The following is a 288,358-nucleotide window of genomic DNA, read 5'->3' on the forward strand; positions in this document are numbered from 1 at the left end:
TCTTAAGCTTTTTAACAACCGCGCGGCTACGATCGCTGACCTTCAGAACATGCCGTCGCTTCGCGCCGTCGGCAAGATGGATTAGCACAGGAACACAGGAAAAGCAAGAGGAGCACAGGAACAAAGCCTTGGCAGCAATGCGAATACAAAAGAAATTGTGTTACAGCCAAGCTGTTTGACTCTAGCCACTGTAGTCAACCCTCGCATGCGCTCCCAGGGGAGTGCCCAGGCTTACGACCGCATGGGCGACAGGAATGTGTGCGTCGATGCAGGTAATAGTGCAACACCGAGCACTCCTTTCCAGGGCCATGCGTTCCCTATACGCAGCCGAATTCTAATATGGGCTGAACATACATGTTATAGATCATCAGTAAGGTATCCCTGCGTAATCCAGAGCGACGGTGGCTGAGCCAGCGGAGCATAGCTACGGCGCGTTCTGGCTTTGTTTTAATGTGTTCAATGTTACTGCGCTAGGTGAGCTTAACATCGTAAATAACACCGCGGTACTTGACTGAGCGAACATGAGGAATGATTTCTTGGCGGTATTGTAGAGATATATGCACCTGTGCAGTTAACGTAAAGATTTGTACCGAACGTTTAGTAACATTCAACGACATGCATAACCCTTCTATCGATGTCTCCATCATTCCTAAATAATGCTGCAACGACTGGTGCAGCGTGTGTATATTACTTGTGGATAGTGTCGCTTAACCTATCTCTCTTATGTGCGCCGTCGTCTACGTGCATTTCACCTTAGAATCTGATCTAAGCGGAACGCACGACGAGCGCCAAACTATAACCAAGATCTCAAATATTTAATAAGTCTGCGAAAACTATACAACTATTTAATCCCTTATTTCGGCACTGAAAAACGCCGAAGGTTTACCTTCTGTCTCGCGCAACGTCGCTCGCATCGCTCCTCATCGCGCCATCATTGTTAGACACCTCCTGGTAGCCGCCTGGGCACTGTTCCTAATGCGAAGCAGCGGTCGCGTCGCACGCTGCATCGCGCCAACGCGTCGCTATCGCGTATTGCTAGAGCGCAGGCCTAGGAGATGTAGCGCAACGCTTTTGTGTGCTTCGCCCTTCGGGTATATTCTTACTTTTTTTCTTTAATTTCTTTGGTAAGAACCAATTTGTTGTCACTTTCGTTCCTGGTAACATACTAAAATATACATTCTACAAAGCTAAACCACCTTTTCTTTTTTATTTTGAAGATAATTTGTCGATTTTGCGAAAGCACACCGGAAGCTGACAATGCCTCGTATAATCCATTTCGCCGCTGCAGGATCCACACGCCCCGCACCCCAATGGCTGCGCTGCGAAGGTCAAGCGCCCGAGCAGCGACCGCGCCAAGACGGGCTCCGCAGCCGTGGGCCCCGATGGCCGGCTGAGCTGGGCCATAGCCATCACCTGCTTCGTCATCAACTTCATATCGGCCTGCTTCTACCGCTGCACCGGCATGTTCTTCAACTCCATCATGGACACCTTCGGTGCGAGCCGTGGCGATGCGTCCGTTCCAGTTTCCCTCTACGGGGGTTTCTACAACGTGGCCGGTAACTTGATTCACGCACGCCCTTGTACGCTTTTCCAGCACGATGTACTGTTTCGCCTATTTATTTATTGGCTACTTACGCATACATTGTCTAGGTCAAAGGGGCACAGTGCTTGGACCGTGTTCGTGTCCTGGTGAGCAAATGTGTGCAGTCGGTACCGATATCGACTTTCAAGTGGATAGTAATCTGGCGAAGTGCCTCTGAGGGCCGATTCCGCGTCGTTTGAGTGCCAATCCGCTGTTACGCAGTTCGGTTCTTCAAGGCCAACCGCAACGTAGCAAGCCCCGCTTCTGATAATTTAGACGTACAGTAGCATCTGTGGAACATTTTTTGCTTGAAACGCTCGCAAAAATCGATGCATACCGAAACTTTAAAAAAAACTGTCATTATCAGTCGCCGGAAGCGACGTACTCTGCAGACTCTAGATAACCAGCGCCTGGGTCGTCTGCTTCCCTTGCTTGTATACCGTTCCCGTGCATCAGGGAACAGGTCCCGCACGTCTTCTAGCCACACAGTTAGTATACTAGGCTTGCTACTTCGTGCGATGTGCCAACGTCGTTGTGTGCCCGCGATGTTCTTTTATGGCGCGCTGTAGTCTTCGAGTCAAGCCGGTTTTCTCTATCAGGTTGTCTGCGTTCTCCAAGCAGAGCCTCGATGCGTACTGCCTCCGCTCGAGGAAGAGTGCATTGGGGTGGCCGAGCTGAAGGAGCGTATGTAGTCCGGCTTAACGCGGATGCGATCCACGCGTGGCTCAGTTACACTACGTCGGCGAAAAAAGTACGCAGAAACTCCACTGGAGTCTTCTATGTATGAGTAGGCAGACCCTCAAATCTTAGTTTGCCCACCCCTCAATTTGACTTGGCCCATCCCTAAATTTCATATAGTTTAATCCATAATTTAAATCCATAATTTTAAATCGTACAATTGTTGACCATTCACCAAATTGAAGTTGGCCTCAAATTTGGCCCACCCCCAAATTTTAATTCTCCCATCCCCCAATTTAGGTTGCCTACTCCTAAATTTGACATGGCCCACGTCGCAATTTCAATTTGGCCGACCCACAACTTTCAAATTCGCCCACCCCCAAGTTTAAGTTGACTCAGCCCCACATTTCAGTTGGTGCATGTTCAAATTTCAAGTTCGCCCATGTCCAACTTTCAAGTCGGCCTACCCCCAAATTTAAGTTGGCCTACCACCAAATTTTGATTCGCCCACCTCCAATTTAAGTTGCCCACTCCTCAATCTGAGTTGGCCCACGTCCCAATTTCAATTTGGCCGACCCACAAATTTCAATTTCGCCCACCCCCAAATTTGAGTTGCTCCACTTGCAACTTTCTTGTTAGCCCACCCCCAAATTTAGGTTGACTCACCCCATATTTCAATTGGTGCATGTTCAAATTTCCAGTTCTCCCATGTCTAAATTTCAAGTCAGCCCACTTGGTCCACCACCAAATTTCAAGTTGGCACACCCGAAACTGTCAAGTTGGCGCACCTCCAAATTCCGAGTTGACCCATCCCAAACTTCAACTTGGCCCACCCCTACTCCAAGCTTCCCTATGCATATTTTATATAGCGTTATGCATTCCTATCAGTATTCTCCCCGATCAATATTTTTAGTTGTTCTTTATCGCTATAAAGCTACCAGTCATATAAATATACACCATTATAGCGACTAAATGGCTTCGCTAATTAAAAATTTTTGTGCAGATACAAGATATTACACTTTTCGCGTGACGTGCCGGGGTACTCTCTAAAGAATGCTTACCCAATTATTGGGCGCTCTACAGTCTAGTGGGGCTGCCGCGGGAATAGGACATGTCCTATCGCACGCCGGAGCCGCTAGAAGTTGCATGGCGCGCTACTGCTGCAGCCATGCTGACCTGTATACTGCACAATTCATGTTCCCTGATGCGAGCGCGTTGAGTTTGCACCTTCGACCCACATCGAAGCGCTCGCTCGCAGCACAATTCTGCGCTTTCGCTGCGGCAACAACTGATCGTCCCTCTGCTGCGGGTCACGTTTAAAGTGCACAGTAACATTTTTGTGATCTTAGCGTCTCCGGCATGACATATCCGACTTCACCGGCCGCTGCCTGTCACGCTGGAAACACTGGACTCGTCGACCGATCAGACAACTACCGCCTGATGTAGTAAAGGATGACAAGTAGCTGAGGCTCAGCTCGGCCGTAGTGCTAAGTGCACGTTAACTCACGGCCACACAGGCCGGACTGCGGCCGCAATAACGTTTCGACCATTTCGCTCTGGCTGCATCAACTTCACTTCCCGCATGAGTTTCGGTCGAATCTACACCACGGCTGCCATGTCGCGTTCTCCTCCGTGGCAAACGGAGCATGCGGTTCCTGCTGACAGCGTTTCTAGCGCTGTGTCAGAAAAGCTTTCGTTCGTCTACTTCGACGTGTACGATGTAGAGACGGCGAAGTGTCTTCAGAATGATTTACTACCGGAAATGATCGCTCGAGAGTATCGCCCCTTTGTTTTTTGTGCGCCATCGCTGCTTACAGCACTTCCGGTACAGTACTACTCGCGGCTTTCAAGAAAGAATTTGCCAAGCAGGTTTTGCATGGGTAAGTGAGTGTAATGTTGAAATATAGAGTGTGCAGCTTCGTCAAATGGGCAGTTTACATGCTTTATGCGCGTTGGCTGGTCCGCGTCGAACGTGCCTGCTGCGCCGCGGTGCGTGCTTGCGCCCGGACAGCTGGGACAAAAAAGATGTTTTCGGCCTTCCTCTACTCAGCGTTGTGTACGGAACAGCCATCTCTCGTGCTCGAGTATGAGCACCCGAAGGCCACGCAACGCGTCGGCATTCTTGCAACAGCTCAAATCACGCGCCTGGGCTCCTATAGGCGCCACTGAGAGATCAACAGTCGTATATGGTTCTCCAGCCTTCGCCATTTCTGCATCGCTACCGCTTACAGCCAGGTGCGCACGCGTCGTCTAATTAGGCGCTATTTAAAGCCTGCTAATCGGAAATTCCCATAATTACCATCTCCGTGGCTTTGCCAAGATTACAGTGATAGTTTACGCTAAGCATTGATATGCAATTTAGCCCAAGTGAATTTTCATTGCGGTTGGCCTTTAAGTTTACGGGCCAGCTCTGGTGTGGTTTTCGTTTTACCTTACTTGCTGATTTCACCAAATAACTAGGTCATGCATCTCGTGCGGATGCCCGTAGCGACACACTTACGTGCTTCTGACTTGTGTTATAGTTCTGCAGTGTTTGTTATAATATTTTCTTATTTGTTTGCATTTTCTTTCCTCAGTAGTATTTGTGTCTTTGAGATTGCCAGCTGGAAAGAAACCTGCCTTCTATTTTTTTTTTTTTACTTTATTGTGAATAAGGGAGTAAGCTTTGATTGCCCGTACATTGCTGATAGGCGGAAAGCAAGTACCAATGAAATACTCATAACAATGTATTATAATGTATAGTAATCATAATTAAAATGTTCATGTATGGACAAAGACATCAAGAAAAGTAAAGGTCATAACATATGACAACTCAGAAACAAAGATTTCCTTATATATAATTTTACACGTATATCATTCTACCACGGCGCGGCAAAAGTTAGCTCACTCTCCGAAAATCAGTTGCACAGAAAGCCAAAGTTCCCAAACGAAGGAATTTTGAACGTTCTATCAGAAGAATTGTAAAAGAGAATCTGTACAAGGCTCAGAAAGCTTTGCAGGTTCACGGAGCACATAAAAGAGACCAGGGTCATAAGATGCAAAGACTTGCTCAACGCTTTGGCAGCACAGCACGGCAACGCATAATTCTCTTCCCAGACGAAGACGCGTTCAATATCAAGCAGTTTTTAAGCCACCAAACGATAAGGTAGTGACAGGTAGCCTCTAAATAAGCCAATGTCAGTGGAAGTATTTCTTGAAGAGTTTGTTGTCCTCAATCAGTGGTAGCTTTAGGGGCCAATAACTTCCGACAGAAAGATGCCGCTGATTTTTTGGAAACCGGGGAGCCAAAGGGAACAGCACAAATTGTCTGGTACATATCCTGGCGAAAGGTGCTGCCTTCAGCCGAATCATGCGTCGGAAACCGTCGATTGACGTGTCATCTGGATTCCCCTCTGGCTCATAGGCCGAAGGTGGTGCAACAATAGGGCTCTAAGAAAACTTCAATGATTTCATATGCACTTCATAATGGCTCACACGCCATCCGGATGTAAGCCCACTTGACTATTCAGTCTGGCCTGGGTTAAAAAGCACAGTCTGCTGTATTTCTCATCGCTGTTTGGCTGCTCTTCTTCGGGCACTAGAAAAAACATGCAGTGAACTGACGTAGACTACATTCGTGCCGCCATCAATGCATTTCTGGAATGGCTTTAGGTGGGAAACAAACTTTTTGAAATGTAGATTTTGGTGTGTATAGTATTACGATATGCTCAAGCGATGCTCAAGAAATGAGCCGCCGCGAGAACGACGACGAAGTTGGTCGGTGCGCTTGGCGCGAGCGAGTGTCAGCCTGGCTGCCTGGCTCCAGTGTAAATAGCCTGTAAATAGCCTCTTCTGTCTGTGTCTTTCCACACGCAACATTCTGGTGGAGGTGCTGGGTATCCACTGCCGCGATGAATCCACTGCCGCTGATGCTCCTGCTCCGAACCTTCGGTACAGCCGCTCGCCCTCACCTCGACGCCATCAGTCTCGTTCGCCCCAACCCCGTCGCTTCTCTTCGCCGCCTATCGCCTCCCGGATCCAGCCGGAAAACTAGGTACTGCAGCTTCTGGAGGTGAAGCTGCATTATCGACCCTGTCCTCAAATCCTCTGCTCACGTTACCCACGAACCGAAACCTTCTTGACGTTGACGTTGACGGCTATCCTGTCACGGCACTCATCGATACAGGAGCACATCTTTCAATTATGAGTGCTGCCTTCCGACGACGACTCAAAAAGCTCCTCACCCCAGCGTCGGCCCGCGTCGTACGCGTTGCGGATGGCGGTACTGTGCCTATCATCGGCATGTGTACGGCCCGCGTCAGCATCGCCGGCCGCCACACTCCTGTCCTCTTCACCGTAATTGCTCATTGCCCCCACGACCTCATTCTCGGCCTCGATTTTCTCTCCGCACATTCTGCTCTTATTGACTGCTCTTCCGGTACCCTTCGCCTTGAGTTGCCGATGCTCGCAGAACCTTCTGACGCACCCCACTGCCGCTTACGTCCCACCGGTTTTCTTCGCCTACAGCCAAAGTCAATAGCCTACATTGAACTGTTCTCTTTCCCACCAGTTCCTGATGGCGAGTACCTCGTCACTCCTCTGCCCGACATTCCAATAAGGTATGACGTTACAGTGCCTCACAGTATACTTAATATTACTGGGAACCGCACTCGAATGCCTGTCTGCAACTTTGGATTGGCAAAGCAAATTCTACCGCAAGGTATTTGCCTTGCCACCATTGATTGTCTCGGCGACCAAGACGTGGCAGCGTTATCGACCGATGATCCTCGCGAGCTTAGCAGGCCCCTCGCGCCAGCCTCGGGTGCCGATCCCAATATAAAGAAAATGATTGCAACGGACCTGTCCTCGGCGCAGGCTGAAGAGCTTTGCCAAGTATTATCGTCCTACCGAGATATTTTCGACATCGACGATCGCCCTTTGGGCCAGACGCTCGCGGTCAAGCATCGTATTCTTACTGGCGATGCTACGCCTATTCACCGACGACCGTATCGAGTTTCTGCGTCAGAACGGCGAGTAATTCAAAACGAAGTCAACAAAATGCTCGATAAAAACATCATTGAGCCTTCTTCGAGTCCCTGGGCGTCACCTGTAGTGTTGGTTAAGAAGAAGGACGGCACGTGGCGCTTCTGTGTAGACTACCGTCATCTGAACAGCATTACAAAGAAGGACGTCTACCCGCTCCCACGTATAGACGACGCCCTTGACTGCCTGCACGGTTCCAGCTATTTCTCGTCTATTGATCTTCGTTCGGGGTACTGGCAGATTGCTGTTGACGATATGGACCGCGAAAAAACCGCGTTCATCACACCTGACGGCCTATACCAATTTAAAGTAATGCCGTTTGGATTATGCAACGCCCCTGCCACCTTCGAGCGTATGATGGACTCTTTGCTCCAAGGTTTCAAATGGTCCACATGCCTCTGCTACCTCGACGACGTCATTGTCTTCTCGCCAACGTTCGACACTCACCTTGAACGTCTCACAACTATACTTGATGTATTTCGAAAGGCGAAGCTGCAACTTAACTCGTCCAAATGTCGTTTTGGCCACCGGCAAATTACTCTTCTGGGCCATCTCGTTGATGCTTCCGGAGTACAGCCTGATCCCGATAAAACTCGCGCTGTCAGAGAGTTTCCGGTCCCGAAGACAGCCGCAGACGTTCGAAGTTTTGTAGGGCTATGCTCGTACTTTCGTCGTTTTATTCAAGATTTTGCGGCAATTGCTAGACCCCTCACTAATCTTTTGAAGAAAGGCGTACAATTCTCGTGGGGTACTGCAGAAGCCGCCGCCTTCTCTCGTCTCGTTACTCTTCTCTCCTCACCACCCATTCTCGCCCACTTCGACCCTGATGCCCCTACAGAATTGCGTACAGATGCCAGCGGTCATGGCGTAGGTGCCGTCTTAGCACAGCGTCAGCGTGGCCAGGATCGCGTAATTGCTTATGCGAGCCGCCTCCTCACACCATCGGAGCGCAACTATTCCATTACGGAACGAGAATGCCTTGCTGTAGTCTGGGCGGTTGCGAAGTTCCGTCCTTACCTTTACGGTCGCCCTTTTTCCGTAGTAACTGACCATCATGCTCTCTGCTGGCTCTCTTCGCTAAAAGATCCTACAGGTCGGCTTGGTCGCTGGGCTTTGAGGCTACAAGAATTTTCATATTCCGTGGTGTACAAGAGTGGCCGCCTGCACCAAGACGCCGACAGCTTGTCGCGTTACCCTGTTGACGACTCTGACTCCCCTAATATTGCCAGTGCTTCTTGCGTATTCTCGGTATCCCAGCTGCTTCATTTCGCCGACGAGCAACGCCGTGACACCTACATCAGAGCACTCATCGACCGTTTTGAGCACTCTCCGGCCGATGCTACTCTACGCCTCTTCGTCCTCCGCGACGGTACTCTGTACCGTCGTAACCTTCATCCGGACGGCTCTGAGTTCCTGCTTGTAGTACCTAAACACCTCCGCTCCATCGTTATAGAAGAGCTCCACGACGCACCAACGGCAGGACATCTCGGCGTATCTCGAACCTATGACCGTGTACGTCGCCGTTTTTTCTGGCCTGGTCTTGCCCGTTCCGTACGACGTTACGTCGCCGCTTGTGAAGTTTGCCAACGACGCAAGAAGCCTTCCCAGCTCCCCGCTGGTTACCTGCAGCCGCTCGACATTCCTGCCGAGCCCTTTCATCGTGTCGGCTTAGACCTTCTTGGCCCATTTCCGGAATCTACATCAGGAAACAAGTGGATTGCAGTCGCGGTGGACTACGCGACGCGCTACGCCGTAACCCGTGCTCTTCCGACCAGTTGCGCAACTGATGTTGCGGACTTCCTCCTACATGATATTATTTTGATGCATGGTGCTCCGCGTCAATTGCTAACAGACCGTGGCCGTACGTTTTTGGCCAAAGTCATCGACGACATCATGCGTGCCTGCTCAATACGTCACAAATTTACCACCTCCTACCATCCCCAAACGAACGGCCTCACTGAGCGCTTGAACCGCACCCTTACAGACATGCTATCCAAATACGTTTCCGACGACCACCGTGACTGGGACCTGGCTCTACCTTACATTACCTTTGCATATAACTCTTCCCGTCTCGAAACTGCTGGCTTTTCCCCGTTTTACCTCTTGTATGGCCGCGAACCAACGCTACCACTGGACACTGTGCTTCCGTCCGCCACAGCTTCAACTAGCGCTTATGCCCGTGATGCAATCGCCCATGCTGACCACGCTCGCCAACTTGCGCGCAGTCGTCTACAAGTGTCCCAAGACAAGCAGAAGCAACGCTACGACCTCCGTCACCGTGATGTCCATTTTGTGCCCGGCAGCCTCGTGTTGCTTTGGTCACCTTCGCGTAAAGTTGGCCTATGTGAAAAACTACTTTCTTGTTACACAGGCCCATATCGCGTGCTCCGCCAAGTGACCGATGTCACCTATGAAATCGTTTTAGCTACGCCCACTACGTCCTCCGCTGTGACAACCAGGGACATCGTCCACGTCGCCCGACTCAAGCCCTACAACTCTCCACGCGCCTTGGATATTTAACAGCACCGTGACGGTGCTTTTGCCGCCGGGGGGTAGTATTACGATATGCTCAAGCGATGCTCAAGAAATGAGCCGCCGCGAGAACGACGACGAAGTTGGTCGGTGCGCTTGGCGCGAGCGAGTGTCAGCCTGGCTGCCTGGCTCCAGTGTAAATAGCCTGTAAATAGCCTCTTCTGTCTGTGTCTTTCCACACGCAACATTCATTGAACGTAACACGTACATTAAGGTAACATAGAAGTAATTGTGTATGAGTGCATCGCAAACATACTTATGGGTGTTTATTTTAATGATAGAGCTTTCACCGCGCCCTGCATGTAATATGAAGCAGAGAGAAATCATTCTGATAAAGAGCAGCCATTGAAAATCCTTAAAGTATTCTAGGCCTACGCAATAAATAAGACTATATTAGAAACGTTAACGCGACCGCATCAATAATGCCAGGCACACAAATCGACCACTTTTGGTTTAATTTCCTAACCCTTCCGCGTTAGCGACTTTCCGGGTGCTGTATTTCCTGTCATTTCCTGTCATTCTATTTCATAGAATGACAGGAAATGGAGCTAGCTGCTAGGGATGCATGTTAGAAAAAAAACCTTGGCGTGCACACACGGCTACAAGAAGGGAACAAAACAAACTGTGTTTGCGTTGTCCGTTTCTTTTCTTTTGTGTCAGTGTGTGCCGCCTTAATTTTTTCTGACATAAATTATTTCCGCATCAGTAGATACTTACCATGCTCGTCACAGGCCATATGCTTTCTCACGCTACGCATGACCATTCACATTATTGCAGGTCATGTGCTGACTGCTCATGCTGTCACAAGTCTTGCAGTTGTAGGTCATTTGGATACATTAGCAACTTGGTCGAGGTCTAAGTAGATTTATTTTGTGTATGTGGTGCGTTCCCTCACTCTAAGCCATTGCTAAAGATGTTATTTCTATTTTTCAGATTTTGCTGATGTTGCAATTAGTGCATTTTGTTATAGCTACAATTTGAGCTGGCGGGCTCTTCACTTGCCATATTGTCCATACTGCCACAGTTATTAAACAGTAACAACGTTTAATTTTGGTGAGAAAGCCAAGCACGACGGCACTGAGATCGTGCGCTGATTATATATGTATCTCGAAAAGTGAACTATTAGGGGATATTCTTCGTTGGCGATGCACATAGAAGGGGTTCCTCACAATACGAACCTTGTAAAAAATAAAGTCGAAGAGAAAGCAGCGACGAAAAAACGATGCAGCAGCTACACCGAAAGACAAGTATACGCACCGGCTGTGCTCAAACGTGGAAGAGGAGATAAATGCGCATTTTCAATAGGATTACTTAAGTACCCCACGTGCTAAAGAAGCATGCGTCAAACCCGCGGCACGAAGCTCCATGTAAAACTGTAGAAATCTTTCTCCGTTGCTCAGTGTATTCCTTCGAAACCTGCACAAGCTGCATAAACCTATTTAAATATATAACAAATAATACTTCGAAATATTTATGTAATATTATTCAGATGTCGTACGAGTTCGTGGCTTTGTCGCGGTGAATATTTTTTTTTCTCTTTCTTTCGCTTTCTTTTTTTTTTCTCCTTTCTTTCCTTTGCCTGCGCCATAGCACTGATTATGCTGATCTTTTGGAACGAAAATGTGTCATCTATACGTGCTTGTACCTAGCGTGAACTTGCTTTTGATGTTACAAATCCAGCTACTCATTGCTGTTCATGCTAAAGGAGATGGGAGCCCAGTGAAGCTGCTTTGCAGCGGCTTTTTCTATCACCCCTCATATTGCAATGGCATAATAATAGAATAATAAATGCGTATTGCATTGTACTACCTGTATTATTTCAATAGACTGCGACGATGCCAGGTAAAGATGGAACAGAAGAAAGAGCTTACCTAGACAACCTCGCAAGCCTGCGGATGCAGATGGCTCACTTCAGTTACAGAACAGAATACTTACATCATTTTCTTCAATCACAGTTCGCAGGTTTGTGCATTCGGGACCAGTTTTCACCAGTTCGATCAAATGGTGGCAAAGCAATAAAAAAAAAAAACACGGACTTTGAGCTTCGGGTAAATTTACCAGCTAACTACTCCATGCGTCTCAATTTCACTTGATTGTGCTGTCTATAGATGGCGTCTAAATAGGTGGTGTCTAAGAAATAGCATCAGTGACTTGTTTCCGGCACGTGCAGTCTGCGATACCATAGGCTTCGAGACCCGCTTCCGCCACCCGGATGGAGTAGTCTCTGAGACTTCGAGATAGACCCCTCTTATTGCTAAAAACGACGTCCTTGCTAAAGGCACTGCCATGCTTGACTTGGCGCACCGCGTTCCGGTAGGAACCACGAAGAGATTATTGTTTGCGTTCTCGTAATGCTTGCAGCCTATAACTGACTTGTTTACGTGGCTCTAGTCGGAGATGCAGGTCTTTGTCTGAGGAAACGTAACAAGAGTGCCTCCCCAATAAGTACACATTTAAGTAGTGCGTAATTATGAGGACTTACTAGAAGATGTGCAAAGCATCAACGTTACAGCTCGGCTTTCTTGCAATTCACTGTCCAGCATCTTGCAATATATTTGTACATTTGACACATTTCTCGACAGTGTCATACACCGCAGGGACGTCTGCGTAAGCAGGCGTTTAGTGTGTTGGGACACCACGTACCCGAGCACATCAGAGTTGGACACTTCCGCGCTTAGCCGTACGCGGCTTTGCAGTGTCTCAGGAAAGGGGGCCCTGTGGGTTGAAGCGATCGTGAGCGTTCGGACCTTTATGGCCCCCCGGCGGAGGCAAGACATCTCTTCGGCCTCTGCTTCACAAATACGGTGCCTCCAGACTGACCCAGCTGGCCGAAATCGGCAGTCACCTTTTCGCTATCCCCCTCTTCAATTTTTTTTCTCTCTTGCCTTTCCTCTTTTCGGGTGTTCTTTTCGCTTCCTTCCATTTCCCCATTTCCAGATAGCAAGGGTTAATCTTGTGTATCGTAACCACCATTTATTATGCGTATTGCGTTATTCGAAGGTTGTAGTAGTGGCGCACACAGAACATAGTTTCTTCGCGTCCTCTTGTAGGACTTCGTGATGGGTGGCTCGCCTCTCTGCTGATGACTGGCATAAATCTACGGCAGCCCATTTTCATACGCTTGCCAATCGTCCTCAAAAAGAGGGCGCAACAATGACATTTTTCATTTCTTTATGAAAGAGAAAGTTTGAAAAGATTTATATTAATCTTCCCTACACGATAGACCAAAGAGGAGAGGTGCCACGTGATGTGAGGAGACGCATCAACGTGTACCCCATTCCGCGGAACATGCATCCCGCATATAACATCGAAAGGAGAAAAGCAAGAGGAGAAGCCCTGCAGAAGAACACCCTTTGCGTGGCCGCCGCAGGACCAAAGAATGGAGTGATGACTATTGTGGTCTCAACGCCTTCAGGATCGATGGTGAACTGCGCCTCGATGAAAACATCCAACCCCACTCACGCAGAGGAAGCAGTTATTGCATTAGCTATAGCATCTAACCCCAACGCCGATGTGCTCATCGATTCCCAGAACGCCTGTCGCAACTTCAATAATGGATTAATTCACAGGTCAGGGTTGTCACTGCTGATTAAGCATCCACCCAGCCAAGCCTCAGTCATCTGGTTTCCCGGTCACCTGGAACTACCAGGCGGAAACGAAGCCGCTCACAGGCACGCCCGAGCTCTTCTATACCGGGCGTCTCCCCCTGATGACCGTGAAGGGTGCTGCGACCTAACTGCTTTAGCAGTGTATGCTGACAATTTCACACCATAAAGAACAGCCAGGAAGGAGTACCCAACACCACATAAATCCCTCAATAAGTTAGAACACCCTTAGGAGACTACAAACCAACACATACCCAACGCCAGCTAAGTTACACCAGTGGTACCCTACACTATATACTCACCGCAATGCTCACACTGTGGAGAGGTAGCTAACCTCTACCACACGGTGTGGGCACGCCAATTTAATCGCATAGTTGACCCCATTCCAAATCCCTCAGAACAGCAGTGGGAGGCTATTCTGCTCAGCGGTGATTCTGACCATCAGCACTGGCTGGTGGGGAGGGCCAGCGCAGCAGCAATAACCAGTCGACTACCGGACTAGGCGGCGCAGCCAAGAGTTCTACGAATATGCAGCAAATAAAGATGTTTTCAATCAATCAATCAATCAACCAATCAATCAATCAATCAATCAATCAATCAATCAATCAATCAATCAATCAATCAATCAATCAATCAATCAATCAATTTCCCAAATACAGTTATTGCACAGGGACAAGACAGAAAAGACAGCGAGAACGATTTCACCTTTTCACGTAGTAAAATCACTGACAGACTTTCAAAGCAAATGTACAAAGCCCCGAAGATGGCCAAAGGTGACCGTCTGTGGGAACTACGGGACAAGAAACAGTGCGAAATGCAGTCCAGGCTAGTGTAACTCGGGGACATCCCAGTGATCGTAACCAAACACCGCGCAGTCAACGCTGTTCGAGGTGTCATTTCAGAAGATTAACTTATTGAACTGATCGAGACAGAGCTTACGGGGGGATGGATGAGTGAGAACGTGAATAATGTCCAGCGGATAAAAATGAGGAGAGCGAACAAAGAAATTCCAACAAAACATATCATACATATATTCGACTCCAGAGTTCTGCCGGTGACGATCGAGGCAGGATACATTAAGATTCGTGTCAGGCCCTGCATCCTGAACCTTCGAAGTTGTTTCAAATGTCAACAATATAGCCATGTTCCACAAAGCTGCCGAGGCCACCAAACTTGTGCGAGGTGTGGTGACCATGGTCACCCCTCACACAACTGCGATGGCACACTACATTGCATGAACTGCGACGGCAAACCACACAGCTCCTTCCCGAGCTTGTCTGACATAGAAAAGAGAACGAGAATTCATGACTGGAAAAAAAAGAAAGCACCTCCTTCAAGAACGTTTCTGATTTCCTCATACCGCAAGATATGCTGATGTGGTGCGTAAGGAGGCAGCGCCGCAGCAGACTCCGGCTTCAGCCCGGACCACCAAGAGTGTAGCCGTGGTTCGGCCAGCAGCCCCCTAAACGGGTGCAACCACCGCTGCTCCACCATCCTAGAAAGGCCCGCGAACGTCTGGGTTGGTGGTCTCAGAGGTCTCGTCTCCCGAGGCGAGGCCTTCAAGGCGAACGCACAGCTCGCAAGAGCGTGAGTCCAGCGTCCAGCAAGAGGCGATCGACGGGACTTCCAGTCAACCGGCGCCGCCAGCGCCCAAGGAGCGTCTAGAATCTCTCGACCGCTCCAAAAAAGAGAAACCCCGCATCACAGGGCCCCAGAAGGCCTCTGTAAGATAACTTTCCTATATTAGGCACACAGCACACATTTCTTCTGTAAAATGGACGGGCAAATATTGCAGTGGAATATTAGGGAACTTCTGCACAAGCTAGATGATCTTAAAGAATTTCTTTATAAACTAAGTCCAAAAGGGATGTGCGTCCAGGAAACACACTTAAAATCTAGGCACGCAAACTTTCTCACCCAATATGCCAATTTTCGGAAAGGCCGCGATAACTTTCACTCCTCGTCGGGCAGTGTGGCTATAATAGTTGATAAAAGTGTTCCCTATAAGCAATTGCAACTCCAAACGTCCCTTGAAGCAGTTGCCGTCCGAGCGCTGGTGTTCAAAAAGATGGTGACCATCACTTCCGTTTACATTCCTTCCCGCTGTCAAATTCACAGAACACATTTCCAGAGCCTTATTCATGAACTTCCGGAACTTTAAATAGTCGTAGGAGATGCAAACATGCATAGCACCCTTTGGGGAGCCTCTCGTTGTGATGCGAGAACCCGCTTAATATAACATTTCCTTATTTCCTCTCGTTCGTTCCTCCTTATTAAGAAAGTGTCAACATTCTATAGCGTTGCACATAAAGCATTCTCCTCCACAGACATAAGCATAGCATCAGGTACACTCATGGCGTAGCTAGAGTGGAACGTCATAAAGAACCCTCACGGAAGTGATCATTTTCCGATTGTTTTAAGTTAACAAAACCAGATGACTGCTATCCACATATTCCCAGATGGGAAGTCGATTCAGGTGACTGGATGCTGTTTCGCGAACTTACGCAGTTCCTAGGATGATGTCCGTGCCCTCACATTGATGATGCAGTGGCATACCCGACAGCGTATTTAATTGAAGCCGCATCAATGGGCATCCCACAGACTTCTAAACGACACATTCCCTGGTTGAATAAGGAATGTACCGAAGCACACAGAAGGCAGAACAAGGCGTTTTGTCTCCTATGTGACTCTCCGATGGCTGAGAACTTCATAAGCTTTAAACACATAAAATCACAAGGTAGAAGAACACGACGTACATATTGCTGGAAGGGAGGGCTGGCAAAAGTATATCTCGGGCATTATTTCATATACGCAAGAAACAAACGTACAGGGTAACAAAACTATTAATTTGGCGTTCTCAACATTTGCCGCTAGTTGACGATCAAGGCCAGAGCCAGGAAGACCAGGTCAGTGCCCTTGGAGAGCATTTCGAGCGTGCGTCTAGCTCAAAACATTACTCCGCAGCTTTCCTGATGCATAAATATGTAGCAGAAAGTAAGGCATTGAAACGCAAATGCAGTGGAAGTGAACAACAAGAACCACATTTTGGTGCCGCCAAGCTCGGAGCTGCTTCGAATACTTGTGAGAAGAGTGCTCCGGATGTCGTATCGCCAACGAAGACGTCGTAGACGCCGTCCGGCGAACAAAGGGTCGCACTACCGCGGAGCGCGCGTAGATGCAATCAGACCAGGCTGAGAGTTGAACAGGAACTTATTTTAATAAACAGAGTATGTGTACATGCGCAGCTCCGTGACGTCACGCTACATGGTCGCGTGACCGATAGAGGCGCACTGCACCATCCACTTTAAAAAAAACCAAACAATGGCTGAGAGATCAGCGACTTGATTCGTCGTAGATCCGCGAAATCACGCCGGGAGCTAATCGAATTATGCACCTGATGATCAAACACCGTCATCTTGATGCACAAATGGCTCTGTTTCTTTGCAATACTAGGTGGGCAACAGGACACATTCCTTTAGCATGTAAAGAGGTGGTTTAATCCCTGTCTTGAAACAGGGTAAGGATCCATCTTCCATTGCAAGTTATCGGCCTATAACACTAAAAAACTGCCCTCGTAAGTTATTTGAAAAAATAATCAATCGTCGGATATTACGCTTCCTCGAATCAAAGAAATTGCTTGAACTTTATCAATGTGAATTTAGAGAAGACCTATTCACGACTGACCACCTCGTGCGGATTGACGCATACATTCGTGAAGCTTTTGTCCACAAATAGTTCTTCCTGACGGTGTTCCTTAATCTAGAAAATGCTTGTGACGCCACCTGGCGTTACAGAACTTTGCGACATCTCTCGTAAATAGGTATTCGTTGCAACGTACTTAACCAAATAAAAAGTTATTTATCGAATCGCACGCTCCGTGTTAGAGCTGTCAATGCTCTGTCCAGGCCATTTATCCAGGAGACCGGGGTACCACAAGGTGGAGTACTTAATTGTAGCCTTTCTATTGTAAAATTGAATTCGTTACGTTCATTTATTCCTCTTACGTTAATGACGCGCAGATGGGATTTGGATATTGTAAGCTCGCAATCTGTGAACGACAGGTTCAACTTGGTCTGAACAAATTATCGAGATGGGCACAAGAGAATGGATTTCAGATAAATCCCACTATAATCTCCTGCTTCCTCTTTTATAGAAATAGGGGCCTGGTCCCAGACCCCCATATTGATTTGCATGGTCAACGCTTACCTGTAAACAGAAAGCACAAATTTGAGGCAGTATTTCGGACCCAAAGTTAACTTTTATTCCGCACCTGATGTACCTTAAAATTATATGCCTAAAAACCATGAACATCCTTAAAATTCTGTCATACAACATGTGGGTTAGCGAGAGGAAGTGCCTCTTGAACCTGTACAAAAGCCTAATTCAAACACGTTTGGATTACGGGGCCATAGTGTATCAATAGGCTCCTCCACCGCCTTGAAGGTTCTGGACCCTGTCCATCATCTATGCATCCGCCTGGCGACCGGTGCCTTCAGGACAAATCCTGGAGAAAGTATCTACATTGAAACTAGTGATTAGTCGCTTCACCTTCAAAGGTCGTACTCCAGCTTCATGTACTTTGTCATACGAGCGCAACCAATTAGCACCCTTCTCTTCAACTCCAAATGATATGGCTAGTGTCACCCTCTTTCATAACTGACCTGCAGTAAGAGAACCCCTTTTTGCTGCGTTTAAGAAACCTCAGTGAGAAATGGGTGTTCCAGTTTTTGAAAATTCTCTAATGGCTCCAGCAGAGCTGTTTCCGCCGTGGCAATTGCAACTCGTCGAGTGTGACACATAATTTATTGGTTAATAAAGGGGAAATCAGACATCCACCCGTTCGTGGCAATCGCTACAAAGGAAACCCATACGGGTTCCTCGAAAGAAAAGTCTCAGAGTTCAAGAAAAATTCGTCCTGGTCCGGGACTCGAACCCGGGACCACCGCCTTTACGGGGCAGCCGCTCTGCCATCTGAGCTAACCAGGCGGCTAGCAGATGGCAGGGCGAAGTCGAATTTGTCGACAACACGAAGCACAGGCAAGTGTTTGACGTAGTAGTTCTGCGGAAACCCGCAAGGTGGAGAGAAGTAATTAATAAAGGGAAAATCAGACATTCACCTGTTCGGGTGGTTTCCACAGAACTACTATGTCAAATCATTTATTGGTGTAACAAGCACGATCCAGATGTACGCATCCAAATGCACTTTCTGGAGCGTCAGTCACCCAAAGTTTCACACAGATTCATCAAAGTCACAAACCGGCGTCTCTTACTCACCTATCACTCCATAGTTTTCGGAATCCGACGTTCTGCAACCTGACACAAGTGTCCTTACGGCAGAGGCCTATGCACTATTACCGAATACCAAACACATCAAGAAAACAAAGCTTCCAAAGGCTATTATATTCACAGATTCCTTAAGTGTCGTGAAAGCTTTCGCAATCGCTACAAAAATATAAAAAATCCTGTCATGAACGACCGCTATTCACTGCTCCGCAGTACGCATACATCTGACCAACAGGTTGTAATATGTTGGGTGCCTGGGCACAAGTACGTATATAGAGGGTAGCGAGCTCGCAGATAAAATGGCAACTCCCATAGCAACGAAACCTAGCAATCCGTCCATACCACTTCCTGCCACAGGCTTGAAGCCATTCCTACGCAGAAAACTCAGTAGCTATTGGCAGCACTTGTAGTATGCGCAAACATTGAATAAACTTCATGTAGTTAAGCCACTTTTGGGCAACTGGCATCATTAACAAAGTCACGACTGAAGTTCTCTATTGCCGCCTCTGAATAAGGCGCACAAACGGTACTCACTCATTCCTTTTGACTGGCGCTGAACCTCCTCTCCGTGGCAGATGAGGCGAAAGGCTGACTGTACTCCACGTCTTGCTGGAGTACAGTGGAGTACCGGGTAGCAGAAGCAGAATGAAAAAAGCACTTTCTTCTGGCATACAGACTACATATTCCCTCACATCGGAGATAAACATTTTTTGAGACCAACGCAGCGCCTAAGTTTTTCAATGATGTCGTGCTGCATGTTACTAGCCCGAGAGAATCGTAGCGCTCCTTCTTTATAGAAGGTGTTGCTGCGAGCGTACTGTTTTGTAGCGCACATGCCTCCAGGCCCTTGTGCTCAAGAGTCTCAGTGAGGCAGTAGTGCTACTGGAAGCGATGTTTTTTTTTTTTTTCACTTTCCGGAATATAATGTAGGGTAATCACTCGCATCAGTCGTCCCTGACATTATTTTAATAGTTCGGTACAATGCACACCTTACAGCGAAAATTTTAGGCCTCTTGAAAGCCACGTTAAGTCAGACACTTGTCATTCACCGCGCCATCGACTTCGCCATAACATTCTTTGGCACTCATTGGCTAAAGCTGGTCCTTGGCCCAAAAAACACCACACATCATCAGTCTGTCATAATTCGTGACTGTGAGGGGGAGGGGGGGGTTACTGAGAACGCAAAATGACAATGTATAAGCGTTAATTCGCCACTTTAATAGGCAGAAAACTAAAATACAAGATAAATAGACGAAACAGAGAATAGACCACAATTAGAAGTCGGCCTCATGAAGTTGTGAAGGAGCGTTTTTATCTAGGCTAACTAATCACATATCCCCAGGAACATAATAAAGCTTTCAGGCAAATAAAATTACGTTGGAGCACATATGATCTACCGATGCCCTTGAAAACCATAGAGTTAGTAAAATTGAATTTAATGGCGCTAGAGCAACATAGGTTATGCGGCGCGTGCCACCAGGTTTTACAAAATCAATACAAAAAGTAGCTAAAACTGTGTTGCTATGAAGCTTATTCATAAGACACGTTTTATTGAATTAGTTTAGGACTTCCGTTAGGGGTTCAAGTAGATCATCTATTAAAAACAGTGGCATGTCAAGGTACGCGTAAGTTGCATAATTCATGAAAATATTTTGGTGATTAATTGTGTTAAGAACTGTGGACATGTGGTTGGTGCTCATTTCAAAGTAAAAAAAAAATGTGGATCAGGTGTGTGGAGCCCAATTATAAGTCGACACCAAATTATTTCGACGAATTGTTCTTGGTGGTGGCAAATCTTCCATTCGCTAAGCACAGGTTCCACTCGTGCTGCCATTTTGACGTGAATACATTCCGCATTGCTCGAATGCTGTCTTTAATTGGGATTCTTTTATTTGGTGTGCTTTGGTGTGCTGTCAGATGCGCATTCGTCCGCCTCTTCATTGCCTGTGAAGCGCTAAATTAACACTGACTTCACATGTTCATCCTCGCCCGTTTGTGTTTCGTCCTTGTTCGTGTTGTTTGCTAACGCTAGCGCAAAAAAAAAACAATAATGTAACCTCACCAACAAGCCCAATTTCAAGATTTTGTGACGTTTATCACCTGGACTTCTTTAACGATGGGAGAGGGGGTGCGGGTAGTAGGGATGAAAGATTGTGTCCATGAAAGGCTTACTTTTACTGATGCACAATTCGATATGAGACCGACAGCATGCCTTCCAGTAAATGAGAACCAGTGCATGAAAGAAAAATGTTGTTCCACGTCTTTTATTCCTTAACCAATATCTCTCTTCAGGCCTTGTGGCTGGAGCACTAATTAAAAGCTTCGGAGTACGCTATACCATCGTCCTTGGTGGCATTATGATGTCCATCGGATACAGCGTGTCATTCTTCGCTACTTCAACGCTGTTCATCGTGCTTGCAGTGGGAGTGGTAACAGGTAAGTTTATCTAGTCTGCTGTACTCGGGGAAATATGTATGGATGAATGGGCACACGCAAAACACTACGTGCACGGTGCGTCTGTCAAGTGAAATACAGCGCTTACCAGCATGGAAAACACCTCCCATGCTTCCTATCCTCGTCGTGTCCTTCGTCCTTATGTCTCGCTCATCGGCCTTTCAACATGCCGTCTTAGTTGACATATTAAAGAAAAATTCGAGACACACTAAATCAACTTAGATTGATCAAGTTCTTTCTTCAAAAGCTAACCTTCGTTAATGTCGCAATGACTCGTAGATGGTTATAAGGAAAAAATGTGTCAAAGTTCTGCTGTTCGAATTTCACGCCGTAATCCCAGCGCCGGGACGTCAGTGGGACGACACTGATTTCAAAATACATTTTGATATTTGGTCTGATGTGTATTGGTAAAAGTTCTTGAAACGTGCTGCTTGTGGTGTTTGGCTCCTTTAGTGTACAATGCAATCCATCTTCGCTGATTTAGATTTAGGTGCACGTTAAAGATCCCCAGGTGGTCGAAATTTCCGGAGTCCTCCACTACGGCGTGCCTCATAATCATAAAGTGCTTTTGGCACGTAAAACCCCATAATTTATTTTAATAAAATACTTGCTAATAAAAAAAAGATTGACTAGGCCCTAGCAGATGTCATCAAAATCCGTGACACCACAGTGTTAGGGTGCGGGAATTTCAAGGCAGTGGCACCAGCCGTCTTTTGTTCTCGCGTCTTTTAGCACATACCAGGTCATAATGCTCATGGTAAGAGTGCGCTTTCCAGCATATAGAATGGTTATTTGCGAACACAGCTCAAGTTATTTTTTTTTCTCTTTAGTACCCCCTTAAGTTAAAGTTCTGCGCCCGTGCTTGATACCTAGCCATGTAGGAACAGTAAGAGGTCGGTAGCCGGTAGATCGATGTATCGAGCCTAACGCAGTAGATTTAACAGCTTTGACAATAAAACCAGCAAATTACCATTCAGAAAAGCTCACAGAGGAAAAATTCCGTCCAAGTTTGTTCGGGCATATATAGAGCAAACCTTATAAAGACCAGAGCACCCCTATTGCAAACGATATTAAGCGGTGATTTTAATTACCCTGGTATAAACTGGACGACGTCCTCTGTGAACAACTGTTTGGCTAATATGCACGAGCGTTCCCAGTTTCTTCACTCAATAAGCATGCTCGATTTGGTTCAACTGGCACACGAGCCGACTAGAGGCTTAACATGTGCTATATTTATCATATATAAGTACTCCAGGAAAAGCTCATACAAACTTACTTCAGGGAATAAGCAACCACAGATTCGTTCACTGTATACTTCCGCTGTCTTTTTAAGAAAAATATACTGTTACAACAGAGATACTAAACTATTCCAGAGCTGACACCACAAAACTAAACCGAAAGTTGGATAAGTTTGCCCCCATGCTCGAAGCCACTTTTAATACCCGCACAACAGATTAGGACTGGAGTGTCGTTCGTGATAAAACAACGGCAGCTGAACTTACTTGTATCCCTAAAATAATCGTTAAAGCCAGAATAGATAAGCCATGGTTCACAGCAGATGTTAAAACATGTCTTAATTGGAAAAAGAGAGCATACCAACAGCGAACAAAACAAACACCAACAGTGGTTGGCAAAAATACAAAGGTGAATACGTTACTGCTGAGACAGCAATTATTGAGACTAAATATAATTTTTTGGATTATACGTTAGCTAACTTGTTAAAAACTAAGCCTAGAAAATTTTGGCGCCTGATTAATCCTAAAGAAGAACATGCAGTTCATCCAATAAACGACGAAAGCGGTAACGCTGTCCCCGCGGAAACCACAGCCGGTGTATTTAATAATTATTTTTTCTGAAATTTTCACTACTGAGTAACTTTTTCAACCTATTTTCGAGGACGCAAATTCAGCTCTTCGTCACCCATGTGCACATGTAACCGTAAGAGTACTAAGCGTAGCCTGTGCTGTTGAGCGGTTGCCACTTAATTCAAGCCCTGGTCCTAACGGCGTCAACACTAAACTTCTAAAAATGACAAAGCACGTTTCCTCCATTTCACGGTCCCTCATCTTTCAGCAGTCCTTACACAGCGGGAGCATTCCTGATGACTGCAAAATGGCGCATGTCATTCCTTCATTCAAATCCGGCAATCGCACAAGTTCTAACAATTGCCGACCAATATCACTGGCCTCTATCAGCAGCAAACTCTCTTTTCACGCATTATTACCGTTTAAATATAAACAGCTTACTTTTTGATAGTCAAAATCTTGTCAAACACAATTGTTCGAACTAGTTACAGACCTTCATGACTACATCATGAGGAAAAATACACAGACGCAATATTCATTGATTTTGGAAAAGCTTTTGATCGTGTTGCGCATAACGAACTAGTGAAGAAGGTCGATAACCTAGAATTAGATTCCAACACAACCGGTTGTATTGCCGAATTCCTAAAACTAATAGATATCAACGAGTTGTTGTTAAGGAGCATACATCTAGAACCACGCATGTTCTCTCAGTATTACCACAGGGGTCAGTTCTGGCACCATTGCTTTTTCTTATTTACATTAATGATTTAACCAATAACATAGGTTTTAAAATGATACTTTTTACTGACGACTGCGTCATTTACACGCAGATATTACCTCCCGAGGGCGTCACTGTCTTATAAATGGACCTAGTGCAACTCAGCCAGTGGTTTAAGGTCTGACACATGGAGTATAACGTAGAAAAAAACAAAGCTTATGACATTTTCTACACTTTCTAAATCTCCTCTAAACGCTTACACAATGGACGATACAGTCATAGAGAGAGTGAAAACTTTCAAATACCTGGGCGTCTATTTAACTACAGATCTAACTTGGCATACGCACATAGCACACATAACTAAGAAGGCATTTAAGAAATTAAGATTAGTTAAACATCGTTTGTGTCCTGCCAACTGAGGAACGAAGCTTCACGCTTACCCATCTCTCATTAGGTCTTCATTAAAATATGCATCGAAAATATGGCAACCAAGTACTTTACAGAACCGCATCGACTCAGTACAGAATAAAGCGGTAGGATTTATACTTTCCTCACACTCACCCTATGTGAGCATAGCATTGTTAAAAAGCGGCATCAAGATTTCCGCCCTGAACACCCGACACAAATATTCGTACTGAACATTGTCTTATTCTTTATATTACGACGAGGCAACATTTGCAACCAATCGCATTAAGCCAGCACATCACATTTCGTCCAGACGAGATCATGGACATAAAGTGCAACCTATATTTGCTCTAACACTAAAATATCAATGTCCTCCTTTAGTGCAATCCATAAACTAGTGGAATGCGTTAACAGAAAATATTGGCGCTTGCACTAAAGCAGTTATTCTTCAAAGGCAACTTCTGGAGCATCTTCTCCATGAGTAACGGCTGTTTGCATGTTTATGCGTTTCTTAAAATTGTATAACGTTTCGTTTTCTTTCCTTCCTGCTGTTTTTACTCCTTTATATATAAATGTGTCACTCAACCTTCACATTATAATACTGTGTTACCATTTCCGGGATTCATATGCCGGAAATAATTTTTTTTCTTTTCTATTATTGGTATTTATGCACATTTAGAATTGTGCAAGATTTCTGTCCTTACGCCTGATTTACTTACAAATAACATTCTGTATGTGTCGTTAAAGTTCCTTTCTGCCACGGTGTTTACATTTTACCCAATTCAAATCTATTTATTTTTTTTTCATTTGCTCAAGTATTCTTATGTTTGACAAAACGATTTGGTATCCCCCCCCCCCCCCCCATGTAATGCCCTCTAGGGCCTTTAGGGCACCTATTAAAGAAACGAATAAATAAAATATAGTGTGTGCAATGAATATCCTCGTCCTTTCCTTGCTGTCTATAACGAATTCGGCAATGCAACACCGAGTGATTTAGGACACAGGACTCTTGCTTCCCGTTGAACGACCGATCAGATCCACAATATCCCCGTTCATTTCCTCGCTGCTTCAAGGAGCCGGTCACGGCATAGTCACCAGCTGCTCCATCGTGGCCGTGACCCAATACTTCGACAAGCGCCGCGGTATCGCTCTGGGCCTGAACCTGGCCGGCCCCCCAGTGACGTCGCTCGTGGTTCCAAAGCTGCTCGAGTGGCTGCTGAGCGAGTACGGACTGCGCGGCACCTTTCTTTTGCTGGGCGGCTGCTTGGCCAACGTGCCGGTTCTGGGAATGCTGCTACGGAACCCTCCGTGGGAGAAGAACATCCGTGACGCTTCGGCTGTACTGGACCGAAACTCCTTCACTCAGGTGAACTAAAAGGGGACAAGCAGAAACATTCGCTGCAGTGACCCGCACGGTGGTGGTGGGTGACATTATTAAAAAGATGCCCCAGGGCTTGCTTTCACCCTATCTCCTACGGCATACAATCTAGGGCAGGCGCCATGACGAGAAAGAAAAGGAGCGAGTTATGATGTGCACCGTATACCGATGCTCAGAGGCTTTCGTGATCACTAAAGGCGCGGATATAGTCTGGCGTATGTGGGCGCTCCACAATGTAACGTCACGGCGCAGCCAGTGCGACCGGCGGCATTCGGCGACGGGCGTGGTTAGACGCGGTCGTCGCGTGGAATAGAACATGCCGTATCTCATGCCAGAGCAGCTAGACCAGAGCACGTGGCGCGGTATCTCTGCAGGCTGGCAGCATGGCACCATGTTGGCCTGCAATTCGGTTACACTTTGAAGAGACAGCGCTTAGTTTGCGCCTTCACCAAACCAAAGAATTAGGCAGCAGCTATTGAAGCGGTTGATGCGCTAAAAACATTTTTTTTTTATTTTTAAGCTCCGCAAATGGTGTTAATGTCCTAGCTAAGAAATATTCAATTATGTGGGCAAAAATTCTGCATTTATTCTCACGAGTGAAACAGCACAGAGCCACCTTCCAGGTTAGAGCCAGTCTTTTCTTTTCCTGTACATTTTCATTGCAGTTATATCGAGCACTCGGTAGTTCCGAATCCTCTGAACTACCATGCAGAGCACTACGTGGCGTAATCGTTGTATGTTGTTTTCGATCGCAGCTCTTAAGCGTCCGTTCCTGCGTTTCGTGCCGGCGTCGTCCCTCGGCGTAACCAAACGAACGAGCGGAGCGCAGCAGGGTATGAAAGACGTCGATAGGGGGCGAGCACGAGGAAGAAAGCGGAGGAGGATGGTATGGCTAAAGCGTACGAAGAATAATTTCGGGCCGAACCACTCATGTGGTGGCGGACTAGCCAGCGAAGCTGTAGATCACAGACCGAGAAACTATGGCCAACTTCCGTGTCCAGAAACATTCAGTTGAATTTGCAATTTGCCCCGGTGAAACTCGAAGGAGGTGGCCACTCACGCTTCTGCCACTTAGACGCAGACTCGAAAGACTTAGCTAGATGCTTACGAGCGGCCTCTAGTGCGCGATCTTCATCGGTAGCTTGCGCTCGACGCCAATGATTAGACTCTCACATCTGCTCTAGCTGATATTTTTCGGAGGCAAAGTGACTGGCCGCTTTCTCCGCTTTGGCACGAGCACGTTGTCGTTGGTTATAGTCGTATCTCTGCTGTCGACGCCTGTCCTCGTACTTGGCTTGTTCTTCCCGCTTTTCCCATTTTTGCTGGAGTTGCAACTGTTGCAATTGTCTACCTCTGCAATACACAATCTGGTTCTTACACACCGCAGCGGCTACCGCGGCGCACATCCCCGTGTTTTCCCGCTACAACTGCTGCGCCATTGTATTGAGGGCAGACGACAGCAGACGCAGTCGGCAACAACAGCGGCCAGCGCGGATGCAGCCCCCCCCCCCCCCCCTGCGCTGGTGCGACGCGGTGAAATCACGTGTCCTTTCTTTCTTCTACGCCGTACTATCGTTCGTTACATTTTTTTTTTCACTTTACGGACGTTAATCAGCCCAGATAACCCCTTTCGAGACCGCGCAGCACCGCCATTTTTTTTGTTCACTTTACGGATGTTAGATAGCCTAGATACACCCCCCCCCCCCCTCCATCGGGACTACGCTGTGCCGACATATTTTTGTTCACTTTACGGACGTTAGTAAGCCCAGATAACCTCTTTCGAGACCACGCAGCGGCGCCATCTTCTTTGTTCACTTTACGGACGCTAGCCAGCCCAGTACCCCCCTAAGAGACCACGCATATGGCTGATTCATACAGGTCCGTCAGGTAAATAACTTCGCTGTAAAAGCACCCGCTCACTGCGCACTTGTGCGCTTTCGCCGCGGCAACAGCTGATCGCCACGTTGCTGCGGATGACGCTCAAGGCGCCGAAACACACCTGAGACAACTTTTCAGCGATCCTGGCGTCGCGGGCGTGACGTATCCGATTTCGCCGGGCGCAGCCTGGCATGCTGAAAACGCCGGTCTGTATCCGCGCCTTAAGCGAGATGTGCAGCTGAGGAAGGCATATTCTTCCGATGTTCTCAGTTCCAATTCCCTTCCAGAGTAGCTGAGCTGCGTCGACAGCTACTTCTGCGCTATGGCGCATTGGACAGGAGAGCCTTTTTGTCTGTTCTTCGGCGTCTCGAGCAGGTCGCTAGTGACATCTTTTCAGTAAGTTAGGTGTATGCGCAAACCCCAAGTCGAAGGCGCCGTACAATCACCTCTTGTCTCGTCAGTAGGGGCGCAATAGCAACGGTGCATGCACGGTGGCTTTAAAGCGCGTGCGTACCGTCGGTGTTGCTCCCGCTGCGCCTGAAGTGAAAGTATGCGATTCACTTCATTATCACACTCATCATCGTGCGCTACGGCTGTATGGCGAATTGGTTGCCGGATGACGATCGCGTGAGGCCCGCGCGGTTCGCTTCACTGCAAAAAGTACATTCATTCTTCATTAGCATAAAAGCATAAATGTAAAGCATAAAAACCCCCCGCGGTACTTGATCTTGGACCAGTACGTCGCAGATGCGACTGATCTGAGGAGGAAACTCACAGAAGAATAAAACTGGGTAGGAGTGGAGACGGCAGGCATTACCAACTACCGACCGGCAGCTTACCGCTATTTCCTTTAAAAAAAAATTCGCCGACGATTACGATACACCCTAATGCAAAATTTGAGCGCAGTTGTATACTTGTTTTCATTTTGCGATATATTGGCTGGCGCGGACAACCTATCGCGTCCGGTACGTTGCAAACGAGCGAAGTGTGGCGCGACTGGCTCGCTAATCGGCAGATCGCGTGAATGCGATTCACAGTGGCCGCCGCAGGCAACCTCCGCTCATTCAGCGCTTTGTTGCTACACAGGCGGCCCGCGCTGCTCTGGCGCCATCTAGTAGCCATCATCGTCGCAAAGCCCGCGTGCGCGGCACTATGCTTTTCTTCTGATGCTTTCGCCACGCCCTCCTCCTCTTCGCACTATTTTCACTATCGCCGATGTTTTCATCCCTCGCTGCGCTGCACCTTCGCTCTCATCTTTCGCTGTGCTCGGTTGCTCGGTTACGAGGTAGGACGCCGACGCTCGCCGCAGGAACGGGCGGCTAAGAGCTGCGTTCTAAAGGTGTACAATCGCAGCGTTCTGCCGTTACTAACCTGTGAGGCAGAGGCGTGCAGATTATCAAAAAATTCTTGAGGAATAACAACCATGCATGCAACGAGCGATGGAACGAATTATACGCCTTAGCTTAATAGACAAGAAGACAGCGATGTGGATTGGAGAGCAAGCGGGAGTAGGCGATGCTCTAGTTAAAAGGAAGAAATGAAGTTGAGCAGGCCATGTAACGCCCAGAGCAGCTAACCAATTACCAGATCGATGCCAAGAGAACGGAAGCGCTGCTGCTGCTGCAGCCGCCGCCAAGTAATGGAGAGAGAACCTTTAATGAAAAAACAATGTTGAGGTCGGCCTGAGGGGTGCGCCTCTAGACCATAAATTGACGCTTGGAAAGAGTCGAGGGAACTGCGAATGCAAAGCAAGTTAGGTAGATGAAGCAAGGTGGGCATAAAGAAAACGATAATGAGACAGCTTCACAGTTTACTGTTCGCGTTCGGTGCAACACATACGCGCACATTTCACGGAGTATCTGGAAGTGGTCAACACTATGCAGAAGCGCAGTCAGAAAGTTTCTGTGACGTGCGCGAATTGCAGAGCATTTGTCGGCACGGGGGCGTTTGAGTGAAAAGGCTCGAACACGACTGTGCATGGCTACATACTTTAGGAAGCCAATTATATACCTTTTCATTATTTCAAATTACAGCCTTTTCAATAACGTATTGCTCACCAAAGCCATCAATATGTTCCTATTTGCACATAAGACACGGCGCGTTCATGTGGCCAATTTCGTAGTACGTCGCGTCTGTTTGTCGACGCGTACCTTTGCAACATCTATACCTTCGTTAACAGAAATTGGTCTGGGCTCGAAGTAAGGAGCACAGCATGGTTTGTGGCCAGCTATGGAATAAACTTGAATGTCACTTAATCTATAGCAATAGTTAATGAGGGTTTACGTACAAACGCCGCGGTTCAGCTCTGGGCACGCTGATTGCGGGAGACTGCGGATTATTTTGGCCAGATGAGGTTATTTAACGTGCGCCGATAACTCGGTACATGAGCGTTTCTTGCATTTCGCCTCCAACGGAATGTGCTTGCCCTGAGTGGGAAACGAACTCGAAACCTTAAGCTCAGCATATCATACTGACCGCTGATAAAGACGAAGACAGGGGAAGAGAACACTGTATAAATTACACAGAGCTGTAGTCGCTCCTTGTCCTTGACAGATGTTGAGGAGAGTGCGCTTCGGGGGGGGGGGGAGGGGGGGGGGCAGACGTTGAGCGTGACATTACAGTCCAGCTGCTATGTGGACAAAATAATAATAGAGCCAAGCTGGATCTTTCTTTTGGGAGAAACTTGTTCAGCGTTTGATGCGCTGAATGCAACTACGTTGTTCAGCAAGTGTAAAATTTACAAATGTCCGTGAACCTTTCATTTGGTGCCTATGATTTGCGTGGTGATGCTATTTGCACTTAGTAGGATATATACGAATTGGTCCGAAATGTATGCAGTGGTTTCAGCTTCAATGCAAGTAGTACTGTTGGTAGTGTTTTACTTAGAAGCAGTCAGATAATGTATCCGATGAAAGAAAGAGTAAGGAAAGTATTAAAGCTTCACGAAATCTGTCACAGGCGCAAAACTTTGCAACACCATTAGTAAGGATTGCTTTCCGCTTTCGTTGATTTAGAGAGAATTCAACGGGGTAAAACGCTAATATGCTTTCCATGGATATGTCAATATAGCAGCTTCTTTTTCCCCATTTCTCTTCTACTCTGTTTTCATTTTTGCACTTTTATTGCGCTCACGCATGAAGGGCACATTTGCGAATTCGCAGGTGGCTAATGGCGGCACTCAGCGCCTCTCCGTGGTCTGTAACAACAACGACATCAAGGTTCCTGGCAGAATCAGCGTGGAAATAGATCCGATCCCGGCGCGCGGAAGGCGGCGATCGACAGTGATCAGCGTCGCGAAACCCACTGAAGTGCGGCCGAGCACGACTATCAATGTGCGCCGACTTATGCTCGCCGACGTGGTTAGGAGAGGAACAGCGTCAAACGTGAACGCCGACCGGGACTTCTCGGGCAAACTATGTTCACCGTCGCCCGAGCACCGTCCTTCCATCGCATCCCGACGAAGTAGTACGTTTGCCAGCAGCGTCGGCGAAGCGTCGCCAAGCGAGGTGTCTTCCATCGCTCCGACGGTTTCGCCAAGGAACGCAGCAATGGAGAGAAGGGGAACCATGATGAGTGTCGCTGGATCCATGTTTGCCGCCAAACGGCTGTCGTTGAACCAGGGGGATGCGTTCTCGCGAAGAGGAACGGTGATAAGCGTGACCTGTCCGTCTGGACTTGGAAACCTGCAGGAGACGACTGTCGAGGTGACCGAAGTCGAAGCACCATCCTCCGCCCTGAGCAGCCTCAAGGAAGTGCTGTGCGCACCGCGGATGTATTTCCACACCTTGAGCTTCTTCACGTACATCTTCTTCATGGACTCGTACCTCTCAGTCATGTTCGATCTCGGCGAGGACATTGGCGTCCCGGTCAGCGAGTCAGTCCTCGCCCTGACGCTCCTGTCAGCTATGGATACCGTCGGCCGGTTTTTCGTACCATTCCTGAGCGACTACGGAGTCGCGTCGACGGCGTCGTTGATTACTGCGTGCTATCTCTCGCTTTCCGTCATTTCGGCACTTGTACCGTTGGTCGCGGGAAAGCTTGTCTTTTTGGCCGTGTCTGCGATTCTGGGACTACCCGGAGGCTACATCCTTGTTGGCACATCCGAACGCATCTCTACAGAGCTGGGGACAGATAACCTCCCGATGGCCTACGGAGTGCTGGTACTCGTCACTGCCACGGGAAGCTTTGTTCGGCCACCTGCAGTAGGTAAGTCGAACGCTTACATGGAGTAATGGCTAGGTCTAAAGATACATACGGTCTGATGGCTAACCGACAAAGACCAAAGATGGCGTTTGCTGCGCTTGCAATATTGCTCTTACTGTGACACGAGTGATGTAGTGCTAACGAATACCTTCTAGGTTAATTAACCTAATCCATTCCGCTCCACGAATTGGGACGCACTGTAACTGCATTTGTGTATATTTATTTCCGCATTCCATACATGCCCTAACATCGCAAAACGAATATCGATTAACGTGTTTTCTCGAAACTAACATCTAGGCACAGCTCTTCGCTAGTCCTTCCCACAATACAAACTACACTCACTGAACTCTCCTCGATAACCAAATGCTCTTACCTCCTACAAAACTATTTACGTGCTGCGTTATAAAAAGCCCGTCCATAATAAATGAAATGGTTCAACCGTAGGATTGAGAAAGAACTTCGGGTAAATGATGACAGGCAGCATGGCTTATATTGAAAAGTCACAGTGCTGCCCTCTTCTTCAGAGTAGCTTCTTTGCCTTGATTTATCGTCGGCGTCAAAGAGCTTGCCGTTCATGCGACCAGAAAAGTTCTTAAACAAAATGTTAGCCCTGCACCATAACACATATCTCATGACAACTTCACTGGTGTTCCGTTCTTCACATTCGGGACACATGTATTTATCCCAGTCTAGATTAGGCTCTAAACGAATAATTTCGCTTTCGACGCATTATTACATACAGTACCGCAGTCCACATATTTACAACACCTCAAAGGAGTTTAGCAATGAAGATACAAAACATTCGTACAATTATTTACAAAGAAACACCTGCCTTATTCCGCAGAATTCTAGCTTTTCTCTTCATTGCCTTAGCATTGGCACCCAATATTCTGTCATTGATCTTGCGGAAACATGAACGCATGATCTTTTGGTCTCGATTTGTAATTGCTCCAGCAATTGGGCACGCAGCACTTATTAGGCATACCCTGGCATAAACGTAATCCATATTCCGCGGCAACGGAGGCTTGCCGGACACACAACCGCAATCGCAGCACAAGCCCAGAGACTACATGCACGGTTCACGTCCAGAAAGAAAGCGCAATCGGAAGCATGTTGCAGCATACCAGGACTTTTCTAACCCCGAAGCTATCCAAGCAGCGGCAGAGTTCCCGGAACTAATCGAATTGTTATGGCCGTCGTCGCCCACTCACTCTTCCGCGTCTCATTATCAACACAGGTGCGCCGCTCGTAGCTTCGTAGCACGCTGCACGGAACTTCTATGTGAGCTTTCTTTTGTGTGGCGTAGCTCAAAGGGAGAGGTACAGCCAGAAGACCTTAAGTTCTCTTAAGGCCTTCTTAAGTTCTTAAGTTCTGAAGTTCTTAAGCTCTCCCTTCTAGCAATATGTCGTGTTCTCCTACCTTGTGATTTTATGTCTATAAAGCTTATGAGGTTCTCGCCCATTGGAGAGCCACGTAGGAGACACCACGCCTTGTTCTGTCTTCTGTGTGCTTCCTTACATCCCTTATTCCACCAAAGAATGTGTCGTTTAGAAGTATGTGGGGTGCACATTGATGCGGCTTCAATTAAGTACGCTGTCAGGTATGCCACTGCATCATCAACATGAGGGTGCGGACATCAGCTCGCGCGCGACGCCGTAGGCGGAAGTGCGTAGCACCAGAAAAAAAAACGAGGAACAAAAAAAAATGAAAGCGGGGCCTGTGACGTATGCGTCACGCGATCCTCGAGGTCCGGTATGGAAGAACGCAGGGAAGGAATTTCGCTTGCGTAGGCTAGACGGGGCGAGTGGAGAGAGCCTCTTGCTTGGCAGTGGCCTGCTGAAATCATGGGTTCGGGGCACTGAAATATTTCTATCTCGGCTATTAATGAGCCGATCTGAAAAATTTTTTGCGCGAGAACGCCCCCTAGAGGACACGTAACAACTTACCAAAACCAAAATTTAACAACTTAGTATAACCAAAATTTGCTATGGGGACTGGTGAGGGGCCCTCTAAGGCCTGAATTCCTTAACAGCTATTTTCAAAGCTTGGCAAGTTTGAAAGAAAAAAATAAAAGCAAGAAGTTTACTGGTTCGTAGCTTGGCACCAAGAACAGATATCGCAGTTCTGTCAACTGCATCAGTTAGAGCACCCAAAGCCGACAAATTTGATGTATCAATTTATATCTTACGTAAAAGTGGTACTTTGTTTAGACGGGTTTTGCAAAATCGCTACTCACATATTAGCGGTATATATGACAACCTAGTGTAATACATCAATTTTGTCCGCCTTAGATATACATAGTACATCTAAGGTGGGCAAAATTGATGCTGATCCTTGCGGAGACTCAATCGACGGAATTGTGATATCACGTTTGATTGCTGAGTTACAGTGCTATAAACTTGATAACATCATGCTATGAAATTTTGCGGTTTTCAACAATATTTATTAGAACATTGTCGGCCTAAATCGAAAATTTCCTCCGAGCAGTCACTGGCAGTTGCCTTTTTAAGTGGAACAAACCTAATCAAAAATTGGTGCAGTGGTTGCCGAGAAAAACAATTTCTCCTTTCCAGCGTATTGAGATATTAGGTCTCCGAGCTAAAGCTTCCCCGTAAGAGTAAGCTTTAAGGCACATTCACACCGAAAGCGGAGCGTCTAAGCGGCCAAGCGGATTTTCAACGCGGCGAGGCGGTGAGCGCGTGCGCCTGTTCAGACCGGACGGCTTGCCTGGCGGCCCGCGTCGCAGGGAAGGCGGGGCATCTCGCAATTTCGTTAGCAATTTCAGGGACGTACCGCCATCTCGCGGCACTTTGGGTTTGTACGCGCACTTTCGATATCTTTTTCGTCGTGGGTTGGCGCGCTCGCGTCCGCTATCTACTTCTGCAAAGTGAGCTCAGACGAAGAAGACGAGATCGTTGGCATTTTACTCCCCCTTGTCTAGTCGCTTTTCAAGTTTTGTTACAGCGCAACACAAGATAAGGACAAAAGAAGGTATAAAGCGACGACACGGCACCGTGTCGTCGTTTTATACCTTCTTACGTCCTTGTCTTGCATTGCGCTGTGACAAACCTTACTGTGAATCCCAACCAACTGGCCCAGCTTGCCATTATGACGCTTTTCAAGAACAGAAGCGAAAAGCCCAGAGAAAGACATTCGTTTACATTCGTTCACCAGCTCTTCCTCAGTGTCGGGTTCTGATTGGCTGCGGCCAAAGCGGCCAACTTGTCCGCGCGGAAAAAATCGGTCCGGGCGCGATCCGGCCAAGCGGCCGCGTATTTTTCGCAAAGCGGAAAATCCGCGGCCGCTTGGCCGGATCCGCTTGTCCGCTTGTCCGCTCCACCTTCGGTGTGAACGTGCCTTTAGCTCGGGTGCTCCTATGTAAATACATGGGAAATGAGAATTCGTTTTCCTCGTCAACGACTGAACCAAATTTGACGAGGTTTCTTGCATTTAAAAGAAAAACTTAAAATCTAGTGACTGTTGGTTTCGAATTTTTTATTTAGATCGCCAATTTTTATTGAAAATTGTCAAAAAATCGAAAATTTTAAGAAAACGAAACCGTAAAATTATAACCATATAACTTACCAATGAAAAATGATACCACAGTTATCTGAATTGGATGTAATAGTACATCTAAAGCGGACAAAATTGATATGTCACATATGAGAATAAGAAAATGTAGTATTATGTAAATACATCTTTTGCAGAACCATTGTAAACAACCTAACAAACTCACGTAAGATATAGAATGACATATCGAATTCGTCCGCTTTGAATGATCTAATAGATGCCGTTTACAGAACCGCGATATCTGCTCTTGATACAGAGCTATTAATTTGTAAACTTCGTGCTTCTATTTTTTTTTTTCAAACTTCCGAATTTTTGAAAATTTTTGGAACAAAATTCAGGCCCTAAATCGAAATTCCGCTTGCAACAGTCACTGGAATTTAACTTTCTCTCTCAAACGCAGCACATTTCATTAAAATCGGTTCAGGAGTTATCCCATAAAAATTTTTTTGCGTTTTACATGTATTTAAATAGGCCGTGTCGGAGTTGGGCCCGAGCTAAAGCTTCCCCTTAATGCTCAGCGGTAGGACGCAATGGCGCGCCACCGATGCAGTCTCTAAAGCCCCTTTTAGCAACCTCGAATGCCGCGCAACAAGAGAGGGTCTTGGCGGGCGCGCCACCATATGGCGCACCGTGTCTAGAGGAAAACCCGACAGAGGAACCTGGCTGCAGTACATGGCTCATACATGACGCCTCTCGGTGGTGGCAATACGGTGCGTCACTACATTGCTTGAATGCCAATCGCATTAACGTCGACAGTCATAGTGAGATGGGTTCTGCCGAATGTTTTTTTATTAATATCGCAAACTCACATTTTTCAGGTGCCTTCCGCGACACGATCGGCTCGTACGACGGGCTCTTTCAACTGATGGCCGGAATGCTTGCCCTCGCACTGCTCTTCAACATCGGGCTCTGGATCGACGGTCGGCCATCTTCGAAAAAAAGCAGAAGGACGGCACCTGCGCAGGACAGTGGTGCGCACGTCTCCACCGACGAACCCTTGCCCACTCTTCCGGAAGAGGCCGAGAGCACGTCGCTGTAGGGGCGCGCAACTGTGAGCACGAGACTATTTTGCGTAGGAGGAAGTGGCAGTGGGGGATCAAGAATCGCTGCGTTACGCCCTCGTGCGCGTTGTTCAGAGCCTCATATGATTGGAACCATATCTCGTATGGCCCCGCAGATGTTGCCCCGTAACCCCAGACACTAGTGAATAAGTGTTTGTAAGATTACTCGTGCCGTTTTGTGATGGCCGATAATCCGATGTGCGACTCCTGTAGGTCTGTATACCTATATGCCTGTACAGCACACCTGCAGTGAACCTGTACGACGTCCGACGTCTCACTCGGCAGAAACTTTTGAGCCAGTTTGACTCGATAATCACTTTGGCAGTGTAAAATACTGGGGCCCTGGTCGCATTCGTGCTAGGGCACTAGCACTGGTGCATTTTTAAGAAAATCGGCCTGATTGACGATTGTTTATTCATCTTCTGCTGCACAGTGGCTCTCTCAACGGTTTCGCTCTTATATTACCACTTTTCCTCACTCCAGTAGAGTAGAAAACCGGATGCTCTTCTGGTTGACGTTTCTGTCTATGTTATCCTACCTTCCTTTCACTCTCTTTCTCACTGCCTGTCTCAAAAGAGGCATCCTGGTGCACGATATTGTGTAGAAGCGAACAGCATGCTACCATAACCAAGACGGCAACCTTCCAGAGAGCAGCTATGTGGTCCCTGAAGTGAAGTAGGTCTGGAGTCCCCCTTAATCGTTTCTAACCAAACCTGAGCTACTGAGGAAATGATGATGTTATAGCATTTATGCTTAGGGAGGACAGTGCTATACGTCGCACTTGGTACTAAGTAGTCAAAGCTGAATAAATATGTTGTCATTACGTTGTCGGCGACAGTCAATTTTAAATCACGCTCGATTTGCTCGTCAAAGCAGTGGTGTTTACAAGAGCTAGTGACAAAAAAAATAGTGATTCCCGCCAGTGCAACATTTACTAGTACAAAGCGAAGCAGTTTATTTACGCGTCGGGTTTTTACAATAGGTCATTGCCTATTTTCACAAGCTCCGCAACAGCCCTCGCAGAACTTGACAAAATATTTATTTCACCATTCAAATGCCGTACCTAGAGCTCATAAGTTTGTGAACACTATACGTTCGCAAGGAGAGTGTTTTAGTCCGACACGTTTACTATCGGAATGCACTGATGAACGCGCACCGCAACTCAGCTGCGCGACAGCAAACGTCCGATGTCTTCGTATCTGCGGTGCAAGTCCGAATACCGACGGATGAAAGAACCAAACAAAGCTACTTGCTTGAGTAGTAAACGTTCGTAACTATTGTGGAAAGCGGGATTTCTTAGTTTTTTTCTACTTTGCACTCGTTGTCCGCCTCATCGAATAATTTAGTTTACGGGTCACAATTGCGTTATCTTCCAAAAGCATATTTTTTTTAATTTGGTGCATCTAAAAAGAAAACACCGTATGTACGACATAGCCCAAGAATCTGGTAAAAGGGAATAAGAAAGGAATGTCAAATACCGCTGCTCTTTCTCTGTCACTTCAGAAAATTAACTGATACAAACCTGCAGAGACCGGCTCTGACCTTGCAGGTAATTACCATCAACGTATGAGACATTTACGTCATCGGAGCAGCGGCAGCCTGTCGGGAGATGGTAAACGATTGATTTTTCTTTTTTTTTTCAGCGACGATGGCGCTTAATAAACGCTGACGTCATTCCCGAAATGAACGATGAATCCATCAGTTCTTTCGCATTTGGTGCTCTGACGAAGCATACCAAAAAACAAGGGACTTTGCTGAATGACGTCGCAAGATGGACGCCGAGTAAAAAAAATGCAAATGAGCGACGTTCCTTTCTTCAACTAATCGAGGTAGATGTCATGCCGCTGCCGCATTTTAACAATCTCAGAGGCGGCTGAAGAGAAGCAAACATCACGATAGATTTGAGGCTGAAAATCCCAGAGCCCATCAAGTCTCGTGGAGTCTCGATAAGAGCAACGTAGTGAGCATCAGTGCTGCTGACATTTTGCGAGTGCCGTGCAACAGCATGTCGTAAGGCTAGAAATACGAATGGTCGGTGAAAAGGAAAATGTCGCAGAAAAAGAATGGCGCTTTTTCTCTTGAGCTGCCAAAAAAATGTGGCCAGATTTCCCAGCTTCAAAAAAAAAAATAAAGTTTAAACAAAATAAGTTCCAGAAAGGGGACCGGAAAATGAAACTAAAACTGTGCAGTTCAACCAAGAAGCCCCGAAGCGAAAGCACTGATAGCGACACAGAATAAGCAGTGCACTAGCTTTTTTGTTTTAGGTGTTTGTGTTTCTAACAGGTACGGTGTGTTTGTGAAAAATTTACGTTTCAATGTCACGTTGACTGCGGCAGATCCAATTAATTTTGAATTTCCAGTCAAGCGAATATAATATATTGGCAGTCTGTTCATGGTTTGCGCCTGCATCGCCCGGGCTTTGGATTACCCGGAAGCCTAAGACTGGCCCGGCCGGCGAGCCGGGCCGTGTAAAGCGATTTTTACAGCGAAGCTGTTTACGTGAGCTACCCTCTGGCGGTGGTCGATGTCCGTCCGTCCGTCTACGCGTCGCGTCGACACGGAAAAACTTTCGTCTCCAGTTTCTCCCGAATGCTCTGTAGCCCTCAACGTAACGTAGGTAACTTGAAAAGAAAAAACATACCGTAATTGGCCGCTAAGACGGCTCTATCATTACGCCGAGTTTCACCTACTTGTCGTAATTCGCAGTGAACTTGTAAACGTTGCGGAATTGCCGTCTGTTGTCAATACATGCCGCCTACGGAGGGCGTATGGTTACAGGAAACGGCTGTAACGCTTGTTTTATCGAAACTATCCCGAAAAAAATTACATGACAATTAGCCGCTAGGACGACTCTAAGATTACGCCGAGTTTCGTCTACTTTTAGTACTTGCGCAGTTCACAGTGAAGTTGTAAATATTGTGGAATTCCCGTCTGCCATGCGGCGGTACTTGCAAACGGCACTACTGCGTAAAATTGTAAGAAATCATTCCACAGTCAAAAGATGTATTCGCCGTCTGTGTCCTTCAATAATAATAATAAGAATAACAATAAGAATAACCCGCCGTGGTTGCTCAGTGGCTATGGCGTTGAGATGCTGAGCACGAGGTCTCGGGATCGAATCCCGGCCACGGCGGACTCATATCGATGGGGGCGAAAACACCCGTGTACTTACATTTAGGTGCACGTTAAAGAACCCCAGGTGGTCGAAATTTCCGGAGTCCTCCACTACGTTGAATTACGTGTCGCTTTCTCACAATCAGAAAGTGGTTTTGGCACGTAAAACCCCACAATTTAATTCTTTAATAATAATGCCTACATATACATAGATGCGTCGATTGAGGTAAAATGCACCATAGCTTCGCTGCTCGTCCTTCTTGACAGAGTGGAAAATTAACTGATTATTATTATTATTATTATTATTATTATTATTATTATTATTATTATTATTATTATTATTATTTGCATTAGGCCGTACTCAGAGGCATAGCTGTCAACGGCAACAGGGTCTTTTAGATGACTGGCGCGTGCGATGACTGGTGCGAGAGCGTGAGCACGTGCGTGGAAGAGAGCGCGCGCTTCTGCACAGTCTTCAGAATCGGCCAACATTCCCCTGTGCTTTCATCCAAGCAGCTAACACTGCGCGGGACAGACACAATCTGACTATGGCGTTATTCGTGCCAAAACCACGATCGGATTAAGGCGCACGGCGTAGTGGGGAATTCGCGGTTAGTTTTGTCCACCTGGAGTTCTTTAACCTGCACCAACATCTAAGTACACGAGCGTTTTTGCATGTCGCCCCGTCGAAGTGCGGCCGCAGGTGCTGGGATCCAACCCGCGACTTCGAGCTGAGGAGCGCAACGCCATGTCCAACGCCACAACCGCGAGCATATTTTTGCCAGCAGTGATATCCTTGGATTCACCAAGCAAAAACGATGGCAGCGCAAAGGATGCAGCACCCATTTTTTCTCCCACAGACTAAGACTCTTTGAAGGAGAAAAAGACAGCAATGGAAGAAGCATTTATTGAAAAGTTGCCATCTAGCTTGTCTTTCTTGTGCTTCCTAAGATTAGAATTGGACGTTGTTCCTGTCGAGAAAATCTTGGTTTTCGGTAGGCAGAGCTTGCAACGGTGCTTGAAAACTTTTTTTTTTCTCGGTAATTCTCCCGCATTAAAAAGGAAACTCTCTTAAATAAGGCAAAGGCAGCACCAACGTTATTGTTGCACGGGCCGTGTTGGTGTCCATCCTTGCAGTGGCGTGACTTCAGTGTCGCCCGTGTAGACTGATCCAAGTTTTGCAACGTGTCTTCCTTTTTGTTCTAAAGCAAAACATTCATTCTATAAGCGTGCTGCGAGAAAGGTCCGGTCAGTTTGTTTGCTTCCGGCTTGTCGAGCTTGAGAGCTGCGCTTCGTTGCTTCGTATATTGCTTACCCTGCGAGCAAGCCGACCCACACTGTTGCGAGACGGACGAAATAGGCGGGGCCAGCCGTCTGCACACCCTGCGTCTGCCGCGTCGAGCTCCTTGCGTGCCGATACCGCTTCTGATAGTTACGAAGGGCGTATCTTAAATAGTGAGTACAATATACTCTGAAGAGTATTTAGGCTAGAGCAAAAGATACCGAGTTGTCAAATTATCTGTAAGTTAGCAAGTAACCCTGGAAAGCATTCAGCGTGCATACACCAAATTCCTGTGTGACATTTTTTTTAGTCTTCTTACTCTTTTACGGAGCATCTATAGAAGACCATAATAACGAACAAAAAACGTGCGTATGCACGATCGTGTCCTCGGTAATGAAATGTCGCCGCGCGATTTCTGGCGCGCAGTGTCTCGTTCTCACATCTGCGTCAGCAGGTGTGATTGACCTTTGAATGACGCAAATGTCGAGAGCCCGACGCTACGGAGGTCGTGTGAACCACCAAAGCGTTGACGACAGCGAACTCGTACGCCGTCTGCTCGATTTCACAGGTGCGCCACATGGCGCGCCCAAGTTCGTCGACGCCCGAGCCGCGTGGAAGACGCGCACTGGCGTCTCCCGCCCGTGTTGCGGCAAATGCACGTGCAGCCGCTCTGAAAATGCGTCGCCGCCGGCGTCTTTAACGTCACACTAGTCTGCTCTCGACAACGACGTTTTCACGGTGGCTACCGCGACGAGTCCGGAGAAGGGAGCCCCGTTTCATTTCTACACTTTAATATTCAAATAGAACACCTTTTTGGCGGTCAATCATACTTTGTGAAAGTGTTCTTCGGAAGCGTGCAAAGCCTGATATAAGAAATTCAGTCAATAAATTTGTATCTACACTCATTTAACATACAGTACTTTCAGTACATTATTTAGGTTACGCACAAGCCTAGGCTCCTGTCGTAACGCACCAGGTCGTAACTTTTCTTTAGTCGGTGACCTTCTTGTGGAGGAACTGCAGCGACATTGATATCAATGTTAGAATGTGAATCTCTTTCCGGTGACCATTTTCGCGAACTATGAGTAAAGTTCTCATTCAGCAGAAGATGTGCCATCGGAACATTTTTTGATGTTGTCGCGGATTTTGTGTAGCAGTGCCAATCTTGTCGAACTGTGGTGCACGTACACGTACGTAGTAGTGGCGGTGTCCCAAAAAGCGTCGTCCCGAGGCTACAAGCATAACAGGAGAGCGAAAAAACAAAAGGACGCTTACTAAACAGTAACAAAACAAAAAAGAAAGTCCAAAGTAAAACAGTCTAAAAAGAAAGAACGTCCAAAGCTCAGCTGTGCAAACTCCCGAAGTTTCTTAGCGCCGGCAAAACGGCTTAAGTCGCACAACATGGACTATTTCAGGTCGTGAGCGGCGCCGCTGTGGTGGCGTCTGGCACGACCTCATAGTCGAGTGCGCCCATGCGTTGGATGACCTTGTAGGGTCCGAAATAGCGGCACAGAAGTTTCTCACTAAGACCTCGTCGGCGTATTGGGGCCAAACCCAGAGTCGGTCGCCAGGCTGGTGCTCCGCGTATCGTCGTCGGAGATTGTAGTGCCGGCTGTCGGTCCTCTGCTAATTCTTGATGCGCACAAGTTGTCGGGCTTCTTCGACGTGCTCCAGATTGGTGGCGACGTCAAGATTCTCTTCGTCGCTGACGTGCCGCAGCATGGCGTCGAGAGTCGTCGCCGGATTTCTGCCGTAAACCATCTTCAACGGCGTGATTTGTGCTGTTTCTTGCACCGCCGTGTTGTAAGCAAAGGTCACGTACCGCAGGACGCCATCCCAGGTCTTGTGTTCGACGTCGACGTACATTGCTAGCATGTCGGCGAAGGACTTATGCAGGCGCTATGTAAGATCATTCGTCTGCGGGTGGTGGGCAGTTGTCCTCCTGTGGCTTGTCTTGCTGTATTGCATAATGGCTTGGGTGAGTTCTGCTGTGCGTTCCTTTGTCGGTGATGAGGACTTCTGGGGCGCCATGTCGCAGTAGGATGTTATCGACGAAGAATTTCGCTACTTCGGCTACGCCACCTTTCGGCAGATCTTTCGTTTCAGCGAAGCGGGGGAAGTAGTCTGTCGAAACGATTCTCCACTTGTTTCCGGACGCTGACATCGGAAAGGGTCCCAACAAATCCATCCCGATCTGCTGAAATGGTTGGCGAGGAGGCTCGGTCGGCTGAAGTAATACCGCTGGCCTTGTCGGTGGAGTCTTACGTCGCTGACAGTCTCCGCATGGCTTGGCGTATAACGGGCGACATCGGCGGTCAGGTGCTGCCAGTAACACATTTCCCGTATACTCGATAGCGTCCGGGAGAATCGGAGATGCCCAGCGGCCAGATGGTTATGTATAGGGCGTGCAGTACTTCTGGACGCAGCGCTGAGGGAATAACAAGAAGGTAGTTGGCGCGGAATGGTGAGTTCTTTACGAGTAGGTTGTTTTGAAGCGATAACGAAAACAATCCTCGCCTAAATGCCCTAAAAGGACAACGTCGGTGTTCCCTTCCAAATACTCGACGAGGCTTTTTAGCTCCGGGTCTGCTGGTTGCTGTTCAGCGAAGTCTTCTGCGCGTATTATTGCAAGGAAGGCGTCGTCACCCCCGTCATCTTGCGGCGGCGGGTCAAAGGGGTCGCGTGACAGGCAATCGGCATCCGAGTGCTTTCGTCTGGACTTTTAGATTACAGTGATGTCATATTCTAGCAGTCTGAGGCTCCACCGTGCCAGGCGTCCCGAAGGGTCCTTTAAATTCGCTAGCCAACACAACGCCTGATGGTCGCTGACGACTTTGAGCGGCCTGCCATATAGATAAGGGCGGAATTTCGCTGTAGCCTAGATGATGGCGAGGCATTCCCTTTCGGTCGTAGAATAATTGCCTTCCGCTTTTGACAGTGACCGGCTAGCGTAAGTTATCATCCGTTCAAGTCTGTCTTTCTTCTGGACTAGGACGGCACCCAGGGCTAGGCTACCGGTGTCAGTGTGGATTTCGGTATCGGCGTCCTCGTCGAAGTGCGCAAGTACAGGCGGTGACTGCACGCGTCGTTTGAATTCTTGAAGTTCGTCGGCCTGCGGCGTTTCCTACTTGTACTCGATCACCTTTATTTAGATGTGTCAGCGCCACAGCGGTGCGTGAAAAGTCCTGGACAAAGCGTCTGTAGTAGGCACACATGTCAAGCAATCTACGCACTGCCTTCTTGTCGATGGGCTGTGGGAACTTTGTAATGGCAGCTGTCTTCTGCAAGTCGGGGCGGGCTCCAGATTTGCCGATGACGTGGCCCAGGAACAGAAGCTCATCGTAAGCAAAACAACACTTTTCCGCCTTCAGAGTGAGCCCTGATGACTTAATGGCCTCTGGTACTGTCGTTAGTTGATCGTCCAAATTTCCTGCGAAGACGATGACGTCATCCAAGTAAACAAGACAGGTCTGCCACTTCAATCCTGCTCACATCGTGTCCATGACACGCTGGAACGTTGCAGGCGCCGATCACAGGTCGAAGGGCATGACCTTGAACACATAGAGTCCGTCTGGCGTGATGAAGGCGGTTTTTTCTTGATCCCTCTCGTCGACTTCTATTTTCCAGTAGCCAGTCTTGAGATCCATCGACGAGAAGTATTTTATGTTGCGTAGCCGATCCGATGCGTCGCCTATCCGTGGGAGAGGGTAAAAATAATTTACACCCCTAAAAGTGAAAAAGGGTGTAAACATGTCGATAACTCACACCCTTACGGTGTCGGTTATAGAAATCACACCCTTACGGTGCGAGTTATACACACATTTACACCCTGTTTCACTTTTAAGGGTGTAAATTATTTTACAGTGTATATGTCCTTCCTTGTGATCTTGTTCAGTCGGCGATAATCGACGCAGAAATGTAGGGCTCCGTCCTTTTTCTTCACCAAGACCACAGGAGATGCCCACTGGCTTTTCGACGGCTAAATGATGCCGTCGTGCAGCATTTCGTCAACTTCTTTTCACGTTCTTGTGTTAAAACTCGATAAGGGCACTGGCTAAGTGGTCGAGGGCACTCTTCGGTTATTATGCGATACCATGCAATTGGTGTTTGTCGAATCCTCGATGACGACGAAAAGCAGTCGGTGTATCGTTGGAGAACACTTCCGAGCTGTTGCTGCTTACTCAGGGTGAGACTTGGATTTATGTCGAAGTTTGTTCCGAAACTATGGTCGTCGGGGTAGATGCGGCAGAATTGTAGAGGATAAACGCATTGCTAGTTTCCATAATTTCTTCGAGGTATGCGGTCGTCGTGCCCTTTTTGACGTGCCTGAACTCCTGGCTGAAGTTGGTCAGCATCAGTTTCGCTGTTCCTCCATGCAGCCGAGCGATCCCTCTTGCGACGCAGATTTCACAATCGAGAAGTAGGCATCGATCGCCCTCGATGAAGCCTTCTATGTCTGCGGATGTTTCGGTGCCGACGGATATGACAGTGCTGGAGCGAGGCGGGATGCTCATTTGATCTTCTAGCACACTCAAGCCGTGGCGACTACGAATACTCTCCGGCGGTATCGCTTGATCTTCAGATAGCGTTATCGACTTCGACTTCTGGTCGATGATTGCACCGTGTCGGTTCAGGAAGTCAATGCCGAGAATGACGTCTCGTGAACACTGTTGAAGGATACGGAAGGTGGCAGGGCAAGTCCGGTCACGAACGGTAATTCTTGCAGTGCAGATTCCAGTCAGCGTTATTAGGTGTCCTCCAGCTGTCCAAATATAAGGGCTTTCCCATGCAGTCTTAACTTTCTTCAACTGGGCGGCGATGGGTCCACTCATGCCGGAGTAGTCAGGTCCTGTGTCCATTAAAGCGGTGACTGCGTGGCCGTCGAGAAGCACGTCGAGGTCGGTGGCTCTTTGTCGCGCGTTGCAATTTGGTCTTGGCGTCGGATCACAGCTGCGTCGTGGTGACCTGTGGCTGGAACGTCACGTCGTCAGGTCCTTTGTCGGCGTATTCTTTGCTTCTAGGTTTCGTCGGGATGGCGGCACTTTGTTTATATGTCGTCGAGATAGTCTTTTCGGCGTCTTCGTCGGCGGCAGAGGATCTTCAGTTCAACGAACAGCAACCGCACCTCCATCAGTTGCTGCTTTTGGTTTTCGCGATATGAGCTCGCAGACCGGCCCCGGGCTGTGCCAGTGTGTGGTCGTCGTTGCGGCGACAGGTAGCGGCCTGGTGACGGTGAACGGGGCGGTCTTCGAGGATGCCACTGAGTGGCGGCGAGGTAGTCGGCAATGTCACGAGAGCGCTCCATGAGCTGCGGACGCGGCGCGTTGACGGTGAACCCTCGCAGTCCCAAGTCGCGGTATGGGCTTCGGCGGCACACATGGCCGGCTTCTGCGCAATGGTAGCAGAGCTGGCGGTGGTCGGGGGTGCGCCACATGTCTTCGTCGCGTAGCTGCGCTGGGCGACGGGTGGGCGCGCTGGCGGCGGCCGCGGTGGACGACGGAATTGCGGCGTTACAGCGCCCTGGCGCGGTCGCGGAAAGGGACCTTGACGGCGGGCGACGGCGGCGTAGGTAAACGCTTCGGACTGGGTGAAAGTTGTACATGCTTTTACGCTTAGCCGCTCTCTGTACGCCACTCCATATCTCAAGCTGAACCGCACGGAAACCGAGCGCGTGAACGCCATGATGCGCCTTGCAACTAAGGCAGCCCTAAACCTACCCCGCAGTGCTAGCACAGCCAAACTCCTTGCACTAGGCATGCATAACACGCTTCCTGAACTAGGTGAGGCGCACCTTCAGACGCAGTACCTAAGACTTGCCGCGAGCGCCACTGGCCGCCATATCCTCGCCTCCTTTCGCATCAACATACCCGCTAATCAGTCAACCCTTATAGCCATTGCTCGACGCATTCATACACCCCTTGTAGTGAAACCCCTTCCTCGAAACGTCCATCCCTAGTATCACGTCTCTCGCCGCATAGCTCGCGCAAATGCCCTCCACAAGTATTACGGACAAGTCGAGAAAGCCATTTGGGTAGACGGCGCATGTACAACGCATGAAGCTGTAGCAGTTGCTTACAACCCAACCCTACCCTACCCCGACCCCTAACTCACCATCTTCCCTCGGGCTCTACACATGAGGAGGCAGAGGAGACCACCATCGCCTTAGCCCTTGCCCTTTCGGATGCTGAATACATCTTTAGCGGTTCAAAGACTGCTTTGTGCAACTTTGCCAGAAGCAGGATTCGCGCCCCTGCCTGGAACTTCTGGAACACCCCCACCCAGAATTTACCACGCAGGGTAGAGCTCCGGTGGGTGCCGGCTCACTCTGGGAACCCCGGAAACGAGGCTGCCGATAAATTGTCCCGAGGTTTAATTTGCCGGGCTCAGGACAGCTTCTATCCGGGTTTCTCGAGGGAGCGGGCGCACAGCTTTGCGGAGCTCACGCAAGTACCCCGTTTTGACCGTCGGACTTACCCTCCTCCCCACCCCTCCCTGACCCACTCCCAACAGATCCTCCAAACCCAGTCTCTCCCATTCCCTACTATCCACTATCCTACTATATCTCCCGCTATCCCACTACTATGGCATCTACCCTGCATGCTCCCTATGCAGCGACCCTCACGCCACACTCTCCCATATCCTTTTTGGCTGCCCTGATGATCCTCCCGCGCATGGACAGCCTGTCATCTCAAACTGGGAGGACTGGCAGGGCCCGCTCTCGTATACGGACCCGACGTCGCAGCTTACTGCGGTGGCTCGGGCTGCCGACTTCATGAACAAAAGGAACATGAACGTCTTGACGTAGTGTGGGACGGTGCGGTGGCCCAGGGACCCAGAGGAGTCCAAACTCACTTGCTACGAATAAAGTTTTTTGTCTGTCCGGCTGGGGCTGTTGTGATTTTGGTTGCACCTCAGGAACTTCAAGCGATCGCTGAACCTTTTCTTTGACGATGTCGGCGATTGAGGTCACTTAGGCTGCGACCTTGGGAAGAGCTTCTGCAGTTCCTCGCGAACGACCGCTCTAACGGTCTCTCGCATGCTGTCACTGCCGATTGCCTGAACATGGTGTAGTTTCGTCTGTTACACTGCCTTGTCCGCATATCGAGCGTCTTAAAGCGAGCGTCAATGGTTGTGGCTTCAGAAACAAATTCAGCAACGGTCCTGGGCGGGTTGCGTATCAATCCGGCAAAGAGGTCTTGCTTTATTCCACGCATGAGAACCCGAATTTTCTTCTCCTCAGACATATCCGGGTCGGCGTGGCGGAACAGGCGTGTCATCTCCTCAGTGAAGGTCGCTATGTTCTCGTTGGGTAGTTATTCTCGGGCTTCTAGCATAGCTGCGATCCTTTCCTTTAGTACGACGTTCGTAAAGGTCCGCAGGAAGACGCTACGGAACAGGTCCCATGTTGTCAGGGTCGACTCCCGGTTCCCAAACCACGCTCTGGCGGCGTCTTCTAAGGCGCAGTATACATGCCGCAGCTTGTCGTCGAATTCCCAGTCGCGATTCGTTCATAGGTCTCCGGCCAGGTTTCTGGGTCTTCCGACGATATCCACGGAAGGTAGGTGGGTCCCGAGGTTGTTGCAGCAGAATGGGGGACGCCGGGGCAGCCATAGGCTTTGCTGACTTGGGCTTGCTCCCTCTGGTCTTCTAGGGAAGAGGTCCGTATTCCGGTAGCAGTCCTTGCTGCCTACGGCTAGCTAACTGGTCCTTGGCAACTTTGGTGTTGTCCTCGGTTTTCGGGCTTGGATCGCGGCTTTGCAGGGGCGTTCGGTACAAGAACACGCTAGCATCTCCACCAGATGTCACATAGTAGTGACATTGAAGAAAGCAGCAAAACTGGGAATGACGAAACTAGCGTTTTATTGGGCTAACATGTGCCCTCAAAAACAGGCTACACTGAAAGAACGGCGACAGCGGCGAACACTGTCGGCGATCGTCGAAAATTTGATCTGCCGGTCAAGCGCCTCGGCTTTCTTTTGTTTTAATTCGAAAGCATGCCCTTAGGCATAATACAAAAGATGTTAGAAATACACGAATAGGTTCGACTCGTGCAAAAAATCTAGGAGTGAACGATGATGGGGACCATGAATCCAACGTTCAAGGTCGGGTGGGCGGCCAGGCCGGAGGCCTGTTGCCCGGAGATGGCGGAGACGGCTTAGATGAAGTCCTGGGCACGTCCATAATAGGTGTGTCACTGTCACATTTTGGATTCCTGTGTTGCAAGATGGGCACGATGAGCCGTAAGGACCATGGTATTGTTGTGGCCAGAGAGCGGTCACAGACGGGGTGAGCGCGACCCCGACACGTAGCCTCCTTAACGTAACCTCCTCTCGGCGGGTTAACCCACCAGGGAGGTCTGACCCACACGGAGGTATGAGAGCTCGTGTGGTACGTCGGAGGTTTTCCTTTTCCCGGATCAGTCGTCCACAGGCGTCTTCAGGGAAATGTGGAAGTGGGTATTTTGTATACTGTGGGTGGGTTGCCATATCTGCTTCAAGGAGACCCGGCAGGGCTGCTCGAGGCACCCACTGGACGCGTATGAGGATATTCGTAGTGGCAGCAAGACGGTGAATGCTATCTGACAATAGAGTGGACCGAGATACCCTACGTATGTCGTGGATGGCTTGAGTCGAGTCTGTGCGAATGATGAGTTGAGAGTATCGAGCATCTTGAACAGTAGGTAGCAACGGGGCCAAGCCGTCTCGTATGGCAGCAAGCTCGGCAAGGTAGGCCGGTGGTGCAGGATCGGCAACATACGAGCACGTTTGGCCTGCCTCTGGTATCAATGGACACACGAGAGCTGTGTGAATTATGGTGCCATTAACACTGGCATCAGTGTATGCTACAAGAGTCGCATCGTCTTGATTGTCATCGGCACGGTGAAGGCGGGAAACATGGGCATTCGCCTGACGAGGAACCGGGCTATACAGACGACCAAGAGGCTTATTGTCACTTAATTGTACCCTTTTCCACGGAGCTACATCGGGTCTCGCAGATGCTAGATTGTCTATTTCGTGTCCCATGTACCGGGCCAGTGAAGCAGCGCAGCCGAAATATGATGGCTTTAGGGCGCACGCGCATCGACGTTGGTGTACGAGTTCGTCAATAGTGTTGAGTTGGGACTCAGCCTGTAGGGTTGGCAACGGAGTGAGACGTGGTAGTCCCGTTATGGCCCGCATAGCTTCGTTATTAATGGCCTCAAGGCGAGCCCATTGTGCCTTCGTGAGATGATGAAACTGGGCTCTCTAGACGAGTCGTGGCAGCAATACAGAACGGACAAGAAGGCGAGCCATGTTGGTGCTCGCTCCGCCAGATTTCTTCGCAATCCGACGTATCACATATATGGTTTCTGCAGCCTGTTGCTTTGCATTCTTGACCCATGGTCCCGCAGATCCGGAGCAATCCATTTCAAGGCCGAGTACACGGAGAGTTGAAGCCTAGTGTAATGGTTGCTGATCCAGAGTTAACTGAAGAGGCCGGAGTGCCAGTAGACGGTGCCCATACTTGTTCGCTACTGACATGTACGTCGTCTTGTCCTTGGAAATGTCAAGGCCTATCTGAGCACACCAGTTGTGCGTCATGTTTAGGGCCTCTTGGAAGGCTTGTTCTTGGTGGCAGATTTCAGGATCAACAGACCAGACAGTGATATCATCTGCGTACATTATGTACTGTGCGTTATGTATCGTGGCTAGCTTCCAGGCTAGTGGAAGGAGAGCGATATGGAAAAGGACTGGTGCGAGCACAGATCCTTGTGGGACACCCCGATGTGCGACGAACTGACCTGCTGCTTGGCCAGCCAGGCGAATGGAGAAGGTGCGAGTGCACAGGAAGGCTTCGACGAATGTGCTGACACGGCTAGGGAACTGAAGCCAATGGAGAATTTCGACAATCGCTTCGTGACTCACATGGTCGTATGCTTTACGAATATCCATTGCCAGAATCGTGCGAATTCTTCGGGAGCGGCCTCCGATGAGAACCATAGAAGATAGGTACGCAAGGCCATCCTCTGCGCCTAGATGAGCACGGAACCTGATTTGGCCAGGATGATACCATGAGTACCGCTCGAGCCACCATGTAATACGTGTCGCGAGCATACGCTCCATCAGCTTGCCTAACGTTGAGGTTAGTGCTATTGGGCGCATATGAGCGATATTATCTTGGGGTTTTCCGGGTTTGGGAATAGGGACCATTTCTGCATGCCGCCAAGAATCGGAAATGACTCCTGTAGCCCAAGCTTCGTTTATGGCCCCCAACAGCACTTCGAGAACCTTGCCTTCCGTGTTTTTATAAAGTTCATACGGTATGCCATCCGGTCCTGGTGCCTTGCATGGCTTCGACAGGTCTATTGCCGCTAAAAATTCCGCCATAGTGAAGGCAGCTTGTATACCCTCGATGTCAGAGAGCGTAGGCGGCGTGCCTGCGTCCGCGGGAAGGCAGTTTTGAACAACGAAGGGAGGCGGTGCTGTGTCCAAAGCCGGAAAAAAGGTGTGGGCGACAGTTTCTACGAATACTGCTGGTGTCTGGCCCGATGCTAACAGGGCGCAGGCTGCGGGCTCTGGAGGGCGCCGACCACGTTCCATTACTCGGAAGGTGCGCCAAATGGAGGCATTGGACGACGAAGGTCCGAGAGAAGAGCACCAGTCCATCCAGCGGCCACGTTCTAAGCGGTGTTCATGGCGCCGAGCTACTGCAGTAAGGCGTTGGGCCTCTAAGCGAAGGGTATTTGATGCAGGGTCACGTTCTGATGCAAGTTCTGCTTGGCGGCGCGACGCCCAGAGGCGCAGAAGTTGCATATCAGGAGTGGTTCGGGATTCATCAACCCACGACGTACGTGTCGCCTCAACTAATGCCGCCTTAAGACGATGGGACGGGTACACCATGAAGTTGGATACACTGCTTTCTGATACCGCCCTGTATCGATCCCAGTCCACAAATCGACATAGTCGGCGGAGGCGGCCTGTTCCTCCCGAAGATAAGCCAAGGTGAATCGGATGATGGTCGCTACCCCAGCAGTCGGGTTCACATGACCACGAGACGGTCGTCCTTCCTAGCCACCAAGATAAGTCCGGTGAGTGTGGCGGCGCGCGAGGGTGGTCTCGCCGACGAGTAGGCACTGACACATTATTAAGCAGAGTGAATTGGGCGTCCATAAATGTGTCCAGCACACATGTACCACGCGCACTGGAAATAGCGTATCCCCATGTGGTGTGGGGCGCGTTAAAATCTCCTGCGACCATAATGGGGCAACCAGGATGTTTCTGTCGTAGGTGCGCCAGCCAGCCGAGACACAACCGAGCCGCACGGCCGCTGTAGGGGCGGGCATAGTATGAAACGATAATAACGTCCGTGCGTTGGACACGAACCAATACGGCCACGACTTCTTGCCATAGAGTACACCACCGTGAAAGATCAACGCGAGTCTGATGAAGAGTGCATCTTACATACGCTGCAGCCTTTCCTGGAGGGACATCGGGCGTAGCACTCCTGCGATCCAACATTGAAGGCGATGAGTATGCCACAAATCCTGGAATGGGTGGCAGGCCGTTGGATTCTTGAAGCAGTAGAGCCCAAACACGCAGCTTCCCATATCTGAGACGCTGACGCAGCTCTCCGACCTTCCCCGCGATGCCGCGACAGTTCCACTGTAAGTTGCCTTCTGGCACACTTGAAGACGTAGCAGCCATCATAGATTAAGATTGGCCAGTAGAACCGAGGTGAGATGCTGGAGCTGTTGCGCAACGAAGCGCAGAAGTTCTTGGGGTGAACGAGGCTTCGACGCAGATGCCGGGTTAGCCATATGAGCAGGACTAGACGTCGACGGCGAATGCGACGGCCGCGCTCCGTCATGACGACGCCGGAGCACTGTACGGCGTTCCTTGAGACGTTGGATTTCCTTTTCAAGGTTGGCCAGGCGAGCGTCGATCTCGAACTCTTCGTCTGCCAAAGGAAGCGGCGTGTCTTCTATCGATTGTGATGCCCGTTGCGGTCGTGAAGTGGACGACCTAACAGCTGCGCTATAGGTACGAGTGGCAGCATCACTTGTCGCTGTACTTGCTTTTGTCACCTGGCTAGCGTCCTCTTCCAGCGAGGCCAGAACGGCGTAACGGTTGTACACAGGGACTTGTTTCATTGATGAATCTCGAGGGGTCCTTGCTGGCTGTCGAGAATGGCGTTGTCGAACCTTCTTGGTGGCCTTCAACTTCGTAGGACACGTCGTGGAAGTGGTGTCATGATCGTTTGTTTGGCATAGGCCGCATCTAAACGATGCCGACGGTTCAGGCTCCATGGTGTCGTCCTTAGGTGGGTAGGGGCAGGATGATTTCATGTGTCCCTGTCTAAAGCAAGAGTAGCAGTACACAACGGAAGGCTTGAACGGACGCGGGCGCAGTACGCAGCCGTAATACAGGATACGTTCAGGTGGGGAATTAGGACCTTGAAGCGTGATTAGGCACGTACGACTGCTGCCTAGGTAGCGAGCAGCCACGACCTTGTGTGTGGGACACGATAGTTCCTGCAGGAGCCTCTCGGGTTCTTCGTCAAGGTCAACGCCATTAACCACGTAGCGTCTTAAATCTGTACCACTGGTGAGGTACGCCTGGACTGGAAGGACACACTCTTCCGAGACTTGTATTTGTTGCAGTTCTTCGAGTTTATAAACTAGTGCCATAGCAGACACCCATACTGAGACCGTATTAGTGTGTTTGTGTAGAGCAAAACCTTGAAATCGGGAAGTCTCAAGGCAGGCGTCCAGGGCCGCTTGAATGATACGGTTGTGCAGAGTGGACATGTCATATCTAGCACGAGGCTTGATAATCACTTTCTACCACGATGTCGTTCGCGACTCAGGAGGCGTGCGTGTCGGTCGTGCGGGCAGGCCTTGTGATGACTGAGGTCTTATCGGGGCTGCTGGAGCTACATTTTCATCCGATGGGAGGCCAGTAGCTTCCTTCGTTCTCTTGGCCGAGGTGTGCGCCACGACAGCAGGGCTGTTCTGCTCCATGTTGGTGGTATCCATGCTCAGGGTACCGCCTTCACACGTTGCACTTGTCCCCACGAAGGAGACGTTTCTGGCTTGGATGGCAGTTGCATCGGTAATGTTCCGCTCCCTCGACGCAGCGGACAGCAGCTTGGATGCTCCGCGCCGACGCGGCGAGTGCCGCGGGGGCACTCGCACTCGCGAAGCCGCGCAAGAACTCGAGTTGGATGACGCAGCAGGAGGGTGTAGATGACGACGGACCTTGTAGATAGGCGCCAGTAGTAATTACGAACCGCCAAAGCGGTCCATAAACAACAGAGTTCGAAAAAAACTAGCAAACGGTGCGAAAATCCGGAGCTACGGAAAAACACGTCCGAGCGGAACTAGCGCTGGAAACGCCCCCCTCCTCGGCTTTTATACGTGAGCCGTCGAATGTTCCAGAGTAATCGCTGGTGCCCGCGTGTCTTCCAGAAAGTTCTACAGAATTCGCGTCGCACATACAATGATTACACAAGCTTCGGTGACAACAAACAGCAGAAAGAACCATCGATAACATTCCAGAAACTTCCGATACATGCGGACGCGTCCCGCGCTGATCGATAACATTTGTTAGACGGTGAAAAGCGGTCAACCGAAAAAGAAAAGCAAGTGCACGTGTCAATATGCCCTTGACGTGCTCGCCGCTGTTGTGCTTTGAGCGTTTGTTGTTTTTCTGGGCACGAGTTCGCCCAACAAAAATTTCATGGCTCACTGTTTTGATACCGTGTGATTTTTCTTCATCACTACAACGGCACAATGTGTGTTTTAAGCTGACCACACGTGCAGGTTTACCGCAGAGAGAACGTAGTAGTCGTCAGATGTTTAATGGCTAAATTTTTTTATGTGGTTCACAAAGATGATGGTGCAGAATATAGTGCATACATTTGCCCACGCATTAAAAAAAGAAAGCTTGAAAGCCTTGCTGCCGGTGATCGTTACACTTTTATTGATATTTTTTTCGCATGTGTGTGCGAGTTGGCCTCACGTACCGCACTGCAAATATGCAAAGTGCTAGCGATTTGCTTGAGTGATGGGTGGCAAACTATCCGGACTGCAGCTGCTGCTCGCACATTTCACAGTTACAAGTATGTCGAAACCTAAACTGCGATCCTCCAATCCACCCATTTACTGAAACGTGAACAAACCCGAAGGGGAAAAGCCCAACTTTTCACCAAACTGATCGATCGTCGCCTTCTTTCTCCCAGAAACAGACGTAAAACTTGCATCGCTTGCTCTTTCACTTATACGCAGTTCTCTCTAGACTCTTCTGCACGATAATGTGCCATAAACTTATGTCACTAAGCAAACCATTGATAAAAATTCATTATTTGTAGTGCGTGTATGTGATATGGTGTCGTGTGGAACGCCGTGCTTCTGCGCACACTTAAAGGCATATTCGGCCGTTGTTCGTAGAAACTTATACTTTGTTGCTGCTTCGTCTGCTGAAAATGGTGAATACTGTATGCGGATACCTGCCCGATCATGAGACAATATATGAGTAGTAGCTCGCTTCGATGGCAATCGATTCCAGCGCGGCTGAGTGCCCTCTTTTCTGACGAAAGAGGCGCTTACATGTGACTGTATGCGTATTAAATACGTTATAAATAAATGGTCAGGGTTGAAGATACCTAGAAGGTGCAAGGCTTGGTCTTCGCAAACGCCAAAATAAGCAAAAATCGTACGAATGGTGTTTCAACAATTCGAAATAACAGATTAATACCAGAAATACGGCCTTGTGTCAAAGTGGAACTTCTTAACACGGCAAGCTGGGCGAGTTGGTGATTGAACATGTCCTTATAACATGTTTCGCCCGGGTTGCGCTGAACTTCTTGCCTTGGGATAGTATCTCCGACTACTACGCGGAAGTACCTGAATTCGAAACCCGCTGACGGCGACATTATTTTTTTTTATTGTAGCTTTTTAATTTTTCTTATTGTTGCTGCTTAGTTGCTGCTTGTTCGTCGTGAGAGAAAGCTTTTTCGCCACTTTCATCTGGCGAGATTACTGCAAGCAGTGAGACTTCACAACTACCGAACAGCCACGTGCATCCGTTCCACAGTCGTGTAATTCGATTAAGTACGTTTATTCTTCTCCGCTGTTTTTACACCTGCTGCTTAGCACATTGCATGGTTGGTGGCGTGTATCATGACCTGTCCTGAAGAATATTTGGACAATTAGCGATGCGTTATTACGCTCGAGGCTATTTGAATCCTTTGTGTGATTTAAATAAAATACTACTAGAATTTGCGACACCTTCATCGCCTGAGCTTACTGATGCTTATCACGCTAAGCACGACAAGTCATACCCATATTTTTAATATCATGAGTGGTTACGCTGTGCTCCCGAGAAGTCATAACACCTCGTGCTCAAGTCAAGTACGAGAGGCAGACCACACGGCTACGACGAACCCGATCCCAACGTCATCTTCAATGGAATGCCCATACCAAAAGTGGAAACCCTACGAGTTCTAGGGCTACACATCCACAAAGATGGGTCAGGGGCGGCCACCCTCCCGTGACTACAGCGAACGCTATCACAGCTCACGCATCTCGCCAGGAGCATTGCAAGCCATAGAAGCGGACTTAAAGAATAAGACACGCTACGCGTGATGTAAGCATTCCTCACCAGTCGAAAGCCATACGGAACCCCATGCCTCGCGCTTGAGAATGCAGAGGTAAAAAGACAACATTCAAATACGCAAAGCCATCAAAATCGGCCAGAGCCTACCATCCACGGCTTCGACTACGAGACTTCTCAAGATGCGTGTACACAACACCTGGGAAGAACTAGCTGAAGCTCATAAAGCCAGTCAATTAGAACTACTGAAGCTCATGCCCACCGGAAGATCAGTGCTGCAACGGCTGAGCTACGGCGAAACCTTTATCGCCACCACGGACCAAAAAGAAAGAATTCCTCCAAACATCCGCGAATCCCTGTGCGTAGCACCAATTCCACGCAACATGCACCCCACGTACCACAAGGAAAGAATGAATGAATAAAGCCTTTATTTTAAGGAAGGGGACGGCTCTACGCCGCTGATGGGGATTAGGAGGGAAGGGAATGTGGGTACCCAGACTGTTGGCTGAAACACTTCATCTCAGTCTGGGATCTTCCGCTTTATGCAGGCTCAGGTGCATGTTCAGGTCCGCCGCTCTCACATGGGCTGATCGACCCCTTCTACACTACTCGAAACAGGCCACTTTGTCTGCCATATGTCGCAATGGCTTTCTGTGTTTCCGGGTTAGTTTGTATTGCAATTCCTAGTGTTCTAATGTCTCCGTGTAGTAGATGCTGAATGTTGGATCTCCCTTGTGAAAAAGCTGCACAGCTCCAAATGAGGTGTTGCAAGTCTGCTCTGCATGACTCCTGGCAATGTGTACATCGGGTGTAAGTCTTCGCAATCGTAGCTTGTCTGGGTTGGTGCCATTTCTCAAGTATGTGTGGTGTGTATGCAGCGTTGGCCATAACCTTATTCAAGAAAACCTCTTCCGTGCGGGTAAGCCCGCCCTTGTCGTCAAACACATGTACTGGTGTAGCTTCTAATAATCTCCGTTTACTGTCTGCTTTTATTTTAGTACGAATGTAATGCATCAGTGCTCTGCTAGGAGAGCCTGCGGCCAATATCTTTAGGTATGGATTTTGGTCCGCGGGGTTTGGCGAGGAAATGGAGTGTGGGGAGCTGTAAGCGTAATCAAGCCCACCCGCTTGCGCGGCAGCTGCGTGAGCGGCTGCGTTTCCCCCATCCGTGCCGGTGTGCCCCGGTGTCCATAGGATTTCAACATTTGTCCCATTGTCCTGTATTCTCTTTAGCTTTTTTCTGGTGTCGTTGGCCACCGCATCATCTGTCGTAGGCCGCGTTAATTCGGCCACTGCTTCGTACGAATCGGTAAGGATCCGATAATTATTTCGCACACTCTGCTCTACAATGTTTCCCATGTCAATGGGAATGGTGTTGACCGCTCCCCATATTGCTAAGAGCTCAGCGTGCAAGGTTGCACCCCCAGGAAGCTGACATGTGTGATAGCCATTGTGTTGGGGTGCAGATGTGCTAACCCAGGCCATGCTTGCTATGTCGTTTGTGATTGCAGCGTCCGTGTAGATGTCAGTGGTGTGCTGCGGCGTGCTTAATCCCAATCTCTTTTCAAATATTTTTCTAGCTTCTGCGTTTCGTCTGGCGATAGGGCGTTGTTGCCTCCGTATGCCCCGTGGTGCTTCCCATGGTGGCGTTATGGTCGCTTCCGCGGGCTCTGGCTTCGCATGGACTTGTTTATCCCATGCCATGATCTGTTTCCCTTGGGTCGTGTTTTCCAACCGGGATCGCATTCGAATTCGTGCTTCACTGATTATGTCCCGTATGGGTGGAATCGCTACGAGCTTGAGCAGGTCCTCGTTCCTCGTGTGCTTTGGTAGCCCAGTGATCGTACGGAGGGTGGCCCTGTGTAACTTTTCGATGTCGCCGAGGTCTCGTTCAGAGAATTCGTACAAGGGTGCCCCGTAAAGAATCCTTCCAACCGCGACCGCTTTTGCAAGCGTTTGGCACGCTTTCTGACGCGCTCCGCCATACTTGCTCGATATTCGTCTAACCATGTGCAACAGCGGTCTCCATTTTTGCTTTAGTGTGCGAATCCATAGCTGTGGGCTGTTGCAGCTAGCAATCTGTGCTCCAAGAATCCTAATTTGTCCATTGGCCGACGTAATATCGCTTTGGCCGATGTGTAAAGTGATCTGCTTGTTTACATTGGTTGCTTTCTTTCCGTCTACGCTGATCAATTCTGTCTTCTCTGGCGAGAGTTGCAGTCCGAGGTTATCTAAAGTGTTGCTAAGGCTCAGGATCGCTGCTTGCAGCTCAGTTTGCATGCTCTGTATGTCGGAATAATCCGCCGCTTCCGTCCATATTGTTATATCGTCGGCGTAAATAGTAAAACGGGCTGAAGTGTCTCGCTCAAGACTTTCTGCCACACGTGTCATGGCCAGATTGAATAGCATAGGTCCGAGGATGGAGCCCTGGGGCACTCCCCTATCCAAGTAATAGGTCTTCGGACTCCATCCCGGTGCCTTGCCATGGAGCTGAATTGGTCTGCTTTGGAGGAAGCTACGTATCCAATTGTATGTTCTTTGGCTAGGGTACCTGGTTGCCAGTTCCTGTAAGATGGCCTCTTGTTTCACGTTATCGAACGCTTTGCGCATATCGACTGCAAGAATATAGTCAGGCATCTGTTTGCGAGACTTACGATTGATCACTCTGCGGAGCAACCAGAGGCAGTCATGTGTGCCCATGTTCGGCCGAAAACCTGCCTGCGCAGGATGCAAACCCGGTTGTACATATTCGATGTAGTACTGCATTCTTGTGTGTAGCATTCTTTCTATCAATTTGCAGACAGTTGAAGTTAGAGCTATGGGGCGTAGGTTAGCTGGTTTCGTGTGGTCTTTGCCCGGCTTCGGTATGGGGTAGATGAGAGATAGTTTTAGTGAATCTGGCACTAGTCCGGATTCCCAGGATTCATTGATAATTGTTAAGAGCTGTTCTTGAGCTTCATTGCTGAGGTTTCGAAGTTCTTGCCAAGTCACTCCATCGTGCCCGGGAGCTGATTTCGTTTTGCCTTGTGCAAGGGCTGCTACGAGTTCACCCAGCGTAAAGGGCGTGTCTAGCTCCTCTTTCGCGTTGTCTATTGTTGCAGAAGGCAGCGGTTCAGGAGGCGCCTCGGCAGCATGTGGGAAGAAAGTGTGGATGACGCGGTCCTCCAGCACAGCAGGCTCATCTCGCAAAAAGAGCTCCGCGAGAGGAGGTGCGCCTTTTTTGCTCCCAAGCAGGCTCCTTAAAATCTGCCATAGCCTTTTTAGGCCGGGTTCCCGGCCAAGCTTCGCGCACGTATTGTGCCACGTGTCTGCTTCGAGTTGTTGTTGGTATTCTTTGATGAGTCGGTATTGATGTTTAAGGCGCATTAGATCTTTGTGACGCTTTCCTTTATACCGGTATTGCTGTGTGAGGCGGTTGACCTTCCGCCATAGATTTGCAAGGTGCATATCCATGTGAGTTGCAGTGTCATCGCACGGGATAGTTTCCCTGGCCTCCGGCCGTGCCTCCGCTACCATAGCGCTGAATTGTTCAAAGTCCGCAAAAGAGTCCCCGGTAGCCATTCTAAATTTTTTCCAGTCAAAAAGCACCGTTTCTCTCCTCTCTCGGATCTTTTTGCGATTGAGCGTGATAATTATTGGCAAATGGTCGCTTCCCCATGTCGTCGATTCTACGTTCCATTGCTTTATGAGCCCTGGAGTGGCTAGTGTCAGATCGGGCGTTGTGTCCTGTTGTCGCGCGTGTAGCCCTATGCGGGTTGGTGTTTCTGGTGTGTTGCATATGTCCAGAGTTGACATTTCTATTGCATCGTGCAGTATGCGTCCTCTCGGGTCAGCTTTGGCGTAGCCCCATGTTTGGTGCTTGGCGTTAAAATCTCCCCCCACTAAAATGGGAAGGCCTCCGGCTTGTGCCTGCACCTTACTGAGCCATTGGTAGGAGTCATTCCGGTGCTTGCCCGTTAGGGGTCTGTAGTACGTGGAGACTGCAACCATTGGCCGGTGGCCGCGTGGACATAGCTTTACTACCACAATTTCTCTAAAATCATTACACAAATCTGGTATCTGCAGTTGGGTTGCGGTGCAGTCATGTCTTACTAAAAGAGCAGCTTGGCCTTGCGCTTGTTGGTTTCCTTTGCCCTGGTGTCGTATCGTAGCCTGCTGAAAGGTTCGGTAACCTCGAATAGTGCATTGTCCCCTTGTCTCCTGTAGAAGCACGACAAGGGGTTTGAATTTTTTAATTTGCTGTCTTAGTGTGGATCCATTCTGCGTAAAACTTCTACAGTTCCATTGGATGCATATAGGCCGTGCCGTCATCTTTCATCTGCTGGCTTGCGCCTTTTAGGTTCGTCATGTTGCTTCTGAATATTTCTCTGAATTTCCGTGAATATCGCCTGCATCTGAGTTTGTATTGCGTTCGTTACTGTCTGAAATTCCTCCCGTAGGTTCTTTTCGAGGCGCTGGGTCTCAGTGTGTCTTTCCTGCCTTAGGATGCTCAGCATCTGTGCATACGCCGAGTCTTGGGCTGTTAGTGGTTTTGGCACTGACGGTGCCTGGTTCTGCTTTGTCTGAGCAGGTCCTGCGTGTTGCAGCTTTCTAGAGTTTGCTGTTGTTTTCCGACTAATTGATCGCCCGACCCGACTGTTAGAACGCGTGCGTTTTTCTCGGTCTGCCGGCGTCTCTGATTCACGTTGCCGTGGCGTTGGCGGTGGTTGCGTATCTCGTTGCTCTGGTGGTAGTCGTGCGAGTATTTGCTGCAGCATTGCTCTCAACTGCTGATTTTCTTTTCTTAGTTCTTTTATTTGTTGCTCATAGTGAGCGGATAGCGTGGGTTGTGTGGATGTTCCCGCCAGTACTTTTTCAGACCAGGTCACTGTCCTCTGACCTTCTTCTATGTTCTGCACGACTTTCGTAATGTCTTTCGGTGCACGGCTAGGACATGCTGAGTTTAGCGATATGTGGCCCTGTTTCTGGCATGCGACACAGAATAGCTCTTCGTCGCATTCGTTGTCTTCAGGGTGTTTTCTACCACACTGTTTACACACTTCGTCTGAAGGGCAATACTTGGCAATGTGTCCCAAGCCGTGACAATTGTAGCAAGCTATAACCTTCGGTCTGTACTCATGCACCCTTGTGATCTCATAATCGAACACGAGCCTGTTTGGGGGAGATTCCGTATTAAATGTTAGCAGCAGCATGTTTGTCTTCCCGAGCAGACGTGCCTCTAGGATAGTTGCCGTCTCGCATCTCAAGTGATCCTTGATATATTCAATGGTCTGGCCGGGACGCACCTTGATGACCCCCCGACTGTTCCCCACCTTCTGTGTTGGCGTTCTTTCAATTATCACTTCATACGTACGAACGCGACCGCTCATTTTCTCAGCTAATCGTGTCAGCGCCGCAAGCCTCTTCGCGTGTTCTTCATCCCTGACAGTAACCTTTATGCAGTTCGCTGCAGGATCGTAGCGGAAAATTGATAATTCTGCAAGTTCCCAACTTCTTGCCGTCATCTCTAGTGCTGCTGTTATAGCCTGCTTAGGTATGTCATGGACGTGTACTTTGTTAAGTGGCCTGATCGAGAGTGCAAAATGAGGTCGACTTACCCGCTCGAGGCGAAGCTGTTCGGGCTTGACTTTTCTGTTTGGTTTCCGCTTGCTGAAAAAAGACCATCCGTTGTCCTCCTCGTTGTCTTCGTCATTGCTATCATCGTCGTCGTCCACGCTGTCATCCTGAATATCCATTTGGTCGTTCACTTGCGACTCCCTCCTTCTGGCCTCTTCCATCGAGGGACGCGCCACGGCGTCTTCGGCTGCAGCTCGGCGTTCACCCGGCGTTTCGACGCTCTCTGCGCGCTTCGCTCGTCGCGTTGTCTGCATTTTGGAGGGGCTGTTCTTCAACTTTTCGGCGTCTCTAAGCTGAGGTGAGCATGGAGTTCCCGCGCTGGGTCCACTCGAGTGCGAATGTTGCTGTGGTGGCGACATGATGCCGTGCTCACCTGGCCGGCCTCGCCGAGGCCGCACTCAGCCTAGGCCCAGACGTGGTTAGGCTTAGGTCAGCGGGTCGCCGTCGAAAATGTCCTCGTAGCCAGAAAAAACGTCAACTGGAGCCGTGAAAAAGCACACCACACTCACAGAAAGTGCTCACAGTGTCGTTGCTCACTGTTTTACCACGTAGAATGGTAGTTCCACACAAGCTAAAAAGAAAACATCGAAGAGCCAAAGTGGGACACGTCTTCACACTCTGGCGATCGCAGCGCCCCCCCCACAAGGAAAAAAGACGAGCCCGAGTGGATGCCCAACGGCGAAGACACAGGCAAGATCCGGACGCCAGATACACCGACGCAGCCAAATACCTGCGAAGAAACGCTTACGCCCTGAGCGTCGCAGATTCTCAGGGCACAGAGCTAGCGTCTGTCACAGCCCGCGCACAAAACCCTGAGAGTGCAGAAGAGGTGGCGATCGCCCTAGCAATTACCACGTGCGTGGACGTAGCTGCCGTCTTTTCCGATTCTGAAGCAGCTTTCAGGAAGTATCCTAATTGCTAGTCAATGCTATGCTAGTGTCAACAGAAGCACTAAAGATATTGAAGCCCCGCATTACTTCGATACCCTACATTTGCGTGACGTGGGTTCCTAGGCACGAGAGACTGGAGGGGAACGAAGCGGCACACGCAGCGGCCAGAGGCCACACCTACTGGGCCTATACCCTTCCTGCTCTCGAGATGCTCGGGTCTGCGTCAGCGAGGGTAGAGACCCTACCCATCACCTACTCAGCGATCCCTTCAACATCACAGGCTGGAACGCAGGCTGTTGCCACCATCTCACCCAGAGCTCAACAAAGAAGAAAGTACCACACTTAGAAGACCACAGAAGACCACTCACACCCACGGAATTCTCATACACTGACTCTACCCAACGCTACAAGGATACCACTGTCCAGTGTGCGTCATACCGAACACCTTGGCGCACCTGATCCTCTAGTGTCCATGGCATCTCGACACAGACGCATCGCCTTCACCAAAAGATTGTGACGCCAGACAAGAAAGCGAATACCTCATCGAAACGTGGGAGGCAAAACTGGTGTCCGAGGATCTGGAACAACAACAACGCCTCGTCGCCAGGGCCAAGGAGGCAGCGAAGGCAGGATGGTTCCTGGAATCAGGAGACCTCCTATCCCTGGGCTTACAGTATCCGGGGGCTCCAGTATCCAGTATCCCGGGGCTTACCCCGGGATACTGTTTCGAAAATAAACGTTTATTCCTCCTGCTCCGCCTTAGCGGCTACACAAGTTACCACAACCGAGTGTATTCATTAATGAAACGCAGCATTCTGGGGAGGCTATCGAAATTTCATTGCGAAAATAGCGCTCTGCCTTGTGGAATGTGCTTGTGGAATGCGGTCTGGTGGAAATCTTTATGCGCATCGATATGACATATATTTAGCAAATCAACTCCATGGGTATGTCGGACGTACCCAGAAATATATATTAAGGGATCCGGTCGACGTTCACTTCACAAAAGTTCGCGATTGCGTCTGACGTACCTTCAGGTACTTCGCTGGAAATAAAGCTTAGCTTCTGGTTAAAACTGCACAACAGTGAATCGCCGTTAGCATGTTTGTGTGGAATACCGTACCGGCGTACAATTATCGAGTGCGGAAAGCCTTTTACCTTACGGGTAAACATTTCAGCTTTCGGCTCCCAGTTCTGATTTCTGCTTCTGCATGACTCCGACCCTTCTTCATGGCCACAGGAGCCCGGCTTTGTAGGAACATTTTACTGATTTCATGCTCCTTGATTTGCCGAACTGGAAGAATATGTTCATATATACACAAAACGTCGTAAAATGTAAATAAAAGCATAACACTGGGGATGTATATTCACTTCCAGGACTACATCGTAGCTCGGCACAGCGAGCTTCGTCTGTGGAACACACTTCCCAATAATTTCATGAAGATCGTGGGCATGTTCTGCCTCGTATAAATGCCTTCCCTTTCCCAAGTTAGCGGTCCTAAAAAACGTTTTTGAGTTTACGAGGCCGTGAAAGCCGCAACGAAGGAACACGGCCAATGCCATGATCGTCGTGTCCTCTGCTACGCGTTACCCCATGTTTTGCGATTTCGCCACAGTGGCGCTGTTCGCAAGCGCGCCAGTGGCGACTCACCACGGCCGCCCAGTGGGTTATGAGTGTAAACGCAGGAGATTCACCATCTACGACTGCACGAAATCATAAAGGGCGGGACCGTAACTGCTAGGGACGCTGCAATCAGGTGTATGTAATTTGAAATAGGGCTTGATACAAGCTGGCATTCAATGTTGGTTTACCCCAAGGAGATTTAAAAAGAACTTGGTGGAGTCTAAGCTCCCGCAGCTTCTCACAAGGAGACGTGAAGCCAACGTTTGCACCTCCTTCACCTCTGAAATAGAGCTCTGTCGGGTGATGTTCGCTTACAGATTAAGTGATTTGGCTATTTGGCTCTGTTATTGTAATGCTAGGCTATTTAGAAAATAAAAGCTTGTTGTTCCCAACAAAAATAGTCACTTCGTCATATTATTGATGACGTTATCTCAAATAAAATTTGTCCGGACGTTCAGATTTCATAAATGAAATCATTAATACAGAGATGCACGTAGATAAGTATCTGTCTGGTAAAATAAGCCTTGATTAACTCCTGGGAAGTCTGAGAAAAGCGTTTCTTCACCGTAAGCTAAGTAAGCTAATGTTTTATCGTGCCCCTTCTAAGATGGCGCTTAGGAGGGGCATCTGTGCTGCGGTGCAGCTTCGCCTTCGGGACATCATTTCCACTCCAGCGATTTTTTTAAACCTCCTTGGTTTATCCGAGATGCTTTACCCGTCGGAAAACCGGAAGCAAGCGATTGAATTCATTGCTGCTGTACCGGCATCAAACAGGGCTGTATGCATTTATTTGAACGCCTGTTGCTAATTTTTCTGTACATATCCTTCGCGGTCAGCCCACGTAATAGCAGAAAACAGAGAGAGCGAGAGAGAGAGAGGGGCGGCAAGCTCGAGCTGTGCAAGTCAGCCTCAGGCGCCACAAGTAGGCGGCTCTTTTCTTCACCGTATATTGCCCAGCACGACCGTAAGGGCTCGTTACCACCGGTTGTTTACAGCGGTCGCGTTACTGGTCGCAAATGGTCGGAATGGTCACTTTTCTCGAAACGCGATCATTTTCGGCCATTCGGTCGTTCCTCGATTTTTCGGTGACGCGACCACGGTTACAAAACTGCTGAACCAATCAGATGCACAGGACCAGGACGTCTGTATACGTTGACGAATATTTTACGCGTCGATAGCATTTCGAGCGGACAACGGCATGTCGCGAGACGTTTCGCTGTGGCGACTGGCCGGTCACACTTGAGGACGACGCAACGAGGACGACGCAAATTGAGGACGACGCAACGAGCCATGGAAAGAAGAATGATAGGTGCAACGTTAAGGGATAAGAAAAGAGCAGATTGGGTGAGGGAACAAACGCGGGTAAATGGCATATTAGTTGAAATCAAGAAAAAGAAATGGGCATGGGCCGGACATGTAATGAGGAGGGAAGATAACCGATGGTCATTAAGGGTTACGGACTGGACTCCAAGGGAAGGGAAGCGTAGTAGGGGGCGGCAGAAAGTTAGGTGGGCGGATGACATTGAGACGTTTGCAGGGACAACATGGCCACAATTTGTACATGACCGGGGTAGTTGGAGAAGTATGGGAGAGGCCTTTGCCCTGCAGTGGGCGTAACTAGGCTGATGATGATGATGATGAATAAATCTAATGTGTATTTGGTTGCACCATTTCTGTACCCTAGTCCCAATACACTTTCTGAAGCACGCAAAAGCCGTTTCACGTATCCCACTAAGGCTGTGTGCCAAGGACAGCCAACCTACGTGCTTTATTTTTTTACAGCGAAGTTGTTAAGGGCTAGTTCGCCCAGGATCATGTCTGTGTGTAGACACAAAACTCCCCATACGTGGGCTGATCCCAAATATTGTGCAATGCCGGGCCGACCCGCGGCGCAGATGATGCAGGCGTTAAGCACTCCCCATACGTGGGCCGATCCCGAAGATAGCGCAATGCCGAGCCGACCCGCGGCGTAGGTGAAGTAGCTAGGCGTAAAGCACTCCCCATACGTGGGCCGATACCGAAGATAGCGCAATGCCGAGCCGACCCGCGGCGTAGGTGAAGCAGACGTTAAGCACTCCCTCATGCGCGGGCCGATTCCGAAGATTGTGCTATACCGGGCAGACCCGCGGCGTAGGTGAAGTAGCTAGGCGTAAAGCACTCCCCATACGTGGGCCGATTCCGAAAATAGCGCAATGCCGAGCCGACCCGCGGCGTAGGTGAAGCAGACGTTAAGCGCTCCCCATACGTGCGCCGATACTGAAGATAGTGCAATGCCGGGCCGACCAACGGCTGAGGTGGAGTTCGCCATTAAGTGGCCCACATACACAGCTCGCTGGTCATCGTTCTTCACAGAGTGGAAGGGCACTGAGTTTTTTTTTCTTTTTTATCACACAACTGTTTATAATAAATGAGACAGCACAGTTATGTCCCAGCAAAAAGCTCTTCTCCTAAGGGAGATCAATAGCGAAGACCTGTAGCTCTGTGCTGTACGCCTGCGCTGCAGGGGAAGAACATGCTCGTCGTTTACATGTTCAATACGGCACTACACGCCATTTCAAGCTCGTTCCACCGTTTGTCTCTTTACACTCCACCTCTTCCACCCACACAAAACCTGCGCCACTAAACAACACACATTCATTCACCCACACAAAGATTTGGAGGACGCTTAAGCTTCGCTTTAAGAGTCGAACGCGGTAGCATTCAAAGATCTTTGACTGCTTCTCGCGTTTCCCGGCAACTGGAGCGTATGTAACCGTAATATTTATCGGGAAATGCTGGCCGCGAACGCTATGCATGGAGGCGGGCTTTCTCGTAGAAACGCAGCCTCTTGCGTGGAGGAGGAGGAAACAACTTTATTAAATAGTAGGGGAAGGGGAAGGCCGAGCCGCAGCTGTCGCCGTCCATTCCGCCAGCCTGGCATGGCCTCTTGCGCGGGCCGCGATGCGACGGAGGCAAGCGCGCCAGCTTGAGGTATTGCAAGGAACCGGGCACGCCGCTCCGTGGCCTCCATGGTCGTGGCGCAAATGGCGGACGCCGCAGCTGGTCTGTGAATGGTAGAAACGCTGGAAAAGAGGTTTCTTTGAGTTTTCGCGTAACAGAATTATGTGTTCTCGTGCAGTCAGATTACAATCCCAAAGCTATCATTGCTGTAGGTTGTGTGTAAGTCATATCTTACGACTTTTCCAGCTTGACAAATTCAATAATTTCAGTGAAGTCCTTGCGTCACATGGATGGCCTGCGTATGGGGGATGCGAAAATATTTTTGCGCTAGCGACGTCCGACGCCGACACCAGATTTTATGCGACACGGGGGCCTTAACGCTATATCCTTCATGATGTCCCTTCTGTGGAGCGAAGCCCAGAGTGTGTGGTGGTACATGGCATAATTTGTCCACACCTTCCGGGCTACCCCCCTATTCCTTCCTTCTCATCTTCCTCCTGGGAGATTGTGGTAACCAGATCCGAACCGCGGTTGATCCAGCGGGCCCGCGGAGTGACGCAAGTCAATGGAGCCCTGAACTAAGGGCCCCAACCTACTAGGAAGATGTCCTACTCTAATAGAAATAGATGTTTCTCTTTCTCTCGCCAACGGGTAATATCAGCCAGAACACTACAAATGCACTTTTTCCCTAGGTGAGTAAGCGTCAGCCAACAGCTGATGGAGCAATAAAGTACACCGGACGGCTTCGTCGACTTCAAGATTACATTTAGTGCGTTACGCCACCAGAGAATTAAAGATTAAGACCATGGCCCATGATGTTTGTTTGCCCTTGACGTTGTCTAAATTAAACGCCATTTTCTTTTTCATCATGACTGTGGTGCACATTTGCGACGATTGATCTGATGCGACAAGCCCAATTATGAAGTGCAGTTGATGATGACGACGATTACAATGGCCTTAAAGTTTTTGACACATACCCACTCACGGAGATTGGCCGAGTGGCGGGCAGATTTCGCATGAGACGGGCAGATTTCGTATCTGTGCTAACTGAATAAATTTAGAAATACATAATTCTCACGAATAAGTAAAGTGAGTAAAGTCCAAGGCGATTCAGTAAACAGTGATTTTAAAAGAACACAGAAGAAAAGAAAATATATATGTATGTAATTTATAAATGGGGCAATAACGGACGAATGAAATGATTAATAACATTAACAATTACATCGGTTTGCTTCAACAAAGAATTTTCCTATGGAGATGCATACAACCCTGTCTGAGTGTCCAAGCACAGAAGCTCCGAAAGACAGCAGCACCGGAGAGTTCAACGGCAGGCCGAGCTGTCGCATTGTAATTTGCAATGTAATTTTTATCAGGACGGAGAAACACCGGCAGTCCCGTAAATAATGTTCAATTGTTTATAATGTGTTGCAGAAATGGCAAAGAGGAGAAATTGCCAGACCAGATGTGTGTGTGTAAATTTAGGAGTGGGACTCGGCATCGCAGCCTCGTTAATGTCACCTCCGTCTGTCTTGTTTTGCAAAATTCCCTGCTCTGAGGGAATTGTAAGTGGTGCAATTCTGTGGAGGACGTTAGATTTTATTTTGACGTCAAAAGAGTGTATCTTCCAAATCTGACAGACTCGTAAACGCGTCGTTGGAAGGAGGGTAAACACAGGGCCTGTAAATGAAGCCTTGGCCGAACTGTCTGATGCTCCATTCGTAAATATACGTATGTGTCCAGGTACCCATACTAATCGTGAACTCCGCAAATGACTTGGAGCCAATGAGTGTAGAGTTTTACATCGAAGCTGTATGGCTGTACCTCCCAATGGTTCTGCTGGTCCGCAGGCGAAAACTCGTGAGACAGGCGCCGCGTGCACCGCTGCGATCCTTGCAGCATCAACAGATGGCGCTCGCCTCCACGCGTCCGCGGCAGCGGCAGCGCCAGCCGTTCGGGGAAAATACAAAAAAAGTAAGAACCACAAATATTGCCTTCGTGCACAGCGTTCGCCACAAGCGTTTCCGGGTAAAGATTACGGTTGCATAAGCTGCATTTGCCGGGAAGCGACAATAGCTATATCGCATACGAAGCAGGGAGTGACGTAACTACACTTTCGTATGTAAAAGGAGAACCAGCCTAGCAAATGATTTGTGTTGTGACAGCGCTATGGGAGGGCACGTCCGGTAAGGACTCCTCAAGAGCAGCGTTAAACTGTGAATAAGTGTATTTCCCTTCCTTCCGGTCCACTCTATGTAGGTGGACAAATTAAGTAGCGGCCCAAGTCAAGTCGCAAACCGTTGAAACGTCTTAGGCTAATAATTAGGTAAAGTGCATGTGAATGTAGCCATGCGCATAATTTCAAGCTACGTCGGAATTGGGTAATCGTACTAGTTGTTTACAGCTTCGCTGTTCAACCAGCTTCTCAGCGTGGATTGGAGGCCTATTTTTATATATATATATATGCGCGACTCGCCGGGAGCAGTAAGCGAGACGCGCAACAATAAACAGTCTGCGATCACTGCCGTGGTTGTCGTGGAAGGCTGTAGCATACGCAATGCTAGGACAACAGCTAGAAATTCCGCCAGGAATATTGGAGCAAAGTCTGTGAGCCGAATAGAAAACGTCCAGTCTAATTAGGATTTTAAAAAATGCCAACTCCGGCCTTTTTCTCACACTGCGAAGCATCCGTTGCTTCTCCCAATTACAGATATCCATGTTTTTCTCAGTCTTTTCGTATAATTTTTCTTTTATACACCCTACGACACGCATTCCCCGGCGTTCACAAAGCTTACGGGTGCTCGGAATAGCGTATGCGAATAATTTAGCAATGTATAATTACAACTTTCCCAGATCGTACAGGACAATCAATGCGAATGTTCTGCGAATTAGCCTTCTGAAAATATATTTTTACTTGGTTTATACAATAGATTTAAACTATGGCAACCGTCTGGTGGCCCTCTCAAAGAATTCACAGCTACACGTACGTATACAACAGCATTTGCTGTTCTGGCTTAATGAAACGGCGAAATACAAGCAACACTTTGCAGCTAGTTAGGAGAGGGAAGCTGAAAAGCGTCCGCAGAGACAAATTGCTCGTCCTCGCCGCCTTTGTCGCTGGGCGTCGTATTTCTGGTGAAGCACCACTCATCGCTGACAACCGACAGTGCCGTGAGCATCGAGAGCTCGCTCTCTGATGTCGGCTCCGGCTCCTCTTGTATCGTTCCCAACGAAGTCTTGCGGCTGGCTTTTCCCATCAGGGCGAACCGACTCCTAAACCTCCTGATATGGTGACCGGATGGAGCGAATCTCGGGTAGTACTCGTTAATCAGCTCAGAACTGGGGCTTCTCTTGGGAAGCCCCATCGCGTAGTCGCCAGTCGTGCCAAGCTGAGGCGGCGATCCGCGCAGAACCAGTGCCTCCTGGGAGCGCGTGAAGACATTTGGCTTCGACGTTGTACCTCGGGGCAATCCGCATGCTTCAGTCGCGGTCGCCTGCTCGGTGGAAATCAAGGAGGAACTGTCGTCGACACTTGGCGTCGACGCGCTTTTACCGCCGCCGATGAATTCGACGCTTTCCTCTTGACATGCTTCGTCGCGCCTCGGTCTCCGAGATTTGCCGACTATGGGCAGGCAGCGGCTGCGTGGCCTTCGCGGACGGTGGTTCCGATTCTCCGGCTGCATCATAGCTGAAGAACCGTGTCGCCTAGACGAGAACCAGATGCTGCCGTCTTCGGCGAAAAGCTCCTCGCAGGATGTCTCGCGCCGTTTGGAAGCGTTGGGACGCGTCTTCCCGCCGTCGCCCAGCGTTGTGTCGTGCTCGCGTGCCGTGTGAAAGAACTGTGACACGACGATGACAAGCGGGAGAGCCGCCACCAGAAGACCAATATCTACAGCGAAGGCCAAAGCCATGCCGAGGTGATTTCGCAGAAACTCGTCGCAGAAGTGGTCCAAGGCTTTCGTCAAAGCGTTGAAAAGAGGTCTGCAGTTACCGGCCGCTGGCTGGTGTCCTGCGCTCCAACTATTTACGTCCGACGCTGACGTCCTCTGCGCACCATCGTCAGCCGACAGTGTTGCCTGCGACGCAATGGAAGTTGCCAAAATGTGCAGCGCAGCAATGGAAGCTCCATCACCGGCGCACTTCGTTAAGACGAGTTCTGGTGTGAGTGGTGAGAACAGCGCGCCACGATCAGCCTCAGGCCATGCCATTCGGACCAACCTGTTTGGGCGCAAGAATATCGACTGCTTGTAAGGCGCGCACAGGTAGCACTCTCCCAGAGTTCCCGTCGAGGAGACGACCATCAAGACAGGCGTGGCGAGAGTGAGGAACAGCATTATAAGCGCCGCACTCGCCAACAGTATTACAGTGGTGCGTCGATTTGCCCTGACGCGCTCCACCCGTAGAGTGACGCAGCTGCGAATACCGGAGGCAATGCCGAATCCGAGCAAGGCCACTGTGATGCAGAGCAAAACCATGACGACTGGAGAGGCGACCAAATCGACGATCGTTGCCCGGGACCAAAGTTTCGTGCGCTGCTCAAACGTTGTGATGCTGTCCTCCAACCGATCGATGCTTGCCAGAGTGCGATTGAGCTGGAGGTGCAAGTCGCCACGCATCAGGTCACCTGTATCTGGAATCGCAGCTCCCGGCAAAAGCATCCCGGCGGGAACGTTCTTGCAGCGGCGCAGCATGGTCGCGGTTGAATTGATGGCGGAGGCGGCAGCGAGGCAGTTGACGGCAGATATACGGGCCAAGGTCTCATTCGGCAGGACTTGGTAAAGGAGCTTCTTCACACTTTCTGAGACAGCGACATCGGCATCGGCGAGTTCTAGCAGCAAGTCACCGACGGTTTGGTTCGCATACCGGCGCAACTCATCCGTCGCTCTTTGGAACGCTGCCGGCAGCAGTCGCAGCGCTTCCGCCAGGGCTGTCTGCGAGGCCATCATGGCGGTCAGGTCGGCCAACGCGAAGAGGCCGATCAGGCCGAGCAGCACGCAGCAGGCGAGGCAGCAGCGCGGAGAGGTCGGTCTCCGCGGTAACGGAACGCCGCCTCCCGTGACGCACGCGACGAGAGCGAGGGGAACCGCGGCTCCCAACAGAGCCACGACGCCCAGAAGCAGGCCGATGAGGAAGGCGCGCAGTCTCGGGTGCTGCTGGTACATGAGGTCGAGGAAACCGGCGAGCCCGCCGACGCGCGACGTGAGCTCGGTGAAGAAGATGTCGGTTGCCACGTCGTCGTCGCCTCCGGTGGGTTTGCCCAGGAAGCGAGCGGCGAGGCTGGCGATCGTGCCCCAGGCGGAGAGAACACTCGCCCAGGGACTCGGCTGCTCCAGAGCTGGAGCTGTTGAAAGAGTTGTCGCGCTCGTTGAGTCTGGATAAAATTCTGTCCCGTCCGAAGGCTGCCAATAACCGAAGGGCGCAGAGTACATCGTGTCGTTTGCTGTGGAAACCGCTTCTTCTTGCTTCTGCGCTTCTTCTTCTCTCAATGGTAGGCACGAGATAATGAAGGCACGCGTGCATGCGCACATGCGTGCTCGCCATAGACGTTCCCGGCCGTTGTTTTAACACGCCGTATAGGTTTAGCAAATACAGGGTATCCTAACTATCGTGCACCAAGATTTAAGAGTACGCAAATGCCACGTATAGCTGGACAGAACCAAGATAATGTTGTTTGCCGCCGCTTGGAGATACTCAGATTATTTTTTGCCTTCCGCCGAAAGTCATCATCATCATCACCATCAGGCGATAACATGCAGAAAGAGGCGGATTCAGAAGAATTGGAAGACATCATCATCATCATCACCACCCTGCAGGCGATAACATGTAGAAAGAGGCGGATTCAGAAGAAGAATTGGAAGACCAGTGGGAGGCTCTGCCTGTGACGCAAGACCCTGATAGCCAGCTGCGGTTGGTGAACAGGGCTCGGGCGGCGGCAGCGAGCCATGGCTACCTGGACTGAGGACGCCACCCACCTTTGGGCTCAAGAAGCCTGGTCTCACAATAAAGTTTATTTGTCTCTCTCTCTTTCCGCCGAAATACATAATTAGCCTAAATTAATCAATAAACTTCTCAAATATTATAAGACGAAAAGTGTCAATGAGAAAATTGTAGAGCAACATGAGGAACTCCCGATACAGCTTTCTGTTGCTCGATACGTGCTATATAAAAATGTCTTTCCGAGAGTGAAAGAAGCTTGCGATTAAACGCCACGTGCCTCGAGAGGCCAGTCGCGCGACAATGCCCCTGTCCCGATTATTACACTTCCTTGGAACAAACAAACTCCTCGACCCGTATCAGTGTGGCTTTCAAGAAGGCCGATCCACATCCGATCATCTCGTAAGTAGTGAGGTGCACATTCGTGAGGCTTTCGCTCACAGACAATTTTTCTTGTCCCTGTTCCTTCAAATGGAAAAGGCATACGACACAACTTGGCAACAGAGAATTTGACGAGACCCCTCAGAAATAATGAGTGTACGTAGCAGTATGCTTACGGATAGAACGTTACTTATCAAAGCGTACATTCCGCATGTACGCTTTGATAAATGACCTGGCAATGCCTTGTCCAGGTCATTTATCCAGGAAACTGGGGTATACCGCAGGGGGGAGTACTCAGTTTTGCCCCTTTTGTCGTGAAGATGAAGTTTTTCGTTCAATCATTCTTCGAAGTATCTTTTACTCTGTATATGTCGATGACTTACAGTTAGGGTGTAGATCATATAACCTCGCGATATGTGAAAGACAAGCGCAGCTTGGTCTGAACAAGGACTCTAAATGGGCCAATGAAGATGGCTTTAGGGTAAATCCCATCAAAAGTTCATGTATCCTTTTTTCAAGAGCAAGAGGCTTGATCGCAGATTCCGACATTGCTCTAGATGGGCACCACATAAATCTGAACACAGAACACTAATTTTTAGGCAAAATCTTAGATGCAAAACTGACATTCTTATCACACATAAAACCATATTAAGAAAGCATTCTTAAAAACTTTAAACATCCTAAAAATGTTATCGCACACAACATGGGGTAGCGATCGGAAGTGTCTAACGCACCTATACAAGAGCCTCATACTTACACGATAGATTACGGCGCCATATTGTACGTACCCAGGGGCATAGGCACGTACCCATGGGGGGGTGGGGGGGGCGGAGGGCACCCCCCTCGAAGTTAAGCGATTTTGAAAGTGCGGAAAATAGAACCGAAAACGCAATGCCATTTCACAAGACGTCTGAGAGTTTCTTAAAACAACTGGAGCGTTTGACAGCGGCAGGCTTTCGAGAGGATGCTATCCGCATGACAGTACAGAAGCTTGTTAAGCGTGTAAAATTAGGAGCACCCACAAGATTGAACAATCCAGAGCCTGCCGACAAGAAGGAAAAACTGGTTGTAATTCCATATGTGCATATACTATCACACAGCCTCAGGAATGTAGCAGGCAGATTTGACATAAAGGTTGTTTTTTCTGCCCCTAACAAGTTGATCAAAATTTGTGGTAAGATTGATAGGAAATTGGCCCAGGCTGCCTCCACTCATGCTGAGAAAGGCTGCACTGTTAAGCATACTTCCCCGTTTGTGCACTGTAGAATGGGAGTCGTTTACGAGCTTCCATTTTCCTGCGGTCACGTATACATCGGTCAAACAGGTCGTTGCCTGAATATTAAATTGTCTGAGCATAGGCGCTCACTAACGGGTAATGCCTACTCGCATGTCGCGCGGCATTGCTCTGAACATGGGTGCACTCCAATATATAAAAATACCACAATACTTTCCGCGCATAAAAATCAGACCACGAGGGAGATTATTGAGGCCTACTATATCAGGAAATAAGGGTCGCGTTGTGTAAGCATGCCATCGTTAAATTTGCATGAGACAGTGAACTTGAATTTTTAAGCCGCCTCATAGCGTAGCATTAGATTAAATGGTTTTGAGTGTTTCTTTTTTTTTTTTTGCCTGCGCCCTGATAATGACGCCATGGATGGAAGAGCACGTGGCTATGGGTTGTGTACATAAGTGTGTTTATGCCTTCGAATAAAGTTAGTTGTGAGTTCAGCGCTGTCCTGTGTGTTCCTGCCTTCTGTATTCGTCTTATTGCGCTGCCCCTTCAAGATGCTAAACCGGTACCAACTCGCCCAAATGTCGATCCTTCTACAGTATATTCATAAAGCGCCGACAAATCAATCTACGCGGCGGTCAACATTTTGCTGCCTTTTACAGCGAAAGCAGTATCTGACTAACTTCCGTAGTTTTTTCGGCGTCCGTCTACAGAAAAAATCCTCATGTGGGCCGATCCTGGTGATAGTATAGAAAGGGTCCAAGATCAATGTCACATACCCCTGTGGGCTCGGGAACCTATAACGCGCCCGTCAGGATCTTCGGGATGAGCTCACGTACGGGCAGTGCTTAACGCCTGCTTCACCTCCATCGCGGGTCGGCCCGGCATTGCACTACCTTCGGGGTGGATCCACGTATGGGGAGCGCTTAACGCCTGCTTCACCTCCGCCGCGGGTGGGCCCGGTATTGCACTATCTTCAGGCGCAACCGCGGCGGAAGTGAAACCCTTTGCTTTTAGTTTGAGAGCTTTGACTGTCGTCAGCTTTCGCTGCCATTCCATATCCACAGAGTGGGATGGTTGTCAATTTTTTCACTCCGTTTGGATGGCAGTAGTTATCGCCATCTCCTTGGGTGTGGAGGCCAGTTTTGTCATCGATTCGGTGCCCGCGCGATTAACTCAACATGACTTCAGCTGTTACCATGTATTGCAGCAGGCAGAGCGTAGTTTATTGTTTGAATTTTAACATTTTATTTTATTTATAATCTCCAACACAATTTTTATGTCACATTCTATTCAACGATCACGCGCATCGCTGTTGCTTCGTTAGTTCAACCTTCTTTGTTTAGATTGATCCAGGGGCCAGGGAAGGGATTCGGTTCATAGTCAGCTGGTCTGTATGCTCGTGGAACCAGTTGTGGCCGGAGAAAACGCCAGTTGCGTTTAACTTTTCCTTTTGCTTCATTATTTCCTCGAGTGACGGCTTGCCGCGACGCTGGCAGGTCCTCGGAACCATATACCCGCGATATGGCTTTAGATAACGGGGAAAATAAAATAATGCGAAACAGCGTCCATCATCGGACCCTGCAATAACCGTTAAACCCATAAGCAATATTGGCAACTGGAGGCAAGAGTCGCAAGGAGTTGAGAAATCAAGCGATCTTCTAAGGGAGAGAGCCACGGCAACAGCCAAACAGGGAGGAAAAGCGAAAATTGTTTGTGAAAATATTTATGGATCAACCTCTTTTCATTTAAAAAGGAAGTAGAGAAAACGCCACCGGAAGTGGAAAATAATTCCGTGTGTTTTGAATGACGCTTGTACAGTTATCAGTCAAGCCGCCTGATGTAGCCGCTTCTCTGCTGTGCTTATGTGGGCGTTTTTCTAACCTTCTGCGGCGGGCGCAGTATGTCTAGAACCGCAGCGTCCTGCGCTCTACGGATTTGTACGGGACTGGTGACCCCGCGTCGTTACGCCACTTCCCAAATAATAACGCGAGTTGGTTTTGCCACTTGGTAGAGCAGTAAACGAGGGATCCGGAAGAACTTACTGTTCCGCCAATATATATTTCTCAATAATTCTTCCAGAACTAATTCAGAAAACGCTACTAGAAATCTTTATTTTGCACTTCCGCTTGTTGACTTGCTCTTGGCAAGGTTCTTCCTGCGCATCTTTCATGCGTGAGTATATTTGATGTGGTTCTTTGTTTGCCAAGTAAAGTATAGATGTATCTTACAGGCATACCTGTGAGATACACGTTATTTCAATCCTCTTTTGCGGGTTTACGCGTCTTCATGGTGAGTAGTGCGCATTATTCACATTTGTACTAGTAGAAGTACCCGCTCCCTCCTCTCATTTGCATAGAAAAGTTATTTGGGCTGCCCCCCCCCCCCCCCCCGAAAACAAAATCCTGCGTACTTGCCTGGTGTAATAGTCGGCTACCCCAAACGCCCTAAAAATGCTGGACCCTCTTCACCACCTAGGCATGATCCGGCTGGCCATAGGCGCCTACAGGAGAAGTCCTGTGGCAAGCCTCTATGTAAAGGCGAACGAATGGTCGCTCCATATGCAACGTTCATACTTAGACGTCACATATTTTCTGAAAGTGCATGCAACCCAGAAAATCCGTCTTATCCCACCGTAAACGACACGACCAGTGCCGCACTATTTTTAATCGGCCGGCAGTGAGAGAACACTTTTCACTGCGGATAAGAAAACTCAGCGATGAAATGGGTGTTCCACTCCTTGAACATAACCTGATGACACCAACAACGCCATTGCCGCCGTGGCAGTGACAACTCATAGAATGTAGCACATCGCTTGCAGAGGTGACGAAACACACTCCAGAGGTGCATATTAGAAGGCATTTCCTAGAACTCCAGTACAAGTGCTCGTGCGCAGATTTTTACATGGACGCTTCTAAGTCACATACCGGGATGTCTTATGCAGACGTCGGTCCATCCTTCGGGGATACCGATGTACTGCGCCTGGAAACAAGTATCTTTACCACTGAGTCCCTTGCGCTATTGTCCGCTGTGAAGCATAGAAGGAAATCAATACTTCAAAAAGCAATTGTATTTACAGACTCTGATGCCATTCTGTAAACACAAAAATTCGGCACTCATACAGCTATATTCCGTTCTGTGTAGAGAGCAGTGGCGTAGCTAGGTCGTCTGGCACCCGTGGCCCATAGATCTTCTGTCCCCCCCCCCGCACCCCCCCCCCCCGGGTGTAGTCGAGGAAGGTTGGGATATCGACAATTTCTGGGTGTCTTCAGACGTATATGACACCCCCCCCCCCCTGGCCCCTTACACCCGGGGGGCGGCCCCCGCCCGTTGCTACGCCACTGGTAGAGAGCATATATTTAACTAGCTGCATAAGACAACCCGGTATGTGACTTCGAAGCGTACATGTAAAACAATGTGCACGAGCTCTTGTACTGGAGTTCTAGGAAATGCCTACTAATATGCACCCCTGGATTGTGTTTTGTCACCTCTGCAAGCGATGTGCTACATTCTATGAGTTACCACTGCCACGGCGGCAATGGCGTTGTTGGTGTCATCAGGTTATATGCTGTTTAATGAGGGTAAGGGGCATCGAGGGTAATGTGCTAGCAGACCAAATGGCCTCATCAATGACACCGCAAGCTATTAATCATACCGCTGCTATCCCTGCCTCTGATCTCGCACGTTTTTGCTAAAGAAACTGTGAAACCACTGGTAACGTTCGTGGGGCGCTGAAACAAATAATAAGCTGAACTTGATTAAGCCACAGTAGTTTCTGGCCCTCCGCTACGAAAACACGACGGACTGATATCCTATCATATCGACTTAAGATAGGACACACGTATAGTACTCACAATTTTCTGCTCACTGGTAAACACACCTCCAACCTATGGTAGATGTGGTGAGAGGCTCGCCGTCCTCCACGTCTTTCTGGACTGTCGGGAAGCCGAAGCTAATAGAACGGAACATTTTCCCTGTCGATGTTTCTTCGCGCAGAACCGCTTTCTTTAGCGGCAGAGCAGTTCTAGATTTCTTGAATGATGTCATATTACACGTTATTAGCCCAAAACTTCGTAGCGCATACTCTCGTCATGGATGAAGTTGCGGTAGCAGTATCCTACATAGCACATGCCTTTGGGCCTTGAGTTTCAAGGGCTCTATAAGGCAGTAGTGCTTCTCGGTAATTTTCACTGCTGACATATTGCAGCATATCATCAATCGTTAATGTACGTTTTAACGCGATAGCTTAAAGAGCTCGTGTCGCAGAAAAGCCGTCGGCGTCGGCGGCGTTGGCCGTGAGAGAAAAATGGCGGACGGCAATTTATAAATAAAAACAACTTGCAAGGTGGGCTGGGTGGGAATCGAACCAGAGTCTCCGGAGTGTGAGAGGGAGACACTACCACTCAGCCATGAGTTCGAGGCTTCAAAGCGGGACAAAAGCGCCTATAGGGAATGCGCTGTTGCCTTATAAACGCGCCGTAGAAAGTTATACTGCGGTGTATATCGGCAATAATGAGCATGTAAATTACAGAAGTTTCACTTAAACGCGTAGCGAAGTACGTTCCCCCTACATTTCTTCTGCGCTTGGCGCGCACGCAGAGCCATCTTGCAGCAAACACAGAGACCCCCTCCTCGCAATGTACGGCGCTGCCCTGACAGGTGGCGCGCCACTCGCCCGCGCGACGCGGCTCCTCTTTCCGCTCACAGCGCGATTCCTAGGTGCAGCATCCGATGCGGGACGCCTCTGACGTGATCGCTGCGCCATAGCGCGTCTGGTGGGAAAACGTCCCCTGCGATGTGTGCCGTGCTGCTGGCGAAGAGTCATGCGTCTGCGTGGTGCTTCTAAGCGAGATAGAGGACGATCCCATCGAGGCGTCAGCCCCATGATCGCGTCCGCCTTCATGGCGCGTCGCGGCCCGGCTGTCCGTGCCGATCGCGACGCTTGGCTCGCGTAAATCGTTTCTCCCTCCGAGAACTCCGAGACACCGAGTTCTTTGGTTCGTTCCGCTTGCTCAGGCGCACGTTTCGTCTTTGTGCGACTCAAGAGCATGCCGAGTGAGTGAGTGGGCGGTGCGAACGGGGTGCGATAACGATATCGCGTTCCATTCTTGAAGGCGATGCTTAAGCGTCCTCCAATTTTTGTATTCGTAGCGCACTCCATTAGTCATTGCCATAATTTTATAACACATACATTTTACGCACTGTATAGCCACGTCCAGTGGCGTAGTCAGAAATTTATTTCGGGTAGGGGGCGGGAGGGGGCACTCTCCGTTGACAACTACTAGAGTTACTGTATATGCTACCAAAGGTAGCAGCACCTTTGGCAGCATATACAGTAACTCTACCACTCCTCCCCGGCTTTCACCACTCTCTCTCTCTCTCTCTCTCTCTCTCTCTCTATATATATATATATATATATATATATATATATATATATATATATATTGTAGTGGGTAATATGCATGTGGCACTGTGCGGACTGCCACCGCTGCGGCGCGAGACACGAGCGCGGGTTGTTGATGCGAAGCGCTAGGACTCGTGATCTAGAGCTACCTGCGATCCCTCGAACGAGCTACAATAAACCCCATTTCATTTGGTGGAGGTGCGGGGTAACCTCGAAAACTGGAACTCCGAAGCCGGACGCTACCGACTGCTGCCACCATGCCTGACGAAACCACCCAGGAAGATGCACCACAGCCTCCGACGATCATCGTTTCCGGTGCATTGCGCCAGCGTGATCCTGCCATCTTTAGCGGCACCGATGATCATGACGTGGAGGATTGGTTGTCATCTTACGAAAGGGTGAGCCAGCATAACAAGTGGGACGACATCACGAAGTTGCACAATGTGCTGTTTTACTTAACCGGCGTCGCGAACCTCTGGTTCCGAAACCACGAACACGATTTCACAACGTGGAGCAGATTCAAGACAAGTTTCACAGAAGTGTTCGGGCGCCCCGCTGTGCGCAAGCTTCGCGCAGAACAACGCTTACGGGGGCGCCCGCAACATCACGGCGAAACGTTCACAAGTTACATCGAAGATGTCATTGACCTGTGTAAGCGCGTGAATCCGTCAATGGCGGAACAGGACAAGATAAAACACATTATGAAAGGCATTGATGAGGACGCATTTCAAATGTTGCTAGCGAAGGATCCGCGTACCGTGGCCGAAGTTATCAACTTGTGACAAAGTTTTGACGAGCTACGGAAACAACGCATCTTAGCTCGGCGCCCACCGCCTACGGAAGATTCGTTAGCAGCATTGGTTATTGGCGACAACCACACAACTTTGCTGACGCAAATAAAAGAATTTGTGCGCGAGGAGGTCGCGCGACAGCTCTCGATTTTGCCGACCACGGAGAAGCCTTCTCAATATTTGGCTCCAGCGATCCGACAGGTAATTCAAGAGCAAGTGACCGAAGCTCTTCCACCTCCGTGTCAGCCGGCTCCTGTGGCCGCGCCTCTGACGTATGCTGAAGCCGCTGCACGGGCGCCTCGTCTGCCGGGATTCTCACCTCCGCCTTCAGCGCCTCTCCAGCCGGTGTTCTCTCATCCACCCTCGCCTCGCCAGCAGGTCGCTGCCTTTTTCAACGCACAGCAGCAAGGTACAAATCCTTGGCGCACTCCTGACAACCGCCCAATATGCTATGCCTGCGGTACACCGGGACATGTAGCGCGCTTCTGCCGCCGGCGCTTGCCGGCCTTCGTGGGCACCGCGCGACCACCCAGCTCCGGCTTCCGACCTCTCCGTATGCCTTCACGACCACCACCGGAAGTCTACGCTGCTGATGACATACCAGCACCGCAGTCACAGCTCTACAATACTCGTCGCTCGCCTTCGCCTCGTCGGCGCTCACTCTCACCCATGCGTCGTAGGCCCAGTGCCAGTACTACTGAGGCGGAAAACTGATTTCCGCAGTTCCTGAGGCACGAACTGCGTCATCGTCGGAACATCAAAGTCCTCGTTTTTCCCCCGCTAACGTTATTGAAGTGTCTGTTGATGGCATCAAATGTCTTGCGCTCGTCGATACAGGTGCTGCTGTATCTGTGATTAGTGAGAAACTTTGCCGTGAATTACGGAAAGTGACCACGATGCCTTCGGTATTATTGCTTAGAACAGCCAGTGCACAACAAGTTCAGCCAGTCGCTATGTGCACTGCCAGGGTGTTGATTCGAGACATTTTGTATTCGATTGATTTCTTTGTGCCAACTTGTTGCTCCCACGATGTGATTCTCGGTTGGGATTTTCTGTCGCGCCATCACGCCGTCATTGACTGTGCACGTGCTGAGGTTCAGTTCTCCGTTCTGTGCGATTTGCCATCTCACGACTTTCAAGTTCATGATGTTACCAGGATCTGTGTAGCTTCAGATACTGACCTTCCCCCTCACAGCGCGGTATTTGTCCCTCTTTCATGCGCATCGCTTGCCGAAGCGACGGTCATGTTTTCACCCGCTGCCGTCTTCATTCGCCGCCAGCCTATATTGTTGCCTTTCGCCCTCCTCACGGTTCACCATGGGGCTGCAGAAATACTGATTTCTAACCCAAATTCGTACACTTTGGCTTTGCACTGTGGCGAGACTATTGGTACCATCCAGACTGTGGACGCTGACGTTATTGTGCATTTCCCTGTTCCCGACGACGTGGATACTGCCAACGTAACAGCACTGGCACCCCATGTGCCATCTAACCGAGTACCACCGGATGTTTTTTGTCGCTCTATCGCCGATGACCTCGAGCCGACACAACGTGAGCGGCTTATTACTCTTTTAAATGATTTTCACGCCTCTTTTGACTGCAACCAAGCATCATTAGGCCGCACGAGTACCGTCTCTCACCACATTGATACGGGACACCACGCACCATTACGCCAGCGTCCGTACCGCGTGTCACCCACCGAGCGTCGTGTCATCGCCGAGCAAGTTGAAGACATGCTTGAACGTGGTGTTATTAAGCCATCCTGCAGCCCTTGGTCATCTCCTGTAGTACTCATTAAGAAAAAAGATGGCTCGATTCGTTTCTGTGTGGACTATCGTCGCCTCAACAAGATTACACGAAAAGATGTCTATCCTCTACCGCGCATAGATGGCGCCCTGGATTGTCTTCATGGTGCCGAATTCTTTTCTTCTTTGGACTTGCGATCGGGCTATTGGCAAGTGCCAGTGGATGAATCCGACCGCTCGAAGACAGCTTTTATTACGCCTGATGGCCTGTATGAGTTTACAGTAATGCCATTCGGCCTCTGCAATGCACCCGCGACATTCGAAAGGATGATGGACAATCTTCTACGAGGCCTCAAATGGAAGACGCGCTTGTGTTATTTAGACGACGTTGTAGTTTTCTCCCCTGATTTCACCACTCACCTCTCTCGTCTACGCGAAGTCCTTACTTGCCTTACCACCGCCGGCCTTCAACTTAAATTGAAAAAGTGCCGCTTCGGAGCCCGCCAGCTGACCATACTTGGCCATGTCGTGTCCAAAGACGGCGTCCTTCCCGACCCTGACAAACTTCGTGCTGTCGCAGAATTTCCGCGGCCGACTACAGTGAAAGAGCTCCGCAGTTTCGTCGGTCTTTGCTCTTATTTTCGCCGCTTTGTACGCAATTTTGCCTGCATCATCGCTCCCCTGACGAAGCTCCTGGCTGGCTCTGGTGACCTTCGTGACTGGACTCCGGCATGTGACCAAGCCTTCACCACTTTGCGTCGTCGGCTTACCTCACCGCCTGTTCTACGCCACTACGACCCGAGTGCACCGACTGAAGTTCATACCGACGCCAGCGGCGTTGGTCTTGGGGCCGTCCTCGCACAACGGAAGCCTGGCTTTCCAGAATATGTGGTTGCATATGCGAGTCGTGCTCTCACGAAGGCAGAATCCAATTATTCTGTCACGGAAAAAGAATGTTTAGCTGTAGTTTGGGCCTTAAACAAATTTCGCCCTTACTTGTATGGCCGTCCGTTCGACGTTGTGACGGACCACCACGCGCTCTGCTGGCTTGCGTCACTGAAAGACCCGTCGGGGCGTCTTGGACGTTGGGCTCTTCGGATCCAAGAATTTGACATTCGCGTCATTTATCGATCCGGGCGCCAACATTCTGATGCAGATGCGCTCTCCCGTGCGCCCATTCGATCCGACGAAAGGCCACCTTCATCCATAGAGTGCCCGGTTGCTACGCTTGCTGTTAACTGACATGCCGTCTGAACAGAGAAAAGATCCGTGGATTCTGTCTCTCATTGACATTCTTAGCAGTTCTTCAACGTCTACATGCCCTCGAGCCATTCGTCGCCAAGCCACCCACTTCGTGCTACGGGACGCCATCTTGTACCGCCGAAACTATCAGCCCGACGGTCGCAAATGGCTGCTAGTCCTCCCTCGCCATTTGCGTTCCGACGTATGCACGTATTTCCATGCAGACCCACAACAAGCTCATGCTGGCGTCCTGAAAACCTACGAGCGGCTCCGCCAGCGGTACTACTGGCGCGGCATGTATTCTTATGTCCGCAAATACATTCGGTCATGTGCAGCCTGTCAGCGACGCAAGACATCTTCTCATCCGACAGGCCCTCTGCAACCTTTACCGTGTCCTGCACGTCCTTTTGATCGGGTTGGCATCGACCTTTATGGGCCTCTTCCGTGCAGTGCTGCCGGAAATCGTTGGATAATTGTCGCAGTAGACCACCTGACAAGATATGCTGAAACTGCTGCACTTGCTTCGGCTGCTGCTCGCGACGTCGCCGCATTCATCTTACGGCATTTCGTCTTACGGCACGGCGCACCGCGAGAACTACTCAGTGACCGAGGCCGTGTCTTCTTGTCCGAAGTTATTAATGAGCTACTCGCCGCGTGCCGCACTATTCACCGCACCACTACGGCGTATCACCCACAAACTAACGGTCTAACGGAACGATTCAGCCGCACCCTTGGGGACATGCTCACCATGTATGTTGCGTCGGATCATTCAAATTGGGACGATGTCCTCCCTTTTGTGACGTACGCATACAATACCGCCGTTCAGGCTACCACAGGCTTCTCACCATTTTTCCTTCTTTATGGGCGTGAACCATCCACTACCCTCGACACCGTACTACCATATCACCCGGATGCCTCTGAATTCACCCCTCTTTCCGAAGCGAAGCGCTAGGACTCGTGATCTAGAGCTACCTGCGATCCCTCGAACGAGCTACAATAAACCCCATTTCAATATATATATATATATATATATATATATATATATATATATATATATATATATATATATATATATATATATACATATATAATTTCCCCAGTTAACTTCCTAACAAAACGTTGTTTTATGCATTCAAGCACAAAAGTAACTGGATCGCCAATGCATTTCTCCGTAAACTTCTGGAATTAATAGAGTTTTAGAATAGGGCTTTGCGTTTGCGGATAGCTGGATGGATGGATGGATGGATGGATGGATGGATGGATGGATGGATGGATGGATGTTATGAGCGTCCCCTTTGGAACGGGGCTGTGGGTTGCGCCACCAAGCTCTTGCTATTATACTGCCTAATGTCCTACCTAGGTTAAACAAGGAAAAACGAAAAAAAAAGAACTATGACCTCCCACAAGCAAATTTTTTTATCCCCTATGGCGAACTTCGCTTTTGTACGTCTCCGTTTTTTGTCGTTTCCCTACTTTTCCTCCACCAATCCTCCAATCGCCTCTTACTAATCTCTATTGCGAACATGTTTACTTTTCCACTGTCCTTGCTGAACCCAAGGGCTTCAAGGAGGCCAGTGGTGCCTAATCGACCGCAGGGTAGACGTCTTCACATTCTAATCAAACACGCTCCATAGTTTCCCTAGCTTTACCGCCGCAAACACATGCTTATTCTTCCTTCTTATATCTCGCTTTATAGGTGCGTGTTCTAAAGCATCCCGATCTCGCTTCGAAAAGTAATAAGCTTCCCTTTGAGTTATCATTGTTTCTTTCCTGATTTCGTTTTTCCCTCTTTCCATTTCCTCTGACAGCGCCACTACGGCGTCAAAGAAAAGCTGTTAGAAATAAATTATATATACCATTTTATGGTAACAATGGTAATTTTGACTTTCGTGTATTCGCGTTTAATTACAACTTAGAGGTTATTCTGTAAGCAGCAAACAATTAGTTGCTCTTAGTTTTGAGTAACCAACTTTACGTGCCTTCACCAGCCAAGATATATGCCGTGTTAAGCCTACGAGATATAAAATCCACAATCTAATTCGGATTTAGCGGCGTCTAATGAATCAATTTTCATAACACACGCTAGTTGAGAGAAAGCTATAACAGTCACTTCTCCTAGCTTGCGAACTTCATGCGTTACCACCACGGAGGAAGGAAACTAAGGAGAGGCCCTACCCCCTCCGCGCGCTAGGAGAAAAGTGTGGCAGAAATGACGTAGTAGGTTTTCATTTTTTTGCTGCTTTTTTATTTTTATTTTTTGTTGTATGGCCACGCCTTGTGGGCCACAATGGCGGCGTTGTTATGGTTTTGAGCGCTCACACGTGTTGCTCTGGTAGGTTTCGGGCCGTGGCAAAGGCGCTGAGTGGGCGGGTTTGCGTTAGTCACCGTGTCTTGTTGCGCTGTGTTACCTGCACCGTGCTCTGCCAGATGTTGCGCGAGCGCGCGCGACACCACGCGCAGCGCGGCGTGGTTTCGCGAAAGATGTAAACAAGCGAGGAGGGTGGCCCAAAAGGCGGAGCATCGCCATGAGCAACGCCAAATTCCGGCTTCACTTTTGCTTCACAAAGAGTGACGTCAGGGCCTCTCCTTAGTTTCCTTCCTCCGTGGTTACCACGAATCGAACCCAGTTTGGTGCTAGGTTAGAGGCGTGGCTTCGATGGGCGCCGCCATGTTTGCTGACGCAAAGCTTTTGGGGCCGCTATTTGGACTCCCACTAAATCGGTGAAATTGCGTTCCCAACGCAAAATCCAAACGCAGTATCCGTCTCGCGCATGCGCAGTGGCTTCAACGCTATTTTATGGGGCCCCAAAACGTTTGGGGACCCTATTCTAAAATTATCTAATATCTCGAAACCGGTGTCATCCTGAGAATTCGTTCCAAGTGGATCCGCCTTCCGAACTCCACGGCTAGAATTTGTAAATTACTATACGGACAACAAGATAATTAGTTAGAATGTTAATTAGTGAGTTGTTTTGTTAATTAGTCGATTATGCATTTCGTTTTTTTTTTTTTTGCAAGCAGTATCCGCCGCTTCGAGTAGACCACCGGATGAACTAGAATTGTGCTGTTTGCCACAGGCAACCTTTAAGCATTTGTTAATGTGTTCGCTGAAAAACCCTGAATACCCCCGTAAGCAATAAAAAAAATGCAATAGCACAATACAAAGGCCACAGTATTGAGCCGCCTCTGGCTCGGGGTGGTATTTACGAAGGCCTACTCGTTCCGCATTGGAATCGGGGATACGCCCATGTGCGACTCTTGCGGAAGCACAGAAACGATTGAACACGTCCTATGTATCTGTCCCCAATACGACGTCGAGCGCGAAGTTCTCCAGGCAGCACCGAACCAGTTGGACTCTAGACCATTTTCCGCAATGAAGATCCTTGGACCCTGGCCGTACGCTTCGATGGCACAGAAAGCCACGAAAGCGCTCTTGAAATACCTCAAGTCCACAGGTCTTGGAAATCATGTGTAGACTCGGTGCGAACCTTAATTTTCCACTGTGCTCTCTCTCTCATCATACCCCGTTCCCCAGTGCTGGGTAGCAAACCGGACGTGCGTCTGGTTAACCTCCCTAACTTTCCTGTGTTCTATTTCTCTCTCTCTCTCTCTCGCAATGGCACATACCCATGTAGCAGAGGCTACAAGCGCTCAGCAAAGTGAAGCGAAGAATGCATATATTCATTGAAGTACGTCACCCATAGAACACACAGAACAGCGTACGTTTCAATAAAGAACAAGCTCAAAACAAGCATCCGAACCTCTAAAGCATTGCATACCCCCTACAGCAAATGTAGTGGTGGTTTTGCAACATCTTCGCTAAATTAACCGTAATTCTCTTTAATTAAGACCAAAGATATCGTGGGGTCGACTCCCACCAAAGGTCTAAGGTTCGAGTGCCTTAGCTATATCCTAATTAATTGTGGCTGATTAACTTCACCCTAAAATACATCAATGGTCGTGGGTTCGAGTGTCACAATGAACTCTATCTCAATTAAACCTGCCCTATCATGTTCGCTATCGAACATGATTATCGAACAACCGATGAGGATCGATTGATAAGGGCTTATACTGGGACGTCGAATCAGGTTCTGTAACATTAATAGTGACACCGGACTGCGTGGAGATGAGCAAATGGCACAATGCTTACGCATACCTGGAGAAGTACCGGAGAAGTTCCTGCGTGATTTTTTTTTTTTTTCTGCGGTGTTTTTGTCGCACACGGCATTGTTACGTTTCGCCTACAACGCGCGGTAATGCCGGCACGGATGCAACGGACGCCGGGGCTTTGTTCAAAGCGGCGGACATTTTGGCCCGTCCGACGCCGCCGCAACGCCTACCCGCCAAGCGTGCCCAGGCGTGTTTCAGTGCCACGTGTCTTCGTGTGTGCGTGTGTGTGTGTGTGCCCTCGCTTGTCAAAGCGCGGCAGCCGGGGAGCGGAGTTCCCCGAATGAGGAGCCTGGAGGTCTCTCGGCTCAACAGTTCGCGCCGTCGTGGGCTCCTGCTGCGCCGTCCCGTGACCTTCATCCCGTGACCTTCCCTCCTTCCCTTTTGGACCGCGACGCCGGGAGTATAAGAGCAGCTGCCCCCGGACGCCAAAGGAGAGGCTCCGATTTGTACTGTTGAGTTACGTGCTCTCCCGTCTCTCCACTTCGGTCGACCTGACCGGCCGCTCTTTTGCTATGTTAGAATAAACAAGTTGTTCTGTTACCAGTCTTCTCATGCTTTGCCGGGACCTTCGGATGCTTCCAGTGCCCCAGGCCGCCAGGCCAACGCTACCCTTGGGGCTTGCGACCCATTGGCAATAACGGGCGTCAGCACCGAGACCCCAACAACTCGGGCCAGCGGTGCGATTCCAACATCTGGTTGCCAGCGGTGAGATCGCGACAACGGAGGCCAGCAGCGAAGAGATGCGGTTGACTGTATGCTGAGCAACACAACGACCATCCGGGAGCAGCGCAACGAGCCCTGTGTGATGACTGGTTGCCTGCAGCGGAACGACTGCGCTGAAGTCTTGGCTGCGAGGTTTGGTGAGTGCGGGACTTTCTTCTTCTGAGTTTTGCCAGGCTTTTGTTAGTGTTAGAAACAGAGCTGGTAATTGTGGTTGTCGTTGCTACCGGGTTAGTTTGCGGCAAGACAATAGTAGACAGTAGAGAAAGCAGCATTCAGAGCAGCCATGGATTTGAAGTCGTTGCGCAAACCGAAATTGCTGGAGCTTGCGAGAGAGTTGGGTCTGGATGTCTCAGACAAACTCAGAAAACCAGAACTGCTAAGGGCTATTCTTGAGTTAGAAGCTGAGGATGACGAGCTGTCGGAATGCCTTGAGACCATTGAGGAGAGGGAGGAGCAAAAAGAGAAACAGGAGCGCGAACTTAAAGAACAAAAAGAGAAACAGGAGCGCGAACTTAAAGAACAAAAAGAGAAACAGGAGCGCGAACTTAAAGAACAGAAAGAGAAAGATGAGCGCGAACGTAAAGAGCAACAAGAGAAAGAAAGAGAGCGCGACCGTCAACACGCTTTGGAAATGAAGCGTCTCGAGTTAGAGATGGAACGCGCTCGTAATGGAAGTCAGGCACACGGTGCAGGAGAACGAGTATTGTTCAAAATGACTGACCTGATGCGGCCGTTTAAGCTTGGAGAGGACATTGGTTTGTTCCTGGTTAACTTTGAGCGAACGTGCGAGAAGCAGGGGTTCTCTCGGGAAACGTGGCCACAGCGCTTGCTCACTTTGCTACCCGGCGAGGCGGCCGACGTAGTCGCTCGCTTGGAGAGAGAGGAGGCAGAGGATTTCGACAAAGTGAAATCGAGTCTGCTAAAAAAGTACCGGCTGTCAGCGGAGGCGTTCCGTCGGAAGTTTCGGGAAAATGAGAAAGGCAGAAGTGAGTCATATACAGAGTTTGCGTACAGGCTTATGTCAAACATGCAGGAGTGGCTCAAAGAAGAGAAAGCGTTTGGTGACCACGAGAAAGTTCTGCAGTGTTTCGGGCTAGAACAGTTTTATAGTCGGTTACCTGAGAACGTGCGGTACTGGGTCTTGGATAGGCCAGACGTTAGTACGGTGGCTAGAGCCGCTGAGTTAGCCGAGGAGTTTGTGACGCGTCGGGCTCGTGGAGCTAAGGACGGTCAAAAGGGTGAATTTGGCTCCAAGTTTGAGAGGCCAAAGTTCACGCCCATGAGAGCAAAGGGGGATACACGTAGTGCGGATGCGAGTGAAAGCAGTCCGACCGAACGTAAGGAGACGGCGGCAACCGAAGCCGAACGCAGAAAGCGGTTCGAGATGAGGCAAGCGCGCGTTTGTTATACGTGCCAGAAGCCGGGTCACTTTTCGGCGCAGTGTCCAGAAACAAAAACACAAGTCGTGTTTTTGTCTATATGCAGCACTGACGAGAACATGAAGCTTCTCGAGCCTTACATGCGAGACCTCCTCGTGAACGGGAAAGAGTGCCGAGTGCTTCGCGATTCCGCAGCTACAATGGATGTAGTTCACCCCTCTTACGTAGAACCCGATATGTTCACGGGCGAGTGCGCATGGATCAAGCAAGCAGTGGAAGCTCATAGCGTGTGTCTGCCGGTAGCAAAAGTGCTTATTGAAGGACCTTTCGGAGCACTTGAGACGGAGGCCGCAGTGTCATCTATGCTGCCCCCCCAGTACCCGTACCTATTTTCGAACAGGTCCGATCACCTCCTGCGCGAGAAGGGGCTTTTGTTTGGGGAGGCTAGCGTTCAGGCCTTAACCAGATCGAAGGTTCGGGAGCTCGCTGCAAAGGCGGTAGTTGCGGGGCCGACGTTGTTGAATGATGAGAAAGGGTCAGAGGCGCAGCAAGCTGGTATTCAGAGCACGCCCGAACGGGATAAAATTGAGCCTGTAGCGTTAAAGGCAGCAGATACTGGAGAGGAAATTCCCGACACGGGAAAGTTAGAAGAGCTGTCTCCAGATTTGCTCATCGCGCCTACGTCAGACGGACTTAACAGGTTGCTAAAAGTCAGCCGGTCGGCTTTGATAGCCGAGCAAAAGAAGGATGGCAGCCTAGAAAACATACGCTGCATTATCAAGGAAGGTATCGCCAAGAAAAATGCTCGCTTTGTGGAAAGAGGTGGGGTCCTGTACCGGAAGTATCTAGACCGCAGGGGAGTGGAGTTCGATCAGCTGATCGTGCCTCAATGCTATCGTCAGGATCTGTTGCGCTTGTCGCATGGGGGTTCGTGGTCCGGACACCTAGGAGTTAAGAAAACTAAGGACCGTCTCTTGCAGGAGTACTATTGGCCAGGGTGTTTTCGGGACGCAGACCACTTTGTGAAGACATGCGACACCTGTCAGCGGGTGGGCAAGCCAGGGGACAAATCGAGGGCGCCGTTGAAGTTGGTACCTATCATTACGGAGCCTTTTAGACGGCTCGTTATTGATACAGTGGGACCTCTGCCGGTAACAGCCACGGGGTACCGACACATTTTGACTGTGATCTGCCCAGCGACAAAGTTCCCTGAAGCAGTGCCGCTTAAAGAACTCAGCTCAGTTGAGATAGTCAATGCACTACTGTCCATATTTGCGCGAGTTGGTTTTCCTGCAGAAATCCAGTCAGATCAGGGTACAGTGTTTACTAGCGCTTTGACGACAGCCTTTCTCGAAAGGTGCGGGGTAAGGCTGTTACACAGCTCAGTGCACCACCCCCAGTCGAATTCCGTTGAGAAGCTCCACTCCGTCATGAAGCGCGTGTTGAGAGCATTGTGTTTTGAACATCAAACTGACTGGGAGCTGTGTCTGCCTGGAGTGATGTTTGCTTTAAGAACCGCGCCGCATGCGGCTACGGGGTTCTCGCCAGCTGAGCTGGTGTACGGTCGCTCGCTGCGATCTCCGCTTCGCATGCTTCGAGAGTCATGGGAAGGCAGGGGCGACGACCCAGTCGTGGTAGAGTACGTGCTTAAGCTCCTCGAACGCTTAAGAAGGGCACAGGAGTTGTCAGGTGAAGCAATGGCAGAGGCCCAGCAGAGGGCCAAGGTTTATGATCGGACAGCCAGGGCCCGTCGTTTTGAGGTGGGCGATGAGGTCATGATATTGCGCACATCGCTAAAGAATAAACTCGACGTGCAGTGGGAGGGCCCAGCACGGATTGTTCAAAAACTGTCGGACGTTAACTACGTGGTGAGACTGCCAGGAAAGCGGAAAGCACAGCAAGTTTACCACTGTAATCTGCTCAAACCCTATAAGCAACGGGAAGCAGTGGTGTGCATGATGGTAAACGTGCCCGAAGAGCTTCCGGTCGAGCTTCCGGGACTAGGCTCAGTGACGAACAGGAAAGACACCGATCAAGTCATTAGTGACTTAATAAGTAAAGCATCGCTGTCGCCTGAGCAGAAAACAGAACTACACCAGCTCTTACAAGAGTTTCAAGGTCTGTTCTCTGAGAGGCCTGGTAGGACTTCTGTCCTTACTCATGACATAGAACTTACCTCCCCAGAGCCAGTACGATCCAAGGCGTACCGGGTGTCACCCCGCCAGAGCGATATTATGGAGGCTGAGGTAAAGAAAATGCTACAGCTCGGTGTTATTGAAGCGGGTGAGAGTGATTATACCTCCCCTTTGATTTTGGTTGAGGTACCGGGCAAGGAACCTCGTCCTTGCGTCGACTACCGCAGGCTTAATTCCATCACTAAGGATCAAATTTATCCGATCCCTAACATCGAGGAGCGCCTTGAGAGAGTGAGTAGCGCTCAGTTTATTTCCACCCTAGATCTTGTCAGGGGTTATTGGCAGGTTCCACTTACAGAAGAGGCTAGTAGGTATGCGGCGTTCATTTCACCCATGGGGACATTCCGTCCTAAAGTTTTGAGTTTTGGTTTGAAGAACGCGCCATACTGCTTTTCAAGCCTCATGGATAAAGTGTTGCGGGGACAGCAAGAATTCGCTTTACCGTATCTAGACGACGTAGCGATATTCTCCGCATCCTGGCCGGAACATATGGCGCACTTGCGGGCAGTGCTAACCCGCCTGCGCGATGCGGGTTTGACAGTCAAGGCTCCCAAGTGCCAGTTAGCACAGGCCGAGGTTGTCTACCTCGGACACGTGATTGGTCGGGGTCGTCGCCGCCCCTCTGAAATAAAAGTGGCCGCTGTGCGAGACTTCCCGCAACCGCGCACGAAGACCGATATTCGGTCGTTCTTAGGTGTCGCCGGCTACTATCAGAGGTACATCCCCAGGTACTCTGATATCGCGGCTCCCTTGACGGATGCTCTAAGAAAGACAGAGCCGCAAACAGTCGTCTGGGATGAGACGAAGGAAAGAGCTTTTAGCGCCCTAAAGAGCGCCCTAACAAGCCAACCTGTGCTACGATCGCCCGACTACACAAAAGGGTTCGTTGTTCAGTGTGATGCTAGTGAGCGAGGCATGGGCGTTGTACTGTGCCAACGGGAAAATGGAGAAGTAGAACACCCCGTCCTGTATGCTAGTCGTAAGCTGACGAGTCGTGAGCAGGCGTATAGCGCCACCGAGAAAGAGTGTGCGTGTATCGTGTGGGCCGTTCAGAAATTGTCATGTTACCTAGCCGGCTCGAGGTTTATCATTGAAACGGATCACTGCCCTCTCCAATGGCTGCAGACCATCTCTCCCAAAAATGGCCGCCTCCTGCGCTGGAGCCTCGCTTTGCAACAATATTCCTTTGAGGTGCGTTACAAAAAGGGGAGTCTCAACGGTAACGCCGATGGCTTAAGTCGAAGCCCCTAACGTGGGAATCAGCCTCAAAATTGCTTGTTACTGATGTTTTTCTTCCTGAGGCAGGATTTTTAACCTATTGCTTTTGTGTAGTGTTTCAAAGTGATGATGTGCTTTTTAGTGCAATTTTTCCGATTTGTGGACGCGTTCTGAGTGCTGCTAAACTACTGTAAGGAACTAGGCAGCAGTATAAAAGGGGGAAGAGCCTGGCAGGGCTTAGTGAGGGTTGTGCCGTGCTTGCTGACTGAGCGGTTGACTTTTGGCGTGGTTCTAACGCTTACCGGAAACGAGAACAAAAATGTCAACTCTCCCGAAGTCACTTTGCAGTGTCCTGTGTGCACCTGAACGTGAGAACGAGGCCTTCTCTGTGCGCTGCGCTCAAGAAACGCCCAAGGACGCCCAACTTCGGTTATGAGCATCATCGAGCGACATCCCTCCGGACAGCGGATGCAGTCCCCTGACCATCGGGATCTCCTTCCCCCGGCGGGGCGGTCTGTTACGTTTCGCCTACAACGCGCGGTAATGCCGGCACGGATGCAATGGACGCCGGGGCTTTGTTCAAAGCGGCGGACATTTTGGCCCGTCCGACGCCGCCGCAACGCCTACCCGCCAAGCGTGCCCAGGCGTGTTTCAGTGCCACGTGTCTTCGTGTGTGCGTGTGTGTGTGTGTGCCCTCGCTTGTCAAAGCGCGGCAGCCGGGGAGCGGAGTTCCCCGAATGAGGAGCCTGGAGGTCTCTCGGCTCAACAGTTCGCGCCGTCGTGGGCTCCTGCTGCGCCGTCCCGTGACCTTCATCCCGTGACCTTCCCTCCTTCCCTTTTGGACCGCGACGCCGGGAGTATAAGAGCAGCTGCCCCCGGACGCCAAAGGAGAGGCTCCGATTTGTACTGTTGAGTTACGTGCTCTCCCGTCTCTCCACTTCGGTCGACCTGACCGGCCGCTCTTTTGCTATGTTAGAATAAACAAGTTGTTCTGTTACCAGTCTTCTCATGCTTTGCCGGGACCTTCGGATGCTTCCAGTGCCCCAGGCCGCCAGGCCAACGCTACCCTTGGGGCTTGCGACCCATTGGCAATAACGGGCGTCAGCACCGAGACCCCAACAACTCGGGCCAGCGGTGCGATTCCAACAGCATGCAAGAGGAGGATGCCTTGCAGAGACTCAGTCATGCCGCGACATCGACAAAACCACTGCTACGCGCCTCGGTGCCAAACAGGCTATGTTTACGCGAAGGAAGGGCCGAAGTTGTTGTTTGACGTCCCGAAGGATGAAAATAGTCGGGAAGAGCTATAGCACTACAGCCACAGAGGCCACACAAAACGTGGTACCCCAGAATATGGCACGGGCCCGTAGGTTTGAAACGACCACAACCAGCATGTACCTGCACTTTTTTAGCTCGGTTAGAAAGTATGCACGCACTGTTTTCTTATTAATTCACTGGTCGACTACCGGACATAACCTTGATACAAAAGCATTTTAGTGTAGGTCGACACATTAAACCGTTAGTGTAATTTGGTCACCGACCCTCGAAATTCAACAAAATTGATTTTATTATTTATTCTTTATGACTATACGATAATTCGAAAAATTTCAAGGCCCCTTCCGCATAGGCACTTATTTGCATAAAAACTGTAGCGGTTAGAATAACCAGGAAATCGGCGAAGAATTGGCATCGTCCTTTTCCACAAGGTACTATTGCGGCAAATATCATGTGGCCTAAACAAATATGGTGCTTACCGAAGACATGTAAAGAATCTCAAGTGTGCTGAAATTGAAAAGAATAATATCAACTGCTTCGAACTGAAATCAACAGCAGCGCAAGGAAAATAAAGCTGCTGCTAAGCTACCCGCTTCCATTAACGTTTTCTGTGGCGCCACCTCTTGGATGCGACGCTAGTGTGACTGGCGAGAGCATAGCCTCCGAGATCCACCGCGGTGCGCGCGTTTCATGCGATCCACCGAAACGCGCGCGGGGTAAATCTTGGAGGCCATCGCGGGAGCCGGCTGGCTGCACACAGTAGCGATGAAGGTTGTAGATGACGCTACCACAGAACACCTATACAAACTTAGAGAAGGGAAACTGTACTTTCCACAGTGCTACGGAAATAAGCGTAGCGGTGGCGTCGTGAACTAAAGTATGTGACCACGGGTGGCGCTGTACAACAGGAAACGGAAACGGGGTTTTGCACACGCTTCACCAGGTTTGCACACGCTTTACCAGGTGTTCTGTGGCTTTACTGGGTTTCTGGCTGCTGCGCCTCGATCGTGCTCCCGCCAGTTTAGTTGCTGTGTAGCAAACGTAGCGCCTACATATTTATGTAGGCGCTACGCTTGCCACACAGCAACCAAACTGGCGGGAGCACGATCGAGACGCAGCAGAATACATGTAGCGCTGAGTCATATCGAGTTAAGGCACACTCTGAACTGACTTTTAAGGGCATTCCGAGCGGTTTTTCGTTTATTACGCCGCCGTTACGGCGAGTTATGCCGCCGCGCTCCAGCTGTTGCATTTCGTGTAGGGCTACTGACAGAATGCGGTTTCCAGGTGGCACGATGGCCTCGACTGGAATAAACGCACACGACACCAAAGATTGAGTAAGCCTGAAAATATTTTATTTGCATTTTACAAGTACAACAAAAAGCACACGTCTACGCATCCACACAAACGCGGTTACATAGTCAAGAACATAGTCATGAGATGGCTCATTAATAAGGGTAGCACAAACGTACAAGAAAGAAGACCTAAGCTACAAAACGTACGGTCGGCTGCTAAGTATAATAATTTCCCTGTCACCGCGTGTCACTTTTATACAGCATCTTTACAGCACTACCAGGCCGGGTAGTTTGGCGGAAAGAACGCAACAGCTTATACGGCCGTCAGCTGCCTCTTCCTTACGGGTGTCATAATTATCCTAATCTCCGCATCAACGTCGTGCAAGTTCGCATACAGGTATGTGTATCTGAACCACATGTGCCAGCTTAATACACGTGTAGTGAAATTATGATAACCACTGCGTCTTATCAAACGTATTGGTTTTGCAAATGCGCATTACAGCTGACGGAACGACATACTGTAAGTGAAGCACAAGAGAACAAGGACAAAAGGAGGATACAACACTTGAAGAAATGAAGAATTAGTAGGCATACAGCAAACAAGCGATGACGGAGAACACACAATGATGCATCGGGTGTTCTGCGACATCGGTTTGCGTACTTACGGTGTTATGGATATCAACGGCATAAAAACGTACCTTCAAGCGTACTCCCTCAACCTCCGCCGCATTCATTATGATAGTCAACGCCTAAACAAAATGAGGCACTATTCTTTGCCAAGAGTAGACCTTCTTACAGCAAGTCTATGTGATGACTCGCAGACGGAACCAGCATGCTTTCGGAAATGTTTTACCGCCGTAGTATTCGAACGCCAACGGCCAGGAAACACATCGATACCAATAGGCTGTCGGCTGTCAGTGGTTAATCGAGCACAAAAACCTTGACGCTATGACTAAAGAGCAGCTTCAACAATCAAATTAAAAGAAAATCAACTGCCTATTTGCCTGAGGTAAAAAAGCATCCTTAGACACCTCGATTGTTCATGTCAATGGTTTGTGTAAATTAAAGAATTCAGCATGTTCAGCGCCCCTAGCAGAGAAAGCACAAATTAAACTATTCGACCAAATTACAGTAGCTCCACTTACGCGCTTATGCTGAAACGCGCCTCGATTGATTTTTCGCCCTCTGTGGCCATTTGTTGAACTTGAGAGTGTGCGGGGCCTGACGCTACTTGCAGATGGTGTGCAGGTACCGCAGCTTTTGAAGGAGGCGGCGCACGGCAGCTAGCACGCACGTCGCGTTCACTTTGCGCAGTTCAAATTTTTACTGCAATGCGCGGTGAAAACATCGCGAAGTGTTTGCACACTTCGCGATGTTTGCAGCTCGGAGATTCGTTATTAAAAAAGGTGACACTTCTTCGGAGAGCAGACAATGGAAAGATGCATTATTTGCAACACCGGAACGCGCAGCAGTTGTTTAGCCATGGGATTTAAGAAAGGAGGATGATCACATTTGAAGGCCCCTCAGGATGAGCTGGTCTTTAGTAAAAGGCTTGCATGGTGCTAGCGCAAGCGAACGTAGACCGTGAACACAAACCCAAAACGCCGAACTTTTGTCATTCCGTTATCTGCCGCAAATGTAGCCAGTGGGCGCAGAGACAATCGTACATGCAAACAGACAAAATTAACGCTGGGGCTGTGCGCAATAAATCGGGGAGTAACATCACCGCGTCTTTCGGTTCACTATCCGCGTCCGCATGCGCCAGCAACGTGACCTTTAAAAAGTTTTAGCTTTGTAAATAAATAAAGAAAAAATATGCCTGGCTCTGTTATCGCAAACACCAGAGACCAGCGGAGCTGGGGAAGGCCAGTAAAGTAGTGCCAAACCGCACACAGGAGACACGATCGCCGGCAACGCGTCACTACGGCGTACGCGATTCGCGTGGCCAAGGCCGTTTGAGGCCGCGGTTGTCTCCACTCTGTACGGAGCTGAGGGGCTGAGCGAGAGGATGGCGAAGGAGGAGGGTAGACTGGCGCAGCACCCTTTGCTGGCGAAACGTGTATGAAGAGGCAGTAGTTCTCCCCAACCTGTGCCTCATTACATGGCATCAAATGCCCATGAGCTCAGAGATACTTGACCCTGTGCAGATGTCACTCATCGCATTTGCTGTCAGGCAACAATAGGATTGGGGCATCGCTGCTGAGCATCAGCCCATTGGACCCGTACTCTTGTAAAGAACATTCTTATGTAGTTGTATTCTTTTGTGCAGTCACCAATATCCTCTTTCTTTGAGCTCGGAGTGCACCCTCGCTGCCCGCAAACTCGTGCCCCTTGCTACTGAGAATGGCTTTCCCGCAGAGCTCAGCTGTCCAATGGCTGAGCGCACTTTACAGGCGAAATTTTGCCAACTGCACGAAATTGAAGAATTCAGCACATATTCTTAGATTAGATATAAACGCTGAGAACCGTACTTCCTCCCGCACCGCTATTAATATGTTCAATTTGTTTCGAATAAGAGTACCAAACCAAATATTGGAAAATTCTCCAATACTTATATTGAATCAAATACAAATATTCAAAATGTATTTGTCGCATTCAAAATTTTCGAATATTCGCACACACCTAGTTGACAGCTTATCGTTAAATAAGGATTACATAGCATTCTAAAAAAAAAAAAAAGAAACCAGTTCTGAAAACATTTCTTGAAGAAAAACATCCAATACTATGCGACTGCGAATGACATTTTACTGGTACTGCAGTTCCAGCACAAAATTCGATATCAAGAGCTTTGCCCTTTATTTCATCTACTAAAAAGCAATGTTTTCCTAGCCAGTATAAATGCGGATAGAGTCGTGAAAATATACCTCACAGCCTAAATTAAGTTTATGTTGCTCTTTATTGTTGCCTTCACCCTGGATTTTTTTTATCGAGTGCATGAGCTTTTTTTGTAATCGAGCAGCTTGCCCTGAAGCATTATGTGGCGGAAAATTCTATAGCAATTTCTACTACTTGTAGTTCACAGGCCTGATACAAACTGCAACCGTGAAATTTGGGCAACGACATAGTTAACACAGCAGACAAGGACTTGTCCTCAACTTCTCTTCGGTGTATTTATGTCCTTATTCTGCATCATGCTGTCATATACCATGTATACTTGTGTAATGAATGCACTTTTTAAAAGCACAGCTCTTAGGTGCCCGTTCTTGCATTGAGCGTCGGGGTACTCAGCGTAACCAAGTGAACAAGCACAATGGGGGATGAAAGACTGCGATAACGAAGAGAGCATGAGGAAAGCGGAGGAGGAGGGTGCAGTGGAAACATGAGGCGGAAAGCGGAAGAGGGCATGGCGAAAGCACGAGAAACGTAGTGCCGCGCCACATGTGTTCTACAACAACGACCGCTATGAGGTGGTGCCAGAGTAGCGCGCGTTGTCTGTCCACCGACGACCCCATTGAAAAGGCATGCAGTGAGCATGTCCAACGATACCATATATGGAAACAAAGCACTGGCCCATCTGTGGTAACAGGTGGCTACATTGCATTGCTTCCACGCGTAGCCCACGCACCGCGTCTCACGATCTTCTGATTAGCAAGGCAGCAATGCCACACTTCGCGCCATTTGCAATGTGCTGCACGAGACAGATTGTCCGCACCAGCCAATATATTGCGAAATAAAAACACGTATAGAGTCGCACTCAAATTTTGCATTAGGGAGTATTGTAATCACAGATGAATTTTTCCTTGAAAAACCGAAGCAAAATTGAAGGGTGCATTTATATGCAGGGTAAATTTTCTTCCGATAACTTTTTGAAACAGCAAAAATTGGCAACACATCAGATAACTTACCTTTGCAGCAAAGTACACATACACTATTTGTAGACCTAACAGCATTTCTATGGCACTTCACTCTGCATCAGAATGAGTAGACCTGTTGTCCAGGCCGCTGGCTGCTTCATCCACATCGTGGTTCCACAACAGCTTGTCCTCACTGCCACTTCTGGCCATGTGCCGTTGTAGCAAGGATCACATTGAAGCACTGCTCTTTGGCACCTGTTGTTTTGACAGGCACGCTGTTTGCGCCTCTCTTCATGACCGCCCTGCTTATTGACACGTCGAAGATAGCTCGAGAATTTCACTTGCATGATTTTGGCATTTCTCATGCGGCATTAGGTATTTCCAACAGTGACAGGCATCGAGTGTGCTTGCTCTAAATAGACGTGTGAGAGTAAAAGCTTCTAGTCTCTTAGAAAGACTACAGCATGGTCATTCTATCGCGGGACTGTACAGGAAAACGGTTGGGGGTGTGATTATGATGAGGGTGCATCTATTATGCGAATATACAGTATTTCTATCATACAAAAGCAACTAGATTAATCTTTAACATTACTAAGATCATAAGCACTGTAGCTAACTGCACAGAGTATTCAACATAACTGCTGAAAAATTGCAGGTTTTGGCAAAGAGCAGCAAAATGTGGCCTAATAAAGCAGAAGCTTGGGCGAATCGGTGATTCAATATCGGCACGTCTGCAGAGCGCAAACGATGAGGACAGAAGATAGGACACAGCATAGGCAGTGGCTTCAACTAAGGTTTATTTGTGAAACCACCAGAACCATATGTCTAAAGTAAATAGCTCAAGTGGTCTTACAAATAAAGCTTAGTCAGCTTCTGTGACGTGTCCTATCTTCTGTACTCGTCTTTTGCGGTGTGCAGACATGTTGAAAATGTGGCCCCAAGTCTGAGCAAAACAGAAGAGCAAGAAAATGTTTACGAAAGTGATAAAGATCTTTTATTCATTGTGCGCTTACGCCAATATCAAAAAGCACTTCCCATGCAACAGCATGCATAGGCCATGTTTGCCCATTGCCACTTGGTCAGATTAGATGAAGTGGCACTTGCAACAGCCATGTCAACAAAATAGAGTCGGACTTGTGTCAACGCCCTTTCTCATATTTTTTGTGCTGCACCACTTCCAACGCGGTGCTATTGCTAAATGCATCTCTGTATTCAAGGCAAACACAAGCCCACAAAGTACTCAGCCTTAATAACTTAAAATGCTTCACTTACAAATGTGTCATTAGATGTACATAGAGCAACGACAAGCACAATAGTAACTGTCAATGTCTGTAGTCTGTACAACTGCTTGTGAAGTCAGTAACAAGTCCGAGCCTCCCGGTTCGATTTGAAAACTTAAGACCACTCGAAAGCCGTTCCAATACCCTATTTACTCTTATGTACAGTAATCACCACTTGTAGCAACATTTCAATGTACTGGAAACCAGAAAAACGGTCAGTCAACTGTTCTGCGTGGGTCCTATGCACTTCCACGGGGCATTCTTCGTAGACAAACTGAACTTCTCCACTGCTCTCCAGTCTTTAGGCACTGCTGACAAAGTATGGCACCGTGACGCACGTGTAAAAGCGGTGCGGTCAATGGTACACCAACCGACTCGACATAGTAGTCACAGACTCGCGTGATAACCAACCACTAGCGCAACTCAGTCCATGGCCTGGTGGTGGTGCCACGGCAGACGCTGCACCCCCCAAGACCACGTTGCTCGGAGCAGCAGGCCGACGCTGAAGCACTCCAGCACAATGAGGCAGACCGTGAAGGGGCTGTAGTCCCAAGTGTAGCCCAGGAAGAGCAGGATGCACAGGTAGCCGATGAACTGCTTGTGAGCAAGCGTCCGCAGGCAGAGCCGGGCAGGTAGCCTGTGTTGGCGGTAGTCGTGCGGCATACCGATGCCCCTCTTGACCACCTCCTTGTAGACAGTGGGTGGCTGCAGCAGCAGACGCGCCACGTGGCCCACAAAGCGAGGGCTGCCGTACAGTGACTCCAGCTGGTGTCCATACTGCATCGAAATAAGAAATGCAGATCGAATGCAAAGCTAGAATCTAAATGATATGAAGCTTGTTTGAGTTAGCAAGGCACAATTAAATCTCGATTAACTAAGTCTATAAAATCGGCATTTCACTACATTGAAACTTCGATATCGAAATTCGACCCTTTATGCAATAAGTACAGCAGCTGAAATATTTTTGTTACCCGGAAGAGGTGGCAAAATTTCCAAATTACCATTAAGATTAAAAGAACGCATTTGAAAAAAATATTTAATTTTGTTAAATTTGAGCATCAGTGGCTAAAGATAGTTTTTCTTCACATCAGTGATACGAAGCAAAGCTTGCAATGCTTTCCCGTCTACTTTACTGCTGTGGCTGATAGTGTTGCCTGCAGTGGGATGGTGCTATCAAAGGATTGCTCTCCACAGAGTTAGAGTAAAGAAGCATCACAGCCAGTCAGACGCCACAACAAAATTTAAATTGCATGAAAGTGAGGTGACAGGTGACAACCTGTCGTTCATGGCCGCTATGTGTCATACACAAGATTATGAGAAACATCCAGTACAGCGTCTCAAATTTTTGTAACTATTATGCACTGTTTTTAGTACACACCTCGTTATAACGAAATGGGATATAACTAAATACAAAAGTAAATAAAATTCCCCTTGAAATCTTCGTAGAGATCCATGTCTATTTAAAGCTTCATTTTAATGAAGCAAAATTGTCCTGCCAATGAAGTGTGTGTGTGTGTGTGTGTGTGTGTGTGTGTGTGCGCGCGCGTGCGTGCGTGCGCGTGCGTGTTAATATAATGAACTAGATTAGTCTTGGAAACGTAAAAAGACCCGACCACTGTGCACCGAACACACTGCTTTCTGCAGGTTTCAGCACTCGTTCACCGCAGCAGTTCAAAATTCTCACGTCGATTACGCCGTTGAGCACAGGCTGCCTGACCCACGAGATTCACATTAACTTCCCCTACCCCTGCAGTGGGCTGCACGGGATGGCAGCTGGGCATCGCACGTCACGTCATGGGAGGCCCCCCACCATGTTGGCGCAACGAAGCCCGCTTGCCTCCTTGACCTCGGAGTGAAGCGCTGTGTTGTGTGCCACATGCTGCTCAATCACAACGAGCCAAGTGGAAAGTGGATGCAAGAGACTATCACAATGTGACAGAAGGCAACTACCTCAAGGCTGTCACATCAGGTGCTAAGAAATCGTGTGTTGCACACGCTGACGATTCTTTTGTTGTTTTATTCGAATTCAATCGCATGCCGTGTAGCGGTTTCGCAGGCCGTGATGCCAGTATTTTATTTCCATGTTTACAACTTTGCCCCCATTGGGCACATATTGCAGTAAATGGTAATACTGAATATAACAACGTAATTCATATGACGAAGCGATTTCGGGTCACCCCTCAACTTTGCTATAACTATGTTCAAGTGTATTCTAACAGTAAAAAAATTGCAGTTTTGCCTGAAAGGTGAAACTGATCTTGATAGCAACAACTACATAAAGGTTCATAGTTTCATTGCCCTCAAAAATTGAAGTAATGATTCCTTTACTATTTAAATTAACGAGAACAGTGTTACATGAGCACAGGTAAAAAGGAACAGATCTCACTCCATGAGTGCCAACACTCGCTGCGACAATGCTGGCTTGGTGAAGAGCACCGGCTGAGGGGAGTGAACACTTTGTCTGCCTCTTGCTTTAAACGATTCTGCACAACCTGAGATTACACGACGTCCAGCACAGAGTACACAGGATGACAGTGCACATGAGGCCAGCCATCTCGGCAGTCGTTTCGGAGCGAAAATGAAGTAAAACGCTCACTCGGGCAGCAACAAGCACAAGGGGCTCCATGGCGCACGCGACGTGTCACTGTGCGGGTCTCTATATCCAATATTTGAGAAATCAAACAGTAGATATTAGATTTGTGAATCTAATTATTCGAATGCTCGCTATTCATTTCACTGATATTCTATATTCGCACACCCCTAACTATACAGATAGATTGTTATACCTAGGATTGTTATAAATGGGCTCAACTGTGAGCATATACACCCACACACACACACACAAACACACACACACACAAAGTAAAATCTCGTTAATTCGGATTTCCTGGGACCAGAAAAAGTGTGCGAATTAATCGAAAGTCATATTATCAAGAGCATCAATAACACAATAAATAAATGCTTAGTACACTAACGCGCCATTATTTACTATATGAATCAGCACCCCTTGCTTCTACTCAGCACAAAATCAGTGCAGAAGCCACAACTCTTATCATTTCTTGGACGATTAGCACTTGCAACAGCAAGGACATCGCGACTTTTGCAGTGCGGCCTATTCGGCCATGACGCAAGACTTGCGTATTCATTCGAGGAGACATACTTTGCACTACCATGCGCACATCCATTTTTCTTTTTTTGGGCCAATCAGCCAGTCGGCAACAGGTTGTCTGTCCATCATGATATAGCTGTTGGGCATGATGCCAGCCTACAGGCCACACTAAAATTGCTTATCATCCCCGACAGCTTCCGCCGTGTTCCTGACATTAGGCCTCTTTGATAATGCAGTCCGAGACTGCCCACAAACCGTCTGCGGCTTCCAGATTGCTTAGCCCCGACAGAAGAGCATGTCACAGTCAGATGATCCAGCTGTCGGGGACTGTCCAAGATTTTATTCGAATGCACTGTGACTGGAAGTGACTTACCTGGCTGCCGTTGTCTACTCTTGGCTACTCGGAGATAGTCCCCTACCCAGTGAATTCATTAGCGTGGCTTCCGAAATGGTGCACAAAGTCCGAGAGGTCACGTCGCCAACACAACCATAAAATTTGCATAGTGCAGTTCATGTTGCACTCTCACTCTTCGTGTCCATAAACAGCTGTTTTTAAGCCATAGCTGCGAAACTTAAGCGGAATTCCCATGCCATCATGACTGGCAGCAATGCAGTTCTGAATGATTGTAGCCTAAGTAGGCACTGAGTCAAAATAAACCTACTATTAGCTGCAACTGCTGCTGACGAAACAGTGGTGATTATCTAGGCAATTATGGATGGTGACTACACAGTTCTGAAGGCATGCAGCCAATGCGGTGTCATGCACAGCTGTAAACACATAAAGAGACCAACAGGCATGAAGCATTGCGATGTTTTCGTCATTCCCGTATGGTTTTCGTTGATGACATGAGGAAGTGGACTCCGCCGCTTTGTTTCGGTCGGATGCTAGCACCATTTGTGCTCATTTGTAGTGCTCCACGCTCGCTGAGCTGTAAGAGTTGTCAGAAGTAACCGACGTGTGGCCAAATACGTCGAAGTTAATGAGAGCTTCACTACAATTCCGGGACCAGAGAACACATCTGAATTATTCGACTTTACAAATTAATGAGGGGCAAATTAACAAGGTTTTATTGTATCTGATATTAATTATAAACGTGCACACTAATATCAATGATAAAGAAATACAGGCTGCACCTATGTGAGAGAAGCGCAAGCGCGATACCGAGTGCCCTATGGTCTAACTATTAGACCACAATGAAAACATGCCTCTTTCATGCCAAATTCCTTCTTTGGAACATTTGGCCAGTTTCTCACATTCTACAGGATTTTTATTAAAAAAAAGTGCGCAGCTTGCACTAGTCATGCAAAGCTGGAGTGATCAGTGGAGCTTGTGATCACCTAGCTTTTACGTGGCTTGCCTAAATTGTTTGTAGGTTTTGCGAGGTTATGCTAGGTTTTGCTAAGTTGTTGGTAGGCTTGGCTAAGTCATTTCTAGGTTTTGCGTGGTGATGCTAGGTTTTGCTAAGTTGTCTCGGCGGGCTTGACGCTGGAAGTTTTCGAGCAGCCACAGGCCAGGATCGCTTTCTCGGTGACGTAGAGCATTCAGGCAATGACTCTTGCGTTCCCTGGACTGAAACTCTGGATCCTTGACTCAGCGTCGCCTCTTCTCAGCCACAGCTTCGGCACGGTGTTCCGAATCAGCTCGACGGTGACGCGTTGCTTTTCGCTTGACAGTACAGTGCTCGTCCTGGTAAGCCACTTCTTCTTCGGGCGTCCGGACTTCCTTCGGTCTTCCCAGGAAAGCAGCATGTATGCATGGAGTAGAGGAGGCGAGAGGTGTGTAGTTCCACCGGCTGTTCCGAGCTTTTACTCGTCTGTGATGTCACGACTTGGCCCTACGCGTGTGGGGTGCGAGGAGGTTAAGTGGCTCAGTGCTCTTGCAGGTGGTTGCGAGGCAATGCGAGGTGACACACAGCTGGGTTGAGTTTTCTGGTAATGCTACACAGCGGAACTAAAAGCTTAAACAGCTCCCCTGTTAAAATTATCAGGAACAATTGTTTCTCGACGTGACTGTATGTCCCAGCGTGCTTACACCGTGCATGTGCGGTGGTGGAGGATGTGATCTTCAAGAAGCGCCAAGCGCCAGTCGCCTGCAAGCATCCGTTCATGCTAGATAATGTTTTTACAGGACCTTTGTCGACTGACTGGAAACAAGCGCTAAATGCAGCAAACAATTGAACAGCGGTACCCCATCAAATATTATGTTGGAGTGGGGAAATCACATACGAAGATGTTGCGCATGATTCACCAAGTGTTCAAGGATGAAAGCATGTCTCAAACTGCAGTTTTTAAATGGCACAAGCTTTTCAAAGATGGCTGAGTGAGTGTGGATGACGAGTCCCACGCTGGACGACAGTCGACGTCAAGATCCGACGACAACATGCAATGTGTGCATGAAGTGCTGAATTCGGACCATCGTTTAAGTGTGCGAATGGCCACAGATGAAATGGGCATTAATAAGATGACAGCGCAGAGCATTATCCCTGAAAATTTGGCGATGCGCAAGATCTGCGCTAAACTCGCCCCGAAGGTCTTGACGGATGAGCAAAAGCAGAGGCGAGTGTCTGCTTGCAAAGACCTTCTGCAACACATTAGAGAAGACCCCGGCTTTTTGGACAATGTAACCACGGGGGATGAAACTTGGCTATTTGAATACATCCCGGAAACAAAGCGGCAAAGTTTCGAATGGCATATTCCGGCATCACCCAGTCCAAAAAAAGGCTCGAATGAGCAAACCCAGAGTGAAAGCCATGCTTGTTTTCTTCAATGCAAAGGGGGTGGTCCTCTACGAATTTGTACCTGAGGGACAGACAGTGAATGGCGGTTATTATCTAGAAATGCTAAGAAGACTGAAGAGAAGGGTCAACCGGGTGAGACCAGCCATAGCTGGAAATTGGAAATTGCATCACGACAATAAAACCAGCCACATCTGCACCAAGGTGAGTCACTACCTGACATCTACATCGTATTTCATTGTATTTCACAACAACATCGCGACGATTCCCCAAACCCTTTTGCTGTCGGACCTTTCTGGCCGTGGCGCAGCCCCAGTGTCGGCTTGGTTTCAGGGAACGAGCATAGCAGGGAATGAACATAGCAATTCATTTTTGATTATGATTGGTATACAAATAACATAGTCAATGCAATATGCACATTTCAGTGTTCTGCAGCTGTTGTTAGGAAACATCATCATCATCATCAGCCTGACTATAACATTCATTCAACATCCGAATCTGACGATGCGGAACTCACTTCTTCCTCGCATTAAACTCTGTCCGAGTCCAAATCCGAGCTCGGCTCGTATTCTGAATCGGAAGAGCCACCGCTCCAATGAGCAGACGAAGGTCCCGCGCGCTCAGCCATCTGAAAGTAACCGCGCTCAGGGAGGATGCGCTTTCAGTCGCCCGCACAATGGAGAGAAATGGGACGTTGTGTGATCAAGAAGACAGAGGGAGATGGAAAAAGGCTAAAACAAAGTTCGAAGGGCTTTAAGTTTACTGCTGCAAGTCAGAAGCGAGGGTGCGGCGAGAGAGCGAAAGCAGCAAACGAGTCACCCTTTTCGGAGAGGCAACGGCGCATGCCCCTGAACTTGACCCGCCGTAGCAGACACACCAACAGAAGAAAAATAAAAACCTTCAAACCAGCGCAGACAGCAGTAACAAACCTTGAACCCATAACCACACATGTGCGACGCATGATCCAGCGAACACGTAGCCACGGCGCCACTCAGCAAAGATAGAGCAGAGAGTGGAAGTCGCACCGAACTCTTCAATACATGTACTAACACAGGTCGGGGCGAAAATACGAACTTGTAGAAAGAGTCAACAGATGGCGTGGCCAGTCCAGGAGCGCCAGCTTTGCGCTCAGGCATGAAATTTTGAACGCACGATAGAGAATGTACGGGTACGTCAGTGACATTGCGGGGGGGGGAAGTGCGAAGACGTACCGGTACGTCCATGACAGCGAAAGGGTTAAAGGCACCTGCTTGGCACCTGCAGACTATTTCGTATTCCCAAAGTGAAATGCTCCCTCAAAGGACACCACCCCAAGTGCCATCAAAGAAGTCTGTACGTGTGCCCTTAAAGACCTTTCAGAATCCACCTGCTGGTTGCCTTCGAGTCGTGGGAAAGCAGTTGGCAAAAGTGTATCGGTGCTCAAGGGATGTACTTTCAAGACTTCTGAGGCATTGTAGCAATATCTCTAATAAATATATTCTTCCAAAACTTTCCCCGATACTTTCTATACCAACCCTGCACCATCGTGACCATTAGCACTTCGAGACGCTAGGTTTGATTGCACTACCTTCAGGATTGGCCCACATTTTTTGTTATATACCTTAAATGTAGGTGAAGTTCGCCTATAATGCTATTGCATTAAAATATTGCACACAATTCCCTAGTCAACATTGCAGCACTGCTCACAAAAGCATTCAACAGAACCCATCTCGCAATGACTGTCTACAGTAATGTGTTTAGCATTGAATATAGCGACACAAAGTATTGCTAACGTCATCTAGCGGCGGCATGAAGCCTGCCCATGGTCTCTAAAATGCATAGCACGCAGGTGCGTGCGAACCCTGAGAAGCGAGTGACGTGGCAGGCATATCAAAGTAGACATTTCCGATCTGTCCAATGTGGTAGTCGTTTCTATGGCGCAACTTCAATACGTACCGCTGAAAACTGCAATTTCTCTTCATATTCTTTGGGTACTTCTTGGCATATCCCTCTCCGTCTTCGAAAAGAAAAGCCTTTTCTTTTCATAAAATTTTATAGCCAGCCCCTGCTCGCTTTGAAGTCACTCCGCATCAGCCCTTTCTGTAAGGCTAACTGCATCGCCCGTACTTTGAGTAGATTGGTCGTCACAGGCCGCTGTGCCGCTCGCCGCTCTTGCACGTATTCCACGAGCAGCTCTTCTATTTCAGCGAAGCGGCCCTGCTTCGGTCCACTGAAACCCTTGCTTGTCGCTTTGGTGGCGAAAATATTCTCTTTCTGTTTGCGCCAGACCCGCACGCAAGTTTCAGGAACTCCGAATGCCTGTGATGTGGCCCGATTTCCGTCCGTCTCCGCGCACCTATTAAATGCGACATCATGGTGGACTCTGCGTGTATTCGCAGCCGGTGCTTCCATGCTGATTGAATAAACGCAGAAAACAGAAAGACAGGCGGTAGACTAGGTTACACCAGCGCCTGGTTACGGGTACAACATGGAGGTATGCACATGGAGGAAGCTATGGCAGCTAGGCTAGAAGCGCGTATGAGGTGGCCATTTTTCAAATGCCGATGGCAATATGGTAACACGGATTTAGGGTCGTACTCGACTTTAATGCGCATGCAATTTTTGGGCCCATTTTATCGGAACAAAGGTGCGCGTTAGATTCAAGTAAATACGGTAACAGTGATGGGAAAGTCTCGGAAGCCTCGGTGTTTGAAGTGGGAGAGTCATCTGCATTGCATCTATCACGCTAACAAAAAGGTGTGCGTGACAACAGCCCTATTCAATGAGTTCATCTCGCTTCTTGAACACAGGATGGGAAGCAAAAATAGGAAAATTGTCTTCTTCCTAGATCAGTGTGCCAAACACCCGAAGCAACTGATGCTTCAGAACATCTAGCTTGCATTTTTGCCCGCCAACACGACCACGCACGTGCAACCTCTTCAGGCTGGAGCCATAAGGAATGCGAAGCATTATTTTAAAGGACTTCTCATGCACTGCCTTCCCACCAAAACTGATCGCAAGGACGGTGACTTGTGAATAAGCGTTCATAGCCATGGCTTGGGACCGAGTCACGCCGGTTACGATAGCAAACTGCTTCAGCAAGTGCGGCTTCTTCAGGAGTCCTACAAAGGCGCTCCCAGAGACGGAAGACCCAGAATCGAGGACTGGGACCAGCTTGATGCTGGGTGCTCCGTGCATGATTTTATCACTGCGGACGACAAACTTGCTACTTGACGTACTAGTTCTGCGGAAACCCGCAAGGTCTAGCGAAGTAATTAACCTTGCTACCTGTGGTGCACGCATCGTTGAGGGCATTCTCAACGAGGTCACGTCCGAGGCTGCAAATTCCAGTGATGAAGGCGACAAAAATGGCGGGGGTAGGGACGAGCAGCCACCAACGACAGCTGAAACGCTGCAAGCCCTCGACATTCTGAGACATATTGTTGCCACGGGTGAGTTCAGCGACGATACAAGCACGCATATTTATGGATTTGAAAAAAGTCTGCTAGGCAACCTGATGAAAAAAGAAGAAACAAGGACATTAGGCATTTCTTCTGCCGAAAATAAAATGTTTTTTTCCTCAGTGTGCTTTTTGCTTTTCTATATAAGAAATTTGCCGGTGTGAATTTGGTTAATTTAGCTTACCAGTTTTCAAGGTATTTCGGGGTTACGAATGTCTGATAACACGAATATTTTTTGCGGCGCCGTGAGATCCTTATCAAGATCCCACTGTACATACATATCTACATAGGCAGTTAACCCCCAGAAAAAATGTGAAGTACTCTAAGAATACTACCACATTAAAGGGACAATAAAGGCGAATACTAATTCGACGTGGACTGCTTAAATACCATTCTAGAGACCTTGCAACGCTTGTTCCGTGCAAAGACTTAGTTTACGACAAAATTGCATTGGAAGGGTCTGATTTTTATTAAGTTCAAATCTCCCGACACCCAACTGGGGAGTGGCAACGCTGCATATGCCCTCGCCACCCTTTGTGGCCGTCGGTGAGTAAAATGGTACCCGACAGATGGTGGTACCGAGCTAAGACAGAGTGGTGGATTCGCCGCTGCAGCTGCTTTTTGGTCAAGTGGCATAGACCGTTCAGGCATCCTGCGACATCACATGGAAGTTGAATTCTCTGCTACTTGCAGTTTGTGCGAGTTTTGCAAGCCAGCAAAACCAGCGCAGCACTACCCGATAATGAAACTACTGAAACGCAAAAGCGTGTGTGACGCGGAGTCCAGCGAAAACGAAACCTTTTGACCGCCTGCGTCGTTGTCAAGGGTCATTTCAACAAGTTATTTTTATTAAAGATGAAATAAAATGACAAGTAGCACTTTACTTCATATTATATTACAATACAAGGATGTCTTTTGCAATGAATGGTTGAGTACTAGTGACAAAATTTAACTGAGGAGTGCTTTCGTCATCGGGCAAGTACAGTGAAACCTTGTTAAACCGTAGTTGGCCGGAGCTCGGAAAAAGTATGTACTAAACGGTAGTACTGTTTAACGGAAATAGCATGAGATCGCCCACTTACCTGTCGAAAACGGAACTGAGAGAGAGTGCGATGAAAGTGTGAAAAAACATGCAGTATTTATTCACTTCACGCGACAAAAGTCTTATTTTTGTTTGATGCCGCGGCGGCCTAGCACGACGACAGCGGCCTCAAACTTACTAAAGCTGCGTGCCAGCTTTTCAGCCAGCCCCCTTTTCTCGGCGAACACTCACATGGCAGATTCCTCGTTGGCGTTACATATTCCCCGTGCACGCGCGCGGCAGTGCTGCAGAAGCCCAGGGGCACCTTTTTCATTGCCGGGTGCTAGAGTTTGGAATACAGTCAACGACTGAATTTTCGGACGGCCAAATTTTCGGACATGCCTGACATTTCGGACGTCTTTGCGGCACTGCCACGAGCCCCATAGAATCAATGTATAAAAACATCCGAAGTTTCGGACGCTCGAACCACCCGCCGTCGAATTTTCCGGATTTTCTGACGCAACGGAAGGTCTTTTGGCTCCTCGCGCAGCACCCTTGCGAAGGAAATCAACTTGCAGCCGAAGCATATCACCGCTTTGAACCACAACTAGCCGAATCTAGCAGTCACACACCGATTTGGTCTGGCCACGCTGGCTATGTTCATCGCTGCACTTCCGCTTCAAGCGGAGTTTCCGGAGTGGCGCTATCTCGTTTGTTTGCGCAGGCCACGTTTTGGCTAGCGTGGTGTGTGGTTGTGCTGTTGTGTCAAGTGTGCTCTGCGACGCTAGGCCTAGGTGCTTCGACACTCGTCAGCGAACTCCACTGTTCGCAACTAGAGCATTTAGTTTGCCTTTGATGGCCCCCACTCCGTCTTCGTCGTCCTCGCCGATGGCATCGAAGCGCGGAAAGCAGTATCGTCGGTTAGTACCGGCGCAGAACTGACTGACGAGGAAATAGTCCGTCAGGTTGTGGGGGATTTAGAAGACTCCGATGTTGATAATGAGGAGCGAATGCCTGCGCCGCCTACAAGCGCCGAGTTGACGCGAGCACTGTTGACTCTTTTATCGGTGTACAGTGCTCACATGGCCCTTGCTCAGAGCGAGGTGAATATGATCGCATGCAAAACGCCGTTCAAACAACAATCAACAAGTTCTTCAAGCCACTGCAGCAATAACACCGGCAGCCGGCTGCATACAGAGGTTTTGAACGGCTCTTTTTATAGCCACTTTAGTGATGCTTTGGCAGAGTTTCGGAAGCCTGGTACTTCGCCCTTTACCTCTAGATCCGAGAAAAAAAGAAAAAAAGTGTGTTTTTTTGCATGCATTCATTTTTTCGGACTGCCTGAATTTTCTGATGTTTTTACGTTCCCTACAGGGTCCGAAAAATCGGTCGTTGACTGTAGTTACATTATCACGCCCCTGTTCTCATCGTGACAACTGTATTCATGAGGCTGACGTAACGCACAGCTTCTGCACTGTCGGGCCTGAATTGCCCGTGCTGTCGCTTTCCGTGTCGTCCTCGTCACTGTAGCTAGTCAACACTTTGGCAACAACAGAGGCAACGATGGCGAAAAGTCGAACCTCGTAGCCGACATCTCTTCGCGGTTGCAGCAGCGTTGCCGAGCAACTTCTTCGCATTCGAAATGCCACACACTGTAGTCAACAGCAGATCCCTGTCGCGTGCCAGTGCCAACTTCATGTCACGTTCGATAGCACGGACAATGTCTAATTTTTCTTCTATGCTGAGCACCTGGCGTCTCTTTTATCCGAGCTTCGGCATGACGAGAGTCCTCGCATGCACGACGTCACAACGCTCTCTGGCACGGGGTCGAAATGATGTTGATGTTGATGTGGCTTCATGCGCAAATGCACAGGGCACTTGGAGGCCGTTGTTCCAATCTCTGAGGCTTGTTGTTCTTCCGAGCCGCCCGATGGAGACGACGCACCGCCGCGTTTGCGCGGCAAAAAGTGGAAACGCTACGTTTTAACCAATGCGTACGCAATAAGCTGGTACGGTTTATGCGGATACAAAATACATTATGTTCAATGGCCACTGAGTTGGGGATTTGACTTTACTACTTTTAAAACGAAACTACTGCTTAAGTGGGTACGGTTTAATGAGGTTTCACTGTACTTGAATGTCCCGGGGGGAGTCTATGGTGTCATGGATTTACTCCAATTTCTCTATTGTTAAGGCTCTGTTCGCAGTAATATTAATGCCCTAGAGATTGTCGAGCACTAATCTATCCCTTTAGCTCGACCTAACGTTTGCCTTTAGTGTCCCCTTAACAACAGCAGCAGCTGTCTTACAGCGTGTGCAGGCAGCTTATTACACAGCCACTCGACAGCGAGGCATGCCCACCTTGTCATTGATGGCGGTGGACAGCAGGTGCAGCATGCGGACCAGAAAGACAACCTCGTAGCTACGAATGGGCTCCATGTCGGGGTTGCCCTGGTAGGTGTACGCTTTGGTGTCGTCGAGGCAATGCTCGAAGCCACTCTGCCGGAAGCCATTCTGCCTCCTGACGGAGTCGGTCATGTCGCGCGACGACGCAAACAACGTCACCACCTCACGGCCAGACTCTGGGGGCAAAGCAGACAGCTCTGCATCCTTGTTCAACTGCAGAAAACAGGAGTAGTTGGGTTTATAATTTTTTTTTTTAAATTGTGAGGTTTGTACATGTCAAAACCACAATGTGATTTTAAGGCACGGCGCAGTGGGGGACTGCAGATTAATCTTGACCACCTGGCGTTATTGAACGTGCACATAGTACACGAGCGTTCTTTGCATTTTACCCTCATTGAAATGTGGCCACTGCAGCCTCAAGCTCAGTAGCACAACGCCGTAGCCATTGGAACTGCTTCAGCGGGTCAGCAGCCACATTTAAAACCATGTAGATCAATAGGCTCTTCAAACCAATAGCTCTTCAAACTACAGGTGTGCAAACAGTAATTTTTGCGACCAAATTGAATACATGTTGAATATTGCCAGAAGCTAAACGAGTACCAAGTAATTTTCAAATAAAGAGCAGCCGCTTCCATCATTACTGTAAAACGATCTTCACATCTTAGCATATTCAGAATGCAAGCAAACGTCTGTCCTTATATTGCAGACTATGAAGTGTTCTTTATTAAAGCTCAAATGGATCACTAGGAGCAAATAAGCATGAGCGCACAAATACCGAATAGTAGATTTGGAATAGAATATCCAACAGTCAATAAAACAAAGCCAAATATCAAATCAAATATCAAACATCAGGAAATTTAACACAGCCTTTTATGCTTCCAAATATTGTGCAAAAAATACAATGCTTCACATGCTCAGGAGACTAATTACATTACTTTACAAGAGCCTTGCTAGCTATCAGTAACTTAGGTACGTATGAATTGAGATGCATAGTATGCTCTAGTCTTATTAAAGGGAACACCAAATTAGTATGCCAGCCCTGATAACAACTCAGTTCGTACACGAAGATTTGGAAAATATTTTTCTATGGGTGGAATGTCTGTCAAACAGAATTATGTGCTTTTTTCCGTTTGAAGCTGAAGAAATAGCGAAGCTGTCTTAAATACTAATGGGGTTTTCAGTTTCATAGTGGGTCATACAGTGCTTAATTAATGGCAATCTTCTGTTGTTTAGGAAGTATTTCTTTCCAGTTTGTGGTTATTCCGTCTTTGTGGCAGGTGGTTCCTGTGGGTTATCATCGGCTCGTTTACAAAGCCAATCTGTTCGACAGACAAAAGCAGGGGAATGCGAATCACGTCACTTGGCACCGCTCCACGCGGTCAGTGGCGCCATACGCATCGACCGGTCATGGTGCCGATGGTAAGAGTCGTCAAATCGGGAGGGCTCACGGCAAGCTCATGCGACGTGGGCCCTCACCACTGGTTGGCCGAATCGCCGCGGGCCGATGTGATAATGGGCCACAAACTGTCATGGAAAGCTTGTCGCTAATATGTTCCCAAGGGCGGCCCCTCAGTGCTCGGTCACGAAATTGCGCTTACAGGTTAGATTGAAGCAGTGTTCGGGTCCACGGTAGACCGGCCAGCAACTACCATGTGGAAGCATGTCAAGTTCGTCTGCGTGCTCGTGTGTGGGTGTAGCACTCCAAACTGCGCGAATCTGCGGGTGTGAACACTGAACTTGCATATTCTATGCGATGAACGTGCCTTCCAGCGACAAATCAGACTGATGTTCGCACATGCCCTCGTGCTTTCCATACATGCTGCTGTTGCAATTCCCTCTGTCTGCGTCACGTTAATCATCCCGATTGGCACTGTCGACCTGGATGAACCTTGTACCAATAGAGACTACGCGCCATAAGAAAGCTGCGTGCGTCACTGACCACAGCCAGGTCATTGACCGAAGGGACCCATATCCGAAAAATCAAATATTTCAGTATTCGCACATTCCTACAAATTAGCAGTTTAATTGTCTATTTAGGACTCTTCGGTATGTGCAAATGATGGCGGTTTAGCCGGAAATGTCTTGCACCCTGAGTGACTGCAGTCAAGGTCCGATTTTCCAAACTCCAGAGGGCCCACAAAGAAGTCCGAAAAATCAGGCAGTCAAAAAAAAAATTACCGTATTTACTCGCATAATGATCGCATTCACGTAATGATCGCACCCCTGAATTTTGTCGTCAAAATTCGATTTTTTTTTATTTCCAGTGTAATGATCGCACCCCGAACTTGCCGCAGCGATATGTCGTGTGCCAAGCCTAGCTAATATTGATCGCGCTTACCATCTGTCGAATGCTACGTGAACGACTCTTCAAGACAAACCAAGCGGTCTGCACGCACCAAACATACTTAAGTAGATGCCTCATTTCCTTACTTTCATCACTTTCCGCACTTCCACGACTAAAAAAAAGCTGCAGCCAAACTTGGCTTTATTATGTGTAGGCTTTATAATGGTTGTGGTCAACAACAACAAAAAAAGGCACCTTTCGGTTCTTCTCATCTGCACTTGTGGGCACGCAACAAATCGCAAGCGGCAAGATAGTAGCCACGTTTACAGTGATATGTTAAAAGTTTACCCTGTTCATACGCCGACGCTTGTAACACAGCTAAGATATTCACCCACCCTTAGCGGAAACGTGCCGTAATAGGATAGTAGTGAAGACAGATGCCGCAGTTTCCGCAGCATGCCGGCCCTGTGCTTCTGTAACTGGCAGCTAAGCGCGCCCATCTGTTTCTGTCCCCTCAAAGTGGACATGGCTACGTTATTGCCACAAACATGCCGATATTAACAATATTATTCATTACTGATACGGGAGAAACTGTTTCAATGCACGTAATGAACTCACGAGAAGAAAAAAATATCGCGTTCGGCGCGTTCGGTTTGCTCCGCCGGCCGACATTGTTATTTTGGTGTCCCGCAGCAAACGCGGAACGAAAAAAATTTTTTTTTTTCTTTTCGAGGGAAATTTAACCCGCGTAATGATCGCACCCCTGATTTTGCGTCAATTTTTCTGACAGCGAAAGTGCGATCATTATGCGAGTAAATACGGTAATGCATGCCTTTTACTGCCCCAAAGGGCTCAAATTGCCACAGGCATGTTCGACATAGCTCTGAAGGCCTGCCAGTACACTTATTAGGCATATCGGTGCTCGTACTGTGACAGGAGACGGCGGATGCATGCGTGTATAATCCGCCTTTTTTCACGGTGTGATGGCACTTGCGCTCTGCCCTAGGGGATTAGTCACGAAACGTTCTAAAAGGGAAGCGCGCGTGGCCGCGCAGCCTGAAATCGTGAGAAAGCCCCCTGAAAAAAAAAAAAAAGAAAAAAAAAAGCACCCAGACGGGGACTGCAGCAAGCACTTGTGCCGTGTACCTAATCGGAGCTCTACTGGTAGGTCGACCTACGTCTGTTCTCTGTTGAAAACGTGCGTAGCTAGGACTGCAACTCCACTTTACAACAGAAAGTGGCCAGGGCTTCGTCTGGCCTGCACCGTGAACCACGTAGTTGCTGCCTTGCGTTGATGGCTAACAAATTTATCGAAACGCCCCTGCGTTACACTTGGGCGGCACTTCAAAAACTGCGCATTGCTACCGAAGTCTTCTTGCAGCATCGGCCCTTTCTTGCTGGTGGTGACAGCGTGTGCCTGACTTCACGTACAACGCGGTAGCACAGGGTCGATATGAGACAGACGAGACGCTGATGCCAGCGACTGACCAACCATGGAGAGCAATGTGTTGCCGAGACCATTTTGTCATAACAGGCCAACAATGACGCAGCCGATGGGCGTGAGCTGTCGTAGCACGGCAGGCTTTTTTGCCCACGGCACCAACAAAATCAGTGCGCCGACCATGATTGTTTGAACAATCCCCACATGATGGGCCATTGAACCGATAACGCGATAGCAGCTGTCTTTTCGCTTGTGTATACAATTATTCGCACTCAAAATGTCGAAACATGGCTTCGAAGTTGAAATGCACAAGCTTCAGTCCTTTCAAGCCGTGCACATGAAGTTTGAGCCAACATTGATCCTGTTTAGTGAAGGTTGGGTTAGGCCTAGCTGCGTCAAGTTTGTGCACCCACTACCAGTGGACCTGAACTTGAAATTAAGCAGTTAGGACAACATAAACTGCTCTTATAGTTCAGTTGTGACCCAACAACAATCTGATATCAACTACTCTTTACTTCGCACATTGCGCGCACAACAAGCAGCAAGCAGCGACACAGCGCTGTGCCAACATCTGTACGTCTGTTCCCGAAAGCTGCCGGTTGCATTCACTATGTCGATGGTGGGTCTGTATGCGTTACACTGACACATTTCTCAATTCCAGAAAAGTAGTGTTTACCTCTGTGGCAAATGCGAAACAAGGGACAGCTAATTCCATACAGCAGCATCAACAACTGCCTCGCTCAGTTACCAATGGTGCCGTCGATGGCATCCGCATTTTCGCGAGAGAACTAAACAGCCTGTGAATGAGTGCTTATGCCGAGCAGTTTCTTTAATAATACTTTATTAACGCGCAAGCTGTAAGTATGAAGAAGTTAAAGTGAGAAACAGTAACAACAGCCCATATTATATGCGTCTGGATCACATTTGCCATTGTTTAAGTGGCTCGGCCGCTCATATTAAGGGAGGCCGCGGCTATTGAAGTGGTCAAATTGTCCAAATTTTCAATTTTCTGATTAACTCTTTTTGCGGTCCGCGGACCTTTATTTACCTCGTGGTGAAATATTATAACAAAATACGTGGTAGGAATCGAAAGAACAGCACTTTCCTTGAGTGCTATCATCAAAAATTTCGAAAGAATCTGGCTTCGGAAGGCCCCGTCGCACCATGGATCGTAGTGACGTAGTGCCGCCATCTTGGTATCACCGTAAAGAGGAGAGATCGGAGCTTAAGATAGTCGGAGCAAGGTATTTCTCCACCAAAAAATAAACCAGCAATCATAAGTGAAAAAAGGCAAATGCGGCATTGCGATTGGGTGGGGCACAGGGCACAGCAGTGGGGCACAGGGCGCACTCCTATTGGCTGTTGTAATTTGAATCGCAGACGAACCTCTCTCGCGTGCATTTGCGCAGCAGCGAGCTGCGTGTTCCGATCAATGCGATTGACGATCGTGGCAGCTTACACCCCTTTTCTTGTGATGAGCCCCAAAGGAATCAAGTTCTGAATGGCGCACATGTACGGAAGACCATGAAAGGCATGGAAAAGAGGGAGAAAACTACTCGCAGAAACGTATGCCGCCGAGCTTGTTGACAAGGCACGACCAGCGCACGTGGATGACTGGGAAAGCACGTCCGCGTGCAGTGCTGACGACATGACCACGGAACACCTATGCGACCGTGAGCGATGGTGACAGTGCGTCCACATGTGGTCGTGACGGCAACACGACTCGGCGGAGCATAAGTTTTCGCATCAAATATTCTACGGTTGATTTCAGCTCCAACTCTCACTAATAAAGAGGTTGCGCAATGACATACAAGAGCAGACATTTTGAATGCACTGCCATCTGCCTCTGCACGACGGATGGATGCATGACCATCAAAAAGGCAACTAAGGTGCACGAAATTGCTGCAAGAACACAAAAATACATCAAAATGTAAAAAAATTTGTCCTCACAGGCAAAGGATTACATCCAAGGCGAGTTTTAGGTGCTCAAAGTGAAGATTTAGATGTTTACAACAAATGAAACTGCGAACCCCATTTTCTCAGCTTTCATTTTTGGTACAGTTGCTTTCAGTCATCCCAGTGCCATTTCACAACAAATGAAGACAAAATAATTCTGTCTTTTGAACTTAGATCCTGAAACATTGATGAGTGCAATAAAGATGTCTATTTTTAACTGCACCTCACAAAAACATTTATAATGGGTGTTTTGCAAAAGTCGTTAGTGAGATAATATGCATAGGAAAGTTAAACATTTTTATGCTCATTTCGGCATTTAAATAAACCAATAGCTTTATAGCACAGAATAGGCCTTTGTGAACATGCAGATGTGAAAATCTTTGCGAACTTATGTGTAATTAATTAATTTGGGGATGACCATTAGAGGCTGTCAATTGTCGTAACTCAAAAACTATAATAGATAGCAGAAAACTAATTTCAGTTATGATATTCAATATTCGAAACTAACAATGTAATGATATGTGGCTGTAGATGTTGATGTAAAGAAATGGATTGCTTTGGCTAATCCGGCGCGGAAGGCTGCGTTCGAAGACTTCTTGAATATGAAAAATGTCCAAAGAATGCGCAAGCGGAGTACAAGAAGTTAGGTATAACTTCTCGATTTATTGAGCTTCAGTATAACAACATTCTCGAAATGACGAAGTATTTAACTTCGTTACCTCTTGTCCATGGAACCCCATGAATTTAGAACCTCAATATAATGAATTGTGGTTGTATGCAATTTCAATATAACAAAAAGAATGTTGAGAAAATAAATGTAAACTTCTGTGGACGCAGATGGTCAAATGATTGAATTACAAGTGGCTGTATGAAAACGCACCTCTCAAATAAGGCGCCTTTATTTATTTATTTACAGTACCCTCAGAATAAGTATACATTATAGAGGGGAGAGGCAACATAAAGGAGCTAAAAATGATGTACAGAAAAGGCACAGTATAAGCAATAATGACAAATTATGCTCACTCACTGATTTACACATCATAGACAAAAAATAATAGTGGTAGTTCACCATATATCTCTTCATACACTTTTCAATAAAACAAATCGGGAATGATAGTTCAATATATACATAGTTAGGTTGCAAATATAGTATTTATACAATGAAAAGACACATGATATAATGAACACAAGTTTCATATTTAAATGTAGTTAACAAAAGCGTTTCTAAATTGAACAGGATTACTGATGCTAACAATGGATGCTGGCAGACCGTTCCATTCTTTGCATGTTTTGGGTAAAAATGATTGCGAATGTGTTAGTGTGTTAGAGCGAGGCACGTGTACCTTATGCGTATGATCTCTACGTGAGGAGACGAATGGTGCTGGATTAATCCATGCTGACCGAAGCGCTGCGTTCTCGTAGTAAATCTTATGAAATAAGCATAGGCGTGATTGTTCCCTGCGGGTTAACAGCGATGGTAGGTTAAGTGTAGCCTTCATTTGTGTTACGCTTGCCGTACGATGGTAATTAGCTAGTATAAACCGAGCGGAGCGATTCTGGACGCTTTCAAGGCAGTTAATTGAGATGGCATGATGTGGGTCCCATACTGATGATGCATATTCCTACTGTGGATGGACATATGTCGTGTATAACAAATGTTTGAGTGATAATGGTGCAAGCGAGAAGTTTTTGCGAAGATATCCAAGTGTGCGATTAGCTTTGCTTGTTATAAAGTCAGTATGGTACTTCCAGGATAAGTTATAGGTTATATGGACGCCCAGATATTTGTAGTTTCTTATGCTCTCTAAAGGAATGTTATCAAGTAAATAGGCTGGACAAGCTTCATTAGTATGGGATATTCGAATCGATTTACATTTCTTGACGTTAAGCTGCATGCACCATTTTATAGTCCAGTTATGCAGTGTGTTTAATGGTCCTGAAGAGATGAAATATTAGAGTCATTAGTAATTTTACGATATATTACGCAGTCATCAGCAAAAAGACAAATTTTAGACGAAACGTTATCAGGTAAATCGTTAACATAGATAAAAAAACAACAGTGGCCCAAGCACAGACCCTTGTGGAATGCCAGATTTGACAGGTGTTAGAGTTGAATTAACTCCACTGGCGCTTACAAATTGCATGCGGTGTGTTAGAAATGCTTGTATCCAATCAATTACATTAGTATCAATGTTCAGTGCTCTGAGTTTACATAGTAGTAATGTGTGGTGTACTTTGTCAAAAGCTTTAGCAAAATCAAGAAATATTCAGTCCGTAAGAAAGCCTGCGTCCAAGTTGGAATGCAAGTCGTTAGTAAAGCAAGGAAGCTCGGTATCACAGGAGAATGTTTTAAGAAAACCATGTTGGCTAGATGTAAAGAAGTTGTTAGATTCAAGATAATTGATTACCTGAGAATAAATTACGTGCTCCATTACCTTACAGGGCACTGAAGTCAAACTGATGGGCCTATAATTAGAAGGGTTATGCGTATCACCAGATTTATGAATCGGAATGATCTTAGCCGTTTTCCAATCTAAAGGCAATGTGCCGTTGTGAAGCGACTGAGAAAAAAGTAATTGTAAAATTATTGAATACTCACTAGTACTGTGTAAAAAGTTAATGTTAATTCCATCAACACCACATGACGATTTTAATTCTAACTTATTTATAATGGATTTAATACCGTTACTATTAAATGCTATGGGATCCATGTGGGGGTATATTTTAGGTCGTCTTGCGGAGGAGTAGCATGCGAAGACGGCGAAAAGGCCTGTACGAACGTGTCATTTAGCACGTCAGCGCACGCGTGGTCGGCGATTGTTTTCCCAGTTAGTGAAGTTAGAGTAACCTTTCTAGTGCTATCTCCTTTCATAGAGCTCCAGAATGCCTTACTGTTAGTTTTCAGTAGCTTGGGAAGGGTAACGTTGCAGTAGGAAAACTTCGCAGACCGTAAATTTGAAAAGTATGTGGCGGCAGCGGATTTGTATGAAAACCAGTATTTGGGATTTAGTGACCGTTTAGCGATACGAAATTGACGTTTCTATTTGTTACTTAGTCTGCTAAGGTGTCTGTTATACCACGGTGCGTTACTATTTGAATATATACGTCGGACTGGAATATAACGATTTATTAGATCAGATACTTTTTCTTTAAAGAGGCACCAATTTGTCTCGACAGAACGATCAAGATGGCAGAGTACAAACGTGCCAAGAAAGGAAGCAAGTTCGTTGTTTATTGCCGAGAAGTTAGCCTTATTATAATCTTTTATTTCCTTAAATCGTTTACGTTTCAGTGGTAGTGATATCATGATTGTAAAATGTAATGTATCGTGGTCGCTAAGGCCAGGTAAGTGCGTTATCAGGGATATAATATCAGTTGATGTCAGCACGAGATCAAGTAATGATGACGTAGTGCCTGCTACATGTGTTGGAATAACGACTATTTGTACTAAGGTAAAGTCAGAACAAATAGCGATAAACTGATTAGCCTCACTGGATGATGGGTTAGAGAAGAAACATAAGCTCGACCAATTTATGTTAGGAAAGTTAAAGTCACCCATAAGAATTTGTTCCGGGGAATCTTACTGTTAATTGATTTAGACAGTCATGCAGGTGATCACAAAACGAACTTTTGAGGGTGGCCGGTAACAGACGCCTAAGATAATTTTTTTGAAATTAATGGTTAAACAACACCAGATAGATTCAATTTCAGCCAAGACCTGTAAGCGTGTAATTTCAGCCAAGACGTGTAAGCTGTCTTACCGCGCATTTAGTATTGGAGATTGCGTGATCTCGAGTTTCGGTGACCCGGTGGAGTGAGAGGCAGATGACGCATTCGCTCCCCATTGTCTGTGCTTTTCCTGATAGCGTCGTCCCAGTGTAGGCGATGCTATCAGCCGCGGGGGCAGAGGGCACGCGAAAGCATGGCTGGCTTTGTTTAATTCGTACTGCTGATGCGAAGATATTGTCGACGTGGCGTGAAACCGTATCATTCATCGCCGACCCCCAAATTTACCAATATGAATTGTTTTCTCATTCAAATTTGCTTTTTTTGATTGCCCGATAATTCACAAAATTCTGCAGCCCCTTTGCATGCAAAAAATATCGATCGGCAACTGTACTTGCTTGCATACAAGGTCAAATTTCAATAGAATTAAATTTCGATACAAGGAAAAAAATTACCAATTTCACCGATTTCATTAGTATATCGAGGTTTGACTGTATATTGTTTCTTGAATTGGCTTTATGAGCAAACAGATCTAAATTACACCCGAAAGGCGAAACATTGATAGTGATAGCAAAGTATTGAAAGCTACACGAAGGTTCCTAGCTTTATCGGCCGCGTAAATCGCAGTAAACATTTGCTTATGAATTAGATTAACAAGAATGGTCGCCCGTGCACACAGGCAAACATGAACAGATCTCACTCAATAAGTGTGAACACTCGCTGTCACAATGCTGGCATGATGAAGAGCACAAACAAAGAGGAGCAAACACTTTTTTTTTGCCTCTCACCTCAACGTGCCTCTAAATCTTGAGGCGTTACATGGCCTCCACCACAAAAGGCACCTGAAGACAGCGCACACAAAGCCACCAACCATCTCAGCTTGCCTGGGCTATGCCTCCACCATAGCCTGGTTGATCACACTACTGCACGCTCACCATTTTCCCTTGCACTCAGGCTAAGATGGTGCACACCAAGCCACCATCCTTCTCGGCTCACCCTCGCACGCTTTCCCTCGCACCCATAGCACATGACAAGCAGAGTGCGAAAGGGTGCTATGGGCGAAAGGGTCCTGCATTTAGCACTACTGCTACTCATACTAATCGCTGCTGTTGCCACACAAACAGGGATAATTGGCCACAAAAAAAAAAAAAAAAAAAAAAAAAAAGAATCGGGCGCTGACCCATGCACGCTGGGAAAAGGGTACAGCAGCTGACATTTTTCGGACTTGATGAATATTCCGGATTTCATAAATGCACTGTCAGTGTTCTCATAGAGCTAATGGATTATCGCAACCAATTTTTCGGATGAACTTAGGGCCCAAAGTTAGATTTTCCGGACTATATTGCTCATTCCGAGCCACGCAACCTGATCTTGGATGCTGCCATGTTGAATCTTCCACTAGCTTGGCCAGGCTTGGCTTCCAGTGGCCCGCTCTATAGCCTCCAAGATTGGGAGGAACACACTGGGCTTCTTCGATTTTCCACTTCTGGTGACCCGCAGGCTGCCAGAGCTAGTCAGAGCGTCTTCGTTTTTCTTGGGTTGCTCCGCCCACCACGCCATGCACTTCCGCCGGGCATTCGTTTTGCTCGGGCTGGACAGTTCTGGCTACCCGCTGGCTGCCAGAACCCGCCAAGACGATTTTGGTCTGGCTGCGCCCTGGAAGTTCTCTGGCTAGCAAACAACTAAAAGAGGGGATGGGCGCTCGCCGCCATCTTTGCGGGGACTTCACAGATTGTAATGCGGGCGCTTGAGGACTTAAATTTACCTCGCTAAGCCAACTGTCTACGGTCATCTTCGAATTTCCTTACTTCTAGCATTATATTTTTAGGTGCAAACTACAACACACAAAGCTACAAAGATGTATAACTGATGACCCAAGATGGACAACCCATAGCCAAAGTCGAGAAGGTAGGGTGTTGGGAATGATCATAGAAGCCAAGGCCACCAACAGGGAAACTACAGTCAACGACTGATTTTTCGGACCCTCTAGGGAACGTAAAAACGTCCGAAAATTCAGGCAGTCCGAAAAAATGAATGCATGCAAAAAAACGCACCCTTTTTATTTTGTTCTCAGATCTAAAGGTAAAGGGCGAAGTAACAGGCTTCCGAAACCCTGCCACAGCATCAGTGAAGTGGCTATAAAAAGAGGCGTTCAAAAACACTGTATGCAGCCGACTGCCGGTTTATTATGTACATGTGCATCGTCGGGCAGGCGGTGTTATTGCTGCAGTGGCTTGAAGAACTTGTTCATTGTTGTTTTGACGGCGTTCCGGTTGCATGTGATCATATTTGCCTCGATCTGAGCAAGGGTCATGTCAGCACTGTACACCGATGAAAGAGTCAACAGTGCTCGCGTCAACTCGGCGCCTGTAGGTGGCGCAGGCATTGGCTCCTCATTTTCAACATCGGAGTCTTCTGAATCCCCCACAACCCGACAGACTATTTCCTCGTCAGTCAGTTCTGCGCAGAAGTCGAGCTCGTTGTCAGCGTCAACAAACTGTTCAAAAGTTATTTCCGTGGGTATGGAAACCCCAGCAGAGCGGAGGTCGTTGATCACGTCGTCCGACGGTACTGCTTTCCGCGCTTCGATGCCATCGGTGAGGACGAAGACGGAGTGGGCGCCATCGAAGGCAAGCGAAATCCTCAAGTTGCGAACAGTGGAGTTCGCTCACGAGCGTCGAAGCACCTAGGCCTAGCGTCGCAGAGCACACTTGACACAACAGACAACCACACACCACGCTAGCCAAAACGTGGCCTGCGCAAACGAACAAACAAAATGGCGCCGCCCCAGAAACTCCGCCGGAGGTGGAAGTGCGGCGATGAACATAGCCAGCGTGGCCAGACCAAATCGGTGTGTGACGACTAGATTCGGCTAGTTGTGCTTCAAAGCGGTGATATGCTTCGGCTGCAAGTGGATTTCCTTCTCAAGGGCGCTGCGCGAGGAGCCAAAAATTCCTTCCGTCTGTCAAAAAGTCCGGAAAATTGGACGGCGGGGGGTTCGAGTGTCCGAAACTTCAGATGTCCTTATACATTGATTCTACGGGGCTCGTGGCGGTGCCGCGAGGACGTCCGAAATATCAGGCATGTCCGAAAATTCAGTCGTTGACTGTATTCGCAAAATCGAAGCCACAGTTTCTCAGACGATGCGATTGATCAAGGGAATCACCAACAGGCAGGAGGGAATGAAAGAAGCAAGCGTCATGAGAATCACCTAGGCGTTCGTCATAAGTATCACGTATGTGGCGGCATACCACAGATGGGGCGCCGCACAAAAGGAGGAGCTAGACGGCCTGATTAGGAAGATACAGCCGCCGACCGTTTATTCGGACCTCACGGGGACTGCAGAAATGTCCGAATAAACAGGTGTCCGAAAAAGCAGAGTAAGAAAAAAAAAGAAGAAAGAAATCCTTTAATTCCACGCACTTATTCGGGCTCGGCAGTAGGCTTGAAGAAATCATGAATGCGCTGTTGCACGCTGTTCTGTTTATGCGCTATCAGATAAGCCTGAATCTTGGAGAGGGTCGTACGGTCGGTGGCTGAAAGCACAGTCACCGCTTGTACACGCTCCACATGCGATGGCAGTGTAGCACATGGTGCGTCATCTTCCGACTCTGAGTCATCGTCCGGCGGTGCACCAGAAACGTCAAGAATGATCTCGCCGTCATCAAGTTCTGCGCATGTCAGTACAGCAGCATCAGCACCTGTGAAACTGTCAAATGAGACGACGGTGTCCGGAATCGCAATGCAACTGCTGCGCAGGTGTCCGCAGAACATTTTCAGCGTCATTAGAGAGCACATCCGAAGGCGACAAATCCTAGGCCTCCCGGCACCTGCTTGCCGGCATGCCCCAGCGCAGTCTGCACGGGCACTGTCAGCGCCATTAGACACTTGACGCCACGTTTCCATATGCCGCGTTGGATCACAGCCTCCTCGACACAGCATACAAAGCAAACACCACCACGCCGTCATGCCGACATCAGTCGCACAAACGAAAAACGTGGCCTACTCACAGCGTCGTGCACAAAGAAACAAATCAGCTGCTGGATTGTCTTGACATGGCTTACTAAGATGGGATCGGAACTGCTGTAGCAACTCTATCGAACCAGGCAGAAACGATGATGATGAGCGGGGATTTCCAGTAGCGCCACTTTTTAGGACAGCAAGGAGGCTCCGTTCAAAATAAAAATGGCGTTCAGCAAGTCGAACCATGCACCGGTCAGAGTCAGTGCATGGTGCTCTCGATCGAGTTGGCTCAAGGAGTGTCCGAAAAATCAGACGAGAGGTTGCAAGGTGTCCGAACTTTCAGCAGTTGTTATACATTATGGTCTATGGGGAGAATGGCGGTGCCGCGAAGCAGACCGAATAATCGAGCATGTCTGAATTTTTGGAGTCCGAAAAATCAGTCGGCGACTGTATACAGACAAGCGATTGGACTCATGCTAAGCACGGGCACGGCGAAACTCCAAGAGCTGGGACTGCACAACACGCTAGAGGAGCTAAATGAAGTGCAACGTATAGCGCAATACGAACGCCTCTCTAAGACGATGGGGGGCAGACACATCCTAGATAAATTAGGGATCCGCTACCCCACACAGCATGGAGACAAACGGGACATACCCAAGGAAATAAGGGCCAAACTCACGGTACCCCCCTTACCCAAGAATATGCATCTTGTGCAGCATGAGGGCAGGAGAATAAGCAGGGCAAAGAACATGGCGAAGAACTACGGAATGAACAAGGACGTGGTCTTTGTAGACGCTGCACGTTACAAACACAAACACAGCTTTGTCGCAGCAGTACTTAACCACAACAGACAATGCTGCACAAGCTTGACTCTAAACACGACACGCATCGAAACGGCGGAGAAAGTGACTATAGCGTTAGCCACACGATAAATCAATGCATGCTATATAATCAGATTCCAAGACGGCGGTATGCAACTTTCCGAATGGCCGGATCTCCGCTAAGGCGCTAAACATACTCAGAAAAGGCAAACCAACAAGGGAAGACAGATGCGTTTAAATCCTATGGATACCAGCCCACACCACCTATGCAACGGGAGAAGACAACCCTAACGGGGCGACACACAACGTAGCTGGAGGACTGACTTTCCAAGCTGCGACGAACGTAGACCCCTCGACAGTGCCCTCCGAGGTATGGGAATGGGAAGACAGAATGACCAGGCTCAACGACATCACCAACCATTACAAGATGCAAAGATGTACTTATCCACCACCCCATCCACAACTCACTAGATCGCAGGCTGTCCAATGGCAACAATTACAATCCAAATCACACAAGAGCCCGATACTAATGCATGCTATTTATCCAGACATATGCAGAAGGGATAGATGCAAAGTGTGTGGCACCAGAGCCGCACTAGAATACATGCTATGGGAATGCCAGGAACTAATACAGGACAATGCGAGTGCAGCCTCCATCAATAGCCTCCGTGTGCGATGGCAAGCCGCGCTGCTCAGCTCGAACCTGGAAGACCCGCTCTGGGCAGTCCAGCGGGCCAAGGAAGCCGCCAAGAGGCAAGAACTCTTGGCTGTAACCTTGGCGGGTGCCCCAGTCAACTAACTCGCCGGACGCGAATCGTTCCGATTCGAAATAAAGTTTTCTGACTGACTGACTGACTGACTGACTGACCAACGTACCGTTCCGCATTGCGAAGCGGTGTGATATGAACAGTGGTGAACTGTTTGAAGCTTTTGTGTGAAGGCGTGTGTGTCCTTTGACGGCTTCCTCGCGGCGATGATAAGCGCACCGCACTCTCATGCATACATGTTATCTGCACCGTGTTCCACGCAAGTTGTAGACGCTCATTCGCACATATTGCGGTACATATTCAGTTCGTCTTTCTGTGGTGGTGTTCCTTTTCATATATCTCACATATGTATGCAGAGATATCCCATTTTTCTGCAGTTAGCGAAGGCATTGCAGCTAGCCCGTGTTCGAACTGCAAGCCGTTGATGTAAGAATGCATTGTTGAGTAACAGGCACACGTACATTAGACACACGTACATTTGCTTGTTGCTCTTATGATCACGACTAATGTTGTTTTTCGTGTGAAACTTTTCAGTAGTCACAGGTGGCGTGCATTTTCATCCACCAGCCACGTCCCCAGCTCCTGAGAGTCAAAATGAGAAGCGCCATCAGCCACAACAAACTTTCTGAAAACGAAGCCCCAGCAGGTCAGCACGAAATTTTATGCGTATAAGATATACCCAATATCCTGCTTTTTTATGTCTTGTGAGATGACACAACGCCAACTCATCAATGTCGCCAGTGGGCGAAATGATCGCTACGAGCAGGGATCCTCGAGCCATCGCTTTCAAGCATACAATCACTTAAGCGCGATTTTGCGTGTTGTCATCGGAAGCATCGGAGGCCATCTGTTGCGCTGTGCAAAGTTAGGTTGGCCCAGTGCATGTCCTGTGCCGAGTCACACGAAATCGTGCAAAAGTGATCGTACCCCTGACTGCAACTATATATTTTCAAGCTGGCAACACATAAATGGGTCAACTACGCCAAGCGCACGCCGGCCTCGCTGGGCGCTGCCATGCTGGTAGCATGTTTAGATTTGGCCAACTGTCCGGGCGTTTGATTTTGCAAACTTCGGGCAGGTTCAGGTTGTCTTGGGATCCCAACCCACGTGACTTCCTATCAGGACCGGAACTAGCTGGCTGCCAGAACTCCGAAAATCGAAGAGGCCCATTATCAACAGATAGCACGCACTATCCCCCAGTATTGGAGGCCATGCCCACTCTTCCTTAGCTGATAAAACGCTCCAGGGGACTGCACTATATTTTTTTGTTTCTTTTTTCAATCAGCGCTATCATCATAATCACTTAGTACAAGATCGGGTTCTTTTTTTTTAAGTTTCGGTTGCTATTTTGCATGTGGTGCGTCCACACAGCAGGTGTGTCTCGGAGACGTCGCATCTCCATGTTTGTGCAGCTTCGAATTTGTGTAATCAGTGCCCTCTCCTATGCCACTGCAAGAGCCAAGCGGCGCAAAGTAACGTGGCTCATTTCTTCAATTGCCAACGCAATGACGCTCCTATCGACTGTATATAGAGATGACGTCACCCTTGCACAAATCCAAGCAAATCTGATCACCTCTAAGCATAGTATGAGGCAGGGCATTATTAGAGATTCTTTAAAGCCACTCTGAGCCTGACAAATCTTTTTTTCGTGGGGGGGGGTTGAACAAGATTTTCCAGATTGTTCAATTTTTCAGTCCCCGCATAATTTGAAAAATCAGTCGACGACTGTATATTTAATATGCGGTGTAAAATGTGTGGATACAAATGCTCGGTACACCACGCTGACACTGCACTAGCCATTTATGAGAACTCATGACCTCCGAAATCAGGCAATGAGTGTCACAAGATTTTGAAGGCCATGACCAGGTCAAATCGCCGCCTAGCTGCCGTCTGGCTGCCAGAACTCCGAAAATGGAAGAGGCCCAATGCAAACAGGGAATAAAAAGCCTATAAAAAGAAATTCTTGCGATATGTGTAAATGCGAGAGCATTACTAGTCGCTGAGTGTGTCACTTAGTTATGTCACTGAGTGTAGTGTTGCGGCAAAATGTTGCTGCATTATGTCTCCGAGTGTAGTGTTGCTGCTTATGAGGTCGCAACAACACAATATGACAAACCGGCCACATTGTGATCTCTCAGCTAAGTAACTTAGCTGTGTTGCACCTGTGTTGTGTCTATCTTTTGTCCTCATCTTTTGCACTGTGTAGACACGTCGACTCTCAGCTAAGTTTTATTAGCAGAGTTCTCATAAAAGTAACATTTCACGGACATTCCTTTGAGTGTTCTTTCTCAATGCGCCACTTTTCAGCTCGATGACACCACTTTGCCGAGCGACAACAGTACTTTTCCGAGCGCCATCATGGCATTGACACCCCATTTCTTCATTGGATTCGTGGGGCAATTCTACCTCATACTCGGGGGCATGCCGTAGTCATCGTCCGACGAGTACCTGAAGCACGCTGCATTTTATTTGTCATAGCTGTCGACCATGGGCTCCAGCAACGGCGTTTGCAGAGCCACGATGTTGTAGTGATGCCTTTTCCCGATGCTAATGCCTTTCGGTGCTTTTTGTGTTCGTGAGTGGCCATGCGGAGCATCTCTCCGCACCACTCAGGAATGCGAAAAGAACGGAAAGGCATTAGCATCGGGCATTAGCATTCACCACTGTCACCCGTTGCAAACAAACAGTGGCACAATGTGACAGTGACGCACTGGTTAGGACGCTCGAGTACGGAGCAGTAGCAGTGGCGCAGAGGATCGAATCCTCACCATGGACACTTAAATTTTTTTTTTTTTTTTTTGGTTAAATGAAGATGACCTAATTTATGCACCGTTTTTCTGCCACGGCTTTCTCATGACAGCGGGGTGGCACAATGAGCCAAGTAATGCTTTCGCATTAAGAATGGCCAGTCGTTTCTCGTCTCTAGCTGGCTTCTGTTGTCGCGTCCTTGAGCTACACATACGAGACTATGCCTGTGCTTAGTCAGTCAGCAGCAACACCTAGGTGTGTACCCACCTTGAAGGCATGGCAGAGCTCGTCAACGGAAGCATGCAAGTAGTTTTGTGTCCGCTTCCACTCGGCCACCTCGTCGGGGGCCCCGGGTGAAAGGAGTGAGCTGAGGACCCGCCGGGCACCTCGCTTCAGCAGGCCCCACCACGAACTGCCGCTAGTGCTGCTGCTGGCTCTGCCGAGGTGGTCGTGCTGCTGAGCGCTGTTGCTGTCCTGGTGACCCGTGGCGCCAAGTTTCTGCTCGAGCTGCCTGTCGATAGACCGGCACGCCTGGCCTGCCAGCTGTACCAGGCAGGTTACCTGCACAGCAGACAGCTTTCACAATGTGTTTTGCTACGCCACCACTACCCCAAAGAATGCCGGTGCAACTGTGAAACCTTGTTATAATGAAGATGCATCTGACACAAAAGTATCTTTGCTATATTTGTTATAAGCGCACACCGCAATGCATAAACAAAGGGGGGGGATCACAATCAGGTCTATGCGAAATAAACGCAAGCGTGATGCTTTCAATGGGCCAGCAAGGATCTCCTATACATCTGTGCCATATTGAAGTCCTCTTGCCAAGTATTTGATATTTCTGCTGCCAGAAAATATACTTCGAGCTGTGAGCAAACACTGTAACTGATATTGCCTCAGGTCTTGCATTTCTGGCTTTCTTGGTTCCATTATAGAAGTAGAATACTGCAGATACTGGTGTAAGAGCTGCACTTCTAAAAAAAATATTTGACGAGTGGAGCCCATACGTGGGTAAGCCATATGCAAGTCAATTTTCAGTTCACATACAGCTCACATACAGTTAATCAACAAATCCACATACAACATACTTTTGGATATAACAGACTATTCTTCTCATTTAGTTTGGTCTGCCAATATTATACATGCAATCCATTCTGCTTTTAACAGACCTTGCTAAAACCGACTATTGTCTAAACAGACATATTCGGCAAATTTTGTCTACATGGTCTACAGTTGCATGCATACGAATGTGCGTTACATGCAACTATTTCCGGCTGCTTGCAAAATTTGCGACAATGCAATTTTTCTTAAGCAATGAATACGCTAATGGCAAGCTTCCCACAGTGACGTGCCACACAACGTCCCGCTGGCAGAGAGTTTTTGAGTCAACCACGCAAGCAGACCACCGCCGCCTACTGCTGTCGACTCAGTGCCGAGCAAGCGCTGAGAGTGCCACTGGGTTTAACCAGCTTCGAAGTGAAGCCATATCATACGGCGCTTCAAGAAGAACTGCCAACGATAGCTAGATACACAGTTGTGAGGGCACTTTATTTCTCATAGCACCAATTCGCACAAACAAGAATATATGCTGCTATTCGGACCCCCAGACTGTGAGACACGTACTGCAGTCAAGCCGTCTTGCATGCAGTGGAGAGGCGGCCCGACATGGACTCGGAGTTGAACTTGCCTCGCACCGTGGCTCTCGTTCGCGATACATATTTGGACAGCGATCGTCGCTTGTCGCGAAAGGTGAAATTAACATATCAGTTGATACTATCAGCCACTGTTTTGCGTGAAGAACAAGCTGTAGCCGTCGTCTGTACCATCAGTGGCCGTGACGCGCTTGGGCCGGGTGGTTGGCATGGCTGTGGGCCAGCTCCCCACTGTTGTGCCGGCCATTCATCTTGCCATTGTGCAAGTGTATATGCGTTCTAGCACGACGAGGACAATGCCACTTGTCAGCAACCAGCATCCGGAAAACAACGAACAGCAAGACGCCGTGCCATGCAGTTGTACGATTACTGCGTAAGCGTGTTTATTTAGTTATTTAATTTCGATGTTTTTGTTGTTTTTGCATTCACTTAGTGTGGTATATACAAGGTTTTGCCATTTCACAACATACCATGAACCTAATTTAGGACAGAATGGACGTAAGATAAAACAGACATTTTTTGCTGGATTATCAGCGTCGACTGTATGTAAGCAAAAAAAGAAAACTTAATTTCAGTCATAACATGTTATCTGGCACCTGACCACAGAGGTGCTTCTTAGCAGTCTCACTGCAGCCGGCTGCCATTCTCCCATGCCCTTAGGTGCATGCAACAACTCCAAGCTTGAACGAAGCATTGTGTGCGGTTGGGTGTTTTTCTGTATCACAGGCTGTGATGCTATAATTGCAGCTAGCGCACAAGACAAGTGGAAACGCTACGTGCTAACCGATGCGTACGCAATAGGCTGGTACAGTTTATGCGAACAGTCGCCAACTGATTTTTCGTACTCCAAAAATTCGGACATGCTTGATTATTCAGTCTACTTCAAGGCACCGTCCTTCTCCCCATAGATCATAATGTATAACAACTGTTGAAAATTCGGACACCTTGCAACCTCTCGTCTGATTTTTCAGACACTCCTTGAGCCAACTTGATCGAGAGCACCATGCACTGACTCTGACCGGTGCATGGTTCGACTTGCTGAACGCCATTTTTGTTTTGAACGAAGCCTCCTTGCTGCCCCACGAAGTGGCGCTACTGGAACTCCCTGTTCATCATCATCGTTTCTGCCTGGCTCGGTAGAGTTGCTACAGCAGTTCCGGTCTCAGCTCAGTAAGCCATGTCAAGCCAATCCAGCAGCTGATTTGTTAGTTTCTTCGTGCACGACGCTGCGAGTAGGCCACGTTTTTCATTTGTGTGACTGGTGTCGGCGTGATGGCGTGGTGGTGTTTGCTTTGTGTGCTGTGTCGAGGTTGCAGTGATCCAACGCGGCATATGGAAACATCGCGTCAAGTGTCTAATGGCGCCAACAGTGCCCGCATAGACTGCGCTGGGGCATGCTGACAAGCGGGTGCCGGGAGGCCTAGGATTTGTCACCTTCTGATGTACTCCCTACTGACGCGGAAAATGTTCTGCGGAGACTTGCACAGCGGTTGCATTGCGATTCCGGACACCGTCTCATTTGACAGTTTCGCAGGTGCTGACACTGCTGTACTGACATGCGCAGAACTCGACGACGGCGAGATCATTCATCAGGTTTCTGCTGCACCACCAGATGATGACTCAGAGTTGGAAGATGACGCACCATGTGCTACACTGCCGTCGCATGCGGAGTGTGTACAAGCAGCAACTGTGCTTTCAGCCGCCTACAGTGACCGTACGACCCTCTCAGAGATTCGGGCTTATATGACTGCGCGTAAACGGAACAGCGTGCAACGGCGCATTCCCGATTTCTTCAAGCCTACTGCCGAGCCCGAATAAGTGCGTGGAAATAAGGGATTTCTTTTTTTTTCCCTTAATCTGCTTTTTCGGACACCTGTTTATTCGGACATTTCCACAGTCCCTGTGAGGTCCAAATAAACGGTCGGTGACTGTATACAAAACACATTATGTTCAATGGCCACTGAGTCGGGGATTTGACTTTACTACTTTAAAACGAAACTACTCTTTAAGTGGGTATGGTTCAACGAGGTTTTACTGTATCTGGTATCTAAGCCGGCAGCAGCTACATATGGTGGGGCTAATGGCGACTGCACGAGCCCCATCTTAAAAGCAATCTGCGATGAATTCAAAGTATAGGTGCGCCGAGGGCTGATAGCTTTGTGTGTGCCCTGTTCTCCTTACTTACCGTATTTACCTGCATAATGATTGCACTCGCGTAATGATCGCACCCCTGAATTTTGTCGTCAAAATTCGATTTTTTTTATTTCCTGTGTAATGATTGCACCCCGAACTTGCCGCAGCGATATGTCATGTGCCAAGTCCAGCTAATAATGATCCCGCTTACCATCTGTTGAATGCTACGCGAACGACTCTTCAAGACAAACCAAGCGGCCTGAACGCACCAAACATTCTTAAGTAGATGCCTCATTTCAGTACTTTCATCACTTTATGCACTTCCATTACTAAAAGAAAGCTGCAACCAAACTTGCCTTTATTATGTGTAGGCTTTATAATGGATGTGGTCAACAACAACAAAAAAGGCGCTTTCGATTCTTCTCATCTGCACTCGTGGGCACGCAACAAATCGCAAGCGGCAACGATAGTAGCCACGTTTACACTGATACGTTAAATGTGTACCTTATTCATATGCCGACGCTTGTAACACAGCTAAGATATTCACCCACCCTTAGCGGAGACGTGCTGTAATAGGATAGTAGTGAAGACAGATGCCGCAGTTTCGGCAGCATGCCGGCCATGTGTTTCTATGTCAGTGGAAGCTAAGCGCGCCCATCTGTTTCTATCCCCTCAAAGTGGACATGGCTACGTTATTGCCGCAAGCTTGCCGATATTAACGATATTATTCATTACTGATATGGAAGAAACTGTTCCAATGCATGTAATGTACTCATGAGAAGAAAAAAAGTCGTGTTCGGCGCGTCCGGCGCGTCCGGCTTACTCCACCGGCCGCCATTTTTGTTTTGGTGTCCCGCAGCAAACGCGGGACGAAAACATTTTTTTTTTCTTTTCGCGGGAAATTTAACCCGCGTAATGATCGCACCCCTGATTTTGCGTCAATTTTTCTGACAACGAAAGTGTGATCATCATGTGAGTAAATATGGTAGTTCGCGTGGAGGCGAGAGGCAGCATGAAGATCAATTAGCTCACTGCTGCTGACGTGCTTCTTCATGCCAGCGTTTTGAGAGGCTGTGTCCGTGGTCATTGAATGAATGTGACACCATGCCTGTTAATTCAGTCAGTAAACAAATGTTTACAAATTTATACAGCCAGTAGAACTACTATCCTTTCTTCATATAGCTGTCTACCAATTTGCTATCGCAATCGATGCTTCGCCTTTCGGTCAAAACTGTGACTCTTCTTTTTGTATTTCCATGTGTTTTACGATGCTTGCCTGGTGTTCTCAAACTACAGGAGGTACCTTGTTTGTTCGATGCTTCTGTTTATTGTGGCATTTGCTATGAATTACTTGTGCAAGTGCTTTGGAGTGTTACGAGTGTATTTCACAAGCGGCGTAAAATTTAGCCCGTGGCTTGGCATAACTAGAAACGCCACCAGGATCCTATTTAGCAATGATGTAGAAAAAACTCTGCCCAATTAGTGTACGAAGTGAAATTCCAGTGGATTAAGTACAACCTTTTATGCAATATTCTTAAACATGTGCTTGAAAGTATTGTGTGAATTTTTTTCGTGAGCTAACCCTATGTCACATGAAGTCTACATTTAGCGAAAATATGCGGCACGTTATGAGTAATGCGCATGCAAAGTTGATAGTTTCGGCTGATTATGCCCTCTGCAATAAATTGTGTAATCAAGTGCTCCAGAGCATGTACCATTACCTTTTACAAGCAGTGAAGCATTCCACAAGCAGCCGTTGCATACCGCATTTTTCTGCGTATCACCTGCCACCACGTATAACCCACTCTTTCCCCCCCAACTGCAACAGCCGCGAAAAACATTTTTTTTTTAATCAGCGCACATATTCCGCAGAAGTCACTCCACACAACAACGCACACATCTTTGCAAGAACATCTTCGCAGATGCACAACTCGTCCACGTCGATCTTCAGTGAGTGGGTCTGCTCCCCCCTCTTGGGCGATGCTGATAATCTTCAGCTTCTGCGGCGTTGTAATGGACGGCCATTGAGTGCCGCAGCTCACCATGATCGAAGTTCTAGTTCACTACCGCAGACTGCACTTCATTAACAACTAAATGCAAAATGGCGACCCATAATGAGGAGGAGAATGAGCAACCACGAAGGGGAGAAGAGAGGTAAAGAAACCTTGAATGGCAAAGAACCTTACCTTTAGCCGATACATCATGGCACAATTTGCGTATAACCCACACACCGACTTTGCTGTTCAATTTCTTTTACGTTTTTGCCGTGGGTTATATGCACAATAATACGGTAACTACAAATGTCGCTAAGATCAACCTTAACAACAATAAGCAGACTACTATGAATAGTATGGGTGCAAAGTTAAATAAGGGGTATCAAAAACAGATTTTGCACACAAATTTCTGAAAGAAGTGTTTCAAATGCCATGCCGCCATTATTTGCTATGTTATTAGCGATTTCCCAATGCCCGGAAAGAACTCTGCGTTACACAATTTTCATATATAGCATAAATGAGGGGCATCTTAGGTGCAATATATTTCAAAACTTCAACGTTACCGAGTTAATTAGAAGTGTTACAAAAATTCGTGAACCCTCACTCTTACGGTATTTTCATGCTTGATGCAATGTTCGCCTGCCGTCCTTAGTGAACTAATGAAGGTACCGTGTTTCCATTTGGTTAAAGTAAGGGCAAGGCATATGTAATGTGTAAACAAAGTTTAGAGTGGGTGGGCTTTTTGCGGCCTCTGCAATAAATTATTCAAGCACTAACTGGAACCCCAATGTATTTGGTCCAACGCTTTGGGAAATATAATCTTGAAACATGTCTCTGGCAGATTCATCTCGGGCTACAATTTGTACATTGCAATATGTCCCGCAAAGTAAATAATTAAGAAGTTGATTGGCAAATTTCTGTTATTTAGTCCTCGGTCCCTGTCTGAAGTTTGCGCTGTTGCTCCGACCTCTTCTTGAGGTAATTTGCCCCGTGTGTAAGGAGTAGCCATGCAGTGATGGGGGTGCATAGTATGCGCTGCCTTTCTATGCGTTTAGTATTGGATGTTGCGTAAAATCGAGTCTTGGGGACGCGTTGAAGGGAGAGGCAAACGAAGGATTCGCTCCCCACTGGCAGTACTTTTCATGATACCGTCGTCCCGCTACGGGCAACATTATCAGCCGCGAGGGTGGAGTGGACACGAAAGCGTGGCTGGTTTTACTTGCTACTGCCGATTTGAGGATATCGCTGGCACAGGATGAAACTATCTTTCGGCGCCGACTCTCAAATCCAACAAAATATTTTTTTTTTCTCATTCAGGTTTTTTTCAAACTGCCCAAGAATGCAGAAAATTTTTTAGGCCCATTCCGCATAAGAAAAATGAAGCGGTGACTACTTATTAGCATAAAAGGTCAAATTTCAATACAAAAAAATTTCTATGTAATGAAGCAACTTGACAATTTTACTGGCTTCATTATATCTAGCTTTAATTTTACTACTACAATTGAACTTTCCTGCGCGGTTGTTTCTGAACACAGCCACCAACAAGCAGTACGATTCTGCCAACTGTTTACTTCCTCTTCCTTTACCACCATGTTTAATTACTTATTTCATCTTTCTTCAAGGCACCACAGTGACAAACGAAGTCTACTATGATGAGAATTCTTTTCTTCCACTACAACGAAGACGCAGTAAACGCCCAAGCCCATTTTGTCTCACATTTGTTCATTGAAAATACCCAGAGACCTGTTTTCATGACAGATGTGCGCTTCATAATTTTGGTGGGGTCGGGCATTTCAATTTGCCATGTCTACACCTGCCAAAATAGATTATTCACGCCTCACCCAAACATCACAGCGCTACATAGGAGAAATGCATAGCCTTTAAGGCTATCCAAGAGGCTCTGTTTTCTGAGAGCACCTGTGATACGGGGAAGCCACGAATGAGTATGTGGGTGCAATGCATGCGCAACAAAACATACCGTACTATAAAAACATGCAAAACAGTAACACGCTGATTTTTTGTAGTGTACTACGGTACACGGACTGCTTCTGATCGTTTTACAGGCTGTCACAAAGAAACAGAAGCAGGCCATGATGCTCTCCTGCATGCGGACAATGGCACCTACAGGTAGCACTTTTTCCTTCTATACTTGTCACCCTCCAAATTTGACATTTTGTAAATGACACGTGATCGAGAACACACTTGTAATGATTTAGACATAAAGCAATTCGTTATTTGCTTGTGCCCATGAAAGGTTAAACAAGCACATAGTAAATTAGACTTTACGGCGCAAGAGACAGGGACTAAACACGCACAACACGGGCGCCAGCTACCAACTAGCTCAAGTCAACACACTGCTTAAAAACAAACACAGTTCGCAACAAATTTCATCGTGTGCTTCCAACCTCTCGTAACAACGGGCCCACCGTCCAGCCTTGGCGACCCACCTGTTTGCGTCTTTCGTCGCCGTTGAGTGGCCGGTACGTAAAGCCAGATTCCTCGATATCGGCCATGTGCTGCCGGACCAAAGTGGCCACTGGGGCACTCACCGCTTGACGCTGCAGAGCGCTGCTCGCCGGTGAAGTTGGCCGACTAGCACTGCCCAGGCTTGCCTCCGCTGGAATAGCCGCATATGCGAGACACGAGGGTCATCAATTTACGCACTAAATGTGACGCATAGCAAGCATCGGCAACTACTGTCCGTGTAACTGCACTGCACCGCAGTGATCATTCATGCAAAGTCAAACAAATCACTTGCTACAGATTGTCTGTTGCCTTTTCACTCATACTGCGATCCATGACTGTCTGAAATATCCTACCATTGCACATAGCAACTGATTCTGACTGCACTAAATTTCAAGAACTACTGTGCCGTCGTGCCATATGGCACTCAATTTGGTTCTAAGTGGTTAGAGTAAATTTTGGAAAAGCAACTGAATCTCAAGAACTGAAACTTGGAGGGGCCCAAACATTTTTCAAATTCAATTGAGTTCTAAATAAAGAAAGCCCACTGAAATGAGGACTTATGTACAGCGCTGCATTACACAGTGCACATCCACTCAATTAACACACGTATGACGAGTTAGGAAACATTGCCGACCAAAGTTTTGGTTCTGGACGAGGCAGCAAAAACCTTAATTCGATGGCAAAATCAACTTCGTAGGTTTTTACAAGTGCAGTGCCACAAAATATCTGTTTGCAGAATTTTGCTATATGTTGTGCTTCATAAACGATACCGAAATGATGCCAGACACAAAATTTCACGATGGCCAAGGCAACAGTTTGCATTTACAGTCGAACCCACTTATAACGATACTGGTTTTAACAATATATTGGTTATAACAATGAGGAGCTGCTGCACCGTCAACTTTTGTATGTTTTCCATGGTGAAATAACCCACTTACTACAATGCCCCGATGCCGCATTATCGGTTATAACAATGAAGCTTGGCTGCTGGTGTCCAGCCGAAAGGTAGTGAAATGTGAAATTCTTGAAAAGAAAAAAAAAAAGAGAAAACGAGAAATTCGAGCTGCTGCACGATGGGCTGCTGCTCCAACAGCTGCCGCGCACTCATTTTCCAGCCATCTCCACGCGCCTCTCCCCCGTTGCCCTTCCACCCCTCGGAACATAAATGGGCTGCGCGCACAGCTCGGTTGCGTCCCCAGCTCTGCGCCGCCTCACCCTCCGAAACACGAATGGGCCGCACCAACTGCACTGTTCGAAGGTTCTGCACATGTTGCTCGCTGGCTCCTCATTCAGCACAGTTCTAGAAATAGCTTAATCGCTCGTGTTGGTCTTCGTTCCTTGCGTCGAAAACGTTCCTGACCATGCAGTTTCTTGCTGCGAAAACGAAAGATGGCTGATCCACCTGCTGATCATCAGCAATGCCAGACGTTGCCGGTGAAAAGAAAGCACTCGGCTTTAGATTTGGAAACGAAGTGCTACTAACCGATGAAGCGATCGGTCACAACTGTGCTTGCATCAGATAGTGACGGCAGCGATGACGCCGTAGGGCAGACTGCCTCAACGTTATCCTCACAGGAGGCCCAGCAGATGATTCTGTCCCTCCGGGGCTTCGTTTTCGCGAAAAGCCTTCCGTTGCACTATGTGGAACACCTGGATGCCTTGGAGAAGGATGCCAGCAAGCTTTGCATAAAGCATGCAAGGCTGACGGACATAGGGTTTTCTCATGCAAGCCAGTGAGAAGTATGTGGCGGATGCTTCTGACGATCTCGCCTCAGCATTTCTTCTGGATTTCTCCAGCTGACAGGCTGCCCCGGCAGCCTTCTCGCAATTTTTAAAAGGCCCCTTTTGGGGCCACCAAAGCGATGCCTCAGCGGTGCTTGCATATCACTTGCCACCAGTGACCCCTCTTCGCAGTTGTTATAGCAGTGCCATTCTTTAACACCAACAGCCGTGGCTTGTTACACGCGAACGGAGCGCCCAGGAAGCAGTTAAACGAGTAAACACAATCTGCAGTCAGATGGAGGAAGGTGGTGGGGAGGGGCACTGGCCTCCCCGCCATTATAGTTTTCTCACAACATCACCGTCATCCCCCATTTTGATTTCTTCATGCAACCCGGTTACGGTTATCGGTTATAACAATGGAATTTTCGTGGCACTTAATATTGTTATAAGTGGGTTCGACTGCACTAGTCGCACATTGTCACAAAGTTAAGATATCATGAGTGCAACTGACCATGCAATGCTGCCAGTTTAGGGTACGTTGCACAAATTCAGTGCGGAGCTTCATGCCTGCCTTGTTATAATGAGGCTGAAGGGGAAGCCAAAATTACTTTGTATGTGCATCACAATGTTATAGCGACCGTTGCCCTTTACTGCAGGATATGTGCAGTAGTGTGCACAATTGCACACTACAGCAGCATATGATGCAATTTTAATATAACACTACCAAAAGATTTTTCTGCATGTACAACATACAACATTTTAGCACATGATGTGACTGCCTTTATGATAGCTTCCTTCAGTTCCAATATGATGGTCTTTTCCTTAGACTTTCCACTTGGCTCGCTTACATTGTCGTGAAACCGGCGAACGTTCCAATATTGTCACGTAGTAGGAAAGACCGCAGCAGCGAAACTATGAATAACAAAACTAAGTTTTTATTGGGCAAACCTATGCACAAAAACAAACTATACTCCAAGCACAACGATAGCAGCGAACACCATCGGCGATCGGCGAAAATCTGATCTGCCGGTCAAGCGCATCGACTTTTATACATGAGTCATTGAAGGTTCCAGAGTAATCACTGGTGCCCACATGTCTTCCAGAAAATTCTACACAATTCACGACGCATATGCAATGAGATTACACAAGCTTCAGTGACAACAGAAAACAGGTAGACGCATTGATAACGTTCAAGAAACTTCCAATACATGCGGGCTCGTCCCACCCTGAGCAATATTATTTGTGGGATGGTCACTCGAAAAAGATAAATAAGGACACGTGTCAATATAATGGTCTTTTCCTTCCACTTTCCACTTGGCTCGCTTATATAGTCATGATACCAGCAAAACAGTGACGCTGTCGTAAGGAACTGCTGCTACACAAATGAAGTCTGTCGTGTTCGAGCAGCACATGACACACAACACGGTGCACTAACTACGCCGTTAGGACGGTATTGGGCGACCTGCAACACCTTTGAAGATGGCTCTACCGTGCTTGGCAAAGCGCCAGAAGCACAGCTCGCCCTACAAGCGGCCCATGAAAGTTTAACTATCCAAACTGCCACTTTCTCATAACACTGTGGCTTGCCAAGGCTTCACTCGCTTGACTTGACCGACTCACGGCCTCCGAGACTACACCAACACAATTTCAGTCATACCTAGCTGTGCCAGCCAGCGCAACATGCAGCAGTGAGTGAGAGAAGACGGGGGTACTGGTTTTTAGCATGCCACGTGCAAGCATCATCATCGACCTGCGGCGCAGGCGCAGCTAGGTGCCCTCCGAGACTGCAATGTCCAAGGGTGCACCTGCGAGCCTAGCTTTGCCTGCTACACGCGACAGCAAGAGAGAGGTATGATAAAATAAAAGAGAAGTGCTGCTTGCGCGTGACCACTGTGCACATGGCTGTACGTGGCCATAAAGTTAGTATGCAGACTAGTGGAAAAGCTGATTGAGAAAAAATGGCAATCGCAATGACGTCGCCACGTTGCTACGTCTCATTTTGGTAACAGTCAAAATATGATGCAACAACAAGCATCTACACATAGCATGTACGTGTGGACAATCTGTAATGTTTATTCCGTATACAGGGCAGTCCGCTCAAGAACTAAAAATCTCATCGTCATAACCGACTATCGCTATATATGGACTGCAACAAAAAAAGAAAAGCTGCCGTAAATACCTTTGTAGCTCCGAAACCAAATTTGCCACTTGCAATAAAAACCGACACTGCAGAAAGTAGGCTGTGAAAAACAAAACGTTTATTTATACCTCAAAACAGCATGTCAAGTGTTAGGTGCACTGAAATAGTTAGAAATCTGCCCTTGCTTTTGCATAAGCTTCAGGTTCACAAATGCGGTGTGCATCACGTCCAGCTGCTGCGTCATCACTGCCGGCTATAATTTCACGAGCATTAAATCAATGAGCAATCTGACTGATGACAGTGCACAATGGGTCGACATTGGGGTTGGTGTCAAACACGAGCCATTGTCAATCTCGCAGTCCCTGCCCCTGCTGTTGTTGCATAATCCCGCCGTCTGTCACGCATAATCCCGCCGTCTGTCGGAGATCCTGTTGCAGAACGAGGCATCACTATCTGCCTTCAGAAACTCCATAGAAGCACCACCTATTTCACTGTGAGTAGCGGCGAGCTCCCAGAGTTTGGTAATGTCAGTGGCTTCCACCATGTTGGTTTCACGCATCGGGGATTTCGCCATGGCCCTGGCGCACAAAGCCCACCTATTCCGTTGGTTGGCATAGCCGTTGGTTCTAGCTTTCACGATCGTGATGCTCCCAGTTTTCAGAATCATCAATATCATCGACTGCATGAGCTCGTACTTCTTTGAGTCTTGCAAAATTTTTAGCTACGTCTGAAGCGACACAGCTTAGCGCTTTGTCAGCGCACCACTGCTGCTTCCGTGGCATATTTCTGCACACAGTGAGAAAGAGAGGGAGATTGTAGAAAGGGAGCGCTGTTCACTTCTTGTTTTTTCTTTAGAGCATAGCTCTTAAGCGCCCGTTCTTGCTTGAGCATCAGTGTCCTCTCGGCATAACCAAGCGAACGAGCACAGTGAACAATGAAAGAGCGAACACATAGTGTAGCAGGGGAAGAAAGACAGCGATAGCGAGGAGAGCGCGAGGAGGAGGGTGCAGCGGAACTATGAGGTGGAAAGTGGAGGAGGAGAGTATAGCGATAGGGCGAGAAGAAAAACATGGTACAGCACAATTTGTGTTCTGTAGGGACGAACGCTACGAGATGGCGCCAGAGTAGCGCGCGTGGCTTGTTCACCGATTGCATCATCAATAAGGCACGCAGCTATCGCGTCCACCGATACCACATGTGGGAACTTTGTGCTGCATGAGTGGAGGTCTGTCTGCGGTGGCTGCTGTGAATCACACCCATGCGTCACTGATTGCTGCCTCTCGCGATCTCCCATTCAGCTGGCAGTCACACCACACTTCGCTGCGTTTGCAACGTTCCACACGAGACAGCTAGTCCGCACCAGCCAATATTGCAAGATGAAAACAGGGATAGAGCTGTGCTCAAATTTCGCATATGGAGTATCGTAATATCTTTCTCTCTTCTCTGGGCGCTCGCATGATTGCTGGTGATGTGACGCAGCTGGCGCAATCTTCTGGCACGCTACGCCAACTTACGATGCTCCTCTCCTTGGCATTCGCAATCGCCGTGCAGATAGGACATGCTGCACTGCAATTTCGGCAGATATTAGCTCTCGTAGGAAAAGTTTTCACCCCCTCTCAGTTAAGGGAAACTTAGCAATGCATATTTCCTGATTATTCTGCATGGAAAACACCACCCAACCTGCACAATTCCGATCATTATAACCGACATGTGGAGAATAACATATAGATACATATGGGATCTTGCCTCTTAGCCCTAATGCATAAGTTTATACGCTTAAGTCGACTCATCGTTATAGCTAGGGGTGTGAAAATATCAAAATTTTCTAATATGAAATGGATACAAATACTTTGCTTTAAATATTGCACTGTATATCGAATGATGATATCCACATGCATTAATTAGCAAGTTGGCTAAATTTGTTATTTTGCAACATTGAAATTACATCGTCAATGTAAAAAAACTAGACTAGTAAGCTGTTACACTAACACATAGTGTATTTGCCTCATGTTAACTTCGAATAGTTAGTAATTCCCTATATATGTCCTCGGCAGCCTGTGCCTTACTATACTGCATCAAATCATCTTGAAATCAGAGGCATTTGACCCTGTACCAGTCGTCACTCATTGCACTTGCTGTCAAGCAATAAGCTCAGAATTGGGGGTGGTGCCGCAAAACAAAAAATTACTGACGATTATGATCCTCCGTAGTGCAAAATTACGTGTTTTCCTTCCACGATACATTGACTGGCATGGACAACAACCTGTCTCGTGCAGTACGTTGCAAACAGATCGAAGTATGGCACGACTGCCTCGCTAATCTGGAGATTGCGAGAGACAGCGCATGGGTGGCATGTGGGTGCAATTCACAGCCGCCGCAGTAGACAGACCTTCCAGACGATGTGCCCAACTCTGGTGCCATCTTGCCACCATCGTCACGACACCATGCTTTTCTTCTCACGCTTTTGCCACACCCTCCTCCTCCGTTTTCCTCCTCACGTCTTTCATCCCCCGCTGCGATGGAGGAAAGAAAAAGACTATGAGGGAGCGTCACATGATTCCGCTAGCCTCGGCAAGCCAGCCTCCTCTGAAGCCGCCCCTCCTGCTCTCCGGGGCCTTGTGCAAAGTGCCTTTTGAGCAGGGATAGGCCCACATTGTTGCCAGACCTTTTGTGTTTCTTTGGTAAATGGCAACGATTAGTGGCTTAGTGGCACCTGCTGTCAAAGGCATGGTGGCACGTAGGAAATATAACGCGTGGGTTTCTGCTACCATAGACATCATTCCTCACCACAAATGCACTGCATTTGTGTTTCTTTGGTAAATGGCAACGATTAGTGGCTTATTGGCACCTGCTGTCAAAGGCCTGGTGGCACGTAGGAAATATAACGCGTGGGTTTCTGCTACCATGGGCATCGTTCCTCACCATAAATGCACTGTACTTAAACATGCCAGAACCATGATGGCATAATTTTTAAAGCATCACTTGTGTTTACCACCGCAGTTAATCAGTGCTCTCACCTTGGAACCCGTCCAGAGTGTGCCAGCCCGAGTGTAGTCTATCGTTTCGTCCAATCAGCTGTTGTGTACCGTAAACACTGGTACGTATTTTCTTCCTAATTTTTCTTTAATTTTAGCATGTTTGCTTAATAAAACATTCTGCTGTGCGTCTTTTGTTGCGAAAGAAATAAATAGCATTACCCTGCACTCTAAACACCATTGTCACCGCATTATCTTGATATTTACATCCACTATTTTGCAAGATTGTGTGGTGCAATGTCGTTACGTTTTTGAGACGTGACTTGAGTTCTCGCTGGTCTGTTGAGAGGCAGAAGGCATTGAGCAGAACGACAGCGCCGACTGGGACCTGTGGGCAGAAGCTGCCCCACACGAACCATCGATGCGATCATCGTCGGTGCGCGGGCGAGCGGCGAGCTTCGCCATGCGGGCGAGCTTCATAGAATGCTTCCTTGCACCGAACGCGTGAAGCGCCTTGAGTTTCTCTGGGCGCATCATAGCCGACCGCACAACAATCGGCAGGCTAAACACAACAACGGTCTCGTAAAGAATTGAAAACAAAAGGCGCTGGTGATGGAGGAGCCGAAGCAGACGACGGCCGGACGCATTATGCAGGAGACCACTACGTCATTGCACGCAGCAGCCAATGGGAGTCACGGGCTCCCTCACGTCCTTGAGGAGCGCCGCGCTTCGCCCAATCTCAGCTTCGCATCTCAGCCGCGGGAAACTTGAAAGTGCTCACGAGCCCTCTAATCATGAGTTATTTACACCTCTCCCGCGATGCTGCCACCGCCGCCGCGGGTGGCGGGGAAAAAAAAGCACAAGAATGCACGAACAAAACAACACCAAAATGGCGGCGCTCGGGTTGCGGTGGAGAAATGGCGTTTGCGCAAAGTCGGGGTATTTCGAGCACTTGCTCACCGCTCGAGGGCTGCCGCAGCTCGTTATTAACTTTATTTGAAATAGTTTCGTGATGAATTAGATGTTGATATTAACAGAAATGGTAGTTTATAAGACATACTGCCTGAATATGTGGTTTTCCAAAAATCAACTTTCTCATGATTTTTCTGTTTTCAAAGGCCGCGTCCCCCCTTAACCCTTTCGCTGTCGGACCTTTCTGGCCGTGACGCCCCCCCAGTGTCGGCTTGGTTTCAGGGAACGAGCATAACAGGGAATGAACATAGCAATTTATTTTTGATTATGATTGGCATACAAACAACATAGTCAATGCAATATGCACATTTCAGTGTTCTGCAGCTGTTGTTAGTAAACATCATCATCATCATCATCAGCCTGACTATAACATCCGTTCAACATCCGAATCTGACGATGCGGAACTCACCTCTTCCTCGCATGAGACTGACCGAGTCCGAATCTGAGCTCGGCTCGTATTCTGAATCGGAATTGAGCCACCGCTCCAATGAGCAGACGAAGGTCCGCGTGCTCAGCCATCCGAAAGTAACCGCGCGCAGGGAGGATGCACTTTCAGTCGCCCGCACAACGGAGAGAAATGGGACGTTGCGTGATCAAGAAGACAGAGGGAGATGGAAAAAGGCTAAAACAAACTTCGAAGGGCTTTACGTTTACTGCTGCAAGTCGGAAGCCAGGGTGCGGCGAGAGAGCGAAAGCAGCAATCGAGTCACTTTTTTCGGAGAGGCAACGGCGTGGCGCGTGCCTCTGAACGTGATGCGCCATAGCAGACACACCAACTGAAGAAAAATAAAAACCTTCAAACCAGCGGAGATGGCAGAACAACCCTTGAACATATAACCACACGGGCGCGATGCATGATACAGCGAACGCGGAGCCACCGTGCCACTCAGCAAAGAGAGAGGGGCGAGTGGCAGTCGCACCGTACTCTTCAATACATGTATTACACAGGTCGAGGCGAAAATACGAGCTTGTAGAAAGAGTCAACAGATGGCATGGCCAGTGCAGGAGCGCCAGCTTTGCGCTGAGGCGCGAAATTTTGAACGCACGATAGAGAACGTACCGGTACGTCAGTGACACTGTGGGGGGGAAGCGTGCAGACGTACCGGTATGTCTGTGACAGCGAAAGGGTGAAGGGCGCATGAACCAGATGGGATCACTGTACCGAGGGAGGCTCGAGATGGTATTCATTGCACATCACGTATGAATTGCATATCGTCATTAGCATCTGCGTGCCTGTACAGCGCAGCAACATGGCGGCGCCCTTGTGGTTACCAATTACAATGCATGGGTGCTATGAAGAGCTTTTCCTCTAGAGTTGATTATACATTTCAACTCTATATGTGTGGCAGTGAGGAAGACTAGCATTGCTCAACGGCGCATTCGACATGGGAATTTTAACTGCTGCATCAAAGGAGTGCCGAACCTGGCAGAAAGCAATACGTTCGGTGCTCAACGGTTGGTATTCTGGTTTTCGAGACGAATCTAGTTTGTTCTATATACTGGCAGAACAATTTTATTTTGTTAAAGCAAGGTTTTAAATACACAGATACCTATAGCGATTTCAATGCATTTACTGCGTTACATACATTATTTTGTTATATCCAGCTTCGCTTCAATGAGGCTCAAGTGTACTTGTATGAGTCGTGTAAAAATAGCTGACACACTTTACCTATAAGCAGATTTCGACAACTAACTGTTCGCCGATATCGTGCTTTGAGCGTTGCTTGTTTTTCTTTGGCACAAGTACGATCATTTTAGCTAGCATTTCTGGCTGTTCCATTCTTCACCACTGCTACAACTTGGCAATACGATGAGGCATTACGCATTTTGTGGTCAGCCAATAACTGTGGCTCTATGAAAACTGGGTTGAGGATTTGCCACAACTACGTGTTAGTACATCTTAAACAGGCACATATTAACGAGGTTCTACTGTACCTATCTCTTTCACGCATTCCTGATCTTGCAAAACTCCTGAAGTTGATAAGGCAAATGATAATTTGAAGAAGGAGGAGAGAAAGATCATAATAATTTACATGGAGGTCATCTCACCTTCCGTGATCATCGCGAACAGGTTAGGCTGAAAAAAGACCTGCAAGACAATAAAGGAACAGTTTGCATGATGCACAGAGAGACAACATAAGAGAAAAGTGGTAAAATACAAAGGAAACTGAACTTGAAATAACGGCATCCATTTCAAAAGAAAAAGAAAGACACGACAGTCCACATTTTGACATTATATATACATACCGTATTTTCGTGATTCTAAGCACCCCCCCTCTATTTTCGTGAAAAAGTTTGGAAAAAAGTTTGCATGCGAATCTAAGCACCCCCCTATTTGTTAGGAAGAGCTGCGCAGCCAAGGCCGCCAAACGCGCTTGCTCACTCTGGAATCATTGCTCGGCGGACCTGCAGGCACGCGGTCGATGCTTCTGTTGGACGCATTTCACGGCCATCTGACCCCGGAGGTAAAGACAAGGCTTCGGAACATCAATAGCGACGTGGTTGTGATTCCGGGTGGCATGACGCCAGTGCTGCAACCCCTCGACGTTTCAGTCAACAAGGCCTTCAAAGCCAATCTCCAACAGGAGTACGAAGAGTGGGTGCGAATCCCTCACCGGAAGAAGATGCCGACGGAAAAGCTGCAGAAAGCGTCCCCATCAACCATCGCAAAGTGGATTTCGGATGCGTGGAGAGGGTCCAAGTGGACGTTGTGGTCAAATAATTTAAGAAGTGCTCAATCACAAACAACTTCGTCGGAATGGAAGACGACCTGCTGTAGGATACCGAAAGCAGCGGTTCAAGCGGTGCGACGAACTCAAGTGGCAGTGATAGTGACTGAGCATCTTACACAAGTGGTGGGTTCCCTGTCTGCACAGATTTTTCTTTTGAATGTTTGCAAAATAAAATGTTATTTCTTGCACCCATCTCGTCGTGATGTGGCAGCGAAAAGAGGGAGGCGGGGGGTCATTCTAGATTTTTCGAATCTAAGCACGCTCCCTCACTTTGGGCATCGCGATTGTGAAAAAAAGGGGGTGCTTAGAATCGAGTAAATACGGTATATCCGTTTTTCATGGTGTAAAGTCTACCCAGTCAAATCATGAATGAAGATGTGCTGAATCACTAGCATGAACTACAGAGGCCTTCAAAAGCAAGGCTCTAGTTTTTGAAACTGTTGAATGTCAAGGTAACAGAAATAGCGTATGCTGTCCTAAAAGCAGCAAAGAAATCTTCTCTTGAGGTTCTTGAAATGCACTGCCGTGGTTATAAACAGCAGCAGCCTATAGATTAAAAAAAATTAGTGTTTTACATGCCAAAACCACAATCTGATTATGAGGCACACCGCTATTAATTTTGACCAATTGGGGTCCTTTAACATGCACGTAAGTATATGAGTGTTTTTTCATTTTGCCTCAATCGAAATGCAGTCGCCGTGGCCGGGATTTGAACCCGCGAGTTCGTGCTTAGCAGCGCAACACCAAAGCCACTAAACAACCACAGCGGGCAGTCGATAGATGTTACCAGCAATGTTATGGTCCATAGAAAGCAATACAAGACTGCCTCAAGATTAACAACAGTGAACATTAAAGGTGTACTGACACAAAAATTCCAACTCGCAATAACTAGTAGTTTACATTGCTGCGAGCTCATAGGCATGACCTGTAAAGTACTAATAGCAAATGCCACTCAGAACAGATTTTAATTTTGAAGTTTATGTGAGCGGCAAATCGGAAAGTGCAGTATCCATCAATGTAGTCATCAGCATAGGCACTATTTGTGAACAATGTTAGGTCACGCATTTCGCCGACTGATTTCGGTGACGTGCGATGTCATTGGCTTGCCTTGCTGTTCAGAGATGTTTCAGCATGGTTTGCACTGGGCTTCCTAGACTGACAGCACACTGAGCGTACATACGTGCGTACATGAAGCATACTTATAAACTTCATACCATTTACGGATTGCCAGATTACTGGTGCCATGGTGTGCAGTAGCAAAGATGGTGGCAACATCATGTGACAATCTCCTCAACTACAATGCATTTGATTTTGCTTTTTTCGCGTCAGTGTTATTCTTGAAGAAAACGATCATAAAAGTACATACAATAACAATTACGTTGTTACAAATGCCTTAACTAGCAGTTAGAATATGTAAGTTGCAATATAGCAGAATTTCGTAAATTTGATTTTATCTGAAGGTCCCAGCTGGCACCCATGCGTTCGTATGGGCCCAAATTTTCGTTATTTCGATCCTAAAATTGGCCTTTGCCGGATGATTCGAACTTGACCAGTCAGAACGCACGCGCCTGACCTCTATAGGGACCCTGATAGCAATCCCTTTAGTGGTAGCGTCTGTCTCGGTGGAGCTTAAGGGACAGTGAATTTGTTCAACACACGACGTCTCTCGTCAAAAACGCCTATTTTAGGCCCACCTTAGGAAAATTTTCAGGAAGTAGCCGTAGCTCACAATATCTGATTATGGTATTTACCCAATTTTATCGGGCACTTTTTTTTTTATTTTCCAAGAAAATTTGGGCATAAATTGCCTGCGCGACGCAACCGGATACACAACCGAAACCATCTTCACGACATTTGTATCTTTCACCACATAACGCAAATGTACCATGGCAAAGCTCACCAACAACCATGGGGCAAAGGTGCCTTTAGGAAACCGGCTGCCGTTGTGTGACCCTTGCCCATTGCCCCCCCCCCCCCCTTTTTTTTTTTTGCTTAAGAATAGGGTGTACATTAGTTACTGCTTTGTTAAGGAGCTTTAAGGTCATCTATACAATAGTTTTCTGCTTTGGACACACAAAAATGGGCGTGCATTTGATTTGTGGGCATTTTAAGCTCGAGCAAATACAGCCAAATTAATCGGCAGTGTTTTGGCGTTTTTTCTGCATCTTGTTTAATACGAGTCACTGGATAATTGATGAATTTCGTTGGTCTCGTCAGGGCCGAATTAGTGAAATAGGGTGTACATTAGTTACTGCTTTGTTAAGGAGCTTTAAGGTCATTTATACATTAGTTTTCTGCTTTGGACGCATAAAAAGTGGGTGTGCATTTGATTTGTGGGCATTTTAAGCTCGAGCAAATACAGCCAAATGAATCGGCAGTGTTTTGGCGTTTTTTCTGCATCTTGTTTAATACGAGTCACTGGATAATTGATGAATTTCGTTGGTCTCGTTAGGGCCGAATTAGTGAAAGTTGACTGTACTGCTAAAGCCAGTAATGTTAAAAGTGGGTTATACAGTACAACCTGGTTATACAGTACAACCTCATTGTTACATTTTAGGGGACCATCGAAAAATAAAGCATGATCCAGGAAAACTTAACATCCGATAACAATTTTGCAAGGCAGATATGCAAATGGGACTGACATTTCAGTGCATAAGAGCCAGGAAAACTTAATAAACAGGAAGATCCCAAAGAGGTTTTACTGTAACAATTATCAGCTACAGCAATGGAATCTTCTTGGCACTTGAATATTCCTATAAGTGAATTCAACTGTGCTCTTATCTAATCTCTAATGTGGAGCAGGTAAAACCTTACACGAGAAAGAAAAATGTCTAATAAATGGTTTAAGAAATCTGCAGCAAACAATGTGTTGCGTAGTCGTGCGCAGTGTATGCAAGGTAAGTTATATTATAACCATTCATAACCGTGTCTAAAAGCAAAAATTCGAGACTCCTATGCAGGCTGCGCCACTGATTAATGCAGAGCATTGAGCCATACCACGCTGGCCGTCGCCCTGTGAAAACAGTTGTGAAACCCTCCTTAACAGTTTCGCTGCAAAAGGAGGGAGTCACGGAAGCCCGTAGGAAGCAGCAGTGACTGCGTCCTACCTTGGTGACCCGGTAGAGCATGTACGCACTGTGGCGGCTTGCCAGCTCCATGCGGCAGAAGCGCTGCAACAGCACGCTCAGCAGCTCCGTGTAGAAGAGCAGGTGCTCCTGCACAAATGGCTGCCTGCACCGCAAAGGGGGAGGAGGTTACGACCCTTGAAGTCACAAACCTATCATTATACCATCCCTGACTCACACACTCGCCGACCAATTCACTGATGGGGTTTAATATTTCAAAGCAAGACAGAGGCTATGAAAAACACTTGACGGAGGGTTTGGGATTGCCATATTTTTCTGCTTATAAGTCGGACTAAAAATTTAAGGAGTTACATGCAGAATCTCCTGTGTGAGTTAACTAAATGATGTGCAAGCATTTGATACTACAATTAAACCTGGATGCAATGAACCTCTATGTAACGAATTCCTGGATTCAATTAAATATTTTCATTCCCCAATGCCACTCCCACAGAAGCTCATGTATTTCTGACCACTACATAACGAAGGGATTGTGGCAATTGACCTTGTTGTAACGAATTTTCCACGCACATCATTTATTACCGTGAGCAGCAGCTCTACAGAAAATTAGAGTAAATACAGTAAAATATAGTTTCTACACTTATCATATTAATGTAATTTTCAGATTTATGAATTTATTGTAAATCCCTGCCAAAATAGCTGGACAGAGCCAAAACAGAGCCGCTGGACAAAGATACGACGTGGAAGAGCCCTGCATTTGCGAATGGAGACTGTTTTTGCAAAAATGTGCGTTGTTGTACACAGTTATTTTTGCAAGTTATACACGCGAACGTTTTATTTTGGGGGGGGGGGGGGGGCTGTTGCAATTGTGGGTGCGGATTATATGAGGTAGTGGCTTATACACGGAAAATACGGTATTTGTGACTCTCTGGACTTCATTAACCCTTTGAGGGTCAAAGATATAAATATATGGCACCGCGAAGAAGTCCCGAATAGTCGATGCCATGTATTTGCAGTGCAGTCTGTATGTTGGAAAAACGGGCCAATTTTTCAACTTATTGTGGCCCAGCAAGTGCTGCCACTCTGTGTGGACACAATGAGCTTCCTGCGCACTCTGCAGTCTCTTGGTTTACATTTCACAACATTACGCTGACATTTCACCAACTGCTAGCTCACCTCGATATCGAACACTTTCTATATCACCTGGAAAATCGCACGCATCTTAAATTTTGCATTTTGATCGGGGTCGGAGGTAAAATATATATATATCGTACTCCACCACCCCAGACCATGTGCGCTCTGTTGACAGGCAGTGAGCTTTTCCACAACACCCTCAAAGATAGCGGTGGCCCGATGGGCGTTCCCGACTGCTGCGATCGCGCCGAGGGTGCCATTTGAATGTAGCGGCATACGCACGCAGTGGCTTGGCTAGTTCGACAACATCAACAACACATTACATTTGTCACACTGACTCTTCCTCAGTGCAGTGCTCTGCGCCTGCCGCATCTCGGGAGGACTGGTGGTTTTTATGCACAAAGACGCGCGGCAGCGCGCTCACTGGGCTCACTCATAGTCGCCTTGGCAGAAGCCACTTAATACAGTAGAACCCCGCTGTTACGTTCCTCACTGCTGCGTTTTCCCGGCTGCTATGTCGCTTTGATCCGGTCCCGGCATAGCTTCTATAGGATCCAATGTATAAGGAACCCCGCTGCTACGTAGTAGCTGTGAAAACGTTCCCGCATGATGCGTCGCAACCCGAACCCGCCTGGGCTAAAGTAGGCAACGCGCTCCAGCCGCCATTTTGACTTTTGACTAGTTTTGATCGGGCTTGGCCGGGCTTGGCTATGGAACTGGCTGCAAGAAGCCGCACGCCAGTTCGAGAGGCCGCCACTAGGTGGCCATTCGTGAAAAATGCTCTCACTATCATCACTGTGATTACGGTCACCGCGTGCCGCATGGTTTGTTGGACGGGTCGACTCGCGGAGGAAGGAAACTCAGGAGAGGCCCTGACATCACTCTTCGGGAAGCTATAGCTAAAGGGAAGTCGGAACGGAAGTTGGCGTTGCTCCACCTATCGGGCCAGCTCTCCTCTCTTGTTTACGTTTCTCGCAAAACCACACAGCGCTGCGCGCTACCGGGCTGCTCGGATGCGCGCGCTCCTCAGCAATACTAAACAATCATTAGCACGTTGGCATGATTACGCCAAAGAGGGCAAAATTTCCCGCGGATATTCATTCGTCCGTTGCCGTTGCCTGGCGCGTACGATGAAGAGCACGAGCCACATGACGCCGGGGAGTTGCCAAATCCTAGCTTTGGAGAAGCCGTCGCGGCTCTGGACCTCCTCCGCAGGTACATCGCACCTCACAGCGACACTGACAGCAATGCGGCCTTCCAGGCTATTGAGAAACGTGTGGTGATTTCTAGTGAGCGAAACAAACGGCAAGCCACCATTCTAGACTTTTTTTTAATTTCTAAGCGCACTCTGTGGGAATAAATTGTCTACAGTTGAAGCTGCACTTTTTTCATTCATTTTCGGAGCTTTCCTCACTGTTGCGTTTTCCCGGCTGTTACGTTTTTTTTCCTCGGTCCGGTGAAAAACGTATGAACGGGGTTCCACTGTACTTTGTTACTTACAGGTTTCAAAATGCTTCAATTAAGGGACTTGGGAGATCGCAGCAGTAGCAGCTAAATGAAGACGCTGCCGAGGTTGATCCTGCAAGCGCTGATGTTGCCCCGCTCCCGACTTCAACTGAGGCTGTAACTGCTTTGGCCCTTCTACACCGCTACTGCGGCGCAATAGAAGGCACCGGCCTATCGCTTGTGGGTCGTTAAGACTATGTTGAGGACTCCGTGTTTAAGCACGCGGCTGCCAATAAGAAGCAGGCTACACTGCTGCAGTACTTTCAGCCAAATAAGTAAATACTTTGTGTGAAGCTTCAAGTGCGCATTACCTGCACCATGATATGGGCACGATCGGGGATTGTATGTTCAGAGCACACATTTGGTTGCGCCCCACGCATTTAGCCTAAGCTGCTCCGACTTCGCACGGCCTATGCCAATTGCACGCAGCACAAACCAACGCGCACTCCAAACAACGATTCCCGATTGTGCCCGTGGTTCAGTGACTGATATGTAGAAATTCTTTTATGCGTATTTCATAAGATCTTATATATCGAATTCAGGCTATGTCGAACTATTTCTTGATCACTGCACTGTTCAATATATCGAGGTTCGACTGTATATCTATTTCAGTGTATCTACTTTTTTATTCAAGCATGTATGCAAGCCAGTCCGCATTCATGAATAAACAATGCACTTTACCAATTGAAAATATACTGTTCTCACTTGGTCATCCTAAAAAAGTTGTAGTACATTTTTTTCAAAATAGGTCAGTATAAACATTCTCAATCTGCAATAAAAAAAAATTGAAAATTGCAAAAAGAAATGCAACTAACAAAATAACCCTGGGGGAAAACAAATTGACCCTCAAAGGGTTAACATGCCTAAGACGCACCTAAAACATTACTATTAAGACAGGAAGGCAGGCTGAATGCTGGCATGGGCTCGCAGACATTTTGCCAGCACAGCTGCAGAGTCGCAGGCAAGAAAGGACGAGCAATAAAGGATGACCGTTGGACTCCAAGTTGTAGTTTGGTGGTAATTTTGTGTTCTTCATCTGTTCTTCACAGTGTTTTCTTACCTCCACTGGTTAGGTAAAATGTCTGCAAGCGTACCAAAGCCATGGTACACAAGCGTCCTTTCCTTTCTTTTATTTGTTTTTTTGCTCTCTCCTAATCAAAATGCTGCCACCAGAGCAGGGAACCAACTTTGCAGCAAAGCACCACAGTCGCTAAACCACAATGGTGGGTGGGCAATTCGAAAGCTTTTTGTACTGACCAGTGGGCTTCGACGCCCTGGCCGTGCAACTTCTGCCGGTCACCAAGCTTGTTGTGTGAGGAGGCGTACCTCCAGGGTTGGATGAAACTCAGCCACGTCTCCAGGGGCTGCAAACATGTAGAAAAAATGAGGAATGTCACGGAGGCACAACAAAGGCCAGAGCAGTACAAGTGTTGTTTCGAGATAGCTGAGCAATGATGAAAGCCTGCCTCCATCTCGATCAGTTAGGCCATAATCAACCATGAAAGAAAACATGACATCCTGTGATAATCTAAACTGACACGGGCATCGTAGTGAGGGGCATGTTCCACGCTCCGAGGCTAGACGTTTATGTAGTCTTATTGAGTAGTGACAGTTGCACCAATTGATGCGATGACTGAGCTTTAGCTTACCTATACACGAGTGTTCCACTGACGGAATAATGAAATACAGTTCAAGCTCATTCATTGAATCCACATACAACGTGCTTTCAGATATAACAAACCATACTTATTTACCATATTTACTCGAATCTAACGCGCACTTTTTTCCGATAAAACGGGTCCAAAATTGCGTGCGTGTTAGAATCAAGTACAATCTTAAATCTGCGCTACCATATCGCCATCGGCATTTTAAAATGGCCGCCTCTTACGCACTTTGAGCCTAGCTGCCGTAGCTTTCTCCATGTGCTGTAGTATGTGTGCTCAGGCAATGCTTCCTTCAGTTAAGGTTAGTGCACCGTCTGTCTTCCCATTTTCTGCATTTGCTCTATTAGCAGCATGGAACTGCCGACTGCAATGACATGCCGAATTCATCACGATGCCGCAATTAAAAGGAAAGCGATTACATGCATGGAGACGGACGGAATTCGGGCTGCATCATGGGCGTTCAGAGTTCCCAAGACTTGCGTGCGGGACTGGTGCAAACAGGAGAGGCGTACTACACCAGCAGCTACTGCATACGGCGCGACCGTGTGGCCCCTATCTTGAAAGCGATCTGCGACGGAGACAAGAGTCTACGCGGTCTACACATCTAGGCACACCACGCAGTGTTATCGTTGCTTAGTTCATGAGGCCGCACAAAGGTCAATTGCCTCGCTCCTACTAACGCACTTCCTCATTCCAGCGCTTAAAGAGCTTCTGTGATCATTGAGTGAGAGGTATTCATGTTTGCTTGTGCATGCTTGACACCATGCTTGTTAATTTAGTTAGTAAGCAAATGTTTAAAAGTTTATAAAGCCGATAAAACAACTATCCTTACCTTTCGTATAGCTGCCTACTAATTCGCTATCGTAATCGATGCTTCGCCTTTCGGGCGAAACTGCGACTTTTTTTATTTATCTCAACTTTAGTGCATTGGGAGTAAATCTTGTTTTTTCCAAATGGGAGAAAGTTGTATTTCTGTATGAAAGAATGAGGTGCACGGTACTGTAAAGGACTTTTCTTTCTTTAGGTCACAGCAAATGAGTGCACATTACATTCAAAGGAGCATTAGAACCGAGTAAATACGGTAGTTTCGTCTGCCTAAATTGTTCTTACAACCACTTCCCGTTTGTTGAGCTGCCAAGCACCAGGTTGTGAAATAAAATTCCGGCCACAGCGGCCGCAACGGCCGCAATTCAATGGGGGCAAAATGCGAAAACACCCGTGTACTTAGATTTAGGTGCACGTTAAGGGGGGATGAGGGGATCGGAACTAACTTTTTCATTTTTTATCTTAGAGTGATGAAATTTGGCATACAGGTTCGAAATAGCATCAAACAGACAGCTGCAAAGTTTCACAATCATATCTTCAGTAGTTTTTATTTTATCATTATTTATATATTGCTCACATGTTGCTTGCTCGTGGAAAGCCTAGCGTGACAGCAAAATGGGTTATGGGTCTGTAAATGTTTTTAATAGTTACTAAGAAGTATAGTCTAAGTCAAGATTCTCTTAATTTCTTTTTAAATTTCTCTGCTCTTCTTCTAAACGATATAGTATGCACCTTCTCTTTATGTTTAGAATGTATCATGCTCCAATTATTGTGTAATAAAAAAATGGTGAGCCTAAATGGTAAATCTGAGACTGTCTTGACATAAGGCACACTTCACCAATTGCAGCAAAACAAACAGGATTAAAATCCGTGCTCCCATTGCCGTGCTATGCTTTCCACGAGCGAGGTGATAAGCTCAAAACAAACTTTTGAGAAAACAAGCCTCAAAGTTCCATACTGGCACACACTGTCTAGAATGCTCCTGCATTGTAGAATTTGGTGTCCTTGGCAGCAGGTGACTTCTTAGCCCTCTGTCCTTTCAGGAGATGGACTTTGTGTGCCTTCTTCATTCGCTGGGAGTCTTTCTCGACAGCCCGCTGAAGAGAGAGGGCACCAGGGCGCAGGCCCAATGTTGTGCACAGGTCTGAATAAGCTTTCAGACTGCCCGAGTTGTACTTTGAAATTGCCTCGTGCACTGCTGTTTCCACAGCAAACAGTGACGCATGCTGGTCTTTTGATACTAGTGACCATATCACTGAATGGAGACTCTCAGCCGCGTTTTGAGTTTTGCCTCCTCTGCACCGGGCCAGCAACTGAGGGTCTGAGAGGCGCTGGTACACAGGCAGGAGTGCTTCAGCAACTTTAGCTGAAAGCTTGTACTTGTGAGCTGGTGCTGGCTGCCCTTCTGCCTCAGCTGACCGGTGGTTGCACCAGCTAAGGGGGCCAGGGGGACACAGCTCATGATGGGGCTCATCATCTGTTGATGTGATGTGGTAGTACGTTGCCATTACTGCCCTTTGCATTTCCTCGACTTCCGAGTGGTTCCGCAGAGCAAGGCCATAGTAGTTTGTCAGTTTTTTGATGAGCTGCTGTGTCAGGCCCCCCTTTCCACCTAGTGGCTCTCCTTTCTTTGCCTTGGCCACCAAAGAGCGAAGTGCAGCCCCCATTCGTTTTTTAACATGATTTATGCAGTCCTCTTTAGATAGCTGCACAAAACCATAAACTTCTTCATCACATAGAGTGCGAAACATGCGGCTGTCCCCGTCACAAACTATGTTTGTGTAACGTAGATCATTTCTGCTCAAGGAGCGCCTGAAGAGCTGTAGTGCAGCCTCAACCTCCATTCTTCCAGAATTCACATCAGTGTTTTTCTGGCACTGGTGTTGCTGCTTCCATTCAGCATAGTTGGGGTCACTTTCTGCTGGCTGTCGGCTGCACCCAAGGCAGAAGTTGGACAGAACTATGCAGTCCAACACAAGCCCTGTATGGAAATCAATTATACAGCCTACGCCGGTATGGGAGCTGTGGCCGCGTGTCAACCATGTGCCATCATACACTACTGTAATGTTCTTTGAAAATGTTGTCTCCATTTCAGTGTACACCTTTTTCACTGCCTCTACAGCATCTGTGAAGATGTTGTGTGCAGCTGCCGCTGCGGCAGGCTTGAAAGTCTTTTTGAGGTGCCCATCATATGTTTTGTGGTGTAACCCACGATGCGAGACATTCATGGTGGCCCAGAAGTCATTAAGAGCAGTTGGTCCTTTCCCAATGCTCTTTATTGCTTGCATAGCTCTGATGTTGACCTCGAAAGCTCTAGAGCCGCTCTTCCTTTGTGAGGACCACTCAGACTGTAGGGTACTACCACAGGAAATGCATGAAAGTACCATCTTCACAGCTAGTCCCAGTTCAGTCTCGCGGTGCACTGCTAGGCCGGGCTGCTGACAAGTTGGGCAAAGCGGGGAACCAATCAGCGAGTTCAAAGCAGCAACTTGAACAAGCATAAACTCCTCTTCTGGAGGTGCGGGAATGGCATTTTCCTGTGAGCCAGTCAGCCCGAACTTGCGCTCCGTTGCTGAAACCGCGCGAAGCGATTCGCGAACTCTCGACGCTTGCAGTTCTGCAGTTTCCGCGGACACAAATCGTGTTTCCAGGTGAGCTTGAATAGTGCGACGTTCACTGGGCGAACAGTCAACACTGCGATGAGCGGCAAGGTCGGCCGCCGGCGCATCCGCGGCAGCGAGCGTGCGCCCGCGTTGCAGCTCCGTCGAAGCGCCGGAACTCGTCGATGGCATGGGACTGCCTTCACTGGCGGTTGTTGGCTGCGGAGACATCTCGGCGTTGAACGACACACCGCGGAAGCGCGTCTCCGATGCTCTGCAGTCGGGCGGCGATGACCGCTGCAAGCTCACTCCGTAATCTGTGCTGGACGAACTTGCGACGGGACGCTCGCGTACGGCGAGACTCACTGGCATGTCGATCGTCACCGGTGAAGTAACACTGCGCCCGCGCTTCGACGGCAAAAGATCATGGTTCGTCTCACTATCGCTGGCTGGTGCTCGACTCGGCGCAAGATCCCGCAGCACGTTGGGCGAGAGATCGCACAGCACGTTGGGCGCGTACTCCGCCGATTCTGAACGGACGCTCGGCTCGGCCGAACCACCTGCTGACAATCGCCGCTTCTTCCTTGCTGTGACGGGCTTGCGTTTCCGCTTCCCGTAGGCATGCTTCGTCCGGTACTTCTTTTCGAACGTGCGCGGATCCATTGCACGTGGCCGACGTCCTCGAAACACAAGAGAAGGAAAGTCCAGAAAGGCTTCCCAGCAGCGGACAAAAGCAGACGCTCCTTGCGCTCCTTGCCTCGGCCGCCATTATGGCGCGGCGTCGACCAATGAGGAGGCGCCTTACAACGAGCCGCGGCGCAGAGCCAATCGGGGCGCGGCAGCCATTGGCTGCTCCGTGCTGCCACTCTCCTGTTTTTCTTTTTTTGTGCGCTTGCTGGCTGGCAGGGAAGGAAGGGAAGGGCTGGGACAAAGAGTCAAAGAGTCGGGCTTTCCAACGATACCAAAATGGCGGCGCTCCGTGGCGGGAAAGCCGAGCAGTCGCGCGTTGAACTTCGCGGCTTTTTCGCGATTTCGGGCGGATTTGTGGACGCCGGCACTGACAAATATATTTATTTTAAGTGCTTAGAGTTTGTTTTTCGGTGAAATATTTCAGTACAAGATAGAAATGATGCTGTAGATTCTGAAAAGCGTACTTTTCAAAAATCGATTTTTTTCGCGAAAATCGCGATCTGATCCCCGCTTCCCCCCTTAAAGAACCCCAGATGGTCCAAATTATTCCGGAGTCCCCCACTACAGCATGCCTCATAATCAGAATGTGATTTTGGCAAGTGAAACCCCATAATTTAACAACTTCCCCTTTTAACAGACCCGCCTATAACAGAATATTACGCCTCAATAGACAAAATATGGGTGAAATTTTGTCTAGGTAAGGCATATAGAATCAAATATGCTGCGATATCACACGCGTGCAGCAGTGTACTTTTGAACTTTTCACGGCCTCTTACAGAAATTACAGTAATACATTCTCTCCAGCTAAACATACTAGTAGCAAGCTTTCCATAACAGTATGCTACACAAAGTCTTAAAAGCTGATGCCAGCTCATCAGGATAATCACACAACTGGCTGTAGTGGTGGTGGTGGTGGTGGTGGTGGTGATGTTGAAGCAGGCGGGGTTAGCCTGGCATACATAGCCGGCAATTGTTCCGCCTGATCCTCCTTCGAGTTGAGATCAGGGGGTGTGTCACCAGGTGTCGATGAGCCCCGTGTCTCGCAGGAAGGCTATCAGCAGTCGTTGCACTCTCTTCCTGAATGCCGCGGGCCCTCCGGGGAAAACAACGTCTTCAAAGGTCCTGTGCGTGAGACTGCCCGCCACTGTTGGCTCAGTGCCAACATCGCCACTAACCCTAGCTTGCTTCTCTTCGAAGCTACAGCAGACGGCGCCTCAAACAATAGCTGACTATAGCAAAATACACACATTTGTAAACATTCTACCTTCTCATCCTGTCCAGTCCCACAAGAAAGAAGATAGGCTGCCATTCATACTGTTTAGTCTGCAAAGCACGTGATGTTGTCAAGCAATCTCCGAGTGCAGCAGCAGCTCGATGCTGCACGTAGTTCTTCGCGCTAGAGGTTTTACAGTGGTCGTTGCTGGTCATCGAAAGTTACAATTAAGACACCAACTGGCTCAAGCAGCCTCTATATTTTGTGAAAAACCAACTGTAGCCAATCTTTGCGTCGGCAACCAAGGCAACAGGCTCTGGCCAGCCCGCACAACGACAGCTGGCTGAAGGCACAGATACATCACTCAGGCTCCTCCTCTCAACGAGAGGAAAATCTTGTGGTGTAGGAAACCTGCCACATGTTGGTAGCCATTGTCCAGAAAACAACAAACAGCAAGGCAATGTGCTGCTACAGTAAATTCTTGTTAATATGGTAGAATCTTGTTAATTTGGATTTCCCAGGACCAAAAAAAAATTTCCAATTTAATTTAACGTTGAATTATTGAGGGTATCAAGAAAGCAATAAACAAATGCTTACTACACCAACAAGCCTTTATTTACTGAACGAATCGGCAAATCCTGTTTCTAGTTAGCACAAAGTCAGTGCAGAAGCTGCAACTCTTGTCATCTAGTGACTAATTAGAGCTCAAAGCGGCAAAGGCCTCGCTACTTCCTTCCCAGCATGGTGACAGCGTACATCTTCACCTGAGACACATCTTTTACTACCCCGCGCACATACCGATTATTTTTTCACCAGTGCGCTGGTCGCCATTACGATGTAGCCAGTGCTCTTCATCCCCGGCAGCTTTGCCCCGAATCAAAACGATACATATTGCTGCAACCATGGCGAATGAAAGCATGGCCACTCAACGCGATCCTGGACGGTGACCTTGCAGTTCAGAAAGCAAGTGGCAGACACATGCACAAAGTCACACCGAAACTGCAACAACAGTGGACGAAACTGAGATTGCTATCGAGACAGTCACAGATGGTGACTACGCAGTTATGAAGGCAAACGGCTGACACGGCATTATGCGCGGCATTAAATGCAATAATAGATGAGGTTTTTTAGCGCATGAAAAGGGACGAAAGACAGTGGCGAGACGCGGACACAGCGCTAACCGAGGTTTTTTAGCGCACGAAAAGGGACGAAAGACAGTGGCTAGACGCAGACACAGCGCTGTGTCCGTGTCTTGCCACTTTCGTCCCTTTTCGTGCGCTAAAAAACCTCAGTTATGGAATACCAACACGCCCTAACCTACGCTCTTGCAATAATAAAGGCTTTAAAGACACAAATAGGCAGGAAGTGTTCCGGCGTTGCTGTCAATCACATGCGATTTCCGCTGATGACTGTGGCAATTCACACTTTACAAATTTGTTTTGGTTGGATGCCAGTCCCATTGCTCTTTTGCGTCACTCTGCGTTAACTGAACTCCGAGAGTACCCCAAATTAGCCAATGTTCGACCAAATATGTCCTAATTAACGAGAGTTTGATTTCATTAAATAAAGAATACATCGGCCAGGACCAGACGAGTCCAAATTATCCGATCTTCCAAATTAATGAGGGTAGAATTAACAAGGCCCTTACAGTACAAACTTCATATTAATGATTTTTCAGATTAACGAACGTTAGAAAAATTTTTAGCCAGAAGCCCACTGTTTGAATTTTGATGACCATGGTGCACTTGTGCTCCAACATGGCAGCACGTGAGCATGAAGGTGTTGCTCGGGGAAGATGGGAAGCCCTGACCAGATGTGAGCTGCACACACACACTCACCAGGCGAAAGGAGCTGTCCAGTGGCCAGCTGGAGAGGGCATGCTTGAGGAACATGTAGAGCCTCTTGCGGAAGAGCCGCGGCAGAACTTTCCTGTAAGCAGGGCGAAAGGCAAACAAGCAACCAGACAAAGACATGAGAAAGTCTTTTTAATACGATCAGCATTTTTAAGATACGTCATGTACTTTCCAGTTCGGCCGTTCATTCGTTCTTTCCTTCTTTATGTCTGTCTGTCTGTGTCTAACCACTTTCCTGCCAAGTTGGGTCGCTGGAAAGTCCATGGTCTATTGGGTGGAGCATCGGGCCGCTGTGCTAAAGGAATTGGGTTCGAAGCTAACCGCCGGACCAACTTGAGGCCCTAGGTATGCGACACTGGTATGTGCCGCTCTTCAATGACAAAAGAAATCAGCAGAACCTATACCACAATGATTGTCAACGGTAATGCATTCAGCATTAAAGGGAAAATTCAGCATTGAATCAATATAGCAGCAGCAGCACACTATTGCCACCGTCAAAACGAGTTATGTGTGCGGCATGCATTGCAGCAAGCCTCCTCTTTCGCACTTTCCTAAGAACACTCGGTGCCATCTAGTGCCGTCGGTGCAAGGCCGGCGTGTAGCTTTCAAAATGCATGGCACGTTGGTACGTGCGAACGCTGAGAAATACGTAATGTGGCAACTGGGCTCCCCTTTAGCGCTTTTTTCTGAACAGGCTGCACCATCTAGTGGTGCTGCCGGAAAGTCTGTGCATGGCCTCCGAGACGAGAAGCATGGTGCGCCTGTGCCGGCAAACACTGAGAATTGTCCCCTTGCTGCATACCCAGTCACATGTACTAATCGACCCAAGTTAACGAGAGGTTCATTGAAGAGCGGAACATACCCAGTGCATTCACAGCGCACCTCACTAAAACATCGGTGTGAAGGATGAAAATTGAAAAGCGCCACATATTAAGTGCATTTGTGATGCAGCCTGCTGAAGCGTTGGGCTCCTGTCCTTGAGGATCCCTTGTGACATGGGTTTGATTCCGCTCACCATCAAAGAAATTTAAAGAATCTGTTTCGTCATAGTAGAGGCGGCACATTCCCAGTGACGCATACATAGCTACCCAAGTTGGCATGAAAGACGTTCACTGAGGAGTGGCACACAACTACTGGCACATACCCAGTGCTCCAAGTCAGCGTGAACAAGGTTTGTTAAAGAGTGGCACATGTGTTCACATTGCCACATACTCACTTACCCAAGCTGGTTTGATGGTCGGTTTCGAACACTGTTCCCTCAGCACAGCAGCCTGATGTGCTACGCATTCAACCATGGACTACACAGCAACACAGGTAGGCGGGAAAACGGCTACAGACAAACCTACGTAGATAGTTACCGTAAAAACCGGAATATAGGTCGAACTTTTCTTCAAAAAACCATCGCGAAAAGTCGACCCTCGACTTATATACCGGACATTGGCGGAAAAACTACGGAAGTCTTGCAACAATGGGCGGATAAAGTAAGCAGCCGCCATTGCCATCAGCAGCAGCGCGGCCAGGCCCCGCACACTCTCAAGTTCAACAAATGGCCACAGAGGGCGAAAAAATCGACCGCGCACTGCTGCTAACAAAACCAGCATAGTAATATCACTTCGGGATGCTTACGTTAGTTTGAACATTTTCCGCTGGAGGCGCCGTAATAAGCGCAATTTTTTTTTGCAAACTTTCTCCTACAATTACCGAAGCACGTTTATTACATAAAAAAGAAGGCAAAATTATCATTGCTAATTTGATATTGTATTCTTTGTAAGTTTATTGTTTCTTTGTCATTATAAACGCAAATAGCGTTCAGCATCATCGATCTTTCACGTGACATCTGGCCTGGATTTAAAGTTTTTACCGGTATTTTCGAGTGCATGGCGGCACGGATTCATTCGTTCGTGCGCTCAGACTGGTTGCTTGTTTTTCGCTAAAACTAGTTTATTGCGCTTCGATGTCACGCGTTATTTAACCTGGGGTGAAGTGACGTGTTTGCAAGCGGACATGTAAGCCCGAAAGTTGGGTATCGGTCGTGAGCCATTCAGAACACGTCTGCATTGAAACGGGAGCTGGATTCTGGTGCGGCTGACAACGGCAATAACGGTGAGTCGTTTAACACCGCTGCTTGAATCGTTATATAATATTCGTCTCATTAACTTACAGGTGGAGACAAGTTAACGAACTAGATCCTGCACAGCATATGGCAGTCGGGATCCTCCGTTGCTGTTTCCTAAATAAACCGTTACTTGCGAGGCTGTCGTTATACACACACAATCGGGAAAGAAAGAGCGATATCGGAACGCGCGCCTCATTTTTCATCTTATTGTAGCCGTGGCCATAGGTGACTGGGTAGCTTTAACAATATACAGTAGAACCCCGCTGTTACGTTCCTCACTGCTGCGTTTTCCCGGCTGCTACGTCGTTTTCATCCGGTCCCGGCATAGCTTCCATAGGATACAATGTATAAGGAACCCCGCTGTTACGTTGTAGCTGTGAAAACGTTCCCGCATGATACGTCGCAACTTAGCACCCCGAACCCGCCTGGGCTAAAGTAGACAACGCGCTCCAACCGCCATTTTGGCTTTTGACGAGTTTTGGCTGGGCTTGGCCGGGCTTGGCTATGGAACTGGCTGCAAGAAGCCGCACGCCAGTTCGAGAGGCCGCATGAGGCCGCCACTAAGTGGCCATTCGTGAAAAATGATCTTACTATCATCACTGTGATTACGGTCACCGCTTGGTTGTTGGACGGGTCGACTCACGGAGGAAGGAAACTCGGGAGAGGCCCTGACGTCACTCCTTGTGAAGCTAAACCGGAAGTTGGCGTTGCTCGTGGCGTTGCTCCGCCTATCGGGCCTGCTCTCCTCTCTTGTTTACGTTTCTCCCACGCCGCGCTGTGCGCAACCGGGCTGCTCGGACGCGCGCGCTCCGCAGCAATACTAGACAATCGTTAGCACGTTAGCATGATTACACCAAAGAGGGCAAAATTTCCCGCGTATATTCGTTCGTCCGTTGCCATTGCCGTGGCGCGGTGACGACAAGGAGCACGAGCCGCATGATGCCGGGGAGTTGCCAAATCCTAGCTTTGGAGAAGCCGTCGGGCTCTGGACCTCCTCCGCAGGTACGTCGCACCTCACAGCGACGCTGACAGCAATGCGGCCTTCCAGGGTATTGAGAAACGTGTGGCGATTTATAGCGAGCGAAAGAAACGGCAAGCCACCATTCTGGACTTTTTTAAGTCCTAAGCGCACTCTGTGGAAATAAATTGTCTATAGTTGAAGCTGCACTTTTTTCATTCATTTTCGGAGCTTTCCTCACTGTTGCGTTTTCCCGGCTGTTACGTTTTTTTCGCCCGGTCCGGTGAAAAACGTATGAACGGGGTTCCACTGTACATATAAAACTTATTTTCGAGTCCGCCGGCAACTTTTTTCATCCACAAAATCGAATAATCCTTTGGTAAAATGATGTGAAAGTACAGAATTTAATGTATTAAACAGTTGCAAGCGTGATAATTCACTCATATTTCGTACTTGTTGGTTCCAAATGTTCTTGCTGTTCAGTTTGGTTTACCGTAGGGCATTTATTTTTGCAGTAGTGCAGCAGTGCATCACGTTCGTGCAGAAAAATAATGCATCAGTTCTAATAGCTTCATGACTTTCATGTATTTGCTTGTGGAACCAGCAGTGTGATCTCTTCCAGTGTATAAATGAACGCACAAATGTTCTCATTTGTGATCTTAATAATACTTAAACTGTTTACATGCATTGTATAGTTAGGCAGGCATAAATTTATGTACAACAGCAATATTTATTTAACGTGCTGCTTAAGCGCCGTAGAACAGACAGGGTATATTTGCATGTGTTCTGTAGTCGCAAACCATTACAATATATATGTCACACCTTTTTGCATTTCATATTGCAACATTGTGCTTTTTTCAATTTCTGATTCAGTCAAAATTTCTGTTCCAGACATGCAGTAATGAGGATGGCACCAGTATAAAGCAACACACTCCACACACTAAACAGAAGCTGCTGCCTGCTACAACAAGGCCATTGTGTGGACATTGGCTGCTACTACAAGGTAACCAACATGTGGTTCAGAAATAAATATGCCTGATATATGCTGTATTGTCTTGCTAGTCTTGAGATACACATCATTTGTTTGCAGTAGAAATGAATGTTTGCTCATGTTTATGGTTCAGTATAATTGGTTCGAACATAAAAGAAAACACACATGAGTTTGGCTAATCTGTGCTGTATCTCATGTGTCACCGTTCTGCCCCAACAGAGTCCATCCCAAGCATACCTTGGTCATCACAGGAGCTCCTATCCACACCAACAGAAAGGGGCTGGAGCTGAATTTGCAAGGCTTTTACACCACGAACACAGAAGCGCATGCAGAAGAATTTACATGAGATATCAAGTCTGCAGAGCACTGTGTCAAGACTGAAAAGAGCTTCAGCCACCATTCCACCAGCGCGGACAAATTGGCTGAGTCATCCAGGTAACTCAAAAAGGACTTTATGGAAATTCTTCGTCTTCAGATGCGCCTGCAACTTCTGATCAAGCACGGACGACGCTGGCCAAAAGAGTTCTATCAGTTTGCCCTTAATCAGCTTCCTGGCCATGTCAATTCCATTTGTGCTAAGTGTAATTTTTCTTCTATAAATGCAAGCTTTTTCATTGCCCATTCTCGTTAAGAGATCATTCATCCTCATCCAAACATAAAGCTCAACCGATTCTTCACTGATACTTAATACCAGTCACTGTCTAGTAGCATAACATATCTGTAGCAGTACCTTTTAGTGCATGTTGTCATGCACAATTCCTCTCCTGAAATAGCTGATGCAACATCGACATGTTTCTTGCATTAACCTACGCACTGTTTGCTATGCACCATTTTACTTTTCTTGATGTTTTTGGCTTTCAATGCTTGCAGAGCAGGGTGGCTTCTCTCTTGAATGCAAGCTTTCTCATTTTTCATATTCCTAGTCTTGTTGATGGTTGCTCTTCTTCCTCGATAGCCTGGGTCTTTGCGCAAGCTACACTGAATGATAGATTGCAGAATCTGGTTTTGCTGTCCCACTTGGTTGTGGTCGCCGTGTTACATTTCTCGGATGTGGGGGCCTGCTCAGTTACATTGGTAAGCAGTCTCTCGAGGTAAGCATTTGCTCCTGCAGTCCGCACAGCGACATAGACTCCCAGGGTACACACACCATAACTGGTGCTCCCCGTTCATTTTTTCCTGCCGCAGCCATGGGCAAATTGTGCTTGTGGCCTACCTCGGCCATGATTTGCTCAAAACTGAGACCAGCATATGTGCTTACATGGTTCGAAGTGTATGAAGTTGATAGCCGTACGGGGGGAAATGCCTGCAAAAATGGCTGCCAAAGGTGATGCCCATGAAAGCGACTTGTCTATATTGAGACAAAGTGGGACACCAAATGTGAGCCACACATTAGTGGCCCTCGACAGAAAAGAAACATGCAGGTTGGAAAGGAGTTAATGCTAAAATGCCGGATAGTCTATTTCGCTGTGTTGCTTGCGGCAGCAGATGTCTGCGTCACCTGATTGCTTCGCAATGGAAGTTGCTCATCTTCAACGGCTACTGTCGTTTCAAACATGTGCGACGCTCTGTCCAATCTGTTTGTACTGCTGTTTGTCGCTCGTTACCAGACCACCACATGCGACGAAGGCAAGCATTATGCCTGTAAGTAGGCGGCTGAATGTATCCTAAGAGACCCGTGTATGTGAATGCTCACTGTTGCCATATGGTTTGTAGCCAATGTATAATGTATTCTCTGAACACTATGTGGTGAATGATTGCCATTTATTTTTGCTGTTATCTCACTTGGTTACGGTCGCCGTGTTATGCTTATCGGATGTGGCGGCCTGGTCAGTTGCACTGGAAAGCAGTTTCTCGAAGTAAGCATTTGCTCCTGCAATCTGCACAGCGACATAGACTCCCAATTTACACACCGTGATTCGTGCTCCCCGTTCACGTTCAGCCTTTCCTGCTGCAGCCATGGGCAAATTGTGCCTGTTGCCTTTCTCGGCCGCGATTAAGCACGAACGGAGACCGGCATACGTGCTTACATGGTCCGACGTGTGTGAAGTTGGGTGCAAAGGCCCGCAAAAGTGGCTGATGAAGGTGATGCCCACGAAAGCGACTTGTCCATATTGAGACAATGTGGGACACCAAGTGCGAGCCACACATTAGCGGCCCCCGAAAGAAAAGTAACGTGCAGGTTGGAAAGGAGTTAAGGCTAAAATGCCGGGTAGTCCATGTCGCTGTGTTGGCTGCGGCAGCAGATGCCTGGTTCACCCGATTGTTTCGCAGTGCAAGTTGCTCATCTTTAACGGCGACTGCCGCTGCAAACAGGCGGGACACTGACCAATCTGCATGAGCCGCTGGTTGTCGCTCGTTACTAGACCGCCATGTGTGACGACGACGGTGAGCCGTTTACGAGCTCGCGTCAAAGATTCCGGTGTATCTCGGCATACAAATTTTATTTCTGCTATTGCACGAGAATGTACATACACTGCTTGTCTTCTGCCAATAAAGTCGCACATTCTGTTCACTCACTTGTGGCTTGTTTGTATGGGCGTCAGTAGAGGCTCTTTAGTCTCCTGGCAATTAGAACGCACCGGCTACGCGGCAGCCGAGACGAGTAGGGCGCGTACGAGCGGATACAAGCGTACACGACAGGCAAAAAGCGGCCACATTGAATAATGCTCTAAAAAAAAAAATGCGCATTTCCGCTTCCTGTTTTAGCAGCGTCATCTGGCGTCCACCTAGGTAAGTTCCATGCGCTGCCGCTGCTTATTTTCGAACCACTGCGGAAGGTACAGTTTCCCTTCTCTAAAGTTGTTCTTTATTCTATGGCGCGGCGTCTATGGCGGCGTGGCGACGCTGTGGCACCGGCATTTTGCGTTTCCATTGTCGCAAAGTTATATTAATTAAAGACTGCACTTTCATTTTGTTTCAAAATGAGCGGGAGCGGAAGCCGACGTCAATTCACCGTCGCCTTCAAGAAAAAGGCGATTGAGTACGCGGAAGCCCACGGCAACCTGGCGGCACAGCGCGAACTTGAAGTATCCGAAAAGAGCATTCGGTAGTGGCGGAGGCAAAAGCAACGTATTACAACTTGCAGCAACCAAAAGAAAACATCATTTCGTGCCGGATCGCAGCGGACTGCAGAACTGGAAGGCAAGGTTGCGGAGTCCGTCCGCGAGCTGCGTGTAAGATCGCTGCCTGTGACTGCCGAATGCATCCGTTTGAAAGCGGTAGAGATCGCACGCGCCTATGGACTGGGCAGCGAGAAGCACTCGTCATCCGACTCTGATCAAAGGCGTTGCTCTGATTTGGAGTAGCGTTTGCGCACTTCGTGCCCTTCTGTGTACTGTACACCCGACGAATTTTTAACAGTATCGCGCGACCATCGACCCGCGTGTTTGTCAGCACCTTATCATCACGGCACGGAGCGGCGAAATAGCGAAAGTAAGGGCATGTGTACACATGCGCGTATCTCGTTTGTTTCGCTGCTCAGCGCCGTTAATAAGGTGTTGACAAGCACGCGTGTCGATGGTCGCGCGATACTGCTAAAGACTTGGCCGGGTACACATGCGAGCAGCATTTAAATAAATACTGTCACCATTGTGCAACCCCCTGAGTCGCATTTGTTTCAAGGTAAGGGTGTCATGTCTTTCGGTACTTTTGCCATTGAAAAAGATTTTTTTTCATTTTGAGAATTCGTTAGTTGGGGGATCGACCTATATTCCGGTCCGACCTATAGTCCGGTTTTTACGGTAGCCCCGAGAAAATGTTTGAAGTACCCTAACAATGTGAAGACATTAAAATAATCCTTTAGAATGTATCCAGTGCTTGGTACAATTTGACCCACATCATATAGAGTAGCACCCTTTTGATACATTTTCCAAGCAACTGTGGAAAAATAATGTCACAACTGAGAAAACGTAACAGTCAGGGAGGCCCTAAGTCACCACAGCAAGATCAGAAACGGCTATGCGAGCGTGTATAATTAAGGGACATGTACAATGTTCTGTAAAAGTGGGCTCTTTAACTCTTAATATCCTCCACCACATAACTTGTCTGTATAGTGGTGAAGCTGACTTTATGGCACTGACAAAGCCTACAAGCGCATTGTTACAAGCCTATAGAGACTTACGATCACATACTACCAGCTTTTTGTACTTACGTTGCCTCTGCAACGTAAGATGCATACATCACAGAATGACGATGTATCACACGGGAAACCAAATGCATAAAGTCACTGGGCTTTAGGTCAGGACCATGAGAATGCGACGTAGCTGTAAGAAAAATTCCACAGCGACGAACATATCAATGGGATTCCACTGTACAGGGTCTGTTCTGAAAGTAGTAGGATTGCTTTTCCTGGGCGAACGGGCGGACAAGAGGCGGTCTGCGCGCGCAGGATCGGTGAAATGAGATATTGGGAACGTTGGCAAAAATCGGCAGTCGGCTCTCGACCATCGAAACGCCTCGTCACAAAGAATTATGCAGCGTTTACTGGATCAGTGATACATGATCAAATATTGTGTAAAGCACGGTAGAACGGGAAAAGAGACTCACAACACGATTAAGGAAGCCTACGGTGATGCTGCCATGGGTAGATCAAGTGTTCTTGAGTGGCACAAGCTGTTCCGAGAAGGTAGGGAATGAGTGGAAGACAACGACCGCTCCGGACACCCTTTGACCAGCAAGACCAACGAAAATGTGTCGCGAGTGAAAAATTTACTGAACAGTGATCGTAGAATGAGTATCAGAATGATTGCTGATGACTTGAGCATTCCTCAAACCCAAGTTTTTGAGATCGTGACAGGAACCTTAGCCATGAGGAAAGTGTGCGCGAAGTTCGTGCCGCAAGTGTTGTCAGAGGAGCAAAAGGCCAACTGGGAAGCGATCTGCCAGTACTTTCATCATGTGAATGAGGACCCCGACTTTTTGGACAATGTAGTGTCCGGTGACAAGACGTGGGTGTTTGATTATGACCCGGAGAGCAAATGACAGAGCTGAGAATGGCCCACACATTCTTCCCCACGCCCCAAGAAAGCACGAATGAGAAAATCCAAGCAGATGTCCATGCTCATTTGCTTTTTTGATCGACATGGAGTCATCCACAAAGAGTTCATACCACCCGGACAAACAGTTAATGCAGTTTTTTACGTGGAAGTCCTCAAAAGACTGCGAAAACGCATTGTTTGTGACCGCCCAGCCATTGCCAACAATTGACAGCTGCACCATAACAACGCGCCAAGCCACACAGCGTTCCGCGTGGTTGAGTATCTTGCCCAGCACAAGATAGAAACGCTGCCTCAGCCCCCCTACAGCCCTGAATTGGCCCAGCCAGGCTTTTTTTCTAGAAAATTCCCAAGGATAAAATCGATGCTCAAGGGGAAGCATCACAAATTGGTAGAGGTGGTTCACAGGCCGTGACAAGGGAGCTAAACAGCATTCCGGTCCAGGCGTTCCTGGAGGCGTACGAAAAGTGGAAAACTCGGCAGCAGTGTGTAGATGCGAAAGGGTGCTACTTTGAAAAATTCTAACTGTTTGTACTATTCTCATGAATAAACTTTTTTTTTTAATTAGTCCTACTACTTTCAGAACAGACCCTGCATATTCAGGCAACCTTGTCCGAACATACAGCTAAGGGGGGACACGGGTCTTCAGAAGAAAAAATCTCTAAAAAGATCTATTATTTTAAAATAACATCTTCAATACCTACAGCTACTATTCCTTTAATTCACCAAGTTTGACATCTTGCAGAAGAGTATTTTGCCCGCAACATCAGTTTATAACATCCCTGTGAGCTGAATTTTGAACAAAAGTAACACTTTTTATCGTGACGCATAGCTCTTTATCTACATGCACGATCGCAGCCCTCTTGGTCTCGTTGGAAAGAGGAGCCTTTCTTCAATTTCCTGCCAAAAGTGACTCCACCGGCTCGCTGGTGACGTCAAAATACAGGAAGCAAAAAAACGTCCAAACGCAGGATCCCGTTCGTGGACTAGAGCACGTGACCAGAAATGTGTGCTGTGGTTGGCTGCACGAGGTTTCTGTTGTCTTCTCGATTCCGCAGGCAATGCGACAGCGCGTCTCGTAGGTTTGTAACAAATGCGCAACGATGTCCGATCCACCGGGGAAGTTCGCCACGAGGCACAACTTTGGCAAGAAGAAGCCATCAGCTTATAACCTTCAAAAGCATTCCATTCCTTCGGAAAACATCGATAATTGTCCGCATCGTCCGCCGCCAACTGCAAGTGATGCCGAAGCCGCAGACGATGCTGAAGTAGGCCTAACCAGCTCACCAACAAGTGAAAGTGTTCCGGACAGTGGCCGTGTTCGGCGTGACATTGCAATGCTGCAGCGTGTGGATTTGCTGCAGAGGGAGATGAATGCTCAAAAAAACTCGTTTTTTTGAGCATTTTGAGCATTTGAACGCACGGAATAGCGGGATAGCGGAAAGCTACAGGTACGGCCGTAGAGCAAACATACAATTGTAACTACGTTGTAGCTCCCCTGATATCCCGTTGGTCTCGCTTTTTGCGGCGCCATGTTTTGGTTACGCACCTCACCCCGCACCTCCACCAGATATGTTACGTAAGAAGACGCAGATGAAAAGCTATATACAAGTATATTTACAACGTAATACGCCGCACTTGGCCAAGAGGCAACAGCCCGCGCTAGCCTCCAATCGTCGTCGTCGTCGTCTTCTTACTGCTCGCCTCTTCGTCATCGGTAATACTATTCCGTAGCAATATTAAGTCGACCCCCACCCCCACTTCAGATTTTCAAATTAAAAGATAGGTCGACTTACAGTCGTGCAAATACGGTAATCCTGAACGTCCAACAACTAGCCCCGTTCATTTTTTTACTAAATTTATTGATGAAACTAGCTTAGTTTTGCATGAAATAGTCCTGCATTTTCTTTTGCTTGGACAATTTCGCTGCCTGCGAAGCACACACTTCTCCACATTGCCTAAGGAGTCGGGGCAGCTGAGGCCGCAACCTTCCACATTCGCGTAGAAGCACCGGACTAGTGCGAGCGTACCAATAACCTCGAAGGATGTGGGCAAAGGACCGTTGTTGCTTTTCTCATTATGCCCACTTTCACTTGTGCTCAGTACAATGCCGGCAACGCAGTCTTCGTTTTCAGGCACTCCCACAGTCGCGACATCATCCGCACTCACAAATTTGTCAATCGTTGATTCGTCAATGGCTTCCGGAATTCTGACAGCTCGCTCCTAACTTCGGCAACACCGGCAACGGCTTTGTTGCACTCATCAGGATTTTCACACATCACCAGACATGCGGAAGCTGGCACATGTGAAGCAATATTGGATGAACTACTTGTACACGGCTGCCTCGACATCTTATACACGGCCGTACATATGCGTCGGGTGCCACGGGCACTGGGCCGAGAGTTTGTCCGCTTTAGCTCTGATCTCCTTACGCTTCAAGATCGTGCTGAGAGTGCTCCTCAGAATCTTGCACACTGTGGCAACATCCAACTTCTCACCGCATTCAACTCAATTTATGATTTCGAGCTTCTTGGCAAAAGGCAAATTCTGCCACTTCATCTCGGCAACACTGCGGGAGAAGGCCCACAAGGTGCAAACACAGTGAACCAGAACAGCAGCGAAACAACTCGCACTTGTGCCATCTTGCACGACGAGGGCACAAGAGCCTCTGATTGGCTGTCTGAGCAAGCGCTGCAGGCGGGTCAGGATCAATGTAATTCAATGTAAATGGGTTCAATATAGTTGAGTTCGACTGGATACGTGGATAATGAACTGAAACAAAGTACTCACAACTTGATGTCATCCATCGCGGTCTGGATGTTGCATGGGTAAACAGCGCTGCTGTTGGTGTTCCGCCAGACACTGTACCGGAACTGGTGCAGGTGCTTCACCATCACTCGCGCTATTAGCATGTGGAACTGGCTGGGCACGCAGGAATCCTGTTACAGGGATGGTACAGCAAAAACACACACGCTTTATATTCTGCTTCATGCATGGCAGTCAATACTAGGCTTATCTCACTGCTCACATTCCCGAGTAAAAATAGTGCATCAAATATGAAACAAACATACCAGTATGCGTCATGTAATAAAGTCAAACCCCGACATATTGAACCCCGGAATATTGCATTATTGTCTGTATCAAACAGTTGTGACATCCTCTTGGAAATCTCATGCAAAAGTATAGCACTCTACAACTCGTATATCGAACTCCCATTCACTGCTAAATTCTATGCAGTCGAATTTCCTTATAACGATAATGGTTTTAACAATAACGGTTTTAACAATATATCGGACATAACAATGAGCAGTCGATGCGCCTACAACTTTTGTATGCGTTCTACGGAATAAGCCGCTTGTTACAATGCTTCCATGCCACGTAACTGGTTGTAACAATTAAATCTGGCTACTGGGTGTGCACACCAAAAAGAAAAGGAATGCGAATTCCTGGCCCTGAAAAAGCACTTCCCCTAAGAAAGGGCGATCGCTTCTCACATCACCATAAATATTCATGTTGGTGGAAAAGCACCACGGAGATGGTGCCAGGCATTAAATATGAAAGGCAGTAGAGCTTAGCGCCTGTACAATGAATGCCTGCCTCTACAACGAAATGGCCTGCATAACAAAGGAATAATTACGTCTCGGTTCTACATTGAGCTGTACGCTGCGCTACCTTTACCACAAAGTGACCAGTATAAAGGATGATTATGGAGGCCCCATGAACTTCGTTATAAAGGCATTTGACTGCACAATCCACAGAGGAAAAATGACACAGGTGCGTGAAAAGACCATCGCCACGCTGCTTCAACAATGCAAAAGGCCTCCCAATACAATACACACGCCCCACAGGAAATGGATGGCACTTGGATCTTTTCACTGAGTGGCTCCGCTCACGCAATCGATAAATTCCCACTCTTCACATTCTCCAGGGACTGCACAAGATGTGCGGAGTTTTCATTAAGCTTCATACAGGCATATTTTACATTTAGAATTATTGATTTATTGAACTATTTCATGATCCCCTTCGAGCTGGATATATCCTGGCTGCATTTTATAATGTAACACAAAAAGGAAGCTTAAACACATGCACACGATTTTCAAGCAATGGCGACAAGTGACCGCAACAGCTGGGCCATCGCGGAGGGTGATCTACCAATATCACTTGCCAGGTCGATACTTTTCAGCCAGCAAAAAATATTTACTTGGTTCTCAGAAATCCACGTGACAGGTTCACATGCCGGTTACCATGATTGCCTAACAACATGACAACTCGGGTAACCCACTTCAATCTGATTTCACTGTTGCTACTAGCTCTCCACTATGACAGCAAAAAATAAACGATAACATCAGCATGTGCTTAGCCTCGTCATTATTGAGATCACCTACTTGTTTTGATGCTGTTAGGCCTAGGACATCAAGAGCCACAAAAGTGTTTCGATTCCCACTTGCCAGATGCTACCACAGCATTTACCCTATTTACTCGCATAATGATTGCACTTTTTTGTCAGGAAAATTGATGAGAATTCAGGGGTGCGATCATTACACGGGCTAAATTTCCCGCAAAAAAAAAAAATTTTTTCCCACGTTAGCTGCGGGATGCGGTTGCGGGACACCAAAACAAAAATGGCGGACGGCGGAGCAAGCCGAACGCGCCGAACACGGTTTTCTTTTTCTTCTTGTGAGTACATTACGCGCATTAAAACAGTTTCTTCCCTATTAGTGATGAATAATATCGTTAATATCTGCAAGTTTGCGGCAATAACGTAGCTATGTCGACTTTGAGGGGACGGAAACAGATGGGCGGCGCGCTTAGCTGCCAGTGACATAGAAACACATGGCCGGTGTGCTGCTGAAACTGCGGCATCTGTCTTCACTACTATTCTAATACGGCACGTTTCCGCTAAGGGTGGGCGAATATCTTAGCTGTGTTACAAGCGTCGGCGTATGAATATGGTACACTTTTAACATATCAGTGTAAACGTGGCTACTATCATTGCCACGCGCGATTTGTTGCCTGCTCACGAGTGCAGATGAAAAGAATCGAAAGGCGCCTTTTTTGTTTTTGTTGACCACAACCATTATAAAGCCTACCCATAATAAAGGCAAGTTTGGTTGTACCTCTTTTTGTCATGGAAGTGCGGAAAGTGATGAAAGTAATGAAATGAGGCATCTACTTAACCCTTTCGCTGTCACGGACGTACCGGTACGTCATCGCGCTTCCCCCCCACGGTGTCACTGACGTACCGGTACGTTCTCTATCGTGCGTCCAAAATTTCACGCCTGAGCGCAAAGCTGGCGCTCCGGAATTGGCCACGCCATCTGGTGACTCTTTCTACAAGTTCGTATATTCTCCCCGACCTGTGTTAACCCATGTATTGAAGAGTACGGTGCGACTGCCACTCCCCACTTTCTCTTTGCTGAGTAGCGCGGTGGCTCCGCGTTCGCTGGATCATGCGTCACGCGCGTGTTGTTATGGGTTCAAGGGTTGTTCTGCCATCTCCGCTGGTTTGAAGGTTTTTATTTTTCTTCTGTTGGTGCGTCTGCTACGCCGCGTCAAGTTCAGGCGCACGTGCCGTTGCCTCTCCGAAAAGAGTGACTCGATTGCTGCTTTCGCTCTCTCGCCGAACCCTCGCTTCCGACTTGCAGCAGTAAACGTAAAGCCCTTCAAACTTTGTTTAGCCTTTTTCCATCTCCCTCTGTCTTCTTGATCACGCAACGTCCCATTTCTCTCCGTTGTGCGGGCGACTGAAAGCGCATACTCCCAGTGCGCGGTTACTCTCGGATGGCTGAGCGCGCGGGACCTTCGTCTGCTCCTTGGTGCGGTGGCTCAATTCCGATTTAGAATACGAGCCGAGCTCGGATTCGGACTCGGACAGAGTCGCATGCGAGGAAGAGGGTTGCGCATCGTCAGATTCGGATGTTGAACAGATTTTATAGTTAGGCTGATGATGATGATGATGTTTCCTAACAGCAGCTGCAGAACACTGAAATGTGCATATAGCATTGACTACGTTATTTGTATACCAATCATAATCAAAAATAAATTGCTATGTTCATTCCCTGTTATGCTCGTTCCCTGAAACCAAGCCGACACTGGGGGTGCGTCACGGCCAAAAAGGTCCCGACAGCGAAAGGGTTAAGAATGTTTGGTGCATGCAGGCCGCTTGGCTTGTCTTGAAGAGTCGTTCGCGTAGCATTCGACAGATGGTAAGCGCGATCATTATTAGCTAGACTTGGCACACGACATATCACTGCGGCAAGTTCGGGGTGCGATCATTACACGGGAAATAAAAAAAATCGAATTTCGACGACAAAATTCAGGGGTGCGATCATTACACGAGTGCGTTCATTATGCGAGTAAATACGGTAATGCTGGAGACTCGAAACACTTTTTCATCAGCAATGATGGCATTTTAAAAGCTACATCTACTACACTCTCGTTAAAATGTTGGCCCTGCTTCACGTTTGCCATTTTCTACAGTTATAAAACTGTGTTTACTGTATTCAGACAACAATGAAACTTTGTTGCTACTTAGTTTTGCAATGTCGAGTGTGGCTGCCCATGTGGCTGCCCCACAGTGCGATGCGACAAAGTCTGCCCACTGCGTCACTTCTCGCTGTCACTTGGTTCTTGCACGCCTGTGCGGAGCGCTTAAGTCTCCATAGTGTTATGTCGCAACGTACTACGCATATATTACATAGATGGCATCACAGATTTGAACCTATTCACCACTGACTGAGCAGAGTGGCATGTCTCTCCGACCAGCAGCCAGTGTGCTGCTAGCACTCATGACAAAAACATAGTACAATTAAACCTCAATATAACAAACTTGCCAATATAGCCAGTTTACTTCAGTATACTGAAATTTCATTATGTCGAAAATCGACCATTCATGCATATGCGCAGCCAGTGACCAATTTTTCTTTCACAACACGGTCTGAAAATTTTCTGGTTATGGAGATGAAAAAAGAATAATTTCAATGACAAAAAGAAGATATTACTTCATTGAATTCGACAACCTGCGGCCAAAGATACAATTTCATGCCCTGTCAACGATGCATTCACATCAGCAATGCAAAGCAAAGCCTGTGAAGCTTCCGCATCTATGCCGCTACCACAGCTGTAGAGTCACCTGCTTGTAGTGCAGCATTATCATTGACAATGATTCACTACTTATACGAAAAATAGCAAATTATTACAGTAAAACCTCGTTAAACCGTACCCACTTAAACAGTAGTTTCGTTTTAAAAGTAGTCAAGTCAAATCCCCGACTCAGCGGCCATTGAACATAATGTGTTTTGTATCCGCATAAACCGTACCAGCTTATTGCGTATGTATCGGTTAAAACGTAGCGTTTCAACTTTTCGTCGTGCAAACACAACGGTGCGCTGTCTCCATCGGGCGGCCCGGCAGAACAACAAGCCTCAGAGATCGGAACAACGGCCTCCAAGCGCCCTGTGCGTTTGCACGTGAAGCCACATCAACATCAACATCATTTCGACGCCGTGCCAGAGAGCGTTATGGCGTCGTGCAAGCGAGGATAAAAAAGACGCCGGGTGCTCAGCATAGAAGAAAAATTAGACATCGTCCGTGCTATCGAACGTGACACGAAGAAGTCGGCGCTGGCCCGCGACATGGATCTGCTGTTGACTACAGTGTGTGGCATTTGGAATGCGAAGTTGCTCGGCAGCGCTGCTGCGACCGCGAAGAGATGTCGGCTACGAGGTTCGACTTTTCGCCATCGTTGCCTCTGTTGTTGCCGAAGTGTCGACTAGCGACAGTGATGAGGACGACACGGAAAGCGACAGCACGGGCGATTCAGGCCCGACAGTGGCAGAAGCTGCGCGTTACATCAGCCTCGTGAATGCAATCGTCGCAACGAGAACAGGGGCGCGATAACATAACTATTCCAAACGAAAAGTTTTCCGAACTCCGGCACCCGGCAATGAAAAAGGCACCCCGGAACTTATGCAGCACTAGTGCGCGCGTGCACGGAGAATACGCAACGCCAACGAGGAATCTGCCGTGCGAGTGTTTGCCGAGAGGAGGGGGGCTGGCTGAGAAGCTGGCACGCAGCTTGAGCAAGTTTGAGGCTGCTGTCGTCGTGCTAGGCCGCCGCGGCATCAAACGAAAATAACACTTATATCGCGCGAAGTGAATAAATACTGCATGTTTTTTCCCCTTTCATCGCACTCTCTCTGAGTTTTGTTTTCTACAGGTAAGTGGGCAATGTCATGCTATTTCGGTTAAACAGTACTACCGTTTAGTACGTACTTTTTCTGAGCTCTGACCGACTACGGTTTAACGAGGTTTCACTGTACTACCGTTTAGTACGTACTTTTTCCAAGCTCCGGCCAACTACGGTTTAACGAGGTTTCACTGTACTTTCAGTCGTTTTGCTTGAGGTGCTTCTTCGAAGTTTCACATAATAACTCTCAAAAATTGTCTCAATTATTACTGCTGTACATTCATTCAAAACAGCAGTGATCAGGCTATAATTTTGTGTACAGCACTATACATTGCGACTACTATGTCATGAAATAAAATGTTCAAACATAAAATTACTGAAAATGAGCACATTTCAAGGCGTAACAGAAGAGTTAACTCAAAGTTGTCTTGGAGTCGTCGTAGCGTGTGGATGGCCACGGTCCATGCGCCCGCTGGCAAATTTCACAGGACCGTCCCGCAAAAGGCATCGAAGCGAACGCCAGGATGGATCTCCATGATCATTCAAACATGCCTTCATTCATGTGACTGCATTCACAAACAACTTAGGTCTTAGTGTCCAGCATAGGAGGAACATATTCATTCAATATCCTGTCGCAGTGAGTGGACCTTCCTTGGTTGGTCAGCATATTCCATTAGCTATTATCAGGCTAGCTGCCTTATTGTATAGAAAATGTAATAAATGCTCCTTTGGCTTCCACTATTGTGTTGTCATTTCTTTGTCTCAAGAGCATGCTTGAGATCCAACGCCACCAACCACCGAAATTAGCGAAAGAGGCAAATAAGGCTACAGTCAAGGTCCAATTTTTCAGGCTCTCTAAAGGCCGTGAAAACGTCAGAAAAATCGGGCAGTCCAAAAATATGAATGCATGTTTTTTACTGCCCTGAAAGGTTCAAATCGCCATAGGCATGTCCAAAATAGCTCTGAAGGCCTGCCAGTACACTCAATAGGCAAATCGGTGCTCGTACTGTGACTGAAGACGGCAGGTGCATGCATGTATAATTAAGAAATACTGTGTCCCGTGACAATTGCCCCTTTGCACACTTAGTATGTTTCACCGCAATACTTCATGTACCCTTCACTGCGTAACACTGCTGTATAGGCTCCCTGAAATGAAGTTTGCCTGTACATGCCGTGCCAACTAGTAGTGGCGGTGAGCAACCGCGAGTAGGCCCTCACTGCCATTTCACCATTGTCCGTGGTGCGCTCGGGCTCGCCTGAAAGCCTCCTTTTCAAATTTTTCAATGGATTCACGGTGGCCTCTCGGCAGGTCCACCGTGAGAAATTTCAACAGAAAGAACAAGCGCAGATACTGCTGTGTTAAGGATTGTCACAACCGCGAAGGGGATGTTGGCATCAAATTGTACCACTACCACGGGAAGCAACCCGGCGGCTGAAGTGGATCGTCGCGGTTTGTGTCGCTCTTGCAAATTTCCGTTAAATTAGCTAAGACATAAGTGCAAAAAGAAACAAGAAGAACCAGCAGCGGCATTCATAAAAATGCACAATAAAGCGACAACTGCATAAAAATGCGTGAACTGATTCCCGCTGTTGTAAATTAGTTCAGATAGTCATTTAGCTCGTCTCGCTCCAATACAAATGCGCAGTGTTTGTTACATGTCAAATCTAGCTTCATAAGTGCTCCGTGCTGCAGCTTTGTATGCACTGTGCTTCTTGTTGTGCATTAATAAGCCAATGTGCACCTTCTTTCTGTGCCAAGATCAGCACTTCGCTGTTTACTTCTTTGGCATGATATGCATGGTTGTAGTATAGTAAATATTGTTGCGTGTGGAAAGACAGACAGAAGACGCTATTTACAGGCTATTTACACTGGAGCCAGGCAGCCAGGCCGACACTAGCTCGCACCAAGCGCACCGACCAACTTCGTCGTTGTTCTCGCGACGGCTCGTTTCTTGAGCATCGCTTGATCATATCGTAATAATATGATGCCTTTCTAAAGCGTCGGTGGTCCAAACTGGGCCTCAATGTCTTCAATTGCCTTAAAACCACAATTTAGAAGGACCAACACATTTCAAAAGAGCACTACAAAAGCATTCCTCTGTAGCAGTGGCCGCCCGCCTCGGTATTTCGCGGAACTGAAACGGTGGTGCTAATAGCTGAGCCGATCGCTGCGCCGCCTGATCATTGAAGGTTGCCCATTGAGGCGAAACTGACTTTCAAGAACTGGCATAATGCAATGCATTGTGCTTTCCGAGCTTTGAAGCCATTGGCAAGGATTACAAAGGCGGAATTAGCACCATGTGAGCAGCGGCGAATTGTTTCAATAAAAAACGCAGCGCTGAACAGCTATGAGGCTTGGCAGCGAATTTCGAAGCAGATAGGCCTAGCGTTGCCGCGGTCATAGCTAACGGCGGCCAGCGGATGTGCGTGCGAGAACGCCTGTTCCAAGGCAATGCGATAATCAAAATGGTGGCAGTTATGGCTTCGATTATTGCCGTTTTGGCCCTGCAGTCATGACAAAAAGTCTGGAAATTCCGACGGTGACGGATTTCTGAATCCTAAATTTCAGACGTTCTTACTGACTCTATGGGGTATGGTGGTGGTGCCAGAAAGATGTCTGAATTATCGGGCATGTCCGAAAAGTCATGTGTCCGGAAAATAGGTCGTCGACTGTATTCTTAAAAATCAGCAGAGCCTTCATAGTGTGCCACCGTGTGCTTCACCACGAACAAAGAATGTCCCGCAGCTGTAAGTTGAAGTGACACCTGTGAGTGTATGGTGCCATAAGAGACTGACAAGTATCGCAGAGGTTATATAGAATATGGTGAGTCCTGCAGCAGACTCACCTCAGTCACTCTGAAGGTGTGATGAAATGACATGGAAGTGGGCGTGGCACCTGGACTCCCGTACAGCATCGTCGCACCCGCTGGAGGCCTGCCGAACATGGCTGCAGCCACCTGCTGCCGGCCCAGCCAGAACTCGAGCAGGACCTCCAAGAAGGTCTCGGAGATGCGTGCGTGAGGGCTGCCGCAACCCACTGCTGCCACTGGCGACATCGCAGACGTTGAAAACCCAGCGGCAGGCGTCGACGTCATTGTCGAGCCGTAGTAACGCGGAGGAGTGGACGGGAAACAGCCGTTACCGCTGCCAGACCCCGAGTAAATGCTTGCCAGGATGTCCTTGCGGATGAGGCACGGCTCGTTGTTGGCGTGGTGGTGTGGGACACCACCAGCACTGTTGGGGCAGAGTCCCCCAGGAGACGTTCCGTGCCAGAGCATGGTGTCCTGGTGGTCCCGGTACAGCACACTAGGGTGTGGATGAGAGAGCTCAGAAAATTTTGTACATCATTCGCAAAACGGGAAGTGAAGAAAAAGCCTGAAGAGGTGTCCTTTGCACCCTTTGGGTCTTATCTCGTCTCCAAACAATCGTCATCTATTTTGCATGCATTCCTTTTCTTCAACACTTTGCGCTCCCAACTTTCCTGTCAGGAGAGCTATGTCACGCTGGTACGTGCATGCCATTCGCGACATGAATGTACCGGACACGCAATATGGATGAAGATAATTGTTCAAAAGGAAGCTAAACCCTAAAGAGTGTGAATCTTTCCTAGAGTGAAGGCCACTTGGCCGACTCCTTGGTGCAGGCCAAAGGGAGTAATCGAAGTGTCAACATACATTTGTGTACAACTGAAAAGAACGGCTGGTTACTGCTACACACAATGCCAAAACTGGACATTTTGTGAAAGAGTGACCGTGGTGCCACAGTGAAGGCAACCGTTGCGCAAAATGGCCAGAGGCCTGTGGGAAGAAAGGGAATAACGGAGATGAGTCACGCATCTCACAAGCTTGGCCAGGCAGCGCTGCTGCAGCTGTTGAGAAGTGCCCCCGCTGTTAATTATTTATTTTCGAGGTCGCGTCGTCGCCACTGTGTGTTGTCTCTGCTGCATCATGCCTGCTCCTCTTGTTGCTCAGTGCTCAGACTGACTGCACATGCTGTCGTCGCTAGTAGCGCTTGCGCTACGCGTGCCCTCTTTCTCGTTACTCGTGGCACTAACAGAACAGAAGCGCATGGACTGGTTGAGAAATCACAATGTGTAAACTACAATGCCATTTTTCAGAAACTGTCCAATGCAGAATAGCTTTTTTTGCGAAGGGAACGCCAAGAAAAGTGAGCCTTGTTGTGCCTGTCATTTTAGGGTGTCAGATAAAGTGTACAAATAAAATGCGCAATTAAAGATGGCGAGTATGTTTTGCACATCAGCAACAAGAGCTGGAATGTCGAGCTTGCAGTATACAACAATTCAACGTCAAAAGGCTGTTTCACATGGCGCGATTGGGGCGAAAAAAAAACATTCTGCCGCGCATGTCGCAGAGCGATTTTCGCTCACAGCTTTCACATGCATTTGCGGCAGCGCGATATCCGTCGCAGCGATGCGCAAGGTTGCCTCTTGCTCACAAAGTATCCATGCCTGCATCGTTAAATAAAAACAACATGGAAACTAGTCAAATATTTGAATTTTCCTATTTTTATTCGATAATAGAATAGGTACACCATTTGTAATGTTTAAAAGGGTTGAGTCTTTACGATAGCTTGCAGATACGGTGAGTGAGGTGCTGCACAACACCGCAAGTATGAGCGTGCGGCTTGCGCGGCGTCGGTGGGGTGATTCCGTTTAGTACACTCTAGTTCCAATGTTACTATGGAAGCCGCAACTTTTTTCCCTGGATGATTATTTGCTTTTGCGAAGAACAAACTACTGTTGAGTGTGTGTATATAAGCAGCTGGCACGATTTGTAGGGATTAAGAGCTTGACGACGGCGGCAATCAAGTAGGTACGTACCTTATGTTGAAGTGGCATCCTTCTCTCGATCTGGATAGCGTGCAGCTTCTCCTTTCAAATGAATTGTGTAAGCGAAAGAAAAATAATGTATGAAGCTCCTAAGCCGCAAACGCTGGTGGGTACGCCCTAAACACAGCTAGAGCTGACGTACGACATTGCTCCACAGAGCTACCAACGCGTGGTGAAACGCACATTGCCCCTCCCACATCGTGCCGATCGCTGCGACTGAGCGACGGCGCGACCAACTTGTTGGAATCCAGTCGCGGAGAGCCCACGACGTCGCGGCGGTCGCTGAGCGACGGGATTCGCTGTGTTGCTGACTGAAAATCGCGCCATGTGAAACAGCCTAAAGAAGCCACGGTGGTTAAAAATGTGTGAAACATAAGCGAGTACAGTTTGTTTATTTCTTTCCGATGTGAAGTATTCTAACAAAATTCCTGGCGTGGCACATGGTATTCATATTTTTGGCAGGTGCATCTGTATGCAAGCAATCTTTTTGTGCCAGCCTGTCTCAAACACGAGTGGACTCTTTTGCGCAACTGATTTCAATGGCTTTATACACAGCAGTAACACTTTCTGCCAGGCCCAATCACTACAGAACTGCACGAGAGAAATTTCTGTTGTGCAATTATAATGTCATTGCATGTTCAAAAAGGAAACGTTAAACAGTTCGTCCTCTTAAACTTGCTTCGGTCAAAAACGATTAGCATCTCTTAGTAGGCGACGGCTACGAGCAATTATTATTAGTGCGAAGACTCACAAAGGCTTGTAACTATTAAACTAAATGCTTTATGATAAACAGTGCTCAGCTGCCAATTGTGCAACAACTACAGCTGTCGTTCTATCCTGCAGCTGCCTTTCAGGCTCAAAGTTAACGGGTAGAATTTCTGGAAAGCACCCATGAGATTCATCCCTTTTCATCGCTGCCATAACATGCTACACTCAAATCTCGATTTAAAGAATCACACGAGACCACTGAAAATCATTCATTATTCCGAAAGGTTGTTATACTGAAAGCCCCAAAATTAACCATTGTGCCCATAAGTTTATAAGTTGTCACCATTTGAACTATCCGCAAAAACGTTGTTCGCTCTTGGCCTACACTGTTACTATTTTCAGCAGATTCCGCTACCACGCACCACCGATGCGCCACATAATAAGAGTGACACGCACAAAGCAGACGCTGTGAAAACTACTGACAAAAAGGAAGCTCCATGTCACCTTTAAAGCACAATGTTTCTTGCTGTTTGTTTTTCACATTTCTTATCGTGGACACTGCAACTGTCTCACTCGAGGTGGTCACCTGATCTATTCCAAAGCGCGAACACGCATAAACAACACCATCTGGAAAGTGCAAAGTGAAACCGTGTGGCACCCCCCGCATACGCAGGTTACATTTCTCCACACCCGTAGCTAGTACAGCCGCAGAAACAAGTGTGAAATAAAGAGGTGTGCACAGAAAGAAGGGGGAAAGAAGGAAGAGGCGCATCTCCGTTGCCAGGCGACACTTGCCTGGGCTATACCTAGGTGGAGCATGCGCTCTGAAAACCCGATACGTCGTCACCTCCGCAATAGAGTTAAAAAAAAGAAAATTCTCTCCCACATTTTTTACTGAGCGCCATATCAGGTTTTCCGAACCCGTGCACTGTGGTGTCCAATTTCTGCGCCTTGTCTGCAAGCCTACTGTTTCGGTTGCCATGAAGGATATCTAAGAATCCCGAGATTTCAGAATATTAGTTTGTAGTACTGAGGCGTTGTTAACCTGGCACCGAAACTGAATAACGATCGTCATTCAGAAAATTTCAGTATACTGAAGTTCGAAGTAGTGGAATATCTTTCCATTGAAACCATAAGAAGTCAGCAGGGAATTTCTGAAAAGTCTGTTAATCTGAAAAAACCGTTAATTTGATGTTTGTAGTAACAAGGTTTCACTCCATTGCAAATACAGAGTTTCCCCCACTGTGCACTATACCACGACAATGTTTTTCGTTACCTGCTCCTGCAGCGACTTATTCTCCCAAGGGGCCCGCATTGAACCAACACGCCCGTATGTACAAACCAAGGGCCACTCAATTTATCACACAACATGTATCAAGAGAAGGCCTATGAACAGAACAATGTGCGACTTGACTCTGTACAGTATGACGCTCGTCTCGTCTCCAAATTTCCCTAAAATAAGCAGTCTTTTGTGTTTTCAAGACTGTTTTGGTGCAGTAAATAACACAAAGAAACTGCATACTAAGCTTGCGGGATGACTAGGTCATGCTTGCCACCATGTAAAGACAACTACAGTCGCCGACCGATTTTCCGGACTCCAAAAATTCGGACATGCTCGATTATTCGGTCTGCTTCACGGCACGGCCATTCTCCCCATAGACTATAATGTAGAACAACTGCCGAAAGTTTAGGCACCTTGCAACCTCTCGTCTGATTTTTCGGACACTCCTTGAGCCAACTCGATCGAGAGCACCATGCACCAACTCTGACCGGTGCATGGTTCGACTTGCTGAACGCCATTTTTGTTTTGAACAGAGCCTCCATGCTTCCCCGCGAAGTGGCGCTACTGCAAATCCCCGCTCATCATCATCGTTTCTGCCTGGTTCGATAGAGTGGCTCTACAGCAGTTCCAGTTTCAGCTTAGTAAGCCATGTCAAGACAATCCAGCAGCTGATTTGTTCCTCCGCGCGCGACGCTGCGAGTAGGCCACGTTTTTCGTTTGTGCAACTGGTCTCGGCATGGTGATGTTTGCTTTGTGTGCTGTGTCGAAGTTCTGGTGATCCAATGCGGCATACGGAAACATCGTGTCAAGTGTTTAATGGTGCCGACAGTGCCCGTGCAGACTGTGCTGGAGAATGCCGGCAAGCGGGTGCCGGGAGGCCTAAGATTTGTCGCCTTCCGATGTGCTCCCTACTGACGTGGAAAATGTTCAGCCGAGAGACCTGCGCAGTGCGATTGCGATTCCGGACACCGTATCATTTGACAGTTTCACAGGTGCTGACACTGCTGTACTGACACGCGCAGAACTCGACGAGGGCGAGATCATTCATCAGGTTTCTGCTGCACCGCCGGACGATGACTGAGTCGGAAGGTGACGCACCATGTGCTACGCTGCCGTCGCATGCGGAGCGTGTACAAGCAGTGACTGTGCTTTCAGCTGCCTATAGTGACCGTACGACCCTCTCTGACATTCAGGCTTATCTGATTACGCATAAAAGAAACAGCGTGCAACGGCGCATTCATGATTTCTTCAAGTCTACTGCCGAGCCCGAATAAGTGCGTGGAAATAAAGGATTTAATTTTTTTTTCTTAATCTGCTTTTTCGGACATTTCCCCAGTCCCCGTGAGGTCTGAATAAACGGTCGGCGACTGTACCTGTAGCATGCAACCCAACGCAAACAGGCACATGGTTACATCGACGGAAAAGGAGGCTACCCGTGACGTTCGAATCTGCCCGCCATGCGAGCAATCAACACTGGTGCAATCGGTGGCATCTTGAGGTTGCCTTGTCTATAGCCAGCTTAATTAACAAGCCCATCTCATTAGCATATGCTAGAAACAAGTTCAAAACTCTTTTAAGGCAGTTGGAAACCCACATGGCTTCCACGTCTTTCAGCAGATCTCCTTCAAGAAGCTGAATAACAGACTTGACGTCTTCTCTTCCAGGCTTGGCAGCAATCAACTGTGTAAACTTGTTCAACTGCTATAAGAAAAGTCTGCATTTTTCTAATGCCCTTCACCCTTCTTGTTTTATCACACTGAAGTTGAGGTGTAGCACTGCAAAGAAACACCTGAACATGCTGGCATGACCATCTGGTTAAATCTGGTTTTGAATTGATTTACATATTCGGATATTGTGGCAAGTTTTGATGAATTTGGTCATATCCACTTTCACATTTTTTCAAGTGAATCTCTGAGTAAGACTTCGGCCCGTCCATCATGACCACCCAATTCTGGACTATTGGCACACTTGCTTCATGTTTGTGCGCTCTGCTATTTCTCATCTGCAAATACCAAGTGAATTTCTAGAGCCTTGTCAAGTTTACACTTTCAGTGTTTGCTTCTCTTGGAAGGTCCAATCTTCACAGGTCAGTGGACAAAACAAACACTCTGACATTTTCAGAAAGTTAAACTAACCACCTATATAATTCAATGTTTGCCTTTAGCCTTCCTTGCAAGAAAGCTCACAATGATGATCACAGACTACAGAGAACACCAAAGAGTCAGCCCACGCAGCCAGCCTATATGGCCTCTCTAAGTGTAGTGGGAACCTGCACCGTGCCTGTTTTTCGTGTATGTGTGACAAAGTGTAATCAGATGCAGCTGTGAACCTCACTGGGGTGCAATTTGCACAGCGTGTCTTAGGGGCATCTCTTCAGCAAGAACTGACAGAGTGAAGCAACAGTGAAGCAGACGGTCTATACTTGCCTGGGTGGCGTGCTGCCGGCAAAGAAAGGCATTTGGTGGTGCGGATGGTAGCCAGGCAGCTCCGGCGCATCATCCCGGTCATGTGGCAGGTAGTAGTGCAAATAGTCCTGAAGCAGGGCCAGGTACAGGCACTCCAAGATGGTCCCTGATGCCTTCTGGCCTTCCCCACCCACAATGTCCAAGAGCACGGGCTGTTGAACCTGATGCTGAGCCCCCTATCAAGACAGGCAAAGCACAGAGCTGATGGCAAAACCAACACAAGCATTCTGTTCTTCTGGATGCTGCCATACCTCACCATGTCACACAGGATTCCGTATGGCTGAGCACCGCAACAGCGCATGCCTGAGTGACGTGGTTTAGTATCTAGTGCCACCAACTACACCAGAACCTGGAAGACGCTTTTTTAGTGGACCACAGAAAAATAATGCATGATCCAGGGAACCGCAAAACTGGATTAAGCTTATGGCAGAACTACTGATGAGTCCAAAAGCTATTCTTCCATGAAACATTACTAGAAGTTGAATGGGAAGCCAACAAGCTGTTGAAAACTCACTCAGTATTGAGCATTATTGCTGCGTAGCAGTTAGATTAAACATCAAACACCTTTTGTATGATCATAGCTGTGGCTCAGAGTACATGAAGCTTGTAATTTCCATCTACTGCATCAGTCCTAATCTTTGATACTAACAGCTTCTTTCTGAGCACTCACAGCCCTCCTTTCTGCACAAAGTATCAAAGGTAATGGGATGGTCTCTGCAAACGTGTCTGTAAGGCACGACGTAAGATATAAGTATACCGTTTAGGAGGGGACACTGCACGGCTTGCTTGTGAAGCGTGGTCTAGCAGCTAATGTATCGATGGCGGGTGCCCATCTGTCCTCTGATGGCAGCAACTATGTACCGGCGGGAAGACGCAACTTCAAGACCAAAAATGTTTTATATCCCATTGCCATAGCAACCACTGCTCTGTGGGAAAATCCAAATATCTGAGCCACACGGCAAAAATAGGTCATTGGCATGGAGGCATAGGGAGAAAGCCCACTGGCAATAGGAGCGCTTGTCTGTCATTAAATTCAGATTCCTAACGAAGCATCAATTGCTATCGCAATGGGAGATATACCTTTTCTGTCTTGAAGCTGCATTGCCGTGCCGAAGGCTAATCGCTACCATCAGAGGACTAACGAGCCTGTGCCGTTGGTACTTTATCTGGTCAATGTGCCCTTGCGAGTGTCCTCAAGTTAAGAGCACTAAGTATCTTACAACATGGTGTAGGGGCAAACTCTTGCGCCTTTTCGCACCTTCCCTTGGCTTTAAACTTTGGGAAAAGCATTGAGATAGGCGACCAGAAGCAATCTGAACATGGCGACGAAAATGCTGTCTTGCAGAGCAGGTTCTGCAAAGTGACCATTTTCAGCAGCAATGTGCAGGCTATGAATGCAGGAGCTGTGGACACACGATGCCACGTCAGTGGTATGCCATAGCAGTTTGTGGGACGTAACAAATGGAAAGAGAAATGTCACAGACAGCAAGCGTTAACATATGAACCTATAGAAGCTAAACAGGGCTGGTGTTCAGAGCTCAAGAGCTAGAAAAACAACAAACAAGAATGTGTCAATGAGGTTATACTGTAAATAGAAGAAAAAAAAAAAGCCAAGCCTCCAAAACGTCAAAACTCAATAGGTAGCGTTCTGGACATGGTAGCCGTTACGTTTTCCTAGTGTCTGCAATTACTTTTGACAGTGCTAGGGTCCTTATAACTCTGAGGGAGCTGCATCGGAGCACTGCAATGTGGGCACCACCTATAAAAAATGAAGCTGGGTTATTGTGTTATTTTAACTGTGCCACACTGTTCACTCAGCACTAAACGGTATCTTCTAGTGTGAAAAATATGAAAGGTTGGCCCCAGGTAGGGCTGAACGTCCCAAAATTATAGGCTAAAAGAAAAAGAATATATAGTGAAAGTAGAAAATGCTGTCCAAACTCTATAACAAAATGGCAATACACTTAAGAGTAACAATGTAGAACATGCAGCAATGTAGACTTAAGCGCTGCTATCTATGCAAGCTGTTGTGCAGTTGAGATCAGTTGCAGAGTACAACATTCATCCTCCCATATGTTTAGCACTGGTTAACAACATGCTTCGTTCACTAGACACAACAGCTTTAGCTTCTGAGAGGCATTGAAAACTCCATTAAATTTGAGCTACAATTAAAAACATAGTATATTTACCATGTAAACTTTATTGCATTACGACAAACTGTAAAATAATTGCAGTGACGAAAAGAATATGTGCTGAAATAAGTAAAAGATGTAAAAATTTTACATCAGCAAGAATTCTCTTCTATGACCACAAACTGAAAAAAAAATATACCACCTTACATTTTGCAAGAAGCTGTGCTTTGCAACGAAGAAAATCTGCTTGTCTAGGGTCATTCAGAAAGTTTCAACTACCAGTCTTGAAGCATGCACTGCTGTAGCAATTGCAAAACAATAGCATGTACTCAAATAGGATCATTGCCTGGAGTCAAATTTCTTTCAAGGGGCCCCAAACACTTTTTTACTGAAGTCGATAAATGCATGTGACGTTAAAGTAGGCTATTTGAGAAATACTTTAGAGTAAGAAGCACTTCAATGGCTTCAGCTGAAGCTGAGTTATTGGCCGTCAAGGATAGTGTTTGATCCCCTTCGCAGTGCTCCTGCTCCTTCAACGCCTTGCACTGCAAAGGCTACGGCAGAGTGGGGCATGCCCACAACGCTTTGCCTACCGAATGCCACTGTAGCCCGAAGTTCAAATTTGACTTCAGATCCTCACGTAGAGACCACGACTTTCAAATTTGCGCCTACTACGCGCCAAACTCAGAAACTATCCCTCAACTTACGGTTGAGCACTGTAGTATAGCGGCAATTATTGGCTGAAATAACACAACCTAATAATATTAGCCTCTCAAATAACTACTTTGCACGTAACCATCCAAGGGCAGCTTTGGGCAAAAATTATGCATTTTTAGTGTTACTGCGATAAAAATATTCTGGTCTGAAGTAATCTGGCAATCCTCCTAACGTGATCTCATTCACAGTGGCCTGGCTCATTTAGTTGAATGCTAACTGTTTGTGTTTCGCAGCAAATAAAAAATTATTAAATAAAGATAAACAGAGATGTATGCTTCAAATTGGTTTGTAAGGTGCACTTTACTTTGCTATAACTTCGTTGTAGAGAGATGCTGACGTTTTTCTAGCCAGTGCAAGATTCGCAGAGAATTTGGCACAGTAAAACCTTGTTAATACGTACCCCCTTAATAAGTAATTCCAGTTTAACCATAGTTGCGATGAATTGCTCACCCCGTCGCCATTAACCTAATGTATCGGTCGACCATTAGGCCGTAGTTGCTTAACTCATGCTAAACAGTTAGTGCGTAGTATTTCATTTTTCGGCGCATACATGCTTGGAATCGGTGAAATGTGTGCGCAGACTATAGATGGCGAAATTGCAGTGCACAGACCTTTTCCAGACTGCAGCTGCCACTGACAGTGACGTCAAAACATGGTAGCCATGACATGTTTCCTGCTCCCACAGCTTATAGCGCTTCCACATTGTCGTCATGGATGATGATGCAGATGATGGCCCTTCCGTATCTGACGCGGCTAGTGCATTGACAATCATGAGGGTGTTCGCAAAAAAGTGGGGCCTGATGGAAAAACTGGCTCGCGGACTTGCTGTGTTTGAGTGTGCCGTCGTCACTGCAAGGCCACCAAGGCAACAAGTGCGCATCACATTCTTTTTTCTTTTTTGCTGCCTGCTTACGGACTGTCTTTTTTTTTTTTTGAGTGGCAAGTCTGTAGCCTCTCATCTGCCACTGTCAGTTAATTAGTACATTGCTTACAGTGCGTGAGTGGTCCAGGTTTTATGCCAACTACGTATTAACAAGGCTTTACTAATTATGCTGCACAACCATTTTGGCAGAGCTGGTGGAACACAGTGAAATAGGCACAAAAAGCCCCAATAAAGTGCCAAAACAAATTTTCTGGCTGAGTGGCATACTCGATGAATGGCAGTTTGCACTTCTTACAAGTAAAAAAAAAACTTTCGGGGCATTTCGTGCGCAACTGTGGCATTGGAGGGCGATCTATAATCAGTTCACTGCAGTTAGCGCATTTCATTATATAAAATCGGGCCACATTGCTCACAGCAAAGTGCTGCCATGTACATTTGAGTGTGTGCCGCCAACCACTTAACTATACTAACATCGCAATGGTGCTGCCACCTGTAGCTCAATCTCGCGGTGAATATGCGGACTTCACCTGCTTTCGATGTGCCTAACCAAAAACTATAGATGTGTTGCGTTTACATAAGTGCGCCACAGTGTGCACGGAATTGCAAATAAGCGAGAGATACGAGCCATAGAGACGTCACTTTGATAAATTAAGAGTGTGCAAGGTTGCCCATGACGCATGCGCACACAGATGTACATACACCGCAATCATTGCGTCGTAAGTACGCTGTCGCACGCGAACGGAATTTGCTGTGCTATATTCTGGCCTAGCTTTTTCCAGTTTCAGTACCGAAAATGGCTACTTTTGCGAGCCTGTCACGTTTCAGGCGTAACACTTTGCGCAGGGGCTGCTTTATTTGAAACAAAGCTTTCTACGCAGTGTAAAATTTAGTCGCAGGCGGCCTTTAAAGCATGCCTACAAAAACTATCACTAATTCTTGAGGTTCTGAGCTGCCGCTCTTTGTAATGCAATGACACATCATGCAAAGTATTGTTTTGTGACAACAAATTCCTAGTCATTTTTAAAAGGCTGCAAACAAACTTGTGCTTGCAACATTTGATGCGGTCTGTCTCTGAAAAGAAAAAATAAACATTTTGCCGTGATAAAAGAAGCTATTATAATCTGAAAGTACAAGAATGCTATGCTGGTCAAGTTGGTTTGGTAACATAGCCGAAAAAAAAAACATGGAAACTAAATTACGGACGTTAATTCTGGCAGTGCCTGCATTGCGTCCCATTTTTGCATATTGTCCACAATTTTACACTGTTCTTGTTTTAATGATGCTAATTTCAACATTCTAGAGGAGCGCTGGAGTAATACGCACTGCTGTACGAATGACAGCACATACAGCAAACCCTTGTTACAAAGAAGTCTTTGCACAACAAATGGACTTCATTGTAAGCACTAGTTTGTTAAATGCAGAAAGGCCCTATAAGAGCTATGGTAATACAGGAAATGCGGTTCAACAATACGGGCGCTTGTAGATTACTTCTCGAGAATTCAACTCGGGTTCATTGACGTACAATATTCTTGGAACAGTTAAGCAGTCTCTTAGGAAGCATTCAAAACAAGGTGCATCCAACTACATATAGTAAAGGCTTACCGGCTGTGATGGGTTGACGATGTAGTAGGCAAAATGGAACATGTAGAGCTCGAACGCATCTTGGACAGAAGCGGACACACAACAGGGTCAAGGCCAACAACAGAGCCCACCACACCTTTCAGCCACATCATACTCTCAGAATCCCTCACTCGCAAGCAGTAAGAGGGCATGATCAGCAACGATGTTGTAAATGCGATAGCATGTTTTTTTTTCCCATTTTGAAATTAACAACTGTCTTTGACTGTTATGGCCATTTTTGTGATGGGTGGTTAGTAGCCGGTGATCAGATTTTGCTGCCACTACAAAGGGCATGTGAACTCATGCAACAGAGTTGCATGGCACGTCCATAGCTGAACAACAGTAAATATATCAGATTAAAAAAACTTTTGAAACCTTTCATGCAAACATAGCTTTCAAAAGCTTATCAGTCATAAATATGGCATTTACAGAGCTAAAATAAATATTTAGTCAAATTTTATCAAACATCTAGGGCTACTCTGGAAGTTGTGAAGATTGGCAATAGCAACAATGCAAAGGATAAAGCTTTACTCTGCTGAATGAATTCTTCGTAATGTCGTCTAGAGTTGTGCGTGAGTAAGCGAATAGCTGAACCTGCCAGCATGTGCTGTTGTGTGGCAGCTTCAGGGCATGTGAAGGTTTCGGTGCTGTGATTGAGCACTAGGCGAACGATTCTCTCCCCCTGTGGTGACTGCAGGAGAAAGCTAGAGATGCGCTGGCTAACAGTTCTTAGAAAATTGAAAAAAAATTAAATTAATTAAAAAATTAAATATCTGCTCCCAGCCCTATCTGACACACAGATTAGGCTTTAACAACTCTAGCTGTTATAGATCACGAGATGTTACTGTATTTACTCGCATAATGATCACACTTTTCTGTCAAAAAAATTGACGCAAATTCAGGGGTGTGATCATTACGCAGGTGAAATTTTCCGCAGAAAGAAAAAAAAAATTTTTTTGCATCCCCCTTTTGCTGCGGGGATGACAACAGGTCAACAAACAGGCGGCCGGCGGAGCAAGCCGAACACGATTTTTTTCTTCTCATGAGTACATTATGTGCATTGAAACAGTTTCTTTCGTATTAGTAATGAATAATATCATTAATACCAGCAAGCTGGCGGCAATAATGTAGCCATGTCCACTTTGAGGGGGAAGAAACAGAGACGGGCACGCTTAGCTGCCAGTGACATAGAAACACATGGCGCGCATGCTGCGAAAACTGCAGCATTTGTCTTTACTACTACCCTAATACGGCACGTTTCCGTTAAGGGTGGGCGAATATCTTGGCCGTGTTACAAGCGTCAGCGTATGAATAGGGTACACTTCTAACATATCGGCGTACATGTGGCTACTATCGTTGCCGCTTGCGATTTGTTGCGTGACCACGAGTGCAGATGAGAGGAATCGAAAGGCACCTTTTTTCAGTTCAGTTCACGTAGCATTCGACAGATGGTAAGCATGATCATCATTAGCTAGACTTGGCGCACAACATATTGCTGCGGCAAGTTCGGGGTGCAATCATTATGCGGGAAAGAAAAAAAAAATTGAATTTTAACAACAAAATTCAGGGGTCCGATCATTACGCGAGTGCGATCATTACGCAAGTAAATACGGTACTTCGAGAAACTGGTAATGTGACCAAAAAGCGCTTTGAGAAAATTGAGAAAAACAAACAAAGACTATTTTTATTCGCATATTTACAGCTGAAACAGCCTAGCAAATAAACACCAGGCACGTAGTCTGGTTGACCTTTAGGACCTGCATGCCACTTTTTGAGGGATCAGTGCAAGTTTTCCGTTGATTCATGCTTCTTGGCCGATGCCACAAACCGGTTTGGATCCTTTTGTGTCATGCAGCTGTGACTAATGCCCATGACACATGGGTGCCAGTAAGTCCTTTAAACAAAGGGACATGTACTGGAAAGGCATTCACACGAGGTGACGCATGACAAAAGAGTAGCTCCTTCCTAGTAAGGGCCCCTTGCAGAAAGGGAGATATCCAAGCTACTTTAGGGGCATGAAAGCGCAGCCTTGTGGGCAGCCCATGAACAGAAAAGTTATTAAAGCACTTTGTAGTCTTGGCGATTTTATTGCTTCCAAAAAATGTTTTTTACAGTTAGAAGATGGCTGATTTGTCTTCTGTATATAAGTGTATAACAGCTGTGTCTTACCAGTACTCACGTAAGGGGCAGAAACCTGGAGGCTTACGAAAAGGATTCTACTTAAATTGAGGACGACCCAATGAGCTATGGAAAGAAGAATGATGGGTGTAACGTTAAGGGATAAGAAAAGAGCAGATTGGGTGAGGGGACAAACGCGAGTTAATGACATCTTAGTTGAAATCAAGAAAAAGAAATGGGCATGGCCAGGACATGTAATGAGGAGGGAAGATAAACGATGGTCATTAAGGGTTACGGACTGGATTCAAAGGGAAGGTAAGTGTAGCAGAGGGCAGCAGAAAGTAAGGTGGGCGGATGAGATCATGAAGTTTGCAGGGACAACATGGCCACAATTAGTACATGACCGAGGTAGTTGGAAAAATATCGGAGAGGCCTTTGCCCTGCATGTCCATGTTATGCATGTCCATCAATGAAAACACGTCCTTGAGAGCAGTCTGTCTGTTCCTCATAGCCTGCATGGCATGGGCAAACCAGAACATTCACAGTGAATGTGTTCATTTTGTTACACCTATGAACATGCAGGGAGTTCCATGTCGACAGTCGTGCCATAGTTTGCACACATCAAAAGCAACTTCAGAGTGAGTATTCACATTTATCCTTGCAGACTTGCAGATCACCGTTGCAGGTTTTGTATTTGGCAAGTGATAATAAAGCATTCACTGCATCTAAATTTACGATTGCGAACGTAGTCCCATCACACGGACGAGCCATGCCATCTGGACCATTGCTAGAGTGGAGGACAACAATAGTTTCTTTTCTTAGCTTCATTTTTTTTTTTATCTTCCATGTCTGAGGGTTGCTGATAGATTGTGTCTTGACGCACGTGAACTCTACTCGAAATGTTGGCAGCTGATGAGCTTATCGCACTGTCTGTGGCAGACATTAGGCTCATTAGGCCTAGCTTGGTGGTATCGAAGACTTCATCACTGAGCGCGGAGGATGCAACATCCTGGGCATTTTGCGGTGCCACATGGCATTCTCTGAAGTTTTCATTCAGCATTCGTCATACTTTATTTTGCATCAAACTTGTGCCTTATGTGAAATTTCTGCTGCGCTTCCTTGCTGGCACAGCGAAAAAATGGTTTATGTCCATGTGCGGCACAGAGAGGGGAGCAGACAGCAAACATGAACTTCCACTAATCGGGTGGTGCCCTCAAGTCATGTGCACCCAGTGACGAATAGGAAGGCATGCTGGTACATTTTTTTGGCGGCACATTTTCTAAAAGGCCAATGACTGATAGAACCCGATCTGGTGGGAATTTTGAAGGCGAAAAACTGCACTTTATAATGAGACCAAAATGTCTATGCAACCGCATGCGCAAGAGCAAGTGCGTGTCGGAAAAAAAGTGACATTTTGGTGTTAACTTCGGCTCTGATTCAGCTCGTATGCAAGCACAAAATGATACTGCGGCTAAAATATTAATCACCTAAGTATAAAATTTGGTATAGTAGACATCGTTAATTCGATTCCAACCGAAGCACCTGGCTTCGTAGATGTAGATGTAAATTACAGATGTCTGCCAAATTTTTTTAGTGATTCTGATCATACATTTTTCTGGTTAGTATGTACTTTTCTCGCTTTCATCTTAAAAACATATTAACGAGGTTCTACTGTAGTTACAGTCTATCAAACTCAAACCGGAACTCATCAGGAGTTAAGTTTTACAAGGGTTTCTCGCAGAAATTTGACAGTTTCTCAGCTATGGTGCCTTTGTGTTCGACACGCAGGGTTCCAGAAACAGCATGTAGGGACGTGGGCAGCAAGACAAAGGGATGTGAATTTGCGCCCACAACATTTACCTATGCCAGGGCCACTACGCATAGGGAGCAAGCACGATTGCAAGATTAGACCGTAGGACCCCCATAAGCTGTCTCATTAGTTAAGCGTGTAAGTTTTGTCTAAAACAAACAGAAATTCGCGTGCAAACAGTGGCACATACATCAAGAAATGCCTTGGTAGGCATCACCAATGCAAAATTGTTGCTGGCTGACTTTTTGGGCACAGAGAAGCCCGTAAAAATTCCCAAATAATTGACCAGTAAAAAAAAAAAGGTAAGTTTTCAACAGGGAATTTTTTTTTGTACAACTAGCATTACAGAAACATTATTTGAAGGCTTTTCCTATGTAATGTTGCTTTTGTAAAGATATATTTACTTGAAATTTCACTACAGCAGAGGTTACAGGCCTGTGGCCGATATTCTCACACGAAATCATGCGTAACTTGTGATGGCATGAGAGATGTGTGCAACAAGTGCTGCAACAAGTGTGCAACAACACTTGCACACTAACAACACCACAATGAAACGACACAAAGGATACTGATCTGCAAGGCAGTGGGTGCCTGTGGTCCACCTCCAAACGACGGCATCCTCCCAGTGCAGAAAGGAGGCACCCCACCCGTGCTCAGGGTTCGTTGGGTATCGGACTGGCGGTGGTTATTAGACGGGGGACAGAGAAAAAAAAACACAGCAGTCAAGGATGTCAAAGCTGAAAAGAGTCAGCAGGTCATAAAGGTCTTCTCAAAAAACGAAAGCCCAACTACAGACATTTGCAATGCATACAATAATGAAACACACGGATGACATCAACTGAGCATATAATTTAAAAATCTAAACCGAAGCTTTCATTGTGACTAACTCAGGTTTCACATCCTTCATGCTGTCCCGCCAAGTAGGACACAGCAAACCGGCTTGTATAGCATGGAATTGACCCACAAAATAGTATCAGTAAATGCAGTTGCGTTCTGCTTTATAAAATATTAAATAACGACATAGAACCTGTACATATAAAGTTGGCTCATCATCATCATCAGCCTATTTCTATGTCCACTGCAGGACGAAGGCCTCTCCCCGTGATTTCCAATTACTCCTTCCTGTCTTGCACTAGCCGATTCCAACTTGCTCACAGGAATCTCTATATACACAAATCAATAATGAGAATATTCTACTTGATATCTAACAGCTTTGATTTTCTTCAATTTCTTATACCATTGGTTATGCGACACTTTGTACACAGCCAAAACCTGCAATAATTAAATCACTGGGGAACGCAAAAAATTTCGCTTTTGCAGGAATATCGTTGGCGCGAGAATCAGATAGAAAAGACAGGTAAATTCGTTGCATAGCAAAAATTTATTGCCAAAAGTCAGTAAAGCTTACTTTGCCGAGCCTTGCCTTTTCAGCAATTCGACAGCTCTGCCTTCACACTGCAAAAAGTGGTCCATTGCCCCATCATCATCGTCGTGCTCACCGAAAAGCAAATGAATTGTGTCGAAGGTGTCTAACATATCCTGCGGGCTTGTCTTCTCTTGATGCTTTGGTCCTTGGTGTTCCTTGGCGTCGTTAGCTTCGCACAGGTTTATTATTGATGGTCTCGTCTGTCATCTCCTCACGTGCGTCTTCATCCACGCAAATGAACTCAATGGAAGCATCTCATAAAATAAGCTTATCTCACTTGCATTGTAGATGTCAGAGGACTTGTATTGGTCCAATACAAGCCCTCTGTTGTTGTTGGTCAGTAGACACGACAACATTGTCACTGGGTCGACTGCTGCTGCCTCCCTGGAAGTGACTTTTGCCACTATGTTGTGGTGGGCATTGAAATGGCTAAACCAGCCAGGGCTTGCTTCAAATTTATCGTGCACGAGCATGCACACGAAATTCAGTGCCTTCTGTTGAAGCACTCTTCCTGACAGTACACGTTATTGGCACACTGTTCACAAAACCAAGCAAACACTGCCTTGTTGACATTTGGGAACATCACAGTCGTCACCGGCTTGTTCTTTGCACTTGCACCATTTCTAAGTGCGCCAAGAATGAAGGCTTTGTTTTTCAATATTGTAGGCAGTGGGCTGCACACCATTTCAAGTTTGTCAGCGATTTCCATCTTCTTTTTGCCCTTTTCAAGCTGGGCAATAATTGAAGCCTTATGTTGCAGCGTCGAAAATGTACGTTTTTTGACTGGAGACGGCATTTTGGCAGGCTGGTAAAGCAGACTGTTTGATTGCCACACACACAAAGCCAACGTAACGCCTCCTAACACCCTTGCACACACTGCCCACACTGCGCACACAGGATCACGTGCATAGTACACAAAGTGCAAAACCCAACAAAGCATCATCAGTGTCTTCACGTGTGGATGTGGATTTGGCTAATCAGCAATTATCGATCAGCAAGCCATGCAGGTAGTTCCGCTCCACATTAGCTCAGGCTGTGATGGCGCACAGGATATGAATGTGCCCATTGCGAGGGTGCCTCCACTTCATTTTGTCTTCTATCTTTTTCCTTTTTTATTTACAATACGTTTTCGGTCAGGACGCTGCACAGTACCCGCCCATTGCAAAGAATAGACCACGATCTTCATCATCACCGCTGTGGCCTGTTGCCAGGTGCAACTGCTCGACTGATGCTTTCAGTTTTTCATCAACATACAAAAGGGCTATCCCAACTTTACAGCAGTTGGGTTATCATAAGGACAATCTGCGTGACAGACAAAAGGACTGCACACCACGTGACTCAATCACCGTTTCGTAAAATTCTGGTGCCATTTGCGTAGTTTCATTGTCAGGTTCTGCTTCATTTGTCACCTGTCAGATTCTGAAATCTAGAGCACCACAGCAAGTTACAGTGGAATCTCGATGATACGATCACGGCTAATACGAATTTCTGGATGATACGAATTTTTCTGTGGTCTCGGCCGAGCCCCATTACTTTGCAACGTGCTAGAGAACGGTTGTTACGAATCAATTTTCGACCCGCGTCGGTTGATACGAAAATTACCGAAGACACTTTGGAAATTCGAAAGTGTGCTTGGCGAAAGCCAGACGCTGCTGCCGTCTGCGCTCCGCTTCCCTGGCTTTGCTGTTCGGTGAAATGGCCGGTCGCTGCTGCCGTCTGCGCTCCAATTCATTCGCTTTGGTGTTCGGCGATATCGCCTGTCGCTGCTGCCGCTTTCGTTCTGCTTCCCTGCCTTTGGTACCCGGCGATCTAATCAGTCGCTGTTGGCGTTTCCGTTCTGCCTCCCTTACTTTCGCATCTGGTGACATGTTCATTTGTCGCATGCACATTCGCTCCTTGTTCTTCTGGCGTTTGATGTTGGGGGAATCCGGCGTCCGCTGCCGCTTCCCCGAACCGCTTGGCGCGCAATCACTGGGCCGCTTCGGAGCTATGGGTCTCACTCACTCGACTGCAACGAGACGTCTGACGAAGGAGGGGCGGTTCAACTGCCACCGCCGACGCCCGCGCGCTCGTTCTACCGCTACTGTGTGACGTCACGGTTGCTATGCGCAGCTGTGCCCCCGACCAGCGCGCCGGTGCTAAGGAGGGGAGGAGGTTGCGCCGCTGCGCGGAGGAGAGGCCTTTATTCTATGGAGAGGCCACAGTTGGCACGATTCCAGCGCACGGACGGATGCGACCGCGAGCATGAGCCCCACCGACGGCAATGAAAGAGAACAGCGCGCAGTTGCGCGATTTCTCCCTCTCTCTTTTGGTGCGGAGGCGCGGACGCGGCGCGGGACAGCGCGGAGGCCGCGAATGGGCGCGAAGAGCTTGACGCGGTGGCACTTTTGTTGCTTTTGTGCTTTTCCTCCTTTTCCGCGTGCCATCGGACGGAGTGGAGTGGCTGCTGTGCTTCGGGCCGCGTTCTGAGGCGTGCTATGGCCGCAGATGAAATCAGCGACGACACTTGCACGCGTTTTTATGGATTTGAACAAATTCTGCTAATTGACCTGACAGAAAAAGAAGCAGAAGGTCATTAGAGACTGTTTCTTCAAGAAATAAATGCTTTTTACGTACGCGTGCCTGAGTGAGTTCACCTCTCGCTCTTTAATTTAGCTAGATTTAATTGTTTGGATGATACGAATTTCGGCTAATACGAATATTTTTCGTGACCCTGTGAGATTCGTATCATCGAGATTCCACTGTATCGCGACACTACCCCCCAACCCTATTCATCCGCCGTGCGCGCAATTGCATGCAACCTGCCATGATGCTTTCATGGCTACCATTGCTCAAAGCCACAAAAACAGACCGATGTGTGTCAACGAACGGCATTTGGAAAGAGAGGCCGCGGTACAGTTCGCCTCAAAGATGGTGACCATGAACAACTTTGTTGTTATCTCATGCATTCGCCTTCGTTTGCGAGGCGGTTGGTTGGCTTTCCGAGAGTCGTGCAACTGCTGGGAATAGATTTATGTCGATTCAGCACCAAATCGTAAATTTAGTCACAGATGCCCAGTGAAGCAGCACCATATGCCTAATGGGCTAGGCAGAATGGCCGTTGTGGCAATGGGCTGCAAGCCATCACCAAATGCTGGCCACCAATATGTTCGTACGGGTGGCCCATCAGTGATCGGTCCCGAGATCAGGCGTATGCGTAGGTTGGACTGACATCTGTTGAAGCGGCATGAAGTTCATTGCCATGTATTCAACACAACCCGTGTGTCTATTGGCGGTTAATCGGCCTAATCTTCGCACATGCTTTTGCTCTTTGCGAAATACGCGCTGCTATTGTTGCCGTTCCCTCTGTCCGCGCTGCATTATTTCGATCAGTCCCCTTGACCAAAGTGACAAATTCAGCAGGGACAAAGCCAGGGTGGCCCAACCGTGGCACACTCAGCCTTTCTTTTGCGCTGAAAACAAAATGAAATGCTCGCTTGGACGGCATCGAGCACAAGGGGCTGCGCAGCGCAGGCGACATGCAGCACTGCACGGGTCCCCACATCAAATATGACGAATATACGAGAAATCGAATAGAGTAGAACCCACTTATAACGATACCGGTTTTAACAATATATCGGTTACAAGTATGAGAAGCTGCTGCACCGTCAACTTTTGTATGTTTTCTATGGTGAAATAACCCACTTACTACAATGCCCCCATGCCGCATTATCGGTTATAACGATGAAGTCTGACTACTGGGTGTCCGTGCCGAAAGATAATAGAATGCAAAATCCTTGAAAAGAAAAAAGAAAAAGAGAAATTCGAGCCACTATGCGATGCTCTCCCCCCCCCCCTCCCTCCCGAAAGCCACAGTGTGATCATTTTTCAGTCTTTTCAGCACGCCAGCCTCCTGCGTCTCTTTCCCATTGCCCTTCCACCACGCCGAACAAGAATGGGCTGCGCCCATAGCTCTATGCTGCACCACCCTCCAAAACGTGAATAGACCGCGCCAACTGCGCTGCTCCCAGATTGCTCACTGGCCCCTCATTCTGAGTAGTTCTGCCAACGCACTATGTCACTCACGCTCATCTTTGTCAGAGGCGTCAAAGTCGTTCCTGTCCACATGGTTTCTCAGCCTCGTTTGACTTGCCGCTGAAACGGAAGATGGCTGATGTGCCCGCTGATCATCGGCAATGCACGACGTTGCCGATTAAAAGAAAGCACACTGCTATAGGTTTGTAAACTATGTGCTTCTAAACGATGAGGCGATTGCCGCAAACGTGGATGCATCAGATAGTGACGGCAACGACAGCAGCAATGACGTGGTAGGGCAGGCTGCCTCAACATTGTCCTCAACACAGGAGGCCTGGCAGATCATTCAGTCCCACTGGGGATTCGTTTTCGCGAGGGACCATCCGCTGCACTACATGGAGCACTTGGATGCCTTGGAAAAGTATGCTGGCAAGCTTCGCGAAAAGCAAGCAATTCTGACGTACAGGGGATTTTCTAGTGTAAGTCAGTGGCAACTATTTGGTGAGATGCTTGTGGCGATCTCGCCCCTGCGTTTCTTCTGGATTTCTCAAGCTGACAGGAGGTGTTCTATTCGCAAATTGAATGATTCGAGGTTCACTATGATTCGGCACTATTCGAGTATCGCGTACTTCTAAAAAATAGCTTTGTGGTTGCACACACAATACAATGTTTTCATTTGTCTCATTCACGAGATTTAAACTTACAGTGCAAATATCTGATGTTGCAACCTGCCATCTACCCAAGAGCCAGAACCACAGCCGCCACTCAAAACCCAGTTCCCCGCTGTGTTCCCACCTTCTGCACATTGTCACTTAATACTGACAATAAAACTTACAGGATCTCTACCCTTCTCCCACAAAGATAACCCGTTTCAGTTTTCTTTCCAAGTGGTCAATGGCAAAATCTTTCAAAGCAAGCATCCGTCCAAACTGACAGGGAACAGGCAATTAAGAAGACACTCACAGGCAGGCATGACACCGGGAAGTCGTACTTGACACTCGCGTCTGAGAGGAGCCGATAGACCAGCAGCAGAAGTGGGCCTTCGGGACTGAGGAAGCGACGAAGGGCCTCAAATCCTGGCTGACCAAGAGAGATGTTCTGCAGGCCCCAGCCCACATTGGCACCAAAGCCAAACACATGCTCCAAGACTGTTGGCAGGTAATGTTGCAGTTCCTGCAAAGCACAGGCAAGAAATAAAGTCAAAAGTGCTTTATCATCCGAGCAAGATGCATGCAAAAACTTCACAAATTGGTAAAGCAGTCACCCTTTGGAGAGGATTGGCAATGTTAATGCAATTAGCAATCTATCTTATGACAAGTGTGTAATTGGTGATATGTTTTATATGTTACGATTATTTTATGAAGAGTGGCGCATATCCTGTGGCACATATTGAGTGAGTATTGAGTGACCCAAGTTGATGTCAAAGGAAAATGGTTACATACAGATACCGGATAGTGCATGAAGCATCCTACGAATGGTAATCAGATTAAAACTACACAGGGCCACTGAAACAGGATGTCAGTGCCGCCACCAAGAGAGTGTTTTTTTGCGATGACTTGTAGCTGTGGAACAGCCATTTGACCTTATAGCATAGGCGAAAATCTGCTATGGCACAGCAGCAAGCACTTTTGGCGCAGTGTTCAACATACACCTATATAACAGATATACACGTAGTCTCAATTTTAACTGAAACAGTCAACAAATATGGTGGAGCCGGCTTTATGCACATCAATAAGGCGCTCGGACTAAAAATTACTGAACTAGTTTCGTTATTTTTAACAGAATAGCTTTCTATGTACTCACATATTGTGCTAAATGCCGCTTCTACAATTTAGACTTGCATCCGGTTTTGCCCGTTCAATGCACTTTGGATGAGAAAAAACAAAAATGGTTTGCGCAACCATAGGGCATGTCATCAAGCCCATGCTCTTGGACGTATGCAACTAAACCGTAGTTACAGTGAAGGTGTTGACACGTTTCTTGTAATGTGCAGAAACTCTCCAGCATAGCTGTGCCATGGAATATGTGAAAGCCAATGAAATTATAATGTGTTAGGGTCAACATTTCTGATCCTGTAGGCTTGCAAAAAAGGTGCAGACTCATAAGCAAATTATACATATGTCAGCAGCTGATTACAAGTACTAATACAATAAAGTGGACAGTTTAAGGATCCTCAAGGGATTAGGGAAATTGGTTCCGCTTATCCGGAGTTCCATTTATGAGAGACATTGCAGAGAGCATTGCGTGAATACAAAATCAACCAACCATGAGGATGGTGTTCCATTTAAGCAGCAGTTCCGTTTAAGTGATTTCTGCTTATCGAGATTACACTGTATATCTTTAAAGTGGCACCGCCAACAACTATGCTAAACAATGTGCGACCAGACATTATCCGAGGCTTCTTTTAGTTTGGCATCCTGCTTGGGTGAGCTCCACACCACAGTGGTACAAGGAGTACAAAAAACTGTAGCACCAACGGCACAAAGTGGCACTACACTGAAAGATCTGCCAGAGAGAAATGCAACAGAGGTGCGAGAAAAGCAAATGGAGGACTACGGCCACTCCCATGACTTCCAGGATGATGACCATGTCCAAAGACGGCGTATCTACTGTAGGCTTTGCTTTCAGTTTTACTACCAAGGTATCATCAACAGAAAGAGGCTTCCCCTGTGTGTAACTTGATGAAGGCTTGGCGCAATTTTCTATTAAAATACCATTTTGCAGTAGCATGTTCTACCATGTTGTACTGCGTGTCCCCTTTTTGATATAGAGGGCTCTCCACGTCAAGCTACAAGTGCAGTCTCCTTGAGCCCAGCTAATATTCCAGTGATGAGTGAACAAGTACTGATTGACAGATAACTACAGATATACAGCATCGCTTTTCTTTGTGAGGCTTCGGAAGCATGTCTGATTATTTACCTGAAATTTGATGTGAAGCAATGATCACAAAAAAGATACACAGAGATGCAGGTTAAAGTGCTTGCCCCGTTTGCTTCACGCTAGACAAAACCTAAAACATGCACAAACTGGGAAACTTGGTTACTATGCTAGGGAATACGTAAACACAAGCTGCAAATCACGGGCGCTGGATGCCCCGTCCTGTTCAGAATGCCAGAAACCAACTAGCACCAAACTTTTAACATTAGTAAGTACGCCAGCTAGCTTATAAATGCAAATTTTTTTTAAGAACTATCTTTTTTCAATAATACCGTCTAGATATTTTGTTTAATCGCCTGCGTCAACTAGCGTTATTGTAGTCCCTGAGCTGGATTACTTGGAAGAGGCAGACTTGCACAAGAAATCAAAATGCATAATCGACTAATTAAAAAAATCACTAATCAGCTTACTACTTTATGGCACATATTGCAACTTACGAATTCTAATGGGAATTGTAACGGGTGAGCTTGCAAGGCATGTCACCTTAGAATGAATTCTAGGGACCACGCAAGTTTCGAGACATGTGCCATAATGCTTGCAGTAAAAATCGACTATTGTGCCACTTACCTTTTTAACATATCACCATTTTATGCATTGAAGGACAAAAGTAACTGGAACGCCCATGCATTTCGTCGCAGCCTTTAGGAATACTCTGAAACTGGAATCATTCTAATAATTCGTTCCAAGAGGATACGCCCTGCGAACTCACCAGCAGTAATTCACAAATTGCAATAGGTACCGTAAACTAATTAATAGGGCATTTAATTTGTTGATTACACACTTCAATTTCTCGTGCAAGTAATGTCCACCTCCGAGTAATCCAGCACAATAATTGGAATTATGCCGCTTGCCACAGCAATTTTAAAATATTCTGTGCGGTCTAAAGAAACATGCAGAATAGTTTCTACTTGAGCTGCTTGATCTGACCGCGAGGCCAAGTGTCAAAGCGAAAACACGAGTACAACTGCAAACGACAAGGGTCACAGCTTCAGACATAGTGAAGCACCGAGAGGCAAAGCTAACACCCGCTTTCGAAAAATTTACGCACAGCGAAAAAATTCCAGAACTGGAAAATAAATTAAACGGGGCAAATGATACTGGCAGCACAGAAGAGAAAGCTATGCCTCTGCTTCTGGGCAGACAGGTTCTGCTCACCTTAAAGGGCAGCTCGTGGAACAGGCGGCTCAGCTCGTGGCACCGCTTGTCCAATGGGTACGTGTCCAATGCAGCCACCAGGCAACCCTGCGAGCAAACATGCAAATGTGAGCCAATCACTCTAGCGCGCAATGGGGATGCCATGTTAAAGGGACGCTAAAGAAAATATCATATATACTATGCCGATGACTTAGAAGCCATACAAAACCGCGCGGCTCGCTTCATTACTTCACAATATTCAAGACATATCAGCGTAACCACCTTAAAACAAACTTTGTCTCTTCCATTGCTTGCTTCAAGGCGAGCAACTTCTCGTCTTTGCCTTCTCACTTTCTTTTACTTCACCCAATCAGGACACGCCTTCTTAAAACGCCTGTTCAGAACATCATCCCGTTTATCTCATACTCGCCCCTTGGCGGCGATAAAGTGCCGGACGACGGCGATGAGCAGCTCATTCTTCCCCCATGCCGTAACACTTTGGAACGCACTCCCAGATGACACTGTTTTGTACAGCAACCACAAAACATTTCGCGAAAAACTAAATGACTTTGTTAATGCCAACATAACCACATGAATACCACAACTATTTATTTATTGCCTCGTTGGTACTGTGTATATGTTCCGTTTTCTTTCTTTTTTGAAATTCTCTTTTTTTGTACCTATTACAACCAATGTGCACTTTATTATGTAACTTTCTTATGAAGCTGTTCGACTTTGATGCACGCCCCCCCTCCCCCCTATGTAATGCCTTCGGGCCCTTAAGGTTGAATAAATAAAATGAAATATTTGCTTGCTTCCAAAAATTCAAATCCAGATTCCCTACATCACATTTCACAGGTTCTATGCTCACATTAGTATGTTCCGAGAGAAAGATGGGCTAAAAGACCCCCATGAACCTCCCTCACTTTTGGTAACGTGCAAATATAAGCCAACTGCGAATAAGGTGCTGGTAATATTGATTGTAGTAGGTCTTACTGGGGCTTCACAATGCTTTTGGCCTGGTTCAGGTTTATTACAGTGGCTTAGCTTAGATAGTGCAACTGCAAATGCAAGTCAACTAGAAGATCCACCCCCTTTCCCCCAAACCCTGACACGCAAGCTTGATACACAGCTTGACACAGCTTCTTTTCCCATTTCTCTTGAGCACACACAAGAGGCTGCCGTTGGAGATGCCACGAAGAAGTTAAGATGCTAGCTCACAAGCAATTGTAATATGGCTTGTAGGAATGCAGGCCTTCATGCAGCACCCTCTGAAGCTGAAGCTGGTTACGTGGTTTTGAATTCACTTTCTGGTACGAGTCAAGGCACTATCGGTAACCATACTGTTACTTTAAGAAACAGAAATGAATGTCCCTTTTCTTTGGCTTTCGTTTCCAATTTCCGTTATTAAGAATATGTAGTTATTTGCAAACTTAACCACAATACAAAAGTAATCACACAGATGAATAAAAAATTTTAACTGCTGCTAGGCTTTTCTTAGCTTCATACGGTTACTAAATATTAACCCTCTTTTTGAGTACCCTCCTTCTCCCTAATTGAATAACAAGGATTCCTTGAGGTGGTATAAGAGGGCTCACTGGCCAGTTGCCAGCTCCTAATTGAGGCGCACTACATGATGCTCGAGGTTCAATGGGCATTCCATATTTGCCACAACAGCAGCCATGAGTACGCTGCCAGGGTACAAATATCCACGCATAAATATATCCAAGAAAGTTGAATGAGGGACAGCTGTCACAGTAGCTCATTTAGCAGAGCATTGCATGTGCCTGGATGTCAGTTTCTGCCAACAGCAAGTTCTCTCCTTACATTCCGATTTATCAAGAACGTAAATTTATCACAGATTTAACCTACATCCACAATAATTTCATTAAGAATTTTAAAAAGCACATGCCATTCTTGACTTCATCATAAGTTGCCTTCAAACAGGGTTTGTGCAGGTTTCACAAACAACATTTCATGGGTATTGATGGATGTGCAAGGCCTTGTCAAAGCTTTTTCAAGGGTCACAGTAGCATTCCAAGTAGCAATTTTTCACTATAATGTTTCCAAAGTGCTAGAGATAGCTTTACTGCACTAGATGTACAAAAACTATATCAGAGATGTCCAGCTGCCTTGGTCACTTCCTAACGAAGTGCAAAGAAAGCAGCCTGAACACGGGAAGGGAACCAGCGCTGAGTGCTAGTGTCTTTCGCTCTTGCTCACTGTGTTATGCTTTCCGATTCCATGCAAGTGGTTGTACGAAACAGAATGTGTATGCACTCATACCCGCTTTAAATTTTTATAGATTGAAATCACTTGCAAGAATGTTTATGTTCCAAGAAAGTTCCCTTGTTTTAACTGAGTTGCTCGAAAAAAAGCAGAGTGGATAAACGTCACTTATAGCATTATTGGTTTCAACACTAGTCGGATGTAACAATGAGCACCCCTGGCACAGTGAACTTTTCTGTGTTCTATGGTAAAATAAACCGCTTATTACAATGTTTTCATGCCGCATTACTGGCTGCGCAAGATACTGAAAAAAAAAACTGCCAACCACTGCACCCACCTTTGTGCCATGCACCCTACACGTCACGAATTTGCCACATCACCGTCCCCACACACCTCTCTCCCATCTCCCTTCCTCTCTTCCAAAACAGGAGTTGAGTCAACACCGCCTAGAACACGTCCATGGAACACGGGAGACAGACGTGGGAGGGTGTGACTGAGACATGCAGGGTGCAGCAAAGGTGTGCGTGACGGACCCAGGTCATCATCATCATCAGCCTGGTTAGGCCCACTGCAGGGCAAAGGCATCTCCCATACTTTTCTAACTACCCTGGTTATGTCCAACTACCCCAGTTAAGCACGCGGGTGCAGCGCGCTTATTTTGAAAATTTTTCAGGGAATTTGAATTATTTCCTTACGGCACGCACATTCACTAGCCTGAAATAATTGTTACAGCCAATAACACGGCATGGGAACATCACAGTAAGTGGTTTATGTTACCATAGAACACACACAACAGTTTACAGTACCTCAGCTGCTTATCGTTATATCCAATGTATTGTTAAAATAGATATAAGTGGGTTAGACTGTACCATTATTTCTAAAATGGGAAGTTTGCCGGGACCATGCTGATCTGCCACAGAAAGCGGGTCACATAATCAATCTTAGACTGCATTGCTCAAAAAATTGAAGGGTTTTCAATGGGAAAAAAAAATCTAGTACGTTCAAGGGCCTAGACAACAGATTTCTCAATTTCAAGGGTTCTCAAGGATGTGTGCACTCTTTTCATCTGATTGTTAAGAATAAGAAAAGGGTGCATGAAAGAGGCTTGGTGAGCAAACCACCGCCAGCCCTGGGAAGGTGCTAAGCAGATTGAACTAGCTCTACTTGTCAATCACACCAAATTTGTGGCCAAACGTCCAATAAGTACCTTCCCATTTGGTCAAAAAATGTAGCTGATTCTATTTTTCAGAAAGTACCTAATGAAACTGAACAGTTTTCAAGGCCCCGATATGGGACGTTGATGTTTAGAAGTTTCAAAGACAGCTCTCCTTTTCAAGTTTACATAGAACATCAAAATCTAAACCAATTTGCTTGAAAGCACAGCGGGTTTCTTTCTGCTGGACCGAGTGCCATACTGGTGACTAATGGTACCCGACATGTTCTGAAGGTTAAGCAGAGCGTCGAAGCAAATGTGCACTTAGACATTCCTCCAACTCAAACTGGCTACAGTTAAGGGGACCGTAGCCAAGAAAAGCCACTTTTGTGCTACTCAGCTCCCGTGCGAAAACTAAAACAGTACAAATATTCTACTGCCATTATCTTGACTGGCAACACCAGCCACACATTTGCATGTTTGTGTTTTAAGTCTGACAGCAGCGGTACAGGCTAGTTTACATGCGTGATAAAGCCAAACAATGAACACAATAAAAATGGAAGGAAGCAGTGCTCTAAAGAATAACAAAGACACAAAACATGCACAACAGTTTACACACATATCCTCCATTTCAGCGTTCCCAACATGCAACAAAAAAATTGGCCATGTATTCAGAGCTATTATCAGAATAGTGTATATGGTAGTGACTCATTATTACCAGCTAATACAGACACTTTCGTTTCCAACTATTTTTGTTGATAAAGCACCCCTTCCCCTTTCCTAGTAATCCATAACAACAAATCTTGATGGGAAACTTGAGGGGAAAGAAATGCTGTAAAGCTTGTTTCTCCACACTGCACTGCAAACTGGAATTGAAATTTGAGAAAATCCAACTCAAGTGCATTGTTCGGGTCGCCGCTATGTGCAAGAATCGCAGTGCAACTTGAATTGCATTGTGTGCCACGAAGGTTTTGACCACAGGTTCATCATTAATGAAATGCTCAGCCACAGAGCTTTCCCTCAAAGTGAACCCAAGAGAGGAGAGTGCAGTACAGGGAGAGTTGCAGCTTGTTGGCAAAGTTTGCACATAAAAGAAAAAGCTGTCTTCACAGACTTTTGAGGATAGGATGTCAGTAGAACAACTGAAAAATGTAAGACACCCAGTCTTTGAATCAGAAACCGCACACATGAATAATGAAAGTGTTCAGTGACTGCTGCAGTGGTAGAGACAAATGGCCAGTAAAATTGTGCCTCTTCCCAACACAACCTGCAGGTCTTGAAGCTGCCAGCCCGCTGTGAGCAGGCAAGCAGGCGTTTCAGCTCTCTTTAATTGAGAGGAGGTCCTGTCCATGAGGGCGCAATCCATAATTGTGAGACAAAAATACAACGCAATGGGCTTCTACAGGCTTTTGCATTTCCACCCTGTCCACTGTTCAAACAGCAAGTTTCTGTAAAACCAAGTTGCAAATGCATTGAAAAAGTTTCACATCTGCAAAAGTTGTACACTAGTCAAGTCCTCCATATTAATGAGAGTCACATTAACAAGTCCCGAGTGTGCCTCAATAGAGAGGAGTATTGTATCTAAAGAAATTTCCAAGAATCTTTTTTTCTGCAGTCCTTCCTCATCAGTGCTCAACATCACGCAACGTATCGGGCATACAAACTGTTATGCAGCCAGTGCCACCCCGCATGATCACGTTATGCATCCACCGCTGCTTCTTTCAGGCTTGGAAAAACATCTTTATGTAACACGCATTGAGCAACAGAAAGCTGTATCGGGAGCTTTTCATGTTGCTCTACAATTTTCTCAGAGACATTTTTCATCTAATTATAACATTTGAGAAGTTGATCTTATTTATTTATTTAGGTACTCTCAAGATCGTGAGGCATTAGAGAGGAGTGGTAGTGTAAACAATAGAAAAAAATTTAAAAATAGATACACTTGATTACAAATTTTCTTCAGTTGCAGATTTGAAGGATGCAGGGGCTGCGAGGGAAACGACGGATACCAGTCGATGCTGATTTTTGAAATAAAGAATTTGTAATAATGTTTAGTATGGCAATTCGGCACCCCAACTTTAAGATGATGGTCAACGCACAGTTATACGTAATGTGGGGCAGTGAACAGAAGTTGTTTCAAGTTATCATTGCAACAAAAAATTTTGTGAAATACGCATAGTTGGGATTGGTGGCAGCGTGCAGAAAGGTCAGGAAGGTGTAAAGTATTTTTCATCTGTGAAACAATGGAATGGCATGAATAATTAGAGAGAATGAAACATGCAGAATGATTTTCAAGTGATTCTAAGGATGTTATCAGTGATTTAGTTGGAGGATCCCAGGCATACAAGGCATATCCCAACTTGGATCGGATCAGGGTCTTATGTAGTAACAATTTTAAGGATACTGGGGTTTTGGAGAAGTTCCAGCAAAGGAAGCCAAGCATGCGATTGGCGTTGTTAATAATAGATTTGACATACAAATTCCACGAAAGATCATTAGTGATGTGAACGCCTAGGTACTTTTATGAAGTTGCATTAGACTATACTGACACGTAGATGCTCTTTAAGAGGGGGGTATTGACACGTGTGCTTGTCTTTATCAGGCGACCACGTTTCACCGCCTAACAAATGTTGTCGCACAGCGCAGGACGTGCCTGCACGTATAGGAAGTTTCTGGAATGTTATCGATGGTTCCATCCGCTGTCTGTGACCAAACCTTGTGTGTACTGATTGCATGTGTGCGCGATGCAAATAATGTAGAACTTTGTGGAAGGCACGCGGGTCCCAGCGATTACTCTGGAACATTCGACGACTGGCGTATAAAAGCCGACGCGCTTGACCCGCTCATCAGGTTTTCGACGATCGCCGACCGTGTTCGCCACTATCGTTGTGCTATAAGTGTAGCCTGTTTTCGTGGGCACAGGTACGCCCAATAAAAGTTATGTCTTTCACAGTATTGCTACTGTGTTCTTCAACGTCACCACCCCGTGACAATACTATATTAATATAGTATGATAATACTATAGGAATGAGGATTAGAATCAACAGCAGATCATGTTATTCTCATTGATTTACACTTGTCAGTATTCAGTTTCATTTGCCAAGTGTCAAACCAACGAGAAATGTTATTGAGATCAGATTGCAATATGTGGGCATCAGATAGGTTAGTATGTTTCCTATAAAGTACGCAGTCATCAGCAAATAATCTTAGAGAGAACTGAAGTGGGGAGGTCGTTGATGAAAATGAGGAAAAGAAGGGGTCCGAACACTGAGGAACTCCCGACGCCACTGGACAATAATGGGAATCATGTTCATTTAATCTTGGAGCATGACAGTTGGAGCATGACAGTATGTGGGTCATAGTGGTGCAGTATAAGTTATCTAAATCTGAGTCCTCCTCTAAGGGTAAGAGTGACTTTTTTGACATTGCAAAAGTGTAATTTACTAACACTGTTGAAACTTAATTTTTTTTTCTTTGGTGTTCCTTGAAAAGGGAAACAGCAAATATGAACACTCCTCTTTTTCTGTTATCCTAACACTTCTTTTTCTGTTGTCCTAACACTTCAATGTCCCTTCTGAAAATAGTACACTTGTTTTGTGTAGGCTAGAATAGCGAAACAGCAGAGGAGGAGTTTAATGTCCAAAAGTGTCACAGAGGCAAGAGATGCAAATAATGATGGCTCTTAGATTTATCTTAACAGCAGTTTTTGTTTTTTTATCATGTAACTAAAGCACAGTGTATAATCATTTTTTAGTTCCAACCCCATTGTATGTGGCCACTGTGACTGGAAATCAAGCCTGTGACCTTGTGGTTAGCGCAGTTGGCTAAAGTCAGTTTGAATTCCCAATGCAAGCGCAATACACGGATTAAAGGTTTTAGTTAAGACTGTTTTGAAACCTTTGGCTAATGGGGTTACTACTAACCAATTACACAGGTATGAGTGAAAGGGGGAAAGAAAGCTGCACCGCTTTTGCAAAGCCTCTACATTGCTGCAGTCTCCTCCGAAAATATTTAGAGAAGCAGTATTGACCGAAACCGAAGTTCAAATAATTTGCAAGTGGTGCTGAATACTTGAAGCGAAATAAACTTCTTAAACATTGAAACAGCAATCGGGACTGCAAAGGGCTCATGCTCTGAAAAACAAAAAAGTAATAGTGCTAGTTGGGCCCCCATAGTGACTTCAAAACTACATTACTTGGAACAAGAAATGTTTTTAGATGCTAGCACTGAAAACAAATCCAAATTTCTAAATTACATGTTAGGAACCTCGTCTGCTACAAACATCAGCAATAAGCTGTACCACTAACTTCTATAACATTTTCGAGCTTTGATGGTACTGAAAGAAATACTTCGATTAGCTGACCTGTGTTATGAGACAGCAAAACGTGGGGTTAAATTTCACCTGCCTGTGTCCGCATCTCGCAACGATTTTTGTCGTCGTCTATTCCTTTCTGCTTCGCCAAAGGCTTTGGCGCCACCACTATTTCCAGCAATGGTTACTCAATGTGGCGGAAGATGAGACAAAAAGAATGGAAAATTAAATGAGCTGTTACAAAATACGGCCTCACCCGGGCGTTACCAAAACGCACATGGCTTTCGGCACTACACGGGCGTTTTCTGCATTTTGTCACCAAGGTAGTGCGACCTTCGCAGCCGGGAATCGAAACCGCGACCTCGTCATCGTAAATAATTCCATCAGTGACAATAACACGAGTTTCAAGACCGCTAATTGCGTGTGCACACTTTGCAGGTTGTTTGGGAGACCTAGCGAGAAGGTAACGCAGTGGGAATCATTCCAGTGGATTGCATTACAGGCAGCGCAGACCCCTAAGAGCCGCATTTCTACGGCAATCAGTCATATACCACCAACGAAAACACTTGCGTTCCGTCACATCCTGACAAGTTGGCTTCACGAAGCAGCACAACCTCGTATAATCTGCCAATAAAGCTGAAACGATATTCACAGACGCCATCCTCATAGGGCAACAAAGCTAGTTGGCCAACAACACAGACAGAAACACACAGACATAAAAGCACCAACAGACACGTACTCAAACAAAACTTTACTGTGCTCGCCCAAGGCCGAAACTATTTGTCAACTGCCGAGTTTTGTGTCAATACATCTTTCAGAAAAGAAGAGGCGTTGCGATACAAACCCCGAAACGCTAGGGCGCGGAACGAAACTGGCACGTCGTGTCTGTGTGCACTTTTTACAACACGTGCTGGCGGTGTCCTAAAATTTAAAGCCTGCAGGCGCGGACAAGACGGGACATTCCACCAATACAAAATGTGTGAGGCACGGACTGCCCAAACCACCTCAAATCCGTGGCCAGCGGAGGGAGAATGACTAGTGCAACCGCGCATTAAAGCAAACGTTCATGCGACATTGGTATTCGTGGGCGCACGCGAAAAGAACACGCACGACCATCACTCTACGGCTGTTTCCCCCAGGCTCCACCCAAATACAAACTTTGCGCGAAACGAATCCGGAACGAGGGCATGCTGAGCGTAACAAACCTGCTGCTGGTTCAACAATGGAGACGGGGGGTTGTTCATAGAGAAGATATTCAAGGCGTTCCTCCACACCATGGTGAGTAGCTTAATGGATGCGAGCGTGGATAATTAGCAAAACATAACGGTAACGTAGGCAGGACACACAAAAACAGAGCAGCTTGCAGCACGCCGAAAGAGCAGGGCCGGAAACCCCGTCAGAGGGAGGTGATGGCCAATGAATGTGCGGCTCGGAGCTACGTCCAAAGGTAGCCGCCTTTTACGGCAGCCAGCGGCAGGTTTGAATCGACCACAACGTCCGTCTGATCAGAGAGTACCACCGCTGACCGTTATGCGTAACGTGTGTCCGCCCGCGACGCAATTAACACGTCTGTGAGGCTGCAGGAAATAACTTGTCAAAAAGTTGGCGCGGCGGTTGTCTCTGCGGGCAGCACGTGATTGTTAAAAATAATCCCAACTGGCAATGTGCGGGAGCAGTTCCGGCGGTGCTTCTGAGTTGGTTTCTAGCAGGTACGTTTCCAGTAACAAAAACAGGCGATTTCTTTAAGGAAGAGCAGCAAAACATGACATAAATACGCACCGAAAACTGAACCGTACCGCCGGTGGCACCCGCCATTGCGACGTTTATGCTTGTTTTGGTTTTGTTGTTGGGAGCATAGTTGCCGGGCTGAGCTTGGAATGCGCTGGAACTAGCCGCGTATCATTGTTGCGTTTTGAATCCGCCGCTGAGTTCGCATACTACGTTCGGGCATTTATTGGCTATTCACAACAATACTTCGCAACATATGCAGAATGCATCGAAGTGTCTTTGAAGAGCATTGCTTCATTCTCTGGTACAATTCTTCTCTGCGGTTTTCTGTTCAGCAGTACATGATAAGGGCAGCGCAGAAATATGCTTTGAGGCTGCGGAACGAGCGTCTATTTAGATTGAAAGTGAGTACGCTTTGCAAAGCAAGCACTAGTACCACATTGTCCAGTGAGGAGTCGCAGGACGTACGCCTGTGCATGTGGGATTACTATTTCATTGTGCCTATGTTTCCTCACTATGTTTCCTCACAACGATCAGCTTCACCAGCTTAAACAAGACTGCACATAGCCGGTGTGAAGACGAACAACTGAATTGAATGTTGCTACTATCCTACTGCCAGTGCAGCTGCAAGAAGCCCTAACACATAACAACGCGACAAACTACTTACGGTACACTACGCTCTGAATTGCCGCAACTTGTGTCTTCCGGCATGGTCTAGTGGTTAGGATACCTGGCTCTCACCCAGGAGGCCCGGGTTCGATTCCCGGTGTCGGAACAATGTTTTTTTTTAATTTTCTTTTGTGGACGGTCAAAGGCGCTAGCCCAAATGTGATAGATCTTTCACATTTGCGCCTGTTATTAAAAGACGGTGCATGGCTTCGATAGTTTGGAGGGAAACAATGACACTTGCATCGTTCGTATTCTGCCTAATTTCATAATTAGTCAAGATTATTTAACCAACTTCGCAAGTATTGACTTTAGGGCAAAGGTTCCAATGAAAAAGTTGCGCAGCGTTCCAGAAAACGTAACTCTGCAGCTTCTAACTTGGTGCAACCGAAGAAGTAGATCTTCCCTCGCCAGACGACTCTTCGTCAAACCCCGTCAAACCCTTGTCTACATTCCTACTTTGCACGTGATCATTTTTGCTGAGCCCTGTTGAAGGTTATCGAAATATGGGCAAATGCACGTGTCAGGCGCGCTTTGCGCGCCGCGATTGCAGCGCTCTCAAACATGCCGCGTGTGAACGAACAGCACATGATGCTGTCGCTTAAAAAAATGACTGCGCAATATACGCGAGCGATGCGCTTCCCTCGCGGCGTTTCAAGATAGCGATAAGCAGATTGGGCAGCAGACAAGGCTAATATGCGCTGTTCGTTCATACGCGCGAGCGCTTCTCATATGTTGCGGGCTTTTTTAATACGCAGAAAAAAAAGAAAATTATTGCGCAAAAAGTGGGCAGTTAGGCGTTCCAACTAGAACGCCTAACGCCTATTGCGTTAGAAGGCTCCAACTTTCTGGTTGAAACGTAAGCTCTAAAGGTAATACTTGCGAATTTGTTTAATTAATCCTGACCAATTATACAGTTAAGCAGAATAAGTGGCACTTTCCACAACACATATCTGGTGGCGTCCTCCCAGTGTGTTTCGGCATGTTTTTAAGCCACGGCTCAAATTTGCCGGGATAACGCGTATGCACTGCTCCACCGCACGTCGTTCGCTATTGGCTTAACTGTATGGCGTTGCGCTACTGAGGTCGCGGGTTCGATCCCGGCCGCATTCCGATGGGAGCGGAATGCAAAAAATTCAGTGGCGATTTAGCGGTAAGTGCGAGAGAAATGCGTGAGAACTGCGCCGCACCTCTTTGAGGTCCCGGATCCATGCATGATTCAAAGCCTGTTCACCACATAGCCGTGCTGTCCAGGACCTCACTCGACACATGTCCTGCCCACTTCTTCTTCTTAGTGAAAAATGGGAGGACTTGCCGCGAGTCATATGTACGAGAAAAAGAAATGAGCAAGTGACGTTGAATAAATGCGTGCAGCCCTGCTTGGTGGAGGTACACTGCAGCAATGCGTTCGCTCACTTGTTGTCCGTTACCCAACGGGTAAAGTTATGGGCATTCGGCTTCGCTTAAGCTTCCCTAAGCATTCTGTATAGCTAATGTCCGTAGTGGCAGCACACAGCCACAACAGATGACTACCTCTTCGAGGAGCGATTTGTAACTGACGGCGGTCCGGAGTAGACCCTGTCAGTTGCACTGTTGTGCATATGTATATACATACACACATTCACGCTCTTCTAAGCTTTCGCATCCCCCCTCTCTATCTACCACGTGACCGACTTCCCTCCCCACACGCACGCACACACGCGCGCGCACACTTCTTTCCACTTTGACACTTCTCATTCTAACGTACTTTGATGTAGGTGCACGTTAAAGAACCCCAGGTGGTCGAAACTATTCTGGAGCCCACCACTACGATGTCTCTCAAAACCAGATGGCTGTTTTGGCACGTAAAGCTAGCTGCTATAGGTGAACGTTCTGATGTCATAAAATTGCGTGTTCACTGACCGTCGCACACGAACATCTACGGGTCACGCTGGCCGATGGACATTTTCTGTTCTTTCTCTTTCTTTCGCCCTCCGTCTCTCTGTTTACTTACTTAGTCAGTCAGTCAGTCAGTCAGTCAGTCAGTCAGTCAGTCAGTCAGTCAGTCAGTCAGTCAGTTAGTTAGTTAGTTAGTTAGTTAGTTAGTTAGTTAGTTAGTTAGTTAGTTAGTTAGTTAGTTAGTTAGTTAGTTAGTTAGTTAGTTTTCGAGTGGCTGTTCGCACGGTGTGTCCAGGCATGCGGCCACAGCGCTGGAAGTCCGGGCACGTCATGGGGTAAGAAAAAGTTGTCTCTCTCTCTCTCTCTCTTGTTCTTTGTTTCCACTTTCAAGGCAGTCCCGCTAGATGCGCGTAGCGCGGAAAAAACAACTTAAGCTGTTCGGTGCAGCGCGAAGCTTCTTTTAGGGCGAGATAGCCATACAACTTGAGGTGTGTTCTCGCTGCAGTTTTAACAATGTGCAGAAAATGCTCTATACTGTATATGTGATAATTCCATTCGTTCGACATAATCCTGTTTGGCTGCGTGTATGAAAACACGTCTTGCTTGCGCGAAGCGCGTGATCGAGCTATCTCGTACACACAGAACACCATGGCACGTATGGTAGGAGTTGGGCTTTACATAGCTAGGACAACGAGTAGCGGTTGCATTAATTGTGCGAACCTCTCATTAGCGTGGAATTGTTCATCTCTAACTCACGCGGGAACATATACGAAATGTCGCGAAAGACTCGTTTAATTAACAGATGAATTCCTGCACTCGAGATGAAGGGATCACAGACCCTCGGAAAGATCGTCAGCTTCCAACTGCGAAGTTCATTGCTCGGAACACCTCGGTTAAGCCCCATGTTTGCGCCTAACCACGCATGTCGCCACCATCGCTGTAATTATTTTCATTTTTTTTAATGGATTTTAACGTCCCGAAAATGCACTGAGGAATATCATATATTGTGCATCCGAATCGTGGTACACGAGCGTTTCCACATTTCTGCCCCCGTCGCAATGCGGTCTGGGGTCGAACCTGCGACCTCGTGCTCAGCGGCGGAACGCCAGCCAACTCAGCCGCCGCGCGGAAAGTCGTAATAGAGATGCTATACAACATCCAACGTACAAAATTTCATTCGCTTATAATTTGTTTATCATTGTCAAGCGATGGTTTGCTGGCGTATTGTGACGCGGCGGAAATAATCAAGCGATTACGCAAAAAAAAGGGTACTTAAATATCATTTACAATTAGCTGCGGCCACGGCGCACAAACAAGATGGCTGCCAAAACCAGTTGTGCGGTCTTTCCGCCAAATCGTACGTCTCAGTGGTTTCGGAAGTGAGGGGGCAGGAGGGGCTTGAGCTCCTCCCCCCCCTCCCCCCTTCTCCAGCATTTAGCTTCCGTTGTCCTTACGCAGGACAGGTCCACTATATCTATGCCAACCGTCTGATCGCTGAGCAAAGAAACTTCGCCTGCTTACACCGAGAGAGAGCGAGGGTGACTGCCGAGAGCAAGAGCTTGGCGTTCTTTACTGCAGCCTTTCAGGGAGCACCGTCTCAGTGCCCAAGAATCCGCGCACTAACCCTATTCATTGCCTCCTTTCCCAGACGCCAGCCGCGTATCAGCCATGAAACGCTCGGAAGCACTACACGTGTCTTAGGAAGCGGCTTCATATTGCTTCCTCGCGCGAAACTCCGCGTAAGGCAGAGCGTGCCATGGCGTCCCGATCCTCAGAAACGGGAGGGTTCAGACCGCCCCCCCCCCTCCTCAGCCTGTGCAAATGCTTTGAGCTTTCCCTCTTGAACACTTCTGAAGACTCTGGTACTACGTCTTCTTTCTTGACAGACAGCTGCGCGTCTTCAGCGCCCTGTTTGCCTCCTTCGTAACAATAAAGCCTCGACCACTGCCCGATTTAAAAAGCCTCTATTATAATCAATTACCTTTCTCTCAAAAAGAGAACGCGCAAGGCAGTGATAATGCTACGATCAATCCAAGGGTATACATTCACCGGACTTACTGTACGCGTGCTCATATTGGCTCGCATTGCTATAGAACGACTGAGTTGAGCTCGAAGGTAGGTTGGATTTAGGTACCTACGGGATATTAAATAATTTTGGACTAAGTAGTGCTATTTTTGCTTTTGTAGGCCTTTTGCGGTGCTTTCTTTAGATTGCGTCAGTTGACAATATTTTGATTAGGCGCCGTACGTACATAGCTAAAGAGGCGTTTAATGTGGGTGCCATTCTTACATACGCTCAAACCTCGATTTAATGGAACCTTTGTTGTGAAATTTTTGATTTACCGATGTAAGCACTTTCGGTTCCCCCACACACGTCTATACATAGCTTACAGGTTGAAAACCTCGAGGTAACAAAGCGAACGATATGAGGAACCAAGAAAATGTGGGTATGGCGGCTTTTACTTCAAGCAAGTGACGGACGAAATTCAGCTGATAAGGTTTGCTCTTCCAATGAATGAACACAAGGCGCACTCAACGGGCTTGCGATCTACAATTGCGATAAGTTCGTACGCAAGCAACACTTATTGTCTTCTGCTGAATATAACGTTGTTCGCATGAGTGCTCAATGTATTGAAATTCTCGACTTAACGAAAAGCTCAGTGCCCTTCCACTCTGTCATGAAGGATGACCAGCGAAGCTGTGTGTGTGTGGGCCCCTTAATGGCGAACTGCACCTCCACCACGGGTCGGCCCACGTATTGGGAGTGCTTAACGCCTGCTTCACCTCCGCCGCGGGTCAGCCCGGCATTTCACCATCTTCGGGATCGGCCCACGCATAAAACTTCGAGAGCGTGTCATTACGCACACTGCTTACACCGTCTGTAATTCTTTCTTTGGAATAGATTATGAGGCATCACCCAAATGGGCAAGGCCTTCCAAAAATTGGCCTGAAGGCTCACTAGAGCCCCTCCCCACGGTAACCTTTAGTAAAAGGCGAAAGGTTAGTACGAGACAAATGAGAAGGGGCTGGAGCGATTATCCCCTCCTCGTACTGCTGAATTGAAGGCATTAATGCGGACCCTATTGATGGAACAAGCGGCGCCACCGGTTTCTGTTCAATCCTTTATTTTAAAAATTACAGTAACCACTTTTGGTTTCCCCTACTGACTAAATGAGTTAAAAGTATGAATACTTTTATTTGGGTATCGTTAGGCAGTTCTCAATTATTGTAAATTTGTTAATCTTTTATTAGTATAATGCGTTCCATTCAAGCGATGTGCCACGTGCGCATGCTTCTTTATAGGGGTACTGAACAAAAATATGAAAAAATGACCAGACCTTCCCCTACCGGAAAATGGGGGTAAGCGAAGCTTGTCCTACTTGCACCTGACCTTTGTCACGGTTATGTAGCCAACAGGTAATGGTGCCAGATTTCTTCGGCCTCCCGCGCCCTCAGTTCGAGATCGTTTCGTTGCTGTCGGATTGCCTGAGCTCGGGCGGCTCTAAAAGTCTGAATATAGTCCGACGTAGCGTGAGCGCGCGTGAGCGTTACACCACGTTGGCGAGAACAGCGTCTATAGTTCGACCGATGGTTCGACGCACTGTCGCAGCCAACGTAACCGGACGCGGCCAACGCGCTCCGACGCGCCCGGCGTTGAGCGACGCTTGCCCGTGCGCCGATAACGTCGGTCTATAAACACGCCGTAACGGCTGGATCGGCGCGCCGATGCCAAGCCCTTTCACGCGTGAGTTCTCGCCGCCACTCGTCGAAGGCTGCCTGTTCCGCGGGGAAATGCACAACGCGCGGCCGTTCCATCCGTTTTCCGGGACTGAACTGAACGGAAACGAAGCCGGCGCAGCGAGTGCGAAACGGCTCTAACGGCTGGATCGGTGCGCTGACGGCGGGCCCTTTCACTGGCGAGTTCTCGCCGCCGCTCGTCGAAAGCTGCCTGTTCCTCGGGGAACGCACAACGCGTGGCCGTCCCATCCGTTTTTCGAGCTTGAACTGAACGGAAACGAAGGCCAATTCTGACCTACGTATATAGCTAAGGAGACAGCCGAGACAGCTTCGAGGCCATGTAATGTAACGCGTTTCTAGCCACCTGGAAGACGTACGGAAGACGCTACTGCAAAGTGATGCCACCTCGCGGTGACAAAAATGAGTGGAGAAAGAAAGCACACGTTATTTTTGTATTTTATGTATTTCTGCCTGCAAACCTATGAAAAGCACAATGCAGCTTGTGTTAAGAGCGTAAGATAGCTTGTCTACGTTTTCTTGTGCGCAGACTTTCTGTCGGCTTTGCAAGCGTCATGCTCAGCTGCCATCTTGTTTGGACAGGAAAGTAGCCTGCATCGTTTTTGACTTCGATGCTGTCTTTGAGAAGCTATCTACTTTGACGTCTTCGTGAGAATTGGAATGGGACTTAAGATGGCCGCTGTCCACTTAGCCGTCTACTTTACCGTCTACGGCGAGTATTGTAACACAGCTGAAACTGGCGCAACGCACGCGAAACCCTTTCCCTCCCCGGCGGAAGCGGAACGGCTCTGATTGGTTGGGTGCGTGGCGTGAGCACGCGCCTATGCAGCTGGAATCCCAGCTAATGACTCACGCTTCGGCGCCGGCGCAGCTGACGTGTACGAATATTAATTATGAGCACGTACTGCTTCATTCACCATGGACAATTTTAATCAACGCAAGTTTTCTTGTTTCAAGAGTATTTTTTTTACCAGGTAAAGCCTCTCGGTCGCCTGGCGACATAATAAAAATACCTATAGTCATGTTGGCGTACAGCACACGCGAATACCCCTACACCGACAGCGGTAACAAAACGCCCAATACCAGCGAGCGAGCAGCCGCTACCCCAGCAGATAATCGCTCACTGCGTAATGACGATTACATTAGTTTCGTTTTGACAGCTCAATTTCGTAGTCGCATGCTTCAGTTCACGACGCCACTGGTACTCTTACTTCCTTTGCGCTAAGGAAAGTCGTCGGCAGGCCCTATGAGCTCAAAGGGTCGTTGCCAACACTGCTTGCAGCTATTTCTTTCTTTCAATTATAGTTTTAGGCCCCACCCAAACGGGCAAGGCCTCCCAAAAATTGGCCTGAAGGCTCATTAGAGCCCCTCCCCACGGTAACCTTTAGTAAAAGGCGAAAGTGTTTAGAAAAAGTTTATTTCGACAAGAGACGATACGAACACTGAGTCATAATCACGACACAATTCCACTGGGATGATAACATGTAAGAAACGAAACACAGCACGTTTGCAACGTAAGTAATGTCCGAGTCCTCACGCACTAACATATAAACACATATACCCACGGAAAGGAACAGTTACACATAAACTAAATGCCACATGTACAAAATGATTTTCAATATATACAGTGTACACAATGGTTATGTACAGTGATGATGTGATAGAACACTTTACACAATTTTGAAGTGATGTGCACGAGATGTGTATATACAAAAATGATCATGTATACGAGAGGACACACACACAGAAATCACGGGCACCTGCATTCTATGTGCATTAATTGAATACTTCTGATAGTCTGGCTACAAGAACCAGGCTGGACGAAAATTCAGCCATACGCGTCCATCAGCCACCGACAGGAAACGACATGACCATTGTCGAAGGAACTCTTCTTCTCCAAGGAAGAACAACTCCTCCGACAGAAACGACAGTAGCTCAGAGTAGAGCCTCCCCATAAGCGGAAACAGAGCGCGGTGACGACGTCCCGTGGCAACTGCCTCGCACCGGTTACGCCATAGACAGAAGGCCCCCGCAGCAATTAAAAGTCGCGCGAAGCGGCCACGTGAGCAGCGACCAGACGTAATAAAGCGGTTAACTCCAAGGCCACGAAATCCAGTATGCACGGCCCTCCAAAATATCCTGGCAACGACGCATTGCAGCAGTACATGTTTATTGGATTCTTGAAGGGGGCAATTGGGACACCGCGAAGATGGGACAATGCCCCACCGCTCAAGCCTGTCCCGAGTTGGAAGCACTTGCCACCCTAGACGCCACATGAAGTCACGTAGGTGGCCAGGCAGGAATGATGCCGTTATCGCATCCCACGACACATTATTTGAACGTGCGAGGCGCGCTGGGGGAACTAGAGGAAGCAGTAAGGCTGACATAGTATCTACTACACGGTTTTGGAGAACGTCTACATCAGGACATACCTGTTCTATGTGGCGATAAAATGCCACGGCCGTACAGTAAAATGTAGGTGCGTTTAACACTTGTGGTCCGCGATTTAAGTGTACGCCCGGTAACATGTAGCGAATTTTTGTGCCAAGGAAATAGCAAGCGAGTTCACGCGCTGGACACTGATCATGCTGTAACAGACGGAGCAGAAATCGCAGAGCAAGCAGCCGGCAGCGAACAGACACGGATGGGAAGGCAAACCCACCGCGAGAGCGTGGTTGCCCAAGCGCCGCGCGACAGACCAGTTCTGTACGGCATAGAGAAAGAAAAAAAAGTGTACGGCCCGACCAGAAGAAGGCACCAAGAAGGGACTGCAAGGACCTAGTAACCCGTAATGGTGGCTGTACGCCGTGACAAACGTACCACACTCGGCCACGCAATAACTGAGAAGGGACTTGAGCAATGACATAAAGCAAGCACTGCTAGATTAAGGTCATCATTGCTCACCCTATTGATGGAACAAGTGGCACCGCAGGTTTTTACTCAAGCTTTTGTTTAAATAATTAAGTGATCACATTTATTTTCGCTCTAATGACTGAACGAGTTCCTCGTATGAATTCTTTTATACGAGTATCGTTGCACAATTCTCAGTTATTGTGCATTTGTGAGCCTTTTGTTAGTATAATGCGTTGTAAATTTCATCGGTACTTAGGCCATTGCGTACGGCAGGTTTCAAGTGATGTGCGCAAGCTCCTTTAAGTAAAAAAAGCTCGTACATTTAAAGAGTGCTTCCAAGCAGGAAATCATTGCGTCCGATTAGGTCCATCCCTGCGCGAGCACGGAAAGGTCCCATTTTGTAAGGAAGTTCGGACATGAATGAAACTTTGATTTAATGCCTTACTTCCAAGCAAGAATCGACAGCCTGGCTCAGTTCCGGGCACGTCGACCGACAACTTGAACTGGTGGACTGGGCGGAAAAGGCCAAGCAGGCCTAGGGCCTTACTTGAGCCCTAACCCTCAGCCACGTCCCTCTTTACCCTTCCCCCTTTCAATAAAGTTTATCACCACCACCTCCAAGCAAGAAAACATTTCCTCAGCCGTGACCTCGCTGTTCCCTTGCCGAGTAGGCCAACCAGTCACACGAAGCCCGCGCGCCGCTGTATTCCTGCAGTGGTGTTCGCAACCGTGGCAGTGGCGGCGGTGGCCGTGCGGGGGAAGGAAAAAAATTTGAAGGCCCAATCCACTCTGTGAAGGTGGATTGCCAGCGAATCTGTCACCATCCACTTAACCTATTCTAGTCTAACGAATTAAATGAGTACGCCGCAAAATGCAGTGTATAACCATTTATTGCGCAAAGACATTCACGACGGCTTTATGATCGCTGTGGTATACGCTGAGGCTTTCGGTTTTGGCAGCTGCCACGTTCTTCGCCAACGTTTGGTCGACAAACGAGTCACGGATGGTGGTTGGTACTTTCTTTGCTTTGTAACACTTTAGTACAAACTCTTTGAAGACAAAGTCTACGAACCACTTGTTTTCATATTTCGAAATGTGCTGCATGGGTGTTTTTTGCTCGAAATCGTCGATTTGTAGAAAGCCGAGTTTTCTGTACCGCCACGAAAGAATCGCCGGTCGGTAGAGGTAAACAAAGATATTTCGGAGCGATGACTACAATTGTCAACACGCAGAGTGTACACATTGGCATAAAATCATGCCGCCCGTGCGCGCGTGCGCTACATCTGTCTTTTTTTTTTTTGCGCTAAATCGTCGATTTCTAGAAAGACGAGTTTTTTATTGACCGCCACGAAAGAATTGCCAGTTGGTAGAGAGGCAAGCAGCTTCGCTGTAAAAGAAAGAACCAGAAAGATCGCCTTCGGGCATCCACGGTTGCACAGTATTGATGAAGTAAAGGCTGCTTGCTGACATAATGGATTCGAATTGCGCTACGTACGTATGTACATGCTGCCTCTGAAACCATCATGTGTTCAAGGCGTCCGTCGTACTCGCTAGAAGACAACTCCTCCACTTACCAAAAGGCTCGGTGGTATAACGTGTGTGTGCGTGTGTGTGTGCGTGTGCGTGTGCGTGTGCGTGTGCGTGCGTGTGCGTGTGCGTGTGCGTGCGTGTGCGTGCGTGTGCGTGTGCGTGTGTGTGTGTGTGTGTGTGTGTGTGTGTGTGCGTGTGTGTGTGTGTGTGTGTGTGTGTGTGCGTGTGTGTGTGCGTGTGTGTGTGCGTGTGTGTGTGTGCGCGCGTGTTTCGACGCTTGATGCACTTACAAGGACCATCGCTGAATATAGATTCCAACTATTTTGATCTTTTGTTGCCGTACACCGGAAGCTCGGTATTTGAAATTTACATGCATGCAAAGCGGACGGCCTGATGGGAGAGAGTGATTGCTGGAGACTGATTTCGGGAGACCGAGTTCGGGGGAATTAAGTAGCAAGAAAGTTTGTGGTTTGTCCATCCTTTAAAGGTGAGTGGCGACTTTAAAGCTATTAGCGATTGACTTTATGATTACTGCGTAATTGTTGATTGTATGTTTGACATAATGTTCGTACACATATCGAGTGACACCTATACCGAGGGACCCAAGTTGGCATGAAAGGTGCTTATTGAAGAGCGGCGAAACGGCAACGGACGTTCCTTAGGTGCATCTCACAAGGCAGCCCCTTCATCAGCACCCGCCGAGATGGCGACGGGGCCCGACATAGACTGGGACGCGCAAACAAGGGAGCTCATGTCGATGCGACGACAACCGCCGCCCTCTGTGAAAGCGGTAACGACCCCAAAAGCCAGTCTCCTGATCCTGATAAGTTGACCTTCACGGAGTGCCCAGTAATCGATGCAAGGGGCCGATGTCGAGGACTTCCGTGGGAACTGCGTCGACTTCAGGTTCCCAAATTGCCACATGGTTGCCTTGTATGCTGGGGCGATCGCACAACATTGGAGGCGGAGTCCGGCGGGATGGCACAACGTCATGGGAGGGATTTTTCGAACGGTTCGACGATTATGATTGGCCGAGACACAGCCACCAGATACCCTCGTCTAGTCCCATAGGGAAGACGACTGTGTTAAAAGCGGACACCTTTGGTGCAGTGAGGTGTGTCCTGACGTGTCCCGATGTGTGCTCAGACATGCAGTGAGCTCAAACATTTAGAGAGATCCCACATGGAGTGGGCTTCTATATATGTTTAACTGCAAAACAATGTTCGCATAGGCTAGTTGGTTCATTATGAAAGCACCTGTTGAGACATTAAAAGTGGACATAAATTATACCTTTTACACATTTTTTTAGATATGCCACTATATTTGCAAATACGACCCTCGCAAAGCCTTCGTGAGCATTTAACACCTTCACGTAGGCTGTACACTGATGTATTGCCTATTTGTCAGTTTCACATGCTCCAACAGAGACAGTGTACTGAACTGCGATATCTGTTTTTGGTACATGTTTATGGATCTGTAAGTTCCATTATTCAGATGTTTAGTGACTTACCTATTTGTGGTACTTTTTCTGAAACTACGAAGTCCTAAATCAACCTTTTCATTCCTACAGTCAACAGAAGCCAGTCTTCTCTTCTAAACTCAAAAATCTTCATGCAATACGGCTGAGCCGTTGCCCAATAACATATTTGCATTACACACGTGTTTGAGGAAACTGGTGTTTGCCTCGAGGAAAACCGTTCTCTGCTATACCTAACGCTGATCAGGTAGTCCCACATGTCTGGTTCCTGGGCAGGAACCGGCCCTCTACACGTACTGGGACTGCCAACGGGCCCTTTCATCCCATTCTTATATTCCGCGTGTGTAGAATTAAGACAAAAGCAGATCAAATCTAAACGACCCTGGTTGGACGCAACTGCGCTGAAATCGACAATACACTCTTCCACGGGAGTTAGTTTCTTATGCAGGAAGTAATAATACAAGTCCATTATGCTTGGAGGACGTGCAGAAAATGTGATGTCAGATTTCTTTTTCGGAAAATCCACGACTTCCTTTTAGCCTTTCACCAAAAATGAGTCGTCAACGTTTGAAGTTCCGAGTGTCGTTTTTTTTTCTTTTCAGAAAGAGTACAATCGTTTTTTCCCAGGTGTCGTTTTGCGAAGTGATTACCCTCACACAAAATACCGGTTTGTGTGTCTTCGCAATAAACATCATTTGAACCAGCCTTTGCCATTGTCGATTTCACCTACAAGACGACTCAGGTTTGATCTCTTGCACAGGGTTTTGGCTTCTATCTTAAGACTCTTCAGGGACACGTCATGACTCTGATTAAACGCAGGAGCAACAGCACTGAAGACCTTATTATCAAATTCGTCCTCTTTCAGAATAACAAAGCCTCTTTCCTTATCTGCGCGGAGAACAGACATCCGGTGCTCTTTCAAAAGCGATGTCAGACGTCTAACCGCTACTTGCGGCGCTGCAGGCCCGTTCCCCCTAACTACGTCGACTCCCTCAGAAATGCGGCGTTTCGCTTCGTCTTCCTGGGCGCACTTTAAAACACGTTTCGAGACTTCCTTGCTATCGGCGACCGCCGATAGAAAACTGCACCGTCTACGCGACAGCGTTCCGAAAAAAGAACGATCGAAATTCTGGTTAAGTTAAGTGCACCTTCCGGACGACATCGGACGTGTTCTAGGGCTTCGTACAAAGTTGGCCGTTGAGCCAAAGCTGAGCGCACCGGAACTCCCGAGCCTTCTGCGGCGTGTGTTTCAAAGTGCGCCCAACAAGATGAAGTGAACGGATGCCTTTCCTCTCCCAAAATGGTCACCCGCCACCATGCTCCCCGTACCTTCCCTTAGATCCCTGGCAAATATCCGGCCCTCGGCACTAACGCGCACCGCCCACAGGACATTTTATTCCTCTATGTGCTCACCCGGCAGCACCCTCCCCGTTCCGTCCCCTACACGTAGGCAAGCTCCTCTTCGGGATCCCTCCTTGTGGCCCACGTTCGCCACTTTCAGGGCCCACCACCCTACTCTTTCGAGAGAAAAGGACATAATGCAGCCTCTAATGTACAAGGGATGACCCGGATTTTGGGCATAGTTAATGCTTCTCTCTCTATCTTTCCTTTTTAAGAGCAGTCGGTGACAATTAACCTAAGAATACAGTGGCATATGTACCGCTGTCCAATTCAAATATATACACGAGTATAAGCGCGCCAACCAACTAGGTTCTCCCATTCGCGTTTCGTTAAGAGCTTACTGCATTTCGGCGTGTTAGGACGGCTTTTGCCATCCTGACACTACAGCTAGATCGATCTTTGTGTCACTATTTCAGGACGAACGCTGAACGTTCTGGCAAGTTTTATGGAAGATCGTGACATCAGTGTTTAGCCAAAGATAACCCTTTAGCTATAGAAATAACGTGCTTTCATTTTCTATTTAGCCTAGCCTTCGCATTAAAGAAACGACACTTAAGCCGAGAGCAGAGTAGGCAGCTGGCGCGGCTGTCTTTCAGAGGTCCAATCGGAGCGAACTGACTTCACCTTTCCCGGGCTCAGTGCTTCAGAGTGGAGTAACGAAGGGTAGGCGTATTGCGGCTTTGTAGGTGGAGCGTGTACTGAATTCTTAGGTTGACACTCAGAATAGATACTTTTTGTGTGCTTCAGTAACATCGCCAGAAGCTGTCGTCTCTTCTGCCTTCTGATTTCCTCCTTGTCCGCTTAGCGAAACCCTACATGACCGAAATAGGTTGACGCTCATTCGGCAAGCACCGCATTTGACACGCCTTGCCGTTATCGCTGAAAAAAAAAAGTACAATGACGTCTCACTTCGTGAACGCGGGTGACGCACCAGCATATGTGTGCTATAGCGCCCACGACGCTTTATAGGCGACAGGAATGTTTGCGGCGATCCCGGAGACAGTGCAATATCGAGCATGCGTTCCCAGGGTGGGTAGCCTGGCCGGCTTACGTCCGTAGAGGTGACAGGAATATGTGCGCCGATCCCGGAGATAGTGCAATACCGGGCTGACCCGCGGCGGGGCTGAAGCAGACTTGAAGCACTCCGCCAACTTGCAAAAATAAGTTTTATATCTAAGGTCCAAATACAACTCGTATCAGATATTAAGGTGATAAAAACAGACACTACACTTTGACCCGCGTCGGCCATGTCTACGTTCGCACCGTCCTCTCTTTGTCGGCGTTCCAAGCGCTTGCGTATCTCCTTCCGCTCTCCCGTGGTGGCGGTTCCATAAGCGTGCTGCCCGCCTGGACCGCGATGCGGAAAGAAATACGAACCGTCCATGTGGCCCCGATCCCTCAAATTTGGAACGTTTCACCGGAGCAACGGCCAGGTTTCAGAGGCAGTTTGCGGGGAACCAACTTTGTTGTGTCCTGTGTTGTGTGCGACCGCTTGTGGTTTTCGAGTGACCTCACAACCATTACTCCACTGCGGGATGTCGACCAACGCATGATCGCCTTGGCAACGGTGAAGCAGTGTGTGCCCTCGGAGTGCGGTGAAGTGCGTGTCTGTGCTACGTGCCGGGATTCGTAGTAAAAGGTGTCGTGCCGCCTTTTGCAACAATACATGGGTATGTATACCCCGCAGTGCCTCATCATCGTCTGAGGCTCAACACCGTGGAGGAACGACTAGACGCGCCTCGCCTCCATTCATGTGCATAAGGCGTTTGACGCACGGCAATGGACAGTTCGCCATTAAGGGGCCCTCATACACAGCTTCGCTGGTAATCGCGATCCACCTTCACAGAGTGGAATGGCACTGAATTTTTGTACCTTATTTCAGGAACCATTTATTTAGCCTTGTTGAAAAGTTGTTCATATAGCAGCTATTCTTTCTTGGAAAGCTTCTTTCCTACCAGGCCGCACAATTGTTGAGAGGCTATTCGTGCATTGTTTAGCTGATAATGAGGGATCTTGTATTTAAAGTTGATCCTTTTCTTTTTGCCTTGATACGCCGCTGTCTTTTTCACACTACATAGTCAGTACAGGTGCGGTACCAAAATATATCGAAATAAATGGTCCTGCTGTTAATATAGGCAGCTGTGCTTTGATATTGGATATTCGAGTCTATATCCGATACTTAATATTTGTATTCGATTCGTATTCGAAACAGATGGTATGCGCCCATGGGTGAAAAAAAAAAGGAAAGCTTATTAACATTATTTCATTCAGGCATATAGAGCCGTACACAACTAGACGCCCACTCAACTGACGATTTTGGAAATGATAAACTACAGCTTTCAGTAACGCTGCAACTTATGTAGTACGACAAAGATAGTAACGAAACATGTAGACAGCATGTTCCCAGACGCACGTTGGAGTGCCGTGTTCATAGAAGGGGGTAATTAAGCGCGACATCCCGGTACCACACATTGTTTTAATGCAATGGCTCTATGGTGACAGTACTGTTACGTTTCGCCTACGACGCGCGGTATAGCCGGCGCGGATGCAACGGACGCCGGGGCTTCGTTCAAAGCGGCGGACATTTTGGTCCGTTCGGAGCTCCCGCAAAACCTCCCCGCCAAGCGCGTCCAGGCGTGTTTCAGTGCCACGTGTCTTCGCGTGTGCCTGTGTGTGTGTGTGCCCACGCTTGTCAAAGCGCGGCAGCCGGGGAGAGGAGCTCCCCAAGTGTGAAGCGAGGAGGTCTGACAGGCGCCGGCTTGGCGGATGCGTCACTACACTCGTCCCAACGTGTCTCTCAGCCTGTCCGTGCCGCGCGTCACGTGGTCTCGTCACGAGGCCTTCCTCTTGCCCTCAACTCCGAGAGTATAAGAGCAGCTGCCCCCGGACGCCGAAAGAGGCTCCGATTTCTTCTGTTGAGTAACTTGCTCTCCCGTCTCTCCACTTCGGTCGACCTGACCGCCCGCTCTTTTGCGATGCTAGAATAAACAAGTTGTTCTGTTACCAGTCGACTCATGCTTTGCCGGGACCTTCGGATGCTTCCAGTTGTGCCCCAGGCCGCCAGGCCAACGCTACCCTTGGGGCTTGCGACCCATTTGCAACAACGGGCGTCAGCGCTGCGGTTCCAACAACTGGTGGCTGCGGTGCGATTCCAACAGTACCCAGATAATAAAGTTGATTTGCCTAAATCGACATGACGGACTCGCAGGCAACCCAAAAGCCGGACATGCTTGTTGACTGACGGGAGATTATCGAGCAGAAGTTATTCAGAGCGCTCCTGACTTGCGTTCGTTCTCGCTCAAGCTTCAAATTAAGCACTCTTATTTTTTATATTCTACCAGCAATAAATATTCGACAATCTCAAATAGCGAATTCTAGAATCGAACACAAATGCAATAGCAAAGATTATTCGATTCGTATTCGTAATTTCGGATATTCGCACACCCCTACTACTAAGGTCTTCCTTATGCCTTAAAAATAGCGACAAATGAAGGCGCATATCCCCCTTGGGATAATACGGAGGGGAGGCATAGAACTCTGAGGAATTTCACCAAGGCCAACTTGTTGACTATTTAAGTACCGTACATTACCACAAGAAGCGATACACAGGAAATAATTTTATCGGAAAATTCCAGTATTCAGGTGGCCGCCTCCATGCCAGCGCAATGTGCACTGGCCGAAAATCTCGTAATTTAGCTGCGCATGCATGCAGTTCATTTCTTCGATGAACAGTCGCTCTAACAGTGCTGCTGGAGGCCAGCAAACAATGGCTGCAAACGTCCTTAACACTAAAAAAAAAAAAAAAAAAAAGGTTAAGTTGTATTTAGGGTGACTAAAAGATGCTAGATTTAGCGACATTCCCGCTTTGTCAACTACACTGACGAAGAGAGACCAATTTAGTCATGATGCTCTAAGCCCACGCTCTGCAACGTTCACAGGATGCAAATACGTGACGGTCAACTCTCCTCTCTTCCCTCTTCCGCGTCAATTAGGCAACGATATAGCGAGTGAGCCCGATTGGTCGTCGCTCCGCGGAAAAAAAAAAGAAAGAAAATATACGCGTGAGCTCCGACCACGAGAACGCTTTATCCCTCGCCTCCACACATGACGTCGCGGAGTGGCGGCACACTCCAAACCTCCCTCCCACCTCATCCGCCCCCTTTCCTTCCTTCCTCCGGGGACAATCTGCTCATGGCTCGTCTTGGCTATATTTACGCCGTGCGATTTGTCACCGACTTTTAGCGGCACGGAAAGCGAGTGGTTGCAGACTGAGGGAGGGGCTCTTCCTCTCTGCCTGCCGAGCGCTACGGACGCTCGGTGGTGGCGGGTGGTTTAGTAGGAGAACGGCGGCTTGTGGGCGTCTTCATTTCAAGCGTCATTTGGCGGGCAAATTGAAAAGCTGCCTGCCTCGCAGACGACACGCCGTCGCGGCCACTAGCCGCTATCGATGGCGGGATCCACGCAGGACCGCGGCGCCCGTGTGTACGTCGCCTGCTGGCGACAACGTCGTCTGCTATAGCGCTAGATCATGTGACTGCGCGAGGGTGGGACGGGGGAAAGAGCTTCGTGAAATGGCGTCCTGCGGCTCTGCGCGTTGTTCGCGGACAGACGAGAAGGAGAGCCGAATGAAGAGCAATATCACCGCTGCGCCGACCCATTGCGGACACTCGCCCGAGGTTTTTTCGGGATGCGCGGATATCGGCGTGCCGGAGAAAGTTCGTTGTCCAGGAATGGACCCCCTCCAGAAAAACACACAAGCCGCCCATGCGCCGTAAGCGATGTGAAATATGCTAGAAGGAAATAATTAGGCGGAACGAACGTTCACGTCCGCGCGACGAAAAATAACGTCGAAACGGGAAACTGTGATGGCGGAGGCACTGGGTCTGTTACCTTCGGTCGTTAGGTGCAGGGGACTCGCGCTAGTGCGCGCTTTCTGCTTCGGAGATGCTATTCAGAGCGCAAGTGGCCAGCGAAAGCCCCGTCTGCAGCGGCATCCGTGCCAGAACAGGTGCAACGGATACGAATTAATCTTAGTTGCCCGAATTCAAGACCGAGGGGAAGTGCACTGGCAAAGCAAGGACGCATTTGGTTAGTGTTCTCTTTATCACTTTCAATAAATGAGCAAAGGTGTAGCGTCTTCCTAAGTACGTTCTTCCACCAAATATGCAGAATTCGCTTTCTTGCGAATTGTCAAAGCATAATATTCTGTCGTAACGCGTGGCTAAGAAGCATAGTGGCCTGCTATAAGCTACGCCCTTCCTGAGCTGTGACGCCACAGGGCTGCTAGCTTACCAATCGTGCTTGTATGCTGCGGTGATTTAAGTACAGATAGTGTCTCAGTGAACTGCGTTGACCTATTTGCGAGGTTGTTTCGTTACCCTGCCGCCTTTTTTAGGAAAATAAAACTATTGACGAGGGAGACTGGAAGATGTTTGATAGGGCAAACATAAAGGCTCTGCAGTCGCCTACCGCTTTTATGGCATTCGCGCATATCATGGCACGTGTGAACAAATTAAAACTAAAGGCGACGTGAATGGAACGATTTCTTGCACGAAGAAATACTTTTATGTCTATAATTTTACGAGATCTGCGCGACCTTAGCGAAAAACGGCGGCATGTCAGTGCTTGCTACCGCGGGGAAAAAAGAAGTACTAGACGTTACACCACCACAATGAACCTTGTATACCATCTTAACTAGTGCAGCATTTATTTTAACAATAAACAATCATGTAAGCAAACTGCATTTGAGAGCGTATGTCGTGTGTTTGGCGCAGAAAAATGGTCTTGAGATCATCTTTGCTATGACTAAACAATGGCGAAAATAAATATTAGACGGCACCTGATAGCATATCTACTAATATCAGTACTACACGTTAAACGTTAACGTCATTAAGAGTCCATTAACTTAAGTGTGTCAACAGCAATGTTTATGGAGTTGCTGTTGCACGCGCTTTCTTTAAATGACACGAAACGTCGCTATAACAGCAGCTGCAGCGAATACAAGAAGTTTTACCGGTGACCACGAGGCTGCCGGCTCGATTCCCAGAAGTGGCAGGCCCTACCGCATCCCTAATATCTGGATCGATGCAAGAACTATTGTGCCCTGACAATTCGGTGCATAAATAGAATCACAGATTATCAAAGTTAGTCCAGAGTTCTCCATTGCGGCGTCTCTTAAAGCTCGCGGGAAATTAGTGATTATAGATTGACCGGTGTTTTTATTTTAATAACTCTTAAATAATATTTCGCACTCACCGCTGCTGTATTGCCGCTGCGCTAAAAATCTGCATTTTCCCCCTCCTCAGTGTTCAATATAGAACGTTGGGTTTCTCTGCAAGACTTGTTGACCCACGAATTTAAGCAACGAGTCTTGCCCCACGTATCTCTCCATCGGAAAAGCGATCTGGTACGGAGATGCAAAGTGTTCTCGCTACCCGTCAACGAGTGAAAGTTTGCAGGTACCTGGCAAACAGCTATGCAGTTGAAATTTTTTTAGCCGCAGCAAGTTGGGCGGTAAGGAAAAAAAAAAATTCTTTAAATTGTTTGAATAAAAACGCGATAGAGTAGCACCGACAGCCACTGGTCATGTCAGACCTGGCGCATCAGTTCTGGCCATTTTACCCAAGCTAGTACCGTTTGGCTTTGTCAGTCCTCGAGAAAAAAAGCGATGCTGGTCAATGCCTTACAGGTGACTTTGCTGCACGCTTTGGAGCAATAAAAGAAGCGCGCTTGACAGGGGAAGGAGTTCCGGAAATTCTGCGTCGTATTCTCCGTCACGTTGGCCGCCATGTTGCCATCAGCGTCGATCGTAGCGCCTCCACGATACCAAGATTAAGCTACATTTTCGTTAGGGCGGGATATTTAATGCTAAGCGAGGCAAGATTAATACGCATCTCGCTTTGAAATCTCCGCTTTTTTTAATATTTTCTTTTTTTGCCATTGAACGCAGAAAGCTACTTCTAGTAAAGAAGCCACTCATGTTCGCTTCAAAAGAGAGCGTTGTGCGTACAAGCATGAATAGCGCCTCAGTCCTCTGCTTCGTGCAGTCTTTGCCTTTCTAGGCGCTCTCAAGTGCGTTGCATTGCGGCAACCATTCAATCCGCGCGCTCACCAGGAGCCTCTGTTCTTGTGGTTCGTCGCATGCGCGACAGATGGCGCCACAACACTTGTCATTATCGGAATCTGTGATGCAGCTGACACACGCGTTGTCGCGATCAGTGACTCACGTGCGTGGCGTTTCGACGGCTTATCGCAGGAGTCATTTAGCGCGCGAGATCTGGAGTGCTTATTTGGGGCGCAGGGACAATGGATGTGTCACCTTACGCGATCGTTCTGGAGATAACACAACAGAGACGTGCACATGTCCCAGCTATAATTCTGGGGCCGAATTCACAAAGCGCTTAATGCGAAGCGTTCTTTCCGAATTTCAGGTGTTTTGAATTTAGTAATTAATTAATTAATTAATTAATTAATTTATTTATTTATAGATACTAGTAGCCCCAAGGCCAATACACGGTGGAGTAATAATAAAATAAGCTTCAAAGATCGCTACAGACACGAGCGCTACGCAAACGAAATAAGAAAATGCAACACGTCTGCTCAAGTAATGTCAATTTTACACTATAATATCCGCTTATATATTAAACGAGCATTACGCTAATCTGCTGCCTTGTGTATTCCTTGTGTATTTGTTCAAGGAGAATAAAAATTCAATTCATTTCAATACATCACTGCAGAAAGAAGCTAATAATGTTGAGCACGGCTACACAAAAGAATAATACGTCATGGAAAAGTACAACTGCGCGTCCAGCCTTTCAAGCAGGCTGGACGCCGTTTTTGCGATGCCGAGGCCACCTTCAGGCGCCCCAACACGCTTCGTTCTCGCAAAGGGTAGCACTTTGCACAGTCCGAGACGACGGCGTTCGAGCTCGCTACGGCCCCCTCCCCGCAGGGCCGGGTATCGCCACGCGGCAAGAAGCACGCAACATTCTCGATAGACCGGTTGTGTCGACTCGATCGCGGCTTGCGGTTTCTCTTGAGCCCGCAGCACTAGTGGACCGACCGACGCTTGCAACGTAGCCGAGACGGCAAAACCGCCAGGCGACGGGTCACGCCCGCGCTTTCAGCGCTTTCGTTTTTGACTCGTCCGAGGACGATGCGGAACGCACCTAGATATCGTGGAAAAAGCGTCGTCCGACAACCAGCCCCTAACGCATCAAACGGATGAGGCTGCAGACGTCAGCTGTGGGATCCACGGGAGCGATACCGGGGACACGCTTGACGGGCACGAAGCCCGCCGCATATCAAACACCCAGGTCGCTTTGGGGGCGACTGCTCTCTGGGACCCCCCATCACCCTACAAGCAACAACAGCTGTACCATACAAAACCAAATAATAAACATCATACACAGGAACTTCGTCAACATCACGTAGAACCATTTCGAACCATGTCATGTCATGTCATTTCGAACCATGTCATGTCATATTATATGTGCTGCCTACATCACTGCAGAAAGACGCTAATAATGTTGAGCACGGCTACACAGAAGAATAATACGTCAGTACCGATTTTTCAAACTGTTTTCGAGACTCAATTTCGGTAATGTCACGTGGTAGCACATTCCAACTTTCAATTCTTTTTGGAAAGAGGGAGCACTTAAATGCGTAAACCTTTGCAGGCATGGGCATATATTGGTCTTCGTGGCTATAGGTATAACGCATCGTGAAATCAGTGAATTTTTTTTGTATATACCTTTGAGTGTTAAAAGTGAAACAACTATGTTTCATTAAATCAATAAATATTAGCCGAGCGCCTTTTCGTCGCAATTAATGCTCGGGCAAATTTAGTTGAATTCGCATTTCAGTCACTTAATCCGTGTAACTATATTTGGACATAATAGACCTTGCTGCACGCCTCTGTATTTTTTCATCTTTATTTACTTCTTTCTTCCTATACGGATCATCTATTATGCTAGCACATTCCAACGCAGTACGTACCCATGCCACATATGCAATAAGTTTAATATCTCGGTAAGCAAGTCTACGTCTTAGTGGCCAATGTTTCACATTTGCGGCGCTATATAAATTAGCGATGTGTTGTGTTTTCTTTTACAATATAAGCCATCTGATATCGTAACGCCTAAGTACTTGAAGTGACTCGCTCGTTTTATTGCACAACTGTCTAGCTTGTAATTTAAAAGTAACACGTTTATTGGTTTTCTATTTATTGGCGCGAAGACAGTTTATTCGTAATTTATGTTCATTTGCAATCACATGCACTAATGGGTAATTGTTTCTAGTGCTGATCCTAATTATAATCAGTCGTCATGACATAACATTTTAGAGCATATGAAGCAATCACCTGCAAATAAACGAACCGTCCAAACACAGACCCTTGAGGTACACCTGATGTTATTTAGAATTTTCGATTTCTTTCCCTTCACTTCCACTTATTTGCGTCCTGTTAGTAAGAGGTGATTAAATCCACTTAACCATATTTAAACTAACTCCAAGATCAAGTAGTTTACTATTCAAGTCCGAGTCAGAAACGTGGCCGACAGCAGTTGATAAGTGTAGGCGAATTCCGTCTATCTAGCCTGTTTCTTTAATTGTCTGAGCAAAATCGTGCACTGTTTCCGTAAGCTGGGTGATTGTGGACAATCGGCTCCTAAATGCATGCTGGTAAGAAATAAACATGTTCGACCTTTCGAGATAGTTAAACAAGTTTTTTGATTGAATACGCTCGAACATTCTACAGCAAGTATATGGTATCGAATTTTGTGCTCTGTGTTTGTCGCCAGTTTTAGGAACTGGCACGATTTACGCCATATACTAACTGGGCAGCAAATTATGCTGTTCAAGAGACGCATGGAAAATCATTAGCAAACACTTTGCGATCCATTCCGCATATCGTCGCAAAAATTCATCGGGAGTACCATCCGGCCAGGTGACTTGTTCGTGTGTAGGTTTAAAAGAAGTGAAAGTATACCTTGCAGTTAAGATAATGTCTGGCATGACTGAACATGCATTAGGTATTTTCTGTCTTATATCTGCAGGCAGTAATAGAGGAACTTCAAACGCGGCGTGGAAACGGTTCATTGTATCTGTAAGCAATTTGCGCAGAGTCTGTAAATATACATTCATTGCTGGCAACATACGTCACATCCTCATGTGATGGAGCAACGTGGTGCCAAAATCGCTGCGACTAATCTTTCACAAACCGTGATAAAGGGTGGGAATAGTAATGTTCCCTCGCAATAGATAAATTTTCCTTTAAAATCCTTAAATGATGTCGAATCTCATTAATATCTTCGTTTTCTTCTTTTTCTGCTACGTGTAATTTCCGTTTTACCTTCTTACGGGAAGTGTTTCTCTGTTAAGCTGGGCTGGCAAAACATTTTTTTGTGTCCGTCAGAAACTGAAACGACATAATCGTTAATCCTGCTGTCTATAAGTGCGAGGCCAAGTACTGACTGAGTAGTTGGCCTAATTATAGTTGCTTCATCAACAAGCTGCGTAAGATCTATGCTAAATACTGTGTTAAATAAAACACTACACTTTTTGAAGTCTGATGAGCCAATCTGTCGGATATCCCAACGAATACTTGGCACGTTAAAATCACCTGCGTGTGATTTAGATTAGATGATTAGATTAGAAATTAGATGCGTGTTTTAGGGCACATTGTCACTCAAAAAGTATTGATTTTAAAAAGATAAAAGGGGCATTAGGAATTCTCTAAAGAGCACCAATCACGCAAGGAAAGATACACAGCATTGACCTGCACCACGAAGAAATAAGTATTTGGGGAGAGGAATCCGCTAGGCCGCAACAGCGCACGCGGGCGGCCCGATAAAATCACGGTTGGGCGAGGAAGAAATGATAGCAACAAGCCCGACGCATCACCTGTCGTGTTGTGGCGAAAATTGCGTTTACATGTTATTCTGTGGACATGACGCACAAAAATCGCGATATCGTCTCACACAGCGACTCACGACAGAGGGTACGTCGGCGTCGTGCCCCCGACGCCGTGACATTATCGGGACGCGCGAGAGAGCACTGTTTCGCCACCTCAATAATGCTTGCTCCGTGAGTTGCACCAAATACTTTCATTATCAGGGCATTCGCGTATCATCACGAGCTCAATATCCTTTTTTATAAACTATTGCCATGTCTCCACCACGAGTTTTGCAATCCTAAGGGGGGTATTATTTAGCTTAGTAGTATGTCTGGTCGCATCTATCTATCTATCTATCTATCTATCTATCTATCTATCTATCTATCTATCTATCTATCTATCTATCTATCTATCTATCTATCTATCTATCTATCTATCTATCTATCTATCTATCTATCTATCTATCTATCTATCTATCTATCTGTATATATCAGAATAGGCATGGTGCGGCATGACATGCATGCATGCGTACCATGAATGACGTGTCATGACACGAGTGACGTGACATAAATGTCATCACATGAATGATATACGTGGCATGAAATAAATACATTGAATTACATGACATCAACTAAAAAAATTAAATTATGGGGCTTTACGTGCCGAAACCACTTTCCGATTATGAGGCACGCCGTAGTGGAGGACTCCAGAAATTTCGACCCCATGGCGTTCTTTAACGTGCATCTAAATCTATGTACACGGGTGTTTTCGCATTTCGCCCCCATCGAAATGCGGCCGCCGTGGCCGGGATTCGATCCCGCGACCTCGTGCTCAGCAGCCCAACACCATAGCCACTGAGCATCCATGGCGGGTATGGCATGAATGACGAGACATACATTAGCTCGTTATCCTATGTCATTCCTGTCAAGTGATGCACGCATGTCTCGCTACACATACCCTGATACATATCCAGTAAAATAAATGGCTACGACACCATCACCTTCCCGTCATTGATGTCATTCATGTCATGGATATGCTGATATATATATATATATATATATATATATATATATATTGTTAAAATAGAACTAAGATGAATATCAATCATGTCATGACATAAATGACATGCCATGAATATCATAACATGCATGTGTGACATTAAGGACGTGTCATGCTATGTATATCATAAAATGATTGGCACGAATGTCACGGTATATGTACCTTTGTACATCAATCTACGACATGATTTTCATTAATGTCATGGCGTGCATGGCCAGAATTAAATAAATTAATGACTTGCATGCATGCAAGCACAGCAGGACATTAGCATGACAAGAACTGATACCGACCCAGCGAACCAAGTTGTCTACTAACTTCGTCCGATGGCCACATGCTCGTGCTTCTTACGCCGTGATAGTTGTTGCATCGTAATTTCAGCTTCGTAATGCGACTCTCGCCTCGTATTCTCGCAGGCCATCTGACCTCGACCCAGGTGGCACGCGTAAGAAGCTCTCGGTATTTCGCCCACCGGGTGGTGGTTGAATCCGTTCAAACAGCGATTGAGAAGTGAGTTTCTCACGAGCGTTGGTTTCCGAGTGCCGGACAGGAACGCGCCGCGCCCCCTCCTCGCTCCTCCCGAAGCTCGTACCGGACTTTCCCGACTCTACTTGTCGTTAGCCGACCGCTTAATCAAACATCAAACTCTTTCCTGTTGAACGTAGTTGTCTGAGTACGCCAACCCTGCACCGAATTTCACTATGGCAGCGTCATCACGGCTCCGCCAAGAGGAGCAACTGCAGCTCATCAGTCATAAGAGTAGCTATAAAAGGACATGGAGTTAAGGTTGGTTCGCAGTATCGTCGCCAAGTCAGCCGTTCGTGTCCTTTAAGCGATACCACGTGCTGCCGTCAGTGAGCATTTAGTTTTCTGCGTTTATTACCCATCTCTCACTTCCATGTCGCTCGTCGACATTGATTTGGTCCTTCGTAAAAATAACGTAATCGTAGTTATCGTCGTCGTCTTGCTGCTGTCGTCAGACACGCGCACTCGCGTTAATTCTAGTTAGCTGCATTCGTGGCTCACGCACAAATTCTGTATTTACACCAACACATTGGCGAACCTGGTAACGCTTTGCGAAACCGCAAGCAATGCTTCATAGCCAGCCTCCTACGAAATGCTTCCCATAACGTCGATTCCCATAATGTGTGGTATCTGCACACTTTTTTGTTCGTAAGACATCTTTTATTGGCCATTTTCTGGCTGTCTTCGCTAATTATATGTCCGGTACCACTATTGGGACACAGCAGGTCTGAGGAACAGTTCTAACGGCCGTCGTGGCTTTGGCGTTGGGCTGCTAAGCCCGGGGTACGGGGTTGAATCCGGGCCGCGGCGGCCGCATTTCGGTGGGGGCCAAATGTAAAAAAAAAAAAAAAAAAAGCCCGTGTACCGTGCATTTGGTGCACGTTAAGGAATCCCAGGTGGTCAAGATTAGCCCGGAGTACAACACTAAGGCGTGCCTCATAAGTGAATCGAGTCTTTCGCACGTAAGGGGCATAAACTTTATTTTCAAATCAATGAGATTCGAGTCCGGCGTCTTTTTAGTGGGTCTGGGCACCCGCCGCGGACGCGGTTCCGAGACCTTGTCTCGAAGCAGCTTCCTCGACTCGCTGGACGGCCCAGAGTTGTGTTGTCAGGTTTGAGCTGAGCAGTGCGGTCTTCCAGCGCGAGCGGAGGCTGGCGGTGGAAGAGACGGAGGGGTCGGCATTGCCCGACTTGTTTGTTGAGTGCTGACACTCCCATAACATGTGATTAAGTGTGGCAACCTCGCCACACGATGTGCATCTGTTTGATAGTGTACATGTCTGGATACATGGCGCTCATGAGTCTGGGGTTTCTGTAAAAATCCGTTCGTAATTGCCTGAAGTGTACTGCTTGCGTCCTGTCTAACTTAGCGTGAGGGAATGGGTATATGCGTCTTTGTAACTGGTAGTGTGTCGTGATGTCGCGGAACCTGGTCATGCGATCCTCCCACGCCGACACGTTTGCAGTACCCCGCGGGGGCTCTTCCTCCGATGATGCTCGGTGAGTGAGGTCTCGAGCAAGGCGGTGAGCCGGTTCGTTGGGGGTGCTCAATCCAGTGCGTGTGCCGGGATCCATAGCAAATGCCTTCGGTTATCGAAGTCGGCCTCTCGCTGGTGTATGGGATGTCGCTGCAGTATGTGATGCGCCTCTTGCGAGATGCGCCCATTTGCAAAATTGCGAATTGCCGTTTGTGAATCGCAGATCACGTATATAGCTTTGGTTTGTGTGAGGGCCAGTGCTGTAGCACCGGCCATATATGGCCGTTTCCTCTGCCGCTTCGGCATGTGCCATGTTCACGGTGACGCTCGTGAGGTGGTTGCCTCGGTGGCTAGTAACTGCCGCCACGAAACTCTTCCTGTCTCGATAACGGGCTGCGTCGGTGAAGACCGCCTCCTTGTCGTTGGAGTAACTTTGGTTCATGTGTTGTGCCCTGGCTTTACGTCTCCCCGTGTGGTGTTGGGGGTGCATGTTGCATGGCAATGGGGGTACGTATAGTTGCTCGCGTATGGTTCTTGGAATTTCTACTTTGATGCCGTGCTGCGTGTGGTATGTTATTCCAAGCTTTTCGAGCACGTGTCTGCCCGGGCGGGTCTTGGATAGGCGCTCGAGTTGGGACACTTGTTGCGCCTCCACGAGTTCCTCGAGCGTATGGTGTAAGCCTAGTTCTAAGAGCTTGGTGGTGCTGACTCCGGGCGCAAGTCTCAACGCACATTCGTGTGCGTTGCGTATGAGGGCGTTGAGTTTTTTTCTTTCCGCAACCATCCAGTTGTGAAACGCTGCCGTGTACTTTATTTGAGAAATGACGAAGGCTTGGATGAGTCGTATGACGCTGCCTTCGCGCATGCCCGCGTGTTTGTTGGTGATGCGTCGAATGAGCTTCATCGTGCTGGTGGCCTTTGCCGTTATCTTGCGAAGTGCTTCGCCATTGCCACCCTTGTGTTCTATCATCATTCCTAGTACCCGGATCTTGTCTACCATCGGGATGGGTAAGCCGTTTGATGCCGTTAATTGTATCTCTTCCTTCGCCGAGGAGGGGGGGGGGGGTGTAGCGTTTAGTTGGGCACCCCTTTCTGACCGGTCTATATAGCAGCAGTTCGGATTTTTCGGCCGAGCAGGCGAATCCCGTGCCCACGAGGTAGTTTTCCACGCATTGGATGGCCTGCTGTAAACGGTTCTCGATCGCTCCGTCGCTGCCCGTTGTCGTCCAGATCGTAATATCATCCGCGTACAGCGTGTGATGCAGTCCTTCGATTTGAAGCAATTGGTCGGGTAACCCCAGCAGGGCGAGGTTGAAGAGCATCGGCGAGATCACCGAGCCCTGTGGGGTGCCCGAGCTCCCGATGCTGATTTGATCTGACTCTAGTTGTCCCACTTGCATGCTAGCGGTTCTTCCGTGAGGAAGTGCCGGACGTAGTTGTACGTTCGCAGTCCGAGATTTAGCTTGTCTATTTCTCGCAATATGGCATCGTGGTGAACGTCATCGAAGGCATTCTTCAGGTCCAGCCCGAGGATGAAAACCCACCATTTTTAGAACCTCACGGGGTTAAAATTTGTCTGGACCCTCCCACCACTGCTTGCCTCACAATGATATCGTGCTTTTGGCGCGTAAAACTCCAGAATTCGTTATTATTAGGAACAGTTCTAGCGTGTGAAAACTTTTGCGAAAACAAGCCCTGTGCTGGTCGCTTCGCTCGTTTAGTTGTGTTTACTGAGGCTTCCATGTGAAAGCTTCATCACCTATATCTTGCCTATAGGGTCACGTTGTAGTGATGTTGAGGAAGCAGAGAGCGGCACAAGTGCGAGTCACGAAACTCACGCACACGGGCGACCTGACGAAGTCGCGCGCCTGAGTGCGACTGGCGGCGACATAGAGGCTCAAGGCGACCGATGTTCATACCAGCAAGCGCGAGTGGCCAGTCGCCACAGCGAAATGTCTCGCGATATGCCGGTCACGTCCGGTCGCAAAGCCATCACAACGTAAAATAAGTGTGCAGAGCATACAGACGTCATCTTCCTGTGCCTCTGGTTGGTTGAGCAGACTTCCGACTGCGGTCTCGCGACTGAAACGTCGAGCAGTGAGCGACTATACCAAAATGGTCGCATTTCGAAAATAGCGATCGCTTGCGACTATTTGCGACCGGTCGCTTTGCGAGTAGGTTGCGCGACCGCTATCAGTCGACGTTGTGGATGAGCCCTAACTCATCGCTGGGCGAACATCTGCCCAGATAAGCAAGTAATATTGAAGCACAACGGTAGCTGTGAGCGCAGTCGTCAGTCGTCGAAATCTGATCTGCGGGTCCAGCTCGTCGGCTGCTTATGCATGACTCATCGAACATTCCAGCGCAGTCGCTGGGGGTCGCGTTCGTTCGTGAACGTATGTATACGTACATCACTGTTGGTTTCAAGCATACCATCTGATTAAACAAGGTTCTTTCGCTATGGTAACGGCGACAACATTCAGGGCAGTTCCGATACACGTATAGGCGCATCGTGCGCCGAGTGGCTAGCGGGTGAAAATCCATCACTAAAAAAATGTAACAATGTACACGCGTCATTAAAAGATTTTCTCACGAAATTTAATAGATTTGTGTCCAGCCGGCATGTATGATAAAAGAAAAAAAGGAAGAAAGAAGGTGCTATCATCTGTCTAACAATGGAGATAACAAGAGGCAGATTTGCACTTTCCGATTTTTAAATATTATAAACGGCGCGACCTGCTTACACCTGAGAATAACCAAATGCCCCATGTTAAACATGTACACAAGACCATTCAACTGGATAAGCTGTATTTTTGATGGCAATGTTTGTCGCTGTCAAAAATGACCGCACGAGCAGAAAGTGTAGTACTGAGCTAACGTTACTTAAAGCATCCTGAGGTTTGAGGACGAAGCCGGGTGGAGGAGGCATAAGGAAAGCTGTTTATAACATAATTGTAAACATTATCCAAAAAGTGGAAGTAGTCAAGATATGATTAAGCCCTAAAGAACTTGATACTCAAAAAGATATGTAGAAAGACCGCGTAACGCACGAAAGCACAACTAGTCAAGTACATTCGGGTGCAGTGTGATATCGACAGCCATCAAAAATTGTTTTATGCGGTCATGAACAAACAGAAACCTTTTTCGCAAAGTCAGGGTATATTTATAACAAAATTCTTCTGGTGGTAACGCTTCTAACTGGCATATAATTATGCAGGTTGCTGAAAAGCCCGTTTATATACTCACCACGTAAAACGCTTACTGTGCTGCCGATAAAATCACGAGAGCTGCACGTTTTCGAGCGCAGCTCTTAATAGGCCGTTCCTGCGGCGAGCGTCGGCAGCGTCGGCGTAACCGAGCGAACGAACACCCAGAAGAACGAAAGCGAACGCGGAGCGCAGCGGTGGATGAAAGAAATGCCGTAGCGAAGAGAGGAAGAGGAAAGCGCAGAAGGAGGGTGCAGCGGAACGATGAGGCAGAAAGCGGAGGAGGAGCGGAGGGGAGGTGGCCTGCGCATGCGCCGTGTTGCCGGCGGCCACAGAATCCGCAGCCGCGTGGGCAATATCATCTGCGCTTCCGAAGGGGGGAGCGGGCAGGGTACCGTGAGGTGGGGAGGGCTACGCGTGTCCGCAGCGTCTGCTGCTGAGGTCAGTCCGCGGTACCAGCGTGTGTGACGGGGATCACGGCTCCTGCAAGGGGTGATGGTGAGCGGCTACGAGGAAGGCTCGGTGTGACGCCTCCTCGGGTGTTGTTGCCGCTGACACCGGTGGTACAACTTCCCCACGACGAAGGGCCGCTCTCGTCATCGGTGGAACGAAAGTGTGAGATGAAAAACGTAGTGCTGCGCAAGACTGGCTGTGCGGAGACGATGGATACGATATGGCGCCACAGTAGCGCGTGTCGTCTGTATGGAAACAAAGCGCTTCATGAGCGTAGGTCTGTCTGCGGCGGCTGCTTTGAATCGCACTCACCGTGAATCGTGACCCCCGCGCTACCTCTTGCAATCTCCCGATTAGTGACGCAGACACCCCACACGTCTTCCCTTTGGAACGTGCTCAAATTTAGCATTAGGAAGTGTCGTAATCGTCGGTGAATTTTTTTTTACCAGTGTCTGTTCTCTTCTCACATAGTCGCGCTTCAATCGCTAGCTGCTCACATAACCACTCTTGCTGGTGTCGGTGACAATTTGTTCTGAACCGCTTTTCACCGGAAGCTTCACGACCTAATTGGATCGACCTTGGAGAGACCTCCACTCATCTAGCGCTTTGTTTCCATATATGGTATCAGTGGAAGCGCTTGCCGCCTGCCTTATAGATGGCGTCATCTGTGAACAGACGACGGCGCGTTACTCTGGCGCCACCTCGTAGCGCTCGTCACCGCAGAGCCCGTCTTACGCGGCATTACGCTTTCCTTCTCATGCTTTCACCATGCCTTCCTCATCCGTTTTCCGCCTCATGGTTTCGCTGCACCTTTCTCCTCCGCTTTCCTCCTCGCGCTCTATTCGCTATCATAGTCTTTTATCCCCCACTGCGCTCCGCGTTCGCTCTTTCATACTTCGCTGTGCTCGTTCACTCGGTTATGCCGAGGGACGCCGCCGACGCCGAGGGTAGCCGACGCTCAACGCAGGAACAGGCGCTGAAGAGCTGCGCTCTAAAAGGTAGGTAACACTCAAGCGATGTCTTTCAACTGAAGGTTTTTTGAAAACTGGTGCCAGTTATATATACAAGAGCATAGAGAAAAAACATCGTCCTGAGGCCCCACATTGCTTCCTTTTTACCGCAGTGGAGTGCCCACTAATGACTTCGTTTCCTGCGCTCCCAATGGATATGTGTCATTGTAGTGAAGTTGAATCACGCTTACAAGATCGTGTTACCAATTTACCTATTTTTCTTCTAGTTTTACCTTCTTTTTTAGGGCCTTCTTTCCTCTCCGTCCCATCCCCTGCCGAGTATATAGCATGTAGACGAATGTGCGCTGGCGATCCCCTTAATTTGCTTTTCAAGTAGGAGTTTTCGCTCACTCCTGCCCATCATATAAGGTCATGCTGCACACTAGTAAAATGTGATCTGTACGCCCTTGCACAAGCAAAACACTTTACTATCAATGGTTCACCCTGTACCGCGTATCGGCCATGCACAAACCTAAGAGGTGTACCGCTCTAAAGTGAGACCGGCGGCGCGTTCACACATATTTTGCGCATTTCGTCCATATAATGTGCCAGTGTACCCGGAACACCTTGTACACGTAGGATAGGCGCTTTGTGTCGAATAACTGTAAGTCTGGAAGAGAAATTTAACTAATTGGTCGATTAAAGTTCGGGGTTTTACGTGCTGAAATCACGATTTGATGATGAGGCATGCCGTAGTGAGGGACTCCAGTTTGATTTTGACCGCGCTGGGTTCTTTAACATGCACCCGATGGACAGTACACGGGTGTTGTTGCATTTCACCCCCCATAGAAATGTGGCCGCCGCGGCCGGGATTCGATCCCGCGACCTCGGACTTAGTTGCGCAACGCCATAGCCACTAAGCCACCACGGCGGGTAATGCAAATTTCAAACAAGAAAAGTGGCTGCGGCGAATCCTCTCATAAAACGTTTTGATGCGTAAAACGATTATTACTAATCACAGTAAGGGGTACTTAATTGCTTAGAGACATCTTTGTCTCAAAGGCAAGTACTTTGAGTACATATTGCGTTCTCCTCATGAAATTACGTAATTTGAGCTCAAATAATCTGGGTTCGCAAATTGCCGAATATTTTTGCCATATTAAAGGCGCTATATTTATTGGGCCTTTTTGTTTATTGCTACAAGTATACGTGCACCTCTGAACGAACGCCGAACATGATGTGCAAGATCTGTGAGCGATAAGCCGACAGAATTCTTGTTCTCATCGCTTACCACACGCTTCGGTCGTCGCTTTGTCGCGTCCTTGGGCCAGACGATCATGTCGACGGTGAACCGACCACGCTGCGAAGGATCCTCGTTTTTGTCGTTGTCGCATCGGCACACACATTTTGTTGTTGTTGTGGCTGTTGTCGTTGTTGTTGAGCCCTTGTCGTTGTCATGTAGTAAAAAATGTGGCTCACAGCCACTATGCGGTAAAGGCCAAGAAATTGTTGGAATATTCCTTGTTGTTGCATGGCACGTACCCGTTAGGGATATTAGCCACATAGCTATCAGTTCAAAGGAGGGCAACGAAAAAAATGCATAAAGAAAGAAAGACAACTGAAATCGCGGGGAAATGATAAATGAAAATTTATGAAGAAATAAACCCCGGTTGATATCAGAGAGTGCGTTTAGCATGCTTTTCGAGGCCGTTATTTGTGGCGCTATGTGGCACACTGTGTTACGGGGAGGGGGGGGGGGGGAGGTGGTCCGTTTACCATAGTGCCTTATCCATACGCGGGAGCCAACTGGTGCTATACTTCGAGCTCCATTTCCTCAAGCACCAGTTCGGAACACCGCGTGGCGGCGTCTGTGATCATAGGCGCAGCGTCTCAAGCGACACTGTCTGCGTCCTTCGACCAGAGAGAGAGAAAGAAACAAACAAAGATTGCTGACTCCCGCTTAATCGATAGTAGATGTAAGCATGAAATGGCTACCGGCAAAGCAGATTGGTTGGAGGTGATGCTAGCCACAATCTTGATACTAGCCACGACACCACCCGTCCATACGGACGCAATAGTTTCCAGTCACACACAGAACCCCATTGCAAGTACCATCTCGGTCAAACGGCCATTCGCGGCGTGCCGGACGCGCCGCGGACCTCATGTGTAGGTGGCGTTGTAAAGTGCACAGGCAACCCCGTCTCAGCGCCAAAAGATGACAACCAAATGTATAGTGCCCTGTATATGCCTTTTGAACGTCGTTATTGGGCATTACAAATAAAACTTCAGCCTACTAGAAGTTACAGCTTAAGTGACATTTGGAAGAACTCGGAAGCAGTATTTTTGTAACTTATTTGGAAAGTAACTAGCCTATGTAATGCGGTCTTGACTAGTTGCCAGGATGACCTCGTTCTGTTCTCGCAACTTGCCCGGGTGTTCTCGTTTGAGTGCCCGGATAACGGCTTTGGCTCAAGGTCACTTTAAGGTCATCGACAAGGGGAGCTAAAAGCATTTCGTGCTTAAACACGCTTATCTTCAAAAACGAGGTCCGTGTCTAAGCTCTAGGGTGAGGTTTGAGAGTCATACTGCCTGACCTTGAGTAGATGAGGAAGAAGAGTTGTTCAGGAAGCGATCGTTTTGCCCAGGTTGGCCACCCAGGCCTCCCCACCCATGTAAAGGTATGTGGATAAAGTGAGCGACGTTGGAGGCGTGTTGGCTCTTTCCAGTACAGCTGTTGGCTAGAGCTGGTATAGAACCGCACACTTGGCAATGAGGCGAATTAACGGGACAGCGCTAAGGGCCCCGTCTCACAGAAAATCCGGCGTCGAACACCACTTCGGCAAAAAGAACTTCAAACTAAATCCTGAACCACGCATGCCCAACCACTTCTCTACCACTGAAGTTGCTCATAGCTTGTGTTTCATTATTTAGAAAGTTTTTCCTCGGAATTTTGAGAACGGCAGCCCACAAACAAATGTAATAAAAAAAAAAAAAACCGAGAGCGGATATCTTTTACGTTAGCTTTTCTCAGACTGAAATATTAAAAGTGCAAAACAGTAACAGCAGATCGACCGATGCAAGAGGCCGCGTTTCAACCAGAAAGCTCGCCTTCGTGCATATATCATTCACCGCCAGCGTTTCCCGGTAAAAGTTACGGTTACATAAGCGGCAGTTGCCGGGAAGCTTGAAAAGCAGTCGGGGGTCTTTGAATGCTATCGCGTTCCACTCTCAAAGGCGAAGCTTAAAGGAGTATTGACACAAAATTTCATAGTCGAGTTAACGTGTGAGATGGATTTATGTGGGCACACACACATCGTCTGCAAAATATGAACGGCTAATACAGCTCGGAACATATTTAAAATCAATATTAAAGTACGTTCGCGCAGTCAACCGGAAAACGCAGCACCTCGCGACATCGACATCAAGAAAGGAATGCAAACAACCGAGAAGACGCTACGTCACGAGTTTGCGCCGCAGTAGGGGCGGGCCCTGCGACCAAGTTCCTCGCCGCTCCGATCGTCCCGGTGTCTTTCTTCTCCCTGGTCGTGACGCTGACCTCTCTCGTCGCTGACGGCGGCACAAAAATGGGCTAAAATTTGTTTCTGACACGACTAAATTGAATAGGTCACAGACGGTTACATTAAGGCTTCTGCAGACACGAACGTAGCCTAGCCCGGTCATCATGAATAAAATTAATCCGGGCTGCGGGGTTTCAGTCTCTTGTAGTAAGTGTGGGGGTTTGCTCGATTTAGAACACATGCTTTGGCGCTGCTTGGCGTTGGCCGGCGATGGTTCTCGAGGTGAACAGTGGTGGCAGCGGATGCTGCGCAGTGAAGTGCTGGCGGACCAACTCAGGGCTGACCAGAGGGCCCGTGTGACGGCAGAGGGGCTCGGCTTCTCTGTACCGACGTGGGAGCGGCCCGCATCCAGTCCCGGACTGATCCCTCAGGACCTAAATAAAGTTCTTTATACCATACCATACGAAATAACTCATAAAGTGACCTCGAAAGTGTGCGCGATATAGTAAATCGGTGGCGTGATTTTGACTCGCAAGCGGCCAGCGCAGTGCAATCGTCTCTGCGAAGCGGCTCACCTGGCTAACGCGTTTTCTCATCGCTACCAACGGCGACGGGAAAACTATTTGTATTGTCACTTATGAGCGACATAAATGTGCAGACGTTGATTTTGTTGACGACTATGGATGCTTTATTACCAGCTGCGGACGGGTCGCAAGGGTCGTCAGCCTCGAATCCGACGGCCAGCGAGCTAGGCCTATATACCGTTTCCCAGCGATTGCCAGCTCGCCTGGCTTGTGGTCCGAGTACGTGCGCGCCACTGGACGCTTAGAATTGGCCCCATTGAAGAGCAGCCAGATTTGCTCGTTTCGTTTCGAGCGTGCTTGGTTTAAACAAAACCAGCCGAGCTGAGAGAAGTCCGACTATCTTCCGCCAAGACTACGTACCCCCAAGCCTGATGCTGTGCCGACTTTTACCTCGCCTTGTGTGCTGCTCCGGAATATGCTTCATTCCCAAAGCGCCTGCGACGAATAGCTCGTACTACTTGTACCAGTGCGTACGCATATTGATAGCCGTCGTTAGCCGCACTTTCCGAGTCGCTGCTTTGGAGTGGATCCAGTCAAATGTCGTTGGCCACGCCTGGCGGCGACTACAGCAAGCAGGAAATAGTCGCCGCTGGACGACGAAAACCGCTCTGAAGCCAATGATGTTTCGTGCCGTGGTTACTGGGTCATTAGCTGCTTATTGCAGCAGAAAAAACAAGAATGAAAATTTTTGTGTCAGTACTCCTTTAAGCGTCCTCCAAATTTTCGGGGTTTGTTGCGTTTTGTGTAGTGTCAAGTCATTTTTTAAAGACTGTGTTTGTGCCTGCCCCAAGAGGCGCAGGCGACAGAGTCTCGAACAGCTAGCTATCACGAGGAGGGCGTACAAGAACGATACCGTTACCACTGTGCGGTACCGCAGGGTGCCACTATGCAGGTTTTACCCCTGTGTTACATTGCACTATATTCGTTATTGGCCCACAAAAATGGTTCGGCAGTCAAAATAAAATCGTGGTTAGTTTGCAAAGAAAGCTAAGCGTTTAAAAATCCTGTTTTGATTCATCGTTGACACGCACACACACGGGTGCGTAGTATATATATATATATATATATATATATATATATATCGGAAAATTCAAGGGGCACCTCTTGCAGCGCAACTTATTAGCAGGCTGCGGTTAGCAGCTACGGCAGCAGCTAAACTAAATGACACTAAACGATAATGAATTCAGAACAGCAATCGAAACAACAATAAAAATTAATGATTAGTTTAATTAAGAAATATGGGAGTATAGTATCTTAACATGGACACCTACTCGTTGAGGGAGAGTAACCAAGAAACAGGTGGTAAGACAAAAAGAAAAGTGAGATAGAAGCTCAAGGAATAGAATGAGAAAGCATAATTTCAATAATAAATAAACATAATCATAAATATAGAACGTGTAGCTTGGAGCGAGGAGTGTCAATAAGGAAGAGAATGCAATTGGAAATGAAATAATAAGGACCGACGCTTAGAAAAGAAGACGTTACGGGGATATTTAATGTTTTGAAACTCTAAATATCGAGTAAAATCGAATGTTGAGTTCTGAGAAGTTTTGAGCGTTGCGAAATCTACATGTTGTTGTTGCTATGTTAAACGTCTGCACTGTCAACAATTAGGCGGCGTGAGTGGGAAACGTACTTGCAAGAACTAATGAACATTAAAACGAGGAGAGAAATAAATGTGCACAGACAGACAGACAGACAGACAGACAGACAGACAGACAGACAGACAGACAGACAGACAGACAGACAGACAGACAGACAGACAGACAGACAGACAGACAGACAGACAGACAGACAGACAGACAGACAGACAAACAGACAGACAAACAGACAGACAGACAGACAGACAGACAGACAGACAGACAGACAGACAGACAGACAGACAGACAGACAGACAGACAGACAGACAAACAGACAGACAGACAGACAGACAGACAGACAGACAGACAGACAGACAGACAGACAAACAAACAGACAGACAGACAGACCGACCCAACGTACTATTAGAAAATCATCCGAGGAGCTTCAGCACAACGTTAAACCTTGCTATCGCTTTTACTGCTTCCCCAATTCTTTCTTAAAACCTTTATTATGACATGTGATACAAGAAAAGAAATTATGTTTTTGAAACGCTTGCTATCTGAAAAGTCACCTACATATTATCGATATAGCTGGAAATGAAGAAAAGAGGGAGGAACAGACAGAACGGGCCACTCAAACTCCCATCCAGCACGAAAGGAAAGCAGAGCGCCCATCTTGTCATCTGAAGGATCAGGGTTTTGTATGCACAATCAAAGGCCGAGGGAGCGTAAAACGAAGAAACAATGAAACGATTTAAAGGGTCCTCAAATGTTTGTAGTTTTTAATAAATGAGTAGCGCACGAGGTGCATAAAGAAGTAGATGTAAACAGAATTTACATTTGCTTGATCAGTGCGGAAAAAAATACCTCTGTAGCGCATTTAAGACAACGCGTACTGGCCGATTGTTTGGCTTGAAAAGCGCGCTTGAAAAAAAAAAAAAGAAATAGATGGCTTCTGATGTGCAAATTAGGAACATCGAGCAAGGAAAAGGACCCTGCACATACGTTGAAGCCTGCACGTTATTTTACATAGAAAGTAAAAAAAGAAAGTCGCACGTGCCGAGGTGAATATCTTCGTGTCAGTGCCCGTGCCAACGGCAGCAGTCGAGAGCAGTTGAAGAGGTAAAGGGGACGTGGTGGGAGGTTATGACAAGTGAGTTGTTGCTTGCTGGTGGTGAATGTAACGGTAAGGGGGAGGGACGAGGCGGAGGCAACTGGTACGTGTAGCCACTCGGGCTTGAAGCGGAATGTGGAAAGCAGCGCCACCCGACGGCGGTGGGTGCCTCGGCCCTCACTGTGGCGGTGACAGCGTCGGGGCGGTCCTGAGCGCGCAGCAGTGCTACAGCGCCCCGCTTTCTCCTCTGTTCTGTCACTCGACATTACACGCGAGAGGACGGAAGGGAGAAGGAGAGAGCGGCGGACGCAGGAGTTGAAGCGCATTGCGTTGAAGACGAGATCGAGGGCTGCGAAAATTCAGACAAAAAAGCGAAAGTCGATTTAAACCGAGTGCCAGAGATAGGAAAAAAATAATGCACGGGAAGGCCGCGCTTAGTGTCAGCACGCATGCAACGAGAGGATTGGCTAGGGCGCGGGGCTGGGTGCTTCGGACTTCTTTCCTTTTTTTTCTTCATCTCTCTATTTTTCCTATTTCTCTGGTATATACATTTTCTTTTTGTAACTATGCGAAAGGGAGAAGGCAGGGGCAAGCGGAGTTTCGTCTGTTCCTGGCGCGCCGCACGCCTCCGAGAGCAGACGACACGTAATGACGTTATTTATATGCAGTCAGTCTTCCCGCGGCCCGCGGGAGAGGCCGAGCCGAGTGTGAGGCAGGGCGGCACGGCTTCTTCGCAGAAGCCGGTCGCCGCCTCTTCGACCGTGCAGACCCGCTTCGCTGCGGGTCCCGGCCGATGGCTGAAGCGAGGGGGGAGGAGGGGGCAAAGCGCTAAGGAAGTGGCAGCGCCAGTGGCAAAGTCCGCCTATACAGCGAAGCCGCCCGGCCTTTGGGTCTTTCCGCCGCGGTGTTTTGATGCGCGCCGAACCGCAGCCGCAGCTATGCAGCGTGATCCACGTCGCTCGCGTTCAGGTCCGCGTCGTCTCGTCCTTCTCGGCTCGTCGTCTGTCTGTAAATTCGCGGTGCGCTGAAGACACCGGGACCAAGGGATGTCGGAGAGGGACGATACGTATACGTGCAGGAAGGTCCTAATGTTTCACAGCTGTTGCTGCTGTTTACGCGGAAAAAGGGAGAGTGGTGGGCAAGGAACTTCTGCTAGGGACGCAAGAAGGGCGGAATGCGCGTGCACGGTCCAGTAGGCGCTGTCCCCGCGCGATAGCGGGAGCGGTCTTTTGGGTGTGCTCTCTTTGATATGTAGTGTGGCAAGCGATCGAGCAGTGGTGGTGATCGAAGTCAGCTCCCGCAACGTGTTGGAGCGTTGCAGAGGCACGGTCCTGTGCCGTCTGTGCGTGTTTTCGGTCGCGTTTGGCAAGACACCGCGGCACGAGATGCTCTCTTTCCTTCATGTTCGTTCGTACCTTCGGGAGCGAACACTGACGTCTGAGAGAGAGAGCGGTCCTTTGGCAGTGACAATAGAGCTTGCTGCGCCCCAGACCTGCGAAAACAAGGTTGTGGGATCGTTCTCCACCTGCGGCAAGTTGTTTCTTCGTCCACTTTCATTTCCATTTTTTTATCGCTTCTTTATCTCATTTATTAAGCACAAGTAATTTCCCCTATGTTGCCTTTGGTGTCAGTGTTTGTTAGCTTCTTATGATATGACTAATAAAAATTGGGCCCCTCGGTTAACCACTTTTCTTCTTGTTTATTACATAACGAGGTTCTCGAATCCGGCAACATTGATGCCTTCAGGTAGCATGTGTGGGTTTATTGACCGGTTGCCTTCACTCAAGAAGATCACGTTCTCGTGACGCCTGCGGCAGAAAGGATGTTCCACGTCCGCCGCCAAGGTCTGTGAGTGGTGGCGTTGGCTAACACTCCCAGGGTTCTACTAGGAAACATAAATACCCAAGAAAGTGGATGGGGAAACGGCGCCGCGGTAGCTCAATTGGTAGAGCATCGCACGCGAAATGCGAAGGTTGTGCACATGCGATCGTTCCCCACCTGCGGCAAGTTGTTCCTTCATCCACTTTCATTTCCATTAACTTATACTTTCTTTATTTCATTTATTAAGCACAAATAATTTCGCCTATGTTGTCCTCGGTGTCAGTGTTTGTTGGCTTCATGTGAAGGAGATGCGGTATATGGCACCCTGGTGATCATCAAAGGGCTGTTACGTTTCGCCTACAACGCGCGGTAATGCCGGCGCGGATGCAACGGACGCCGGGGCTTCGTTCAAAGCGGCGGACATTTTGGCCCGTTCGACGCCGCCGCAACGCCTCCCCGCCAAGCGTGTCCAGGCGTGTTTCAGTGCCACGTGTCTTCGTGTGTGCGTGTGTGTGTGTGTGCCCACGCTTGTCAAAGCGCGGCAGCCGGGGAGCGGAGCTCCCCAAGTGAGGAGCCAGGAGGTCTGTCCGTCGGCGGGTTGGCGATGCGTCACTACACTCGTCTCAACATGTCTCTCAGCTCGACCGTGCTCCGCCGTCGCGTGGGCTCATGCTCCGCCGTCGCGTGGGCTCATCCCGTGACCTTCCTTCTGGCCCGCGACGCCGAGAGTATAAGAGCAGCTGCCCCCGGACGCCAGGAGAGAGGCTCCGATTTCTTCTGTTGAGTTACGTGCTCTCCCGTCTCTCCACTTCGGTCGACCTGACCGGCCGCTCTTTTGCTATGTTAGAATAAACAAGTTGTTCTGTTACCAGTCTACTCATGCTTTGCCGGGACCTTCGGATGCTTCCAGTGCCCCAGGCCGCCAGGCCAACGCTACCCTTGGGGCTTGCGACCCATTCGCAATAACGGGCGTCAACACCGAGACCCCAACAGCTGGTTGCCAGCGGTGAGATCGCGACAACGGAGGCCAGCAGCGAAGAGATGCGGTTGAATGTATGCTGAGCAGCACAACGACCATCCGGGAGCAGTGCAACGAGCCCTGTGTGATGACTGGTTGCCTGCAGCGGAACGACTGCGCTGAATTCTTGGCTGCGAGGTTTGGTGAGTGCGGGACTTTCTTCTTCTGAGTTTTGCCAGGCTTTTGTTAGTGTCAGAAACAGAGCTGGTAATTGTGGTTGTCGTTGCTGCCGGGTTAGTTTGCGGCAAGACAATAGTAGGCAGTAGAGAAAGCAGCATTCAGAGCAGCCATGGATTTGAAGTCGTTGCGCAAACCGAAATTGCTGGAGCTTGCAAGAGAGTTGGGTCTGGATGTCTCAGACAAACTCAGAAAACCAGAACTGCTAAGGGCTATTCTTGAGTTAGAAGCTGAGGATGACGAGCTGTCGGAATGCCTTGACAGCATTGAGGAGAGGGAGACGGCAAAAAGACAGGAGCGCGAACTTAAAGAGCAAAAAGAGAAACAGGAGCGCGAACTTAAAGAACAGAAAGAGAGACAGGAGCGTGAACTTAAAGAACAAAAAGAGAAAGAAAAAGAAGAGCGCGACCGTCAACACGCTTTGGAAATGAAGCGTCTCGAGTTAGAGATGGAACGCGCTCGTAATGGAAGTCAGGCACACGGTGCAGGAGAACGAGTATTGTTCAAAATGACTGACCTGATGCGGCCGTTTAAGCTTGGAGAGGACATTGGTTTGTTCCTGGTTAACTTTGAGCGAACGTGCGAGAAGCAGGGGTTCTCTCGGGAAACGTGGCCACAGCGCTTGCTCACTTTGTTACCCGGCGAGGCGGCCGACGTAGTCGCTCGCTTGGAGAGAGAGGAGGCAGAGGATTTCGACAAAGTGAAATCGAGACTGCTAAAAAAGTACAGGCTGTCAGCGGAGGCGTTCCGTCGGAAGTTTCGGGAAAATGAGAAAGGCAGAAGTGAGTCATATACAGAGTTTGCGTACAGGCTTATGTCAAACATGCAGGAGTGGCTCAAAGAAGAGAAAGCGTTTGGTGACCACGAGAAAGTTCTGCAGTGTTTCGGGCTAGAACAGTTTTATAGTCGGTTACCTGAGAACGTGCGGTACTGGGTCTTGGATAGGCCAGACGTTAGTACGGTGGCTCGAGCCGCTGAGCTAGCCGAGGAGTTTGTGACGCGTCGGGCTCGCGGAGCTAAGGACGGTCAAAAGGGTGAATTTGGCTCCAAGTTTGAGAGGCCAAAGTTCACGCCCATGAGAGCAAAGGGGGACACACGTAGTTCGGATGCGAGTGAAAGCAGTCCGACCGAACGTAAGGAGACGGCGGCAACCGAAGCCGAACGCAGAAAGCGGTTCGAGACGAGGCAAGTGCGCGTGTGCTATACGTGTCAGAAGCCGGGTCACTTTTCGGCGCAGTGTCCAGAAACAAAAACAAAAGTCGTGTTTTTGTCTTTATGCAGCACTGACGAGAACATGAAGCTTCTCGAGCCTTACATGCGAGACCTCCTCGTGAACGGGAAAGAGTGCCGAGTGCTTCGCGATTCCGCAGCTACAATGGATGTAGTTCACCCCTCTTACGTAGAACCCGATATGTTCACGGGCGAGTGCGCATGGATCAAGCAAGCAGTGGAAGCTCATAGCGTGTGTCTGCCGGTAGCAAAAGTGCTTATTGAAGGACCTTTCGGAGCACTTGAGACGGAGGCCGCAGTGTCATCTATGCTGCCCCCCCAGTACCCGTACCTATTTTCGAACAGGTCCGATCACCTCCTGCGCGAGAAGGGGCTTTTGTTTGGTGAGGCTAGCGTTCAGGCCTTAACCAGATCGAAGGTTCGGGAGCTCGCTGCAAAGGCGGTAGTTGCGGGGCCGACGTTGTTGAACGATGAAAAAGGGTCAGAGGCGCAGCAAGCTGGTATTCAGAGCACGCCCGAACTGAATAAAATTGAGCCTGTAGCGTTAAAGGCACCAGATACTGGAGAGGAAATTCCCGATGCGGGAAAGTTAGAAGAGCTTCCGGTCGAGCTTCCGGGACTAGGCTCAGTGACGAACAGGAAAGACACCGATCAAGTCATTAGTGACTTAATAAGTAAAGCATCGCTGTCGCCTGAGCAGAAAACCGAACTACACCAGCTCTTACCAGAGTTTCAAGGTCTGTTCTCTGAGAGGCCTGGTAGGACTTCTGTCCTTACTCATGACATAGAACTTACCTCCCCAGAGCCAGTACGATCCAAGGCGTACCGGGTGTCACCCCGCCAGAGCGATATTATAGAGGCTGAGGTAAAGAAAATGCTACAGCTCGGTGTTATTGAGGCGGGTGAGAGTGATTATACCTCCCCTTTGATTTTAGTTGAGGTACCGGGCAAGGAACCTCGTCCTTGCGTCGACTACCGCAGGCTTAATTCCATCACTAAGGATCAAATTTATCCGATCCCTAACATCGAGGAGCGCCTTGAGAGAGTGAGTAGCGCTCAGTTTATTTCCACCCTAGATCTTGTCAGGGGTTATTGGCAGGTTCCACTTACAGAAGAGGCTAGTAGGTATGCGGCGTTCATTTCACCAATGGGGACATTCCGTCCTAAAGTTTTGAGTTTTGGTTTGAAGAACGCGCCATACTGCTTTTCAAGCCTCATGGATAAAGTGTTGCGGGGACAGCAAGAATTCGCTTTACCGTATCTAGACGACGTAGCGATATTCTCCGCATCCTGGCCTGAGCATATGGCGCACTTGCGGGCAGTGCTAACCCGCCTGCGCGATGCGGGCTTGACAGTCAAGGCTCCCAAGTGCCAGTTAGCACAGGCCGAGGTTGTCTACCTCGGACACGTGATTGGTCGGGGTCGTCGCCGCCCCTCTGAAATAAAGGTGGCCGCTGTGCGAGACTTCCCGCAACCGCGCACGAAGACCGATATTCGGTCGTTCTTAGGTGTCGCCGGCTACTATCAGAGGTACATCCCCAGGTACTCTGATATCGCGGCTCCCTTGACGGATGCTCTGAGAAAGACAGAGCCGCAAACAGTCGTCTGGGATGAGACAAAGGAAAGAGCTTTTAGCGCCCTAAAGAGCGCCCTAACAAGCCAGCCTGTGCTACGATCGCCCGACTACACAAAAGGGTTCGTTGTTCAGTGTGATGCTAGTGAACGAGGCATGGGCGTTGTACTGTGCCAACGGGAAAATGGAGAAGTAGAACACCCCGTCCTGTATGCTAGTCGTAAGCTGACGAGTCGTGAGCAGGCGTATAGCGCCACCGAGAAAGAGTGTGCGTGTATCGTGTGGGCCGTTCAGAAATTGTCATGTTACCTAGCTGGCTCGAGGTTTATCATTGAGACGGATCACTGCCCTCTCCAATGGCTGCAGACCATCTCTCCAAAAAATGGCCGCCTCCTGCGCTGGAGCCTCGCTTTGCAACAATATTCCTTTGAGGTGCGTTACAAAAAGGGGAGTCTCAACGGTAACGCCGATGGCTTAAGTCGAAGCCCCTAACGTGGGAATCAGCCTCAAAATTGCTTGTTACTGATGTTTTTCTTCCTGAGGCAGGATTTTTAACCTATTGCTTTTGTGTAGTGTTTCAAAGTGATGATGTGCTTTCTAGTGCAATTTTCCGATTTGTGGACGCGTTCTGAGTGCTGCTAAACTACTGTAAGGAACTAGGCAGCAGTATAAAAGGGGAAAGAGCCTGGCAGGGCTTAGTGAGGGTTGTGCCGTGCTTGCTGACTGAGCGGTTGACTTTCGGCGTAGTTCTAACGCTTGCCGGAAACGAGAACAAAAATGTCAACTCTCCCGAAGTCACTTTGCAGTGTCCTGTGTGCACCTGAACGTGAGAACGAGGCCTTCTCTGTGCGCTGCGCTCAGGAAACGCCAAAGGACGCCCGACTTCGTTTATAAGCATCATCGAGCGACATCCCTCCGGACAGCGGATGCAGTCCCCTGACCATCGGGATCTCCTTCCCCCGGCGGGGCGGTCTGTTACGTTTCGCCTACAACGCGCGGTAATGCCGGCGTGGATGCAACGGACGCCGGGGCTTCGTTCAAAGCGGCGGACATTTTGGCCCGTTCGACGCCGCCGCAACGCCTCCCCGCCAAGCGTGTCCAGGCGTGTTTCAGTGCCACGTGTCTTCGTGTGTGCGTGTGTGTGTGTGTGCCCACGCTTGTCAAAGCGCGGCAGCCGGGGAGCGGAGCTCCCCAAGTGAGGAGCCAGGAGGTCTGTCCGTCGGCGGGTTGGCGATGCGTCACTACACTCGTCTCAACATGTCTCTCAGCTCGACCGTGCTCCGCCGTCGCGTGGGCTCATGCTCCGCCGTCGCGTGGGCTCATGCTCCGCCGTCGCGTGGGCTCATGCTCCGCCGTCGCGTGGGCTCATGCTCCGCCGTCGCGTGGGCTCATCCCGTGACCTTCCTTCTGGCCCGCGACGCCGAGAGTATAAGAGCAGCTGCCCCCGGACGCCAGGAGAGAGGCTCCGATTTCTTCTGTTGAGTTACGTGCTCTCCCGTCTCTCCACTTCGGTCGACCTGACCGGCCGCTCTTTTGCTATGTTAGAATAAACAAGTTGTTCTGTTACCAGTCTACTCATGCTTTGCCGGGACCTTCGGATGCTTCCAGTGCCCCAGGCCGCCAGGCCAACGCTACCCTTGGGGCTTGCGACCCATTCGCAATAACGGGCGTCAACACCGAGACCCCAACAGGGCCCGGACCGGCTCTATGCGGTTGAGATACCATCAAGGAGTTCAACGACTGTGGAGTAGCCATGTTGAAGCCAAATGTCGTCGCCAACCTCAACACGTGCCAGAAAGACCGCACTATCCAGAAACTCCAGACTTTGCTTGATGAGTTCGAAGACGTGTTTTCACCAGGTTCAGGACTCTACAAAGGTCCACCTGTGAAGTTAATACTGAAAGAAAACGCCATTCCCCGCTTTTGTAAACCACGTACGATGCCGTATGCCTTGACGACCAAATTGTCTGAAGCTTTGGACCGATTAGTCGCAGACGGCGTCATATCACCGGTCATGGCAGCAGATTGGACTACGCTTTTGGTTCCAGTTGCGAAAGCTGATGGGACGATTCGACTTGGTGGGGATTTCTGGCTGACAGTGAACGCGGCCACCGTGACCGAGCAGTACCCATTACCTCGTGTGGACGATATCTTAAAAAAGATTGAACGGCGGTAAAGTATTCAGCACTTTGGACTTGACTCAAACGTCCAATCAACTGCCCCTGGATGACGAAGCCAAGAAGCTGACAGTCATAAACATCCACAAGGGCCTCTTTTGTTCCAACAGGCTCACTTTGAAGTTAGCTCAGAGCCGGCTATCTTCCAGAGGTATATGGATTCGTTGTTCAAGAATCTCCCGGGGGTGCAAACTTACTTGGACGACATCATATAGTGGCCGAAAAGCGCAATGATACTTCATTACTGAGGCAAGTCCTGGAGCATTTACGTGACTACGGTCTCAGGCTAAAGATCAAGAAATGCCAATTCAGACAAAAAGAAATCACGTCCTTGGGCATCGAATGGATGATATGGACTTAACCCAAAGGATGACAACATTCAAGCAGTTCTCCAAGCACCGCCCCCGAAGTCGGTGAGCGAGCTGAAATCCATCTTGGGTTTAATAAACTATTATGTCAAATTTTTACCGAACTTGTCCACAGTACTGGTTCCACTGTACAATCTACTAAAAAGGGGAGATACGTAAATGGCAACAAAAGCAGGCGGAAGCGCTCCAGAAGGTGAAACAAGCCATACAAGCATCAAAATTTCTGACACACTTTGACCCTACCAAATCTTCGAAGTTGGAATGTGATGCTTCACCTGTAGGAGTGGGAGCTGTACTTTCACACCGCCATCAATGGCACAGATTATCCTATTAGATTCCGCTCCAGGACTCTGTCCAAAACAGAACGCAACTATTCTCAGCTAGAAAACGAAGCGTTGACGCTTGTATTTGGTGTGACACGATTTAAGGACTACCTACATGGCAATCAGCTTGTTTTGGTCAAAGCCCATAAGCCTCTGACGGGTTTGTTCAAGCCTGTAAAACACATTCTCCCCATGGCAGCGGCTAGGATTCAGCACTGGGAGCTTCTCTTAGACAACTATCAGTACACATCGCAGTATCGAATAGGCACACAAAATTGGAATGCTGATGCTTTACGTCGCTTGCCGTTAACAAATAAGCTGCAAGATAACAGCACAGAGGATCCACCAGAGTATGCTCTTTACTCTGAGCGTTCAGAAAGAAAGGCTGTTAGCGTCAGAGAAGCGGCGGATTTCGCAGAAACGGATCCGACGCTGCAGCAAGTGAAAGATTTGATTAAAAGAGGCTGGTCGAAGTTTTTGTCTGAAGAGCAAGTTTGGTTCCGGCCGTACTTCAGCAAGAAGGCTGAGCTCACGTACTATCAAGATTTGGTATACTGGGGACATCGCATCCTGCTTCCCACAGCTCTTACCTGTCGCATCTCGGACTTGCTCCACGATACAGACCCAGGCACGGCGGCCATGAAGAACATAGCAAGATCCCTGTTCTGGTTTCCAGGCGTGGATGACAAAATTAAGCGACTGGTGCGTGCATGTCCTGCTTGTGTACAAGCTGCGGCGATCGATGCCTGCAGCGCAAACTCTTGTGCCTTGGCCCACAACGGGAGAAAAATGGAGCCGGTTACACGCTGATTATGTAGATCCTATCGAAGAACGCATGATATTGGTAGTCGCGGTCCCAGAAACAAAGTGGATAGAAGCACTTCCGATGAATCGGCGACAGCAGAAACGACAGCGGAGGGCCTTAGGGCTATGCTTGCGAGGTGGGGCCTACCTCGCACACTGGTGACAGATAATGGACCGCAGTTCACAGGGTCCCATTTCCGTAATTTCCTGGCTCAGAACCATGCACAACACATGACTACCGCGCCCTATCATGCACAATCAAATGGTTTAGCGGAGAGTGCTGTAGGAACACTGAAAGAAGCGTTGGGGAAAAACGAAGGAATCCAGCTACAAACGCGTATTGCAAGATTTCTGTTCCGGTGTCGCACACCAGTGAAAGAATACAAGTCCCCGGCAGAACTTTTGCAGGGATATAAAATAAGGACAAAGCTCGACTGCATCATGCCGGCCGCTGAGGCAGCAAGCAGAGCCGTGTACCGGACGTTAGGAGCGATGTCAAGTTGGGCAGCGTGTGGGCGCGGACGTTCCGGCCACGAAAAAAATGGGTACCTGGTATCGTGCGTGATAAACAAGGAAAGCGCATGGTCACAGTGGACACGGCTCAAGGAACGGAATGGCGGCATCTTGACCAAGTGCGACGTCGGGAATCGTCCCATACCGACAAGGTAACGCCCCGTCAAGGGCTTTCGGACGGAAGTACAGAAGACACTGCGACTCTGTGAACTGAACCTTTGCGTCGCTCAACAAGACAGCGCCGTCCTCCAGAGCGTTTGAAGTTATAGGGGGTGGTGGGGGAAGAGAATCTGTGGTATCATCATCATCAGCAACAAGCGAACCTCGATCGGTTCGTGACGCTCGTGTTATGAACGACCCTGGGTCTGAACAGGTTCCGAGCTAACGTGGAATAAAGGAACTTTCCACAGTTGTATCACTGACAGGTGTCATGCGTCGCAGCACATAATACAAAATATTGTGACGTAGCAGTTGTCACTACGTTTATTTCGAGTCGAAGATGCGGCGAACCGATCACGCCCACAGCACGGATCACACTCGAGAGCCAGCCCCACAAGCGATGATGAAGAAGAACCCCGTATGAACCCCACATGATGATGATCATGTACAGATGACAAAGAATAGCTTATAAATGGCCACACTAATGTCCCCTCGCGCGAGAGCGGCCATCCTGGCCGCAATTCAAAGGGGCGGCGAACGCCTCGTGAAAGGCTTCATACGGGAAACGTGGACAACCTCAGCGGCGCGGCAGCGGGGGTCATTTGGAACAATAACTGGTACCACGCGATAGTTAACCGGAGAAGTCTGTTCCAAGACTTCGTAGGGGCCGATGAACCGAAGTTGAAACTTGTCACACAAGCCAGGAGTACGAACTGGTGTCCGGAGTAGCACTTCGTCGCCAGGGCGGAAGCACATGACGCGATGAGAGGCGTCGTAATGCTGCTTGCGGTCCCGTTGCTGTGCTTCGGTGTTGATGCGGGCGAGCTGGCGACAACGCAGAATGTGGGACACATATTCTTCACAGGAGGATGGACATTGATTGACAGTTGGCGCGAAGAAAGAGACGTCAAGGCAGGAACTGGGCGAACGACCATAGACAAGGTAGAATGGCGAGTAACCGGTAGTGCGTTGAACGGCGGTATTATACGCAAAAGTCACGAATGGCAAGATTGCGTCCCAGTTTCTGTGATCCGGTTCGATGTACATGGCTAGCATGTCTGACAGCGTGCGATGAAATCGCTCTGTGAGGCCGTTAGTTTGCGGATGGTAACCGGAGGTAGTCTTGTGGGTGGTTCCGGAGGCTCTGAGTACTTCGTCTACTAGTTGCGAGAGGAATGCTTTTCCACGGTCGCTCAGGACGACGCGAGGAGCACCGTGGCGCAGTATTAAGGATTGAAGTAAGAATGCAGCAACTTCAGAGGCTGAGGCAGAACTCACACAAGTTGTTTCGACGTAGCGTGTCAAGTGATCAACGGCTGTCACAATCCATCGTTTACCGGTGAGAGTCACAGAAAGAGGACCATACAGGTCAATGCCAACGATTTCAAATGGTTGCGACGGACAAGGAACCTGTTGCAGTTGTCCGCTTGGAGCTGATGTAGGGAGCTTTCGACGCTGACATAGGGCGCAGGAAGCGACATACCTCGCTACAATATTGACACGTGAAATGAAAACACGTATAGAGCGGCGCTCAAGTTTCGCAATATGGAGTATCATAACGATCGATTATTTTTTTTCTTGTCTGTCTTCGTGCGGTGTAGATCGCAAATCTGTTCTAGGTCACACAGTACTCCATCCTTATTCAAACGATTACAACACCATGGTGGGGAACGATAATTTATTGCTGCGATAGGTAAATGCACTAACAATAAAACACTGCGTCCTAACTGTACATAAAAGATGAGCAGATAGAAAAAACTAACAAAACGTTAAAAACATGCCAGCCGCTTATACTGTCCGGTGTCCACTGCAGCGAGCTAGGGCTTAGTACTAAAGAGTATTGTAAGTTCGTCGTCCTCAATGTAGTCGCGTTCAAATGTGGCCCTGTTCACCTTACCAGCAGTCAGCCAACCCGAGACTACAAGATAGTCTTGGCTCTAGGGCGAAACAGTAGCAGCATTGTCAAAAAGGTCCTTCGGAGTGAAGAGGCTCGTCATGTGAGCACCCTTCCCCGAGTTGTCGAGGAGCATGAACAGGCACACCCTCTGGAACGGCCGTGTAAGTGGTTGGCCATCATCGTCCCCGCGGTAGACCGTGACACACACACTCAGTTCAACCAGCGTGATGCCGTCGGTACATACGGTGAACTCCACCCTGCGACCTGGCGCGACGAGAAACATCGGGCTCTCGCCGACACGAAGCTTGAAATACCGGTCCACCGTCCACGTGAACTATTCGAGATGATTTTCTTTTGGCCGATGAGCTCGAGGCCTGCGGAGGCGGCCATGGCTTCTTCGACGCTCGATGATGCGCTGAATGCGACCCTAGCCGTTTGAGCGACTGCCGACAGGCGCTCGTAGGTCAGATTGACTGCGCCGAGAATATCGCGGAACAAGGTTCCGTTCAATTGGTTCTCGTCTTCCACCCCTGCGGAGGTGGTCCGCGACGCGGTGGCTTCGATTAACTCTGGCACGTGTTCGTGCGAGAGCAGAGTGACAGTTGGTGCAGATCGCGTTGCGACTGGTTCCTCGCTCGTCACGGTACCTTCAGGCTGCGCCTTGTCGTCTCCCCCATCGACCAAAGTGCCGGAGGAGACCTCAGTAGAAGGTACCACGGCCTCTTCGTGCCGTTTCGACTCCTCAGAGGTAGACTTCGCGGCTGCCGAATGGGCGGCCGCCACGTGACCGACGAGGAGCGACCGCGGCAGCATTCTGGTGCAGATTGTGCAGGTTACCTCGTAGCAGTTTAGGACGTGAGCCTGCATGTCTTCCAGGGTGCCGGTGTAGCTGCATCCGTAGTCCCTGTTACAACAGCACGCTACCAATGTGCGCAGCAAGTCCGAATTGGTGGTGGCCATCGGCAATGTCTTACGAGGACGAAGAAGCTTCCCGTCCACGGGGCACTGCAAGGAGGTAGAAGTCTTCATCACGATTTCAAGAACGCACGGACCGCAATAAACGTGCTTGCAGCTCAACGTATAGTGCTCCACCGGCACTGCGGAGCACAGCGAAATGACCGGTAAACCGGCTGGCGGCTGATTTCGAACTGGATGAGACGGCCGTCGAGAACTTCGCTGAACCCCTTCAGAAGGAACTTCTTCGGCTCGGGAGCGGAAGCCATCACTAAGCAGCGCGAAATCGTTACCGAAGATGCTCTAACGAAACTGCAGGGGTGGACGAACGAGCGGTCTCGGTGGCCCTCGCCTTTTATGCGGGTGAAAGCTTCATCAGTTGAGAATCCCGAGCGCACCAATCAAATGTTGTTGTTGTTGTTGCTGTTGTTGTCCCGAGTGGCCGTGGCACATACCCACAGTGGGGGATTGGCCATGAATCGGGTGATTCAATTAGGCACATAAAAATAATAATAATAATAACAAGGGAATTAGCAATTAACGGTGAAGGAACGCCAAGCTTGCTTATTGCTCCTTATAACATGACACTTGTCCACTACGGGGGATTCGTCAATAAACCTGTGGTTTATGAGAGAAAGGTGGTTGAAACTGAAAAAAAAAAGAAAGTATAAAGATGAGTAAACTAGAACTTCAACAAAATTATTAACTAACTCTACAGATATTAACTAACTATATTAACTAACTTTAGAGATACTTTTTCTTTTTTAAAAGCGAAGCTTATTTGGCCTCTTACCTTCAATCTGGTTTCCGTTTCTTACCGCTCCTATCGCTGGCGCTACTATCGCTGCTATTACTGGCGATTGGATGCGTTGTGATGATGATGATGACCTTGATGAGGTTGGCGCGTACCCACTCACGGGGATGGGCCAAGAGTCGGGCAGACTTTACTTATGTGTTCAGGTGATGAACTTAAAATCTATAATTTTGTTGCATAAGTTGAAGCGAGGAAAATTAAAAACGGTTCAGTAGACACATTTCCTTTTTTTTTTTTGGACAGCGTTCGGCGGCATTAATCTAAACAGCCTGCGGCAATGATAAAAACACTGCTACACTCGGCTACGCCAGCCTTCGCGACGGCAAGCGAACAAAACAATAGGGAAGTGGTTATGTGCGAGGAAAGGAAAGGTCGGCACTATCTTTTGCAGCCAAAAAGAAAGAAAAAACGCAAAGTAAAGAATAAAGGAAAAGGAAACAAACGGAAAAAGAAAGTCGAACGGCGCTCAGTAAGCCTTGGTAACAGATCAAGCAACGAGACATTAGAGCAAGCTTCGTCGACGCCGCGGAGTACAGCAATGGGAAGACCTTTGCCATCGTTGTGGTCGACTCCAGCGGCAAGATTTCCAATTGCGCCTCCATTCGCACTTCAGACCCCGGAGTCGCCGAGCAAGCCGCCATCGCCCTCGCCCTGCTAGGCGGTCGTGGGGCCGAGATATATAACGATTCCAAAACGGCAGTTAGGGCTTTTCAGAAGGGTTGCATCGCCAAGCAAGCTGCTCGTCTTCTTAGCAGCTCGAGTCGATATCCTCTCACGCATCACTCAATCCACTGGTTTCCAGCTCACGTAGGGTCGGTCGAGGGTGCTCCCCCGAACCTCAATGAGTCTGCTCACGAGGCTGCGCGTGACTTCACCGACCGCGCTTCCTCTGCAAGAAGCACCGACTCCCCTCCTCCCTACGGCCACAGGGACGCTCCCGCTACTAACAACGAGATTATTAAATTCTTCTACATGTCTAGAAGGGTCTTTCCACCCTCTCACCCCAAGTTGAATAGGGCGCAAGCCGTTTCGCTTAGGCTTCTGCAGAGCAGTACGTATCCGTGTCTGTCCGTTCTCCACGAGGCTTACCCGGACGTGTATCGCGACGACGCCGGCCCCTCCTGCGGGCAGACCTCCACTCTAGCGCACATGCTGTGGGAGTGCGGGTCGACATACCCCAAGTTCATCAAGGAGTAGTGGGACTCGCTTCTGCGTAGCCCCGCTCTAGAAAAGCAAATCCTGGCCGTCCGGCGTGCCCGCGACCGGGCCGGTGGGCTAGACCTGCCGGTACCGACGTGGGACTAGCCGGGTGCGCGACGAGTTCGCGTCCTCGCCGGACCTGCAATAAAAGTTCCTGTTCCTTCACTCACTCACTCTGTGCATTTGTTCACTTCCCACTCTATATATATTGTTACGCCCACAAAAGGCGTTACTTTGAAGCCGGGTAGAGTTAGAAGCGATGGCCTTGGTCAACTGAGCGCCTGTCGAGATTCAGCCAGCCAGCCACACGTCGTCGTCCTCGTTCACTACCCTCCGGTGCCCCCGCATACTCTTTTTTGAGGCGTGAACCCACTATGCACCTAAGCGCGTCACATTCGTGAACCCACTATGCACCTAAGAGCGTCACATTTCCCTCCGCGCAGACGAAGCCCGCCGGGCAAGTCAAACAGGCTGTCGAGAAATAAAGGGCTTTAAACGGGCGACATGCGAAAGTTCAGTCTTTGCTGACCGTCGGCCATTTGATGTGAGACGTGCTATGCGGTAGGTTAATTCGCTGATGCGCTCCGTAATAACATAGGGTCCAACATAGTGGGCCAACAGTTTTTCACATAGTCCACGCTTCCTGGTTGGTTTCCAGAGCAACACTAAATCACCGGGGTCATATATCACGTGTCGGCGTCGGCGGTCGCAGCGTGCCTTCGAGCGGTCTTGTGAAACAAGAGTGCGTAACGAAGCAAGTCGTCGGGCTTCTTCAGCAAGACAGACTGGCTCTGATATACAAAGATTATCGTGGCTGGAAAACGGGAAGATAGTGTCTAGTGTATAACGAGGCGGACGAGCGTAGAGAAGAAAGAAGGGACTGTAGCCCGTAACTTCATGCTTTGAGGTGTTAAATGCGTACGTAATGAAAGGTAGCACGCTGTCCCAGTTCTTATGATCTGACTCGACATACATGGACAGCATGTTAGTAAGAGTTCTGTTCGTGCGTTCCGTAAGGCCATTTGTTTGGGGATGATACGGGGTGGAATGTCGAAACCTTGAAGCACATAGACGAAGCATCTCTTCGACCACGTCTGCAGTGAACTGCCGCCCACGATCGCTGATGATGACTCTGGGAGGTCCATGTCGGAGAATGACAAAACGCAGCAGAAAAATACACACTTCGGTTGCAGTAGCCGATGGTATTGCAGCTGTCTCACAGTAGCGTGTCAAGTGATCGGCACACACGATAATCCAGCGATTCCCATCGGATGAACGCGGGAAAGGACCGAGGAGGTCGATGCCAACTTGCTCAAAGGGAGAGCTGGGGGGTGGCACTGGATGGAGTTGACCAGGAGGAGCACTCGTCGGACGCTTATAACGTTGACACTCGCTGCAGCTGGACACATACTGGGCGGTCGTCTGGCGCATTTTAGGCCAGTAGAACCTTTCTTGGAGGCGGTAGAGAGTTCGCGCAGAACCCAAATGTCCAGATGTTGGATCGTCATGCATAGCGCGCAAGACGGAGACACGGAGACTCTCCGGGACCACCAGAAGATATCGTGGGCCTGTAGTAGAATAGTTCTTTTTGTAAAGAACCCCATCACGAACACAGAAACGAGTGGATGGTGCTGATTGCCTTGCAGTAATGAGCAGTGGTTCTAAAGTTCTGTCTTTTTGTTGCTCGACCTTGAAGGTATTTATATCAGGAAATCCCGGCTCCAGTGATGCGATATAGCAGTCGAAGTTGTCCGCGTCGCAGTCCGTCGTTGGAAGCGGCATGCGCGAGAGGCAGTCAGCGTCGGCGTGTCGGCGGCCGCTTTTATAAGAAACCGTAAAGTTATATTCTTGTAAACGGAGTGTCCAACGCGCAAGCCGGCCCGACGGATCACGGAGATTAACCAGCCAGCAGAGAGAATGATGGTCTGTCACCACAGTGAAGGGGCGCCCGTACAGGTACGACCGGAAGCGCTGTACTGCGAAAATAACTGCAAGACATTCTTGCTCTGTAACGGTGTAGTTACGCTCGGACTTACTTAAAGAACGACTCGCATAGGCGACGACGTGTTCTTTGGTGTCGACGCGTTGAATAAGGACGGCGCCGATGCCAATACCGCTAGCGTCCGTATGAACTTCTGTGGGAGCCGCATGGTCGAAGTGTCGGAGAATGGGATGAGACGTCAGACGAGACTTTAGCTCACGAAAACTAGCTTCACATTCAGGAGTCCATTCAAAGGGAACGCCCTTCTGGAGGAGGCATGTCAGCGGATACGCGATGTTGGCAAATCCACGAATAAACCGGCGGAAGTACGAGCAAAGCCCTAGGAAACTGCGTAGCTCTTTTACATGGCGAGGTTGCTTGAAGGCTTCCACCGTAGCAGTCTTCGCTGGATCAGGTCGTATACCGTCCTTATCCACTAGGTGTCCCAGAACGAGTGTTTGGCGCTCTCCAAAATGACACTTCTTCGAGTTGAGCACCAAACCCGCTTTGTCCAAGCAGTCTAGCACAAGATCGAGACGTGCGTTGTGCTCACTGAACGTGCGCCCGAAAATCACTACATCATCTAGATAGCACATGCATACTTCCCACTTCAAACCACGCAGGATGTTGTCCATGAAGCGCTCGAAAGTTGCAGGCGCATTACAGAGCCCGAACGGCATCACATTAAATTCAAAAAGTCCATCTGGTGTTACAAATGCCGTTTTCTCCCTGTCTGCCTCGTGCATAGGAATCTGCCAGTACCCCGACCTCAAGTCAACAGACGAAAAGTAAGACGCTGATGAGAGGCAGTCGATAGCATCATCAATACGCGGAAGAGGATATACGTCCTTTTTAGTGATGGTGTTGAGACGGCGGTAGTCAACACAAAATCGCCATGTACCATCTTTCTTTCTAACCAGGATCACTGGCGCTGCCCACGGACTACAGGATTCTTGGATTACATTCTTATTTAGCATTTCGTGGACTTGGTCATTGATCACCTTGCGTTCCGATGGTGAGACTCTGTATGGTTTCTGCCGCAGCGGTTGGGCAGATCCCGTATCGATGCGATGGTGTATACGAGAAGGAGGAAACAATGGTGGTCCCTCTTGCTGGGAGAAGTCAAACAGTCGGGCATGTTTTAGCAGAATATTCGCCACTTCGTGACGCTGCTTAGTGCTGAGCGACTTGTTTACCATAGTCAGAAATGAGGAGTGCGCCGCAGGGCAGACATTAGCGGAATGGCGCTCATCCGCAGAATCAAGGGCCTCTGTAAGGATGGCGAGCGATAGCACGTGATCTTCATGGTAGGCGGCAAGTTTCAGACCCTGTGGTAGTATTGCAGGTTCACTCGAACAGTTTACGGCCCATAAGTTGGTGCATCCCTGAACAACTGACAGCGTGCAATACGGTATCAGTACATTCCTCTTGATGCAACTCAGGTGAACGGGCTCCACGGTAGCGTCAAACGTTCCGTCGGTGGTGGGGAAACAGGCGACTGAAACACACGTTGCGGATAACGGAGGCACAACTGTATCACGGGATACACAAAGCACACTTTCACGATACGGTGGGGCTTCCATAAACGCCGCAGCAAAGCTCGTACCTACACTGATTTCACCCGTTTTGCAGTCGACGGTGGCACCACACAGTTTCAAAAAATCAAGACCCAGGATTACGTCATGCGTAGAATGAGGTAGAACAGCGAACTCCGCGTTAAATATTTGACCACCCAAGGTAACGTCTACATTACACACGCCCACAGGATACAACAACTCCCCACTCACTCCGCGAAACGTATCGGCACGGTCCCAGCGAAACATCACCTTTCGTCCTAGGAGGCTTTTAAACGCAAGACTCATCACTGAAACGGTTGCTCCCGTGTCCACTAAGGCCATGGATGAAACCCCGTCAATTAATACAAACACCTTATTCTTAAACATACAAATGGTTGGAGGTATCTCTGTCGATATCGAAGATTGTCCAGCGACCTCACCTCCAACGGCCGCGCTGGCTAGTTTTCCGGAGGTGGTGACGGGTATCGACGCCGCGGAGAGGGCGACCGGCTTACACGAGGAGCGGGTGGTGGTGTCAAGCTGCGATCGGATGCTGGAGAACGGTTCCGTAGCGTCTCCGGGTGCTGGTGAGGCAAGCTCCCTAAATATGTGTGCGAGGGCGAATATGTTTCGCCCAGAGGAGCGCGGTACCGCCTAGACATCGTCGATCGGTCGAACCTCGGTGGTTGGCGGCGATTGCAGTACCTGGCAATGTGACCCAAGTCGCCACAGCTATAGCACACAGGTAAACGACGATCGATGAACTGCCCTTCGAAGCGCTCAGCCGTGGGGGGTCGTGTAGCAGAGCGGAGCGGCTGAGCCTGCTGCACAGGAGGAACGGTCGGTCTGCGTGCAAACCTGCTGGGGCGAGGGTGTTCTGCTGGTCGGTGTTCGGGCGTAAATGTGTCCTCACGTGGCCATGGAGCACCTCTGTGGTTGACGTCTGTGACACATACCGCCGGTTGCCAGGAAGCGCAGGGTGCGGCAGGCGCCATGTGTTGCGGGTAATAAGCGTCAGGTTGTCGTATGACGTCGCGCGCAAGTTCCTGGTGCCTCAGCAGTTCTTCACGCACGATCTGCCGTATAGTAGACGAAAGATCGGCAGACGGGCTCTCATCGACGCTGGCAATGGTTGTCACATTCGCCAGGCGTCCAAACTTTGGCACAATGCGACGTGTTTTCAACGTCTCAAACGTACGGCAATGACGCACGACATCTGATACGGAATCAACGTGTTCCCGACTTATGAGGAAATTGTATACATCTTCTGCAATTCCTTTGAGGAGATGTCCGACTCTGTCTTCCTCGGACATCTGCGGATTTACGATTTTGCACAGCTTGAGGATTTCCTCTATGTAAATAGTGCATGTTTCTCCAGGAGCTTGAGCTCTTTGGGCAAGTGTCCTCTCGGCGCGTTTCTGTTTGGCGTGGGTGTCGCCAAAACACTTCTTAATTTCCTCGACAAAGTGCTCCCACGTTGTTAGGGAGTCTTCGTGGTTTTCATACCACATCAGCGCTGTCTCACTCAGAAAGAGTGCAACATATTCAAGCTGAGTGACAGAATCCCAACGGTTGTAGCGGCTCACCCTTGCGTAGTGCATCAGCCACTCGTCGACGTCTTCGCCCACTTTTCCCGCGAACGAGCGTGGTTCCATGTAGTGCCGCAAAGGTCCAACTGGCGCTGACCTTTGAGAAGGTGAAACTACTGCTGGCATTTGTCCACCTCCGTCCTGAGCCATAGGGAAGGTCGTTGGCAAGAGACCGGCAAGACGACGGCTCCGGCGAAGTTCTAGGTGTTGCGACTCCGTGGTACGTTCTGTCGTACCCAGCACCTCCACCACTCTGTTACGCCCACAAAAGGCGTTACTTTGAAGCCGGGTAGAGTTAGAAGCGATGGCCTTGGTCAACTGAGCGCCTGTCGAGATTCAGCCAGCCAGCCACACGTCGTCGTCCTCGTTCACTACCCTCCGGTGCCCCCGCATACTCTTTTTTGAGGCGTGAACCCACTATGCACCTAAGCGCGTCACATTCGTGAACCCACTATGCACCTAAGAGCGTCACAATATATATATATATATATATATATTGTTACGCCCACAAAAGGCGTAACTTTGAAGCCGGGTAGAGTTAGAAGCGATGGCCTTGGTCAACTGAGCGCCTGTCGAGATTCAGCCAGCCAGCCACACGTCGTCGTCCTCGTTCACCACCCTCCGGTGCCCCAGCATACTCTTTTTTTGAGGCGTGCACCCACTATGCACCTAAGCGCGTCACATTCGTGAACCCACTATGCACCTAAGAGCGTCACATTTCCCTCCGCGCAGACGAAGCCCGCCGGGCAAGTCAAACAGGCTGTCGAGAAATAAAGGGCTTTAAACGGGCGACATGCGAAAGTTCAGTCTTTGCTGACCGTCGGCCATTTGATGTGAGACGTGCTATGCGGTAGGTTAATTCGCTGATGCGCTCCGTAATAACATAGGGTCCAACATAGTGGGCCAGCAGTTTTTCACATAGTCCACGTTTCCTGGTTGGTTTCCAGAGCAACACTAAATCACCAGGGTCATATATCACGTGTCGGCGTCGGCGGTCGCAGCGTGCCTTCGAGCGGTCTTGTGAAACAAGAGTGCGTAACGAAGCAAGTCGTCGGGCTTCTTCAGCAAGACAGACTGTCTCTGATATACAAAGATTATCGTGGCTGGAAAACGGCAAGATAGTGTCTAGTGTATAACGAGGCGGACGAGCGTAGAGAAGAAAGAAGGGACTGTAGCCCGTAACTTCATGCTTTGAGGTGTTAAATGCGTACGTAATGAAAGGTAGCACGCTGTCCCAGTTCTTATGATCTGACTCGACATACATGGACAGCATGTTAGTAAGAGTTCTGTTCGTGCGTTCCGTAAGGCCATTTGTTTGGGGATGATACGGGGTGGAATGTCGAAACCTTGAAGCACATAGACGAAGCATCTCTTCGACCACGTCTGCAGTGAACTGCCGCCCACGATCGCTGATGATGACTCTGGGAGGTCCATGTCGGAGAATGACAAAACGCAGCAGAAAAATACACACTTCGGTTGCAGTAGCCGATGGTATTGCAGCTGTCTCACAGTAGCGTGTCAAGTGATCGGCACACACGATAATCCAGCGATTCCCATCGGATGAACGCGGGAAAGGACCGAGGAGGTCGATGCCAACTTGCTCAAAGGGAGAGCTGGGGGGTGGCACTGGATGGAGTTGACCAGGAGGAGCACTCGTCGGACGCTTATAACGTTGACACTCGCTGCAGCTGGACACATACTGGGCGGTCGTCTGGCGCATTTTAGGCCAGTAGAACCTTTCTTGGAGGCGGTAGAGAGTTCGCGCAGAACCCAAATGTCCAAATGTTGGATCGTCATGCATAGCGCGCAAGACGGAGACACGGAGACTCTCCGGGACCACCAGAAGATATCGTGGGCCTGTAGTAGAATAGTTCTTTTTGTAAAGAACCCCATCACGAACACAGAAACGAGTGGATGGTGCTGATTGCCTTGCAGTAATGAGCAGTGGTTCTAAAGTTCTGTCTTTTTGTTGCTCGACCTTGAAGGTATTTATATCAGGAAATCCCGGCTCGAGTGATGCGATATAGCAGTCGAAGTTGTCCGCGTCGCAGTCCGTCGTTGGAAGCGGCATGCGCGAGAGGCAGTCAGCGTCGGCGTGTCGGCGGCCGCTTTTATAAGAAACCGTAAAGTTATATTCCTGTAAACGGAGTGTCCAACGCGCAAGCCGGCCCGACGGATCACGGAGATTAACCAGCCAGCAGAGAGAATGATGGTCTGTCACCACAGTGAAGGGGCGCCCGTACAGGTACGACCGGAAGCGCTGTACTGCGAAAATAACTGCAAGACATTCTTGCTCTGTAACGGTGTAGTTACGCTCGGACTTACTTAAAGAACGACTCGCATAGGCGACGACGTGTTCTTTGGTGTCGACGCGTTGAATAAGGACGGCGCCGATGCCAATACCGCTAGCGTCCGTATGAACTTCTGTGGGAGCCGCATGGTCGAAGTGTCGGAGAATGGGATGAGACGTCAGACGAGACTTTAGCTCACGAAAACTAGCCTCACATTCAGGAGTCCATTCAAAGGGAACGCCCTTCTGGAGGAGGCATGTCAGCGGATACGCGATGTTGGCAAATCCACGAATAAACCGGCGGAAGTACGAGCAAAGCCCTAGGAAACTGCGTAGCTCTTTTACATGGCGAGGTTGCTTGAAGGCTTCCACCGTAGTAGTCTTCGCTGGATCAGGCCGTATACCGTCCTTATCCACTAGGTGTCCCAGTACGAGTGTTTGGCGCTCTCCAAAATGACACTTCTTCGAGTTGAGCACCAAACCCGCTTTGTCCAAGCAGTCTAGCACAAGATCGAGACGTGCGTTGTGCTCACTGAACGTGCGCCCGAAAATCACTACATCATCTAGATAGCACATGCATACTTCCCACTTCAAACCACGCAGGATGTTGTCCATGAAGCGCTCGAAAGTTGCAGGCGCATTACAGAGCCCGAACGGCATCACATTAAATTCAAAAAGTCCATCTGGTGTTACAAATGCCGTTTTCTCCTTGTCTGCCTCGTGCATAGGAATCTGCCAGTACCCCGACCTCAAGTCAACAGACGAAAAGTAAGACGCTGATGAGAGGCAGTCGATAGCATCATCAATACGCGGAAGAGGATATACGTCCTTTTTAGTGATGGTGTTGAGGCGGCGGTAGTCAACACAAAATCGCCATGTGCCATCTTTCTTTCTAACCAGGATCACTGGCGCTGCCCACGGACTACAGGATTCTTGGATTACATTCTTATTTAGCATTTCATGGACTTGGTCATTGATCACCTTGCGTTCCGATGGTGAGACTCTGTATGGTTTCTGTCGCAGCGGTTGGGCAGATCCCGTATCGATGCGATGGTGTATACGAGAAGGAGGAAACAATGGTGGTCCCTCTTGCTGGAAGAAGTCAAACAGTCGGGCATGTTTTAGCAGAATATTCGCCACTTCGTGACGCTGCTTAGTGCTGAGCGACTTGTTTACCATAGTCAGAAATGAGGAGTGCGCCGCAGGGCAGACATTAGCGAAATGGCGCTCATCCGCAGAATCAAGGGCCTCTGTAAGGATGGCGAGCGATAGCACGTGATCTTCATGGTAGGCGGCAAGTTTCAGACCCTGTGGTAGTATTGCAGGTTCACTGGAACAGTTTACGGCCCATAAGTTGGTGCGTCCCTGAACAACTGACAGCGTGCAATACGGTATCAGTACATTCCTCTTGATGCAACTCAGGTGAACGGGCTCCACGGTAGCGTCAAACGTTCTGTCGGTGGTGGGGAAACAGGCGACTGAAACACACGTTGCGGATAACGGAGGCACAACTGTATCCCGGGATACACAAAGCACACTTTCACGATACGGTGGGGCTTCCATAAACGCCGCAGCAAAGCTCGTACCTACACTGATTTCACCCGTTTTGCAGTCGACGGTGGCACCACACAGTTTCAAAAAATCAAGACCCAGGATTACGTCATGCGTAGAATGAGGTAGAACAGCGAACTCCGCGTTAAATATTTGACCACCCAAGGTAACGTCTACATTACACACGCCCACAGGATACAACAACTCCCCACTCACTCCGCGAAACGTATCGGCACGGTCCCAGCGAAACATCACCTTTCGTCCTAGGAGGCTTTTAAACGCAAGACTCATCACTGAAACGGTTGCTCCCGTGTCCACTAAGGCCATGGATGAAACCCCGTCAATTAATACAAACACCTTATTCTTAAACATACAAATGGTTGGAGGTATCTCTGTCGATATCGAAGATTGTCCAGCGACCTCACCTCCAACGGCCGCGCTGGCTAGTTTTCCGGAGGTGGCGACGGGTATCGACGCCGCGGAGAGGGCGACCGGCTTACACGAGGAGCGGGTGGTGGTGTCAAGCTGCGATCGGATGCTGGAGAACGGTTCCGTAGCGTCTCCGGGTGCTGATGAGGCAAGCTTCCTAAATATGTGTGCGAGGGCGAATATGTTTCGCCCAGAGGAGCGCGGTACCGCCTAGACATCGTCGATCGGTCGAACCTCGGTGGTTGGCGGCGATTGCAGTACCTGGCAATGTGACCCAAGTCGCCACAGCTATAGCACACAGGTAAACGACGATCGATGAACTGCCCTTCGAAGCGCTCAGCCGTGGGGGGTCGTGTAGCAGAGCGGAGCGGCTGAGCCTGCTGCACAGGAGGAACGGTCGGTCTGCGTGCAAACCTGCTGGGGCGAGGGTGTTCTGCTGGTCGGTGTTCGGGCGTAAATGTGTCCTCACGTGGCCATGGAGCACCTCTGTGGTTGACGTCTGTGACACATACCGCCGGTTGCCAGGAAGCGCAGGGTGCGGCAGGCGCCATGTGTTGCGGGTAATAAGCGTCAGGTTGTCGTATGACGTCGCGCGCAAGTTCCTGGTGCCGCAGCAGTTCTTCACGCACGATCTGCCGTATAGTAGACGAAAGATCGGCAGACGGGCTCTCATCGACGCTGGCAATGGTTGTCACATTCGCCAGGCGTCCAAACTTTGGCACAATGCGACGTGTTTTCAACGTCTCAAACGTACGGCAATGACGCACGACATCTGATACGGAATCAGCGTGTTCCCGACTTATGAGGAAATTGTATACATCTTCTGCAATTCCTTTGAGGAGATGTCCGACTCTGTCTTCCTCGGACATCTGCGGATTTACGATTTTGCACAGCTTGAGGATTTCCTCTATGTATATAGTGCATGTTTCTCCAGGAGCTTGAGCTCTTTGAGCAAGTGTTCTCTCGGCGCGTTTCTGTTTGGCGTGGGTGTCGCCAAAACACTTCTTAATTTCCTCGACAAAGTGCTCCCACGTTGTTAGGGAGTCTTCGTGGTTTTCATACCACATCAGCGCTGTCTCACTCAGAAAGAGTGCAACATATTCAAGCTGAGTGACAGAATCCCAACGGTTGTAGCGGCTCACCCTTGCGTAGTGCATCAGCCACTCGTCGACGTCTTCGCCCACTTTTCCCGCGAACGAGCGTGGTTCCATGTAGTGCCGCAAAGGTCCAACTGGCGCTGACCTTTGAGAAGGTGAAACTATGGCTGGCATTTGTCCACCTCCGTCCTGAGCCATAGGGAAGGTCGTTGGCAAGAGACCGGCAAGACGACGGCTCCGGCGAAGTTCTAGGTGTTGCGACTCCGTGGTACGTTCTGTCGTACCCAGCACCTCCACCACTCTGTTACGCCCACAAAAGGCGTTACTTTGAAGCCGGGTAGAGTTAGAAGCGATGGCCTTGGTCAACTGAGCGCCTGTCGAGATTCAGCCAGCCAGCCACACGTCGTCGTCCTCGTTCACCACCCTCCGGTGCCCCCGCATACTCTTTTTTTGAGGCGTGCACCCACTATGCACCTAAGCGCGTCACATTCGTGAACCCACTATGCACCTAAGAGCGTCACAATATATATACATAAATATTGTCGTGATGCTGAACACGACGTGCAGACAAGAGACGATGACGAAGAAGTATTATTGTTGCTGGGGCTCTTCGGCCGCCATGTTCTAGTGTCAGCTGGTGCTTTGAGTGAGTGAGTGAGTGAGTGAGTGAGTGAGTGAGTGAGTGAGTGAGTGAAGAAACTTTATTGCAGGTCCGGCGAGGACGCGAACTCGTCGCGCACCTGGCTAGTTCCACGTCGGGACCGGCAGGTCTAGCCCGCCGGCCCGGTCGCGGGCACGCCGGACGGCCAGGATTTGCTTTTCTAGAGCGGGGCTACGCAGAAGAGAGTCCCACACCTCCTTGATGAACTTGGGGTATGTCGAACCGCACTCCCAGAGCATGTGAGATAGAGTGGAGGTCTGGCCGCAGGACGGGCAGGCGTCGTCGCGATACACGTCGGGGAAAACCTCGTGGAGAGCGGACAGACACGGATATGTGCTGGTCTCTAGAAGCCTAAGCGAAACGGCTTGCGCCCTATTAAACTTGGGGTGAGGGGGTGGAAAGACCCTTCTGGACATGTAGAAATATTTAATAATCTCGTTGTGAGTAGCGGGAGCGTCCCTGTGACTGTAGAGAGGAGGGGAGTCAGTGCTCCTTATAGAGGAAGCGCGGTCGGTGAGGTCACGCGCAGCCTCATGAGCAGACTCATTGAGGTTCGGGGGAGCATCCTCGATCGATCCTACGTGAGCGGGAAACCAGTGAATTGAATGGTTTGTGAGAGCATGTGGACTCGAGCCGCTAAGAAGACGAACAGCTTCCTTGGCGATGCAACCCTTCTGAAAAGCCCTAACTGCCGTTTTGGAATCACTATAGATTTCGGACCCCCGACCGCCTAGCACGGCGAGGGCGATGGCAACTTGCTCGGTGACTCCGGGGTCTGAAGTGCGAATCGAGGCGCTATTGGAAATCTTTCCGCTCGAGTCCACCACAACGACGGCAAAGGCCTTCCCGTCACTGTACTCCGCGGCGTCGACGAAGCTTGCTCTAATGTCGTGTTGCTTGATCTGTTTGAGAATGGCTGCTGCTCTGGCGTTGCGTCTGCCCTCGTTGTGGACAGGATGGACGTTTCGGGACACAGGGGCCACTACGAACTTGTCTCGAATGCACCTAGGCATCGGGGTACTGACCATCGGGAATTCCGCAGCGTGGTAACGCAGCTCTTCGAGGATGCGTTTACCTGCCGCTGTGGTGGTCAGGCGACTGAGTTGCGCGCATTCTTGGGCTTCGGCAATCTCCTTGGCGGTGTTATGTACCCCCAGCATCAAGAGATCCTCGGTATGGGTCCTGATGGGTAGCCCAAGAGCCCTCTTGACTACTTTGCGGATGAGAACGTTGAGCTTGTCTCGCTCCGCTCTGAGCCAGTTGTGCATAGAAATCGTGTACGTGAGGTGGCAGAGTACGAAGACATTGATCAGCCTGAGAAGATTGTTTTCCTTCATGCCTCGATGCCAGTTTGCGACTCTGCGAACGAGGCGGAAAGCGTTGTCTGTCTTTGCGATGATCTTGCGGAGAGCAGTTCCGTTCCCGCCATTGAATTCGACAAACATGCCCAGGACCCTCCCCCCCCTCCCCTCCTGTGACAAGTGCGAAGTCTGATGCTGCTTTCGGAGACTGGCTTCCAGTCTTTGGGTCTGCCTCCCTTCTCTTTTCTGTAAAGTAGGAGCTCCGACTTGGCGGGGAGCATCGAAGTCAGTTGGGGCGGAGATACTCCTCGGTCACGTCGATCGCCTCCTGCATGGCTTCTTCGACTCTGCCCTCGCAGCCGCCGGAGCACCATATGGTGATGTCATCGGCGTAGATGGTGTGCTTGACGTCCTTGACGCGCGCCAACCTCTCGGAAAGACCAGTCATACAGATGTTAAACAGTGTTGGGGAGATGACGGCGCCCTGAGGAGCGCCCCGCCCTCCGAGGGGCACATCTTCGGAGCGGAAGTCTTCAATGAGAAGCTTGGCCTTCCTGTCAGTTAGAAAAGAGCTGACGTAGTTGTGGAATATGGAACCGAGACCCAGGTCTGAAATGGTCTTGACGATGAAGGTGTGGAGCACATTGTCGAAAGCCTTCTCGAGGTCCAGGCCGAGCAGAGCCTTGACGTCTCTGGAACGGACATCCAAAATCTGATGCTTGATTAGTTTCATGGCATCCTGCGTTGAGAGTCCGGCGCGGAAGCCGATCATGTTGTACGTGTAAACCTCGTTGTCTTCGAGGTACCCGTTAAGCCTGTTGAGGACGACGCGCTCCAGGACCTTGCCGACGCAGGAGGTCAGAGAAATCGGTCTCAAGTTTTCGATGTCCGGGGCCTTGCCAGGCTTGGGAATGAGCACCGTGCAGGCCGTCTTCTATTCTGCAGGTACAATGCCGCTCTTCCAGGACTCGTTTATCTTGTCGGTCAGAAAGACAATCGACGTGTCGTCGAGGTTTCTCAACATTCTGTTGGTGACTCCGTCCGGACCCGGCGCAGACTTGCGGTTGAGCTCGAAGATGGCCTGTCTGACCTCGGCAATGGAGAAGTCTTCGTCCAGCTCGGGGCGTGGAGGGCCTCGGTAGTTCGGGAGTTGGGTCGACGGATCTCCGTCGCGACGGACAGGCAGGTACTTCTGTAGGAGTTTTGCGACGAGTTCATCGACCGTGTGAGACCTGGTGGCTTCGTGAAGGGCCCTGGCCCGAAGCACTCGGTGAACTCGGACCAAGTGGCCTTACCGTTCTCGGTAGGTTTTTATAGATGCGCGCTTGTCGGCGTGCTTTGCTAACCGTTTTGTGCGCATTTTGTGCCCTTATGATAGTGTAACTGCACTATGATATTACGATAGTGTAACGTTAATTGCAACGTGTGCGTTTATCGCCTTCTTTGCGCAGGCCCGAGTGATGTCGCACCCGTCGTCTTTTCAGACGAACGTGCGCTGAGCGAGGCTAGCGCGGCTGCGGAAGGCACAAAAACTTACCGCGAAGTGATTGCACGTTGAGCCGACTTTTCGCGGCTCCAGTTTTGTAAGGTAATACTCCTCTATGGATCTTTCCTACGTACATGGTCCATAACGTCAGCGCCTGAGTGCGCCCCCCCCCCTCTCCCCGAACAGCGATTCCGATAAAACTACAATATCGAATGCGGCCACATGATACCGCTCGTGAGCAACTTTCGTAGGTGCTGTGTTGTCCGTCTGGGGAAGACATCCTGACTTAAGAGAGTCTACTGACCCTCATAGAACCGTTCATCGTAGAATGATCATGTGGTATCCATACAAGTGTCCATTTCTGGCTACTTCAGAATAGTGCACTGCATGGGCATGGGCTGGCGCGAAAGCCTGGGCTTGGCCCTGGTAGAGCGACCTCTGACCTTATGTCCTTTGGCCTGGGCCGGAATCGGGCTTGCAGCCGCGGGCCCGGGCACGTTCGCTGATGAGCTTATGTGGCACCTTCGAACACACGCCGGCGATCTGCATAGATCCAAGGCATTCTGCAAAAACATTAAGCGGCAAGTTCGAAAAACTACCTTTTAATTGACTTCACAAACAAACAAAAAAGTTATAATTTTTATGTTT

The 288,358-nt window shown here is 48.2% G+C and overlaps 2 protein-coding genes, 2 non-coding genes and 2 pseudogenes across 5 annotated transcripts; 2 read left to right on the top strand and 4 right to left on the bottom strand.

Moving 5' to 3' along the window:
- Positions 1 to 18,330: 18,330 nt before the first annotated feature.
- TRNAY-GUA (transfer RNA tyrosine (anticodon GUA)) lies at positions 18,331 to 18,405 on the bottom strand. Its single transcript has one exon. It is a non-coding gene; the product is annotated as a tRNA-Tyr (tRNA).
- A 12,069-nt stretch (positions 18,406 to 30,474) lies between these two features.
- LOC126524538 (uncharacterized) lies at positions 30,475 to 37,001 on the top strand. The gene is made up of 2 exons (XM_050172838.3): positions 30,475 to 31,546; positions 35,932 to 37,001. The coding sequence occupies exons 1-2, from the start codon at positions 30,475 to 30,477 to the stop codon at positions 36,150 to 36,152; spliced, it is 1,293 nt and encodes a 430-aa protein (XP_050028795.3). The 3' UTR covers positions 36,153 to 37,001.
- Positions 37,002 to 100,978: 63,977 nt separating this feature from the next.
- On the bottom strand, positions 100,979 to 219,952 carry LOC126524201 (sphingomyelin phosphodiesterase 4). Of its 2 annotated transcripts, none has more exons than XM_055067362.2 (16): positions 219,874 to 219,952; positions 210,422 to 210,508; positions 207,293 to 207,502; positions 201,459 to 201,564; positions 196,944 to 197,002; positions 191,571 to 191,785; positions 185,152 to 185,611; positions 176,908 to 177,056; positions 165,044 to 165,134; positions 157,471 to 157,577; positions 153,598 to 153,721; positions 149,808 to 149,847; positions 139,931 to 140,100; positions 131,972 to 132,265; positions 113,954 to 114,211; positions 100,979 to 102,064 (listed from the first exon to the last, which is right to left on the bottom strand). In XM_055067362.2, exons 1-16 carry the CDS (start codon positions 219,907 to 219,909, stop codon positions 101,711 to 101,713), a joined length of 2,760 nt encoding a protein of 919 aa, XP_054923337.2. In that variant the 5' UTR covers positions 219,910 to 219,952; the 3' UTR covers positions 100,979 to 101,710. The 2 variants fall into 2 exon arrangements, with proteins under 2 accessions (XP_054923337.2, XP_054923336.2); XM_055067361.2 differs by lacking the exon at positions 219,874 to 219,952 and adding an exon at positions 219,300 to 219,663.
- A 573-nt stretch (positions 219,953 to 220,525) lies between these two features.
- TRNAE-CUC (transfer RNA glutamic acid (anticodon CUC)) lies at positions 220,526 to 220,597 on the top strand. Its single transcript has one exon. It is a non-coding gene; the product is annotated as a tRNA-Glu (tRNA).
- A 4,681-nt stretch (positions 220,598 to 225,278) lies between these two features.
- Positions 225,279 to 225,401, bottom strand: LOC126524817 (U5 spliceosomal RNA; annotated as a pseudogene).
- A 9,051-nt stretch (positions 225,402 to 234,452) lies between these two features.
- LOC126524773 (U2 spliceosomal RNA) lies at positions 234,453 to 234,632 on the bottom strand (annotated as a pseudogene).
- Positions 234,633 to 288,358: the final 53,726 nt, after the last annotated feature.

This window comes from Dermacentor andersoni, chromosome 3 (genome assembly GCF_023375885.2).
Source record: "Dermacentor andersoni chromosome 3, qqDerAnde1_hic_scaffold, whole genome shotgun sequence".
Classification (NCBI taxonomy): Eukaryota; Metazoa; Arthropoda; class Arachnida; order Ixodida; family Ixodidae; genus Dermacentor; species Dermacentor andersoni.

Coding starts and splice junctions, on each gene's coding strand:
- LOC126524538 (XM_050172838.3), top strand. CDS start 30,475: ATGAAGGGCACATTTGCGAATTCGCAGGTGGCTAATGGCGGCACTCAG. Junction 31,547..35,931: donor TGTTCGGCCACCTGCAGTAG/GTAAGTCGAACG, acceptor CACATTTTTCAG/GTGCCTTCCGCGACACGATC.
- LOC126524201 (XM_055067361.2), bottom strand. CDS start 219,371: ATGGTGTGGAGGAACGCCTTGAATATCTTCTCTATGAACAACCCCCCG. Junction 207,503..210,421: donor TCCACGAGCTGCCCTTTAAG/GTGAGCAGAACC, acceptor TGTGCTTTGCAG/GAACTGCAACATTACCTGCC. Junction 165,135..176,907: donor GCGATGGATGACATCAAGTT/GTGAGTACTTTG, acceptor CCCTGCTTACAG/GAAAGTTCTGCCGCGGCTCT.